This window comes from Typopeltis vanoorti, chromosome 10, assembly GCF_054136105.1.
Source record: "Typopeltis vanoorti isolate ZY-2024b chromosome 10, IOZ_Tvanoo_1.0, whole genome shotgun sequence".
NCBI lineage: Eukaryota > Metazoa > Arthropoda > Arachnida > Uropygi > Thelyphonidae > Typopeltis > Typopeltis vanoorti.
In genome coordinates, this window is record NC_143558.1 from 116,450,462 (window position 1) to 116,738,819 (window position 288,358).

At 34.9% G+C, this 288,358-nt stretch overlaps 1 protein-coding gene across 1 annotated transcript; it reads left to right on the top strand.

The window, feature by feature from the left end:
• Positions 1–4,544: 4,544 nt before the first annotated feature.
• LOC150102725 (follicle-stimulating hormone receptor-like) lies at positions 4,545–240,676 on the top strand. The gene is made up of 10 exons (XM_090398806.1): positions 4,545–5,122; positions 190,390–190,464; positions 190,706–190,780; positions 202,252–202,329; positions 204,818–204,892; positions 222,018–222,083; positions 222,263–222,331; positions 224,227–224,301; positions 229,087–230,093; positions 237,978–240,676. Exons 1-10 carry the CDS (start codon positions 4,866–4,868, stop codon positions 239,162–239,164), a joined length of 2,964 nt encoding a protein of 987 aa, XP_090254932.1. The 5' UTR covers positions 4,545–4,865; the 3' UTR covers positions 239,165–240,676.
• Positions 240,677–288,358: the final 47,682 nt, after the last annotated feature.

Sequence of the window (288,358 nt, forward strand, 5' to 3'; positions counted from 1 at the left end):
ACTTCACTACGTATTGTTAATACATCGTGAATAGCATGCGCACTTAACATTGTTGATCAATTTGACATAATTTGTATTACTGATACCATTAGTTTGCTTGTTGCATAAACCCAATCATTGCAATATCAGATAATTTTTTTCTTTGCATCCCACCCTCCAGAAAAGGTGTACTGTAATGCACACGAAACCAGTGTACATTAAAACGGGAACATCTTTTTTAAGTCTCCATGTGGCCGGACATAAAATTTCTGTATATTTCTCCCCATACACAGAAGTCTCGGAAGCAAGTTAATTTATAATAATCACTTTAACAATATGTATTATTATTGCAATCCTCATTACTAATAATTTTATTATTAATTAAAATATATTTTAATGTAATATATTCATGCTATTAAAATAATATCAACCGACTTTTCGGTTAAATTTCCTTAATTGAATAAATGCTCAGTACTTGTGAATCTTAAGAAAATGCACTGACTGACTAGTCTAGTTCACGTTGTTGTCGAGGACACAGGCAGGTGTTTCTAAATATTTGCATTGGGAGATTACCAAGTATGACTGCACTTGTTTAAAGTTTCCATTTGAAATTCGATTACCGAGAGCTTCAAGTGTATGCACAGTTAATCTGCTAGAAAATTGTATTTCATGCAATAAACAGAAGGATCTCGGTCTGAAGGTGCTTCTCCTTTATTGCATACAACGTTCTCCACTCGACCTAGAAATCTCTTTTCAACACAGGTTTTGAAAGCAAATTTATCCTTGAAATATGACGTGCAGTTCGGTGAATTAAACAGATGCGGAGAGGAAAATATAAACAAATATTTGCGCCGAATCTGTTATGAGTACACTCGTGAAGCTGGAGCTTAATCTGTAAAATGACAACACGTTATTGGGGTATACGTAGAGAATATTACTTCAGTACATCACGGCTGGTCATGTTCCATTTAAAATTTTACAGTCCGTTGGCTTACCTTCGCAGGTTTTAATCCCTCGAGATGAAAATTATAAAAAATATTAATAAATGATAAAACAAAATTAATGGAAATCGATAGTTCAGTGTGAGGACTTGCCTTAAAGCAGATAGATACTTTTATATAGTTATGAAGTTGTTGCTATTCGGAGTAAGACCAAAAACGTGTTTTTGTGACAAAAATTTATTCCATATGAAACGTAAAAATGTTTTTTTTTACGTTGAAATGGACAACTTTTAAGAATAAATACAAATATAATTCCCAGAAAAAAAGTAGCTTAGTAATTGAAGCTGTGTTAAAAGAACACTGATTCTTCAGTGAAAGGATATGAGTTGACAACACTGATATTTGCAAACCACGTCATTTCAGTAGCTACAACGTAGTTCATTATGTCTTGGTTTACAATCAGCAAACGTCAGTGGAAATTGGACGACAAAGGAAGCATGCATTGTATCCCACAGAACTTCATCGATGTTATTAAAACAGTCATGACGTCACAATTGTCTGTAACAAACGATTTTACTAGATAGTTTGGAATTTATCGGGGGAAAATCTAACATTAGAAACAATATTTTAAGTGATTCGATATTAAAATTTACAAAAAAAAAAAAAAAATCAAACATGCGACATTAGAATACTTTGATGGTTTGATACTAAAATTTATTTAAATAAACGACCAGTTATCACTGGAATCTATGACCGCTGTAATGTAACTGAATTGCAGGGGAAGAATTGAATATAATATTAATAATGGCCGTTGTTTTGTACTAAGAGATAGACCGTCATTGCTAAATAAGACCGGGCACATTATCGGCAGCGAACGACTCAATTTTTTACATTTCAAGAAAACACAGATGTCCGCCTAAAATCAACACCAAAATTGTGTTTTTGTAATGTACCGTCTCTCCTGCGTAATATGCTTTAACATTAATCTTGATGGGTTAGCTGTTGATGAGTTTCCTCAGTGCTTCCGGAAGTGTTTGAATACAAGAGCCTCTTACAGGTTAGCAACAAAGTTTTTTTTTTTTAAAAAAATGGGGTTCGGCAAGGCGAAGACGTTTACAATAAGAGATTTGTAGGTCGAGTTGAGCACCGTTTAATCTTTGTCTGTTTAATACTTCGCCTTTATTTATACGATCTTGGCAGTCTGTTTATTGCCTGAAATGCAGTTTGTTAGTAGATTTATTACGCGTACATCTGAGACTTTAAGTAATCGAGTTAGCAATGGAAAACAAGTCAAAGCGAATGCTCGTAATCCAAACGTAAATATTTACAAGCAGTGGAATGATTGCGCCCCATTTTAAATGCACGATGTAGAATATTCGAACTGTTTCTGCTTCTTAAATTACCTGTGCGTGGTTTGTTGAGATTTTCTGTAAGAACTGAACCATACGCTACACAGATACACGTAAAGAATCTTACGTTGGAACTATGTTAGGATATATTAACAAGATGCATTGATTTGTATTCCTCTCCTTACCGTGTGGTGTTCACAGAATAATTTCGTTTCCTCCCAAATTTCCACCAGAAAATGTCGCGTGTATACGTCGTTTACCTTCGAGTCTGCTATTGCACTGAATATGCGACAAGAGCTTGTCATATGCATTGGTTCAAAACGGTTAATCAAACGATGCGTCAACAAAAAATAAATCTATTAATCGGTAATGGTAGGTAGATTAAAAACAGTTAAGCACATTTTCAAATTTCGCCAATGAAACGCAATGAAATTAAAACACGAAATTTGAAAATACGAAATACATAATTTTCAAGCAAGTATCCGATAACTTCACCATTAGTTTGGGATACTTCCTGAAACTGCACATTCTTTCACCAACACATGTGAAGTAGAAGATGAAGTCCATCTTGTCACTTAATCTGCTGTTGAAAGAATTTATATAACTCTAAATGAGTTTTATTTATTTAGTCATTAGGAAAAGGGGGATGGGGGAGAAGGATGAGCATGAATTACAGAATTAATAAAAAAAAATAGGAACTCAGTCTCTTATGAATTCGGTTTTATCATTGAGAAGATTTGCTTCCTTTATCCTTCACCAGTGACTTCTTGGAGAATGCAGATTATCGTCAATTATGTTATCAATACCTAATGAAAACCTATGTAGTTAAATCATTATTTTCTGTTCTTGAGAAAGAACAAGAAGCGATGGTTTCGTAACGAAACTTGTCTAAGAATTAAAGTGTAAATTAGAATATGGAATGTAGTTAAGAGTGGTTCACAGTCCCATCTGATGCAAGTTCACTTCATTTCGAGAGCTTCCATAGCTCAATCGGTATAGACGAAGCCCTTTGGTCGGAAAGACCCGGGTTGCAAGCAAACTTTATCTGGTCTCTTTCGACTAAAGGTGAGTTAACCGGTCTCGTACGGAGTAGGGGATTTTTTTCATCCGTAACCCCCCCCCCCAGAACAGGCAAACAGGCCCGTGAACACACGGATTTACAGTCACTTAATCCCTCGTTAGATTGGCTCAACCAGTCCTACGGACGGATGAGGAACAGGGTAACCATACGAATAAATAAATAAACTTCATTTAAAAAAAAAAAGGTTTACAGTAAGTGCTGGATCATCATCATCATTATTACGCCACTTCATAACTAATACTTCCTTTGTGTATACAAACATTCTTAACTGCTCTTTTTCATTTCGATCAAATCTTTTATGCTTATAAAAGCATAAAGGTGTATGTGATTTTTTTTACTAGCATAAAAAATGTATTTCTCAATGTTATTTTATAAATCAGCGACCCACTAAATCAGGTACCATAATCTCGAAATCATGCTTCATCGGAAGTAATTCCACGGGGAAATTCTAACATGAGGTAGCTTTGGAGAAAAATGTAATTTTGGTCTGCCTAGTTGTTTTCTTAGATCGATATTGTATCTCAGATATTGTACACAGCTAACTGAATAATGTTACAGACAAGCTGAATGGAGTCATATCATAAAATCTTGAACAATACTTAAGTCATAAGCTAACGAAATCAAAACTTCAGTTTTTATCTAAATAGTATAAGAATCACGCACTTAATCGAACTTTAATTTTCTTTTAGCAAATTGTCATTAGAAATAATGCAGTTATTGTATTGTAGTTTATGAAAAAAAAAAAAAAAAAACTCGAGTCACGAGTTGTTGTGAGTGAGCATGTACCACGTGCAGAAATGCATTGTTGAAAAAATTTCAACACCATTTGCGAATATTTGGATTTCACCGAGTTGAAATATAGCTCAGTTTCCCATCATTATCTGCTAGCAATGGCAGTTTTTTCTTCTGAAGGCACCGATGAGGAGACCCAACACATCTCGCTGTGAAATCGGGTTTAAAATGACTTCAATTTAGCTAAAAATAGAACACAACTGACGTGCCATCTACGAGTTACGAGTGTGTAATCTAAAGAGATCAGCGGAGTCAAGTTCGACAGGTTGCGTCACACGCGAGTCGCTCTATTAATTTGTCACCGTTCAAGTGCATTAAACTGTCTCATCCTACGGCAGGTAGATATATAAGTTATGTCGTTGTCACACCCACACTTGTTGCGCTACACAGACGGGAGTACACTAGTCATAATCAATATTTTTCCCCTAGCGGTGCACTTCTTGTGGTTTTGTGGTCAATAAGCGGGACCCAGCGCCACTCCCGCCTCACTCCGTTTCGTGATCACCATCTGATCGGTCACACCGTGCCGAAGTCTCTCCCCCCCCCATGCTTCAAACACGTCTTTGTTTACGAAGCGACTGTTTTATGTTGCCGTCAGCCAAGGATGCCGACTCGACCAGCGGCCTTTTATTTGTAGCGCGAGAAAAGTGGATTATTGCACGTCTCGTTCTTCTGCATCGCGCATCGTTCGGTATGATGTGAGTTACTCGCCTGGACTGCTCCATGTCCTACGGTGTGATACTGACCGTGGCTTCTGCCGCCCTCTTAACTACACCCTCTGTCTTAAGTGTCGAAAACTCAACAGTGAACGGACATCCGACAGAGGAGATTACTTTTCCTTTCAAGGCCGACGAAGAATTGGAGGATGATGAAGGGTGTCAGTGTACTAATAACACCCGGGATGCTGAGATCGCCTGCCGTTGTCGGGGAGAAAAAGTTACTGATATTCCAGCTAACCTTACTATTGGAGTTAGTAGACTGTGAGTACTCTTGCTCTTTTATTAGGATTTTCAATTAAACTTTTTGGCGGCGAAAATGCTTTAGACACGCATGCAGTAAGAATTTAAGAGTGGCATATTAATATCTATCCCACGTAACCAGAATCCCACAATTCTGAAGCAATCGGTTGTCATAGAAATGCTCGTGAAAAATCTACTCATCTACATAACAATATCGCTAAGTTGCCAAACGAATTATTAAAATAGAAATGGATGTGGTTTTTTTACTGCATTGTTATTCTTATTATTTTATTATTTAAATTTATTTTTAAAAGCTAATTATTTTTCACACGTAATTTGACTATTGTATCATTATTATTTAGAGAGGGTGTTGATTTTCATGTTTATTTATATCTTCTTAATTTAAAGGTGAATCGTTATTAAGGGTTTCACAGCTGAGATGATTTTTTGTATGAAAAACGTAAGCGTAACTATTAGTTACATATTGTGTAATGATGTTTATAATTGCGCTACTTACGTTTTATTAATAAAAATGTATTTAAAGTTCATAAAAAATATAAACAAACTTCCTTCATTAAAATTTTCGATTAAATTAAGTTCCAGAACTCAATTTACTGGGGGAAACCTTAGGAGCATCTTTAAAAATATCTCTCGAGACGTTTGAATTTCGGAGTCTGTTATAGCCACACCTTCTTATGAAATGTTATTACATAAAGCGTGTGTGTAAACCTTATAAGAAATTGCCAATATTATTAAAATCACTCAGTATTCCAATGAGATAGCTGTGAAAAAACCGGTTGAAAGTAAATTACTGCATTTCTTCGTGTAGTAGACAGAAGACGCCATCTAAAGGTGGTTCACTCACTCTTTTAGTAATAAGTCTGGAATTTTATTATACAATAAAATTTCGATATGCATGGGAATATCTATGTTGAGGATGGTTTAGAGAAATTGGATTTTCTCTGGATATATCGGGATATTCGCTTCTTAGATTATAAATATATACATGGGATGGTGGTGGGGAAGGAATCTAGCTGAACTGAGAACTTAATTTTTTTGCCTGACCGGTGGAATAATTTTAAGTGTTGAATTGGATCTAAAACGACTAATGCAATTATAATTAATGCAATTAACTTTCATGTGCACATAAAGTGCCTCATAATCACGTGCCAGCGAATCTGCTATTTAGATTACCATAAAAGAAAAAAAATGACTTAGGTAAGTTGTTTCTCTCTTAGAGAAACTTTTCAATTTTTCTCGTGCCATCGTGCGTATGTGTGTGTGTGTACCGATCTGAAATCGGTGCTTTCTTAGATTTCCTGTAGACGCGAGCTCGAAAAGAGCAGAGCAGAGCTGCGAAATTGCAGTCGTAAGCTAGATAGCATTAAAGAAATAGAAAAAAAAAAAATAGAAACTCGATCTGTGAAGTGAAGCGAAGCAAATCGGAAAAAAGAAAATAATTTAATAAAGGAACTTTGAACAGTTAATTGGAACGGAAGGATAGTCTGTCGTTAAGGTTTAATATTTTATTTATTTAATTTAATTTTTTTTTTTTTAGACAATACTCGGTATCATAGTGGAATGATCCTGATTTTGACAAAGGTTTTAACAACCGCTGCCGACAGCACCTTACCTTTTGACTTTTACGACAACTACGTTAAGATGTATTTTCTATGTGCATTTTAGGTACAGTTTGGTATACCAATTAGTACGCATCTCCCTTTAAAGGGGAGGGGGGAGAAAGGTACAACTTTTCGCATGGCTTCCTTTATACTACTGTATTAAATTAATATTAAATATATTAATTTTATACTAATTTATACTTTTATAAAGAACAGCTTTAGTTAATTTATGTGGTACATACCTAATTATACTTTATTAATACAAATCAATGAATGTCGATGAATATAAAACCGTGTTGGTTATATTTTTTGGGTGCTGAGAAAGCTACCGTTATTTAAAGGTCATGAAAACTGGCAGACAATTTTTTAGGAAATTAAAAATTTCCAGATATCAAAATTAAATGGTAGTAATTGCAAGTTAGCACGTTTACTTGAAATATTTTTTTTTTGTTAAGCTAGTACATTTAGTAGCCTGATATCATCACTATATTTATTCCTCTCCTTCCATTTTTTGTAATATAAAATTGTCTGTAATACGATAAGGAAAGATAAAACAACAACGTGTCTGACATTTATATAAGTTCCAACTTTCTTATTTCTTTTCTGATACTTCTAAATGCATCTCATGTAACCGGAATTTCTAGCATAGACCGTTGACCTCCTCTGATCCGTGACTTCCGAAAGTACCGGTTAGGCTATACCATTTGAGCTACGGTGTTCAAATAACTGCAACGAGTTCATGATGGGCCCTTTATTATTATATTTTAAATATCAGTTAACCTCCCCCCCCCCCAAAAAAAAGAAAACGCTGTTACACTGTCAGAATTCTCAGAAAGCTCTATGAAAGTCTGCCCACCAAAGAGATGGTTATTCAGTCAAGTGATTTATGTCGAGCAAAACAGACTTGTTCCGAATGTTTTTATGAAGTCGAACACGTGTTTCACTTCAAAGTAAGATTTTACTGATTTAATGCGCACATGACGCAAGTCGTAGATAAATGCGCTAACATTATAACAAATATGAATTATTTAATCTTGCAAGGGGAAAAAAGACCAATTTTGAATTCGTATCGGATGTTTTTTCTGATAATTTTTCGCATAATATAAAGTGAACTGTGCTTTGTTTTTCTTTGACTTCCATTTACACGAATTGCGACCCCTAAACTTTGTTCTCTATTTGGAGAGTAGAATGGCCTCGTTTGACAGCGCAGATAATTTTTTAAGAATCATTGTTAGCATGAGCTGTTTTCTTCTATGCATTATAATTGGCATTGGAACATATACGTGGCTCATGAGCGTAGTTTTTCCCTACAGACATTAAACAACCAACAACATCCTCATCTGCTATACATAAGCTGTTTTACTTAAAATTTATTCCTGCTTCAGAAGACGATGGTATTACTTATGCAAAGCTTTCATGGTTCGATGCTTGAATCATCTGAGTTAATAGAGGAAGCTGGTTGGTAAAACAGAAGCGATCCTTAAGAGAGCCAATAAGAATACGAAATTCAGTACATTACATTATGTATGCATGGAAACGGCATTGAACAGATGAGTACTCTCCTGAGGATTACTATAGAGAAGCGAATTTCTGGGAGACGAACTGTGGCTCAGAAACAAAGGGAGAAACGATGATGGAAGTGCATTCCTGGAATACATCAGACGTTGGGCTTTTATTTTTATGCATTTGACAGACACGTGGTAAAGTTTGCTCATTTATCACGAAACTTTTCTACAGATTGACAGAAAGAAATAGCACATCAACTGAATGCTTGATTTAAGATGTATAGAAGAGTGTTTGCAAGTCAATCTTTGTTTATTATAAGGATTCATTCTCCGATGAATGTTGTCATTACACAGTAAAGAGAAGGACGCTGCTGATTAAATGCCATAATATTATCAAGTCTTACAAAATGGATTCCTCTAACAAGCTTGTGTAAACAAATAGCACTTCGTAGATTATAACTAAAGCGTACTTGGCATAAGAGTATGGTGATATAACTGTATAAACGTTTCGTTTATATTATACAAAATTGAGACTGTGTAAATAAAATAAATTCAATACAATGCTTCACATAAACACACAGATGTTGTCGATTGATAAAGAAATGTAAACAGTGCTATATTGGATTTCTTTGAAGTGACTTCCTTTTTCTATAAACGTCTTGACCTCCTCGTTATACAAGCATACAGTAAACTTATTCAAATTAAGTGGATATTGAATGCAACATCACTTCAAAGCCGAATAGAGAAACTATAAAAGTTTCGGCGGATCCAAGCGTAAGTAAACCTTTCATGACAGGGACAACTCGTGGTAAAGGTGGAGTAAGCTCTGATCACTATCCTTAGTATTTCCCATAATGTAAAACACATTTCCTAGCGGATATGTATGATGTTATATATTATGGGGGGAGCACTACCCAGACCGGTTTCGACCTTTTTTGAGGTCTCGTCAGTGGGAGCCAGACCCAGATGTAAATCCTCAGGTTGAAGTGATGCAGAACTTATACTTTACCATTCGATTTGCTAAAAAAAAAGGTGTCACATCACAAAAGGCACCAAGAATTACTGAAAAAGAGAGCCAAAAGGCTTCACTTCGGCGATGCAAAATTATTCAAATTAAGTGGATATTAAATCTAACATTATTTTAGCAACTCGTATGGTAAAGTATAAGTTCTGAATCACTCCAACCTGAGTATTTACATCTGGGTCTGGCTCCCACTGACGAGACCTGAACAAAGGTCGAAGCTTGGGTGATGAATGCAATGCTGTAGCCTGTGAAGTTAACTGAAGCACGGCTGTTGCTGTTACCTCTCGGATGAGATATAGGCAAATGAGCGGCTTCGCTCGGTGGTGGGATGAGCCTGACACAGTGTAGAGCCAATGGGTTCTCAGAGTTCTTCTCAGTGGCAAGGTGAGCCTATTACTGAGGAAAACAACGCTGAGTTTTTGGAGTTTGACCTGTACTTGAACATTCAACAAAGGTCGAAACTGGTTTGGCTAGCGTCCCCCCCATAATGTATAACATCATACATGTCCGCTAGTAGATGTGTTTTACATTATGGGAATACTAAGGATAGTGATCAGAGCTTACTCCGCCTTTACTACGAGTTTCCCCTGTCATGAAAGGTTTGCTTACGCTTGGATCCGCCGAAACTCTTGTAGTTTGTCTATTCGGCTTTGAAATAATGTTGGATTCAATATCCACTTAATTTGAATAATTTTGCATCCCCGAAGTGAAGCATTTTGGCTCTTTATTTCAGTAATACAGTAAACTGTTTTTAGATCAGAACTTACTCCACCTTTACTACGAGTTTCCCCTGTCATGAAAGGTTTGCTTACGCTTAGATCCGCCGAAACTCTTGTAGTTTCTCTATTCGACTTTGAAATAATGTTGGATTCAATATCCACTTAATTTGAATAATTTTGCATCCCCGAAGTGAAGCATTTTGGCTCTTTATTTCAGTAATACAGTAAACTGTTTTTAGATGCACGTAATTTAAATTTCATGAAATACGCTCGTCTTCCGTAGATCAGTTTCGACAATGCCGTTTGATGGAAAGACATGGGTTCGAATCGTTCAGGACACGAACCTTCATCAGAGATTTATAAAACAAACATGAGTTAGCTGTTCTCATATAGAGGAGGAAGAGATTTTCCTCCGGAAAACAGAAGAGCAAACGTAATCAAAAGCCATAATATACTGTGCGGATAAGATTAACTGCCGTAACAGAGCAGTAATTACGTTTAAAATAATAATAAGCCAAGTTTCTCTTTGAGTCTAACATGAAAGGGAAGATGGGAAAATATGCTCACGTGACCTATTCCTAGAACAAAATTACCATCGGGATTGGATAAAGGGAGCAAAGAAAGTCGAATCGTATCACTCTCCCTCTCTCGCTTTGCGCAACTGAAAATGAACATCCAACTAACAGAAGAATTTTCATTAAAAATGATTAAAATCAGACTCTCTTGATTTCGAGTATTAAATCCAGTTAAACATTTATGACAAGAGCAAAGGTATGAAGTTTGAAGAGCAGACGGGTAAAGGTTGCACATTTCACATGCATAACCCTTTCAGTTCAATATTTAACGGTGATGATCAGAATTTAACAGATTAATATAACAAATAATTCAAACTTCTCTCGTCTCTTTAGAGGAGAGAAGCTGGAATCAGCACTTTCGTCTCTTTCTCAGGGCTCAGGCAACAAATATACTCATGCGTATAAGACATCAGGGGAAAGCAAACAAATTCCACTTTACCAATGCCATTTCTTATGGCATTGATGTTCGGTAACAATTTAATGAAAACGAAAGATAATATGAGGCGAACATCAATTTAGAAGTGCGGCCCCATTCATGAGCACAGAAATATGATAAGACAGTGGTCTCTGGTACAATCAGAACACCTGTCACACATTAAGTGGCGTAATCGCTCTATTAAAAAAGCGGATAACCAGAGCATGGGAAAATCTCTTTTCACGTGATTACCAAGAATGTTATTATCTAGGCGAAAGAAACATTACGGAATTTTAAAAAGGTTATCAGCCATCTATTCTGTAATTTGAACAGTTCTAAAGATCGTTAAAAGCAGTTATTTGAGACACTTTCAGGCTGGTTTAATATTAGTCTCTGAAATCGAAGACCACAGAAAAGATCACCATTGAGATCACCACCAAAGATGGAATTTTGTCTTCACTATTATTTTTATTGTCCATTCGAACTTTAAATGGAATTTCGAAATGAATTTAGCAGCGATACTAAATTAAATCGACGATATAACTGAATTATAGAATTAGAGAGAGAGTTAACTATGCGTAGACATACTTTATTCTCTTTAAACCAAACGCTAAAACGTGTTGATAATTTACAGTTAGTATTTTAAATATCCGAATGTCTTCAAGTTTAAATTAATTACATCCCCTGTCCAAAAAGAAACCGAACTTTTCGAAAAGAGAAGAATCTAGTGGCGCCACCTGTTTTATCTTTTTGTTGTAGAAAGCGGCAACCTTCATTAGTGTTGTGTCAACTGTTTATGACATTTGTTTCATTAGTAGCCGAGTTGGAGGCAGTGTGTTTTGACGAACGGTCGGTCGTCACGATATTCATGCCATACGCGACGAATTCTTTGCTATCAATCGCTTCAAAACTTCAAGATAAAACTCTCCATTGACCGCTTCGCCATGCAGAACGAATTCTTTTTGAATAATGCCCTTGGAATCGTAGAAACAAATCAGCATCGTCTTTACTTTTTACTTCTCCAAGCGACTTTTTTTTTCGGATGCCCCTCTTCTGGTGGTATCCACTCAGCACTCTGGCGCTTTGTTTCGGGCTCATACTCAAAACACCACGTTTCGTCACCAGTAACGATCGTTTCAAGGAAGTTTTGAGTCCTTAAGCGGTTTTAATGAGGTCCTTGCAGCGTTCAATTCGATATAAGTTTTGGTCGTCAGTCAACTTGTGGGGAACAAATCGCGAATTTAATTTCCGATGGCCCAACCTCTCTGTCAGAATGTTGGACACAGTTGATTTTGGAATCCGAAATTCATCTTCAATCAATCTCACGGACGATTTCGGATTTTCTTTGATGAAATCACGCACTTTTTGAATGTTAACTTTGCTGAGTCCAGTTTTTGGACGGCCCAGTTTTTCGTCGTCCTCAAGCGTCTCACGACCACTTTGAAATCACTTAAACCAGTCGAAAACTTGGGTAGAGGATAAGCATTCATCACCGTATACTTTTTGAAGCATTTGCTGCGTTTCGGTAAAACTTTTACCAAGTTTAACACAAAAGTCAATCGCAGCTTTCTGTTTGAAACTAATTTTCCGACCGTTCGTCAAAACACAATGTCACTCTTGGCACTATAACTCGGCTTGTAACGAAACAAATGTCATAAACAGTTAATACAACACTAATGAAGGTTACCGCTTTCGACAACAAAAACATACAACAGGTGGCGTCACTAGTATCTTCTTTTTTTCGAAAAGTTCGGTTTCGTTTTGGACAGAGTGTGTAAATGTAATGATTCTGAATACTTAATTATATCTGCAAAACCAAATAGAAAAAAAAATGAAGGCTGATGCTCACTGATAAAAATAAACAGCATACGAGTGGTCAAGTCTGAAATCAATATCATCGATCTGAGATTAAAACTGAACATGTGGCTCATTTACTGACTGACCTCAGATAATATTTTAGTCTTCTCCGAACTGTGAAAAATCACCACTAAGGCACATTTTTATATTGAGAATGCAATTGAGTTTTCTGGAGAACTTTTTTTGGACGGCCTTGGCAGAAATCGGAATCTGTTCCTTGATCCACTTGGGTCCGTTGACTTCTTTCCCACAGGAAATATTTCACGCTTTTCAAACACAACACGAATAATGTGCCAGAATTTGAATCTTGTCTTATACGCGTTATTTTTAGTAGCATTACAGCAATATTTAAGATACACTTCTATTGCTTCGTTAAGTATGAATGGTTAGGTCCTAAGAGTTTTTCAATTAACGGTCATTCTAAGCTATTGGCGCTGTTTTTGCAAGATTCATACTAAAGTAAAGTAATGATATCTAAACCGGTCCATCTTTGCCTTACGTTTCCTATTGAAGTTAGGTATATCCCTGATCCAAGTCCCGCAGCTTATTAACTCCGCGAGCTTGCGATGTTTTCTGCACGAGAAGTGTGCGCTCCAAATTTCACTATCTCCAACAGTGGCCGTATTACCTTAAAGATGAAACTCATAAACAGCTACCTGGAGGCAATGAAGACGGTCGGGTTTATCTTACTCGCCATCCTCTATTGAAAATGTCACTCACTCTCCCAATCCTGTCTGTATTAAGAACGTTATTACGAAGGTGACCTGAAAAAAAAGTTCCATAGAGTTCTGTAACAATTCTCTTTGGCGGAGCGAATGCTTTCAGACACTTAGTAAGACAATAATGATTGACATCTAGTGGTGGTCTTAGTTTTCTTGATCATCGTGTAGTACTTTCTTTTTATCTCCTTGGATACGGCACATCTCGTTGTTGTATTCATGGTGTCATAGTTAGGAATAGATTTATTCCTTCTCAGTATTTATTGATTGTTTACTTTGTTAGAAAGAGATGCTGTAAATTTCCAGCAATGATACACTTGAAACATTCAGGTTAAATGATATATTTCAGATGGTTTACAAGTTTTGCTGTACTGTCATAACTGGTAGTTATTTAATTCAATTCTATTATTAATGGTTTCATTATGGGCTCTAAGAGGGCGTTACAATTGAGGTTTATTTGCAAAATTCAAACTGCTGGCAAATGCATAAAATCCAAAGTGTCTGACAGACTTATATTTTATCAGCTGTTCACTAGACACCTGTTTCTCGTGATAAATTGGATCCATCAGATACCTTCATACCGCGGTGACCCTTTCAACTACTGCAAATGTTTTTTTCTTTATGTGACGATGTTCTTCTCTTCTCCAAGGCGAATTCATGCGACGAACGCATGCGTGTGCCAATCTTTAGAGGAAGGTTGCATTTGAGGATCGTTTCCATGGAGGCAATTAACTCTGCAAGAAGAATGTGGATTGTCATTCGCTCCCGAGTACAATGGCCAGTGGATATTGTTGCTTGCTTTTCTGGTTGCGATAGAAACATCTGTGGCTATTGTTTTTTCTGTTTGTTTTAATTAAAAATCGCACAAATTATATCACTATGAAAAAATGTGATGGCGTATATCATGTAGCAATCTAATGCAATGTGATTTTCATTCGCAATAAATTTAAGACTTAATGTGGTGTCTTTCGGCATGAATAATAAAAACATCTTCATTATTTTTTTTAACTAAACACAAGCATTTCCTAGAAACTGATTTCAAACGTGGCAATTAAAGGAAACTTTTTTCCTATATACCTGATCCAATCTAGAACAGTGCGCTATCTTAACAATGTTCCTTCTGTAGAAGGAAGCCCCGCAGCATTCCTTTGTTACACCCATTGTCCTTCTTATTTTTAAAATACTTACTTTGTCTCTGGAGTGGTTGCCATGCGACATTAATTAAAATGGTGTTATTTTCAGTAACGAAATTAGCGTCTGATTATAAAAATAACAATTCTGTGAAGAAATCCCAGTTCTTCAATCGAGTGCTTTATGCACTTTAATTTATAGAAAACTAAATATTTCTGTATTATGTTAGAAGAAGAAATAGGCTTATGAATACTGAAGCGCCCAGTTAGTTCCTCTTTGTCTTATCCTATTGTTTCAATGAAGAATTTATTATACTTTATATACTTTGAATTTGTTCTTTACATATTCTTCTTCGGTTCTCTAAGGACCATTAAAGTGCGCAGGAATGGAATACTTAACTATCCTGAATAAATACATTTATAGTTAATTTTGTGTTTAATGCAGTTCAGCAATCCTTCAAGTGGGTCGCTTACATAATTTAAACCCTGAAATAGTCCTTTGAGAAAAAGTGAAAAATCAGTCATCTGAACTGGTTATTATAAGTGAAGTAAATAATACCGAACGACTCATTGTTTATTGTTCTGTTTACAGTTAGTTGTACAATCGAATTACATCATTTTCATTCGATTATTATTTGTAGTAACAAGAAACGAATGCATGAACTGTGCCATAAAACAACGTATTTCACATTGTTTTATGACACAGTTCATTCGTTCGTTTAAACATTCATTTACAACAATGGTTGTACACAAACGTGTCTCGATTGTTAAAATTCATTATCTCTTATTGTTGAGAAACTAACAATGAGTACAAGAAGAATTAAAATTAAGTTATACAGAATTATAGATTGGAGAAACAGGTCATAATAGCGAATTTTTAATTATTTGAATGAATTCTGTCATATTGCATACAACAGAAATTTCATATAATTCAATCCAATTAAAAGTTTTGTAGGCTGCTAATATTAAAATCCTATACGCATTTAATCGTATTCCTCGTTTTAAAGTTTATTATTGAGATGTTCATCAAAATTGCCTAATTTTTTTAAATGCAAACTATTAGGTGATGCGACATCATCCAAATATTATCTATTCCGAGATTATTTTTAGTCTAACAGGAGATGCTTTCTTTTGCAACCTCTAAAATTCAGGGACGGTTTTATTCAACCCCCCCCCCCACACACACACACATTCCAGTTTCGTTTGGATCAGACTGTAATGTAAATAGCACACTTTACGTTCTCAGTTCCCATGCACGATTAAAATTCAAAGCAGTTCTTTTCAATGCATAAGATGTGACATTTCATAGTATAGCAAAGTGAAATACAAACTCGCTTTAATAGTTTTCGATATTTTGATATGATATAATATTTATTTGTGCAGCGTAAGGATAATGGAAACTAATAATGCATTCACTGCTAAACTTTTATACTAAGAAATTAATTTTTAAGACAAATATTGTACCTAGCTTACGTACAGTTGAACAGTGCTCTTACCTGCTACTAATCAATGCTAAAATTTCATCAAAGCCGACCACTTATTTAACAAAGTTAGGAAGTTAAAGCAATACAATGTTTAACTCTCCTTTGTTAGCATAAGAAAACAATTGTTTTCAATTAAGTAGTCAAGAGACTAGAATGCCATCTACGAAGCAACTGCTTCCAACATTGCATTCTACACGGAACTCTCTCTCGTAATGCGTTGCGTTCGTTTCATGAATCAGGTTTCGCTTTTGGTTAATCGGATCCACTTAACACACTCAAGTCTCAATTCAAACGTGTAACAAAATGGGTTGCATGTTTACACTGAAACACCAGCTGTGACGCAGTGCAGATGGATTGTTAGAACGAGAGTTAGTGTGATTAAGCATTTAAGAACTTGCTGTGTCGGTTGATCATCGTAGAACGGTCATGTGTTGCTCAGAATTGCACTTAAAAGGATTTCAGATTCGAAATGATAATTACAACTTTGCTCAGAGAACTCTATCAAATTTACACTCGGACTGAATACGCTAACAAATCAGATATCCTGTTGTTATAACCATACTGAAATGAGATTAAAATCAGAGCATAGTTGAATTTTTGAGCCTTTTTATTACTTCTAATTTTAAGTATCTTTTATGATGATTTCAGTTTTTACTTCGATCTGTTGTAACATCAGAGCAACAATACATCAAGCGAATAATCTGCTTTATTCCAACAATGGTCGATTTGTAAAAGCCAAATGGATATAAAATTCGGTCGTCTGTTGCTAAACCACACAAGAATTACCAAGATTCAAGAGCAGTCCGATTTATAAAGCTAATAAAAGAAATATAATTAATGACAATATTTATTAGAATTATATACAAATTCGTTTGCATAATTGAACCTCAGTTTTGGTGAAATGCTCATTATATAGATATATATCGTAAAAACATTTGGTAGTCTATTAATTGTTTCTGCACATCTGATTACTTGGTCGTTTTATCTGTGTTTATTAAATTACGATTCGGATCATGAATTTAGATGTGTCTACATTTCAGAGGTTCACATTCCAAAGTTAAAATAAATGAAGTCGTATACTATATATGCCTAAAAGAAAGGGGAAAAATAAGAAAACTGCATCATTTCTGTCGTGATAATGTTCATGCATAAATAAGCACGCAAAAAAAAGAGAGAGAGAAAGAAATGCATGTTTCAATGTTAGCATCATGGTTATGTTTATCGTGACTCACATAATGGTACGTACAGCGGTGGTTAATGATGTTGCATGCTTTAATGAAAATTATCATATATTACGTGAATTAAGGTTGTATAAAAATTAAAAAATATTATGAAAAGTATAATTGAATTCTCTTGCTGCAAAACCAGGCAGTAAACGAAGAGGGTTGAGGTATTCGTTTCTGGAAGAAACGCTTCTAATTAAACCTAATTTTGTAATTTTATTTCAACTGATTTTAAGAAAAAAGAAAAACAGCTTCAATAAATTCAAATAACTTTACTGTAAGAATATCTGAAGAGTTCAATAGCAATTGAACTAAGCCCTGATAATGGCGTCGTTTTAAGTAAGCGGCAGGAGAATCTGCAGTGATTGAGTCAAAAAGACGGGAATTTAACGAGCGATGTCTAGGGGCAAAGAGATAAAGACGGATGTTTCGAAGAATGGAATTCCCTGCAGACATTATTGATGGAAAAGCAGATTCAGTAAATCAGTGCTGCACATCTCTTGTTAAAGGAATGTGCGTTATTATTTTCCTATGCAAAAAATTGCAGAGGAACATAAGAGTACCGAAAGGAATTGTACATGATTTTAACGATATTTTCTGCTAAGTAATTAAAATGTGGAGACTGTTAAATACTTCTGTCAGTCTCCCTGTAGAGAATGTAATTACTTTTCTCTAGGTGTCTTCCTTCCAAATGAAGTTGCATACTTCAGGCAAGGTGCAATGTTGGTTTGTCCTGTATTCACTCTTGACTTCGGCATTCATATGTAAATAAAGGTAATTAAACTGCATTGTGAAGTAAGAGATCGGTATGAGATTATGAGAAGCAGGCTTTATTCATTTTCATAGTTCGCACGCACTTGTCAATAATTGTACTGTTATCCATTGTTAAAATAGTCCAAACAATAGAGTTTTCTTCTAGTGTTTAATGACGTCATCGGAAATAATGATCAATTTAAACGTGACATTATTATCGCATTTTCTATTTTTAGCTTTTAACTGTTCAATCTCAGTGTAACTTTGATTTACAATTGCATGTGGATTGAAAGCTAAACAGGTATTTTTCTTAATTACAGGTTATATTCAGTACCTACTTTGAATAGTGACTAATGTCAGGCGCTACGCTATTGTGGGTCTTGCCGCTTGTTAGCCTACCAAAAAGCAAAGTCTAAATGTTATTGAAAAAATATCTAGAGCCTATTTTTTAATTCATGAATATATAACTATGTTTAATATAAACATAATACGAACAGTTTTTTTTTGTAATAAGCTCATTGCCAGTAGCATTCAACTAAAATATAGTAACCACGTCCTCATCTTTAGGCTGATAGCAGAGACTTGCATTGATTGCTCCTAAGAAAATGAACCTGTAACTATGAAAATATGACGTCACAGTCAACAACAACGAAATAATTTTGTTATGTAGAGAGAAAGCAGATGACATGTAATAACAGTTGCCAACATTAGACTTGTTTTTTACATTTCTTTGGAATTATCATTCAAAGGACAAATTACTTTATTTGGAATGTGTAAATTAACAATTAAGGTAATAATTGCAGATAACAATAAAAACGCGACTTTCTCATGGGCATTCTTGTATAGTGACGTCATTTAATTATCTTGCTGCGGTTTTGGCATGTAGAGTGTACGCATAATTTTGTTCTTCTTATTATTATTATTCCTGATACCTCCAAGGAGTCCGAAGACTCATTCTTAATTAAGCCATTAAAATTGTCTCATCGAAAAGATTCATGTTAAGAGTGGGTCAAATAAAAAAAATCATCAGATCATGGCGGAATTGTTATTCATAATCGTTCTGACAATAAAAATTGAATTACAACAAGAAAAAATCTTCAAGCAGTCTTGAACTTATGATTCTTACAATGTACATAACTAAATGAGCATAACACACTAACTGTTTACACACAGTGTTTGAAATTGCTCACGGCTAAATATTATTGTCGACATAAGTTTGTCACTATTAATTCACAACATAGAATAATCAGCAAATAAGTTAAATATTTTCTTATGTTTCACTGATATTATGTCTAGCATCTTCAGAGCAGAAAAGTCGTTTGACAGCACGCGAACAGCAACACTTTGGTTAACAGTGGGATCAATTTAAAACAATTAGACAATACAAGGAGCTACAGTTCTAAATAGTTAAATTTTTTGGATAAAGAAAGAGAAAAAAAAAACGTATTAATTTAATCTTAAAATGATTGTCACCCAGATTTTCGGTAAACTAATACAGCCATACTTGTTGAGGTTTGAAGTATGTTTTAAAGCTACAGCTGATTCCAAAAACAATCGCTCTGATTTATGACTTCCGTATAGCACATTTATTTTCCTCTGTTCAATCCTTTCTGAAGGGGTATTATTATTAAGAGAGACCTCCAGGGAGTCAGGGACTCATCGAGGGAGGCCACATATTACACACACCAGCTATCAGACTTATTCTTGAATTCATTCACACTGTTTGCACTCATATCCAATGGCAATCCATTCCAATCACGCACCCCCTATGAGAGAAAAATCTAGCTCTAACCCCCTTCTTAGCTTCCAAGGATGCCCTCTTCTTATCCTTTCTCCACCTTCCATAAATTGAAAAATTCCATCGAGCGAAATACTGTATGACCCTTTTAGAAGTTTGTAAGTCTCAATCATATCACCCCTCTTTCTCCTGTTCTAGCATCTGCAGTCTAAAAATTCTCAGTCTGTCTTCACAATCAGTATTCCACCATCGTGATATCATTTTTAACACACTCCTTTGCTCTCTCTCTCTCTCCAATATAATCAGAATCACAACGGAAACAAAGACACCATACCTGCGCACAATAGTCCAAGTGAGGTCCTATCAAGGCCTTGTAAAGAGGCAAAATGAGATCTTTACATGTCAAAATTCGTTTCAGCATTGCCATTATTCTCTGAGTTGTATTTGCAATCTTTGATACCTGGCTCCTGAATTACAACTTACTATCTACTAACACTCCAAGATCCCTGGCCTCATCAGTTTCTTCAAGCGCAATCCCACCAATGTAATCAGATACAGATTACATTGGTGGGATTGTAATCTGTGAATTCACATTCACAGATTACAATCCCACCGAAGTGAATGACTTTATATTTACTGACATTGAACTGACATCCATTTTCCTATGCCCACTGTTCCAGCATATTCAAATCATTCTTAAGTACTCCACATCATGAGCATTCCTAATTACCCTACCTATCTTTGCATCATCATCAGTAAATAGTTGTATGTCGCTTGTCAAATTCTTCTGAATATCATTACCGATTTTATTCATAAGCTTCCAATAATAGTACGATATGTTGAACAATCATATGTGTAACCTAAGGGAAACAGCTCATCCAGGTTACGATATGCATAAAGTTACAAAAATTTTGTAATGCATTTTTATTATATACACATATACATTCATATAATATATATATATTACATATTATTATAATATAATTACATAATAAAATCGCAGATAAAATAAAATTTCATCATACAGAGAAAGTTGCATAACAATTAATTAGGAACAAAATAAAACAAAGCAGTTAAATAGCATTTAAATTTTACGTTTTACACACAAGACTGGATCTTTGAATACAAATAAGCTAAAACCAATAATTTATGCAATTATTTTGAACAACGCTTCCTCATTTCTGTGGGAAAATAAATACTCTTTGATTAGAGTCTTGTATTTGTTTGGGTAGTTTCATTTCTTATTGTTAAAGGTAGTGTGTTGAATACTTTTGGCGCTAAATAAGAATAATGTTTGTGTATTGCTTTTGGAACTAAATATTTTAGGCCCTTACGTCTACTAAGGAAAGTATCTTGTTTGATATTTACGTACTCGTTGTTAATAATAGTACTCTATAGACGTATAAATATCTAAGGGCCGGTATGTTTAGTATGGTGTATTTATTACACATTGCAGTATCCTTATATTTGTTTCTTGTTAAGATTTTAATTACTTTATTCCGAGTCGAGACTAAAGGTTTCATAGTAGTGCGATAGATTCCTCCCCAACTTAATATACCATATTGTAGTGTGCTTTGAATTCAGGCAGAATATAATATTTTTAGCATATTTAAATTTAATAATCTTTTTAGGTAGTAAAGTCTGTTTAACATAATCCTTACTTTCTTTACGACATCGGTGATATGCGGTTTCCAGCTTAAATTACTATCAATTTTTAATCCCAAATAAGTTATTACACTGACTTTCTTCTATTTTCTCGCAGTTGCAATTTGAATTTGTCCTGCAATTCCAATCACGCAAAATTAATTGTGCAGCGAAGTTCATTTTGCCAGTTGTATTTCGCAAGTTAAATTTTACATATTTAGTTTTGATACATTCAGACTGAGTTTGTTTGACTGGAACCAATTTGTGACTTTCAAAAGATCAGCATTCACGATGGTTTTCATTTGTTTGGCTGTGTCTGTAGAGAAAATTAATACTGTATCATCTGCAAAAGTATTTATTTTACTGTTTAGTTTAAGATTGCAGAAGTTATTGATATAAATATTAAATAAAATTGGTCCCAAGATAGATCCTTGTGGTACACTGCAGTCTACTGTTTTGGAGCTGCTATAGCTGTTGTTTATTTTTACAATTTGTGATCTGACATTTAAGTAATTTTTGAAACAGTTTAGGGCAGTACCTCGTATTCCTATGACTTCTAATTTTTTGTTATTAAAATTTCATGTGATACAGAGTCAAAATCTTTGTGTATATCTAGAAATACTGCTAATGTTAGTTTATGATCGTTAAGGGAGGTATAAACTGTGTTTGTGAAGTTCAGTAAAGCATGTTCTGTGCTAAACTTTGGCCTGAACCCAAATTGATTCTTTGAAAAGAATTTGTTTTTGTCCAAGAATTTCACGAGTCTAATTTTTACCAATTTCTCTAATATTTTCGAAAAGAGCGGTAGAAGGGAGTTCGGTCTTTAATTTTTCAAGTTATTTTTGTTTCCCTTTTTGTAAATAGGTACAACTACGGCTTTCTTAAAATCTGATGGAAACGTGCCTGTCATCAGTGATAAGTTAAAAATGTACATTAAGGGTTCTATGATGTACATTTGGCATTCTTTCACAATGTTTGTGTTAATACCATCGTATCCTGAAGTTTTGGTTGTTTTTAGGCTAGCTATAACATTTTTGATTTCGTTTTCACAAGTGGGGAAGAGATATATGGAGTTATCAAGTCTCTTGAGAGCGCAATTCTCAGGGGTGGGTTTAGCATTTTTCAAAATGCTTTCACTGACTGTGGCAAACTGATTATTGAATTCTTCAGCTAATCCTCTGTCTCCATTTTCTCTATTCCTATCGATATCTTTAAGTATGGGGAAGTTTTGTTTGTGTGTATCTTTACCGATTAATTTATTCACAAACTTCCATTGTTTTCTGGAGTTTCCTTGGCATTTTAGGAATTCGTTTCTGTAGTACTCGTTTTTACTTTCTTTTAATTTATGATGTATCAGGTTCCTATAGTACTTGAAACTGTGTTCATAATATTGATTGTGCGGGTATTTTTTAAACTTTTTATACACTTTATCTCTAATTTTTATGTAGTGTCTGATTTCCTATGTAATCCAGGGATTTGTTTCTTTCATTTTGTCTATTATTTTAACTTTAATCGAGTCTTGTATTTTATTGTTCAATATTGCAATAAATTTATGATATGAACGAGGTATCAATATTTGTTTCCGTCATCATATCTTCCCAGGAGACAGTGCTTAAGTTATGTTTCAATACTCTGGAGTCAATTGTTGTGTAGGGAATGTTTTCGGTTCTACTGTACTTGAAAACGCACTTTAATACCGATTGGAAAATGATCCGCGAGAGGTTGGCGCAGAACTGCTGCTTGGATTTTGTTTCCACTTAATGTTCTCCCGAATACATGATCTAGACACGTTCTACCACCATTGAATTCTCTCGTGGGGACATTAATATATTGTTCGAGTCCATGCATGGCAAGTAGATCTAGATAATCTTGAGAGGATCTGCTATTCCTCAGCAAGTCAATATTCATATCCCCAATTATGAGAACATTGTCACTTCTGATCTCATCTAGACTACACTCGAGTTCTTGTATAAAGTTGGACTGTGTAACAATGCGACCTATATACAGCCATTATATATATATTATGATGTTCAAAATATAAATTGATATTTTCAGCTGTTTTCATTTTTATGTTAGTAATGTTAGTAACATGTGTGGAATTTCGGATAAAGATTACTCCTCGAGATTTGTTATAATTTCTACATTGATAATAATTTTTAAATCCGCTTAATTGGTACAAATCAATTTCTTCGTCTTTAACCCAGATTTCTGTTAATATCAGAACATCTAGCCGATAATTTAAATTGTCTAGTATTAATTCAATGTGCTCTAATTTACCTCGAATACTTCTTATATTTATATGCAAAATTTTCAAGGTACTTTCAGTTTCTGAGGATAAAATGTTTCTTAATTCTACTGAATCATGGCAAATTACACATTTATGAAAAGGGACATCACAGTTATTATTCTCATTTGTCATTGTTGTTCGTAATTAGTTATTACTCTCGCTGTTTCTCGGAGTTTAGATAAGTCTTCTTGGCATCTGATTCGCCATATTTTAGATGTGTCGTCTCCTCTAATGAAAAGTTTGCCCTGTTTGATCCATAGATATTTGTAGTTGACTTCTTCTTTACATTTCTTGGCAATAAATAGTAGGTGTTTTAGGTTTCCAGTCAAGTGCTCGTTTAAATATGTTTACTATCCTTAAAACCGTCACATATATCAATTGTACTTAGTATATAATTGATACTTTTGTTTCCGTCCAGCCATTTGTCACTGATCGTTTTACTTTAAAATTTTATAATGATAGGCATTGGTTTGTTTTTCTGCCCATTAGGAACACGATGTATAGCCTCAATTTATAGATTGAGGCTACACATTGAGGCTACACATTGAGGATATACTTAAAGTATATCATTAATGTATAGATTGAATAACAGTGGCCGAAGCACCGATCCTTGTCGTACACTACTTGTTACCTTAAACCTTGCAGACTCAGATCCCACCGTATACCACTTTTTGATATCTGTCAGTCAGCCATTCTCTTATCCAGGCTAATATTCTATAACCCAAACCAGCAGCAGTCTGTCATGTTGTATTCTATCAAAAGCTTTAGCAAAATCCAAAAGAATCATGGTGTATCAATTCCCCTTGTCTAGTTCAATGGTAACATTGTTATAGAATGTGAGCAAGTTGCTAAAACATGACCTTCCCTTAGTAAACCCATGTTGTTCATTGCAAAGTAGAGATTCACTGTGAACCCATTTCCTAATGCGAGCCCTGACCAATTTTTACAAAAAATTCACCACCACCCCTGAGATACTAATTGACAGATAGTTGAATACATCGGTCTTTGGGCAATGGAATTACCATACATTCCTTCCATTCCTGCAGAATCTTCCCTGTTCTGAGACTCATATTAAACAGCCTGGTCAGAGGAATAGCCAGATCAGCGGAACACTCTTTTAGCACAAGTGCTGATATCCCATCAGCCCCTATTGCTGAATTCTTAAATTTGTGCAACAGCTCTAATACCTCGGCCTCACACACCTGCGTTTCTTCATTTAGTGAAGAGGAAACAGTGAGCTCAATGTCGCGTACACCAAGTTGATAGGCTTTAACAAAATGGCACACATTAGTTGAACAACGCGTTTGTAACCCTCACGCCATCTGCATTTCGAAGAGTTATTCTTTCGTGGTCATTCTTTCTTTTACTTCCAGCCTATCGATCGAATTCTTGTGGTTGTCTTGACCACGCAGAACCAGTTTCTTTTGATACTCAGACTTTGCTTTCCGTACAAGACTTGACTATTCTAACCTGCTGCTTATAACGTTCATAACGGAGGTCATCCTTATGCATACGGTATTCTTTCCACATCATCCTTTTCTTACGAATCTCTTGCTTAATAAGATTACACATCCATTTGACTCGTACTCTATTTATTCTTCGAACACTCGGGACACATTCTGATATCGCATCAAAGTATTGTTTAAATGCGTCCCATGCAGTGTCGATATTTTTTTCATCCAGCAACCGATCCTATTCCACTGAACTCAGTATACTCCTCAGTTGGTCATAATTTCCTTCTTTGCAGTTAAGCATGTAACCTTTTCGCAATGAAACATTCATAAACTTAGTCACTTCCCAAGTGAGTACCGCATGATCACTGTTACCAACCGGAGGCAGAATAGTTACATCTTGAACTGAAACGCCCTCTGATACTATAATCAAATCTAACACTCTTTGCCCTCGAGTTCCTGTTGTCCCGCAACAGCTCAATAAACGCATTTTCATTATTCTCATGAGATTCTACTGTTACTTAGTAGAATATTTGGATAATTAAATTCTCCTATTATTGAAAATAAAGAGTCAAAATGCTTCACTTCGGCGATTCAAAATTATTCAAATAATGTTGGACTCAATATCCACTTAATTTGAATAGGTCTCCTCTTTTAAATAAGTCCTTAATTCATTTTGAATAAGTCCTTTTCGCGCTCATCTTTTCTATTTGGCGAGGCATTTCTTCATCACTAGCATCCGATACACCAAGTCTGTAACAACACCCCATTATGTAATAGATCTTGTTAGATTCCACCTCACACTAGATGGCTTCAAACTCATTGCCACATGACATACTGTTAGTAGATGTACTACAATCGTATGTCTCAAATCTAACTGGATTTAAGTCATCCAATATCATTATCAGAACGCTCCCTCCTCTCCTATCCACCTATCCTTCCTAAAAATACTAATTTTGCTATTTTGGAGGTTAATCCATTTTCATTAACTTCCTCCATATCTCTAATAACGTCGTTAGCGGATATAACCTTTTTGTTCTCGCCTGCAGTGCTGTTTTTAGCAGTACATTTCTTGTTCTTTTTTGGTACCATTTTAAACTTATAATAGAAATATCTTAATAAAAATATGTCATAAAATACACTAATATACTATAAAATATACTAAATGCTTTTTCAAGAAGAAAATCAAGCGAAAATTGGAGAAGCCCAAATGGACAAACTTACAATGAAATAGACTTCATCCTCTCCAACAGAAGATATGTAATAAATAATACCGAAATGCTGAATAGATTCAATACAGGAAGTGACTGCAGACTAGTAAGGGTAAAAGTATGGATCAACAAAAAATGGGAACGGAATAAGCTCATAAGAAAGAAGTCCAATTTAGTGATTCTACGAAACCTCTACCACAATAAAAGCTGTTATTGAGAATCACTCAAAAATGAACTAAAAAAAAGTTAAACACAGCTATTACCATCGGTGATGCTAATGAAATCTTAACAAAATCTATCTTGAATTGTGCACTAGAAATAGGAGGTGTAAAATAAAGGCACAAAGAGAGGAAAAACTAAGACAGGAAATCTTAGATCTGATCAATAAAAAAAGAGAGATATGAAAAGAGATTTGAATGACATCAATAAAATAGAATATGCGGAAATTTGTAAAACTATACGTAAAATGATGAAACATAAAATAATACTAGGAAAATTAAAGAAACAATAGAAAACAATAGTAATATGAAAGTCCTAAGACGAACATTATCAGTTGGAACAAAGGAAATAGCTGCCGTAAGAGGCAAAAATGGTGAACTTATAAAACAAAAATAGAGATGCAATAATCAAATGAATTAAATAATTTTATGCTGAACACTATGAAGACAAAGATCGAGACATCCGAGAATCATCTATGGATAACTCGAGTGAGGGAGAACACGATGCCCCTGAGATATCTTACAAGGTGAAGTGGGAATGGCACTGTGGGAAACGAAGAATAGAAAGGCCTCAGGAGAAGATGGAATTATGGTAGACGTCTTAAAACTGGAAGGAAGCCCTGTCATCAAACAGCTGACTAAACTCTTTAATAAATGCCTAAAACAGAGAAAAATTCTAAATTCCAAAAAAATGGAACAATTCACTTCTAATATTAATTTTTTTAAAAGGGCAATAAAGGAAGAAATTTCTTATTTTAATCAACTGAATACAATAAACTCTTATGTCTGGCCTATATAGACTACAAAAAAAGCATTTGATTCAGTTAAAACATCTGCAACACTTGAAACCCAGCGAACTGAGAAACCATATATTGAAACACTAAAACATATTTACAATTTACAATAATGCAACTTCTGTAATTAAATTATATAAAAACAGTGAAAAGTTCCCAATGCAAAAAGGCATCCGAAAAGGCGACACCATATCTCCCAAATTATTTACAGCTGCACTAGAGGGAGTCTTTAGACCTTGATTGGGAAACAAAAGGAATAAACATAAACGGAGAAAGGCTGCATCATCTGAAATTTGCAGATGATATTGTCCTAATAGCAAATAATCTTGAAGATCTGGAAGAAAGGCTAAATCAGCTCAGTGAAGCCACCAGAATAAATAGAGAAAAAAAATAATGATGAATAAATACATAAACTGTCAAAGTTGAAACCATGAAATAGAACAAATTATCTCATATGTACCTTTGTATGTCATGATGTGTTTAGTAATTCCACAAACGCCACTTAAAGACGAAAACTGATCACACTCAAAAAAAAAAAAAAAGTTGTGAAATCAGTTGCGTTCGTTATCACAAGAATTAAGGCTCTCCAAAGAGAAACAAAACAGAGTTTTTTTTTATTTCGGGTACTTTCCTTTCCTCCCCCTAAATGAGTTGCTCGTAAACATCCGTTTCTCTGTTGGGTTTAATGGCTATCCAATTATTGTGTGAGGGATGAACAACGTCTTTACCGAACCGCAAACGACAGCAGTTTTATGGTCATTTGTGCTTAATCCCGTTATCTGTTATAGCAGACTGCACATTGCTTACGTTGCTGGGGATTGCTTATTATTCTAGAAAGTGAGAAAGACGTTATTAATTAAATATTCCTCTTAAGTCTCCTTACGTTTTCTTTTGTTTGTATTTATTTAATTTTTTATTCAGGCTGCTTTCTTTGTGGTTGCATGATAATCATTGACAGACGTAAAAGATGTGTTATGTTTGTATGTTTCCATGGTAACACGTTCGACTTGTGAATATCAGGTGGTAGAGTATATTCATGTATACATTATCAATAGTGGTGTTGCAATATAGATGATCTTGCAGCTTGTACAATATTTTTTTTTTCGACTAAGGAGAAATCGCGTTTCTGCGAAAATATTTTGGATTGCGTCTGAATGCGTTGTTAAAAAGAAACGAGGAATGTTCGCAATGAAACAGTAAGGTGCTCTCGATTACTATGTTAGAATCTAAGGATACCTTATAACAGTAACTGGAAGAAATACGAATATATAGATACCCTGAGCAATTTGTTTTTCTGAATTGAAAAACGGACGAACGAATCAGACGATATCCCGTCCTCTTCGTTAAGCTCTAGGATTAACTTTAGTGAAGGACGTGCACCTCACAATGTTTTTGGCTTCGCTTAAAGACCGTTTTACTTTCCCAAATCCTATTAGATTACTTGTGTAATAGTCGCTGTGCTCTCCACTCAAGTTTCTTTGTGCATGTCGAATTTAAACAATAAAAAGTTGTAATTAAGACTGCAACAATCTCCCGTAGCGATACTTTTGAAGTAGCGAAAAAAAAAGTTAAATCTCCCTGGCATTGGTTAAACTATTAGACTGTATTAAAATTATATAAGTTTCGTTTATGAAGTCTGTCACGAATACACCAGATGGAGCATTGTTCGAGCTGGTGAAGTTGAAGAGCATCAGCATTTTAGACAGAGTTAGCTCAATTTTTAGACAATCATTTATTAGTTACTCATATTCAGTTGATTTGTGGACCTGAAAACCTGCAAGTGTTAAAAGTAGCATTGTTTATATTCCTTAATGCAAGCCACAATACGTGGCTTGCGTTTTCATTTGACAGACCCGTATTATAATGCGAGAATAGTCAAGTATAATATTTGTGCATAAAACAAGGAACAGACTATTTAACAGGATGAGGCTGCTGAGTTCCAAATGAGGACGACTTGGGCAGCAAAAGCTTTTCCATACCTAAACCTTTATTTTTCATTAGGCCTTGCTGGTAGTCAGTAATACATTGACCTCTTGTCTACGCCGTTTGGCCATAAATTGTGACATCAATCATCCTTTCGATATTTATTATCCTTGTAATAATTTAAAAATTCAACGTAACAGCAAAGCCGATAAAAATCATCGATATATATTCTTAAATATATTTCAGAAATGAAGCCAGCTATTCGTATGAGAAGAAACCGAATAGACTAACTTAGATTTATTTTCAAATCTATTGTAAAATCAATCTACAGATAAAAAGTTGGCTCAACATGAATCAGCGTTATGCCCATATGCTGTGCCCTTCTCCTGGGGTTGTTTGTAACCCTTGTATGTTACCCGACATTTTTTCTTTATACACTAGTCTTTACATAGCTTGTCTCGGCGGGTAGCTTTTCTTAACAGAATCTTGGAATCATCTCTCTGTATTTACGCACCATCTCTAGTGTGCTACAACTCTAAAAAGACGTTCATTGATCTGTTTCCAGCTGCACACTGAGCGGAAGAAGGTGACGTGCCGTCTTTCTAACAAGTCCTCTCGACTCTTATATGAGGACACTGATGTTTTGTAAATTGTCTTTTACCCGCAGGAATGAACGTCCGTAGTCATAAAGCAGATCGTGTGCATATTGTGCGAGCTGAAGAGGTCGGTATTAAAAATAGTATCGCATCCCGGCAACTGCGATTTCCATAAAGGGACCACTGACGCGTTCTGAAATAGTTGAAGTACTTGAAAATATTGCATTCGGTTTCCATAACAACATAATATTAGATATTTTTTATTGCAACTTTTTTTTTTGTAAAAGCGATGCAATTAAGGATTTATTATAACCATATGGTTAAAAATGATTTGCGAAATATACCATCTTTTTATGGTAATGTAATATAAATACGTTTCATTTCGGTAAAATCATGCAATGATGAAGCACGCAATTTCCTGTCCGTACGCAGACTGTCGCAATACTGCTATTCTTACAAAGACCATTTGATGTTGCTTGATTTCACACTATTCCCAACAATACAAGTTGCTTACGTTTCCACTGGAAACAGGCATTACATTGGGGCCCTCAATTTAATTCTCGTGATGAATTACTATAAGTGAAAACAGGACGAACAAACACGGTGTTCAAGTCAGTTCTCATTGATATGCAATGGGATCGCCACAGTAAGCTTAGCAAAGTTAGACAAAAATATCCCGCCTGAGATAGTGATATGATCCGGTATATTTGAGTAAACAATCTCGCTCTTAAGTCATACGTACTCGATAACTCCTTGGCAGAATAGGTCTGTCTAAGGAGAAAAATCCAACCATTGTAACCACATTGTTGTAAGTTAATATTTCATATAAAACAAAGATATTCTTCTTTTTTTTTAGTCCAAAGACAAATATCCTTGAAGAAGTAAACAGTTATATTTGATTTACGATTACAGCAAATCTTGACATTTCTCTGATAGAAATAGTCGCGAGTTGTGATCTTATTTTTTTTTTACTCCCCCTTACGTGATTCCGTGGTCTTTTTCTCATTCTATCCCTTAAGCTGGTATTCTCTTCCTGTCAACAAGGTAAATTCTGTAACACAAATTATTTACAACACAGCTAAGCTTCACCAAGAAAGACAAGTCGTGTCGCCCTCTGGTGACATCTAACAATACATCACTTATACTGTTATGTTGCGTCGAGAAATGTGGAAGCATTGCTAGCAGATCTTCACTGAATGGAGTGCAATCCCTTGAATTAATGGACGTGTCACCACATTGCACGCGAATGGGGTTACATCCGTTATTCGTTGCGACATCATTAATAGTGAAAAAAAAAGTATAAGGCTGCGTTTTGGAATGTTGACACTTGGAGAATGGTTTAGGTATGAGTTTGTCCTCCCATTTCATTTGGCTGGAGTTAGAGGGATGTAGAGGGTCGATCTTTGTTAAGGAAACTATTTCTTTCTCTCTCTCTCTTTACGTGCAGACTTTCTTTCTTTCTTTTGAGGAGAGTGAAATTGAATTCATAATGTTCTTATTAGTTTGCCCCACTCTACGATAGTAAAGCGATGTTGAATTACTTTTGTGCTCTTCTCTATTTTGTGATACTGGTATTCTCCTCGTTTTCTGAAAAAAAAAAAAGGTTACTTTTCCATTGCAGGTAAGCATTTTGCATTTATTGAGTGTCATGAAAAAAAATCCAAATTGTTTTTTTCTGATGTGATTGTTTTCTATTCTTTAATGAAATAAACATACGAGCAGTATGCATTAGAGACACATTTCATGACTGTACACTTTGGGGAAGTCAAATCAGTAATACAAAAAAATTCCCTAGTCGACGAAAAGTTACATATCCGAATGCAATAACACACAATCTTACAAATGCGTCTCATCGAATTTACCACCAAATTTTGTCCGGACCAGTTTGCTATAGAAAGACCGCAGGCAATGTTTGTTCCCAGAATTTTGACCACCGGCAAAAAGTACTTAACCCATAAGTAAATTGCATTTTTATGAAGTCCTTTTGGCTTATAGTTGGAGAAGTAGTTGTCGCAGACGCATGCCGTTTTTTGTTTCATTCTTGTCTTGTTTATTCAATCAACATACCAGTAAGGCTGCAGACCAGAGATAGTACACTACGTTCTGGATGGCAATGTTTTTGTTTTCTCAAAATCTTATCCATTACATTTTTTTTGAGGAGTTGGCATACAACATTAGATTTTACTAAGTCTAGTAATCACATGAATAGTATATAATTCTTATTTGATTAAGAGTAAGTTGTTCATTATATGAAAATTCCGTTCTTTTGTGGAGAATTATCTTCATATAATACTAGGAGGCTCCGCACCCCCCCGAATTCCGGACTGGTAGGGCGGTTCTCCTTGAATTCTGATGACTCGAATTTTGAAGACTCGACACTCAGGGTAGCCCCTGAGTTTCAAAACTTTCAAATAACTTGACAAGAAACGTTACAAAAAAGGCTTGTCATTTTATATGATAGAATAGATATGACTCTCGTCCACTTTCAATACTATAGACGAGCTAAGATTTTTTTTTATATTTTATTAAATTTTATCTTTTATTCATTTTTACCTGGTCCGAAAATTCTGCTCTACATTCCAGACATGGAAGTTTTTAGCCATTTCAAGTTTCCAATAAACAGGGCGGTGGAAATTCATCTGACAGTGAAAAGGAAGTTCATGTTAAAGACACACATAAAGAGAATCACGAACATGCATATCGGTAATTTAATAGGATAATTATATTCCTCATCAAGGAAATTAATATCCTAAGAAGAATCGCCCATGCAGATGACAATTTGGAATAATCCTTTGCCAAATCACCTTTTTTGTGTGTTTTTCTCTACGACATAATTGCGTTGCGCTTTGAAACGTTTAACATATTTTTTATCAATTTTGAAAATTAGGGAAAACACACTTAAAATTTGCTTGTCATATATAAATATATAGATACCTTTAAAAAAAAGGTCGGGTTTAAGGTAAAATAGTTTATTGGGGATATGACTATGGTTCTTCTTAACACTCGAAGAGAAAAACTATAAGTTAGTAAGCAAACGTTGCAAGCAGTACTTAATGATTTTGCCAAGAAAAAATATCACCTACAGGTGATTTGGCCTCGACGGGTGCTTATTAACAAGCGATGTAAAACAAATTCTTACTAACCTTATTAAAAGGGGATTTAAGTTTTGTTTTGGGGCAGAGTCGCTCGGATCATGTTAATAAGTAGACTCTCCTGCAGACATTCAAATTTATTTTGTTGATGAGTAACACAACTTAGACGCTATTTTTTCTCAGCAGACATTACAGATCTTTTATGATAAAGAAAAGAAGCAATCTGGTACTTGTTAATTGTCCTTCTGATGATCTTGAGTAAGTGGCGAATAGCTACAGAGTGAAAAGACTGCTGCATCCCTGTCTTGAAAACGTAAATGTCTTTCGTCTGAGACATATCATTAACCTCTGGAAAATCTTGCAGTTCGAGACAGGATAGTTTTGCATTCATTAATTGCACTGCTGCTTAGAAGTGATCAGTAGAAAATAAGATACGAGGAAAGGGACTGTAATAGCAGATAATTATCGAGATTATTAGTTCCCCATCTTGCGTTTGACCTTTGTTTTCACAAAGAGTTGGAGGGAAGGTGTTTATTTTCATGAGGAATTCGTTTAAGAGAGTATGATGGACTTGTAAATGAAGTAGGTAGTGTTGATGGGCGTAAGAAACTAAATTTAGAAAAGGAATAAATGTATAATAACATTGAGCACAAATGGAATGTGCCGCAATAGGCTTAAGTGTTCAAATTCGGAATGTGACCACATTTCTTAAATGACGGCTAGGTGTTCCGAATTGATAGATCGAACCCGGTTTCCAGCCAATAAGTTATATTTTGTGAAGGTCTTCAGATGGTAAATGACTTTCGAAGTTAGCGAGATATAGTTCGCCCACCGATTTGAGGTCCCTCGAAACTACTGCGCATGTCAGAAAAAGGAGAATCCATTCCGATAATAGGGTAATCAGTCTGTCTTCTGGGATGTAATAATAAACAAACTGAGTTTGTTTATTATTACAGGTCGGAAAATTTAGCTTTTCTTTTACGAACATTGTTGTTTTTAAAGTGTAACTATTTTGCTTGTATAACAGTTGGAAAAATGTACGTAGAGTGTTAATACGTGCAAATACTGCGTTCTACATAAAACAATGTCACTTCGCTCCATGATAAGTTTCCTTTTATTCTGGGACTTTTTAAAACAAAATCCGATTTCATGAAGTATTTTCCTTAAAGTTTCTCTTTTCCAAGGAAAATTAATTTTTTCTTTAAGCACAGGAATAAATTTCGGAACAGTTGGCACTCTTTTCTCGACCACGTAAAATTCGTGAATAGCTCTTCTTATAACGTCTACATCAAAATCATTCAAAGCTACGGTTTCGATGGTTTTCTCTACTCTGGCGCTTTTTTTTTTTTTTTAGGAGTTTAAATTTTGGCTTACCTTCACCTTTTGATTCCCTACGAATTCTTTTAACAGTCGACCCCGATACGCCCGCAATTGCACTTGCACGTTTTATGACTTGAGAAAGGGGAACAAGAAGACGGCCTTCTGACGATTCTTTTTCGCAGAATGTCAGCACATTATTCAATATTCTTTTGCAAGAGCTACTGAAACGTGTAACAACAGAACTTGTTGACTGTACTGGATCCATCATACAAATTAATAATAAAAAAAAATAATGCAAAAAGAGAATAACAAAAATCAAGCTAGTACTAGTACAGCGACAGACAAGAAAGCACGTGATTTCGCATGTTGGCGACCAATTCGTACATCCTTCATTTCTTTCTCCCCTTCAGCATGAATCGACTATTCTTGGCACAAAGCCAAGAAGGGATCTAGAAATGGTGGGCGAACTATACCATCCTGCTTATTGGAGGCCTGAAGTGGGTTTGAAAAAAAATTCACGTTTTGTATCTAGGACAGGACTTCCAGATGATCTACCCCTTAGAATATCCATGATAATGGATGTATGATAGGGTCTACCTATGGTGAGTGGAATTTACATAAAAGACAGTAGAATTACACAAACTGTATGTTTTTTCAATTACATTGTGTGTTGTTCAGGCCTTTTTTCAATATACACATAATCCGCTGAGCTTAAACTATTGGTACAGAGCAGTGTTTCTCAACCGTCGGGCCGCAGCCCGATACCGGACCGCTGCAAGTTTTCCTGGAATTTGTTATTTTAGTTTTATAAGCATTTTTCATGAATAAATATTTTATAGTGGAAATATTCTGAGGAGAATGATATTCGGGAATGTGTCGAAAAGCTCAGACTCAGAACGCCTAAGTAACATCTGTGTAGCAAATGTCAGAGAGCAAGCTGCGTATTTTTAAACATGGAAGTATCGCTATCTGTATCGGCATCGTTTAATCATGAATTATCGTTAATTTTCAGACATCAAAATATTTCAACATTCGGGAAAGGGAATACCGTTGTTTATGGCAAGGTAAAGGCAGGTACCGGTCATAAAAATTGCCTGCAAGCCGATTGCAACAATGGGCGGCGTATCCTCTGTTCTCAAACCTGAACGAAATAACATCTATGTTGCAAATGTCAATGACCAAGCAGTAAGGAACTACAAAGAAAATTTTTCCACTGAAATTGAAGATCAAGGCAGTCTGTATCCGGTTCTGAAATCTAGTAATACTGAATAGTGTTTCTTCGCAAGTTCGTATTGTAGTGTGTAAGTGCTTGTTCTGAAACCGGAGTGCCGTGATTTTTTAAATGTAAAAATCCTACAGATTTAAATTTATTTTAATATGAATAGGAGACAATGGACTTTGTTTAATTTTGGTGTTAAGAAATCTCGTATTGAAGGTGTTTTGTGACGCAACGAATAGTGATTCATCCACCTCAAGCCTACAGAGCGATCTCCGGGATGTACAAAAGGAGGGGACAGAAGAAAAAGCCTGCATTCACTCCTAAGTACATGGACAGCTAATAAAATTTGGTTTAATACAATAACCAATTGCCACAACTTCAATGTGTTATTTGTACTAATGTTCTGGGAAATGAAGCTATGAAACCATGTTCACCACATGTTCCCGTTTATAGAATTATTGTTTCTGATTACGCTTGTGCTTGCTCTTCTTGCATCAGTGACGAAATGCCTGCAGCAAAAATGCGAATAGTATACAAGCTACAAATCGAATTCTTTGCTTGGTGTGAAAATCGGCTCAATGATAATGAATAGACTTTCCCTTCCCAGAGGGAGATAGATTTTCACTACACAGATGAGAAAGAGAGAGAGAAGATTTTTCATTTATTACATAATAAGCCAAATTCACAATTATAAGATTCTTCTTATAATTGTGAATTTTAATTGTGAATTAGATTCTTGCGTTCAGCATTAAATACTATTTTAATACGCTTTGAAATATACTTTCATAACTAACCATTTAGGATTAACAGAATCAATGGCTTTTCTGTATCACAGAAAACTATTTCTAAATAAAAGTTCTTAATTTGGAGACCGCACCCATACTATAGACGCATGGATTGTGCAATATTATTATTTTTTCTTTTTTTGTATTATATATTCTAAATATATTTAGAATAAGTATATTTAGTTAATATAATTAACTAAATATAAATATAAATATTTCACTTAAATAAAATTCATAATTTTATTGAAGTGAAAAAAAACTGATTTTATTCTTAAATTGCTGTGAAAGAGCATGCGGAGAAGATATGCACGTATATATATTGGCACAGCATTTTGTCTTTTGTGGTATTTTTCTTTAGGAAATTTAAATCAATACAAAAGTTGGCAAGGTAAAGGCAGATACGCGCTCGTTAGTAAGCTTTGGTTGGATATAAGCCAAACTGTTAACATAGCTATAATTTTTCAAAGAAATCTTGACAATTCTCGATGAAACGAAGAGTGGTGATGTGTGTTCGATTGGCTGGTGCATTGATGAATGCAAACTTATGAACTTCAGGCGTACCGTAACGCCTAGTTTTGTATTTCCGAAGTAGCATAACATGAAGACTCGTGGATGAATAGTTAAAGTAATAGCTGTATTGCATAATAAGAAAAAAAAAAGAACTGTATTTATTAACCAGTTCGTTATGATTTATCTTTTTTTTTAAAAAAAAATTCTACGATTGTTCTTAGAAGTAAATTCTGCAATAGAAAGTTATCCGTAATTTTAAATGCTTGTTATGATGCTTATTCAAAGAAGACGAAGCAAGTTATTTTACAAAATCAATACTTTTCAAATGCATATTCAACTCCAAACCTGTGATTGATTTCAATGTTTCAGCTCTTGCTAGCCATACAAATTTAAAATACGTTTTGCTAGCAATTATAAAAGCAGATGACTTTTTAAAATATAATGATACTATTACAAATAATCTCCATTTTTCAAAGAAACTATATTTTATCCTCTGATTATTTAGCATTCGCTGATATAGGACAATACGAGTGTTATATACCGAAGGGGGGAAAACAGCATTGTAGGCTGAAATAACCCTTTGTTCAATGCTTCATTGAACTAACAACAGCCTACAATCTTCTATGGAATCTCACATCTGAAACTATTTTATTGTACTTCGGCACAATACCAGCATTATAATGCTGTGTGTGTGAACAGTATAAGGTGTGCGGATGAACAGTGACGAAAGCATATCTTACAATTAGTTGCAGATGCCTTTTGATAAATTTCTGACCTCAAAATGGTTGATTAGGTCAATTTAAAAGCAAAAGCTCTTATTGAGCGAAGATAGTTTTTGTAGATTTTGAAGATTCTCGGTATTTTGTAGCAATTGAATCCTTACACTCAGTGGTCTTAACAAGTTTGAGCTCCCTGGACTAAAAAAAAAATTGTCGCCTTAATCACATTGGATTGAGCAATAATTAAATAATACATATAATTAATTATGTATTATTTAATACATATATGGATCTACGCCCCTAGGCTAAAGCCCATTTATCCCAATGGATAAGGAGGCCCTGCTTACTCTTATGAAACAAGAAGTCTTTCAAGCTGCTCTCCAAAATGAGTATTGTCACTGGTATAAATTCCTCTGGAATTTAACTGTCACCTTTTTTGACCTTTCGCAAATTCAGCTCTGATTATAGCACACACAGTAAGTGTAGTTTGAACTAATTTAGTCCAGGTTGCACTTTGTATGATATCACTCGCTAAGTTGTTCATGCTGAAAACCATTCTGCTGGCACTTCAGTGTTCGCCTACATTTTAATTAACTGCAGTTTCTACACATACAGCGTAAACAAATTTCTGCTTACCTTGTTTTGGCAGAAGAAATACGAAGGTTTCATTAATGAGTAAAAGGTGTAATTAAACCATAGTGTCATAGTTTTTAAATCATACTGATTGAAAATCAGGTATTTGCACTTTCATTCGTATTATGTAATGTTATCCAAGGATTCTAACTGTTTGATGTTTGCAACCATCAAACGGTTAAAATCTTTTCTGACCGATCCACATGAAAATTATACAAAGTGTAATTTTCTTTTTAAATCAAAGTGTGTGTGTGTGAAAGAGAATCGTGTCTGTCCAAAATTATCAGTTAATTATGGTTTCTTTTTTTAGTGATCTTAAGAAGAAAAAAATATGGTACGTTTTTGTATTATAACCATTATAGTAATTATACTGAGTTCAAAGGAACAGTTGGTCATAATGATGAATCATAAGAATTCTTATATTTCAACTCCACCTATTAATATAAACATTTAAGCTTCGGTTGCTATAGTAACAGAACATGGTTTATCTAAAATAATTTCCAGCATTTGGAACGAAGTTCTAATCCAAGTAAGGAAGAAGTTGGCAAGACGACTTGCTTCAGTTATTTGATGTCTTGCGAAACGTTGGCCGAAATGAAGTTAATCTGCTCTTATCTCCACTTGTCAAGGGCTAAACGTACACCAGTCTACCTGGTATGAAATAGCCACGTGGACTTTACCGCAAACAAGTATAGAAGAGGATCAATCGTGAGAGTCCAGTAATTAGAAGATGACAGTTTTCTCGTTAATGGGTCCGACCGGGAATTCTCACTTAAGACACTTTGATCCTTAGTTTCCAGCCACTTGTCAACGCTTTCTGACGTATAAAGCGCGAGAAAATAATTGACGGCTAATTATTTGTAGCTGAACTGCTGTAAAGGTGGAAATAATGGGAGTTCTTTGAATTTTGCGTAAACCGTGGAAATGATCGAAAGCAATACAAACAGTATATCTAGCAATAGCATTCTTGTCTAGTGACGTCATTCATGGGAACTGAACCCAGAACATGTCCAAGTATTTCGAAAAGTGAGTAATACATAGTTTGTTCGTTATTTCGAACTTTCAAAAACCAAATTTTAGTTAAATTTGGTATTTGGAATTCTTTGCTAAAATTTTACGAACTATTTCAATTATATTATTTTTGTCGCAAAATTAAGCAAAACTGAGATTTCATATTATTCATTTTAAAGACAAATACGATAAACTGTACATGTTAAGGTTTAAAACTATGTTATTTTTATACGGCTGGTTTTTTCACTGAAGTGGTCCGATTTAAATTAAAATTGATCACTTCATTTACAATTATTTCGCTGATAATTTAAATCGAATTTTAAATAGATTTAAATCGAACGTGTGATTAAAGTTTGCTAAACACCCCAAATGCTAAATCTCAGTAAAATGTGTCCAGCTAAAATCGAAGTTATTCTATGTTTGTGGAAGGCATCACTAATCTAGCACATGCTACCACTTCATTAAACACGCACTAGGTACCGGCAAAGATGATAATACCACGCGCAAAAGACTGTAAACATATAACCCTTTACTTTAGATAGGCCAAAGGACAGATAATCTGCAACTTCTGCTACAGAAACGGAACACAGCTCATTTTCTAGAGAACCAACCGTGCATTAGATAACGTGATAGTCATCCACCATCACTTACGCATTTACCAACATTTGTATTATAGTGGGAGTTTCACTAGCAAGCTGGAAAGCAGAGATGCAGTCCGCTCGCCAACCTGGCTGGAATATGCATTAAAAGGCATTAATTTGTTAGTTTTCACCCACAGCGTATTTCTGCTGTGGATGAAAATAAAGAAATTACTCTGTATTTCGGTTAGAAATACTAGAGCGAATAGCTTTCTCTCGGAAGCTATTTCACTCTTTTTTTCATATTAATAACTTTCCGTTGAAAGCTATTATTTAATGGCTACAGTAAACAATAACTGCGGCTGATTTGGTTCAGAGGATCTCTGAAGAGACTGCAGTTTAAAGCCAGTGAAACACTTGATTTAATACTAATGAGATGTCTGATTTACACTCGTTCAACAACCCAATTACTATCACCGTAAACAGAAGTCACCATTGAGATCTGCTGCACAACATATCAGTTTTATTGAAGAGCAAGCCTGCAAGAATCTGACAACTTATGTAGCCTTATTTACTGAAATTTGGTCTACGCTTTTATCCATTTGACACAACTGATTTATTTGATCTGCTCTCTGAACACTTCATCATAAACAGCAGTAGCACCGACTTGTTTTATTCCTTCTGGTTTAATGGTTTTAGATAAAAAGAAGTGGTAAATATCCTTTACGTATCACGGATAACTGATACGTCAAAATGAAGGTCAAAAATTAACACTACTCGGATAATTATTAAATTTCACTGACTGTTTGTGAAAACATTAATGCAATTAATCTTTTTAATTGCATTAATTAAAAAATCAAAGCACTTTAATGCGTACGCACTAAATAGATATTATCAGCCTGTGTGTAACATGTTTATTTTTTTTTTCTCCATTAGGAGAAAAAAAAATTCTTATTATTTTCTCCATCATTCATGAGAGATGATTGTAAAAATCTAATTTTAACATTGCTTGGCTAGTTGCTGTTAAATTTTTTTAAAATTCGTATTAAACCTTCTTGTTACATGACAAATTCAGAAATGTATTTTATTTATTATTTTTCATTTTATTTTTGGCTTCAATTTGGATCGGAAATTATCATCTGCTAAGCAATCATTCTCTCATAGGAATTTTAAAAAAATGTAGGGAAAAAAATGAAATATTGACAATAAGCGACTCATGTTGAAAATAATCATTCAGTAATTACTATCAACATTTAGATTCTCCATAATAGTAAAACACTAATTTAATAGTTGAGACGAATATTTTGGGCTGTTTTGATTTATACTTGTGAATTTTACTAATTCACAAACGTCATTGGTGCATTTCTGTTGTTTTAAGGGGAAATAGTTACTTCCTGCTTAATTTTCGTATAGGGTGAATGGATCCAATGGATCACCCTTTTTGAGTTGTTCGTAGTTTACGAAACGTTTCCATGTGAAGGCAGACAACTAAACGTAATGCTTATAGAACTAAATTTGAACATCTTTTTTAGCTTTTGGTATTTCTTTCGTTTCAAATTCCATTAACATTAAAACAATTTGTTTAGTTCACAGATTGTTTTATTAAAGATCGCTGATGAATTTGCAACAACGCGATGTAATTTGCAGCAATAAGTGTTGGAAAATAAACAGATGAGAGAATTTCTAACAATGTAAACTACAGCAGTTCTTCAGTTTAATTCACCACTTCGTTTATATGATTTAGGAATAAAATTTTTTTTGGCTTTACTCGTGTGTTTTTGGCCAACGATTATCCAAAATGCTGCATACAAAATTACATGCAGCATTTTGGAGAAATTGTCATTTCTTGTTTTGAATGAATTTACATGCGAAGAAAAAAAACAAATCAAAACTTCTTAGGATCGATGCGAAGCTTCATATTCAGCAACGTTATGAAACTCGCGCGTTCAATAAGAACACCTTTTTTTTGTTGTTGTTGCTTCTTCTGCCTTCTTATCGTGAGTAATCCCTACGAGAGCACAACAATGATGCGACCGATGTTTTTCCGTAAGCGAGCGCGCTGGTAAATCCCATACGTGCGTTAGCGACGAGGTTGACCTGGATTTGTCGACGCTATCACCTCTCAAGAAGTTGCAGAATTAATTACTTCCTCACTTCTGTTTCTGACATTTCCCCCTTATCTTTGTGTCTCGTTAGGAAACTAAAAAGCAAACAGTGCTGTGTCTAAAACGAAGTAAAATCTGTGTAAGCAGATAATTGCCGCCGCTGATTAACTCGCACGTGTCAAGAAGTGTTGCTTGGTAGTTAGTTCGAAAAATATTTCGGTTTCGTGATGCTCACTGCTACGAATAGCACTCGCGAATATCTTGGACTGGGAATTTCTTGATATTTTTAGGATTTAAACTACTCGAGCAATGATAGATCTGTAGTAAATCCCGTTTTTTTTTTATCTGTTAAGATTGAGACTTTTACAAGAATTATTCGCGTCTCCAAAGGCATTTTGAACATAGGATGGTTGTTTTCGACACATCATCTTGATCATATAGTTACCGAGGAATTCATTTTTAAGCCAAACATGGTGAAATATCCAAGTCACAGATACTTCGAAGTTTAGATTTTCAGTGATTTTTTTTTCGCTTGACAAATTTACCTGGATACCGTAAATTTATTAGGTGTCACTTTATTCGCTACTAAGTTTTTAAGGTCACATTCCGTAATCTTTTTCGAAATAAAAATCCCATATCACTTAGCAGACAAATTCCTCATTTCGGTTTAAAGAAATCGAAATGCAAAAACGATCTTAAACTGCAATCAAAAACTCTTTGAGGGAATAATCACAGTAGTCAGTTAATAAATGTATTTGGAGAAATGTGGCGAGGGAAACTAATCCTACATTACGATAATACGTGTTGACACACTAATGACAAAAGCCATCTCGCTGACCCAAGGATTCGTTAAACAAATACGTCAGTAATTAGGTTACAAATGTCATCTACATGTTATTTCTCTCTCAGGTCGAACCGGACAAGATCTAAGACTAATGGCGGTGGGGGGCGGGGGGAAGAGAAGATAAATGCCGCGTTGAACTCTATTTTCGTATTATTGTTATTTATATAATAATACATTGGCTTTCTAAATTTGAAAGACTCAATAAACGCGGCATCTAACCTCTTGGATTTGTATTAATTACATAAGTCCATTGCTTCTGCTTTTTCGCCATTAGGCGAAAAAGCAGAAGAACATTGTCCCTAATTAATCAGTTTAGCTGTGAAAGCTTTTATAACTTAAAATGAATAATAACTATATAGGAAAATCGTCGAAAAAACTATATTATTTATGAAGCTTTTATTTTATAAAAACGGCTACTCTTGGATAAATATAAGACGTCTGCAATTCCTAGATTTACCATTGCTAAAGTTTTCACACGGCACTAAATTTTGATGTTTTGCATGCTAATATTGCAGATACGTTAAATCCTTCGAAAGAGAAATTCTTAGAAAACACGATTCACAGAAAAATGAATCCAAACAACAGTTTTCTTTTACGAAACCACCATTAGTTTTTTCTTTTTGCAAACAAGTCAGCTATCATTTACCCAAGGGAGAACAAGCGTAGGCATGCCATCATGGATCGAATTTTAAGAATGCTGTTCTATAATATTAGTTCGTCTTGGGCATCGATTTCTTGTCATAACTCTGAATTTAGAACAGTTTCCTTAGTGAATAAATGGGAAATCACTCATCTCACTCTGAATCCAGAATAGTTTAGTGATTATTCACTAAACTATTTTTTATCCCGTATGTTTCCCCATATAAATGAGGAAGCAGTGTGGCAGCCCATATACATTTATCGAACTGGAATGTTTCTAAAAACTTATTTCTTATTTTTTTAAAGTTAAATTCAGATGATATGCATTAGATCGTTTTATGAAATGATAAAATGTGTGTATTCTCTACACGGTAATTAAATTTTAGAAAATTCGCAGACATATTATAGGAGTATCTCCACGGAGTCAGAAGATGCATCGCAGGATGCCTACACTAACCATTATTCACACACTACATATACCTTTCCTTAAAGTAATTCACTGTTGGGGCACTTAAAACTACCTCTGGTAGTTCTTTCGACTCGTTCACAATCTTCAAGCAAGAAATGTAGTCCGCACACCATTACTAACAACAATCTTACTCATCTTCCAGGGGTTATCCCTAGTTCTCTGTTTGTCATGTACTGAAAACATTTTTTGTGTAGTCAATCTTATTGAACCCGTTTAATAACTTACATGTTTCTATTTTGTTTCCCTTTTTTCCTATTATCAACTAATTTTTTTATCAACTGACCTATCCTAAAAGGGAGTTCCACAAACCTGTCAGCAAGTTGGTCACTTGTATCTGAAACTTATCCCCAGGTGAGCAATTCTATGCACAGTAGTCAAGAAACCGCTTATTTTATTCGCCCTGTAAGACGAGAACCATTTTGAAAGTATGTCTGGAGTATCCAGTTTCCTAATTTTTTCAGTAGCATTTTATTGGATTTACGTGACCGGTACATTCATTTCTATGCTCTTAATGAACTGCACATTAAAAGAAAGAATGTTCATCAAAATATTTCAACCAAAATATGAATTAGCACGCCTCATAATAAAACAGATGAAATATATCTGTTTTATTATGGATCAAACGAACAAATGCTGGATTAATAATTTAAAGCTACTCGCGTTTGTTGCTTGTAAAAATAGCTGCACGTTTATTACTAATTAATGCCCCATACTACAGAAAATCAAAAATAAATAAATGAATAAATAATGTTTTCAGAAATTTATCGCTTCAGCCAAAAAAAATCTTCTGCTTATTCTTTTACGTATTTTATGAAGAAAAATTCTAAACCGAAATAATTTTAACTACCGTAAATAGGGCATGAATGGCCAAAGACTGGTCATCCCACAAATGCAGATATAACTTATCGATTGAGGAATTTACGATGGATGTAAAGTTTTAGAGCTTTGCAAAGTTTTTTAATTAATTAGCTAACAGGTTTCAATTAGCAGCTTTGACGAAATGAGCCGATTTTCAGAGAAACTGAACATCTGCAAGAAACATTAATTTTCTACTAAAAAGGTTTTAACAGCCGTTAACAGACAGCATTAATCATACTACGTCATACCTTAATTCAAATTCTTTATCATCCCTACTTAAGAACAGCAGCTGTTCTTTACATAAATATCTTTCCGTGTGCTAGATTAGCCATATCCAAACGTATAAAGTTTGAAGCCCATAAAACAACGTAATGATTATTTTATTCTGGAGTACCTCTTCCATTGCTGAACAAAAACTCATCGAAGATAAGGAAAATATGCTGAAATAATTTGGAATAAAGGATAAGATTGACATTCTCCCAAGTGTCACACGAAGATTTTATAAACTCAGGCACAGCTAAGTTACACTCATTATTAATAAAATGAAAACGAACTGTGCGCCCTTTATTGACAACTGTCCCTTGATATGCTCAGGCGCAGACTTCTCGTTAGTAAATATCTTCCTTAAATTTACCAATAAAATTATTCGTCGTGAATTTTTAAGCAACAGCTTCGCACGGCATAGAGTTCTGTTTGGTAAGATGTTTATATTTCGACCTCCTTGTTGATATTTCATGACCTTCATGAAGGCAACCTGTCACATTATGAGAGGAGTGTATACGATGTGACATTTGGGAGTGATTCATTAAGTCTAAGTGTAGAGGAAAGGTCTTCCCTGTGGAAGTTATTTAATTAGAACCTTGATTAATATGTTGTCGATACTTCAGCTCGCGAGGCATTAATTGGAAGTTTAAGCTAAATGGTAACGCCCTTACATTTTTCCTGAAGACTATACTAAAGTCAGTGTCTGCAAATTTTTGCGTGTAACATTCTTAAATTTAGGCAGCAAGATAATCTTCGCGCCAAAGTTCATCGGGATAATTTTAATATAAATCTTCATAACAATCAGGATTAAGATAAAAATATTATATCCCACTTGTATCGTGTGCTCTGAATTTAATAAAGGTAGCAGTGAACTAACTACGTCGTTTATTTAATTTATACATCAATTGCTACTTCTTTTAGCTGAAAATACACTATCTCAATTCCGTCTAGAGACGACAAGCGTTTATACTTGCATATTTTAAAGACAAATTCAACCAACTAAGACGAGAAACTACTTGTTGTTTAACCTTACTGCATCTTTTTCGTAAGAACACAAGCAATTAGCTGTTCCACAGAGATCGTTCCAAGCAGCATTCTCCGCTTATGAATCGGGAAATGTTAAATTGCTGATTTAAAGAACTTTAATCATAACGTTTTCCAGCCTTAAGATGAAAATCAGAACAAACGCAGGTGTGCGAGGCCGAGGTATTAGAGTTGTTGCACAAATTAAATAATAATTCAGCAATAGGGACTGATGGAATATCAGCACGTGTGCTAAAAGCGTGTTCAGGATGTTTAATATGAGTCTCAGAACAGGGAAGATTCCGAAGGAATGTATGGTAATTCCATTGCACAAAAGGTGGTGCAAAGACCGATGTATCCAAATATCGACCAATTAGTATCTCAGGAGTGGTGGTTAAGATTTTGGAAAAATTGGTTACGGCCCGCATTCAGAAATGGGTTGACAGTGAATCTCTACTTTGCATGAACAAAATGGGTTTACTAAGGGAAGATCATGTTTTAGCAACTTACTCACATTCTGTAACAATATTACCATTGAACTAGACAAGGGGAATGGATACACCATGATACTTTTGGATTTTGCTCAAGCTTTTGACAGAATGGAAGACTGTTGCATAAATTGGAGAAAATGGGTTTGGGTTATACAATATTAGCATGGATAAGAGGATGTCTGACTGACAGATATCAAAAAGTTTAATACGGAGAATGTGAGTCTGCAAATTTAAGGTAACAAGTGGTGTACCACAAGGATCAATGCTTGGTCCACTGTTATTCAATCTGTACATTAATGATATTGGGAAGGATTTGACAAGCGACATACAGCTATTTGCTGATGATGCAAAGATAGGAGGGTAATCAAGAATGCTGCTGATATGCAGTCTTTGCAGAATGATTTGAATGGGCTGGAATTGTGGGCATGGGAAAATGGGTGTCAGTAAATGTAAAGTCATTTACTTCGGCATGATTAGATATTCAATGTCGTATTATTGGTGGGATTAGGCTAGAAGAAAATGATGAGTCTAGGGATCTTGCTGTGTTAAGATAGGAAGTTGAAGTTCAGGGGGCTGTGGCAAAGATTGCAAATACAACTTAAAAGATAATTCCAATGCTGAAACGAACGTTCACATGTAAAGATAAGGATGTTATTTTGCCTCTTTACAAGGCCTTGATAAGACCTCACTTGAACTATTGTGCGCTGGTCTGGTCTGGTCTCCTGGTTTCCATTGTGATTCTGATATATTGGAAGAGAGTACAAAGGAGAGAGAGTGTGTTAAAATGATATCAGGATTGTGGAATACTGATTATGAAGACAGATTGAGAATTTGTAGACTGCGGACACTAGCAAACAGGAAAAAGAGGAGTGATATGATTGAGACTTACCAACTTGTGAAAAGGCCATACAGGATTTCAGTTGATGGAGTTCTTCTATTTATGGAGGATGGGGAAAGGACGAGAGGGCATCCTTGGAAGCTGAGAATGAAGACCATCAAGAAGGGTGTGATGGCTAGAATTTTCTCTCAAAGGGTGGTGCGTGGTTGGAATGGATTGCCTTTGGATGTTGTGAGTGAAAGCAGTGTGAATGAATTCAAGAATAAGTGTGATAGCTGCTGTATGTAGTATGTGGCCTCCGCCGATTAGTTTGACTCCCTGAGGTCTCTCTTAATAATAATATGTTAATTATGACGCCGGTTCGTAATAATCTAACAAGAAAAGAAGATTCGTTTCTACCAAAAAGAAAAAGTATAGTACATTATGCTTTTAAAATATGTTCAAATTGCTTTTTTTGAGAATTGCTAAATTAATACCAAACTTATAGTATACGTAAACAATTTTAACTTGCAATCAAATTTAACAAGGATGATGCGCATGACTGGAAGTTAAGACTTTGCGAAAACAACTTTTCCGAAAGTGGATACTTCCATCCTTTCCATTAAAGGCAGAGCGTGTTCTTGGTTTTTACCTAGCTATCAGATAATGCTATTAGTGGAGCTTTGAATTAAACATAGATGCAAAGATACATTAAAGAATTTTTAAGTTGTGCAGTATCAAGCCAACTTGCACCTTAAATGTGGTTTCAATAAACGTTTTGCTATTACTAAAAAAAGATAATGAATATTTATTATAATTTACACGTTTGTAAAGGTGTTTACCGAATCTGAGGGTTGTTCGTTCTTTCCCTAATTTCAGTAATCAAAATGAAAATTTCATTATACGCTGGAATATCATATGTAGATATGTCCGGTGTTTGTGATCGATTTCTTAGACGTCCTGTTTTTGTAGGTGTGCCTTGAGATTCTGTTCTATATTTGCTTGGCTAGCCAACTATTGTTCTCGTGATTTTTACGTTTATTTTTAATTCTTAATCGTCGTGTGAGACTTTTGGGAGTTTTTACCTTGAGCCAAGGTTTTGTGTTTTTGGTTTCGGGATCCTACTGAGAAGGCTCTGCTTATGCTCTACCCCCTCTCACCCGAAAGGGTGAGAGGGGGTAGAGCATCCTAAGAAATATATGAAACAGTAACTATTTTTAAGTTACTTTTCAAACTAGAGTAGCCTTTCGTACAGGTGAAAGACTTTTCTCCCTCAGACTTCAATTCTTTTGATATTCCTTTCAGAAGGCATCCTTTTAGGGTCTCAAAGATAGATCTAACTAAAAGATGTTTACTTCCGGGCTTTATAATACTTTAATCTCCTTTTCTCTGAGGTAAGTTCCTTATCATTTCTCAGGTGTGAACGATTCCACATTCATATTTCTTACAGTTGATTAAACCGGAAGGTTTAATCAACTGTAAGAAATATGAATGAATGCACATTGACCCTTGATGCCGAATACAGATCCAGATATGCATGCGTGTAAGGCAGAGGAAACGGATTACAGAAATATCTTCCGCAGGCGTTATTTCTTTTCTAAGAATACAGTACAGAGATCTTCACTGACGTTATTCGCATTGTTCGCCAGCAACACGTTCTTTGAGTAAAGGTCACATTTCCCATACGGCAAGAGAAATCGGATAAAACTCTGCAAAGAAAGATCACAAGGGAGGCCGAAGCATTCCGTTAAAAATAAAAAAAGGTCTTAGATTTGCCCTAAAATCGTGTTTTTTTTTTGGTGTTTTACAGTTTTAAGGGATCGACGACCGAAGAGGTAACGAAATTCAATCTCTTCATTTAATCGCCAAGCATTATAAATCCCTCGTGCAAATGATTAGACCTAGAACTGATGCTGGAATGTACGCTCCGTTCACATACTTTTCCCTGCTAATTTCTTTCCTAAGCTATTTATTTAATCAAACTATCTTTGAAAGCTAAATGTCGTTTAAATATTTTATTAACTCAAATTCGTTTTTTTTTATTTGATAATAAGAAGTTGTAACATTTTCCTTTTGACTTAAGTCGTATTCTGGTAAAAAGAACTGCAGTTTGTTTGATTATCGCTCTGTTAATTTTGTGCTACTGGCGAAATTCCATTTCATTCATCTGAAGCTGTCAAAAAGCTAGCCATAAACTTCCGGAATTATAATAAAAGATAATTGTCGAAGTTTCAGGATTATACAACTCTTCTTTCACCCACGTCGTTAATGTATTATTGGTTTTCATCCAATCGTGTGTGGCATTTTCAATAAGGTAAATTTTAAATAGGTAAAAGTTCAATAAATTATGAATCATTTTCTCATCGCTTTATTTTTTTCCAAGAAGAGATGCAGAAAACTTTTGTTTATTGTGTCGTTACTTTAGTCAATGCAAATTTGAAACATTTTCGATATGCTCGTAAAGTTGAACGGATATAGCTTGAAATTCTGCATAACGTTGCCTCAATCTCTATTTCAAACTTTGTTCTTTTCATAAATACCTTTCATCATAACCCATAAGAAAATATCGCAGATGTCAAGTTGGATGAACGTATGGACCACTTGATTCGGCTTAGATCATCAATTAATTATTCTTAAGTTTCTGCCAGCTATGGATTGAGAATCGATTTCTGTATTCATCGATAGCTGGAGTGTGAAGAGCTTGAAACAGCGTTTTGCAGCGGTCAAAATAAGGGTCTGATTCCCTCTCAGGTTTGTTTTTCCTTCCTATTCTTTTCATAATTTGGAACTTTGCTGTTTCATCAAACGTCCAGACTATTTAAATTCGTTGCCCGTTGGTATTATTTGCAGTTAAATTTTTTTCTGGCGTGTTTCAAATATTGCATTCCGCTGGGCAAGGTGAATCTTTAAGAGATCATTGTGAAAATGTTTCGCTTAAGTGGAATCTTGTAAGAAAGCAAGTAGATGAGTTTCGTTGATTTCGTTATGCATATTATCTTGGAAATGAAAATAGAGTTTATTCAAATTATTTGAATGAAATGTTGAATAAAATACAGTGACAAGATATCAGACTACAATCTCGGATTAGAAGAGGAAATGCAAGGATCGTTACTACACTTTAATACAATATGAATTATTCCGAAGGTAAAAGATATTTACTCTTTCTTTATGGGCACATAAATACTCAATTTCCTATTTATAGGGTGCTGTTATTTGCAAGAATGCCCTAGTTCACGAAAGACAAATTTCACCCTCGCGTCTTGAAGTCAAGTTAATACAGAACACGTATCAAAATCTTGTATGGTTTCTTAAAGTATATTTCGCTGGAAAATGAATCTTTTAGAGAAAGAGTAATGAATCATTTCAAAACAGAACCGAACCAAAACTAGCTGAGAAACCTAATGTACCACAAATTAAGATTGGACGTATAAAATGATACATTAACAACGACAACAGAAGCGAAAATTCTAAGTGTAATATACGATACGTTGAATACATTTTAAATATTTAGTAAGCAATGAACAAAAGTTATTCACATGCCACTAATATTTAAAACTCTTATAAAGTAGGTTATAAATTTTTAAATAATTTCAAAATAAAAGATTGCACGCGTTAAATAAGTACTTCGCTAGTTTCGAGATAGCCCTTAGGTTAAGCCACTTGTGACTATGCAGTAGTTACCAGTGACTTAAAAATAATCGTATGCATTACTTGGTCCAGAGTGGCCCACCCACACCCACATTCTATGCGAAATAATGTAGACAGGCAGAACATAATATTCTTGATAGAAGCTTGTACTCATATCAAAATATTTGGTTGGTCGAGTGAAATCCAATGTCTTAAAAAATAGGAAAGTTCTTATTCATTCGTGAAAGGAAGAGCATATCACAAGTCTTGACTTTTAAATTTGATAACATTAAACTTGTTTTGAGAAGCGAAAGCACTTACGATTCAAAATAAGGCAAAATTCAGTACTTAACTGTTCATCAGGATATGGAAAATCCCATTGTCTTCCCCAGTTAGCTGAAAAAGCTTCAGTGGACTGTTTTAGTTTTTCATCATGAACTAGTATTAATAATTTTGGTTTAGTCACGATGTCGCTATTAAGTACAGGGTAGTACTGGCAAAACCCATTCCTTAACTCATTTAGTTTAATTATGTACGACTTTTAAATCAATCTAAATATTTATGAATAAATAAACACACGTAATAACCACAGTAATACGTTTTGAATATTTCATCCTAAATATCTTAGGACATCGTCAGTACAGTCAATTCAAACAATACCAGGAATAACATACAGTTAGGGCACATGATCTCAATGGATTACCAATATGCGTACAGTAGCGTGTTATAGAATTAAATTAAAATATATTTGGAGGGGGAAAAAAGATTACATTAAAATAAGATAACATATATAAAAATAATTTTACGCAATTTTGCATGACAATTTCCCATATTTTAGGAATAGCAAGAACGTCATTACGGTTTAGATTTGGTCTGTGAAGTAGGGCTTCAGCACTTTCTTTATATAAACGTTCATGTTTATACAAAGATCCATGTATAAATTTGGTCTTTTTCCAAATGGATCCTATGGTTTGGGTTTTCAACTTGATGTTGTGCGAGGCCAAATTTCTGCGGTTTGATAAGACGGATATGGTCTTTATGTTCCGAAATGCGTTTATGAACAGATCTGCCTGTCTGTCCATAGTAAGAAAATTTATAGGAGCATGGAACCTACACGCCAGGTAGCATCAGAGGTGAGAGTTTCTTTAGGAGAAGGTGACAAGTTATAGATCTGGTTGATTAATTTGTAGGTAGTAGAAAGTTTGTATTTCTTCATAATTTTTGAAAGACGTTCGGAGATGCCTTTGACATAAGGTATGGGAATCCTATAGGCTTGTTCTTGACTAGGTTGATATGTGGGGACGTGACTGATGATTTTGTGAGTTGTTTTAAGATTGTATCCCATTTAGTATGGATGTATTTTTGATTATTTCCAATTCTTGGTTTAGAGATTCTTCAGAGGAGCAGAATCTGTGTGCTCTGGTTACTAATGATTTAATGATGCCAAATTTTTGAGATGGATGATGAGCAGAAGAATTGTGAATGTAGCGACCTGAAAATGTCGGCTTGCGATAGGCAGAAGTGGAGATGGAACCATTTTATTTTTTTTATGTGTAAATCCAGAAAGGAGATACGCTGTGGAGATTCTTTTTCTGGCGTAAATTTGATTCTAGGATGAAGGAGGTTTATTTTATCTAGCAACAAGTGTAGTTGTTATTCGGAATAACCCCAAACAGCAAAGACGTCATCGACATATCGTCGCCAAATGTTTGGTTTGAGTTTAAACGTGAAAATATTTTCTTCAAGGTATTCTAGAAACAGGTTTGGTGATAAGGGAGACTCCACTGGTGTTCCTTCCTCTTGCTTGTAAAGTTTTTCTTCCCCCAAAAAAAAAAAAAAATTCTCCGCAGGTTTCATTGTACAATAAAACCTAAATACTTAATTGCGATTTGTTTCGTGAATTAACATTAATGCACGCGAAATGCTCATCATGGGCCAAAGCCCAGTGATGCTCTGTTTGGCTCGGAAAAACTCGTATCCTGTGTATGGTAGGCGAGGAAAAATCATAAGCAATTGTAATTTAGTCGCTTTCTCTTACGAAGATGCTGGATTTTACCTCATAGAAACTCGTTAATTCCACATACCTGCCGAAGTAGCCAAACCGGTAGCCGAGAACACAGTTAAGACTTGCTGTTATTGCATCTTAAGATGGAGAGATTACTGCTTCCTAAGAGGCTTACTTTTAAAAGAGACTAGCTACAAATACTGCAGGATTTCTTTATCTACTAATAATCTGGTTAATTTTTGAATAGATCTTTATTTGTATTGTTGAAATGTAACTTTCTTTGGGTGTCATTTCATCCGTTTTTATACTTTTATGCTGTTGGTTTCAATCATAAATAGCATTTGTAATCATTCAGACGTTTTTCTCTCATAATCAAAAATTGAATAGGAGAAAGTGTAATAAATTCATTGCATTGCCCAAAGCAAGACATTCATCGCACCCATAATTAGTGAATGTTATGGTTGAACTTGAGTCTCCTCAGTTATCGTAGAAACAAAGCTGAATTTAAACGGATTCATACTAATGACAAGTGGAAAGATTTTTCCTTCAAAATATCAAGTATGTAATAGAGAAAATGAGCTACCAGTTCTATATGAAGACGAATAACTCGAATTACCCGAGCGAAAACATTTTAAATTACTCATAAGTTTAAAAACTCGAGCGCCAGTTCATAAAGTTCGTGTGATGAATGGTTTAGATGATTGATCATCGTAATGCGACCGCATCACGTAAGTTCTGACAACAGCAAACATTGAAGACATTTCATTCGCCATTAATCACACTCAAACATCAAATATTACTCGCCAACGAAAGAATCTGTGAGAACCGTAGTGTCGTGTTACATATGAGGGCTTTGGAAAGCACAGTCGACGAGTACGTATACAGCATGTGCCACATAATACACACTGGTTTTTTCGTTGAAAATTATCTTGTCGTGTTTTGTATGAAGATAAATGGACGTCACAATTATCAAAGATAAACGATAATTTGAATCTTTCAAATTCATTGCAAAATAAATTGTGTGTGTACTCACCTTAAAGTCCCGATATTTAAATAATACACTTGAAGTTAACTTAAATCCCATCTGTTTCCATTCTGGAACATTCCAGTTGGTTTTGAGTAATTTATTTGTTCACTCATATTTTCCTTATAATTAAAGAAACTAGAAATATTGAAAAAATATGAACGAAAAATATGAAAAATAAAACATATTTAAAAATCTTAAATCAATATCGACGATTTGTGTGTGTTTTAATAGGATATTTTAATAAGATTTTATATTTATGACATGAAATTCGTTGTATTCGTCTATCGTTTAAATTCAAAACATTTATTCAAGAATAAGCGAAATCTATCGCAGCATTTTTATTTAACGAACATTTTTCAAGGTTAATATATGTTACTATACTAAAAAAACACTTTAAAAGGCAGTGAAAATTTTAGCCATGACATGATACCGTGACACGTCTATCACATATGTTGTTGGTATAATTATTGTAAGTCAGGTGTACTACAAGACCGAATCAGAAATTTCCAAATATTATGTGAAATAAGTTCTGGTTTCTGTTGAGACTACGATAAAAGCTCTCACTTTCACTACTCTCTCTACATAGTCTGGTCTTCGAAATAGGTATCAAAGTCCTTAAACAGTCTTTTTATGATTGTTTGCGAAAACGTATGCAGGGAATGACTACTCTGTTCTATTCGGAGGAACGTCACTGAGATGTTTTACTGTTTGAAATTGTGGAACCTCCAGTGTGCCCTCCGCAAACCTTTACATTTTATGCGCATCCGCATACTTTTGTAAATGGGCACAGTTCTTTCAAGACTATAAACAAGGTTTCAAATTTTCGAACTTATAAGACTGGTGCCCACGTCTCTTAGTATAGAAACAATGTCGAGATCACTTTTACGTTAAATATTTCCTACTCTTTCGATGGTGATGGCATAGGATAGTTTTTTGTGGATATGATTCTCTATAAAAATAGCCCTTTTGGGATAAATGCTAATGGTTATACCCTAAGAACGTTTCTGCATAACTATGTAACTTGAATTGTTCTAGAGAAACGTTAAAATATTTTCCGAAGAACTACGGAAAAATGAAGATATTGACCTAACTATAACAGATTTGAATTCATAATAGAAACACAAGTGAAATTCAAGAGGGTATTGTGATCTCCCCAGCTATGTCGACAAAAATCAATAATATTGTTCATATACTGCTGACATCTGGACGTTTTCCATAAGGTAGGTTTATCAAATTTCTCCATTTTCAGGCTGGAAATGGAGATAGAGAATATAGTGAACATTCTTTTTTTTTCTCTCTCACATGCTCAATTCCGATTAAAATTTCATTCCGTAAGATAGTTAAAACCGACTAGAGCATTGACATTTGGATTCGTTGGCCTTTTATAACCTGAGTTGTTTTGGCTGCGATTCTAATCAACAGCAATTAATTAAAAAGTTGACATCACTATTTGAAGTGGGGTTGGGAGAGAAGTAGTGAAAAGACAGTAGAACGGTTCACAGTTTATAAAAAAAAAATCTGCTGCATCAGGTAGAAACATATACATGTCCGATATATTCGTAAATAACTACATCAATATTAACTAAAATGTCAGATTGCTTTGTTATTTGTGATGATCTTTTCTACCAAATGAGATGAAATTTTAATGAAAAAGGCAATTCAGCTGATGTGATTCTACAGAGGCAGTAAATATTTTAAGAGGATCAGCAGAAGAGTTCATCCATTATGTGAGGTAGAGGAACACATTGTTGATGAGCTTTGTTTGTTTTCCCATCAGTAAGTAGGATCATTATCTAAGTGGAAGTGTCTGACGTGCTTGGCGTGTCTTATTATTAAAAGAAAATCCCTCCCAGTACCAGCATTTCCTTGGTTGTTTTTCTTGCGAAAATTCAAAAGTTTAGCAGCCCCTTCTAATAATTGGAGTGACTTTACAACCTATCTCCCTGTCCTCTCTTAACATGAATTGTTTTAGAATGCATGTACGATAAATAAATTTGATGCTTATATTCAGTTTCCTGTTAGGTGTCAGAAAAATTAAAGTATCCATCCAAGACTCAAAGGAGAACTCACTCATTTCTTGCATTTTTGTGGCTTATTAAACAAACGTGCTATTTTTATTTGATTAACTTAATTTATCCAATGGTAATAGCTGTTGTTCAGGTATTTTGAATGGGACGTATCTTTTTCATTTAATATACCTTCGAACGCTAAAAAGCATCCACATTAAATATATAACTTAATTGATGATGTTACTAAATATTCAAAATAGAAAATTTTCCCAAATTCCACACTTTTGAGTCATTGTTATCCACAGATATGAACGATCAAATGACATTAACAGAGATGTTAGGCTCACTGATATAAAATGCGCAAAAATGAGTTAATATATAATCATCGTTCACTTTCTTCCGAAAGGCCTAGGTATTTAACTATAAATTTTTCAATGTCTCAAATTTTGTTTTGGAAGCATATTTGAACCTATTATACTTTTATATAATGCATGTGCATCTTCGTTACAATATTTATTTTTCCTGCTCTTATGTTTAAACATCAGAAATAGTATTTACATCACTGCCTTCTACTTCATTTTTGTGTTCATTTTCCAATTTCCCAAGTATTTAACATTCATCATTTGATTGAGGTGCCTACTAACCAAAAGTTTTTCGTGCTATTTTTATGTTATATATTTATCAAATCTATTGGAAATGAAATATTGGGTTGTTGCAAATTATAAATGGCCGTTGAATGACTGTCAGGTTTCTACTGGTGGCTGAAGAAAGCAAGCGCTGAGGTATATGCAAATTTTTATGCCTTTTATGCCATGTGACAGTGTCACATGTGGGTGATGCAATTGTAGTATTTGTTTCGTTCAACGAGCATTAAGCATTGAATACTGTCTACATCAAGTCAATCATGGAACCCAGTCAATTAAGGTTGCTATACCTTTACGAGTTTAAATTGGGAAATTCTGCAGCGGCTGCAGTAAAAAACATCAATCAAGCATTCGGTGCAGGAACAACTAATAAGAGATCCACTCGCCGTTGGTTTGCAAAATTTCATTCAGGAGATTTGAGGCTACAAAACGAATACCGTGGCCATCGTCATTTCTCCATTGATTCCAATGAATTAAAGGATTTAATCGAATCAGATCCACGACAAACTGTACGAGAGATCGCCCAGGCACTACATGTACACTTCTCAACTGTTTCACGGCACTTGGCAATAATAGGAAAAGTAAGGAAGCTCGACAAGTGGGTGCCTCACGAACTCACTGATGAAAACAAAGCACGGCGTTTGGAAGTGTGCTCTTCTCTCTTAAGAAGTAAAGAAGAAAGGTTCCTGCTACGCATTGTGACTGTGGATATTCTACGACAATCGTACACGTTCGTCGCAGTGGTTGGTCTACTTAGTCTTAAAACATTTTAAATTTGTTTTCATTATTTCACGGCCGCCCCTCAAGAAAACCTACGGCCCACAGTTTGGGAAGCGCTGGTATAAATGACCTTGCCACACGTTGGCAACAATGCAATGATGCTGCTGGAGATTACTTTGATAAAACAGGTATTCTTCTTGTTTTATTCTCTTCTTTTTCAATCGTACTTAAAATCGGCCATTTCATTCGCAACAACCCAATACTTCGCTTTGTAAATTATCTTCCAAGCCTGATATCATCATTACGCCATCTGCACAAGGATATCGGATTTACTGTATTATTAATATTTATTCCCTTTAAATTCTTATATTTTAGTTAGATATTCTGTTATTATTCATTTCATTCTATATAAATATCTTATATAGAATGAACTTCGCTATCTGTATTTTTATTTTCACTATTCCATTTAGAATATATTGTAATTTTAATCTTTCAGATGCTTCGAGTTGTATATTCTATAAATTTTTCCGTTAAGCCTTTGACTCTGAAATTTTATTAATCTGTATCAAAGTTGCTTTTATTCGGAATCGCAGTTTTCTAGTAAGTAACACGTGCTCGGTTTTCCTATATTAGTTGATGCTAGATCTCTAACAATTTTTTTTTCGAGTTTGAATATTCCTATTGTTACTACATAAGCTAATGAGACAAGTTTTCTAAATGTGCATATCCAACTTATTTTATGATGTTATGTTCTTCGAAATGAAAAAAAAATAATACGTTATTTATTTTTATTTCATTTCCTGTACAAAATTGTATTAATTCAATTAAGATTCATTTTTAATTTGCACAGGTTCGTTAAATCTTTCACATATTCCTAACATTATCCGGTTCCCAATTCGTGCATAAATCTCACTTGTTAATGATCATTTCTGTTAATTATATCATCTGAAGTAAAACGCACATTTTTTCTTGTTTCCGCAAGAGTATTTAAACGCGTACGAAGTTTACTACAAGCTTTTTTTATTGCATGTGTACGGTTCTTTCTGTGTAAGTTACATTCTTTTTATATTTAATTGATGTTTCTCATTATTTTTGCTACTCTCGCATTTGCTTTTTATTCCCTACTATAAAAATAATTGTATAGTTTAGTGTTGTATACATTTTTTCCGTTTACGGTTTTAAATAGTGCTATTATTGCAATGTTTTTCTTTAATTTCTCCAATTAGTTCTTTTTGAATTAATTATATTGCGTACCAAAATATTGCTTTTTGGAATAATTAATTTCGTATTGTCAGGCCTCTGTTGCAATCATAAGACAATTTAAAATTTTTGAGATTGATTGCTAACCTAATTTATCTATGATGAAGGGATATGACCTTAATGCTTTGGTTTGCTTCTCTTGTAAAATAAATTGTCCACATTATCCATTCACTCTCTCAATGCTGAGATGCAGAAAAGAATGAAGAGGAACAAATAAAATCTTATTCTCAAAATTAATTATACTCTATGAAGTTCCAAACTATTTGGAACTGTTATGCTGAATGCAATTGTCCCAATTCAGCGCGCGCACACATGATTTTTAATTATTCGTCTTTGTCTAATGCATGCAGTATTTCTACTAACCCAATCGTAAACATACCAAATCCCTCCCGTATTTATTTACTTTAGTTATAAGCCACCCCATTGAACTTGAAGGGTGAATGTTATGCATGCATCCATGTTGAAGTAATTAAGAGTGGATAATCCTGATTTATTCTGGCAGTCATATATTATGATGGCTACTCATTCTGAATACAAAATGTGTGTAACAAATAATAATACACACATTTATGTAATTAAGCTTTTGTAAAATTTAATTTCAGCCAAATTGCTTAGGAATATGGGTTTCTTGGCCACGTAGTTTTATTTTATGACACGAAAATGACTAATTACTTTCCAGTTACCATGGTGCTTTCATCAGATAAAATATAAAGTTAGCCAATGATCGTTTCGTAATGCTAATTTTACTTTTTGTCCAAGTAGTAATTTGCTGTGTGTATGAGCTCTGAAATAATCGTAAATGGCAGTCTCGCATCAAGTTTTCATGACGTTTCTTCTTGCAATTTTTTGTTATTAAGCAAGAAACTTCGCCTGCTGCAAGAACCTCATGATGCGCATAAGAGTGAGATGTAGGACAGCAGGTGATGCATCATAAGTACTACTTTATTGCTGCAGTTCTGCCCATTCAACCAATCGAACAGCAATGCGAGTTTCGCTGCTAAAATATTCAAGCTCTTTCGCGTGCAACCTAAGCACGTCTCAAAGTTGGTGTGTGTTGCTACGTGTTCAACAAATAATTCGGAAAGTTTCCATTAGGGTTGTTATTAATCCACTGAGGTTCAATTGATTTTCATTACGTTTCCGTTAGCAATTTCTTTCATCATAAAAAAACATGCTTATTTTCTTAATTTCGGATTGTTTATGCCTCGGATAATGATTGTCTCTAAGATTACATTAAGCTAGTTGGCAAATGTATTGGACAGAAAGAACTGTTTAACTTTCTCGAAGGTTTCTGTTGAAATGCAAGAAGGTAGATAATTCAATGCTTTATCTTGTAACGAACAATTAGCATGCGTCTTCTAGATGTGATGGTTCACCGCTGATTTATTAGATTAATACGCTGAAAGCGTTCATAATTAAGTCAATGCATTCAACACAGAATGAATTTTTTTCCCAACTTGCACTACTTTTTTTCTCAAATAGAAATTTTCGTTTGTTTTGCCGCAGGAATAAAGGCTTTTATCCTGATGCGATGCAACATTTATTGATTATCGTACTGTATACGTTGTGGATTTTTTTCTTGGTTAAACTGTTTGATTAACGTATTCACAATATGAACAACTTTTATTCCCTTAATGACGATAGAAGTTTGGACTTTTTAAAGGCCATGATTAGAAGCAAACTATTGTTTGTTCCATTGACACTTTAAAAGTTTCGGAAAGCAACTATCGATAAACGGAATTCACTTAACATTCCACTGCAATCGTTTTAGTATTCTACTGATTAAAAAAAGATGATCTCCGAATATCCTATTATATAGATAGGCAGATAAATATAGATCATTTTATTTTCAATTTTATTTATATTTAATGCAAGTGGATCTTGAAGACTTTACTTAAATTATGATATGCTGGGTTTTTAGTGCTTCGTAACACATGCAATGAATATTTAATAATTATGATGCCTTCGAATCTTCCACAAACAATTCAGAGAAACATTGATATGTTCATATCTCCCTAACCCATTTATCAATCAGATCTTTAAATTGTCAGTGAAACTGTCCAGGTGGTAATCAGCGTTTCCAGATCTGCAGTTTATTTTTTACAGTTCACTTAAAAATCCGTGCTAATGAGTTGACTGCACAGATATCGACTACAACGCTTTCTCTAAGTAATGTCTTCTGTTTACGGACTACGCTTAACAAATCAGAAAGAAAAAGATTTGTTTCTAAATTTCTACCCAGTTTTTATAAAAGTACTGTTTTCATACTTTTTTCCTCTTGAAGCTGATAATAGCAGTTTCTCCTCAGAGATTTTACAAAGAAAACGAATTACCTGTTACCTTTGTGTAACGCAAGATTAACTATTGATCATCTTAACTGCTTGAGAGAGGACAGTTGACTATGGATTATCTGTATCTGAACAAAGCATCGTTATTTTTTTTCCCTATTATCGATAATGTCACGCTTCAATTCACTTCGCTGTTTGCATCCACCGCGTGCTGAAAATATGTCCCATAATGAAAGCGCTGGCGACAATTGAGACTTTAATTCCCGCAACGGAGGTCTTTGGAGTGTTTAATATTCTGTTCGCAGGAATCGTTAATCCCTGTCGCACTGAAAGAGTCACGTGGTCAAAGATTCAAAAGCTTAACACCTGCCGGGTGGTCTGGTTACGGGAATGTGGAAGTTTCGTCATTGAGAATACAAATGACGATGCCCGAGTGAGGAAGGAAAAAGGCCGAAAAGAATTGAGTTTGGGCTTCTCTTCGTCGGGATAAACAAACAGTGCCTCGTGCCCTGACTTACAATTGAGGTTACTATTGGAAACAAAGCCCGACTTATCCCACCAGTTTATCACGAGCGCTCATGACAAAGTACTCTGACTATAGACAGAATAGCGGATTGCATTCTCAAAAGGTCATTTAGGTAAAGGTCGCATTTCGGGATGATGAAATCATTCCATTTCATTTTTGTCTGACAACGCAGAATTATTATGTTTAGTCTTAGCAGTGTCTCTTCTTCTCGAAACCATTTTAATATTCATTTGAAAGTGATTTATTGCAAACAGGAAACTTTTTAATTACGAAAAGTCTAACTCATTGGCATGTGTGTGTTTACTTAGAGCTCAGAAAGAAAGGTGGTGTGTGTGTGCACGGCAAATACGCAATTCCCAGTTCGCCAGAAGAAAGGTGTTTTCATGAGAAATATTCATTAATATCTGTCCTGTCCTAGGGTAACTTCGTTTAAACATCGCTGTGATTAATTTAAGAATGATCACACTATTAAAATGCACGTGGGGATGTTAAATTAAATATTGTGGTAATGAATTGACGCTAATCAGAGTTTGGATGCTTAGTCATTGTTGATCTTTTGAAATTCCAGTGGGAATCATGAGAAAGTTTCTCTTGATTATTTTGAAAAATGTGGATGCAAATATTAAAATCAAATTTTTAATAAATCACCAGCAGGAATATATTTGCATATTCATAAGAAAGTTCATCCAGAATTAAAAGTGTAAAGATTCATACATAAATGACATAAGATGATTTCACTGTATTTTCTTTAAAATTATAAGTGTTCAACATGCTGCCAATCGTTAATTACTGTGCAATTTTAAATTATTTTATGTTCATCAATACGAAATCGAATTCATAGTTTACTTGTGCATGTGTTTGAGAAGCTCTTCCCGAATAGTGTCCACGTATCGGTGAATCGACCATGATTATCTAGGAAGGAAAAAAAAAACATGTTCCGAGTTTTGACACAATGTGGAAGAACTTGGCAATATTTATCTAAAGCCAATCAGCTTAAATTTTGGCTTTCTGAGCAGGAAAAATTTAGTTAATAGTGATGTGATCTCTAACACGGGGTTCCTATCCATCCAATTCTTAGTCCAGGTAAGACTTTGCACTATGAATTTTCCAATTTTATGGATCAGCTTGGCCTAAGAAAGATACCATGCCATCTTATCCTAATTCACCCTCTAGAAATCGGCCAATCTCGTTGGTGGTTATTTTGCTTTTATGTTCTCCCATCCCCTAAAAATGGTCATCTTGAAATTAGAAATGAAAAAATCGAGATATCAGTAATCATTTACATTAGAATTGACAAAGCAACCAAGACAATGAGTACATGTCATGTATGTTAATTATTATGCTCTCCTACTGGTCTGTCTGTTTTGGATACGAAGGAACCACTTATATCTGTATAAAGCATCTAGCTCATCTTCACTTGAACAGCTCCATAATTGTTGCTGCAAACCTAATCGGAATTTGTGAAAAAGCGTCTTTATACTTAAGCGAGAAAGAATGTTTATAGAAGCATATCATCCATTATGGAAGATTTCTTTTACCTAGTTAGTGACGAAGTGCGCTTGTAAGTTATACATTCTAATCAAAGTCTTTATTATACATTTTATTAAGGTAAGACTACCAAACAAAATATTTAAATTTGTTGACATATATTTATGCATCCGAACTGTTCAAATCTCGTGAAAATTGCAGAGCTTCGAAATCAGTAGCGAGTTTGCACATTTTGCGTGTGCTAAGTAGAACTTCTATCCTTCCCCTTTCAACTAGCTTACGCCAAACATTCAGAAAACTGGTCAATTCCTTTCATTCTCACATCATGCGCTACTTACCTGAACAACTGGTTTCTTACAAATCCTAACATAAATTGGGATACTCTGTGTTTTTAGCAAGATTTTCCAATGAACTTAAGAATCCTTATATGTTCAACTAGAGATATTTATGTACACACTCTCCTTCTCTATTTACAGTTGCTCCAAAAAAAATTCGAGTTTTTCATGACATAATACAGACAGGCGAAGAACATGCATGTTACACTGCCTTCACTCTTTTTCTGCAGTATGCCATTCTTCGCCAGTGTCCATCTATGAATAACCCCCATTTTCTCAAAACATAAGCAGTAATAACTGTTTGCCATCAAGCGAATGTCATCAGTCTTTCCTTTCTACTTAACTATCATCATTCTCAAGAAGAATAGGCATCTGTATAAATCTAAACTTGGATATTTTGAATAGTAATTTAAAGGAATAGAAACCATCTTATTTAAAAAAAGAAAATGGTAATTTTTTTGAACACCCTAAAAGGGATTTTTTTTATATGATAACAATGCAAACATTGTATCCTAGTATAGGGATATGGAACTAAGGAATAGATAAGCTGCTCAGACAGACGGAAATGATACACGATGGATAAGAAATTATTAAATATTGACTAAAATTGTTTTACCACAAGTTGTAAGTGCTGGATCATCGCAAGACTCAAGTTGCACTTAAGTGCACTCGTGAAAGCACTTAACAACAGCTGGGTTGATAGGTGCAAAGCCGAACCAACTAAGAAATGCAACTTAATGCGTGGCTTCAGATTAAAGAAAAGAATGTCGTTTTCTACTTTTCTCTTAATATTAATGCCTCTATTTTCTCCGCACTGCTTCTTAAATTTCAGTTCTAGAGCTGTCATCCAATTCTTTGACTTACGATACTGTTATTCTTAATGCATCTTACAGATGGTTTTGGTATACTTTTAACAAGTTGAAATTACGTCTTTCAATATTGACCACAAACACAACTTGCGTTTCCTGACATCTTGAACTAAAGCCTAGAACAAAAGCATATCTTGGCCATTTAATAAGACATGTGGGATCCGCAATTGCACAAATATCCATAGTACTGTGCTGTGTAGGACAACAGCTTTTCTCGGTCGAGATCGTCATAAAATATTGAAGTCAACCTAAACATCTCTTTCTGAGTGTTTAGTTAAGGATCCAAAGATTAATTATTTTAAATGAAAATATCAACGTAAAGCATAGCACCAGATGAACTTTGTAAACTAATAAAAAAACACTGGGTTTATAGATCGTAATAATTATTTAATAAACCTACTAGTTTTGTCACTTAAGCTAGTGGCTTCGTCTGGGTTAATAATGAACACAAATATACAAGCGATAAATATGAATCATTACGTAACTAAAAACACCGAATGTGTAGGGAAGCGTTAAACAAAAATTCAAGTAAAATAGAAACACGTGGTGTGTGTGTGGAAGCTGGCACACGTGTCAGTCATCGTTCAGCAAGTGCGCCCGATAGTTTGCAGGAAAATTGAAGTTCGATGTGTTTAAATATCTAATGAGTGACTTCCAAATGTCACACAAAATTATCTCTTAGTTTCTTTTGAGAGTTCCTCCACGTGTTTCGTTTTTTACTTGTATTTTTGTGTAACAGTTTCTACACATTCGGTGTTTTTAGTTACGTAATGAATCATATTTAACGCGTGTTGTATATTTGTGTGTTCATCCTTAACCCAGACGAAGCCACAAGGTTAAGTGGCGAAACTAGTAGGTTTATTAAATAATTATTACGACTTATAACCCCAGTGTTAGTTATTTTTGTTTAGTCGAAAAAAATCAACATACAAAGTGATGCGTAAGCTGTTAACTTCATTTAAAAATCAATTAGAAATGTACTATGCGTCTTAGACTGGTTTCGAACCAAAAGAGAAAAAAAGCCGGGTGGAAGTTGAAATTCGTAATCGGCCATCAAAGCGGACAACATGGGTACTGCTGTATAAACATTGTATTTGAAGAACACTGCTTAAAAGCTGAGCTGCATGAAAAACATTCGAAATGATTCTTGTTAGTGATTTTAGTGTTCCAAACATGTCCCCAATTAAAATATCGCGAAATTGGAACAATTCGCGATAGTCACTGTGGAAATGTGGGCGAGGGATAACCACAAAGCAGATTATAATGTGTGATACGGCCTGTAAAAGTCATGCATTACCTGTTGCTACCCGATGAATAAAACAAACGGATTACTAGGTGTCAGTAAAAATGAAGAATCTTCCGATGTGACAGTAGGAGCATTGAGTCCTAATAGGGAATGTTCGTTTCATGGGATGTTGACCCTCGTAATAAAATATTCCATATGTTGCTGCATTGTTGGGATCAATTTTTTAGAAACTGTTTATACTATTAAACTGAGAGCTAGCCAGTGCCTTACTCACTTCTCTTAATATGAGAAAATTTGCTAGAATGATATAATCCTGAAAATATGTAGAGCAGTTAATAATTGCCAATGTTCGTTGTTTAATAAATTACTTCTAAAATATCAATTTAATTGACTACATTTATTAAAGAAACAAGTAATTTTTTATTGTTTGTATGTTTCTGTTACGAGACACGAGCTAATTGTTACTATGGTTATTAGAAGTCGTTTGATGTTTGTTAGGGAATGAGTAATGTGATTAAGTAGGTATGGCAGAGCACGCTTCTCGCTGAAGATTCTAATTAGCAGCTATCGGTAGGCTCTTTCGTTTGCTGGCGTTGGACGTCGATGTAATTACCTTCGAATGTTATGCGACTGACTATTAGAGGCCGTGTTTGGAAAAAGTCTTACGTTTCGCTGTAAGCGATAAAATCGTGAAACACTTGGTTCTTCCTTCCAGAGAGAGAAAAAATAATCTTTTGCTGGTAGTTAATGAGAATTAAGTGTTCAGTGTATAAAAATTCGATGAAGATTTTAATGCAGAATAATTACTGTATCCAAGGCTCGTCGGATATGATTCAGAAATTTGATTGTTCAATGAGCCTTAATTAATTATACAAAAACAAATTCCCTTGTGGTTTACCGACTTGTCTAATGGCATGCTAGGTTTTACCAAATCTGAAAGGCTACTCAAAAGGCAAGATTTGATGTGAAGAATTTTATGTTGTTAGAGCTCGCTGTGCTCGTTTACATCACAAAATCAGTTAAAGCACTTGAATGGGTGATGTTCAACTTCCACAGCATTTCCTCAGTACAGCCATTGAGTTCTCCTGTGCAAGTGTTCGGCCGGTTACTGAGTCGTTTCTTTCCAGTAATAGCCACCGTGGCGGTTGTTCAAGTATGACTTCGTCTGTAAATGTAGTCAACCACAAACTCAAGGATAATCCAAAATCGTTCTTTCCCGATACTTTGCTGTACTTTCTCAAAACGGCAAAGCAGGTGCAAAAGCCGTTGTCTTGAGTTTCTTTTTCATAGATAAGTATTTCTTCACCTTTTAGCTGGCTCCATCAATTGATCACGATATGAAGTCAAATATTTTTTCTGCAATGAATACAAAACCGTAACTCTCTGAAAGGTGCAAACAGAAAGATAACTAGTAAAGTGCAAAAGATTTTTATTATTATTTAAATCGTGGCCTGGAATTTAGAACTGAAATTCTTCGATATAGATTTAACTGTGAACTATTATATATATATTTAAAATAGGGAGGAAAGATAAATATCTTTATGGGGAAAAGATATTTTCTTAATAGGTGTATTGAATTTTCAAGAAACGCGCGTGTGTAGGTGTCTGTAATTGTTTATGTTCCTTGGTCGGTTTCTCTGTGTGTGAGGGAAAGCGGAGTACCCGGAGAAACCTCACATCCATGGTCTGAGACTCACTAACTCAGCACAGAGACGACGAAGAAAGGAAATACTTTCTTAAAGCCTTCGACTATATTCGAACACAGGACCTTCGTTTCCGCGAACAAGCACGTTACGTTGATGCAACATTTTCTTCTAGTCGCTTACTGTATCTAGCGATATTTAGCATTTTCGTACGATCTTAACGATATACGGGGAGCTCTTTTCAGTTTAGGCTGTTGAAGAAATTAATATTGTAGGAAGATTATCCGTCAATAGTTTCTGCTGTGTATTGTACAATAAATGTATTAAAAGATAATTAAATTAATCCAAGATTGAGTATTTCTTCCAGTAAATCAACAATGGTCTGTGAGGTAGCAATACTTCATGAGACCTCTAAGACTGACTTGGATCTTCTTTTAAGAACTTTTTCTTAATAAAAGTGCTCAAATATATCAGTTTCGTTAATAAATCCTTCAAAATTAAGCAGAGCGTAAGCATATTTGGAACTTAAATCCAGAAAACTAAGCCTTTTTTTCTTCTTGGAAAAAAATATATTTGCTACACATGCTTTTATTTTTCTGTTCATGTCCTTTTTACATCTTGCTTTAAATCTTTTATCACGCGAACTGTGGAAAATAATTTGTATTTGAATATTCGTTTTTAGACATCATTTCATCTAAACTATTAAAATGGAAAGGGATCTGTTAACATGTTTATGCGCAGATGTTGACCAGTCAACATTAACGTCTTTTAAAAGGATATTGAGAATCAATTTTGCCTTCATTTAACCAAACTGTTACAAGAGATATTTAATTAATGATTCCCCCACCCAATGCTAAAGAAATTGACCTCTCGTTCTCCGTGTAAATTCCTCATAAGTTATTTCGATATCATCCTGATGAACAAATTTGATCGTATCGTGTTATCATTTTTAACATACAAGCTACCTAACTTACATTCCATTTTCTGTAATTGGCAAAAACTTTTATCCACTGCTTTCAAAAAGGATCTAAAAAGCCCTGTCGTGGCGATTTATAACTAAATTAGTTTCATCCGCTGTTGCTTGTCATTGAGAATGCGAGTGAAATGCAAGTCTTGCTATTTCTATTCACCCCCATAATGGGAGCGAGTTTATATCTTAGGAGAAGATACTATTTCTCAATTGGAGACTGGAGCGTTGAAATGGTTTCCGTAATCCAAAAGTGCACAAGAAAGGGAAAAAACACCTAATAAGTATAAAAGGCTGCTTACGGAGAATTATTTCTCAGCCATATATGCCTGCAGAGAATCGAATAACCTGACAGATGTTAAAGGAAGGAGATCCTTAAAGCCTGTATTTTGATTCCTTCCATAACCTTTAGAATTTCTGGTTAGTTGATTGACTGTGTGCAGGTTGATTAGTTCATAATGATGAGGTATCGATGTAACAACTAAGCGTTCCTCAACTGTTTTTCGTAGAAAGCGAAATTGATCTTCTGAAATAACTCCAAACATGTTAAGAGAGTTTCAGAAATGAGAATTTGAATCGCGCAAAACCAACCAGCTATCCATAGCGAGAGTTTGATCGCTTAAAATACAGTCATACTCCGAAGTTACGCGGTAGATGGGACCAACTAAAAGCGCATAAGTCGAATTCGCGTAACTCGGGGTATAATTTTGCATGTAATTTATATATACAAACATACAAAATATTAGTTAATTGGGACCAAAGGTTTACAAAAACACCTATATTTTTTAAGAAATATAACCATAATTGTAGTTTTTCATACATAAAAAAAAAGTTATTTCGATGTCGATGGTTTTATAAAATCTAATAGATTCCGTCTGACGGCATAATGTCTTTAGCTCACAAATTTTCATTCCGACTTCAAAATCCTTAATAATGTTGAGTTTTGTTTCCAAAGTCAATGTCTTTCTTTTCTTGCTAGCTGTAGAAGAATCGTACTTGCTTCTTTTGTATGACATTATTATTTTTTATGTGATAAAATTTTTATCAAGAACATAACATTAAACAATCGCAAGGTTTGTAGACTATAAAAATCGTGTATGAATGGAGACCGCGCGAAACACGTCAGTGCTTGTTCACAGCATGTGCGACACTGGCGAATGCGGCTGGCGCCGGAAAGATGCGTGAAGCGGGACGAGAATACGTACATATAAGAAACCGCGTAACTCCGGATTCGCGTAAGTCGGGGTATGACTGTGCTACAGACGAACACGTACTAGCATATTTTAGGTACAGCTGGTTAACAGAACGTTTTATGACCACTTCATTTCCCTGTTGTATAAAAAGAAACACTGCTCACCCTTGTTCACAAACCTGAGATCCAACGGAGTTATGGAAATACAGAATTCCAGCACTCATCACAATTCTTCCTTCTTCACGGAAATCATATTAAGAGATATTTTTGTGTTATTTCTTTTAAGCCCTACATTACCAGGAGATTCTTAATTTTTCCTTAGCATGGCATATTGTAGAATTTGTTGCTGGCGATCCGAAAATAAGTAAAACTAATTGATTATTAGTTTCCTTTCTGTTTAAACCGTAATGGGTTTTCAGAATTCGCTTAAACTATTCCAGTGTTGTAACTTCCATTTTCAATTACTAAGCGGGCACTCCTTTCCATAAGCTACTTGGAAGATTGCATTAATGCAAGTGGAAGTTGTTTTGAAATAGCTGGAATGTATTAGCATTTCGCATTGAGATGCACTTATATCAATGCGGACCTGGCAATTTTCGTCCATCTTGTTACAATTAGTAGCAGCATTCTATTTATTTTTAGATTATTAATTCACTTTTGCACACTACTTGGGCTAGTTACAGAAACAAAAACATTTAATGGGGAAGGATATGTGTTGTCATTTACTTTGAAAGATTATATCACACGACTCTTATTAATTTACTTCTTAACTCATGGAATTCTTTTGCATTCACTTGGGAATTAATGCAGGTGAATCGCGTCTTTGTTGTTGCTGCCCTGTCTATTCAGATAATGTTGACAAATGAAGCAAATATCGAAATAACGTTGTTATGTCTCCAGTATTCCCAGTTGGGGAAAAGTGTAAAGTGCATCTAATTCTTTACGGGATAGATCGAATCTCAGTGCACTTAGTTTTAGCTCAGTAAAGACTACCATTGCGGTAATCTTTGAAGTTTAAGTATCAGTTAGAAATGTTCTGCTTAAGTACCCATTGTATTTAGTTAGCTGTGACAACAGGATACCTTATTAATGGGATTTTAGCAAACAAAATATTAGGGAATTTATAGCAAAATAGTCCATACATTCTCATTAATCGCCAAATATTTCGACAATGCCTGTCACTCTATATTGTTTAATGCAATATAATTTCGATGGAAACATCTTGATATTCTGAGACGGGAGTAAGAGACGTTGAGTTCAAATCACTAGAGTTACGATATGCTACTTTTTATGTGATAGTTGGGATTGTGTGCATTCTTCTGAACCATTTGCGGGATGGAATACCCATACGAACGTATGTAATGATGTATGAAACTAACTTGACTTCATTTAAAAACGTTTTCGCAGTTTTAGACGGGATACGAACCCGTGTGGTTGCAACCAAAAGGTATCGCGTTACTGCTGACAGTGGTGGTTTATGTTAATCATCAATATCAGTTTATGTCGCCCTTAGGCGTTTTATCTGTGTTTTGATCAGTATACATTGCTACAGATTTTAAGAGCTAATCTTTGTAAACAGAAAGTCTATAAAAAACAATAGATTTTTGCATGACGATAGTATTGTATGTGAAATGCAATTGTTTGTTTTGGTAATCTGTAGTATGTGACGATTCTTTACTTCTTTGTAAATGAACAAATAAAACAATCCAAAAACATTATCTGAGTTAAAGAATAACCACAATTGTTCTGAAGAACGGGCCTTTATAATGACTTCAATACTAATAAAAGTTTGTGGAAATAGAATTCACAAATTGAATAAATGTAGGCGGTTCAGTTTTGCAGATATCAAGAATATAGGATAGAAGAAAAAAATTCAAGAAAATAATGTTAAATGGCTTCTCTAACAAATGAACTTGCTTTTGAGAAGTTAGCAATTCAAACTAACATAAACCACTTAAACTTCCTGCAGCTAAATAACACTTGAGTGCCTCAAGCTGTCTCGCTTTCATGAGATTCCTTTGTGACGTCTAATTTACATATTCATGAAACTAATAACACGAGGGAACTGTGTAGAAAGGAAAACCGAACTGAGAATTCACGACTGCTTCTCAACCATCCTCCTGTTATGTGCTTTTCCCTAACGGTTGTGTATTATAATCAGTACGAATGGAGATAAATTTTCATTTGTTATATACGCAGCTTTCAACGGGAAATCTATTTGTTGCTGTGAAAGCAACTACATTAGTCTGGATTTTACAAAACAGCCACAGCACAATGTTTTTCTTTCTGTCTTGCTATAAACGGAATAACCACAGTCACTCTAATCAGTCCATTTTTCTATAGGGTCTTAAACTTTACACTTTTATTTAAATAACAATTCTAGAACTGCTATAATACCATTTTTTTCTTCTTTTTCCGTGTGTTTTTAGTTGACTGTGGAACGAGCAGTTTCGTGAAGGTTTACATGGAATATTTGATTTTTTCTTTCTTTTGGCCTACTTTCTTTGTTAATTACTGCCAATCAAGCACTCTCGCCAATCGCGTCGGTGTACACTCACTAACCGTTGTTGAATCATTCATCATATTGACATACATTCCGTCAGGAGATTGTACCGATGATTGCAATTAAATTCCTTTTTCTCTTTAAACCCTCATAAATAAAGTTAAACTAATCTATGTTAAAATATTTCTTTCTGTATATTATACTGACCTATTTCCATAAAGACAGATTACCTAACTCCAGCAACGAGGTTAGTGTGAAATGGAAGTACTTTGTCAATATATTGTGTAGAGCTAGAAAAATATCTTCGCACTGATATTCGATGTTTTTCACTTTGGCACTATACAAGGATTTGGATCTTCGTATGTTTTCACGACTGCTTGTCACTATTGCTCTCGTTCCAAAAATATCTGATTTACATCTGGCTATTGTATAATCAATGGAACACTGGCAAAATGACAGGTACGGGAGTTTGCTTCGAGAGAAACATCTCACTGCGAAATGCATTGGCAATGATGGTAATCCTCTTAAAGAATAGCCTCATGTTTGTATTCATTGCTATCTTTTCAAATAACATATCTATGTGGACACAAAGATATTCCAGTAGGCTCAGAAAAACGAACTGCATAACGCTTAACTGGGTCTGGATGGCTCACGTTCTTTTCTGCTAGTGTGCAGTTTGGCTTTCTAAAGAAAGCCCAAGTAGTGCAACGTTTCTGTATTGAATTTCCCTAAGTATTAACGCAGTTGTGAAAAAGCAAGAACGGCTAACTACAAAGAAGGATACGACTGAGTTTGCAAAGGTACAGCAGCAGTTCGAGTATATAATAAGATGGGTTATGTAAAAAAAATATTAAATAACCGTATACAACACCATTTATTTAAATCTCTTCAATATTACTTTAGTATACTATAGATTATATTTTTTCCTTTATTTCTCGAGAGAAAGTTGCTTAAAATTCTGGCATTAAGTGCTTAAATTATCGTCAGATTAAAGTTAATGATGGGGGGAAATATTTAAGAAATAAAAATGCCACTTCAATAATATATTAGTATACTTAACAGCGAGAACACCTCTCCAATTATTCTCGAAGGATCTCTAATAGGAAATTGAGAGATCATTATACTTTATTTAAGATTCTTATCTGTTCGAACAGTACTCCTTGCAGTTCTACTACTGACGTAATCACCTTATTCCCAAGAGGAAGAATTCTTTGTGGAAATTCTCAATATGCGAGGCCTAAAGTGGATTGCATTTTTTAATTAAATAGCTACAGAGATAGTTCAATAACATACTTCCTTCAAATAGCATAAGCTGATGTTTTGTATGATTATTCAAGTCGGAAAAGAAAGAATTTCATTTAAATATTATAAATGCAAGCGAACCTCAATTTTGAGTTAGGAATGAGAGAGAAGAAAAGATGTTTTGAAAATGACACAAACATAGAAGGGGGGAAAGAATTGTTAATTTTGCTTAATGAAATGTAAGTGGAAGTCAGTCTAATCTAACTTGTGCGTAAAATTTAAGCGAGAAAGTAATTAAGGAACACAATAAATTGGACTCTAAAAGCTTGTCTTAACTATATTAAATTAAAGCGCTCGAAAAAATGTACTAAGAAAATTTCATTAGTGATAGCACCAAGCGAGGTTTCCTTGATTTTTATTGCTACATTTTTGTCGACACGTAACGGAATACACAGCTTAAGATGCTCAAGTTAAATCCAAGTTGTGTGTTTCGTTGTTGAGTATTCCGCTTCTGTATAATTCCCCGGTATTCAGGGGAAGAGGAACTTATAGGATCAGTTGAGGTGTTTATAAAGATCATGACTTGATTTGGTAATCGAAAGACGCTAATGCGATACTTCACCCCCCCCCCCCAAAAAAAAACATGGGTTCTCACACAGTATACCCCTCAGTTGTATATGTTCAATGTAACTACCATATGTGAGGTATCGGTTTAGATCAGTGTTTGCTAAACTATGTTCGGCGAAACCTCGTAGGGATACCTCAGCATACAGACGTTTGTAGTTAACTTGTAATTAATATGATTTCTGAAAAAAAAAATTCTTCGTGAATGAGAAAATACTAATTTTTATGAAATTAACTTGCATGTTACTTTATTATTTGTAACATTGTGGCAGATATGTTTTCCTGAATTAAAATATTTTGTAGGTGACAGTTCATTGCTATTATCTTCCTAACAAATAACTGTTTCATGAAATTTTCCTAAGTTTCCGCGAAAAAGAAAATTTTTTGTACGGTTTCACACTCATATTTAGTATTAAGCTCTTTTCGTGTCGAGTGATAAGTTTAGGAATTGGTTAATGTCCCGATATTTTTGCAACTTTTGGCGTGATCTTACATGAAAAAAAAAAACCTAAAAGCATTGACTAAGATATGCAGTAGACAGCAAAGTAGAAACTCCCTACAAATAACAGTTCTTTCCATTAATTTAGTCTGTACTTTCGTAATCCAAATCCATTCGCTCTCTTTGAAAAGAACCACATATCTCGGATTCAAAGTTGTGGCCGTCTTCAATGACTCGAGTTTTCGTGAAAAGTAGTCCTTCAGCAGTCGATGGGATGCATTGGATATGTTCTGTTACTGACTAGACAGCAACACGGATTTGACTGCAATCTGCTACAAAGATTAACTTCAGAAATTGTTCAAGTAGGAGAAGGTATCGATGGCGTCTGTCACCTAAAATGATTTATTGTGCTTCATTGCTTGACAGCACTGTCTGGCAACTGTTATATAGTTCGCCCACCGATTAGAGGTCCCTCGACACTTATGCGCATCTCAGAGAAAGGAGAACCCATTCCGATAATAGGGTAATCAGTCCGTATTGTGGGATGAGTTGTTTATTATTACCGGTGGAAAATTAACTTCTTTTATGATTATTGTAGTTAACTAGGTTGCTTATATAACAGTTTGAAAATTTTCCCTATAAAGCACGTGATTTCGCGTGTTGGCGACCAATTCGGACCTCCTTCATTTCTTTCTCCCCTTCAGCATGAATCGACTATTCTTGGAAAGACGCGAAGCAGAGACCTACAAACGGTGGGCGAACTATACTTCCATTATCCATCCATGCCCTTCAGCATTCATATATCGCCTCTTCAGTCTGTCAGTTACATTTTGCTACACAAGCAAAATTGATTGATTAACGACATAGCGGATTGCAAGATTCTCATTAAATACCTCACTTCTACCTTAGAGCAAAATATATCCCAGAATTAAGCGAGAAAAGGTTAGTGTCGACAAATCTTTCGTACACTTGCACAATAAATTTACGGCTGATGACCTTCAGCAAATCCAATCCATTATTAAATAGAATGTTATTGACCGATAATTCTCAGTAAATCCGACGTCTTACTAGAATTTTTGCTTCCAGGTTACTCAAATTTCAATCAATTATAGATTCCGAGTTTTTATCAATGTTTGTGACGTGGAAACTGGTGGTAGCGGTCTGCAGTGATAAAGCTCAGGCATGGGAAATGAGTTAATGGGTTGTTTAGATTAGTAAACCGGCAACTTTTATGAAGTTGTGCTGCCTCTTTCGTGAATGTGAAAAAGTTCAAAAGAGAAGCCTACCTATTGTGTATTATTTTACAAAACATAGAAATTTAAATGTCTGAAATAACCGTATAAATCCTAAAATAACTTATTACATAAACTTATTTAAACACAAAGCATGAAAACATAATTGTATATGGTATTCAGTTGCTTAATATATATGGATTATTCCTGCATTTCTTGTCTTTATAGTTACTTATGGAATGTCCCGTAAGTGACGATATGGGGGGGGGGATAATAAGATAAAAAATTATTAATGTTTTACATATTCTGGCATATTAGATTGATAACTACATGTAAATAGTATCCTCCATGAATTAATTTCAAATTAAAGCCCCCCTTTGGCGATTTCCACATTTATCGATAAAGAACACTGATACTTATACGCGGCATTCCAGTGTGCCTCTTTAACATTAGTATTATATAGGGGGTAAATTAAAAAAAATAAAAAAAAAATGGTCGATTGCTTTTTACTTAGATAACAATTTTCGATTTCGGCGAGTTAAATGGCCAAGTAATCAAGCCCAAATTCTAGTAACCAATTAGGAATAACTTCTTAGCCACTTAGAAACAACAGAAGGGATAATAAGGGAAAGATTTTGCTATTTATATAAAAACTGATAGCAGTAAATGTGATTCTTTCAGTGAAACGGTTGAGAACCAATTATGAGCGTTGTCGTAATGGCCAGGAAATAACCATTCGATCTCATCCCAATAACGAAGTTAAAAATAAGCGTTGCAGGCTAAACTCACAGTACATTAGATATCGGTTCTTCTTGGATGTTCTTGATTGTTTTGCACCTAGTTAATAAATATGCCATGGTATAAAAGCTAAATGGAAAAGTGAAGCTCTCGGCAGTTCACCGAGAAAACAAAATCAATTTTATTTTTTTTTTAAGTTGATTGCATTGCTGTTTTAAAATAAGAATTCTGAATTTGACAACTATTAAAATGAAATCCATATCTCGTTACAGTAGATCTGTGCATGACTGTAAATCAATTAAGAAATGTTGTTTTATATCCTTTTCTGTTTAAACAACTAATTATTTAATGATAAAATTGTAATCGTTAGATATGTGCAGTGATTAAAAGAAGTTCTATACATTAAACTCTATCGTAGTTTTACTGTAATAAAAAAAAAAAATTAGAATTGCTTCCCAGTTTTACCTGGATATAAGAATGTGGCATATTTCCTAGTGCTAGTATTTGATACAGTGCTGTATGTGTGTTATGCATTCCTTCTCTCCTTTATTACATTCTTGTCAGCTGTTAAACTCAGAGCTCACCCCCCCGTAGCATCACCATACACAACACAAAGCCAGACGTGCGATTTTTCTCATCAGAATAATATGCAGTTTGAACAAGAATTTTCGAATTCCTGAACGAAATGAGAAATTTAACTTACTGCAGATGGAGAATACTGCAGATTTGTAAACGGTGGAATACGTCTGTAAAGAATGTTATTTCATAAAGAACAATTCACCGAGAGAAAGGTGAGAATATTTTTCTGCGGATCATTACTAACAACTAAGTTTTGGTAGGACTTAACTATTATTTAATGAAGAAAGGGATCGAGACGTAAACCTGGAATAGAAAGAAGAAATTGTTATTAAATTTTTTCTTCAGTTATTCTGACAATGAATGCCTTGCGTTCATTATTAGGATAACTAGAGAAAAGAGACGAGGTGCTCCGCAAGTATTTGTAGAACTTCGTAAATCTTATGGATGACTCTTTCAGCTCTGTACAAATGAATTTGTGCAGCGAAGAACAGCCTAACGAACATGTCCGTATATTTCGCTTTCAAATCAATGAAGAAAGAGTATCTCATCGTTAATGCCTACCAAGATACGGGTGACCAATCGCTGCAAAGAAAATGATACGGTCAGCTGCGTTGTCTCCATTCAGTTGACCTAATTTATCCTGATAGCTGCCAGACTTGCAAGCCTTCTTACCACTGTGTGTTAGCACACAGAAAGAAACGCATTTGTTAGCCTTTTCGTCTGTTCCTTGGGGATGTGTTCATAAAACACAAAGAATTAGATGCAGAGACATCAGGTAATTGGACCGCAGATCACAAGTTACTATAGCCGAACAGATAATCTAACACTATGAAGTTTCAGTCAATTCGACATGCACTAGATTTTTATTATAGGGAAAACTCGCAGTATAAAAATACATAAGGAATCTGTCTATGAATAGTCTACTTTTATTGAAACTATATTTTCTGAATAGGACTCGCATGCAGCTAGAGGGGGGGAGGAGGGGCGGTCCGCCTGGGCGGCACTTTGAACATTTTTGAACTTTTGCAGTTAATTCTAAAATACAGTCTCGAAAACTCAGTTCCAACTATTGTAATACTACAGCGAATTTTCCTCACAATTGCTGTAAGTGTTGCTTTTCTAAATAAAATTGATTAAGAATTACCTACATTACTATGAAATAAACTTCGACAATGTTATCGACGATTTTGCTTACAGAAAAGTAAGAAAAATAACATTTTAGAATGTTGAAATTAAAGTTTTACTTCAAAAATAAACATACTGTTTTAATTTATTCCCAATACGTCGTTTTTATTTTTTGTAATATTTTGGATGTGTATTGAGAAGGGCGACAACTCAGGGATCGCCTGAGGCGGCAAAAGCTATAGCTACACCACTGCTCACATGTCCCATTCAAAGTGCCAGCGATAGCATTCTATACTTGGCGGCGTTGAACGTTGCAAGCACTGCGAAGTCCATACTAATGTCACCGAATAGCGAGGCTGGAAATCCCCCAATAACCAGTTGTTTCGAATCTCATCTTAATACAGATGTTAAATATTTTAGATTGTATCACGGACCGAACAAGTGGAGGTTTTCAGAGTACACACGTGCAATTGAAACCCTTGTATGATTTTGCTATATATATATATATATATAACCATGAATCCTGAAGATTCTTGATGAGATATAAAGCAAATTCTGGTAATATTTCAGTGGTTTTTGTTACTCTGCCCTAAAATTAACTTAGCGGTTTGGTATTTACTAACAAATCAATGGCATAAATATTCTAAATAATGGCTGTCTGAAAGGGCTATAAACGAAATAGAGGTCGAATTTATCGGGAAGCGATAAACCTGCAAAGCCACTTTGCCTTTCAAGATAGTCTTATTTGAAAATCACAAAAGCGATTGCCGACTGCGATAGAATTTGGAGTATTACACTAGGAAGAGCTTAACTTGATACGTTATGGGAACACCGGCAGATGTTTTCCCTTTTAATGATGTCCGTGCATCATTCATTACTCATTTCGCATCCTCCGTTCACAAGCGTTAATATACCCTTCCGAACTGTCACATTGTATTTCCCCTTGACACTAATTTATCCTTGAATGCTCAGTTTAGTTGGATTACATTTTATCTCACATTGATGTTATGTCAAAACACTTATGTTTAATTTAATTTAGATTGACAATTAAAATACTTGTTTATGCTTGAAGGTATTTGTGTTAGCGTTTGAAAATGATCTCGATAGTTAATTAACCATTATCGACTTCCGTGGAGCTCCAATTAGCGCCTGCTAGTTGTAAGAATAATGAATGACACACACAGTAGTTTCTCATTAAGTGTCTGAGAGGCTAAATAAAATGTAAACATCAGTGATTGCATTTATCACGTCGAAAAATGTAATTTTTGCTATTTTCAGGGTATTTTATTTGCAGAATCAAATATTTTAATAGTAATCAGAACATTCAGCTTATAGAGGAAAATACCTATTTTGATGCCAATCATAGACACGTAGTTGGGAGTGACAGTGGTCAGCGTATTCAGCCTCAAACCAACAGTTTGAAGTTTCGCCATGGATGTTGTGATTTATCTTGAAGTGGTAGATGGACATCATCATGGTCTCGCACACCACTCGTTTAAAGAAGTGTGATGGAAGTCCACCGCCATGCTTATTGGAGACCTGAAGCGGATTGGAAAAGATATTCATGTCGGGTCTCCAGAGTAGGATTTACGAAATATATAAAATAAATAAAAACGCAAAAACATCGTTATCCCACTTGTAGTACTAATGTAAGGTTTACAACCTTTTTGAGAGTGGGAGTCGCGTATTAAAAATATGACCCTGATTTTCATTTTTAACCAGGTACGTTTTAAAAGTATTTATTATATGAAAATATCATTCATCGTTTAAAAATTCTTATTCTAACAAATGTGCTTAATGTTTAGTTTTCAAATTCTTCGGATTTGGGGGGATGAAATTGAATTTGCGTGGGGGGATGAAAATTGAATTTGCGTGGCATTGTTCCTTATTTAGATGTTGCCAAAGGAAATATATGCATGGAATAAAATCAACATAATGCTATTATGAAATATAACAAAATTTCTATGTTGGGTAATCAGAAGAAAACACCGTAATAAACTGTTTAAAATGAACTTAAATGAAAACCGATATATTACAAGTCTTACAATATTTAAATACAAGAATAGAAAAACTGATCAGAAGAACACAGATATAATACACTGCTATATCATAGCCTTACTTGCTTCTGCAGTAATGTAGAAACAACAGGAGCAGCAGATAACACACTGTGTCTTGTCTACGATGTAACTGGTTGAATTATTCATATCAGAATAGCCACGCGTACACTTCAAGAGAAGTTATTATTGGAAAGCTTATAGTAAGTAAGTAACACTAAAGCAAAAAAGAGTGTGCTGTTTTTAAATCATCTCTATTTGCTTCTTTACAGTACTGTGCAAACATCCGTTGCTGTCCTCAATATATTTATGCTAGGTTAACAAACCATTCGCAGAATGGACAGTACTAACCATTCTAGGAAAAATGAGAAAACGATTCATGAATCTCAGTAACCCATGCAAGCAGAACCGGCACTATTATATACGTGAAAGAGACGAGGTGACATTAGAGATACTAAGAGACTCCATTTCTCAAATCCAGTGGCCTACACTAGATGAAAGTATTTTACAAAGGATTAGTGCTGTCACCGAGGCCAAAGAAGGCTTGACACGGTATTAAAAATCAATTTTGTCCACCATTAATGCTGCTGCCTGAATTCCTGTCAGACTATAATTCATGTAAATGTCTTTCAAGAAGACAGGATAAAAATTGTTAAACATGGCCTGTCAATAAGCTGATGAAGCTACTCTTTCTTTTAAGAAAGTCAAGAGGAATAAATCGTGTAGGAAAGTTAATGATTGGAACTCTGTTTAATTGTCAAATTGAAGGTGAACTTTAATCGTTCAAGATACATAATTGGAAATGATTGATACCTTGTCAAACGTTCATTAACTGAAGCTACCCACGGATTATAAATATACAAATAAAAATCCTAATTGAAGAGAACACTTCTAGCCGGCAATTTCATATGTCATGATTATCACATTCACAAATCACACACACACACAGAGACGGCATGCTACTTGTGAGGTGTCTTAAAAATAAATCGTAAAAAGCATTGGTCGGTGTAATGCATCAAGTCTGCCGTATCTGTGACACGGCGAACTAGATGGACTTGCTTCATTTAGCAAAACATAATTTATACTGGACGCTATGGTGTCCGTTGACTTCTTTAACGGTGTACTTACTCACTAGTAGTTCCATTAGATTTCATTTCAGTTGACAAAGATAAAAATAGGCAGCAGTTTAGTGCGTTATGCTAAATGTATAATAATGTTTCTTTGGTGTCGAAGACATGGCTATAGCTTCCATGTCAACAATAAATTACTTAAATACAAGTTTCGTAAATAACGAAAGAGAAACATGTGACTATATACACACACACACTGCTCGAAAGAAGTCAACAGACACCACGTAACCGGTATAAACTTGGAAAATATTATGCTCCCAAGTCAGTCCAACTGTATCCAGTTGAAAGAGGCGTGGTGATAGGAAGCTATGTTGCAGGCCTATTTGTTCGGCAAACTGCGCCATCCCAGATCAACAATCAGTGGTACTATACTGAGATGGAAGCGCAGGGAGTCAACTGCAAATGCTACCCGCAGTGGGCGACTCACCGAACGTGACCGTAGGGTGCTACGAAGGCTATCTTAAAACCGCGATTCTTCGGTGTTCTGTAGGCATCGACTGGAATATGATTCTGCACAAAAACATCATCCAGAACCGAGGCTCACAACATGCGTTTCCATGGTAGGACCTAATAGTGCAAACCCCATATTACCCGAATCAACGTGTCAACAGCGTGTACAATGGCACATGGAAGCTTCGAAGGCTGTGTGATGGAGTGACGAATCACAGTTCACCCTCTATCGAGCAGATAGATAGGTGCGGCGGATGCCCCATGAACGTCTCTTACTAGAGTGCGTAATCCCAACAATGAAACTCGGAGGTGGTTGTGGCGCAATGGTATGGTTCTGTTTTTCTTAGTATGGTCTTGGACATACGTTCAACTCCGAGAGGTATCTGGACATTCTGGACAATGCAATACTTCCTAGCGTTTCTACGGAACTAACCATCGTGTCATAATGCTGCTGCCGTAACTGCACTTGACTAGCTTGCACAAAGCCCTGATCTCAATCCTGTTAAACATCTGTTGGATTAAGTGGAGCATTGGGTGAGGTCAAGGGACGTCAACCCTTACATAGTTCAAAATTCCCATTGATCGCTATCGTACGCCGGTGCAAAGTATGTCCCGTAAGATTGCTGCAGTCATTGCAGCGAATGGAGGTCCTACATCAGGAAGGAGCCATAGCTGTTTGTTCCTCACACTGTGGTGTCCGTTGACTTAATTGCAAACAGTGCACTCACCAGTAGTTTCATAAAATTTCATTTCAATTGACAAATATAAAAATAGGCAGCAGTTCAGTGCGTTATGCTAAATCTCTAGTTGTTTATATAACACACGCCATGTTATTCAAATGCATCGGTTGATTCAGTAAGACACTACTCTGAAATCATGAAGAAAACCTAGAAAGTATTTATACTTGAGCTGGTAACGAAGTCGGATCTTTTCAACCAAACACAAACAGCCATTATAGAGGAGCTTTTTTTTTTTGTTACAGGTAGAAAGATTTCCCTCAGCCTTTAAACAGGTCAGAAAAAAACCTACTTTAACAAACATATGGATAAGATTAACAACCCAGTTATATCAGTTGGCTCTGTATGAACCTAACGAATTAATATGAAGTGTCTAGAAGGATAGTTAGAGTGTCAGTGAATTCGTGAAGCATTTTCCAAGTCCTTGCTTTAGATTTGAGAAAGAAAATGTTCGAAGGTGTGAATTTGCTTTCGAGTTGCTCGACAGTACCTGAATAATATTGCCACCTACTGTCGAGACACCTATTTAAAGTACTTTACGTGAAAAATATTTCATAAGTTTAAACTTCCTGGAATATCATTGGTATAAAGTTGGGTTTTCATGCAGTTCAATTAGATCATCGCTGAAATCGGCCGAACTTGATTTTAAACTGAAAGATTAATCCCAAGAATTTGAAAAAATAAATGAAAATGAACATATTTCATATGGAAAACCGTAACTTATAAAAAAAAATCCCTCTTGAATGCAAGTGTAATTTTTTACATAAACGGATCCGTGCTCTACAATCAGAATAATTCAGAGAACTTCTCGAGTTGTTGCTCTCTTAGCAAAGTTTGAGTCCTCCTCAACCACCACAACGTAAACGTTCTTGGTCATCTCTAAGTGCAATATTCTTATTAGAATCAGTCACTGTAATATTACACATATCTGTGGCACTTGCCAATAAGAAAATGCCACTTGAGATGCATGTCCTTGAAATACTGATCAAGAGAATGATTGGTGGTATAAGGAGAGCAGCGGTGCATGCTTCATATCTCACATTTATGCTTTTTATCCTAGGATACGGATTAAATATTCAATGTACTTACTCGTAAGTATTCTGTAGTCATATTAGGAGTTGTTCAAATCAAAGGTTCTTCCAAAAAGCATTTTAAAGACTGGTAAACTGAGCTTATCATGCTGCATATGAAGAAGGTCGTAATATTCCTCATGATTTAAAAATATGGGCCAAGTAGAGAAAGCGGGAGGCAGAAGGATTTATTTTTATTCGCGGATCGCTCTTTTTTTTGGAATTTTAGATTACTATTTACATTCCGAACAATTCAAGCAATAAAGCTACCTATGGCGGCTTCTAAACTGCAGCCAACATTCTACTTCCCCAGTGCTTCAGTTAAAAAAAATCAGTGCATTGAGATTTTTTAAGATAAATTATGCGAATCAGCAGAAGAGTAATAATTAGTAGAAATTGGCTGAATCATTCCAGCTGTCAGAAGGTTGAAGTCTCTTACTTTTCACCTGCCCGAAAGTTTAGTCGGATTATTGCGATTTTACTACATAAGAAACACAATATTCCAAATTTCATCGGAATGAGTTGAATAATGCGAAGTATAGGACTATCATTCTGTGAATATCTTTGAAAATAACGATGTAGGGAACTGCAATCACATTAGGTGATCCTGGATTTTAACGGTTCTTGTAATAAGAGCAGCCAGTGATTCATTATCGTATTCGTTCATCGCTGGTCACACTCGTATGATAAATGCGTTTGTCATTAAAGCTCTGCTAAGCATTTCCTTGTTTTTCATTTGGTGCTTGTTTTCTTATTGATTCAACTGCTCCTTGAATTTCACAGGAAAAGTGTCTTATTTTCTGGGATCTAAAAAAAAAAAAAAAACCTGGAGTATTTGAAAAGAATGAAACCACAAATACTTTATTTTTTTTTGTCGAGTGCTTGTGTTTAACCTTTTAATGATTTATAATAAATACCATTATATTTGCCTATTCTACTTGTAGAATATAGACTTATCTTTAATTTGGTAATAAATTTAATTTCTTTACCAAACATTCTCAACTGTAATTTTTTATGTCAGCCCATATATGAGATGTCTTCAGCATCTAGCGCACAATAATACTCCGAATGAGGAAGTGATCAGAGAAAAAAAAACAGGATCGGATAATGTTTGTTTCTAAGGACAAAGGTATATATAATATATTCAGGAAGAAGATGAGGAGTTAGTCGGTCAGTGTGAAGTTGAACATTAAAAACTCCCATGAAATGATAATACTAATTTCTAGTACGCTATAGCAGTAGTTTTGTTTTCTTTTCGCATCTAAGCCAGCAGTTCGTTCTCTTAAAACATTATTTCATCCTGTGTTAGAAAAATTTCGAAGAGATTGTTACTCCCAGTTCAGAGTAAACACGATTTCCATCATATTTTCTTTCTTACTTTGTGGAAACCAGCATACTTCTGAATGAACCAGTACTGGTTTTGCAAGGCTCACTCTTCAGACTATTCCAATCTTTCTGTTACAATGATAAACACTATCATCCTACCGACCAACTTCAGTCAAGTAGACTGAAGTCTACTACTACTAACAAGTCTACTAGAAAGAAAAATGTTTTTTTCAATTTTTTCCACCATGTTTTTTTAACAGAAGAAAATAGTTTTCACTGTGAACGGAGCATTACTAGATGTTGATCGTTTTACTATAATTCTGAATTCGCATGTTATCTTCTCTTTTCGTTCACGGATTTTTTATATCTGCTTTTCTTTCAGTATATCAAATGTATTTATCACGCATATTAGATTTCTGATGTGGAAATAAATCAAGTGAAAGAGGAACATGGAGACATGCTCAGAGTTCCACAGATATACGACATTTTTCATGCAGATATGGAGATGTCTTTGATCGTATTCAAAGAAAGGATCATTCATCTAAATATGTTCAGAATTTAGCCTTTCTTCACTAGTTTTTTTCCTCTTTTATCTGAAAAAGGGACAGATGACATAACTATTACCTCTGTAGAACTTCATAATCTGATGTTCTTTAGAAATACAGTCCGTATTGGAAAGAAAAACTTCAACTTTACTAGAAAACGTTCGCACTTGTAGCTTCGATTTCAGTCGAGTCAGAAATTCAAGACGCCACTTTTTTCTAATGTGAATCACATCCACGAAAGCTTGTTAGCCCAGCTACAATACTTGGTCAAATAATTAGAAAATCCTGCTACAGAGAACAACCATATAGAACTCCTTTTCAAATCACTTCAGTTTGCTAAAAAAGCATTCATCAATGCTGACGTTGGGATTCGAACCCAGAGCCTATGGATATGCTAAGCACTCAATCTAAGGATAAGCATATTCTCTCTCACAGGCTTTCTAAATTCTTTCATTATCTTGTACATCGAAGAAACTGTACAATTCATTCTGTTTATTTAATCGGCTTTTAAGATGCAAAGTATGAATTATTTTGCTAATTTCACCAATGAAAGGTTTTATACCTTATAGCATCATTAGTGTAAATGATTCGCTAATCCGGGAACCGTTCTGTAGAACAACCTGTGGGACTTTTCCAAGGCCTTCACTTAAGAGGATAGCTGTCTCATATTATGAGGCGATTCGACTAATTTAACACCTGAATGATTGCCGTAATATATATAATCTAATTTTTGTACGCATTTTGCCTTTATATTTCACGATATAACACATTTGATTATTCTCAGAACGAAGATGAGTTAACTCATGCAAAAATTGGTAACATAAGTTACAATTAAAAGTGCATTCACTAGCTATCTCGCATCTTAATATTAGGACATCATTTACTAAGAAAAGTTTTCTCTGAAAATATTAGGGTGTGACGAATTCATTACAGCAAGCATCGATGTGAATGGATACTAAAATGTTCTCATTGCTACGATATCCATATCCGTTAAGAATAGTCATATAATCTGTCAGCAAGAATCGATGTAAAGCTGGCTCTTTTTCAGATAAGAATACAGTAGTTCAATTGCACTGATTTATTTAAAACATGCGCTTTAATTGCTTTTTACACCGACTTTTTCAAGAAGATACCTTGCTGACAATCGAAATTTGTTTCCTCAATCAGTAAGTAGTGATGCCAAGCAAACATTCCATGTAGTCGTTCTTGTTCGTGTATGTATATAAATTGCATTGAATCGTCTGCTGAATAATTTCTTCAACAGTGTTTCAGAATTGCTCAGTGAAAGCGTGTCCTTCACAACGCAGCATCAACAAGAAAACGCAATATACTTTCAGAGATGAGTATTTTATCACACTAAAACCACGTCTTGTCATGTGCTGAATTTCAATTACTTTTCTGCAAATCCTGATGTCTCTATATGAAGTATTACAGATTAAGTGTTTTAAGTCCTTTTGAACGTGATGCGAGAATGCTCGTTTCTATGACACTGCGGGATTCACTTTGTCAGAAACAGCTGTATATACGAGTATATACAGCTGTTTCATACGTTCGTCTGTCAAATCTTTACATGAAATATAGAAGAATGAGGCTCTTTCTCGAAAAGATAAAACATTTGTTACTGCCGCTAAATTCCTTTTCATTTTCAAAAATGTGTTTCACCCTTTACTGTAGTGATGAAAGTCCGAGCTAAAAACCACGTGGATAACCAAATACTAGATAAAATACCAGAGCCATTTAATATAGGTTAGTTTATAAAATGTTTTAAAAACACAAATCTGCACTTTAAGTTTAAGAAATATATATACCGGAAAAGATTGAATTCAAAATTAAATTAAATATACTAGTTTTGTATATGTAAATAATGATTAGATGAATGAATTGCAATGCGAGAAGCGTATATGTATTCTATAATGTGTGTGTTTGCTTTCCTATGATATGACTTACATTTATACAAGCTGCAATACTCGTGGATTCTCAGTATTGTAGCTTGTTCTCGACTTCTTGGAAAAGATACTAAAGACATTGGCGAATTCCTATATCTAAGATATAGGATGCTAGACGTCAGATATGTCATAAAACAAAACGAGAACTCATCCAGCTACAGATGATAAGCAGAGAATGATGAGTGACGCGGAGACAGGAGACAAATCAGAAAAAAAAGAGATAGATTAGATGCTCGTACCAGAAGCCACACTAATACTCTATCGAACATTACATTCTCCAAGAACTACGGAATGCTTTTATGAAGACAATGACCTAAAGTGCGAAGAAAAATAAGCTGTGGAATTCCCCGCAGAACGTAGCTGAGAATTTTACCAACTCCCACTTGGGATTAGAACTTCGGGAAAATATTTATCTGATCAATCCGGTGAGTTTTGTAGACAGAAACAGATGGCACACTTCGGTCAGTGACATCTGAAATGGTTGCCCAAATGTTGCGATAACATTCTGTATTAGATTTGAGTAAAGATGGGGATATCAGCACTGCGCTGCCGGCAAAGTTGTACATTACTGATTAGGAAATGGGAAAACTCGAGAGCTTATCGCACTCCATTGTTGGTTACTGCTTAACTGTGAGCACTGCCGCGAAGTTCTAACTCCGTAGCGTAATTTCCTGTTTGCAATTCTAATTAGTGACTGAAATTTACTGTTTTATATCAACATAAAATATTAAATAGGAAAACATATAACAATTGTCTTTTTTTCCTATTTAATTCTAATAAAACCACTTACCGGAAAAGGAAATTGAATTAATCAACAGATCATGCTGATTTTTCGATTCATTGTCGCTGTTGTCGATCTAGGTTATATAAGCGCTAGTTATATTAATTTATTTAAATCTTTCATACGGAGTTATAATTGTATTTTAATTAATAACTAGGTTCAACGTTTTATTTTTTGATAATCCTCTGACTGCTCAACGGAACCAGTAACTCAGGTTAAGAGGATTATGTTTGCTTGTCATTCAGGAGGAATAAACTGAGTTTACGGATGGGGAATCCTGCTTCCGGTGTACGAGACTGACTAACTCACCTTCAGTTGAAAGAAACCCTTATAAAAGTTCTCAGAGTCCTCATGGGATTACACCTCCTCTGGCTTTAAACGTTCCTTGAAAAGTAAGCGTTGTTCTTTATGAAACTGATTTCCTTATTTTTTTCACCACAAAAGTCAACTCGTCTATAATAATGAAGAAATTACAAGATTCTTTTCTAATGTCTGTATTTTCATGAAATCTTCTCATGTCAATATTACACTTTATTAATAAAAATATTATGTCTATTGGTAGCTGAATATCAATAAAAGCAGTATGTTACCAAACAAGTTATTAAACATGTTGCCTTTTAATTTTAGGGGCCATGTTAACCATGGTGTTAACCATTATGCGCCTCAAAATATAAAGTAGTTGAACGATAAAGAGCCAAGAGGAGCTTGCTCCGAGTTGCCCAAGTGTTGTACCACCCAGGTGTTGACTTACGCTTGGACTCGCCGATAGTTCGGCATGAAACTCTTAAATTTCGATAGATTTCGATCTCCGAGTTTCGTATCCAGCTTTAAAATAATGAGGGATTTATTATCCCCTTAACTTAATAAAGTAGTTGAGTTGAAACTTTGTTATTATTCTGCAGTTTTAGGGAATTCGTTTTTCGAATATGCGAGTCCACTGATAACACGAATATTCTTGGAGTGTTTTGTATTAGATAAAACTGAAAACGGAATTTATTGCCTTATTATGAATGTCTTGCATATTTAAATGTTTCGTTAGCATGTTCAAGCATTTTTGTTGATCCTGTTAGAAACTTCAAAAGTACGAAGGTTGCTAATTAGATGTCACCCACACATTTTGGTGAGTGTCTACAAGAAACTAATTCCCATTGCTGCATAGGTGAAATGCGGTGCACTCTCGACAAGGTCATATCCTGACTGAAGAACAATCAGACGTTCCCGGAATCCACTTACTGTTCAGAGTGTGAAACGGATGCGATTGTCTGGAGTGAGGGGATCAATATCTGTCAACCGCAGAAGAAACCTGGTTGCAATTGTCGATAACAGCTTGCGGGTTTGTGTCGAAATTCCGCATTTCTCATAAAAACGTTGATAAGACCAATTTTATGAAATAAGTTGTTTGCTGTTCTGTCAGTCCACTTACATCCTGATAAACGGATTGAGTTCAGTGCTGAAAAGCTACTATTGTAAAACACGAAAGCTAGTATATATAGAACATTTTTGTGTAATAATCGAGTACTATTCCTTTCATACGGCATTGTTGGGAAAGTGAAATTGATTTAAAGAACTACCGTGTCTCCTGAATTTTGACGTTACATTTAATTAAGACGGCTGACAGTTTCCACAATGAAGTGGAGGCTAAGAAATTTTATACAAAATGTTTCTTTCGAATTCTGGTTAAGGAAGGTGTGTGTGACTGCCTGACATTTTTAAGAATGTATTGTAAAACCCACACTACTGGGAATACAGCTATGTATTTTTTCCTGCAATTTCTCTTGCTGTGGACAGATAGTAAAGATCTGTTAACATCGGACTGGATGCATCAGAAAAGCATTCGATTTGATTATGGCAATTAAGGCCAGCTAACAATGCTTTGACCTGCCATTGTAGAAAACTACAGCCATTAGGAATTTGAGACTGATGTAATTTTGGGAATTCGCAGCAGCGAAGCTCCTGAAACCTCGTCAAGTAGGGCGTATTATTAATAAATTAATCAATACGTTGAGAAAGGGACTTAATTACTGACCCAGACGCCATAATAGGATTTCAGTTGTTGCCAGTTACACTTTTGATTTGCACCGTCTAGTAATTTTTTTTTTCCGTCTGTGTGTGCACGCGCGCGCGCTGATGGCTTGAAATGCATCGAAACATTAGCAATTTATATTGTAAATACTGACAATGAATAACGGTTAACAGTTATTTTTTGCATACATATTCCATAGTAAGGGTCGCATCTTAAGAATAGATAATCTAATGTTGCCAAATTACTAAAAAATCAATTAACATTTATATTGCCTAACTAAATGTGTTTATGAATTTTTCTTGAAAGGGAAATTCCCAACATGTTCAGTTACACGGCACAAATCTTAAGAAATAAAATTTTAAACTACGTGCAGAACTTAATATATAAGAAGGTGGTACTATAGTTGTTTATTAATATAAGAATAATTGACAAAATATTCGTGAGTAGATTCTTAGTTGACTTTGTAATTTCAGTTTTTACAAACCGAATTCGACTATTTTATCCATTCCGGATATTATTATATATAATTCTGTAAGGAGTCAAAAAAATTATAAAATACGTCAACTGGGCCTTAGTTTATATTATTCAACTTACTATCAATGATTTGAATATTTACATTTAAGTTACACTATTTAACACTTCCTACACCTATCTTTATTATTCCTTTCTCAGAGCCTCCGTAGTACAGATTGACCTGGGTTCGATTCCCGTCTATGACGTGAGGAACCTTTTATCTCGTCTCTTTCGACTAAAAGTGAGTTAGAGAATTTCCTCCCTCAGAACAGCAAGTCGGCTCCGTGAACACACACAGATCGAAAGTCAAATATATATATATATTTGACTGTAGATCTGTGTGTGTTCACGGAAATTGAGGTAAAACCAGGTTTAAAATAGCTTGGTATCTTTAACATATATATATATATATAATCCCTCATCAAGAGGGCTCAACCTGCCCACCCAAAGGGACGCGGAAGAAAGGGGAGAAACCCATACGAATATTATTATTTTCTCAAAAATATTAAATACCATAAATAACTATTTTCTTAAAATTAGTTATTTATGGTATTACTGTTGGAAGACTGTTCCACAGTATAGCAGTTGCAGGGATGGAGGAGGAGGAGAAGAAACATGTTCTGTGGGTTTCAAGTTGCACTGTGTAGGAATGTTGAGCAGCAGCTGCACGTGTTCCAACGACCTTAGTACTAAGTGGAGGAATTATTGATGCTATTTCAGATTAACATTTTCCATGGCAATATTTGTAGAAAACACATAGTGCGGAGACCAATCGTCTGTGCGAAAGTGGGGGTAGTGAGTTGGTAAGAGATGGATCGTTAATAAGTCTGATTGCTCTTCCTTGTTTTGAGTTGAGCTTTTGGGGTCCCACCCCATATGTGGGAGCAGTATTCGATGGTTGGGAGGATTTGTATAAGGTTAACAGGGGTGAAGTAATGTCTTGAGCGAAATTCTAGTTTTTTAGAAGCTGAGGATTTCAATGGTTATGTGTTTATGCCAGGAGAGGCTTGATGTCAGGGTAATTCCAAGAAGAGAATTCGCATCCAGATTGTCTGGTAATTTGGGTGTTGTCAAAAATAATACTGGGAGAAAATGGTTCTTTTTTATGAGAAATAAGACAGTACTGGGTTTATCTGCATTGAATTTGACTAGGTTATCTGAACCCCATTGGAGGATGGCGGGGAGATCTGAATTGAGCGCAGTGGTGGTTGCTGTTCTGTAGGTTGAGGTGAGTTGTGTGGAATAGGGTTTATCAAAAGTGCAGTGTACTGTCATCTGCAAAACTGTGTTTAGGTTGGAGGTAAGCTGCAGTGGCTCATTTAGAAACGAGGATGGTCGGAAAAGTTCCCGGCCTCACAATGAAAAAACGAATTTATAATTTAAAGATTTTTATTTTTCAACATAATCACCCTTCAGACTAATACATTTATTTCAGCGACGCTCAGTGCCATCATCCTATCCCTGTAGTGGTTCTCAGTAAGATTTGCAAAATACCCCTCTACAGCTGCAATCACCTCTTGATTCGAAGAAAAACGCTGACCAGCGAGGAAGAGTTTAAGTTTTGGGAAGAGATTGAAGTCAGAAGGAGCCAAATCTGGGGAATAGGGTGGATGTTCCAACAATTCGTAGTGCAGATCCCTTAATTTTCCCATTGCAATACACCTTTGTGGGCAGGTGCATTGTCCTGATGAAAGATGATTTTTTCTTCCACGATTTTTTTCGTCTGATCTGGTTAAAAGAACGGAATAATATTCCTCAGTTATTGTTTTATCCTTTTCAAAATAATTAATAAACAAAATGCCTTTAGCATCCCAAAACACCTTTCTTGTTGATGGAAGAGACTTTTTCTTCTTTGGGACTGAACAACCGGCTTCTGTCCACTGTTTTAACTGTTGTTTGTATTCTGGTGTACAATGGTCAATTCACTCATCCATGGTAATAAATCGACGCAAAAAAACAGTTTTATTCTTGTTAAAACGCTCCAAGCCCTGTTCATAGATTTTCATGTGTGTGTGTTATTGATCTGCCGTGAGCAAGCGCGGCACCCATCATGCGCAAAACTTTTTCATTTGCAAATCTTCATGCAAAATATATCCTACACGTTCTTTTTAAATGCCTATAGTCTCAGCAATTTCACGCACTTTGATTCGCCGGTCATCCAATACCATATCGTGCAGTTGATCAATGATTTCTGGTGTTGTTACACTTTTTGGACGTCCTTCACGATCATCTTAAAGGCTGGTACGGCCGCGTTTCAACTCCGAAGTCCATTTCCTAGTTGTTGAAAACGAAGGAAAAGAGGGCCTATGAACTTTTGTGAACTTCAAATGAATTTCTTCAAATGATTGGCCTAAAACATTCTTTCACAAAGAATTTTATAACCGCACGATACTCAATTTTATCCATTTCAAGGGATACAGAACCACACTTTTGCTTCAGACAGCTTAAAAAACAAACTACTTGATAGAATGCCTTGCAATTTCACATAGATGCTTATGACAGATGTACCAACTTCGAAAAAAAAATCTTGCATAGTGTTGCCATCTATGTTCGAGAACTTTTCAGGCTACCATCGTATAGTAGGAAGACGGTTGGTGAGAGGACAGAACCTTGAGGAACCTCGGCATTAGTTGAATGGTAAGAAGATAAGGAGCCATCCATCACCAGACAGAAAGCTGACAATCCAACTGCAGAGGTCTTGAGATAGACCAAACGATGCCAGTTTGCTTAGTAAGCCCTTGTGCCAGACCCAGCCAAACGCCTTGGAGATATCAAGTCCAACCGCTTGAGATTCGCCCATGGCATTTGTCCAGATATGGGTAAGTGCGCAGATCGACAGCAGTGGCATCCATACTAGCGGTCGTTCATTAGATGGGTAGCTTCAAGGTGGGAGTTGGAAATTGATTACTTTTTCCATTACTTTAGACAGGACTGCGGTGAGTGAGATGGGGCGGTAGTTGGACGGCAGTGACTTCTCGGGAATAGGTTGAATATAGGCCAGTTTCCAGGCTGTGGGATAGATACCAGTGGAGTAAGACAGTGTATATAAGGGGCATAGGACAGGAGACGGTTCTGATGCGCAAACCTTCAGGGACAATTGGAGGAATGTCATCAGTGCCAGGAGACTTTTTTATGTCTCATTTGAACAGTAGTTTACTGATCTCTTTCTGGCAAAAGGATATAGTAGGCATCTGGAATGGTTGGGGGTTTGCCATTGTCAATTATGTGTGTTGGAAGCAAAGTGCGAGGCCAGGAGATTGGCCTTTTCTGTAGGAGATGATGCAATGGAGCTATCTGGATATGATAGAGGTAGGAAGTGCTGGTGGGAACAGATATAACGGCCGATTGCTTTTGCGAGAGACCAAAAGGCTCGGCTGCCATTTGGACAAGCTGCTAGTTTCCTGCTTTTTCCTTTTCCGAACTCTGTTTTGGAAGCATTGATTGTTTTTTTTATTTTTTTTTGCATTTATTTCGAGCTTATACCTAAGCTCTAAAGGAGAATGGGGCCTTGATTTGAGCCGATAATGGTATGTTTGGTTTTTCATTTTTGCAGCCGTGGCGCATCTTTTGGAAAACCAGGGTTTAGTTAGGGAATGGCAGGTCAGAGTACTGTGGGGAATGTATGATTCCATGTCAGTGAGGATTACTTTGGTTATGAGTTCGGTGCATCTGTTTGGGTTGGAAGGTCGGAAACAATAGTCTAACCTAAAAATAATAACTCTAATGATAAAATCTCAACAATTTACCTGTTATTGAAGGCCCCCCCCCCCCTAACCCAAGCAATATTTAATCCCAAAGAACTTGAACGACTACAAAAATTATTTTAATGCGTATGTATGTATATATACACACACAATTATTATACTGAAACTTTGCTGATCTCACACGAATTCTACTATTAAGAAAGAACACTTTCATAGTTCTTCAGAAACCGTGTGATTATTTCATTTGAAATCTAAAAGAATATTTGTTTTCTCACCTTCACTTTTCTTTGATTTGTCTTCGAAAGTTAAAGTATCGCTCTCGCTCACCACCGCCCCTACCCTTGAAGTTTATGTTGCATCTAGAATTTTTACATTCTTCTGTTTCACGAATTTGGACGCCTTCTTTCTAACTTCAAAACTTAGTATGATAAATCCAAACTTTCGAGCCCATAGTGGTTCGTTTACATAGTGCAAATCAATTGGGAAAGTTGTCGTCGAAGTACTTCTTCTTTGCACCTCCCTCGTGTTATGCTTCAAGATCACAAAGCACCTTTGGCTGCAAATTTTCAACCTGTTGAGGTAGTCACTTTCTAGAAGGAATTGGAATCTAAATGAGGGGAGGACGATATTCAGTCAGTACACATAATTAATTCATCTGGAGGATATTTGCATTAATAACTTACAGTAGGTATGTGTAAATTGTCACGATCAGCGCCTATTAGTTTCTATGTGAACTCATCTACATGAGTGCTCTAGTTGTCAGGAAAAATTAATAAGTAGTTTAGTAACGACGGCTTTGTTAGAGACAAGGAAAGCTCTCTCTCTCTCTATATATATATATAGAGAGAGAGAGAGAGAGAGACTATCATATTATTTGTTACCTCTTCTCTGATAAACAATTAGATGTTATTTTGTCGTGAATATAAATTGTCACTTTCCTTTATACTTGCCTTCGCCTTTACGGCATTTCTTTCTTCAGTCACCCGCTTCATTACTAGATCGGTGATGTGTATCCTCTTTGACAACGAGACATGCTGCTAGGTGATTGTCTCCTTTAAAGAATTTTTCCTTAATGAAAGTATTGCAGGAAACTTCATCGCCAGATCGACGCATTCAGTTAACAAAACTATCTTCTATTAGCGCAGGAATGTTGTGATGTATTTGGCAATTTCCTAAGAAATCAGTCACAGTTCAGTATAAAAAGAAACTTCGTCAACACAATCGACTTTAAGCAGATTCGAAGTATTCTTAGAATGCGAGAAAATAAACTGTACAGGTTGGTTGGTAATCGTGAATGCACTTCGGAAAGGAATTTGTGTTCTCAAATGTTGACATGATACTGATGGGAAATACTGTATGCACCAACCAGCCGTGTCGTGTAGGGAATAAGGAAGATGGATAATTAGGTCATTAATAATTTTTTTTTAAATAAATAGGTTCGTTTAAGGGAGAATTGGTGAATATTTATACTTTTTTCGTTTGAAAGGAGGAATTCCTTTATAAATGAAGCAAGTTTGTTAAATGTACGCATAAGTAAATGCACCTCTGTGACATACAGTTTACAATTCAGAAACCAAAACTTTTTTCCCCTTTTCTTCCATTCATATATATTAACAACCAGCCAAGAAGTGTATGGGGCGAGTATATTGTTTCGGTAAATTGCAGGCTTTCCTGGTGATAAAACCTTCAGTTGTGAAAAGGCCTTTATTAATATTCCTCTCATATTCGAACCTAGATTTATACCAACTACGTTCCCCTGCCCTTAAATAAAACATCCTGAATTACGTCACATAATAGAGAATTACCAAGTAACAGGATGGTCTAAATAAAATTAACTCAAGGAATGCCAGTCGTATTTTAAGCCACTTTATTCCCGACCCATAACTTTCCCATTTAAAATAACGCAGAAGCCGAGCGATATTATTGTTAATTGTATTCATTTTCTTTTTCTACGATTTCATTAAATATTACGAATGACAGTCTTGATCATTAATATTGCTCTCAAATGCTTCGTTAATTTGGATGCAGTATTTCCGGAATTTTTGTTGGCAATGAAGCTAATTGGTTTAATCGATTATTTTAATGAAAACGAAAGCGCTCGCACATGCCGAAAATTTAGTAAACACTGAAGTTTTGTTTTGTTTTTTTTTGGCATCCAAACATTCGTTTCTTTAGACGTAAGAACAGAATTTATCCAAATGCTTCGAACTTCCTTTATTACATGCGCGTCTGATTTCATAAGTTAGTTAACGAGATGAGTTTTATATATTGCTCAGCTAGTGAGACTAGATGATTGCTGATGCTATTGTTAATTCAATACATCTTGAGACTGAATAAACTTTTCAGGGAACAAATGAGGGAGAAAATGTTTCCCTCATCACTTCTCTAAGTCGTTCAAGTTCAACGAAAGCAGTTACGGCTAGTTTACTCTCCTTTCCTAACGAGGGGTGCCTTATGTTTATGTGACAGTGATAGATGAGAGCTTAACGGGTAAAGGTTTTGGAGTTTAAGTAATTTGATCCTTAAAACTGCACGGATATTAACTATCGGATAGGATGCCAGGAGACCTAAGAAAATTTTTAAACACGAAGCTCCAGTCTGCTGTTTTTCCTGAAAAATGATTAAAATTGGGGTATAAATATGAGAATTAAATCATTGCATCTGGCTTTAAAGGAAAACGATTAACAGTGAATTTCAGTATCCCACCAACTAAACAAGTAGTAGGGCTAAATATGTTTAAGCCTAATGATAAAAGTTGTAAACTTGCTAAGAATAATAAGACAAAGACCAACTTTTTATTTTTACCTTTAATTAAAATAAATCTATTAGAACGTCTTGAACAGTGAAATTTCACATATAGCAATTTGGCCGTGGAACCATACTTGATTCAGATTTTAAAAAATCTTTAAAAATTGCAGCTGATCCATGTGAAATTTAAAACTGAAACCCTGTACTTGATAAAGAATTGTAACGGACAGAACAAAAGGTAGCGAAAGTTTACTTGAAACAAGAAAAAATAAGCTAAAAACAAAATATAATTAAAATATTCCATAAATGATGTGGTTTCAACCAGTACATTGAATTTGCAAGAGGTTCGAGTAGAATTTACAGATTTTGAATCAATAGTTTGTTTCAGAAAAGCTCGAAACCCAAAGCTGTTAACATAGTACTGTAAAATTGTCAGCAGGACTTGTGTTATCGATTGAAGCTTTCATTGTTTTTTTTATTATTCCGTAAGGAACCCGAATAATGGCTTAGCTTTAATTAGATTATCGAAAAAAGTGCAAACTGTAGTTCCAATTGGCACTTTATTTTCAATTAAATATCCTTTGAATGTACAATGCATTCCTTTGCAATTGCTAAACTAAACTAAATTTGTTTATCAAGATTATCTAACGGTATGAGAAGCATACAAGAAAATATCCTTCAGAATCCAGCTGGATTCTGCAATGAAACGATTCTAGGTATTTTATTTTACAAAATACCGAAAATCGTTTAGTTCTTAAAATGCGAAGCATTTGTTTGTTATCTGTACCTAACACTGATTCTATTTTAGAGAAAAGTAAAACAAACACCTGATCGAAGATGCAGTTAAACACTCAAAAATATATTTAAAAAAAACACCTAACATTTAAAACTCCAACAACAATATATTTTGTATATGCTTAAAATGAGACTATTATTTCACTAACCTGGAATACAAGACTGCTCAAAGACTATCGTATTTTCGTGATGTAGAGATAGAACATTCAAAGCATACATAACTGATATCTGTGAAAGCATTTAATGATCTTTGCTTTATCAATAGAAATAAATGAAAATTTGAGTCATGATCTCCGAAATATATTCTGTAAACAAGTCCTGCTTACAGCGACTGCCACTACCCAGTTTAATCACTGCCTTTCAGGGAATGCAAACAAAATCCCATAACGATCTATTCTGCGGAGTTTACTGCTGGTCGATACTACTGTTCCCACGCCTTAAGCATGTGGTCTGAACTGTTCTGTCATTTCTCAAAGTTGTAGACAGCACATTTTCTTAGAGGATGAGTCAGGACTTCTTTCTATAAGCAAGGAAAGAATGAATTTCTTCCACAACCAAGAAAACAAAACGTGAACAGTGTTTTGGGATGGAAGTTTTGTTAACTGAAAACATTAAACAACCATCAAACGCGCAAATGACTGTCAGGTTATCAAGATTGACTAACTGAAGGTAGTATTGATGGAAAACATTACGAACGCAATTATTGGCAAAATGTTTAAAGCATTTCATCTAGACTATTGGTCAAAGGTGCTATTATGCACAGGGGGCAGTCCAATCGACTAATGATACTTAATGTTTTTTAGAGAAAGAAATCGAAATTATTTGTGAGTTTTAATGAACAGAGAAGTTTCAGAAAAGAGATGAAAATCTTCTGCTACTATTGCAGAGCTAGTATAACATAATAGTTCAAAATAATTGAGGCAGCTCGTTATAAAAGAAAGTCTCTGAAGAATACGTTTACATCAATTCTTTAAGTAGTTTTGCATCTGATAAAAATGAAAGACAACTGAATCATTTCAAAGCTTTGACATCGGATGAAATTCCTTACATGATGACGGAAAAAAATATTACTGACGGCAATAATTGTTTCTTGACGACTGAAATCACTCGTATAAATAGAAATGTCCAGATTTTTTTCTAAATATAGCTACACATTTGAATCACGTACGTTTTAGAAAGGGAATGAGTTCACATGTAGCGGATTAAAGACATGTTTTCCAGGAGAAGGCCTTTGAAGAGATTTTCGCATCGATTTTTGATTCGTTCCATCGCCATATATAACAAAATATTCGATTTTAATTGGATACATTGTGGAGGTCTTTTTTATGCATGGCAATATCTCAAAAGAGCGCTAATGTCCTATAGCGTAGTTGAAACTACGGCTATACTGTTCACTGAAAAGATCCAATTTTAATCTCTTAAGGACGTGAAAATTTTTCTGTTAATTGAGCCTGCTCTGTAAAGCTTTCCTTTATAGATCAGGCAACGAATGCACTTCATAGCGGAGCGACAATAACAAACTTGCTTTCATAATAAATAATTCTAAATAACTGAGCTCAAAGAATAATACAGCGATTGGTTTACTTAATTTTCGATCAGCTGCTTCGTGTCTCTAGAATTTTGCTGTTTATTAATATTACTTTTTTTAAACGCAGAAAATGAGCATCTCAGGCGATATATGGACGATTTTTTTATTATATGCCAAGTGAATTTTTGTAGTAGAGGGTCATTTATCAGCGCTGGGTGGATAGTCTGTGGAAAATTTCCATTTAGTCAGCTAACTTTAAGATAACCAGTAATTAAAACATACCCATATTTCTCAAGAATATGGTCATCTCTGATCATTGAATTAAAATATTTGCTGGCCTGATGGGTCGCGTTGTCCATAGAATCTAAAGGGATTTTTTTCGTTAGACTAAATGGGACATCCATTCCAAATATTTATATTCCGGAAAGGACCATTTGTCTTTGTTGAATTACGATTTTTGTTTCTTCTCTGCCTCTTTCCCATTACTTTAAAAAAAATGTTTTTTCCAAATCTATAATTCCGTCAAGCACAATAACTAAAAGTTGATTTAGTTATAATTAAAAGGGTGAGTGATATTTGTGAAAGGTAAAATAACACAGAATGGGTGTTTTACGTTACAAGTTTGGTATTTGATCATCACGGATTTAGTATTTTATTAAATATTATCTAATCAAGTAAAGAAAACTGTGAAAAAATCATGTTAACACCCAATGCGGAGCAGTCCCAATAATGACGTGGCATGCCTCCCTTCCCACATAGGAGACAAAACAACACGTGGAGAAGACACGTAATTATTGAACCAAATTTACTCTCTTCAGTGATTGTAAACAACACCTAAGGAAAATAATGTAACGCTCATGAGACTAGGTTCCCACTGTCGAAGCTCGCTTGCATGCTGCAGTCCATTATGATATTATCGGCTCCGCGTGATTTGAGACTTCTCCAAGCATAGTTTATATTTAATGGGCAAATCTGATAACCATCGTTTGTTTTCCTCATAAGTCTTTTGATAAAGCAAAAGTCAATCTTCATTTCTTTTTAAACTGATTACAAAAACATATCAAATTTATTTGAAGTCATGAACAAAATTATCTCGTTTCTTCGATAGGCATATGACACTAAATGTCTTACTGAAATATTCTGTGCTATACAATTAACAGCAGTCATATTAATTTTGGGTTGAATTTCATATTCTATAGCCTGACTTTCGAAAGCGAAGTAATATCTATCCAAGGTGATATATTTAAAGTACAGCTGTCACAATTCTATCCCGTTTTATTTATTTTCACTTGACATTGTTTATTAGTAAGTTTATAATCCATCGAAATGGTAGGTGTTAAACTAATTACGTAAGTTTGATTTTTATTTAACGGAATGATTAAAATGCATGCTCACTAAAATTATAAGTTTTCGTAACAGAATTTACCAAAATATTTTCAGGGAGAAGCATTTTAACTTTCGCATTGTGTAGCTCTTATTAAACTTTTGTCTTAAAATAATGGTGAATGACTACGTCCTTTACTAAGAATTCATTTATTTCCATCAAAAGTTAACATTCGCATTGATTATTCAGTTAGATCCTGTAACAGGTGATCGAATGTCGTTAGGAATTAAAGAAACTAGATGAAAAGCACGTCTGTTTTTTAATGTGCTTTTTTTTGTTTCATCATGATCATATTGTGAAACAATCCAAACCGAATTTCTCTGTCTAACATTACTTCGTTGCGAGTGTGGAGTTTATATAATATAGTTTGGAGCGGTTCAACCAAATTATGCCATCGTGTAACCCTGAGCAATATGGTAAATGCACTGCATGAAAAAATAACAATGCTTCTTATTCTCAGTGCATCTCTTTACGTGAATGCCGAGTTCAAAGCTATAGTCCACTTCGCAGTTATTTCTCTTCTCGAAAACAGTGGAAACCAAGATAGTCGATGCCATTCATTTCTCTTTCCATTACTGAAATTAAAATGGTTGACGCTGTTGTTCCTTTGGGAAGTGACTGTTGATGCCGCTTCAAGCTAGTTGCTGTATACCGTCTTTAATTATTTGATGAGTTTTGGCCTTCATGAAGATGAAGCGCAATAAGCTTTTTTTATATGTCGCATATAGTTAACGGGAGAGTCAGTGATGAGGGGATGGAAATAGAAAGACTTTTTTTAAAAAATATTCGTATTTAATTTTTATAGTGTGTTTTATTTACTAAAATTTCCTACTGAAATTTTAGTAAATAGAAGTAAATTTTTGAAGAGAATATATTAACAGTGACAGACACATACCATGCTCAGCGGGAAGTAGTTCCGAAAGACATTAGTATTGGAGATATTAAAATAAACTTATATCTTTCTTCATTTTCTATGAGAAAAATAGTAATTTTTACATTAAAATAATTATCAAAATTTTGTATCGATAAAGATTTATAAACATTTTTATTCTAACTTGCTTTATAACTGATTCTATCTGTATTTCCTCCTCGTTCTTGCATTGTGGAAAACCAATTCTGGGAATCTGCCGCTTACCAAAGCATTTGAGGATTACAGAAGTCTGAAATTGAAATTTAGTCATCTTAATGAAAACGAGTTTATTATAATTCGTAAGATATCATATTAAAATGACGAAAATCTATTTTACTAGTATAGTACAGATTGGGCAAGTTGTTACCACTTGGAATGGCGAAAATAATTAAATGGCTATGCTAACCTAGCAGATAAGGTATGCATTCTCTATTCGAAACAGGTTTTTGATTCCCATCCCACTCCTTGTATGAATGTTTGTAGATGTACTTGGGTGGTACCGAGTTTCATTATTTGGTGCGAGATCACTGCCTTGATTATTCGAGGCTTGAAGTTCCATGTTTGTCCCGTAAATAGCGCGTACATTATCTGACGTTGAATCTACCCGCAGTAATTACCTTCTATAAATTCACAACCTTTCCTCTCTCTGGATTCACATAAAAAGTAAATGGCAAGAAACAGCACAGCGTCATATGGACGATAAGTATGGAGATGATCAGGACAGCGAGATTTATTTAGGAAAAAAAAAATTCTTACACTGCTGTGATATGGACATTATATAAACGACTGGACTCGATATAGTAATCTACGAGTAATCGCTCGTATATTACAGATTATAACCACGATGATAAAATAACGTAAGCTATAGAAAAGCTAGATAGACATCTGGAGAAATAATGAGATTTCCCGCTGGCTCGTGGGAGCACTATCTCTCAACAGAAATGTTTCTAAGCAGATATTTGAACTCTATAAATATCTTGATAGCGCTGTGCAGTGTTTATTCTAGAAAGGGCGCTGATAGAAATACCACTAACATGCCAACAGCAAAATTAAGAATGCGTTTAGATTCGCAAAGAAAAGCTATAACCATAAAAGATCAACAGCCGAAACGATATAACTATAGAGAAAAATTCTCGGTGGAGTTAAATACCTCATACCAAGAAAGAGAGAAAAATGCCAATAAAGTCACTTAAAGCAATTTCGACGAAAGGAAAAAAAGATCAAACGTTATTTTATATGTAGATCAATAAAAATGATAAATAGAATGGTTCAAGAAAGAGGAGAAAAGAATGGAGAGCTTGGCTAATGAAGCTGAAGACTGTCGTAGAAAATGGTGTGAGAACCGAATAAAGAAGATTAAATAAGAAAAGTAAGTACATTTCGAAACGTGATAAATCAGTAGGGACATCTGTCAAAATAGAACTCTACCCTTAGAATCACTTTTATATAATAAAGTTATTGGATATGCGTTTGAATGAAATTCGTATTATATATTACTAGCAGGCACCTAACAATCCAGTATACTATTTCCATTATTAAATCGTTAAAAGCATGCTGAGTGGAGAAAATTCTACTGATTCAAGCTAACATAAGAGTAGCGCGAGACTGTGTTTTAAGTTTTTGTTGTTATAGGAAAGAATGGCTTATTTGAAGAGCTAAAAATTACACTGGCATGATGTCAGGGTTCTCCAACCTTCAAGTAATCCGAGGGCCGCATCACAATGCGTATCTAGTAATTTGGTGAGCAACAGCGACACAACCTTGAAAGCTGACCAAACGAACTGCGCGCTAATCGTGCGCTCACGTTCCCCATGAGCGGCCGGAGCATGCGCATTGGAACAAAGCAGTGTAAGAACTCTTCTTTGACACATCTAATATTTAAAAAAATACGTGGGTATATAGTGATGTAAAAACACCAAATAAAATTATTGATTAGTGATAGAATTAACATATCTACTACGCATTCGATTCAAATTGTTATTTTATTTTTTCGCTCGTGAAAATCAAAATCCGCATGCGGCCCGAGGATAGCCCTGATGTAAACAATAAACATCGAGTGTTAAAGCCAAATCTTCTAGAGAAAATGAAAAAAAAAAATCTTTGTTTAATTTGAATTATAACATCTGCGTGATTGTCCAACGACCTGTTTTCGGAAGGTCTTAAGTGTCTAAAAAAAGTACAATATTTTGTCTCTAGAGGCGCAATTTCCAGATTATCTAACCTTAGTCTACCAGTGGCAACTTAAACGTACTATACATTTTGAATGTTTCGTTGCTGGGATTGATATGAGAATATATTTTCATTATATATGCTATTTTATGAATATATATTTTTCTAAATTTTATTTTATCACAACAAGAAGTGTATGCCTTTTAAATGTATAATAGTGTAGTTTAATGAATTTTGTTTCGCAAAATATGATTAGTCCTAATAATTAAATTGAAATAGAGTTTAATAAATCGCGGAATGGAAAGAACCATACCCTTCCGCGTGGACTAGCTTATTTAAGAATTCCTTAAAAATTCTCCAACACATCGAAAAGGCGGTGTAGTGTTGAATTTTTAAGAAACGCTGACGCATACAGATGTCTATAACTGTGTACGAGTGAAAATCAGAATATCCTGAGAAAAACCTCACGCCCACGGCCCGAGACCCACTGAGTTAATTTGTCAGTGTGGGACGAGTAAAACGAAAATCTCCTTGAAGAATCTGTTGAATATACACATTAAAGTTGAGGCAAGAGCACTTAATATTAGTCAACTGAGATGTATCTCAGTTGTACAAGTTCTTTGAATCCCGTATAACGAAAATCCTGTCTTAATAAATTAAAAGAAGCCAAGATAAGCATCACAAGTAAAGTCTTACTTACCAGTAGTTTAAAGACAATATCATCACGAGTAATTTTAAGTATTCATGATGCCATTAAAATAAAGCATCCTATTTATTTTCTAATAATAAAACCCTTTATGTTTTCAAGAGAATATAGCTGTCAAGCGACTCTCTCTGATGCTTTTTAAATGTCACTGAAATGCCAGTAGGCATCTCGTTGCTTAGTAACGCACTCTAGTCAACTGCATCTCAGTTAAGAAAGTATTCCACGCATTCTCCACTGCAATTACTTTTATCATATGAACTTTATTGAAAGAATTTAAATTTAAGCATTAGCGACGAAGTTCTAAGTGAAGTTTTGGATTTAACTGTGGAATATTGTAATGTATTCTGTTGTCAGTGCCTACTTCCGGCACAGCATCTACAGAGATCCTGTTTTGCACTCTCATCTAGAGTTACAGGGATACAGATCAAAGATAACACAGGAAACGAATATTTTATACAACGCTGTTGATAGCAAAATATCTAAACCGGAAATCGAAAAATATTCCTTTATCATAATAAATAAACATAATCATCATGTGACTTAACTTATTTAAACTAAAGATTAAAACATACCCCAGAGCAATCTCGTAGTCCCACTAAGAACACTTCCAGGTCCTTGCAGGCCTAGCATATGATTCGTTATTCACCAGCACGTGCATTTTGTCTAAAATACGATTTTTTTAATCGGCTTGCATATCGCGAATAGTATTTGCATATAATACTGACAATACTCAATTAGAAACTTAAAATTTTTATATTACACTGGGCAATAAAACTCGTGCAGGACTTTTCAAGATCCACTGTCGTTAATAAAACGTGTCGAGAACTATTCAAATCAAAAAATCATGTTTATTTGTAAGCTTCCTATAATAGTACAATATGTTGAACAATCATATGTATAACCTAAGGGAAACAGCTCATCCAGGTTACGATATGTATAAAGTTACAAAAATTTATGTAATGCATTTTCATTATATACACATATGTACATTCATATAATATATATATTACATATTATTATAATATAATTACATAATAAAATCGCAGATAAAATAAAATTTCATCATAAAGAGAAAGTTGCATAACAATTAATTAGGAACAAAATAAAACAAAGCAGTTAAATAGCATTTAAATTTTACGTTTCACACACACAAGACTGGATCTTTGAATACAAATATACTAAAAACCAATAATTTATGCAATTATTTTGAACAACGCTTCCTCATTTCTGTGGGAAAATATAAATACTCTTTGATTAGAGTCTTGTATTTGTTTGGGTAGTTTCATTTCTTATTGTTAAAGGTAGTGTGGTGAATATTTTTGGCACTAAATAAGTATAATGTTTGTGTATTGCTTCTTTATTTGCTTTTGGAACTAAATATTTTAGGCCCTTACGTCTACTAAGGAAAGTACCTTGTTTGATATTTACGTATTCGTTGTCGTTTTTTATGAATAATAGTACCCTGTAAAAGTATAAATAACTAAGGGGTAGTATGTTTATTATGGTGTATTTATTACACATTGCAGTGTCCTTATATTTTTTTCTTCATAATATTAATTACCTAACGAAATGTGGATCTTTATTTCCACAGTAGCTCTTCCATTTCTGTGGCATAATTTCACATCCTGTTACTAGTATTAAATTGGTAAAGTAGGCATATTGTAAATTATATACATAATAAATATTTCTTTAAAATCATTATTTACTAAGGAATTACTGATCTGTTCTTTAATCGAAAAAGAAAGTTGTGATGAATATCTGCATGCTATTATTTTTTTGAGCACATTTGAGAGAAACTTAGCGAAGTATATGAGGAAGCATCATGTATGCTTAAATGTTAACATTGTTTCTAATGAAAAAAAAAAAAAAATTTTATTCCCCAAAGTGAGCAGAGATAATTCTTTATTCTAAAATTAGTTTTAGAAATCGGTAAGCAACTGGTATTCACCCTTGGTTATGATCGGCAGTGTTGGGTTCATGCCAATTCACGATTTTAAGACTTCTGGGGATAAGCATATGATGGATAATTAAACCATCTTTTATTTGTTAACCTTCTGAAATAATAAGAGTTCTGTGGTTGATTTTTCTAAGCAGATGTGTTAAAACCCAGATATTTTGAGTAGAATCGGCAGCAATAAAAGCTTGGAAAAAGTTCTCTTGTCACCGACTAGAACGACCTCTGCAGGTTGCTATTTGCTATGGAGGGAAGCTATCAGCAATAATTGTTAAAATTAACAGTGCTGTTGATTGTACTCGCTTCCGAATTACAACCGACCTCTTCAAACTGTATATATCTAAACAATATGATGCATTCGTTCTTTGCTATGAATTCCATCCTAGATGAGTTGATTAATATTTGTCGATTGAGCTATATGAGATGTAAGCATTTAACTTTTTTTTTCTCCATGAGAAAAAAAATAGTTGTATCTTACGTAAGTTCCCTGCCAAATTCAACAGAAAATGTTTGAAAGATGAGACTTGTAGAAGAAGGTATCTCCTGCTTCCCCCCCATTTATCTTATCTTTATAAGATCGAATTTCTCAGAAGATGGTTAGCAATAGAAAAAGCACAGCTGTTCCAAATTTTGTCGAAATTGCTTGAATCACGCGATCTGTAGATGTCTGAGCAGAGAGAAAAGGGGGAAAATTCGCTTCGCTGCTATAAAAGACTAAAAGATATTTTGCTTCATTTATTCGGATTTAATACTTCTTGATTTTCGTACTTTAAACTGCCGCCAAGTATGCTATATCACTGTTCATGTTTGAACAGTAATTACACTTGGCGCCCTGTATAAAGCGTACCTCGTGTGTTTATATCACGATATCTAAACACTGTAACATTTGAAAATTATGAATGAATGGGTTATAAATGCATTTCTAAAGTGAAGTTGTAATGCACAATCGCGATGGTGCATTTCTGGACATAATCTCATCCTGGTTTAAAAGAATAATGTAAAATAAAATGATATGCTTTGCGCAGTACTTGGTTCGTGTATTTATAGAAAGCGCTGTGTGTATAACATTAACGATAACCTTCGGATAAGTTAGACTGCACAGAACATAAAAGTAATGTGCCATAATTTCGTTGTTGCACAAAAATCTTTTTGGTATAATGCCCTCCGGAAAATCCTACAGTATTATGGAATAGATATCAAAATAATATGAGTAAATTAAGTCCCTGCGCTTTCTAATGGAGGGTGGAGTGAGACAGGGATACAACTTGTAACCGATGTTATTTAACTGCTGTCTTGAGTATGCCATAACTGTAACTCTACATAATTGTGATATTAGAGCGACAGTAGGAGGAACAAAAATTTAACCATCTAAATGCTGTTGACGATACCGATTTTCTAGTGGAACACAAATCGGATATTGAAGAAATGAGTACAAAGATAGCTCTTTAAAAAAATGGCTTAATAAAAAAAAAAACAGTCCGCGCGGTTGCGAAGCGCATAGCCAAGTGGCTGTGCGCAACCATATACCTTGGGAAGGAGTCCTAGGTTCGATTCCCGTCGGTGACGTGAGGAGTTGAAGGATCTTCCTCAGCCATAGCCAAGTTAGCCGGTCTTGGGCGTGATCAGTAGGGTTTTAACCCCAGTTTATTCTGGGGTTTTTCATCCCGCAAAGAGGCATGCCGGCCTTGAGAACTCAACATTACGGACATAGGATACATTGGGGCGTAGGGCTGACCACCCTATCCTGTGAACGGTTTGAGGTCCGATGATTAATTAACCCTCGACACCATAAGGTAAAAGAGGGAAGATGAGATAAAAAAAAAAAAAAAGATATTGCGTTTCTGACCAAATGAAAAAAAAAATCCTTCGAGTAACATTTATAGAACTTGATCAGTTTAAATACCTAGGTAATATCTTTAATAAGGATGGAAGATTCACACAGGATATAAGGACAAAGATTGTGCAAAAGTAGCAAAACCTTTGGGATTACTACCCGTACACTCGGTTACAAATTAGAAGCCAGGCAAAGAATTACTTCTTTCGCCGGAAGGGATAAACACTCGAAAGAAACAATTCATCTTGCTTTGCCATATTAGCAGATCGAATGGCCTCCTAATGCAAATCTTTGAAGGACTTATTTAGGAAGATCCACAGAATAAACTGGATAAACAATAAAAAAAAAATGGACAAGTGCTCATTTGAGAGTTTCTTTGAGGAATATCTCCTGATATCTTCTCAACGGTTCTCCATATTATAAATTATGGAGAAGAAAACGGAAACTTGCAATTAAAAATCAGGTACTCTTGAGGATGTTTTCTTATTAACGGGAAAAGTGACAAAGACGCATCGCACTCTCGTGAGGGTTTTTTGAAGCAGTGAAGGATAAGCTTGTTTTGTTTTCATAATTTTTTTTCAGAAATAAAATGTCTTAACTGAAGCGAGTCATGATACTCATTTCTTATATATGATTAAGTTAAACTTCTTAATTATTTCCATATTCATTCAATAATGACTCTCAATTTCTGTTTAACGCACAAAAAAGAAGTGTCTCTTCCACCTTGACAGTGCACTCTCACTTTTATTATCCGGCTACTAATCAGTATATATAATAGCTGATTTTACTTTAGTTCTGGGCAGAAAAAGTGCCTTAAACTGACCTAGGTGATCATAAATTATCCCAGAAAATACAAGTTCCTCCATCTTTACTATAAAACTATCACTAGTTTGCACCTTCTCCAGTTAAATTACTTTTATTATGCAATTGTTTTGTAAAGGCACCTTGATTTAATTAATAAAACAGCATATATGCGAATAAAAAATACTTCGGATTTTGTAAAGACCAACCCATAGTCCATTTCATGAGTAGTTTTCATAACTGATAATTTCGTTTCGATATGGAAAAAACTAAGGAGTATCGTGTAATATTAAGTCGTAAAGAAATGCGGAGAAATTTCGAATATTTTCATCGCCATTAATGTGAAAACGAACAGTAATTTTTGATCAGATCGATAGTCATTGAAACACCTAAAATACTTTCTGTAAAAACAGTTTAATAAATAGGAAACAAAAGCCTACTTTTTTTCAATAAAAAAGAGGTTCTTTATTTTGCAAGTCTGTATTAACATAAAATGATTTCTACATAGTTAATTATTTAAATTATCCATTAATAAATATTTGCTTTTGATTTGTAATTTTTGAAGTAAATCTCACCAGCAAGATGCGGACTGTGACACGATATCTACGGATGTCTTTAGGTAGGAGATGATTTTTCATGGATCAATGTAAGATCACTGCCGTCTTTATTATAGAGGCCTGCCTGAAGTGGCTTAAAAAGTGTCGGTTTAGTCGCTAGACCAAGGAAACTAGAGTGGATGATTTTTAGCCCACTCACGGTATAATTTAGTATAACTTAAGTACATGAGATAAATGTTAAAATACTAATAAACTTCAGATATTCAAACTAAGTAATCGTTATGGTCAGTTTAGTAGGTGTTTACTTACCTAAATAGTAACACCATATTTCTCGCTTAAAAAACCTTGGACAAATGGAGGACGTCACTGAGACAGCCCTATAGGGATGTTTGGCCATGCAGATTCAATTGCTAATTGCACTTACCACAGCTTATAGTACTGGGGATTCCTATTGTGTCGAACCTCTTTCCCCCAAGGCAAATGCGCACCTTCATGCGTCTCTGGTGTCAGGAGGTTTCGCTGTTTAAAAAGTTTCATAAACCGTTGTATTACATCAATGTGTGGAACGATGGATCCCTCATTTTATGTTGCTGTGTTCATGCTCATACTGGTCTTGTTAATGTGGATTCTTTAGATATCAGGCGACCTTTATTTCACACTTTGAGCACAATACTCACAAGTTAATGCTTTCTACCCAGGTTACAGGACAATTTCACTCGTAAATTCGGTGTATTCAGTTCACATACTGGAATTCAATACGTAAATCGAATGTTTTTTCATCCAAGATTCCTAAGCATCTTGGATGAACCAAGACAGTCTTCGTAATAAATAGTCTTCACGAATGAGATGAGCACCACATTCACTATGCCACGAAGACTTTAGGTAACTTTACTATTAAAAAAAATGCCAAAAGAACTAACATAAAGATTCTACGCGTCACTTTAAATTGATGAACTTTTGTTCCTAACTTCTAAACTGCCCAGACTGTCATCTAATTTCGCAAGCTTCATGCATACAGCCAACCAGTTTTCTCTGTTTTAGAATGTCGGCATCATTTATAAACAAATGACCTTTGTCCCACGAGCTGATCCCTTTATATCTTGATACCATACGGACGACATCCACAGCTTCATGGCGAACGCCAAACGGTCTGGCAAAGATTGCAAACAACCATCGCAGTTGATAAATGACTTGTCATTGTGTCCATCGTGGTTGTCGACAGCTCCGTCTTCGAGGCGGCAGCTACACTACAGCGTCAGCCAAGCATCTCGTTATTTAATTTCGTAGAACAGTACCGACAATTACTATTCTTGTACACATTTTTTTTTACTTTACTGTGATTTTAAATTATCCTTGATTAACGAGCTAAATTATGTGTACACGAATCAAAAAGACTTCAAAAAGGTCGCTTGACCTTTTTGAAGTCTACACGAATAATTTTATTTCGTATACTCATTTTATTCGCTTGACCTTTTTGAAGTCCACACGAATAATTTTATTTCGTGTACTCATTGTTGTAGCTGGTAGGAATATAACCAACTGGACAAAGGGAAATTGAAGTGCGCGATATTAGCAATTAGTATACAATGGATGAATAAGTTAGAGAAAGTGAAAAGTAGGTTTTAACATTTAGGGTTTGGTTGATTAACCGGCTATTATGGATCAAATACGCATCCTCATACGCTTCGTATCCATCATATATTTAAATGTAATATCAATGGTATTATAATTTTAATATGCACTTCGCATCCATGGTAACCTGGACGTATATATATATATATATATATATATATATATATATATATATATATACGTCTTGGCCAAACTCGGAAGACAAATGTCACAGCAATCACACTTAATGAGAAGAGTAACTTTTATATGAATATTGTATTTTTTTCCTCCACAATTATGTCTTCAAAAGAAGATATAATTAAGGTACTATTTCCATTAAGTATATCGCTAAGATCAGTGTCTTATTAACAAATACAAGGGTTAAGATAATGTATATTTTTGTTTAAATAAAACTGATATTTCAAATAGAAAAATGCAATAAAAAATCCGATACCAACTATTAATATCGCTCTGACCGCATATATGACACTTGAGCATGGTTGTTAAAAAGGTTATCATCACCTTTAACCGTACTTATAAATTTAGTTGCACTGGGCTATCCGTACTTATTCTCTTAATCAAGTACAGTATATTATTAGATTTGCTGCCTTAAACCTTTTCATTGTATAAGCGCATCCTGTCATTAAAAATGTTTTCGATATTTAAATTTGAAAATTTGAGTTAATTATCTCGGATTTAAATTATATCATAAACAGTAGGATCACTCTGTACTTAGTGAGAAATATCACATAGCTAGTTAAAATGAGATTACTAATTAATTAAACATTATGTTGGAGTGCGTTTTCCTCACGTTGTTATGCACACTTAATTAACATTGCGATATGACGCATTGAGTCCATTGTCAAATTAAGCAGCATGTACACTATGGGGAATATTATTACCCTATTCTTTGTATCTTAGGTTTTTATTATTAATAAAGTGTGAGTGTAAATTATTTGCATTCGCAAGTCATAATACACTGGTGTCCAAAAGCTAAGGCGAACTACACTTTACCTGTATATGAAAAACGTTTCATGAATACAGCCAAATGTGGACATAAATTTATTGCCAGCATAAATAATATCACACAAAATAGTGTTATAAATTTCGTACAAATTAAATGGCAATACTTCCTTTGGCAAAAGTTACAAATTTCCTAAGGACTTAGTTAAGTAATTAATGTACAGTGTTTACATAAATTTCAGTTTGGAATACGCCCACCTTGAACTTCGATGCAGCTCTCACAAAGTCGTACCATGCCTAGTACCAAGCGATTCAGGCATGGTACGACTTGGTTCTTGAGGCACATTGGCCCACTCCTGAGTAAGGATAAGGCCTTTTTTGTTTTCTGGAGGGGATTTTCGAGCAGTCGTTTTGAAGACCCCATAGAACCGGGGTCTTCAAAAGTATCTCCTGACAATGCTGACAATAAGATGTCGTGTAGCATTGTCATCCATAAATAGTCCCTTTTTCCAGCATTTGTCGCTCGGTACATTCGTTAACCATAATGCCTCTCCACACCATGACTTTCGAGTACCTGTGCTTGAATGGAGCCGACTTGCAAGCTGACCTGTTGTGGTGTGCCAATTATGTTTTGCTGTTATAATCAAAAATCTGTCTTTATGCTTCGTGGTAGAGCGAGGACGGTCTCTTAGCAAACATCTGGAACAGACTCATGGGTTTGAAACGCTGCTCAGAGCCTGAATATAACACTATGTGAGATTCCAAACTCTCTGGCAATATCATTAATTATGAGCTTTCAAGCGTTCCAATAGTTCTTCCCCGCCGGAAATCATATAGATAATGTCTTTGAGACATTACATGACATCAAAGTTTTCAACTTTATTCTTTCAAACACAATTCGCTTAGTGTAGCCTTTTATCCTGTTGAGTGCTACCATGTGAGCCCTTTGCGCGCGAATCGAAAATTTCAATGTGTAGCCGCTTTCTACTCATCAGTTATACAAATTGCCACAAGCTGATTTGTCTGAATGTGCGGCCATAATCTTGAGAAACGGTGTTCATTCTTAAGTTTCGTACACCAGTTATATGCATCGATGGTCGTAGATTCAGACGTTTTTCAGAAATGAACGTGATGCCTGGGAGGAGATCAACTGGTTCGTTGTATTATTTGCTAATACACTAGGGACATGTAATAAAAGAAATTACCCCGGACAGAGCCCTTAAATATAGACCTCAATATATTTTCCCAGCGTGCTTATACGTTAATAATATTGGATGCAATATTATTAACGTATAAGAATGAGACTGTGAAATAAGTCTTGTATCTACTTGCAAGTACACTTCACTATACGTTGCTTCTAATTATGTCACGAAACTTATTGTGCAAAATAAGTTTCAATTCTCCCACTTTACTCTAAAAAAAGAATTCCATTGTTCCTAATTTTGAGTAATAACGTGCTATTACGTTGGAATCAAAGTACGTTGTATGAGAAATGACTTAACTTAGTTGCGAGTAGATTAGTTCATGCACAGTAAAACCATTCATAGCTCGAGATACTGTAGCTTACAAACCGAAAATCTCTATTGACAGCAAATGAATAATGGATTATTTATTACCCGACTAATTATTGCAGCTGAGAGATTAGTAATAGGCCTCCTGAATGCTGATTTTATGATTGTATTTAAGTAATCTATACACTCTTTAGTCAGCCAGCCAACCCATATATATATATATATATATATATATATATATCATTGAGTGCGTTATATTTTAGTAGTTATTGGAAGCCCAAAGAGCTCACAATGAAATGCCCAGTGAACCCTCTGAAATTGTTCAACAGTACTGTTGTAGAACCAATTTAAGAGCTTCCATATACAAGAGAGGTCATTTTCAATTAACCTAAGCCGAACAAACATAGCACACTTCTGATGGTAGCTATGGTTTAGTAAGGATTTAAAATTAATAGTGAAAATCGCGCGCAGTACCTTCATGCAAAAATATATCATTAATGCCACGTAATTTCCAGATTTTATCTCTTATTGCTATTCAATGAACCCAAAACAAGTTTTCCCGATATTCCATATCGGGAAAACCTCCCCTTCCCACCCTTTTTCCCACTACAGAAGAGAGGGTGCTTGTTGAAAAGTTCTAAATAAAGCGAGATCTTATTCAATAATAGAATAAATAGAAAAGGAGCTTTATCGATGTAGAAAATTTCAATTGGAACTGACCGATGAGCTTTACGGAAGAGCATTCTATCGATAACTGTTCACCAGGAACACTGACTGCCATTTGCAGATTTTTTTTTGTTTATTATTGCTTCATTTAATAGGTCCAGCAGTTTATTATTTCCTCTAGATATTATGGAAGCTAAATACTAGGTTCATTAGTTGATTATTGCTAATCAATTAGTTTTGAATTGGGTCATGATCATGACCTATGCTATTCGAGAGGACTGTAATTGAAATTTGGGAGACGCACTTTGTTTTATTTTCTGGATTTATTGGCTCACCATACGTTCGCTATTATCGTTAGTGGTCCTAAGAGGAACTTGCTCACGTCCTTCCAAGTATTTTTGAATTTTGTGTCCTTAATTCGAGGATAAGGGATTAGCACTAAGGCTATAATTATTCTTTGTATTCTCATGGCCGGTTTACCTGATGGAAAATCCTGCCGCCACCGCACCAGACCGGCTAACTCATTTTCAGTTGAAAAGCTTCTATAAAGTTTCTTGGTGTTTTAGACGAGATTCTAACCTTGGATTATTGCAACCAAAGGGATTCTATTGACTTCGCTATCATTCTTTATAAAATGCCATTTTAAATGCTAGTGTTCCTATTAAAAAAAAGATAAAAAAAGGAAAGATTTAACTTTCGTTTTTCCAGGAAAAAGAATCTCTCAATTTTTAATGAGCGTTAAGGAAGCAAAACACTTCCTTAAATATCAATAATCAACAACTGATTAATTGGTTGTGAAGTAGTCTGATCTTAGTGTAATTTCTTATCACAAGTATAAACTAGGAGAGTGTAGCATCTATAAATAGTAATCCATCAGAGAGTTGGCTACCTGAAGCAGAATTTTGGAGAGGTGAGCTTATTAAGTCCAGAATAGGATAATTTCTTGCAACTTGACGTAATATATGGCTGGATGCACGTACAGTAGTAAGATATCAGTATTGGCATTTTTCCACACACACAAAAATAACAGAATGATGAACGACACAGATTACCAATCTGTGATACAATTAGTAATCAAGATATCGAACTCTACTGGTTGAACAGTATACCTGAAGTTGCCATTAAATGTAAAAATAAAATTCAAAACCAGTTTTCGTTTGCTGTTATTATCGCTTATGTTATAAACTATCCTTTATAGTTAGCAGTAAGGAATGATAAATTAATTACCCCTACTAAAAACGCACAGTACTAATTTAGGTTTAATAATCGCTTTACACAGTTATGGATGGCCATCAAAACATTATCATTATTAATTATTATCCATATATTCTTCCGCCTGAGCGTAAAAGTGATTTCTTTCTATAAGATCTTTCTTCATTGTATTCTTGTGTTTTTTTACATGGTTCATATCAAATTTACACAGCAGAAGATGCAAAACTGTAGCACATCAATTCTTGTGGGGAAAGTGGTTATTAAGGAGAGGTATCTGGGATATTTTCGAAGGTTATGCTGAAATCTAAACCAAATGGCAACTATTGCCCTAATCTGTTTCTCTCAATACAAATTTGTCAAGTAGAGCATCCCTTAATGAAACCATGCAATATCTTGTTGAACGGGTGATATTATCAGGATAAATTACATAGGAATTAATATTTCCATTCTTTTGTCAATAATTTTTAAGTCTATGATTAACCATCCATATGAATTGATGCGATATTTGCAAACTTCCAGTCGAATAAGGAATAATTCCAAATCTCACTCTGTTTAATTTACCCAACATATACTGCATTTTAGCGCTACTACTACAACATGATTTCTGGCTTTAACCTTCTCACTTTTAAAATAAGTCATCTTCTCAAAATATTATAATGACAAATATGTAATTAATTTGTGTACAGAAATATTCATTCCTTAAGTCATTCCTTAATGTTATACTTTTGCTAGATCTTTACACAGTCATTTGTAACAAATTTACAAAGAACAATTTCTTTTGTGAATATTAAAAATGTTAAGAAAAAACCATATCTCAACTGATCCGTCACTATTACGACAATACACGCTATCTTCTGTTCCTGATAAATCACTTCTACTTAGAATAATCATTTATCTTAAGCGGACGGAGTGAATTCTACAGGTCCTTCAGATTGGTTTATAGGGATACACTATCATGAACATCTTAAGAATGCTCACTGGAATGAGGGACATTCCATTTAGCCACTATCATGTTCTTCTAGACGCTGCAACCTCTGACACAGTGCATTATCCTGTCGGAAATGCCGCCTGAAGGGTAAGTAGTCAATTTTCATCCCCAAAGTTAATACGTTTCGTCTAGGATTTGTTTCTCCATGCCACCGATTATAGATTGAATATCCTCTCGTCAAAAACCATATAAACTTTCACGTATTGTTATTTTTAGGTTAAATCAGAGGCATTTGTAATCGCAAATTCCTTTTTTTTTCGTTCTAATTCTATGATTTAAATGAGATAGTGAATAGGCAACCTATCGGAGTACATAAGACAAAAACAAAAATATGTCCAGTACAGGTGGCAGGTTTTTACTTCCCCCCCCCCTTCAGAATAGCACAGACATATTAGGAAATATATCTTTATGACAATTTATGTAGTTTTGAATAACTACAACAGTATGTCAAGGTTGTTTATTTATTCATGTGGGATTCCCCCCGTTTCTCGACCGCCCCTTAGGACTGGTTGAGCCTTCCTAATGAGAGATTAAGTGCTATATCCTATGACTGTAGCCTGTGTGTACACGGGACCGGTTTGCCTGCTTGCGGGATGAAAAACCCCAGATAAACGGGGGGCGTATCGGGGGTTTCTCAGCCATAGTAAAATTAGCTGGTCTAACTAGAGATCCTTAAGCTTCTCACGTCATCGACGGGAATCGAACCTAGGACACTCCTTCCCCAGGCATATGGTTGCGAAGCGCAAGGCCACTAGGCTAACCGGTCGGACGATATCAAGGTAATGGACTATTACTTGTCCATTACAGAAGACTGAGAAAATCATAAATCCACCTTAGAGAGAGAGAGGGGAAGGGCGTTTCTGTATGATAGAAATGCGAAAATAGAATAACGCATATGATGGATAATACATTATTGTAAAACACAAAAATGTGTATTTAAGGCACTTTATTTTATGAAATCATATGGTCAATTAGGATTTGCTTTTCCAGAAATGTTGAACTCCGTTTATCAGAATAAATATGGTTTGGAAAGGGAGACGGAAATGCGTTTTGTTTTAGACATTTTCAAATGTCACATAATAGGATGTCTCAAAGTAAAACTGGCTTTGAGCCAGTTTTGTTTTCTTTCAATAATCTAAAATCTGAATATATTTTTTCGAATTTAATTAATGTACTGGTAAAAGTTTCAACAACCGTTTAAAAAATACATTGAATATTGAACGTTACGACACTCCAATTTCGGTTATCTCTAAAAGTTCAAATGTTAAGTGAATTATCCTTCATTAAAAAAGAGAAACTTGATAAAGTTGCCTAACTTTTATCTGTAAATTTTTCTAAAGAATTATTTTTCCTATAGCAAGCTAACTTTCCGTTTTAAAACGTTCAAAGACAATGATATCTAATCAGGAATACTTCAGATTAGAGTTCGGTCGTCTATTGTTTCCAGACCAATAATGACTACACAATAGTTAAGGATAATGAGGATGGATAGTGTAGTGCGGAAGTTTAACTTCAAATTGTTACGCATGGTCGATCACAGTACGGAGCTATTTTCGGAGAGTGGCAACGAACGTACCATGAAACGCTAACAGGTGATCCACGTGCAGTACTTGGTCAAGGATTCCTTGATCAAACGTTTTGTCCGTAAGCACATGGTAAAGCCGATTTTGAGAGTTAATTATTAATGACTTTCACTTTTATTTTTAAGTTTCAAAGGCTACTAAACTACCAAATGCTAAAGTAGGCGTACGTTTAATTCATGGATAAACGCAAGTGATGAGTACCAGAGAAATAACATTTGGAATATAGCAGAGCAAAAGAAAAATAAATGAAAAACAGTGAACCGTTGTACTGAATAATACAAATACTATTTGTAATCTGCTGCAGAGATTTTTAAGTGTCATCAGTATGTTTTAAAATAAAAAACATTTCATTATAAAACAAAAAATGGACTTTAACTACCTTTAAACGGTGGATTTATGTCGAGTTGCCTTGGTGTTCTGCTATACTTGAGACTAATACTGCGAGAGATGTTTCCTCATCATCATCCTTTCCCCCCTTCCCACCTTTCAAGATTCTATCGATATGTCAGTCAACCAGAGCATTGAGGACAGTTTTCTTGGTATCTAGATGTACATATTCTTCTAGATCATAAATATCTGAAATCCTGATTTTAGTTTTACATACTGAAGTTAATTTCTGCATTTGAGTTGGCGTGTTTTATTCTGAAGATTCATGCTTGAACCAGGAATGAGGGGCAAAATGTTTTCGATCATTTTGCATGAAAAAAACAATTGTGGGTTCTGATACAGACTAAACCAGTATGATGAGATTAAAATTTTTCATGGTATCCTTCACGAGATTTCATTCCAGGTCTTTCACACCGTGGGGAGTATATTGCTTTTCCAGCTATATACTAAAGAACATCACTTTGAAATGTGAATAAAAAATATTTTATCACCATTGTTTCTACCTGAAATATTAAGATTATTATCAAAAGAACGTGCAACGTTTATTTAATAGGGTAGTATTTTTTACTTCGATATTTTTAACAAATTAACTCAACAAGATTGTGGTTGATTTTCATGGATGTAGGTAATTTCTTTGATATTCTTGCAGTACACAAGCTACAGATAATTAAATATCTGAACCGACCAAGTCCCTTATGGTAATATTTTAAATGAAAGCGCCCAGAACACAACATGTCGTAAATGACATTCATATCTAAAAGGCAGAATGGTGACTCATGAATGACACTCACCTATCCTTCTTTAGATGCATCAACACAGTGTTAATATGCATCCAAATTTCCCAAGGGAAAGACCTAGCTATTACGCCATGTTTAATGTGAACACGAAAGTGCAGTTCGCTAAATTAATCCAAACACTGAGGCGGGAGAGAGAGAGAGGAGTTTCACTTGCTTTTCGGAGTAGTTTAAGCAGGTCTGGAAAAGTTCAGGTAATTTTCAGATCATTCAAAACTTCACTTCGAAACATATGAACATTACGTCCGCTTCCGTAAGTTGGGCTTTGCATTTATTTCTACATGTTTTAACTCTGTCTCCTGAATATGAAATATTATATAGTGAAACTGTGCATAGTGGCTTTATTTCGTCATTTTATATAAAGTAATTGAAATGGTTAGCTGATGGGGTACAGCAAGGAGCACATAATTTAATATATTATTAAGTCTTTACATTCTAACATTTTTATGAGGATAAGTCAAGAGATAACTGCCACGTACGTATTAAAATCGACAAAACGACAATATAAAATGGTCATTTCTGTTGAGAAATGTACAATACAGTCCATTCCTGGAGGATTAGCAGTACACCGCTTATCCTTCAGAAAAATTTAGTTTTTTTTTAGTTACCACAAACAAATGTCACAAATAAGTGCTTGAACTTCTAGATTTGATTATATAAAGAAACCTGTGGAGAATTCATGATTAAATAAACATATGTAAAACTACAGCACTAGGTTTGTTTAATACGTAAATATTTCGACCTAAATGTCTTAGGACAAACCTCAGTACAGTTGAGAACAATACTAGGAATGACGTGGAGTTGAAAACCCAAACCATAGGATCCATTGGGAAAAGTCTAAACTTTTACATAGATCTTTATATAAACATGAACGTTTATATAAAGAAAGTGCTGGAGCCCTACTTCACAGATCGAATCTAAACCGCAATGATGTTCTTGCCATTCCTAAAGTATGGGAAATTGTCATACAAAATTGTGTAAAATAATTTAATCTAAAGTATTTTTTTTTACTCTAGAAAGCGCTGCTGCGCGCATTTGGATTCCATTGTATTCATGCGCCCTATCTGTATGTTATTCCTAATATTGTTCCCAACTGTACTGACAATGTCCTAAGACACTTAGGTCGAAATATTTACGTGTTAAAAAAACCTATTGCTGTGGTTTTACGTGTGTTTATTTAGTCAACTTCTAGATTGTTTTCTTCATTCACTGACACGCCCCATGATCATTCCCGTTAGTGCAGATGTTTGACAGTTTTTTCCAACCATCATTTTCCAGTAACGAGCTATTCCGAATACTTTCGTTATTTTTTGTGTAAAGTTTTATAGAAGTTATGCTAAAGTTGGAGGTACTTTTGGCGATACTTATAAATTATGGTTGTCTGAGAGCAGCTTAAATTTTGCAGCGCAAAGAGAATCGGATGGATTCGAAGTGTTTCTTTTGTAGACCCGCTATTTAAATCCGTCACCTCCTTTTTTTTTAAATTATAACTTTCCCACCGAATGGGCAAATTATTATAATTTCTAGTCGGTTAGTTGATATTTTCTGTGCATGGTGTTTCATGAGTAGAGAATAGCTCCTTTCATTTTAATTACAAGGTCTTTTAAAACAGATGACCACAACCAGCATAATACGATGTTGAGAATACCATTTTCTGATTTAAAGTTAAAAACAACAACGAAAAATAACAGTTGCTTCGGCTGTAAAAATAACTAAGGCTATCATGCCAGTCTTGCTGGCTTGCGTGATTAAAAACATTTAAAAAGGAAAACCTGCCGCCTCCTAACTCACCTTCAGATCCTTGTGTCCTAGATGGTATTCGAAACCAGCTAAGCTATTGCAACCAACGCAAATCGTTGTTACCGGGGTTTATCTCTCTCTCTCTGAAGAAAAAAAAAAATCTGAAGTTAAAAAAAAATCTGATTGCTGGTGTGCAGCCATTGATTTGTGAATTCATGTTCTGTGTTCTAAATACATCTAAATTTCTGATGAAATTAAATCTTTCTATAAATGTTGAAATCAAATACGCAGTTTCTGTTATGTCTGAAGTTACAGTAATTAGAATGTGCCCACAATTCATGAAAATAGCTTGTTTTTCCTATGCTACCAACTCCTATTTTTATAAAAGGTGTCGGACTGATTTTTTTTTTTTTTTAACAAAAAGTATCAAGGATAAATGTGAAAATATGATTAAACTAAAATGTTTAATAATATTTTAGTAAATATTATTAATTTAATAAAATATGATTAAAGAAAAATGTTGAGTTATGTGCTCAACTCGAATCTGGATTCTCATATCGTAGATGTTTTAATTCCTCATCATAAAAGGGATTAGCCTATTAATATCTTCTGCGATTGTTCTCGCAACTTTGAATTAATCTGGTCAACCAACTGTCCTTACGATGCACACGGGATAATTTATTACCATAGTGATGACGATATGCTAAACGTCTAGAATTCAGTAGCACGTAATTGTGCATTATATTGCCAATTACGTGAAAAAACATTGTTTCTTTAAAGCTAAAATCGAAATAGCGCGATACTTTAATAAAGATTCCTGATTAGGCAGATGTATCGTCTACTTAATCACCATGGTTATGTGGCAACCAACACGTAAAATTCTCAATAGATGCACGAAGTAACAAAAGGCACTTGAAACAAGTTGATATCCTTTATTACGTAAGCCTGCTATAGATGAGAAACGAACAAAATATACAAACCAAAATTGAAGTTCGTGCAGCGCTACTCTTGTAATTTACATCTGTGTAATATAAAAACATTACATCTTGCTTTATTTTATTCATATAAGGATCGATTGTAACACATTAGGTGGGGTCGCAACTTTTTAAACTGACGCTACATAATACTAAAGTTCGTTCAAAATATTGTCCTCTAGGTTTACATTGTGTATAATCCGTATGGTTTATTTCCCAGCTTATGTTATTGAGATGGGTAATGTAAACAGTTGTCTTTAATGGAACGGAAATCAAAGCCCAGCAATTTTTAGAGAAAAACATATTTTGAAATTTTGACTTTTTTAAAAAAATACGATTGAATTCATGTCAAATTGTGAACTGGCATTTCTGTTCATATCCATCCTAGATAATCTTTCCTTTAAGACAATAATTATTTAAGACATTGTTTTCAGGGAAAATACGCAGTGAAACGACCTCGGTTTCTTTTTCAGTTAAAAAAAAAAGGTTCCTATGTACCGTGTTTTACCGGACAATTGAAAAAAAAAATATTACAGGTAGTATTTGCCGAGTTCGTTTTTTGCGACTATTTTCCATAATGGTGCTAACCCTGTCAGCAAGGAATCTACTTTAAAGCGACAAGCATTGAATAGTAAACAATGTTATTAATCTTTATAAAGGGAAAAAAAAACTGAAATCCGATAACATTTTTGGTGATGGATGTAAGAATAAATCAAATTTAGGAATCTTCAAGCGATCGCAACAATAGCATTAATGGTTGTAGATTTAGGCACGCGCTTTCTTGACAAATGCTGTTCTTGTTCGTAAATGCAATGCTAAGAAACCAGTGGCGGCCGTTGAAAATTTGAAGTGTGTGTGTGGGGGGGGTGCTGCATATACAAAATAATAATAAAATAATAATAAAAAAAAATTTTTTCCAATTAGTAACCAATTTATTAATAAATAAATTTAGATATTAAAAAATATTACAACCTCACCAATAATAAAAGTTTCGTATCTCACAAAAATAACGTGCCAGCATTCGATACACTGCTTGTTTGAACAGTATCAGAATGACCTGTAACGTGCAATCACAAGCGCAAACGAATATCGGCGAGATGGCCGCATTTGGCCAAATGCGATAATGCTGACACTGCGTTAAATCGCAATGTATTTTTTTCGTGTAACCATAATTGAAAAATATAATTCTTTTCATGTTTTCAGCAGTGACACTCGTCATAATTCAGCCTTGTATCTATAATAAATAAATAATGATATGCTATTTTAACAAAATAAAATAAGATTTACAAAAAATAGTTCACACTCACCACGAACACGCACCAATAATAAAAGTTTCGTATCTCACAGAAATAACGCGCGCAAGCATACGATGCACTGCTCGTTCGTTTGAGCAGTGTCAGAATGACTGAACGTGCAAACGAATATCGACTCGACTGGCTGCAATTGGTCGAACGTGATAATTCCGACACTGCGTTAGATCGCAGTACATTTGTTTCGTAATCTAAAGCGTTAATCGAACAATTCCAATTATTAACTATTCAATCAACGTAAAAACATAAGCTGTAAACTTTAACATGTTGCAATGCATTTATATAATGTTGTAAGCATTGTTATTATTTATAAACAAAAAATGTTTAATTTTTTCTTTGGGGGTACTGCAGTGTCGCAGTGCTTATGTACGGGCCGCCACTGTAAGAAACCGAAGTTTAAGTTACATAATGTTCATAAACATATGAAAATAATGTATACCTCCCCCCCAATAAGAAAGGGAATTTTTGTCCTAAGTATCTTCTGCATCATCTCCGATATATTTAGTTATTTGTGAAATAGGTAGGTGGAAATACACATATGTAGACCAGAGACAAGATTTTCTCTCCCTCCGAACAAATAAACCGCCAGTAAATAAATACAATTCTAAATTTAACATATTAGTTAATTGTAAACAATCCCACTATAATAAAGGATGTGTGGATGAATGTTGCTGCGGATAAATAAGCAATTAATGTTAGGTGTGCACAGATTTAGCACACTGGCAGTAATATAAACTCTGTCGTATTCATATCTTAATAATACTACCTACAACTACGTGTTAGAAGCAGTCATAACTTCGTGTGTGTGTGTGTGTGTGTGTGTATATATATATATATATATATATATATATATATATATATATATACACAGGGTGTTCGGGATAAATTTGACATATTTATAATTAATTATATTTTTCCGTAAGTTACATGTATTAACACACACTTCTCTTCATTTAAAAGTTTGGACCCTTCTTCATTCATATACAAGATGTCAGAAAGGATGGATAGCTGGAACCCACCTGAATCATGGAAGAGAATAACTTGTATCATGATGATTCGTGCCCGCCATCAAAATAAGGATATTACGACTGCTGCCCAATGCTCCCTGAATACAGTAAAAACAATCAGGCATGAACTAGAGACTTGCAATGGTGACTACGAGGATGTAGCAAGAAGAAAGATCCCTAGCAGACGATCTGATTGCGTTCGTACAGCAGAATTCCTCGCAAATCTGCAGGAACAGGTGTTGAAGAACCCTGGCATTGGAATTCGGGCTTTGTTCGTGGAGTTGCTAACTGTAGTCAAGCCCTGGATAACAAGGGTAGCCAATGGTAGGCCGTATGTATGGCAGCAGGATTCGGCCCCTTGCCACACCTCTGGGAAAAGTCAAAAATGGTTGTCTGAAAATTTCTACGACTTCACCAGTCCAAATGTTTGGCCTCCAAACTCCCCAGACCTTAACCCCATGGATTATTTTGTATGGGGCGCAGTTGAAAAAGACACCAATCGCACTTCCAGTAATACAAAAGCCCAGTTAATGGATAAAATTAAAACAGTTTTTGCGGCCCTTCCCAGGGAGACTGTAGCATCAGCTTGTTCGAGGTTCCGAAGCAGAATTGAAGCTGTGATCGATGCTAATGGTGGTTATTTTGAGTAAATCTTGTTGATAGTATTGTAATTAACTCTGCCTGTAATGTTTTTTTGTCAATTCATTAAATTTAATAGATACAAAGAAGATTTTCTTTTTCCTTACGAAACTGTCAAATTTATCCCGAACACCCTGTATATATATATATATATATATATATATATAAAGTATCTGCTGCTGCGTGCTGAACCTTGCTACTAGCAAAAGAGTAACACACTGAATGTATTGCTGAAATATTACAAATATTTTAATTAAATGTTGACCATTTACGATGGTATCGGAAGAGTGACCTGAACGCAAAGGCAAGATGCTTGGTTACTATAGTTCGCCCAGCGATTAGAGATCCCTCGACACTTCTGCGCATGTCAGAAAAAGGAGAATCCATTCTGATAATAGGGTAATCAATCTGTCTTCTGGGATGAGTTTGTTTATTATTACAGGTCGGAAATATCTTTTATTTTACGAACATTGCTGTTTTTAAAGTGTAACTATTTTGCTTGTATAACAGTTGGAAAAATGTACGTAGAGTATGAACAAAAAAAAGGTATAGCATAAAACTAAAATTCAACTAAGTTTATTTTTAAGAAAGTTTTCTATGAAATAAAAATAATTATACAGAAAAACAGAAATTTTTGAAATGAACTTAGATATTCTAAATTTACGGTTGAGAGAAATGAGACACTTTAATGCCCTAAACCGATTAATTATTTATGACTTATTGTGACTCTTTTAACAAACCAATGGAAAAAATACCATTGTCAAATCCTTTTAATCTTCAGAGTCATCTGAATCGGTGTCCGAATCGCCATCAATTTCACTTAAACTGATCACCAAAGGTTCGCATAATTCTTCGATAATTCCGTCTCTGTCCCAATACATATTTTCCAATGAGGTGACATGAGAGCAATATTTTCCCCAGTTTTGAACTGTAATACTTTCAATCGCCTGTTCTGAAAGCTTAAAAAGTTGCGATGGCGAATGAAACTTTTCACTTCTGCCCAAACATACTCAATAGCATTAATATCGCAGTGATATGGTGGTAGCCTCAAAGCTAGAAATCCATGCTCTTTGAGCATCATGTCGAATTTAAATAGTTTAGTTGTGGGCGAGTTTCTTTTGACCAAATTAAGCAATTCAATTTTTCACATGTTTGGGGAATGAGAAATGTTATTTGCAGAGAGCCAATCCATAAGAACTTGCTTCTTATTAGACCAATTTGAAACTTTGTTTAATCGAATAGAGTGATATGAAGCGTTATCAATTATAACAACAGCATTTTTAGGAAGGTCTGGAATCAGTTTTTCTTCTGCCCACTTTTCGAAGACTGTAGAATTCATTTGCCCATGGTTATCTCCAGTAGTTGAATTAGGTTTTTAGTTAGTTTGAATTCGGTAAAACAAAACCCATTTTTCCACCCGCACACAAAATTATTATGTGCCGTGAGGCATTTCCTGTTTGTAGCACTCCACATTCTTCTTTAGACTGCCAACATTTTCCATAAGTTAAATTACTATGAATCCAAGTTTCATCCAGATACACAATCGGTCTTTTCTTCTCCCTGAAATGTCTTATTGCTCTCAAATACTGCGTTCTAGATAAAACAATGGCACTTCGCTCCATGATAAGTTTCCTTTTTTTCTGGGACTTTTTAAAACAAAATCCTATTTCATTAAGTATTTTCCTTAAAGTTTCTCTTTTCCAAGGAAAATTAATTTTTTCTTTAAGCACAGGAATCAATTTCGGAACAGTTGGCACTCTTTTCTCGACCACGTAAAATTCGTGAATACTTCTTCTTATAACGTCTACATCAAAATCAATCAAAGCTACGGTTTCGATGGTTTTCTTTCTCTGGCGCTTTTTTTTGGAGATTTAAATTTTGGCTTACCTTCACCTTTTGATTCCCTACGAATTCTTTTAATAGTCGACCCTGATACGCCCGCAGTTGCACTTGCACGTTTTATGACTTGAGAAAGGGGAACAAGGAGACAGCCTTTTAACGATTCTATTTCGCAGAATGTCAGCACATTATTCAATATTCTTTTGCAAGAACTACTAAAACGTTTAACAACAGAACTTGTAGACTGTACTGGATCCATCATAAAAAATAATGCAAGAAAGCCACAACAAAAATCAAGCTAGTAGTACAGCGACAGACAAGAAAGCACGTGATTTCGCATGTTGGCGACCAATTCTTACATCCTTTATTTCTTTCTCCCCTTCAGCAGGAATCGACTATTCTTGTCAAAATGCCAATGAGAGACCTACAAACAATGGGCATACTATACTACTACACATAATTTCCACAACTGTAAAGCGAAAATATACTTGACTACAGTGGCGGCCCGTACATAAGCACTGCGACACTGCAGCACCCTCAAGGAAAAAATTAAAATTTGTTTGTGTTTATAAATAATAACAATGCTTACAACATTATATAAATGCAGTACATGTTAAAGGTTACAGCTTATGTTTGGACATTGACTGAATAGTTAATAATTGGAATTGTTCGATTAACGCTTTAGATTACGAAACAAATACACTGCGATCTAAGCCGATATGCGTTTGCCCTTGTCATTGCACCTTATGTCATTCCCAACTGTAACTGCTCACGCGGCAGTGCATTTTAGTATGCTTACGCGCCTTATTTCTGTTAGATATGAAACATTTATTATTGTTGCGTGTGCGTGGTGAACTACTTTTTGTAAATGTTATTTTATTTTGCTAAAATAACATAATTATTTATTTATTATAGATACAAGGCTGAATTATGAGTGTCACTGTTGAAAATGAAAATATGAAAAGAATTATATTTTTTCAGTTATCGTTACACGAAACAAATGCACTGCGATCTAACGCCGATATTCGTTTGCACACTTGTCATTGCTATTGATACGAAACTTTTATTATTGGTGTTTGTTCGTGGTGAGGATGAAATATTTTTAATAAAGCAATTTTTAATATATACATTTATTTATTAATAAATTCGTTACTGATTAGGATAAAAAAAGTTTTTTTTTTAAATTTTTTTTTTGTATATGCGGAACCCCCACTTAAAATTTTCACCGGCCGCCACTGCTTGACTGATAGTAGAAACTGATTTGCGATACGGCTCATAAAAATTTGAAAAATGACGCATAAGTCGCTCGGAGAATGAAAGCTATCCTATCCTACTTCAAAAGTTATGCACTTTATCCCCAAATGATACTTGATTCATTCATTATTGATAAAAAAATAAATTCTTCTAGTTCCTGAAAAGAATATGTAGCTGTTAAAATATACATTGTTTACTTGAATTGCACCATGCGAATGTTATCAATAAACTAACAAGACACACAGCAACCTACGCAGATACTTTTTCCATTAAATCTCCCTTCATTCATTAAATTTCATATGATGGTAACAACCATTTGGAAGTATTAATCATATTTTTGTTCATATGCTTTGTTGATTCTAAACAAACAGTTGGCACGCTACCTACACTGTTTCAAAGCATTTTTAACGAATGAGAGGATCAATGGCGTCAAATCCATATTTAATCCTGGTTATATAACCAATTTGGTGAAACTTAAGATATTATGCAAGCAAATTAAAGTGGTTGCAGTTTTACGTAAACAACTCAAAGACAGTCGTCTTGGAATAAATTAACCAAGTGAGTTAATGTAATAATCATTCGGATTCAGACATCTCCATTTTATCACAAGGCCATGACTCACCAACCAGTGAAAAGATTTTCGTTTCAACCAGATAAGTTCCAAATGAAATTACTGTCGAAAACTTAGTTCTGTTCTAATCTGATATTCCGGCTTAAAGGACTACCTTCAGTAGCACTTACTTAAAATTTAATTAAGAAAGGCAAGCCAGGTGTTACCACCTTGCCTTACTAAATGCACTAGTGTTTTAATATTTGTCACTACTTCTTCATGACAGAACATATTATGCCAACGTATTGCATCCTCTATCATAAAGCGTTCTTGGTTTTCTTAATTAACTTACTAGTAAATGATACTGTAGGTATCTCCGCCAAATCATGCCCCAGATGTTAGCCGTCTGTAACTTCTGATAAACTATTTCACAGTTTGACAGAGGGGGGGGGGGATAAAGATAATATTTAGTAGTAAGATTTCGATAACTCACTTTCCAAGAATTTTATTGCAAGTAGAATGTATCCCAAAGTAGACGAAATTCCTTAAAGCCCAGTGTTTTCAAATGTTTGAATCTTGCTTCATGCAGATTTTTTTTTTCATTAGATGGAAGAGATTTGATAGTTCACATCTTAGATATGCTTTGCGTTCTTCCTTCCACATAGTTGAATTTGGAAGGAAGAACGGCGAAAAAACACTTGATTTTTCGGGATCTTTACTAAATGTTATAGAGTAATGCTTAATTTATGCAGCAGCTCGGTACATTTTCTTAAATTATTAAAAATGGTACGTTCATTAAAAATCAAAGAATTATTTTTTTTAGAAATAAATGCCTTCTCCAGAAGAGCGAGCAGTAACCCGTGTTCCTACCAGTGCGCTCTGTCAATGGCAGAGCACATTAACACTAATGTGAAGCTACTCTAGAACATGGTCTTCCTCAGAGATAAAAATCCTTAGCAAAACCTCTGTTTACTTGGAATAGATGTACAAAATTAATAAGAGTTTCAAAGTGTATTACTCAATATTAATTCCCAATGTATGAAGCAGATACTTAAAGACCTTGCAGATTTTTGAGCTGAACCTTGAACTTGGAAAGATTTCTTAAACAGTCTTAACTGTTCTAAAACTTACTGCAATCACTTAATTTGTAACATAATATGTTCCTAAGAATACCTCTGAACCTAAAGTTAAATTGGATAGGCTGCTTCGTCCGGAAATCTTTGCGAAACAAATGAATTGTTCATGATATTCTAAGTAGAGAATTTTACAACAGGATGAGTAGCGTTGCTGCATCAGGACATGGAGGCACTTTTTGGGGGGATCCTAACCAAAATGACTATAAATTTTAGTAAATTTGTACAGAAATTTAGAACGACCACATCAAAACACCTTAAATGTCAGTTTTCGTTCGTTAAATTTTAATCATTGATCAAAGGCTATGATATTTAAATTGTTGTGTCGAGGCATAATGACAATGCGGTGTATGCCTAATTGAGACGTATGGTCTTCAAACTGAATTAAAACAGCTTCGTCTACCTTCACTGTTCTGTAGTGTACACAAATGAAATCTGTAGAACGATTGTTTATGAAAGATCAGGTTTCACAACATGGAAATGTGTTTGGTATCTGGAAAATAATGGTTTCAATTATAATCGAAACAAAGTAGACAAAATCGCTCCATAATCATGTTGGACATTTAGATTTAGATTGCTTAAAATGAAGCTTGAACATCGTAGAATCGTTCAGTGCGAATGTTGACATAATGATTCAATGGTTACTAATCCACTAGTAAGATAAATCTTCAGTTTTATAAGTCTCATTTTCATATGAAGAATTAATTTAGTTGAACGTGATTTATAATAGTTTCCTCACTGGGTTTTATTTCCCTTTTTATATATGGCTAGTGACTTATCGTTAACTCTTGCGTACGTAATAATTCAATACATGTTTTGGCCTAGCGTTAGTTTATCCCATGTGGAAGGAGAGGCATGTGCAGTCGCTTCTCTCGCCGTGAGAAAACATAGGGTGGGAAGTAGAAGCAAAATTCAATTTGGTGATGTAGTGAAGCGAATATGAAACTAGACCGGAGTTCTTTCCTCTACCTTACACCTCAAGTAAAAGTCATTTTCTTTAAAATAAAAAAGGAACAAATTTCTTTTGCACGTACGCAACTTCCTTGTAAATATCTAGGCTGCCTTTCTGAAAAAGAACTAAAGGAATTATTGATGTACTAGACGCTGTCGTATTAAACACAAACGACACGAGTACAAATATCCAGGCAGCTTTGTCTGTTTACAGAAGTTACCATCTCTTGATATATATGAGAGGAGCACTGGACAAGTAGTAAATAACTGTGTAAAATAAAAAACCAATTGCGTTGCTAAATGCGCATAAAATGGAGAAAAAAATAGTCAAGCCATATGTATACGGACGCATCCCATCGTGATAAGTCAATTTATTTCAATATATGAAAGCGAGATAATTGAAATGCAAGTAGTTCTTTTAAACGATAGCAAAATACGCATGTGCACAGTAAAAATGTTTAATTAGAAAATAAATAATGAGTAATTTAAAAAGGATGTAAGCAAATGGGAGTATTGTATCTTTTCGCGTGCATTTGCGAGTACCAATATTAATATACTATTTACGATGTGATATGTGTGATTTTTTTTTTATAAAAAATCGCTTAACACTGACAGGCATTCGAATTTGATAGCTTTTATTTTTAAATAAGCGCACACAAATCTATGTCATACCCTATTTTTATAATAACGTGACATGCTCGCGTCTCAACGCGAAAAGATTCAATCCGAAATCTTAATTCTATGGGTGACAGCAGAAATGCTGGGATACCGATTGCATTGGCTTTATAAAGTTATAGACACGAGCCTTAACGAATGAATACCAATAAGCCATAATTCCAACAAGAAAATGAAAGTTAAAATTTCACTAAAATAGTCTTATAGGATCCACATTTCATGAAATATCACTACTCACGTGATCAGAATTTTTTTCCCATTTCCATGGTACCGGAGATTGCGGTACTGGCCTTTGTTGCATATGTATTGATTTGGAAGCGTGCGCTTAGGGTTAGAAAGAATTACCTGCTTTTGTGTTTTTTTTTTTTTTTCCTCAAAACAGTTTCTGAAGGTTGGTTCGTGTTAGGATGGGTATTTACAATTAAAATACAATTATGTTGATTATTATGTAATGAGAATGATTTATGAGTTCACAATAATATTGTTAATATTTTTGTATAGTGCATTCAATGGATAGTCTTCAAATTAATATAAACAGCTCATGATTTCTTTCAAAAAGAACCGTACACCTATTTCTGTAGGTAAGAATTTCAGGTATCTTATAAAAAAAATACGTTTGTGAGTTAGAAACTTACTGTTTCTGAGTGTCTGAATGTTCTTGTTGTCTGGGGGTTGACAAAACGCAATGTTAAGTGAATATATGAACTGCCTTTTCCATAGTTATTATTCAATAGCCATATCCTGTTCTTGTTTCAGGAAAGTTAATTTTTTTTATTAATTAGTGGCATGGTTTCTTTTCATCCAACTTATTCACTGGTATTGGGAAAAGGGAAATGCAATTCGACTTGTGAAATTAAAGTCATAGGATGACTTCACTGTTTGGATAGCTGGATTGCAGGAAGGCGAGTTTCATGAAGATGAATAGGTCCGAGTGGTTTACCGAATTTGGAGAATAGTAAATAGAGCAGATTGGGACAATGAAACGTTAAATCATAGTAGGTCAAAAGCAGAATTGTTAATTTAGTAAGTAATGGCAGATCTCACAAAGTCACAGGTGTGACATCGTTGAGGTGAAAGGAATTATGCAGTATGTAATTTGCATAATTAAAATATAGTCAGCAATTACGATAATTGGAGGTGTAGTAGTCTAGGTGTCTGTATTTTGTATGGCCATTTTTGTTGAACTTCAAGTCGCTGCAATTAAAATATACTTCCCTCAATAACTTACATTTTGATTATGCGATAAATGAAAAGAGAAGACACTCTTGGGAGCAACTCAAACTTTCCCTCCAGACACTACCTCAAAAACATATGGCAGCGGATTATGCGCCAGCTGACCGGGAAGCCATTTCTGATAAGTTAGAGCCCGTGTACTATCTGAAGGTGAGTGTGTGGCATCGCTTTATTTTCCTGCTCAAAATGGATGTTTCAGTGCTGAAGTGCTGTTTGGCAAGGGTATCTCGATGCAGTGACCTCACTGCATCTCTATTCTGGAGACCAAACGCGATACTCGCCACTTCAGGCATCAGCATTACAGCCTAGTAACAGGGTTTTAACTTGAGAATAAAGTGTTCGTGTTCTTAATCAAGCTAGGCTTTTCTTTATTGGGTTTGGTTTGACAGATAAATGTTTCCAACCCAAACTTATTCATCGTCGTTTGGTATGAGAATGCCGCCCTGAAGCGACTTTCACTTTAGGCATTCTTCAATTAAAAAAAAAAAGACATTCAACATATTTCTTCTCCCTATAACATTGCATCCATTAGGTCTCTACAGCGTTTTCAAATGCATAGAGTAATTGAGATTGCACCTCATGCAAAAGGTGTATTTCGCTTTAAAAAGTGGCCATCGCCTGCAGAGCATAAAAACGAGTTTAATTCGATCGAAATGGGTATGATACAGACGGCCACTCCATTAACAGAGTGCTGAAGTGCTCGAGATATAATACTGCAGAGGCTTTATTTTAAAGAGATGCCAAGCACACAACCGAAGCAAGCAAAAGGCCTTATCGGAGCACTAATAAAGTGGTAAAGGATACTTACTAAATATTATTAACAGTTTTCGCTCTGGTTCTGAAGCTCTCAGGAGGCAGCGGATGCCTTGGAGACTTAAACAATTTAATTGCGCGCTGGCTAGTTAGATAATTTAATAACTCCTAAGCATTCTCAACACATTTTTCGATTATTGAACATAGAATATGTAATTTGTATGTTTGCTTCATTCTAGAAATCAATTTGTGTTTCCACAAGACTTCCGTGATAATGCTTTTCATGACATGAAGAAAACGAAGAACGGATGTTGTAAGTAGGTTTACTTTCGTTTGCAACTACTCCTAGCGGGTGTAATTACTGATAAAAGATAAATATTTCGTATTCGTTAACATATGAAACAACCAGTTTTTTGTTTCCTTTTAATGCGGCGAAGGGTGAGCATTTCTGTATAATAACGAAATGTTTTCACAAGTAGTCAAATAGAAAATCAGTCCACCAAACTAAATAAGCCTCTTCTTTTTATTAAACCTTGAGACTTAATTACATCATGAACTGCGTCTTATTATTCTCTGGACAATATTAATAAAATATCGATTCTAAAAGCCGAATATTGTATTCGTAACGGCCACTAATATTTTCTGAATTCAGGTCTGTTATAGTATTGTTCCCTGTACGTAAATCCTGACGCCAGTTTTTGAAATGTAATTGGGGGGGGGGGGGCGCATGCTTCAAATCGTGGGCAATTGAGTGATTCTGTTAAAGTAAGTATTCTGCATATTTACCTGATACGCAAATGCTGTTTACTGAATAATGTAAACGTCTTAATCGCTATTTACCGTGATTCGAAACTTAAGTGACATTTGCAGCAGTTATCTTCGTTCTGATTTATCGTAAATTAAAGATATTCGTATCAGAGTCAAAAAGGAAACCTAACACAGCAAGCGGCGACGCCGCCTATTTTTTTATTTTTTATTTTTTTTTATTCCACAGACCAAATATTCAACTGATATGATTCTCTATCTTAAGTACTTTCCGAAGCAACACCTTACTTGCGTGACATCTTTAAAATGCCAGTAGATATCTTCAGGATGAACCGAAAATTTTACTGCTGAATTGCAAACGAAAGGCGAATTTACATGAAATGTTGACCAATATAAATTGACTCAAAGTTCAATAAAAGACATCTCTGAATACAAGTATTTCGTTTAAAAAATTGAACAACCTTTGAGGGTATAAAAACCAAAGCAGCGAGAAATCCATAAAGGGAACGCATTGTTTTCAGATATGTTCTTCAATAAATGACTAAAATTTTTGATGCCATCAATTTCGTTAAATCTTTAGTACATCCTTTAAACAAAACAGTTCATCGCCAGGCTAATTGCTGATCATAAATTTTAAATTCAACAAACAAAAAGAAAACTTAACTCAGATGCTAACTAGAATTATATAAGCTTTTTCAGTTGAAAGCGAAGTAGTCTGTCTCATACAAATGTGACAGACTTATTCTCCTAGAAACTCAATGTAGATATTTGCAGCCATCCGTAAACCAGTTTTTGCGGTTTAAGCACAAATTACCTAAATGGATATAAAAGTTTCAAAGTAGTTAAGCTCTACTCCTCGTGCTACTGTAATTCATATATACTGTATATAACACCTTTTATATACCTAGATTTCAATACTTTCCTAGATCATTTGCATTTTCTTTGTATCATGTACAATTCTTCTGGAGAAATTCAACGTCTGCACTACCACTAAAGTCACTATCCCCATTTACACACTATGCTATTTGTGGTGTGCGATGTTCTTCCTGGTATGGAATTAGTCCCCTGGTTTTTATCCGTATTATGAAATGCAGAGGTATACTTCGACTGTTTGGATAATAGTTCACCTCCTTCAAGTATAAAATTCTACGGCCAAGAAACACACAATAAAGTACAACTGGGATCGGGTCTGAGGATAACGTGCCTCCATTAGAGGTATGTTGTTATCCTCTAGTTCTAAATCCGATTATACCCTTGCGGGATGAAATGCAACAACGTGTAAGGAATGGTCACGCGAAACCAATTCACCATGAAAGTAATCAAAAAATGGGAATGTACTTTGTTTACTTTTCAGTATTTCTGATTTGCTTATATTTAGCGAAAGACAGGTCAAGCATATAACAATTTCGGGAAGGTGAGCAAATACTTCATTATCTTGTCCAAGTGGATCGAATGAAATTCCAAAACATTTTCCAAATTTCTGTCTGGAATACTGATCTTTTTTAGTTTTTCAAATATAACGTCAAACGTTATATTTGAGAGATTTTCGTTGAGAGATATAGGTAGAGAATAAGGTTCAAAATTTAACCACAATAAGTTGAAAAACAGGCGATTCCATATTATGCTGCTTTTATGATCACATGAAGCATTTGAGGATATAAAAATTAAGTGCTGTCTTCCGTATACCATATACTGACATGTGCCCTTTAGTTAGAAAGGCTTTATAAATATTCCCTGCATTTTCGAAAGAGATTTAAAACCAAAGGAAGATTATACATGAAGGAGACTGTGGGGTAGAGACAATCAGATCTTAGAAGTAATCGGTTTACACATAAGATTGGATATCCGATGTCAGTGACTGTATAGAAACATTCTTTATTTAATCAAGAAGGACTTATTTTGAAAAAGCGAGAGAGATGATTAATTTAGAAGGTTTTAAGAACTTTGGACAAAAATTAACTTATTTCAGATCAGAATTACGGCGGCGTGTATGTTGGTAGGAAAATATTTGCAATTCTAAGAAGATATTAATTTATTTTGATATGATCGCGTTTTATTTAGAGACAAAAACTGTTAGATACTTTCCGCATACGCCCTTCTCGTCCTACTCTGGGCTTCAAGTGAATATTGAAGTATAAAAAAGTAATATAATAATACATTAATTCTTAAAATAATTTCTGGGAACCCAATCTGTTTAAGACAGTCTTTCCACAAGTTTGTAATTTGCTGAGGAATCCTTGTTAAAGTAATGAAGAGTAAACTAAATATCTCTCTGGTATTCAGTTAATTACCCCAGAATTTATTTTCTGATAAATATCCTCTAATTTTGTTCCTCTTAACTACATTTACGGGAAAAATAAATTAAAAAATATCTAATTATATATCAATGAATTTTTAATTTGTTAATAATGAAAAATATATGTAATGTCAAATAATAAAAATAGGTGGACTTACGGGAACTTAAGAAATCTGGAATGAAATTATGAATGTTAATCAACTCACTTTCTCTCTCAGTAAGCTGTAAACGATTTTCAGACTAAGCAGGCCTACTCTTTCGTTCGATAAATTATCATTTAGTAGAGTGAAGGCTTTTTGCAATAGCGTTCTTCCGCCCACCTTGCTTATTAATTTCTAAATTCTCCTCTATATATGAAAAACAGCGATAAAAAATTATGATGCCTTCTGCAACATAAATTATTAGTTATCACACTGTGGCCGAAGCCCCCCCCCCACACACACATACCTTTTTTTTCTGAATATTATTGTGATTGTAAAAATTAGTTCTTACTGGATGAAGTTCGGAGAAATGGATATGTTCGTATTGTTAACATCTTTTTTTATTAATTAAAAAAATATGTATATAAATATATATAAAGGAGTGAAAATTTTACAATGGCAACTGAAACAGGCAGATGCATAAAGACCAGAGCAGGACATTTTAAGACATTCTTCTCTGTTTACAAACTCTATATATATAACATTGTAGTCGTAAAGTGTACGTTGTGTAATGCTATTCTTTTATAGAGCTCGTTCCTTATCACAGTAACTGAATAAATATGTAACCTAAAGGTCTGAATTTTTATTATTAGGGAAATACCCCACTACAGAGACCAGCTGTGGTATTTTTTCAAGAGAATTCAGGCCTCCGCTAAGTAGTGTTGGTTTCGCGTCAAGCTGTGAAATGAATACCACCAAATTCAAACATTCATGCCATAATTCGAACCGATCAATGTGCATTTATAGAGTGGAAAAACTAATCATTCAGCTAACCAGGAAGGAATACAACCATCACCACCTTCATCCATTTTCTGTCCACTGCTGGACGAAGGCGCCTTCATTTTGTTATATCTTTAGCTTTGAAACCATGCCACTGAGTTCTAGCCATCTATTTAATTTCGTAATCTCACCGTCTCTTTGTCCTTCCTATAACTTTTACTGTATCTGTAATAATGATATCTGTGAGATACCATTCAGATATCTACTTTATCAGTTTTGGAGTATTACTTATTGTAGTATGACCTGTCCATTTTAATATTTTAATGATTGTTATAATATTTAGTCTTGTGCAATTAGAATTAGATTGACCGAGTTATTTTTAAAGTGCGGTGTTCTCGTCTGTCTATTAACAGCCCTCATCTGCAGATTGTAAAGTAAAATTAAATTAATGATATAATTATATTCTACGAAGGCGTTTTTCATATATCGAATTCTAACTTTTTTATCTTTTATCCCAGCTTATAAAAATTTTGTCATCCTTGATATGTCGGTGTCATTTATCATTTCTGTTGTCTTTAAAGTTATGTGATCAGCAGCTTATGTTGGGACCCCCCCCCTCCAATAGGTGTGTGTGTGGAGGGGGGAAAATATCTTTCAAAAGCCTCGAAAAACATCACGCTGGCAAGAAATGGTATTGGAAACATTCTGATAATCGCGCTGAGACTGATTCACTTTGACAACTGAGTGAGAAAATAAATCTCAATTGGGACCACTTTTAACGAATGTATGCTTTTCGTTCCTGCAGATGCTCTGAATCATTTAATTATTTCAAATTAAGAAAATGTGTTTTCATTTGTCCATTAGATAAAACCAGTTTACCGAATAGAGAAAATATGACTGTGACCGGCATGTTCTTCTAATTTAAAAGTAAGATTATATTTGTTATTTCAAATGGCTACATTTAAAAGTTATTCCAGAATATAACTGACAGCTGCTGGAGCACTCCAGCGCTGCATTGAAATATGGTGGAATTAACCAATGCATTTTATCTCCCCAGATTTGCCCACCAGTTATAGCAGTTATGTTGAATAGATAATCTTAAGTCGTAGTGTATGCCCTAAAGGCATGCCCCCTTAAACAGCCCTTATAGGGCTGTTTAAGGGGGCATGCCTTTAGGGCATACACTACGCTTAATGGATTTGCTTTTTAATACACTACGCTTAATGGATTGCCTAATTAGGGCATACACTCGCTTAATGGATTTGCATCATGCCCCTTAAACAGCCCTTATAGGGCTGTTTAAGGGGCATGATGCAAATCCATTAAGCGAGTAAATTATATATTATAACTGTCTATTAACTGCATATTAAATCTCAAGGTTTGTTTTAGAAAAAGGAAAGAAAATTCTTATTTCCTGCAGACTAAGTCCTTAGATAGGAGTCGAAAGCATGTATTTGTTTTCTTTTTAACAAGAATGAGAAACGTCGGACTGCCCTTGGATGACACTAGCAAACGGTAGCCTATAGCGTTTTCCTCTATTTATATCAATTCATTTAAAAATGAACAACCCGGAATAGTCATAGACAAAGAATAGAGGTACATCATAAATGGAACCTTAGTTACAAGATTAACACAAGTCGTGTAAGCATATCCCAGAGGAGACACTTTCGTGTATGGCTTATTCCATGACAGTGCGCACATCTGAAATCAATTTTTCATTTCGAGATAAGATATTTTAAACTGTCTAAGTTAATCAATTCATAAAACACTATATCTAAAGTGTTTTTAGGAATATATAGCGCTTAGCGAGTATTTTATGTAAATGTTAACCTCAAGGATAACACTCAGTTGATGGCATAATTCCTCGATCGAATTAGAGCGACATCGATATTTTTTTTATCCTTGTCTAACGAAAGAGTGGCAGTCACATTTATCTCAGCAAGTATTATACATAATCTAAAAGGCTAGTGAGGATGGATAAACATGATCAATTAATGCATTATCTTATAAAGTTCCAACAGATGTGTGACCATAATGATTGAAGAATCCTACTCATAGACGTCCCTATTTCATCTTATGGGCTTCTTTCTCTGATAATTCAGGAGCACACTTATCAAAATAAATGCGAAGATCCGTTCCGTTATCGTTACAGGCATAATAAAAGTTATTACTAGAGTAGGAAAATATTTGTATTTTCAAACTCAGCTGGAAACCTGACGCTAAATTAAGTCATTGAATGACTCACCTTTCCTTTCCTCATTTCTATGTATACAGTGGTCTAACGTCTGAGTCATTTTCAAATGTCCAGCGTTCTGTAATGTGGAATGATCGCGATCTGGAGACGATACAGTAATTGATATAGTTACCTCCATTATCATATATTATGACAATGACAACGGATGATATATCTTCTGATAGAATGCATCAAAATGCCTGAATATCATTTAGACAGCCTCCTATACCATTATCACTGTGTTTCATGTGACAACAGTAGCTCTTGGATAAATTATATGGAAGTATCTGGAGCGCCCTCTATCCCTACTTCAATTAACGGTTGCTTAGCTAAACAGAAATCTCAGAGGTGCCACTAAAAGGGAATTTGGAAGGAGTCCGATGCTTGTAAAGGGAAGAAAGAAGCCTCCGCACTCAATAGCCAATCAGTTCTAGTCTCAGTTCCACGGTTGGAGCGGAGTGTTGCTCCAGTTATTCATCCGTCTAATACTGATAGTGCTAAATGTCAAACTCAAGTTGCTGCGGATCTACAGTCCTGTGAAAATGGCGTATCTTTTATTTCTGGCTCTACAAAGTCTCAAATGGATGAAGTCAAAAAGGAAGCAAAATACATGAGAGCTGATGAATTGAGGTCAATAAATAGGAATATTGAGAATAGTTTGGTTGATGTGACAAGAACGAACCGGAGAGAGAAAGAGTCAGGTGAATATGAGAGCAAGGGAGAAAATGGAAGTGATAGGAAGTCGAGAGATGAGAAGATGACGTATAACTGTGGAACAAAGGGAAAGCGTGATAAGGAGAAGGAATGAAAGTGCGGAAACATACACAGAGTGAGGTACAAAAGAATGGGAGAGAAGGGGGACAAAAACAAGCATCAATGAGTGTAAAGGATGTGAAGTTTAAAAGGAGGAAAAAAGATAATGCTGTGTGAGGATTTTATAATTAAGTGTGTGAAAGATGGTAAACTAATCAAAGTATGTTATCCAGGGTAAAAGATTAGAGATATAACAGACTGTGAACTTGAAGATTGATAGAGTGAGAGAGATTGTAGTTGTGGGGATGAATAATGTAGGTATTGAAAGATTTCCTCTGAGACAGGATCTGAAAGACATGTTGATAGCAATGAATGCAAAGAGCGAGAGTGGAAAGATCATGAGTGTGCTACCAAGATTCGACAGTGATGCAGACTGTCAAGTAAAATGGCCTACAAAAGGGCATTTACAGAAAATGGAATTATGTCAGAATTGTGGAATATTTTATTGTAATATTTTGCAAATAAATGAAACTGAATATTCATTTTATGAATGTCTGGGATGAGTCTGATAAAAAGGAATGAATATTTTAAGAGTGATGGTTTTAGATGCATTTAGAACACACATTGATAAAGGAAAGAGTAAATGGTCAAAAACGGGGGAATGGGATTTGCTAGGTAGGCAAGTGATAGTCAGCTGTTAGTAATACTAAGCTCAATAATCATTGTGAATGTGGGATTAACTGTTCTCAGAAAATAAACTCCACAGAGTGGGCTAATTTACACGCCGAGTGATTATGGAAGGAGTATTGCAGTTTATGTATGCTAATACCAAAAATATTCGGAATAAGTGTAAAGAATTTTTGGAATTAGTTAGTACAATATGGCCAAAAATTATAGAAATTAGTGAGACTTGGTTAACTAAGAATTATATTGTTATAGGGGTAGAAAGTAAGGAACACAGTATTTTCAGGTAGCACAGAGAGGACAGAATTGATGAGTTTTGCTAATGATTAGATGAAGCTTGAAGCCAAAAAGGGTAAGAGTGCCTCAAGATGATAATTATTATTATTGCTTAACGCCTCCAGGAAGTCCACAGACTCATCGAGGGAGGACACCTACTCTCCAACTCTCCGTCTCCACCAATCGCAAGTACCTTCATTATCTATACCAATGCCATCTACCGCCGACCACCACCACTAATATTTTCACAGATAATCACAAACATCCATGCCCACGGTGGAATTCGAACCCGCAGCCTTTTGGCTGGAGAGCAGATACGCTATCCACTCGGCCAACCAGTTATACAGAGGACAGTTCATTTGAGACTATTTGGAGTGAGACAGAGATCAAACATGTAATCGGTGCTACAATCCAGGGGTATAAAGTGTATGGGCAAATTAACATGAGGGAAAGTCAAGTAATAATTATGGGAAATTTGAACTAGGGGGAAAAGGAATAGTCACAAGGAAGGAAATTAAGTTTATAGAGTTAAGTGATAACTACCCGAGACTGCATGTAATGGAAGGACAAGAGATTCGAGAGTGTTAGATCTGGTCATAGCATCGGAGAACATATCAATAAGCAATTTAGTGACGCTTTCCACAATGGAAAAGCAATCATATGGTCTTGATCTGGGAAATTGTAAGAAGTGCTGAATATTCTGTTAAAAAGGGATATACACGTATGTGGAATTACACAACTGAGAAGTTTGCTTTCAGCAGTGCTATGGCGTGAGAATTTGAGGGGATAAATGATGTGTGGGAGATTGTGAAAAGAGTGTTTAAGGAAAGCAGTATCAGACTGTATTCCCAGAGTTGGGAGGAGAAATCAAGTTGGAGTAAGATGGATGAATAGTATTATTAAGCAGGAGTTGCAGATAAAGAAAAACTTGTGAAGTATGAAGAAAAGGTGATCAGCATACTCATGAGCAGTAGAAGGTACAGGCAAAGAGGGTGACCTGTGTGGTAAGGAAGGCCAAAGCTAATTATGAGAGGAATCTAGTTGATAAGTTCCAAAGAAATCTTAAGGACTTTTTTTCGCTGTGTGGTAAAAATATTATATTACAGAACCTTAATGCTAATACTGCCATAGGGTTAGGTGGTAATCGGCTCATGTGTTACGAGAAAGTGCAAGAGAATTCGCACCTCCTCTGACCAAGCTGTTTAATTTAAGCCTCACTTCTGGTAAACTTCCAATAGAGTGGGAAATAATTCCACTGCATAAGAGAGGCTCCAAGACAGAAGTAGCAAAGTATAGGCCTATCAGGAGTGGTGGTTAAGGTTTTGTAGAAATTGATAAAAATTAAAATTCAGTAATGGATGGACAGAAATATACACTTTATAAAGGGCAACTTGGTTTTCTAAAGATAGGTCTTGCCTTAGAAACTTACTTTCTATCATAAAGTAAGTACAGTTCGATAAAGAAAATCCTTACTCGGTGTTACTAATGGACTTTGCAAAGGCATTTGACAGGATTCCACACGGAGGTTTGTTTGTTTCATAAATAGGAGCAAATTGGTATGGATCCGAAGCTGGTGATTTGGATTAGAGGGTGGCTAATGGACAGATATCAGAGAGTGGTTTATGGAGGACCTGAATCCAGTAGAAGGCCGATGACTTGGTGTGCCTCAGGGAAAGGTATTTGATCCTCTGCTTAATTTTTACATTAATGATATTGGAAATAATTTGAGAGGAAATACCCACTTGTTTGCTGATGCACAACTTGTTAAGAGCGATATCAATTCAAATTATGCAGATATCTTGCATAATGATATAAATAGGCTGGTTTACGGGCTACGTCGGTTTAATGTTGTTAAGTGTAAGGTGATGCACTTCGGGCGGATGAGATTACATGCTCTGTAATATTAATATATTAATGGAACTGAACTGAAAGAAGTTAACTAGGCTATGGACTAAGGGGGTTATTGTGAGCAGAGAACTTAAGTTTAGAGGATATATTGCAAAGGTTGCCAAAACGTCACATCAAATTACATTGTTGTTGAAGAACACACTGACAAGTAGGGATAAAGTTATTGTTCTACTTTATAAGGCATTAATAAGACCACATATGGATTATCGAGCCCCAGATCTGGTCACCTGGATTTCGGTGATAAAGAATTGTTGGAGAGGATCCAGAGGTGAGTTACAAAAGATTGTTGCAGGTCCATGGGCGTCCAAAAACTAGCTGATAGACATATGATAGGAAAATTATGTTATTAAAGGGGTTTTATAGGATTGATACCGATGAAGTTTTCCCTGAACCGTGTGCAGGAAGGGAGAGAACGAGGGGTAATCCCTGGATATTGTGTAAGAGTGTTAGGATTAGATTTTTTGCTTGTAGGGTGGTGAATGTGTGCACGTTGCCAGGGGTGGTTGTGAATGCTACGTCTGTTAATGAACTCAAGGAGAAGTATGATAGGTATTGTGTGAATAATGGTTAGTATGTCAATATATGGTCTCCCGTGATGAGTCTTCTGACTCCATGGAGATACCGTTGTTATAATAATGATGATGGTATGGGTTTTTTCTAGAATGTGTATTCAGGATAAGACAAAATACTGTAAAAGCCAAAAGTATTATATTGTATCAGTGTTTTTAGGTCTCATTTCATTTCCGTTTTATGTACACACACACACAGTATGTGAAATATCTTGGTTTCCTCTGGAAATATTTTTCTTCGATAATCTGCTTTTCTTATTTATTAATTCTTCGTTTATATTTAAAGGGCTGTATATCTTTTCTTAAATGACCATACCATGTAACCTCTGCTTACACATAACCACAATATAGCTTCATTCTAAACTTTCATGTTGGAACACATATCACACGGAATGATGAAAATAATTTTAGGAACTTATACAAAATCTGTATCATCACGATTGAATTCTAAATAAATCAGTCTGTCAACAGCGAATACCAGATACTATTCACTCGCACTCGTCTTCCTAGGTCAGTATTCACTAATTGGTTCAAATTTGGCAAATAATTAAATATTAATAAGGTGGAATTGCAAACTACAGAGTTGTTTTCATTCATTCCGCTAGTTTTAGTAACGATCATGGGCAGAGTAGCATGCGAATTATTTAGCAGATGGTAGAATAAGCTGGTGTAAGACAGTTCTGACGAGGTAGTGTGAACCAATGTTTCTCTCTTCTCCCCACTGTATTCTCCAATTAACGATATGCGCTTAAGAGAAAGATCGCTCTGAGGAAATCAATTTTAAATTGTTCGTTCCTTCTGTACAACTCTTCACTCAAGTGTCCATGCTGTGCTTAATGATATCACAGTATGATAACAAGAGTATAATCAAAGCAAATCGGGGGAAAAAGCCAATAAGCGTTCTTGACAACCATCGACTTTTTCACAGCTCAATAACTCCAATAAAATTTCTCTTCTTTAATATTCTTATACTATGAGAGCACGCATAAACAACTTCACAGTGAAAGCAAGTTCCAGAGAGAAAACACACAGGCGGGAAGAGTTAACCATTTCTTTCCTCAACTGTGATAAATTCTAATTATGCTGTGAAGTGAGGATGGGTTTTTGATATCGTTCGCCGGAAATGTGATGTTGCTGAGAAGTGCAGTACTTCACAAGTAGTTCAAGAAATAATTTTCAGGAAAATGCGATTCTCTCTTGCCATAAAAGTACGATTGGTTGTACGTTTGTTCGGTCTGATACTACAGATGATTCATATGAAGCATCTCATCACAAGAACATTACTATATTCGTGTTAATATTAGTTGCTGCAGTAAGAAATGCAGTTTTCTGTATGTTTTGTGAAACCAAAAATTATCTCTCAGCTACTTTCTTAGTGTTATAATGGAAAGAAAATTGTAATTTAACAGATTCTGCACTAGGTGTAACACTGACTTCTGCCCCCTTGAGTATCGGTGGCAAGCGAACTGATGACCAAATGGTCAATACATGAAGGTTCCCAGTTAAAAATAAAAAAGAAACTTAAGAAATCATGACCCGTTTAATGAAAACAAAACATCTATGTTTCAAATCTCCTAAGCGGGGAAAAAACACCTTAAAATGGGCAAAACCTCACTTTACATAAACGTGCGCTTCGCAATACCATTTTGTGTAGTTATCACAACGTGATTGTCATCAAAGTTAGACCAGTTTTCGGCTTCTGTCCTGACCTATAATTTTGTCATTAAAATAACCAGATTTAAATGAAAATTAACGGACTAAACAGTTATAATATATTGCGTTGAAATACGTATTGGGACACAGAACTGTGTTTAATATCGAAACACGCTGCTACGATATTCCTGTTATCACGCTTAGCCTATATTCTTCAGTAAGACGAACATATCTTTTGAATCGTATATACATTGTCAGTGGCGCTCGACAACGTATAGACGAACTGACGTACTCCGAAAGAGTACGTCATTGAAAACCACAATATATGTTTTTTTTTTTTCAGAAACCAGTAGTGTTGTAATGTTCTGTATTGCTTTGTTTCATCGAATGTTCTAACGGTACCTATCCGTTCGTGACATTGATAACATGGTCAGCGAAAATATCAGAATGCCACTTCAGCTAACATAGTGCAGAAAAACTCGGGAGGGCGATGCGGAAACGATTAACCAGAAGTCAAGTTAATAACAATAGACTCCGTGAAAAGCTGCGTAGTCTCGCTGTCTGCGGAAAGGCAGTTGTTCATAAGCGATTTCATCATGACTTTGGAAGTCAGTAATATGAATCGAAGTCACTACACCCTTTTCTGATCAGAATTTGGAAGGGGGAAGGAATCCCTTGCCCAACTGCACGTCATCCATCCCCAACTGCGAAGTTTGGCTAGAGACGTGTAATGAATTTTATCTCTTTGTACCCGAATCTTTAGTTGTTTCGGAAGAATGGATGTTGACGGATGTGCAGTGTTTATAGAAATTCATAGTGCTTTCTATATTGCGTCTACAAAGCAGACCCATATATCTTTCAACACGCCATTACCAGCCTCTTTGGAAGCAGATGAAAATAGTTTTCCCAACATGCTCACGAAACACACCGACAGGTTCTTCCATCCTCTTTAACTAATTGCCCGGAAGCATAATGCATAGATGTATTGTAGCATATGCGCCCTCTAGTGTTTAGGAGAGGTTGATATATATATATATATATATATATATATATATATATAAATATAAATAAAATCCAGCCGGTATGACTGCATGTATTTCTTTTTTTAAAGATCCCGAGTGCTTCAGACGGTTTTCTACTCTAAAGCACGAAAGGAAATAACTCAATATACACTGGAGCGTAAGTCCTGTTTCAGATTACACTACGTGTGTAGTAATTTAGAGATCGCCATGAGTTCTTTAGATATTAAAGAAAAGGACTTGATATTTTTGGTTATTTGTTAGAAACAAGGTTATTCGATTACGTGAATGTCTGAGCATGTTCATCCCCTCCCTCTGAATGTGTGATTTATGAAGATGTTTGCGCATTGTAATTCTCTGAGTTCAGAAGCGAAAGAGTAATATTCACCGGCATTTTTACTGCCCTTTTAACTCGAAGAAAACAAAAGAATTCCATATAAGGCCCGCTTTTCTCGGAGATATTATTTCACCAACGAAAAACAGCGAAATTATAATCCTCCTCTCGAGTTGTGTGGATATCATGTCTTCAAATCTTTCTTTTTATTCATAGCGATTCTAGCATGTAATATACCTTGTGTTTTATTCAAAAACAAGTTGCAAATTTTTCAATATTATAGATTAAATGCAAGATACTTTTATCACGCCATTAGTCTACACCACATCCTAAACTAGTTCACTTGCAATATAGAACATTATTGCTTTGCTTAAACATTACTCCACAACATTACTGGTTTCTTAAAAAAAAAAAAAAAATGTGTATATATATATATATAGTGTTTTTATATAAAACCATTTTATAAAGTGGTTCACCGAACAGTCATGATCTAACATTAGTTCTAGACGGTGCGAACACCAATTATATAAGTTAAATAATTTAAGCTGAGAGAGCTGAAAGAGGAAAAAAATAAGCATTAACTTTCAATGATGCTTTATTAGAAATTTAATAGTCAAGATTCGCTTTCACTGTCCGTCAATCATAATTACAGGAAACAATGAAGGGTTTCAAAAGATGACCGAAGATCACTTAAATTTAAGAAAGAATTTTTGCCTTAAAGTTCGTACACATGACAAAAGAAAATGCGCACATCATAAAAGTATGCCTTTACTTGGAAATTACCATAAACCTTAATGAAAATATACGTCCTTTTTTTTGGTGTGCATGAAGGTTCGTTACAGCGAAATTTGACAAAACAATTTGTCAGTAACATGTAATTTGCGAGCGGACAACACAATTATGATTATCAATTTAAAAATGTCGTTATAATTATTTGAGAAAGGGACGAAAATTTATTTAGTTAAAATAAACGGTATCAACGGAAGTCACGAACACTTGAGGATTTGGAATTTCCTTGAAGCGCGGTTGGAAGAACTACCGGCATCTGTCTCTAGATTGGACAAACGAGAGTTCGGACTCCATCGTAACTTTAGGAATATTTAAGTGGTTTTCGAGTAGAGATGAGTTATATGGGAAGAGCTTCTCCTCCAACAAGAGACATTTAATATTGAAATGATTTCCTGAGACTAATGAGAGTACTAAATAATGATAAACTTTGTTCCTGTATTCTCGCTTACACCCCTTCACTATAATAATCAAATTCTGTAGTCTGATACAAGACGAGTGGGAACCATAAAGATAAGTTATAAAGCAGGAAGCGAAGCGTTGCTTGCTGTAAAAAAAAAACAGTTGAATTTTGCCATCTTCTTAGATATTTTACTTATCAGCAGTGAACCCGAGTGATTATGCATGTGTGTGTTTTGGTTAGTAAAAAAAATTGTTCAGGAGTACAACAACGTAAGTGCAATGTTATATTTCTTGTTATGTTATATCAGTAATCTTTTGAGTTTTGTTGAGCAAACCTAACCGGTGATCTGCTAAAGGGGGGGGGGGTGATTCAGTGCTTCAAGTATGGTAACAGTATTCTAATTCAAGACAGATTTGGGATCAGTAGGGTGAATGGGAAAATATTTACTAGTTTTCATCACTAAGACAATCGAGCATCGCAGTTCTGTTTGTTGTAAGTAAGCTTGAGATGTTAGATTTCTTGCATTGAAATAATTATATCATGTCCCACAAAGGTTAGTTTGTGATTGGAGAATCTGTGTTCCAAAAAAACATTTTTGCAAATAAAGTAGCATTCAACTGTAACTGTACAAAAATCATTTGGGTCAACCAGATTGACCATCGTTGTCCTCTAGACTAATGATAATAAACCAATATGTTTTTTTTGGAAATAACTATGGATCTCATTTCTATGGGAGAACGGTGATTAGAATTATTTTCTGGTATATTAACTGCGATTTATAGTGTCCATAAAGTTCACATACGCACACAGCAGCTATTGCTAATAACCCGCTTTCGTTCTGAGAGTTTGTTTTTTGAAACGTAACACTAGGCTGCGGTTCTGTAATCTGTCTCGTCCCAAAAGAAAGGATGAATTATATGATATGATCAAAATAAAATTATTTACTCGGAAATTCTCATCTGTAAATTTCGGCTCGAATAGGTTTTGATATTATTTCTAAACTTGATAACAACCATGTTTTACTTTCGCCTCCTTCTGCATCTAGTTACTGGAATCGGTGGTGTTACTACTCATGATGTCTCGCGCATTTGCCGCTCTTGTTAGATTTCTTGCCGACAGCAACGGAACTTACTAACGAAGTCCTTCACTGCTGGCGGCAGTCAGTACTTCGAAAACCCTTAAATATTATCTGTACAGGAACACGGATGATAACGGTTAAGTAGTCGCGATCATCAAATAGTGACTTCGGAGCTGTTAACTGTGTTCCACTTGACATGTGGTGTGCTATTTCAAATATTTTTACTCTTTCTTGGAGAAAGTGTAGAATTGCAACCATGCTTATATGTGTAAAATTAAACATCATTTTATATTCGACCTCGCTAAGGATTACACAGCACAGAAAGAATAAATGGCCGAAACTACAATACTAGCTGCGATTGTGAAAAAGCCACACTAGGAAAAAAAAAAGTTCTCCGAACTGCATTAGTAATGTACTAGTTCTTACTTTTGTCTCAGAATTACCTTAAAGGGTTGCACATGGAACATTTATAACAACCTTCCAAATGAAGGTACTCACTCAACCCTCAGTTGAAAAGTTATTTTCCTCATAGCGTATGAGTTTTTTTTCCAGTCCATAAAACAGGGAAACCGCTCAGTTAACTGACAATACCCCTGCTCTCCTCATGCATACACCGATTTCCATAAATTTTCCATAAGCAAATAGAAAAATCACGATTTCTCAAAAACTGTATGATGAATATTTATCCGATTCATTAAAAAGCAGCATGATAAGAAATGTGAATGAAACACCCACAAAAATTGTAAATAGTTTAATTCGGTAACAAATGGATACACGAAGACCATACTCAAAAACAACAAGATCAAAATGAGATTGTCAAAGTGCCTCAATAAGGAATGTCATTATCTCTCACAACGATGTTTCATACTGTTTATAATGGTGTCCAGGAGCTAGGTTGGTAATAACAACCACTGATCCTGCCAAGTTCTTAAGTCCCTCAATGTTCCGGGGAGGAGAGCAGCGACACGTCTACCTTGAGCATCCTAGACGTGCTCAATAGAATTAAGGTCAGGAGACCTGGCTGGCTAATCCACATGTGCTCAATGAGGACGAGCATGTAGCCTTGTAGGATAAATGTCTCCCTTATTGCACCAGTATATGAACGAATATCGGGAATACAAGTCCCATTCTCCATGTTGCATTATTCATGGTTCCACTAGGAAGTACATACAAGTCAGTCCATCCAACAATATGTGTCCCCATCACAACTTCTACCATAACTGTCTCCATTTCACAGATATTAGAGGGATAATAATGTGTCCTTGGTTCTCTCTACAAAGGGATATCCCAAGTACTGTGATCTGGAGAGAACCAGATCAGGAAGAATACATTACTCCCTCTTTTTATGAAATACATCATACGAGATGTAGTTAGGACAGCAAAGATGGCTAATTGATGTTTGGTTAGGAATAACAGATCGGGTTTTGATGCCTGTAAGTGGCGTCGTATATCACTGATGTTTGTGGTAATGTCCCTCTAGAACAGGACGGAGAAGAACTCTTTTTTTAATTAAAATTGTTATTTTGACCCTTGTAGGTATATTTTTGTAGGATTTTTTTTAAATCCTTCTGACAGTAGAATTATTCATGGTTAAAGATAGTGCAGTTCATGCAGCTTAGGTGAGAGAGTTCCTGATAGGGAATGTTCACACGCCACTCCAGGTTTGCTCTCTCTCTATAGTGCCCGCTGCATTTTGGTATACTTGGATTTCCTCCTGACACTATCTAGCGACTGTATGTGGAAACTGCTTTACCTTCGTAAAGCAGTTTCCACACAGAGTCAACGGGGAGATGATAGCTTCGTTAATTTATTACTAACGGTGTATAGAGCATGACTGGCAAAGCTATCAAAAGGTGAGGTAGAAGCCGAATGCTCCACTCTTGTTTTGTGTGTGTACTTTCAGTGCGAATTTATACTCATTTTTCTTGCTGAAAGTAGTGTTAGTAATGCCTCGTTTATTTCCTGAAATCCTAGGATTTCATCCTGAGCAGAAATGCATCATATACTGTTATATGTTAAATTACTTGGTATTCTTAATATATATTATCCCCAAGGTAAAAAAAAAAATTGACATATACTGTTATATTTCTGCCGTTGTTTTGGCAACAAATCGCAAAGAAACTTGCAATGCACATAAATAATTTGACAATTCACCAGCAGAGGTAAACAATCTTTTGATTCCATTTCCTTGCAAATAAAGCATTATTATTAGCCTTGCTCATTTTTCCAAATTTTCCTATATATATATATATATATACATACACACACACACACACACACACACACTAGGGGGGGCTCCTCACCCTGGAGCCCCCCCCCCCGTGTTCCGGACTGGTAGGCCGGTTTTACTTGAATTCTCACTCGAATTTTGAAGACTTGACTCTCAGGGTTGCCCCTGAGTTTCAAAACGTTTCAAATAACGTGACAAAAAACTTGACACACAAAAACTTTACATAAAAATACTTATCATTTTATATATATAGGGTAGATATCTCGGGGTTTTTTTTTTCGCTGTTTAAGTCCTCAAATAATTTTTTGAAATATATTAAGCGACAAACACGTACGGTAACCTAACAAAAATTAGTCTATTCGGCAGTGTATAGATTATTTGGAATTATTGTTTCAACTCCTCTATAACGAATGCGCCCAAGTTTGAAAATCAAATAAGCGCATGCGCTATCTTTACCCTTCTCCCTTCTGGTAGCCAATCGTATGATAAAACCGTTGATTATCACTTAAAGTATAAAAATAAAAGTGAAATATAACGTATTTCAATATTATTGTGCTTAGATAATATTTATTTATAGATTGTTTGTCATAAAAACTTCTATCACAAACAAAACAAATTTATTTTGTTTATAAAAATGCGGACTATTGAATATGTGTATTATAAAAGATTTTATTCTTATTATATTTTGATAGTTAAAAAATGTTTTTTTTATGTAAGATAAATTAACACAGATGATTGTGTGCAAATCTTTCATGTTTAGATCAAGAAATATATTTTTTAATATGATAGCCTTCTTTACAGGTTGATTGACCCCTCATACCTTTTGATTGGCATTTGTACACAAGCTGTACTAATAAAATTTTATGTGAAATACGGCTTTTTTTTGCTCCACGATGCGAGCCCTTTGTTAAAATTTTCACCACTGGTAGTATCTAATGAATCATTAAAAGGAACATGAAGACTAAATCTCACAAAGTATCATGTGAAAAATAGTACTTCACTAATACTTCTGCTGTTGAACTTCTCTTCGTTTGAGGCTTATCTTCAGTTCATTGGGATCTTCCAGTAACTGATTTTTTTCACTATTTTCCTGGCTTCCTGACCAAACGCTTTCATAACTAGGCAACGCCCTAGCCAGTTATACAAGAATACTCTATGAAAATTGTCTTCAGTTGCAGCCATTAACTGCTAATTAGGCGGGTGTGGAAAGTGAATGCTAAATAGAGATACGCAGACTAGTATACAGTGCTGAAATAATTATTTGATGAGAAAATGATAGAACAGTTAGAACAGAATCGTTACAAAAGTAAAAGTGCATTTTAGTGTTACGCATAAGAAACACTGATAGCAAGTTTTTAATATCCTTTTACTTCATTATCTTAGTCAAGAATTCTCCTGTAAGACCGATAGGTAAGATTTATCACTGTCGCGCATTCTCATACATATCTTCACTGGAGACCACTAATAACCAGCCTGCTGTAATAGCGAGAATTCATTCTAGACAGTCCATTACACATACAAGCAGTAATTAGTACGATCATAATGGAAAATTAATGTCTGTCGACTTAACGAGGGAGAGCATTAAAAGTTTTTTTTTTCTTCTCACACGAAAGAGAAAGATATCAAAATTCACTGCTTTAAAAAAGGGTAATTTGGCGCGTACTTTCGACAGAATAGCAACTTCCTCTCCGGAGTATTGGTTTAGGTGTAATGAGTATTTTCTATCACTGTAATATACCCTGTACATTGGCTCTGGCATTTTTCGTATATAATACTATCTTATTATAAAATCAGCATTTTTGATAATTACGGCTCTGGGATCTAACATATCATCACAACTATCTAACATAGATATTCCTAATCTGAAATAGTATTAGAATATTTCCTGCATACATTTACAAGACCTTACTTTTTAAAGGTGAAAGAGTTATTACAACGTTTACTAAACTTCTCTATTTGCTAGTCTGGATCGACAAAAGAAATAATTTCTTTAAAGTCTCTAACCACAGTCTACACCAATTTTTATATTTTTCTTTGCAACATAAAAATGTTGAACACAGAATAAATTAATACAAATACGTGACAAACTGCAATTGCTTTTCCCTAGCATAGGCCTTTTCCCTGCCTATGCTAGGGAAAAACCCCTTTTCCCTAGCATAGGCAGGGAAAAGGTTTTTTTTTTTGTTTCCAATTCCCTACAGCTATCAGTATTAAGTGGAATAACATTTGCAATAGATAGCGCACGCACGTCTGTTCTGGGAAGGTAATGGTAATATAACTCGCACTTTTTTTCCCCAAAATTAAAGTTAAAAAATCGTCGTGCGAAATATATGAGAGGATTTTCGGAGACGAAAGTTTCTAAGGAAAAAACTAAACTGACGTTTATAATTAAATCCTCAGTATCCATTATAATTTCTCACATTATTTATAAAATAAACGTATTCAAATGATCTACGTTATTTAGGCGATCGGCCGCTCACCTTCATCACGCAATATACTGTATCTGAATCTTTTGCAACGATGCTTGTGTAATTAAATTAATTTCTAGCGAAATCACGTCCCAAGCTCTCAAAATCTTGTTGCACGACAGTTCTAATGAAGGTCTCTTAATCTTAAACCCTCTCCCCCCCCCCCCGCGCAATCCAAGATCGAATAGAAGTCAGTGCTCTCACTCCCACATTTCTTCTACTGGTTGCCTCCATCTCTATGCATATGATTGGTGCAGTATAATCAAAAGATCACGCGACTCAACGACAAAGGCATTCCGACGATTGTTGAGTTAAAATGCTGATTCTCTTCAATCGAATTCCAAAATATCTGAAACTGCCGTAACATTCACGATCTATTTCTTATAGTTTTAAACTTTTATCGTGTGCGCACTTATGTGAACCATTTAAATTTCTATTTCGTCAAGTAATATTCGCGTAAATACGGTAACATAATGATGTGGCGAAACATACACACTGTGCCCGTTAAGTAATGAGACCTTTTTTTTTTTTTTTTGTACGAGATCCCTTTGAATAAAAATAAAGGTATTTATAGTTTTAACCGCTAGTTTGCTGTAATTTCAGGTGACAATTTCGTAGAAGCAAGCGTGTGCGAATTGTCAAAAGTTTAGTCATGAAACAAAGAGCTGTGATGAAATTTTACTGTAAATTAGGAAAAACTGCCAGGGAAGTGCACAAACACCTACAAAAAAGTTTACGGCGATGATTGTCCGAGACATGCACAGGTGTTCCACTAGTTTTCAACGTTCAAAGAGGGGATGGATTCCCTGGAGGATAAATACCGTTGTGCACGGCGTTTCTGAACGGACATGAAAATGTGGTGAAAGGGAAAGTGTTGCCCATGACAGGCGAATAATCACTATGCTACTCGCTATACAGCTTGGTTGTCATAAAGGAAACGACCAGATTAATCTTAGAGAATTTACACAAGAGAAGATTTGTTGTAGCTTTGTGCCGCACACGTTGACAAACGAATAGAGAGAGAGAGAGAGCACCTGGTCGCATGTTTCAAATTTCATCCAAGCACAGTTGATCAAGATCGTGAAGAACTTGTTGTAAAGAACTTTCACCGGTGATGAAAGTTGATGTTTTCAGTTTGATCCGGAAACGAAACGCCAGATCATGGAATGGCGTGGAATGTCTTCTTCTCCGCAGAAAAAAATCAGGTTGCAAAAATCACGTATGAAAACAATGGTCATTGTTTTTTCGACGCTGCTGGAATTATCCACCACAAATTTGTTCTTCCTGAAGGCACCACAGTGAACGCTTATTATTATGCAGGAGTAATGAAACGTCTGTATGCCCGCATGCGACTTATCAGGAAAGAACTGTTCCACAACAATTGTGTTCCTGTTGCACGACAACGCGCCCACGCACTGTATGTGAAGCAGTTTCTATCTTCGAAATCGATCCGTGTGATCAAACATCTGTCCTCTATTCGTCAGATTTGGCTGCTGCAGACTTTTCCCTCTTTCTAAAGATGAATTGTGTCTTGAAAGAAGAGCATTCCCGCGACATTGAGGACATCCACTCGGTGTGACTCAGAGACTGAAGGAGGTTCCCGTTCAGGACTTTCACAGTGCCTTCGAACACCTGTACGACAGATGCAAACGTTGTGTAGAGTTGGAGGGAGATTATTTTGAATCTGTAATTGACAATTCCAAATATAGTTATTTATTTTAATATAATAATTGTCTCATTACTTAACGGGCACACTGCGTAAATGTCCTCCTTTCCACCATTAAGAATAGTAGGTCTGTTTCTGTCAATTATTACAAAGATTCAGAAAAAAATGGTAGTTATGAATTTAGCTAGAGCTAAATTTCAACATTTAGAAATGTTGAAAATATGAAACGACTAGCCTCGTGCTGGAGTAAAAATTCATGCCGTATTTACAGTTTGAAAAACATCAGTCACTTTTGTAAATGGAAGACTACACTGTATGAGCTGCGTATGTAATTCTAATTGTGTCACAGATAAAACTGCATGATGTGACAGCTGTGTTTCTCACCCTCTCTAAAAATATTCTCCATCATGAACTTTAAAATGTTATTTGAAAACAGCTTTAGTGATCATTTCAGTAGACAAACTAACGAAGTAAGCTCTCAATGTATCTAGTTTACTGAAATAAACACAAATAAAGATAATTTGATAACTTTTGCTTTTGAGAGAGCACATTTTATTCTCTGTAGTCCTCTTCCACTAGCTGATAATGTGTGTGTGTGATAACATCGGGTATCATGAATATCCTTTTGCCTTCTTTCGGTAGAAAAGAGCTTCAGAGTGTATGACACTTTGAACCAGATCTCAATTAAGGAAACTAATCCGTTACCGTATGCTCCATCCCGTGCACGTTTTTATTTCGAAAACAGAGATTGCAGGAGCCAATATCACTTTCAGATAATTGAGATTACTTTATTTGGAGACCTTATCGGGATTTGTTGTGTGCTTTCTTTTTCTCATAAATGAATAGATTACTTGAAAAAAAAAAGCAGTGAAAATAAGTTGCTTATTTTTTCATTCATTCATTATTTTCTTACCTTTAGTAAGTAAGTGAATATCTATGTGAAAAATAGCTGTATTTCATTGACCGAGCTTATTCTTCTCTCATAACTGCTGTAATTTAAATACCCACCCGCTTCCCATTCAGTTATTGTATGAAACCTGAATAGAATTGGCTATTACATGTATAAACATTCTAATTTCAAGCACCACATTATGTGACTTTCATTCGGTCCGACATTCTGGGAAAGTAATTTGTGTTGGGTTTTTCTTAAATAGGCCGGAGAGAAAGCTTGACTTTTCCGGTTTGTGTATCCGTTTCGTGCACTAAACCAGGAAATGTACCTACTCGCTTTATCGATATGAGCCTCCCTAGCTCAGTTAGTATAGACGATGCCCTTTGGTCAGAAAGAACTGGGTTCGATTTCGTCCATGACGTGAATAATCTTTATTTGGTCTCTTTCGACTAAAGGTGAACTATCCGGTCTCATTCGGAGATAGCTTTTTTTCACCCGTATACTCGAGTTTTTCGTCCCTCAAAACAGGGAAACCAGACCCTGAACAAACACGGATCTACAGTCATAAAATACATACTTAATCCTTCACTAGGACGGCTCAAGCAGTCCTAAGGGACAGTTGAGATAAGGGGAACCCCACACAAATAAATAAAATAAATCGACACGAGTAACTATCCAATAATAATTATGTACAGAAAACTTGAGTATAGAAGAGCAGTACGCCAGCTATTCCAATTAATTTTTTATTTCATAAATTGAATAATGAGATGATTGTCTAAAGGAAATTTAATTCATTTTTCACCTCCCTTGAAATGAAATATCGCAAACCAGCTATCGGTAAACTACCAGTCACATTTCATTTAAAATGTGACCATTTTAGTGTACAGTAGACATCATCTTAAATACTACTGTCTACTATACGTCAAAATAAATTGCATTTATTTGATTTTATTGACAAGGCATTGCAATCCAGACTTATTTATGAAAGCCGTTTAGTTTTATTACCAAAAAGGAGATACCTACTGTAAACATTTCAAAACAGTAATAATGATAATTCTGTTTACAATGCTGTTGATCTTCATGTGGCGACAGTAATCACATAAAGTGTGGAAGTATAACTTTCACAACTGAAATGCTTCTTTGGCAAGCCGGTGTCTATAAATGTGTTAGTGTGTGTGGTTTTTTACCAATGCGGGATACTTATTTTTAACTGTTGAAAAAATCGCGCGTCTCCTTTTTAAAGCAAGCATAAGCTCCATTTCTTGGAAACAAATTATCTTACTGAAATTAAAAAATAAATAAAATTAAATTTAAAAACCATTAAAGCTTAATCTATGTTCGGAAGTGTCTCAATAAACGAAGTAACGTGATCGAAAATGCTTGTACCTCATAATTTACTACACATATAAAACTACATTAACAAATTTTAATCAGACAGTTAAAAAAACTAATTCTCTGTACTCTCTAGGATACAGTATATATGTTGTCAGTCTGAAATAAGCTTTTACAAAAGTTACTAACGTTCATATTTTGATAAATGGAAAGTGTTTTAAAACTCTGTTGCCAAACTTAAATGAATTCGTTTTACGATTGTTTCAAGAAAAGTGGAACCGCTAATACTCACGGCAATGTATATCAGGGTATTCTTTCGAACCTACTTAAATATTTCATAGATCTGGAAAAGAAAAATTTTAGTTGGCGCATTGGAAAAGCGAGAACGATTTCGCAGTTTTGTTAGTATCCCAGGAAATGAAATTTTGCACCTCGTTATTCCGATATCTGCGTGGCAAAATTCCAAGCATTATACTTCAAACGTCACATTAAGAGCCCTTTAGCGATCATGATACTCATGAAAACGTTTATCTATAGCGTATACGTAAATTGGCCATTACTCATCTGACACAAAGTACTTAAGACATTTGTAATTGGTTAGCGCATATATTATAATATTCACAGTGGTTCATGAAATTGAAGAAGCAACTCCCCTCCCTCTTCCCATGATTGTAATTGGCTAAGCGAGATTTTCTTTTGCACATATTGCAGATATGCGTACGACAAAACTACCACTCACTACATGAAACCAATTCCTCAAACGATTTGTAGTTGCTTGGAAACAGGAAATTTGGCGCACAGCCAACTTTCAAATTATCTACAGACTTTTTTCCGACTTTATGTTGGCAGAATGGAACTTATCTCTGACACAAATTCCAGTAGCAGAAAAAAAGTACTACGGAAGCCCTTAAAATGATTGTTCCCTCGTGCAAAATGAAGTCTGGCCACAATAAATGCATAGAATGCTTCGAACTACCTTGAAGAGCGCACTTCCATAGCTACTGGGTAATATCCAAATAAAAACTTGACTGAATGATAAGCGTGCACACGCAAACTTGCAATCAAGCAAGTAATATTTTTTGTTGCAACCCCCGGCAGAGGCAGAGAATCAAATTAGTCAGAATTTGGTTTTTCTTCGTGTAACGCTTGACTTAAAAGATTATCCCCCCCCCCTTCCTCCCCTAGAATAGCATATGTAAAATATCTCTGCTTTTTTCTTAAGCAAAATTCGTGATTAAACGAGAGATGAATGAAAAGAATCATGTACTTGTTCGTAGTTGGTAACACGCGTACATAAAACACGCATGAATATTTTTGTTTCCCATTCCTTCGCGGTCAGTAGTTTTCAATGTGAGAATAGCAAGTATTTCAAAAAAACTTTAAGGCCTGACCAACTTAAAAGTTCTTTTACATGGTGGATTTTATTACTAGCTGAAGAGGTATTTAGCCTTTATTATGTTCATAAATACTTACATATATCATGTTTGAATCGTATCAGTTATATAAGACGTTGTCTAGAAATTTCACCCTCAAAGGTGATAGAGAATATCCCTTGTCAGTGTTCTTATATGTCACTCGTTTTAATAGAGCGTGGCGTTTTCAGTTATGCTCAGAATTTTCCCTCTAAATTGTACGTATGAGAGGCAGCTTTTAGTGTTTGTTGACTGCCAAAGGATGTGCAAGTTGAACAGGTTAAAATTAAGTTGTCGCCAAGTAGTACAAATTTATACATGTTTTTGATTTTTAAAAAAGTACAGTGAAATACAAATGTGCTCTTAGTAGACTTAAACTACTCAAGAGGTGAATTTCATGCTCCACATTCTACAGTCCTGCCACAATCTTTGTGGCAGGACTGTAGAATGCGACTGACAGGCGGAAAAGAGGAGACATGATAGAAGCATTTTAAAGGGATTTTATAGGATTTATACTGAAAACTTTCTTCAGTATATTGTTATTGTTACAGTATATTGTTAGTTAAGAAGGGAGAGAACAAGGGGATCACCAGGGGAAATTGTGTTAGGACTAGATTTTTTGCTTGGAAGGTGGTGAAATATATATATAAAATACTGCTATAATAACAATCACCAAATTAAATATACTTATAGTTTATTGACCACCTCCGTAAAATAACAAGAGTTTTCCCAGAAATAATATACATAATATATATAATTAATATTTTTTCTCCACTACTACCACCACCCTGGTTGAAGCCATTCTAATAGTATGATGCCACGGCAAGATTAATTGCGATTCTTATGATTTATCATAAAAAAGGTTCGTTTTGTATTTATCTGAACAATGTGGACTTATTTCGTATTGTTACAGTTAATAGTTTTCCTGTCTTTAGTTCCAACATAAAATACCTTAAATTATTGCTACGTTAGATTCGAAGAAAATTTTAATATTCCACAAGTACCAGGTGCTTTTTAGCACATTTCATGTCAAAATATTCTTAAGGAAGGTATTAAAAACCTATAATCTGCATTTTCCATTTCAAGCTTCGCTATTATTGCAGTTAAGAAGATAGGGGAATTTTATGCGTCAGCATCGCCTTTCAGTTTCCAGTCCGTAACGCCATTTCATAAAAGGTCAGCTTTGAATTTAAGATGTTAATCGATAACACGAAATGGGTTTATTTCGCTTTATTTTAACTATTCAGTTTTACTAACTGAAATAACTTCGTTTTCATGTTATCTGTCTGTATTCCATCATGAACACTAGCAGTCCATATTTCCTTCGTAATCCTGTTTGAAACACCCATTACTCTATGGTACATATTAACTCAGATGTTTTATAAGTTTCTCATAAGAGTTGTCATTCGTATGCTACTTGAGTCTACATTCAGAACAGAACTTCATAATCAGCGAAATGTTCAAGAAGGAGAAAACACACGTCCCACCTTCTGCCACTGCACAGACTTCCGTGTCTTTTTTTTATCCTCACATTCGAATCGAATATAGTAATAATAGAAAAGGATGTCACGTTTTATCCTATTATATTATTTGTGGGCATAGTTTCGCAGGTTTCGTTTATAGAAATACGTAAAATAAAAGATGACGATAAAACTGTATGTAGGAAATCCAATTATGGATAACGGGAGCATTGTCTTATTTTTAATTTTGTTCAATCAGTTAATAAAAAAAAAGATTTTACTTTGATATCTATAAGCGGGGGGGGGATTTACGTAATTGATGAAAAATTAAAAAAAAAACGACACGCAGTGCTAGTGATATACAATGCGGGCATTAATTGCAATAGCTTATCAAAAATATATCTTCTTCTTCCTAACATGGAATATAGGCCATGTGGCCTGTTCCTGTTTCATGCGATCTCTTTCTTGGTCTTCCGATTCTTCTTTTACCACTTATTTTGTATCTGTATAATATTTTTGGTAGTCTGCTGTTGTCCATTCGATTTAAATGTTCTAGCCATTTTTGTTTATACTGTCTTATGTAGTAATTAGGTGGTTTTATTTTTAGGGATTGTAAGATTTCTTCATTTGTTTTGTGGTCCCACTTGGTATATCCAGCTGTTTTTCTGAGGAACTTCATTTTTGCTGTTTGAATTCGTTTTTCATCTTTCTTTTTCATGGTCCATGTTTCGTTTCCGTATAGTAGAGTTGGTTTTGACAAGACATTATATAGTCTGATTCTAGTGTGTTTTTGTACCAGGGATGGCTTAAATATATTATGTTGGAAATTGTTATCTCTACAAAAAGGAGAGGAATCAAATAATGAAATTAATGACTTTTTTAGATATTCAACATTACAGTTTCAAAAATGTATCTAGCAGAAATATTTGACTTGGAAACGATTAAGTTTAAATCCTGCTACCATTACCTATTCGAAAACTATATTATGAATTGACTTTAATTCAATGAAATGTACTCATCCAATCAAAGAATGAATGTGTTACACCGAACCCTCATCTGATTATTTGGCTAAACTTAAGTCCGGAATATTATTATTATGTGACACCTCGAAGGAGCACACCTACTCTATATTTGTCTCCACCAACGCCATCTACCGCCCGCCACCACCATTAGTATCTCCACAGACAATCACAAACACCCATGCCCACGGCGGGATTCGAACCCGCAGCCTTTTGGCTGAAGAGCGGATACGCTAACCACTCGGCCTATCAATATGTATGAATTGTATTTATTGTAAATATCTGATTGACTATTTCCCTGTGAATATTAGGTTATTTTGTGATGGTAATCATACTTGGATGAAATGGGTTGAAGTATATATCAAACACACATTTTTGGTGTATGTCGATAATTTTCAGGAATATACTCGTACATAGAACATATTTTAAAAATATAAAAGGGATGAAGTGTGGATTCAAGTTAGTTCAGTGAACTGAATATGAATAAATAGTGGTGTGATTATAGCATTTTACCATATTTAAAAGAAACTGGAGGATGACTAATACTCACAAAAGTAAGTTTCTTAGAATAAAGAGAAACGTCATTAGTAGCTGAAATTATATGATCAGAATTAGTGGGAGCGTGTTCGTTGACATAATAGAATTATGTTAATTTCAAATCCCACTGGACGATGGACGTTCATAAAGGTCTTCGGTGATACATGATTTATCATCCCCTCCATAGCATGAGACCGCTGCCTTGCTTACTGAAGGCGTTGCATGTTTGGTGTGTAGATCAGAATTTCGAATTACCTTACCCTATCCGCACGGTACTATAAGTTTACAATCTTTAGTAGGCAAGATTTATATTAAACACCTTGAATGAACATCTGTTGTTAGCAAATATCGTACATGACACGTGCACATTCATAAAATGTCAATTATATTTATCTGACGAAGAACAAGAATAAATCACATTCGATATTACATTATGTATGTTTATGCATATATATTTTTAAAGAAAATTATAAGATCTGCAAAGAAATAATCTATTTCATTTCTTTAACGTATGATTCATTTTTGGAAAGTTTTAATAATTTTATTTCATTTTACTGAAAAACAGGAACTAAAATTTCACTGTGTTTTGAATGTGCTTATTTTGCAGAAGCACAAGAAATATATTCTTGCAGATAAATATCTTCGATCATTTATTCCTCTTATTTTAGTTGTAGTTGTCCATTCCGAATTACAAGCAGAGACTTATTGGCATTCCTACATTTGGCGTAGAGTACTGAAATAAACTTTTCTGCAGGATCTGAAATTGGGACATCACGCACAACTTCTCCAATCTGTCATTTTCTGAAATATTTATTAGAAGGTGGGCTTGTTTTGAGAGGTACTAAAAAGAAGCAGAAGTGTCTATTCGCCTCCTCTCTCAGGAGAGTTTAATAACACCGTGAACCTCAACGTCTGTACTTACCGAGGAAACTGCTTCGTTTAAGTAGACTGGTTATTAGGGTGAACGCCATTTCTCCAGTCCAAATGCTCTCAAAATGCACTTGTGCAACTGCACTGTGCATTTTCCCTACAGGCTTCCAATACTTACGCACCGGTGATTTGCCACTGTTACGGTACAGCTAATTCTCTTACCATAGCCGGCTAGTTATATTGATTACTATGAGACGGGAGAACCTCGTAGGTCTCCTTCCGAATATCAGTGTCACATTTCTATTTGAAAAAAAAAAATCCACATGGTGCATGGACATTTTCCACAGTTTTTCTAAATAAATTAACCGCACTTACAAAAAGATGCACATTAAATGTTGTGTGCATCTTTTCTTATGGGTAATTTCTTATGGGTAAAGCAGAATGCTATTTGTGTTTCTTGAACATCTGGAAGTTTTCTTTAAGGAAAACAATGGGAGGACTACTCCAGAGATAGATGAAAATAGAATTAAAGATGAGGAAGAGAAGTTGGTTTAGCAAGTCAGATGCTAAACTATGTATGGACATTGACCGGAGCTGTTCACATTTTTACACCATGTTCAGTTTCATTCGAGCAGCATTTTTTTAAACATGTACCAGAATACATATTAGAAAAAATACAAAACACAGAAATCAAACGTCTATGAAAAACTGAAGTGAGAGAGCGCTATTACTTGGATAGCTTGAAAGGGATGCTTCTGATGCACTACTCTATATGTCAGAACCTTATTCTAAGGCCGATGATTTCAGATTAGCAACAGTTGTTCAGGTGAGAAGTGGTGTCCTGAACAGTAAAGAACACCTATGTTTTGGACGCTATGAATGTGTTTGTACTAGGAAAGTTTAGAAATGTTAACATGCAGTTAATCCGTGAAGAAACGGATATTTTTATGAAGATGTATATTATCAAAAACAAGGGAGAGGAGTGAAGCCAGATTTCTCGCACGCAATAAAACTGCCTTACTAACGTAAGTTCACAAAGTTATTTTTTCACGCAAAAATTATAAGATCCGCATTTAAGCACTTAAAGCTTTCTGTGCTTTCAAAGACTGTCATGAGGTTAGTGAGCGAAGGGCATTTATGTAAAAATACAAAGCATTGCATTAGTAGTATGGATTTGGTAGCGGAAACTACCCACTATGATACATAGTGAATGTCTACACAAGATATATTTGAAAGGATGCAATCTAGACCACAAGATGACTTTCTAAGTAGGTCTTTATGCCAGACCTGATTAAATGTCTTGGAAATGTCAGGAACCATGCTCGTTTCTCCAAACCTTTCCATTGTTGTATCCATTATGTGGATGATGAATATATTAAAAAATAAGGAATTCAAGATCTGGCGTCGTGTGACATGAGATATCCAGTCTACAACATGTGTACAGTTGATACTTGGAGGAAAGTATCATGTAGACTATAGTTAGGATAGTGGAGCGGATGGTATTTGGCAACTCTGCTAGTAGCGGTTTTACGAGAAATTAGTTCTCATTTTAGATGCTTGCAAATGAGAACGCACTTAATTTTTACACTTGGAACGCTGAATAAGTAGAAGTTTCGTGGTGTAGATTTGTAATGATCTGCGGTGTACTATATATTCATATGTATTGTATAATCTTTCATGATTGTCGTTGCTGGAAAGGTGAAGAGACGTGCAGTGTGTGTGTGTATACACACATATAAGTGAAAGGTCTGCGAACTTTTTTTTACCCGTGTTTGTATTTAGCATCTTCTCGCATACTCTAACTCTTCTCTAATAGTGATAACATCAGGAGTAATCGATAACTGAGAGGAGGACAATCATTTCTGATGCTGTTTCTCTTGTAGCTAGCCTGCGTCTAAATTGATGACTAAAATTAATACATCAAACTTAACATACATGTAAAGATTATTGAAAGTTGTTACCATCTTACAGGAAAATAATATACATAGCAATCAATTAACAGAAAAGTGATAGGTCAATAACACTAATCACAGCGCAAAGTCGGGCAGTTTTCTACTTCGCAGTTTGATATCGCATTAGCTTGAATGCCAATGCTAGGTTAGTTTTTATATATTTGTTGCGAATAGTCCAATAAATTTTCATGTGCATAACTCAACTAGAAAGCAAAAGATGAATTTGATAAGTAGACGAACGTATTAGATTATATAAATATTGTATTACATTATATTATTATAGGTTTACCTACTTTTGAATGCTCGTATTGCAGGAAAGCACCGTCCTCCTATGGGTTGATACGAAAGTTTATTTTTGATACTTACTCGGTGATACAAGTTTTTCTCTTAAACACTGAAGTGAAAACAAAGCATGTAAAATAGTCGAAGGAATTCAATTACGCCATGTGCACCTCGCACTATTCCCTTTAGTGTGTTGAGTCATTGTCATGCATCTTCTTTTAAATAAAGCTCCAGTGCGCCGAGTTGCTGCTTTGCATTTTCCTTTAACAAATACCCAATTTAAAGGGCCAGTTGCACGGTTGTCGTTCCAGCGAGACCTTCTGTATTTGAATGTAATTATTCACTGTACTTTTATCGAAAAATACGAGCGAAATGGTCAAAGTTCATTTGGTGGTGGGAAGGGGGGGGTTGTGGCATTTTATCTGCTCCACATCAGAGATCAATGAGTGTCGCGCCATGAAACGAATTCTAAAAACTCGATCCCTGAAAAAATTCTAGTTACGCATTGCAGTCTTGGATTTCTCTCTCCAATCACCACACATTAAGTGGAAACGCAGAAACCCATATATGCATTTATCTGAAAAAGTGGGAAAACGAGGATATCAGGAAGGCACTCGACAATAGCCATTTTATTCCATTATCGCACCTGTAACAATTATACAATAATTTATAAAAGCATCAAACTATAAAAATTAATGAAGGATATCCCGCTCATTGTACTAATGTACTATAGATGTACACAACCTACTAATGACACCTATAGTACTAATGTACTATAGATGTCACTTTTAAAGGATCAACTCTGAATTGCAAAGAATGTATTTAGATGCTAATGCTGTTATGTTAATGCGAATATCTGAATTGCAAAGAATGTATTTAGATGCTAATGCTGTTATGTTAATGCGAATATATATATATATATCCACACACACACAGAGTTTGAGTGCCGAATGAAAAGAGAATGTTTAAACTACTGTGATCCTCCTTCACTTAATTTCATAAAACTGTATTAACAGATTCAAAATCATTTTATATGCTGCTAGTTAAACACAACTGATAAGGTTATTCACAGTACTTCTAACAGCGGACAAATAATACATTCGAGCTTAGTTTGGTAAAACAGCTCTTTAGTAAATCGGTATATGACACTGGTTTAATTAAACAATTTCCATCTGCTATTAGCCTGGTGTTTGAATATACTACATTAAGAAACTGGAAATAGGCATATAAATATTATTGAACGCAACACTGATACAAAAGGTCAACCTTCAATTTTCTTCTATTCAACATTTACGCCATGAGGAATATGGCACGCTAAGGAGTTAGCATCCTTTTCTTCAAACAATAAAAGTTACTCAAATTTTCAGAATAGTTTGACCAGTCACAAGGATCCTGGTAAACATCTATAGAAAGTCAGCGGAAAGCTTATTTCCACGACGCTGACGAACCCTGAAAAATGTTCTAGTCACATATTGCAGGCTTGGATTTCTCTCTCCAATCACCACACATTAAGTGGAAACGCAGAAACTCATATGCATTATCTGAAAAAGTGGGAAAACGAGGATATCAAGAAGGGACGCGACATTGTTAGCAATCAAGAATGTGAGTAGAGTTAATCTCAGGTAGTATGGTTACTTAAACACAATTGGAGCGGAAGGGGGTTAAGCTTGGGTAGACTGATACACTAAGAAGTGCTTTAGAAGATACAAATATAAGATCTGATAATATTTGAATCCTGACAGATTAATTTGTATGAATTGTAGATAAGAAATAAGCACTGATGTAAATTTTTCATGTAGTATTAGCATAATATCCTGTAAACCCCTGAGAGCACATATCAGGAACTGGCTGATGAAAAGTGGAAAAATCGGTTATCCCTTAAAGCGGCATCCTCTCTCTGACGTGCCTCAGAAAAATTATGCTGTAAACTAATAATTATTTGTGGCCGTCACTTATTTTTCAAAAACACATAAAATTGTTAACGTGAATTGCAGTCATATCAGGCGAATTATTTTTAAGCTGCTAATTATGGATATTAGTGCAACTAACATTTTCCAGAAAGATATTAAATTATTCCAAGCTCTTGTCATAGATGGTAGGTTCATTGTCACAATTGTATGAGAGTCGCTTTTGGCGTATGTAATATACACACTTTTGGCATTAAACTGAGTAATTTTATTAAAGAAAAAAATTTCACTTCAGATCGTTTTACCATAAAATAAAAACTACTTCCCAGCAACTTCGTCACTGAGGACAATACTAATGTACAGATAACTGTCATAGTCCTTGCATTATGCTCGAATTAAATTTTCCAGTGTTGGTATTTATTCTGTGTTGGATAAACGTAGGTGCGAAGATGAATTTCAGACCCTCATGTGAAAACCACAGCACCCCTTATTATAGGTATGAAGTGGCTTGTGAAAAAGTTTCATGTTTTATCTCTAGAGCAGTTTCCGGCTATGCAATTATACAACAATTTATAAAAGCATCAAACTATAAAAATTAATGAAGGATATCCCGCTCATTATACTAATGTACTATAGGTGTACACAACCTTCCGTTGGTGGGAGATCCCCCCCCTCTCTCTCTCACACACACACACCACTCATAAGTGCTTGTGCATTTTGCGAAAGGCATCTAAAAAGCACTAAATTAAAACGGATTGTGGTTAATTTGAGAAAAGGAGAAGCACATGGTCATCCTCCCATTACAAAAATTTAATTCGTTTAGTAAGAACTCTGGCGTAGGAATTTGAGCATTTCATGGTGGTTTAAAACAATTCTTTGGCTGCATTGTTTTGCCGCTTTGAAGAGACGCAAAGTAAGGAGAGATTTTTTAATCGAGCTATAATCGTTTTGCACAATAAACATGCTGCATCTCTGTTCCTACATTCGGCTTTATTGTGGTATACGTAAAGGCTAGAAGAACACTGCTCTAAAATACTTAAGTGTTCTCTGAACTTTATTTAAAAATTCAAAGTTTTAATTAAATTTTATTTGCTTGCGAGTGGTGAAGGATCACTCTTTTCCAAAGATTTAACATCTAACAAGGAATGTAAAGACACTGCATTTTTTTATTATTAAATAACTACCGCACGAAAAAAAAATCTCCCACAGCGCTAACAAATCCATTTTTTATTTGATAGCTCTGATTTTTTTTATTATTGAATTTACAATTTTACTTTATAGTCATCTTTTAGAACGGTAACAACAAATTGATTCCTTAATTAACGAACAACAATTTTCTAATCGAATAAAGAAAACTTAAATGTCTGCTCCAGGACCTTTAATATTCTGCAAGTACGCACTTGGAAACTTTTGTTGCTTCCAATCTACATAAAATAGCTTTTATTTTAGAGGAAGATGTTAAAATGTATCAAAGCGAATTCAGTCACACTGGATAAGAAAATAAGTTTTATCTTCTAAAAAAATCCAACCTTGCATAATAGGGTTAGATGGATTATCAACATTGTCATAATTAAGGCTAATCAATTTTAATTTCTTTATGAAACATTTAGTCATTAGATACTGTTAATGGACACATTAAAAGCATATTAATGCTGTGTCGATAAGAATAAAGAAGGAATATGTTGATTTGAACATATGAAGGTTATGTTCCTTAAGACAGAGTGACCGAGACTGTTCCAAAGAACAGAGACAGATGAAATAAAAGAGGTGGAGGAGGCAGAGAAATTTTGTGCTGGATTGCAAGTAGATATTGACTAGTATCTGCTTTTGTTACTGCGGTTTTGAAGAAAGTGGCGGAATGATAGGTAATGTTAGTGAACTAGTGAACTAAACCACTATCTTAATAATATCACGAGAGGTGAACGTTGCTATTTATATCAATATCAAACAAACAACCTATTAAAAGTAGTGAGCTTCAAATTTCATAGAAGATTGAAGCCCACCAATAAGCAAAGTGGTCATGGCAAGTATCTACCGCCTAAACAGCCCTTCAGAAATTTTCAGACCGCAGTGAGATTCGAACCCATAACTTATACGCATAGCGGAGCCCACTCACTCAGCCATCAATTCATGCACTTACAACCCAGTTTGAAAAATTCCGTTAATTTGGATTTTTTTCACACAACTATTTTTTTTCATTCAGATTACACCACTGCAACACATAAAATAAAACCTGCTTCCTAGCACTACTCTTCTCCTGTGATCAAAAGAATATTGAACAATTTTCAAAAGCTGTGCTCCAGAATTATCATTCCTGGATCTCTTACGGCCCGTTTTTGACTCAAAGGCACTAACCCAGTACGTAGAAGCAAACTTATAGTCGGTTGCCTTCAGTGCTCCCAAAATACAGGCCTGTATATTTTTGTTCTACAAAAAAAAAAATCTTAATTTACCTCTCTTCAACTTGATAATACACCAGGAAGGATCAGATATGTATCTTCTTGCTCTATACCCCAATAAGCAAGCTTATAAGGGTTTAAATATTTAATGTTTTTATATAAATAAATCAAGTGGATATTAAATTCAACATCATTTCAAAGCCGAATCAGAAACTATTAAGGTTTCGTACGAAATTTGACCAGAGAGCTTACAGGAATACTCGCCAGCATTTACGAGTTGCCCTTGCTGAGTGAGTTCCTTAGTAGTGAATATATAAAAACGTTAAATTTACTAAAATAAAGAGTCTTTTACTAAAAAAATAAAATGCTTCATTTCGGCGATGCAAAATTATATAAATCAAGTGGATATTAAATCCAGCATCATTTCAAAGCCGAATCAGAAATTATTATGGTTTCCTACGAAATTTGACCAGGGAATACACTCGTCAGCATTTACGAGTTGCCCTAGCGCGGACCTTATAGAAAACATGATCACTTGCCCAAGCATCCATATATTCGCCTTCTATTAGTCCATTTTGATAAGATTTCACTAGCCTGACAGCTGTTTCAAACTGGTTGGTTCTCCTCAGAGACCAGGCAGAAACCTTAAGAGGGCAAAACGGTTTCTGCCTGGTCTCTGAGGAGAACCAACCAGTTTGAAACAGCTGTCAGGCCAGCGAAATATTATCAGAATGGACTAATAGAAGGCGAATATATGGATGCTTGGGCAAGTGATCATGTTTTCTATAAGGTCCGCGCTAGGGCAACTCGTAAATGCCGACGAGTGTATTCCCGGTCAAAGTTCTCTGATCAAATTTCGTACGAAACCATAATAGTTTCTGATTCGGCTTTGAAATAATACTAGATTTAATATCCGCTTGATTTTTATAATTTTGCATCGCCGAAATGAAGCATTTTATTTTTTTAGTAAAAGGCTCTTTATTTTAGTAAATTTAACGTTTTTTTTTTATAATGGAATACGGAACCTGGAGATATTTTTATTAGTTATGAAAGACCACATCACGTAAATGTCTTTCATTTTTGGTTTACAAAAAACGGCCCTTTCTGCGGCATTATCCATTGCAGCTGTTTCTGCACGACTGTTCTCCTTCAGCTATTGTATTGTCTGAGGCTTGTTCACCATACACCTTTTCCTTCAGGTAACCCCACAGGAAGAAGTCGGGAACAGTCTGCAGAATGGGATGGCCAATTAAAATGACAAGGATTAGAATAATTGAATTTTTGTACTCTTTGTATTAGAATAATCGAATGTTGATTTTCAAGATAAAATCGCACTTATTCGTGACTTATTGGACCACCTTGTATTTAGCGCATTCCAAAAAAAAAGTAGGCCATCAAACTACTGGTCGATTGCTCTCAACTTAATCTATCGAAAATAATGGAGACTGTCATTAACATTCAACTTCCTAAAGGCCGTTCTAATTAATTGCCACCGGTATGCATTACGCCAGTCCGGATCCCTTCGTTTGGAGGAGGCTAGAAAGAATTCACCCACCTTTAAACATTTCATTCAAAGGAAGGTTTTTAGAAACCCGGCGTGTATCTCGTGGTATTTCTTAAGTATATGATCGCGTATTACATAGAGGCATGCTCAGGAAAGTTTCATCCATGGCCTACCTTCCACTGTGTAACCGGGCAGCCATCTTTCTCCCTATTCGAATGATGTACATGTGGTTAAAGGCATCCTCTTTTCTGAGGTCTTCAGATTAGCAGGAGGAATGCACAATCCATTCCTCTTGCTCATTTAACAAACGTACTAAGCTCGAAGATCACAATTAGTGCCTTAAACATGGCATTATCTTCGACGATGGCATTATCTTAAACATAGTTATCTTCAATGCTCCCAAAACACAGGCTGTATTTTTTTCTTCCAAAAATGCACTCTTAATTCACCGTTTTCTTACTCTTGATAATACAGATATGTATCTTCTTGGAATGGCATTTACTTCTAGCTGCTTTTCCTGACTTGAAAATCAACATCATGAACTTTTTCAGCGTATAAAAGTTCTGCATATTTTTAATCTCAAAAAGTTACTTTACGCATCCATCTATTAAATATCTAATTCGCCTAATCTTAAAAACAATATTTTATGTATGAGCGGCATACCAAAAACATTAAAATTCTTGATATTATGCAGAAATCATCAGTTACACAGACCCTCTTATATACTGTTTCAGCTGTGATTCTTTTTACTGGTATTGAAGTGTACAGTGGTCCAAAGAACTGTCGCACGTCATTATTTTGATTTACATTAAGCCAATGGAGATCCACTGAATATGCATCTCTTCCTTTTTGATTCCACCCACCTCTTTCTCTGAAACCCTTTTCCACATGAAGTCTTCCCTAAAAACTACAACCTCAGCATTTCGTGAAAAATATCAATGCATTTCGTTTACCTTTTATGCTTGTATACACAGGGCACCTTGGTTCTACACGTTTCAGTTAGAATGGCAATAGTCATCTAGATAATTGAATTTCACGTTTGTGTTGCTCCTATGCCAAATTATCGTCGAGAATGAGAAACACATAAGAACCATCAGTCGATAATTGACTCTTGCTATGACATTCTGGAGCTACAAAATATCCTATTGGTTACGAAATATTCCATGTTTTGAATAACTTGATAATCTTTGCGATGTTGCTTCCACCTGTCAAACATATGCACAGCACATTAAGGAATCAACTAGTTATAACACAGAAGTATGCCAAATGCTTTTCGTAAACTAAATCATCACTAAATTCCTCTGAGGTATTTATTTTCCAAAAGGAACAGGCGGGACTCCCGTTAACGTTTTAAACATCAGTCCATTACCAACAGCTGAGCTCCTGGTTACCGATAATTGTGTAGGTATTCATATTGGCGATTGAAATTTTGCGATTCTATGGTCTACTTTTTCTGAATGGCAGGGGATAATCCGAGTCAAAGATCGAGTAATTCGGGAACTGAATAAACAGCGACTAGAATCGAACCTGTCTTTCTTCCGACGATTTACCATGAAAACAACTGTGGTAAATTAAGAAGGCACTTTTAATAGAATATTAAATTGTATTCGTATAACGGCAAAATCGATTTATTTCAATTAATACGCGAGCAAAACGCATTCTTAAAGCTTATATTACTTATAAATATTTTTGTGTTCCAGATATCTTATAACAGCGTGCTTTGTTCTGCATTCTTTTCCTCCATCATCTTGCTTCTATTCTTATGTAACTCAAAAGCATCTTTACTGTATTAATCAGATAAAACCAACTGCAAATAAAAATATCGACATAATATGCGAATCAGGCTGTGAATTATCATAAAATATCTTTTCCAGATAAGCGAGAGCAGGATAGGTAATCATCTAAATGAAGTTACCTTGAATTGGTATCTATAGTGGAGTGGGTAATACAGCGCCTCATATTACGTACGGCTTTGATTTCTTGCAGGATCGTCAAAAATGATTAAAAAAAAAATAAGTTGCTAAGAATATACTGCACAGTCTCCGCAGATAAATTTATTACCTAATTCTCCCTCCCTGGAAAAGATTTGTTTAATATGATTTACTAAGCTGTAAGAGTAATGCTACTCGTGCGTGGCATTCAGGAAATTCCATATTTTATTCAGCTGTTCTGTACAAAGAAACATGACGGTTAAGCCGAATGCAAAAAATAATAATAATAATAAATATTTTCGTAATGGTATTAAAAAAAAAGCAAAATTCGAAAAGTGCGCAATATTTATTGTGCAAATTTATTCAGAGAAGTAAATTTCATAACATAACTGCCGTTTGATGGATGAATAATCTGATAACTGGTTTAAGTATGGACAGAGGTAAGCGAACTAGTATTCACTAAATTATTCATTAAAACTATAAACCAAAACTTGAATTAAGCTATACAGAAATGCTGAGATAAATCAAATTTTACAGACATTTAAAAAGGAATAAAGATGAAAGAAACAAATTAAGCATAAAGTTAGAAGAGGGAACACTGCTTGAAAGGATGATTTACCTGATGAGGCAAGGATAATATATCTGCTTCCGGCAGGAAGCAAACGTGTGCTACGATTAATCAATCAGCTTTTGATTTAGTGGACTGAAGGTCAAAGAATCGCTCATTTTAGAAACTACTTTCTGTGTGGATATTTGCGAGGGTTAATTCCAGTTCATGCATAAATAAAGTACAAATTATAGACTACTTGGTATTATAACAGAAATAGTAATGAAAAATCAAACCAGCCATCTCGTCCGATTTGCGATGACTGGTTTACTTCTAAGTTTTCATGTTACTTAGAATGCATCTGGCTGAGCTAAAGTTTTGCACGATGAAAACCTTCCAACATCTATATGAGACCGATGTCACCTTCATTTGAATATCCCTTAAAAGTTCTGCATATTTTAGACGGTAGAATAAAAATGCCGTTAAGAACAGTGTTAGGGGCATCTCCCCAAAACGCGTAACTATCTGCTACAATAAATGCACTAAGTCCATGTTTTATTTTTACTGTGAGGATTGAAAATGCGGAATGACCCTCAGTAGTGGTTTTAAATAAAGAAATGGATTTTATGGATGGAGGAAAGGTTCATTTATACACCGCTTCTTAAAAGTATGTACTTCGGAATGTCATGTGTTTATATGTTATATTTTAAACAAAGGAATGAAAGAATGAGTGAATAAACAAGCCAAATTATGTGTCAAATCAAAATTATTTTATTCTAAATTTCATTTTTAATATAGTGTTGGATAATCATATATGTGACCTACGAGTTTGTCCAGATTACAATACGCATACATACAGAGAAGTTTAACATCTTGCCATATAAAGAAGAAAAAAAACTTGCACCGTACATAGTTAACATGGGAAACAAAAGAAAATAAAGCATTTAAACGACACTACTTAAATATCACATATAACACTGCATCCTTGAATGCGTGGTGAATCTGTTATCACACATTGGTTTGGCTAGAACACTGAATGATATACTCCGAATATCATTCACCTGTCCCGTACTCTTCGCCATTCAGCTAATTGATGGGTGGAAGGTTCGAGTAAACGGTGTTGCTGGTGCAAGATAATGCACTGACGGAATTACTTCGAAGAGAAATGTGATAAGCATTGCATGAAATAGAGTGAACCTCGAATACATTCGTAGTAATTGCATTAAAGGTATCATTATGAATTTCGGCCATTCCTAGAGTTCCTGACGTGGCATATTAGATGGACTTGAGTCTCCTGGCATAAGGCGATAATAATTACTAACACCGAAACGCTTATCTAACGGAATGTATAGAGCTTATGTATATATTCATGAAGATATAAAGCAACGCCCAAGTGAAAATAATGCATCTCTGTTATGGCAAGTAGCGGTGCAATACCAATAGTTTTTAGATGCGCTTCGGAGATAAGTAAGCATCCATTAGATGCGCACGCAAAGACGAGAAGAAAAAAATATATCAGAATTTTGTTATAAGTAGCGAAACAATTGTGCTCTAAAACATATGAGGATATTTTGTACTGCATAAGAAGTTATTTCTAGACCAGAGCTGGGCAGATTATATGACAATTCGATATTTGGAATTAAACAAAAAAAAAAGTTCTTAGAATTTGTTAACGGCAAAATTAGGTCTGCAGTATATACGGTAAAAAGTCTGTAGTGCAGGATGTCACAATATAAAAGACTGCTATTACTGAATGAACGTTTTTCTTTAATTATTGTCGGAAGTTTCCTTGTTGGAAGTCTAAGAGTTTTGTTTTTAGAGAAGAATACTTTATAACAGAATTTCTACCTATATCGCGCACACAGCTGATCTATTATTAATAAAGCACTGAATAATATGGTCAATTCATAAAATTCTTTACTCAAAGTAACGTCATAGTGAAAGGAACAATTTAATTAAGAAAATGTTCGATTACCTTCTTGTTACGCATGCGACTGCAACAATCAGCAGCGTCGAATGAACCATAAAAGAGGAAGCATATTTAATTTCAAGCACTGTGTTAATAAAAAAAAAATTAAAAAAATGACGAAATGGCAGCAATACCATATAATACTCAAAAAATCAAGTGTCGAGGTTCTGTTGTTTCACGGTAATAAAACATTACTTTTGATTGGATGAATTTTTCTTTAGAACATCCAATTTTTCTGTGATAAGTAGCGAAAGAATTGTGCTCTGAAACATATGAGGGTATTTTGTACTGCTTACATTGCTAAATCAATTAATGGAATAAATTCCATTAATCAGAAGTGTGCTAAGTAATTGCATTCTTGTATGACAACTGCTTTCATTATCAAAACAATTGACCCCGAGCTGCTTTTAACGTATGTACATAGGCATAAAATAATCTATGGCAATAGAAATAATTTTGCCAATAATAAACGGAATTATAAATAGTGTGGGAAAATCATGCAATTCAACTATATAAATACTGCACAGACCAGTCACTTCTTAAGACTAACACAGGTTAGTTTTAAGAAATCTAGAATAACAGCTAAAAGTGTTCAGAGTTTAATTTCCGCTGTTTTCGCGAGAATTATTGTTCTACTTAGTAGATTTATATTATTCAAAGAACTAGATCTAATGGTAGTACCTGTGACCGTCGAATGTTTACAAAAATTATACCACGTTTTTGACACAGGTTTCTTTATGTGTGTAAGGATTCCAAATTTTAATATAATCCGTACAGCCGGACTCATGGAGTAAGTTGCATACCAACCAGGGGAATAAACGACGCACCCCCTTCAATATTGATTAATAAAGCCCATCTAAAATGGATGACACCAACGGTAACTATACAAACATGCTATTTCGAAAAATATTTTTTTATGTCCTTCCATTGATCATTTTAGATACTTAGCGCAAACTTTTACAGTTTAGAAACCGACTGAATTTGACTAATTAGTTTCCGCACTGAAACCTACTATGCCGGTCTGATTTACGGAGCAAATAGTGGGATTCGAATAAAAAATAAATCATGCCAACGCGAGCAAATCAACATAAAGCAGTAGTGCAGATTCAAATGAATAAGTCATAATAGTATTTAATGAATCCAATTAATTCATTTAAGACATTCCTAAATATGAACGTCATAAAATACGTTAGCAAATGTGTTAAATATAACTGTCAAATTCAAGTGTGTTACGCTCTAAAAATAGTCAGCATCAGATATCCAAAAGCAATACTGCTTATTCACTATATATATCTTGAGAACGGTGGTGCTCGCTATTGTCCGTTAGTATAGAATGAGATTTTCTTCAAAATTCTATACAAAAGGAAACGCGTGTTGCATTTCGAAGAGAATGTGCAGGAAATTGTTTTATGCCGTGTGTGTGGAGTGAAGAAAACCTTAAACCAACCCCATTCGAGGATAACCTAACACAGTATACTGAGTGGGAAATATTTTTAGATCGTAAAATTGGTTTCTTAAATCAGACTTTTCTGCTGAACTCTCTGACACTCTCCCAGTCTGGATGCAGTTATTAAATTAATATCAACTATTCTTAATGGTTGACTTCGGTTATTTGATGTTTTGCATTAAATAAAATCACTTCTGTGATTCATAAAAATACGAAAATATTTCGTTGTTTTATTTAATAAATTCCATTTCGTTTTACTTTTCTATGAGCTGGGATTTTGCAGTATGGAAACTGCTTCACGTATGTAGCATTTGAGATTGACAGCACAAAAAAGTCAACATCGTAATCCTAATTCATTGTTCAGTTAACAGTTTTTCAGGTTATCTTTAATCCTCAGTTCTTTGGCTAAAGACAACCAGTGACCGTTTTAAACCACACATTTTAATGGCAACAATCCGAACTTCAACAGTGAAGAAAATAAAGTGCTGAGCAGTTTACGATCTTAGGATACAAATAAGTGATGCGTATGAAGTACTGACACAATTTGTCAAACTGCTTCATATTGCAGACGATCAATCGCCATCAGTAAAATTTAATTACTTAATAGAGGCACATAAAATTACATTACTACCGTGTGTTACTTAACAGGTGGGAAAGGACATTTACGTTTCGTTAGCTAGGGAAAATGGGGATTCGAATGCCTTAAAAATACGAGTTAAAAGAATTTCACCTCTGGGACACTCAGATTTTTCATCGCAAAATATGCGTAACGAACTGCCTTCATAGCTTTAGTTTCTTCAACAGTAATTCAAACCAACCGCCATAAAATATTATCTGCGCATTATTATCAAACCTCATTCTACCACATTAATTAGTAATCCTACTATTTGCAGTGTATACAACTTCAAAGTATGGCGAATCTTAAATCAAGTTTAACAATAAAGTTCTCTCTCTTAGGGACTTAAATGTCCATAATTGTAAATATACTTCGATTTTTAGTTTTGGAGTATGCTAACAGCGATGTTGCAGTCAGCAGTGATTTTATTTGCGCCAGACGGTAAAAATCATCCACCACCTGAAGATAATCACATATATCCATGGCCTCGGCAAATTCTAACCCCCTGCCTCTTGATTGGAGAAAGAATACGCTAACAATACGGCCCACCAGGCCAGAAAACATTCGATGTAACGATCAGAATTTCACTAACCACAAGTTTTGAACTCTATAATAATCCTTTAGTGGAATTAAATAACTTTTGGAATATCTTTCATTATTTCAGAAATTAACTCACTCAATCACCTTTTTATGCCTTATTACTAACTGAAAAATTAGCACTTACCAGTAGTTTATCTTTAGCATATCTATAAGATGTCGCAATTACCAGAGTAACTCTTCCGCTCTTGAACACACGGTATATATGCCTAGAATGTTCTTTCTACTTACGTAAAATATAAGATTCTATGCAGAAAGAGAGAGAGAGCCGTTAAACTGATACTTTTTTCTTAGTGCCTCCTTTGTTTTTACTAAGACCCCAGCCGCCATACCCATCCCTTTCAAAAACATTCTCAAAATGGTAAATAGTGCCACTTTCACGCGAGATCAAGTGTCGTCTAGAATCGGGGGAAATATTAAAACGAATCTCATCTGTAAAGAGTACATTGATGTCTTGTCCAATTTTTATGAATACATCAGTGAAAACGGACTCCAGGATGAGCTGCGGATGAAGGGATGCCTTCGGGCGTATAGGTCTACTTGTCGCAGACGTAGTTTGTCGAGATATCTGCATACCTGGGCTTGAATGGAGCCGACTTATAAGTTGACCTGCCGTGGTGCGTCCATTACGTTTTGCTCAGCTGGGATTATATGTTCGCTGATTCCTTTTTAAACATCTGTCTTCATGCTCCGTGGCAGAGCGAGGGTGACCTCTTAGCAAACGTCTGGAACACATTCCATCGGTTTGAAATGCTGAATACAACGCTATGTGAGATTTCAAACTCTCTGGTAATATCAGTAACTCAAGCTTTCCAATAATTCTTCCATGTGTGAAATCATCCAGATGATGTTTTTGAGACATTACAAGACATCAAAGTTGCAACTTTATTCCCATTTCTGTATGGAGTTCTTACCAACTTCTCTAAAATTTTCACTACCACATTACAGATACTGATAGGTCAGTAGTTAGACACTTCCTTCAAACACAATTCACTTAGCGCAGTCTTCTGCATTTTCTCCTGTCGAGTGCTACCACGTGATCCATTTACGCGCGGTTCGAAAATTTGATTGTGCGCCCGCTTTCAACTAGACCTCGTCAGTTATACAAATTGCCAACAGTTATGAATTTACGGTTGTAATCTTCAGAAATAGTGTTAGTACTTAAGTTAACATCAGTGTATCTTTCATGGAGATGACTGACTTTCCGACATAACTATACCAATTTTGTATTACATGGACTCAGACTATGCAGGCATGTTGTAATCAGTGTATACAAGATGACATATTGGTTATTAACATGTTTTTAGTGTAATCGCTTTTATTCTATAGTAGACCTTCATAAATCACAGTACAATACTTTGAAGACTCACATATATCTTTTAGACGATCATACTATATGTATTTAATACCTTCTGGAGTCCATTACACACTGCGACAAACATTAACTGATTTCTTTTTAAGTATACTTCGATCTAAAGTTACACGGCCTGCGTTAACCTACATATCAGAAAGCAAAATATGGAAGAAGTGACACCCATGTGATCAGTGTGTGTGTGTGTGTGTGTGTGTATATATTTAAATATTTATCTTATAATTTTGAGCTTTATTATGCTTCTGGAGTTCTAAAATGATGGCTAGCAATATGTGCGACGCATACATCCAGTTCGGTATTATCCATCATAAGCATTATTCTATTTTCGCATTTCTATCATACAGAAACGCCCTTCCCCTCTCTCTCTCTCTAAGGTGGATTTATGATTTTCTCAGTCTTCTGCTTGACCCATTACGTGGCCTTTTACGAAGGCCACGTAATGGGTCTTCAGCGAATGATTTCTAATTCGAGTAACAAGATTGCGTTTAAAAGGTAACGAAGCCTAGTTTACATATACACTAATATGTACACTGCAAATATACTGGAATCAAGGGGACCTACTATCGTTATCATAAAGTGCAGGAGCTGCATGGTTTAAACCGCACTGTTTTATAAGGATAAAATGCGTTATTACTTTATTAACTAATTTCTTTATATACGAGTATAATAACAAAAACCTGCAAAAAAATTTAAGTAACTTAACTTTGTTATAACGGAAAGCATCGTATGAGAATAAAACTTTAATTTAACTTTCGGTTGCTTTTCAGAATTATCACTGTTTTCTGGTCAGTATCATGTGACACTTTTGCGGGCATGCCTACTTTTATCAGATTAAAAACTGACATCTTAAAGACAAATTGCATTGAATAAGGACGTCTTCACTTTTTCCGTTCTTATTTCTCCCTTTTGTTTACATCAAAAATAAAAACAGAGCTGCATACCAAATATGTGAAATGCCTTTTAGCTAATTGCAATCATAACTTTGCAAACATTTGAATATACCAAGACAACTGTTATTAATTACTAATGCTTAGCACTTTGTCATGAAGACGATTTTTTTTTAACTTAATAGGCGCCATGGTTTGTGCTACAGGGGAATCGATAAAGTATTGCAATGCTTTATCTGGTCTTTGCTTCCCTTTTATATCAAGTTAGTTGTTTAGAAAAAAAAAATAGGATTTGAGACATTCTGAATCTCTACTACGACAGATACGACTAAAGCAGTAGACTAAATATTATAGTACCCTTGTAATGACAGATTACATTATCTGTCATTGAAAAATGTTAACTTGGAAGGTTGCCCACTGCCTTAAATGACTAACCCACTTATTAAGAAATTAGGCTGAATGTGCAGCGAGGAGTAGACGAGAGTTTCCTCTTTAGAAAGAGGATCGATTTCCAAATAGCATCCAGCAATATTATATTATAGTCTGCTCTTCTAGAGGTCAGCACTTTAGTGATCAATTGGGAAACAAATTCTTAATCCAGTTAACTTGATAACGTCATAACCTGCCTGTATATTTGAATCGACGTTTTTCATTTTCGACATCCGATTTCTTCGTAATTTTGATAGCAACTTTTACGAGAAAGCGACACTGAATATCATCTTGCCCAAAACAATTTTTGTTTTTTCGCAAAATTTAATAAGGAATAGATAATACTTGGAATCAGTTATTATAGTACCTAATAACTAATAATAATAGTTATTATTATTATAGTTATTATAGTACGCATTCTAATTCATATTCGTAAAATTTTCGAAAAGTATTAGATATGCATGGAGAGGATGAGTAGGAAAACCTGCGGTCTGCAAAAACTTCAGAAAAAAGACGGGCGGCTAAAATTCACTCTCATATTGAATTTTCAATGAATATGAGTATAATGTTTGGACTTTTGGAAGACTGTACTAATACGCATTTAATTACAATTTTTATGCGAATTCCACCCAAGAAAGGTTGGAAACCTGCAATAATAAGGGTACTACAGACGTCGCTAATGGTTACAAATCCGGAAACCTTGCCCTAGAAGTATAAACTATTAACATAAAAGGTCAAGATCATAGGCATGGGGGGGGGGGATATTGATTTCCAGATTAAGAATAACATCAGAAGCCAGCGCATCGAAGATCTACAGCCATCTACAATTGAAAATAGATAAACTATGTAAAATTGAAGTTTGAAGCTAAACAATGATTAAAAATGCGAATGCATATGTATGATGTAACTTAATGATTTAAAGTGAGTTGATTCCCATATTTTCAACTAATTAATGAAATTGAATGTAAATTCGGAATGTGGGGGTTCAACTAACTTTAAATCGCTGGTTATGTTAAGGTGTGGGTCAATAATCTTATTCAATTTTTTTCTGACAAGTTACTTAATATAATTACATTTTTAGGTAAAGATTTTTGCCTAATTTAATATTTCATGTAGCCATTCTGGTATTCATCTATAGATGAATATATACAGCTATAGAAACAACTATTATTCACTGATACACAAAAGCGAAGCTCAAATATAACTTCATACCAAATTATTATAAGCTTGTTTAGGAGTACTATGAATAGATATATAAATTACCATACTTCGTATGTGTACTTTTAATCATAATTCAGAAATATGTAAAAATGTTGTTTAGCTCAAAACAAGAATTTGTTTTTAACTAAACTACATTTGAGCAAGAATATATAACCAACCGCAAATTATTTTGAAGGCGCAAATGGGGAAACAAATTCAGAGCTCAGCGCTATAGATAACGTTTGCTGCAGCAACAAGTTGTAAACTGCAGTCACTCCTTGGGGCATAAACTTAGTCGACAACAAGCACACTATTCCCTTCTCTTTCTACCGGAAGCTGAGCTAAGTAAAAATATCGCGTTTCCATTCGTCGGTAAAAAGACAACTACTCCATCTTATTCAGCGAACCAATTTAATGACAAATATGTACATCAAATGACTTAGTAAAATAAATATCGATATGAGGTCACACATAACCTAATAAAGATAATAAGAAGAGAAATTAAGAGACACTGAGCATAATCTTCTTGTTAATAGATTCAGTGAAATAAACTAAAATGTGAACCTTCCCTTTTAAAAAATAACCTGGAGGCTCTATTGTGCAGAGTACCTCCAATGAGACTCCAAATATGATGAAACACCACCATATTTGGTCTCCGACGCAAACTCTCGACCTAACCCTTAGCACAAAAGAGAATACTAAATTTACGATAAAATTTAAACCTTTCTTCGATGGAAAGCGCATAGAAAAGGGAGAGAGAAATGGATTGACTTAACATAACGATACTTTTGTGATATTACATGTAAAACAGCATAATTTCAGATATGCTCCTGCAGTTTCATCAAGATTGCGTTCTTTTTTTTTTTTTTAGCACAGTTCAACTTGTTTTCTCAACATTTCAACAGTTGTTTTTTATTCATGGTCTTCCCCCAGGGATTACTCGGCTCCAGGTAATGATAGCTAACTCGAGGCTCTTCCAGGAAAAGGATCATCACCTGGGTCCCAGCCGATGTTCCTGTTTCAATCTACTCAAGAGTGTCAATATGAAAAAGTGAAACAAGTAGATTTGAGCTTACAACATGAAATTATCAGTTGTGAGTCCCTTTTCCTTCTACTAACCCTTTATCTTTCCTCTCTCCTCGGTAATGCTCTCTCTCGTCCACCCCACTTTGTATCTCTCTCGTGCCGATAATGTGCCCTTACTCTGCTATCGGGACGTGATTTGATGGCCTTCAAAAAAGGATTGTAAGGTACCATTTGATGGATGGAGATATCCATGAAATAGCTATTATTGTATACTGTTTACAAGTGTGTCATAGTTAAGGTGTTTCAAGACTGGATAATAAATATAACGGCAGTCGACAAAACATTGGTTAGTATCGCTGAACGTGGATACTAACCAATTTAACCAGGTAATCCAAGAAACATGAAATGTAATAGGTGAAGACTGAAAAAGTGATGTTTGCATGAATGGATGGAGGGTTAACCGAAAACGTGGGAAGAAGTCACCTCGATATCATGACTTAGCCGAAAGCGCATCGTTACGATATGTTTTTTTTTCTTGTTCTTGGAGCCCTTATACTCGTAGACAGTATAATGAATGATACCAAGTGCTTATCAATTGCGGCTGATCAGGTACACTCCTCATGGCGACTATCTTCCCACATGAGTCTCCCAACAGAATAATACGCCGTTTCACGTTGCCGGTATCGTTCTAGAATACTGTTTGGCGAACAGAACAGCAAGTTCCAAGTATTACCACGACAGACGTATTTCCATCCCATAGGACATCTGTAGAATTACGTGGATCGTAAGATCCTGCTTTTGAATTCTTCACACCGAATACTCGCAGATCTATGGGAAGTAGCGACTAAAGTCCAAAACTGTCAGTAGCAGGTTTGAAAGGAGAAGGAGTCTACGAACTATCAGAACGATGCTCATATTTTGAGTGGACTAGGTATATGTGCATTAACTTTATGGTTTTTAGATATATAACTAGCTTATATTTTGAAATAAAAATTATCTTGAAATACGTTTAAAATTTCTAAATACATTTTTGTAGCTTCTACATTACTTCATTTCGCGATAAGACAACATTTTGACTCTTACCCATGAAAGCTGATAAAGATATATCAGTACCCTGGGTTGAGTAAGGATTTTTTTTATTAATTTTTGTAATTCTTTGTATTTTTTAAATTCATTTTTACCTCATCCAGAAACTATGCTCTAGAAGCCAATTCAGGCCTCCAATGAGCGGGCGGTGATTGATCTCACACACCGGACGACGAAATTAATCTCCTAATTAAAAGCAATCAAACATCCATGCTTAGGTCAGAATTCTAACCCATTATGTTAGTTGGAGAACGGATACGCTAACCACTAGGCAAATCAGGTTGGAAGAATTCAAATAATTGAACTCTTTCTCTCTTCATAATCACCATTTTTTAGAAATCATTTTATGACGCATTTAGATGCTGAATGTGTAATTGAAGGAATTTCTTTTGTTAGGGAAAAAAAAGTATTCGCTTCATTATTTTTTCCAACATAAGGTCATTCTAGAAGTGCTTTACCTTGTCACGGAATGTCAAATTTTGGTCATGAAGTGACTGTATGAACTTCATAGATATATTTCCTTTTAGTGAGTTCTCATCAGCATGAAAGTACTGTATATTTACGATGCTGTAAACACATGCATTGCATAATATTATTCAATCATGTTACTGTAATTCACACAAATTACATGTTCTACTGCTACAACGAATATTAACTGTAATCAGTACTTGCCATCTCAGCTTCCGTTGCAGATTCGCGACATTAATAATCATGACTCCTAGCTTGAATAATCTACGGCAGGTCGTCGCTAATTAGAGCAGACCGCAACACCAGCATTAGCCTTGATTAGCCATCCTTACTCCCATGCATCATTACGCAAACACCTTACGGTTCAACTATGATATGCTGTCTTAGGAGAATGAATATCAATCAAGGCCTCATTTGAAAATTGATGTTACCTTAAAGTAGTCCATGATCTTAAGAGAAGATTTATAGAAGATAATCTTAATAGAAAAATTAGAATTTAAAAAATTTAGAAACGATTACGCTTATTAAATATGAACAAGCGTAAATTTTGACAATTGCGGAAATTGCACCGCATAACAATTTGGTGAAACTTACAACAGTGCTATAGTTATTAAGGACTACTTTAAGTAATAGACAACACTCATCGTAGATTCCGACACCATTCAATGCGGTGCCTAGTGGAGGACGGAAGTGTAAAAAAAAGCGTATCTGATCTACAGTGTAGGGTGTCCATTCCAGTTTTCTTAAAGCTTTGGACTCTTTAAAAGTGGAATTCAGAAAAAAAAGGGTGTGCTTGCTTCCGTAAATATGGAAATTTCTGTTTAATTACAGAAAATCCCCGCTGACATTATTAGGTCTGAATGCGTTGATCAACAGGAATAATACCTCGGGGTTGGAAACACTTGATATGCATCACACTAAGGATGCACCACAGCAGCATTGTGAAATTACAATATTTCCTCCCGCAAAACCGCACTAAAAGGGGAACACACTGGTATTTCATTGCCTTCATTGGTTCGGTTCTAATCCAAAACAGCTCCTGAGTCTAGCGATATTCCTGACAATGCACTCTTAACAGCATTAACAGTTCATAATGAAATCTCAGAAGAGCCAAACTTTTCCCGATCCTAGGAAAGGAACTGAAAAATGTCTGCTGCTAAACCATAACAGTGCATTTTGGTGCAGCTATCTGGGGAAATTCAAACTAAACGTAAGATATCCACTTTCTTTCCATTTGACCAATTTATGCTCGATTGATGGGAAGCGTAAATATATACTGTCGCAATTGTTACCAGCTCTTGCACTGGAAACCAAGAAAACAACGTATTTCGATTGCTTATTGTAACAATTAAGTTAGATGACATGTGGTGAAAGGTTCGAAGACACAGGTTCACAAAACAATTTCAAACCTAAAGGCGAGGTCATGCAACAAAAGAGAACTATGCTCGAAGCATTTATTAAAGGGTAGAGCAAAACACCGTAAAGTAATTAAAATTGCCATGATTTAGATTTAATTTATCAATGATTAAATTCTTCCTTGCCGAGTGCTCGAACGTAGAAACCGTCGTGAGAAAAAATTGGTTGTTACAATACTTTGCCTTATATTGATATTATAAGTTGTCATATTCGTAATACAGGAAGATTTTGGAGTGACTGTTTCATTTTAGTTCTAGTATTGCTTGCAAAACCCAGTGTGTTATCTTCAAAAACAGTAAAGTGCAGGTGAGTAAATCTGAGTCCTAGTATAGCTAGAAATCATAGTACTAAAAGGTTTTCATGTTGCCAGAAGAACTTTAACCACTGATTGCATTTATATAAACTGCCATTTGGCATATGTCGGCCAAAACGAAATGGGACGGGGGGGGGGAGATATCCGTAGCTCTGTGATACACATGCTCTCCACTACTTCGAAACGATTGAGTTAAAGCAACTGCTATGTGGACTACAAATGCGAAATTTGGTATATTTTAGCAAGCTGACTGCGACCAACTTCTGTTGCTATTTAACAGTCCCCAGATATATCTGCAGTAGACTAATACCATGGCCAGGATAAGCCGGATTCTGAATTCTAATTACTCAAAATTTACAGATGATGAAAATCACATCACATATGAATATTCTTAACTGTATTTACCGCTTAGCGTTTTTTAGAAGGTCAAGAATTAAGTTTTAAGAAAAAGTATATTTCTAGCTTCTAAGTACTTGTTTCAAGGATACTTTGCCATAACGTTCCTTAAAATTCACGATAACAAGAAAAGGGTGAATAAAATTTAGTAAAAAGTAATATTTCGATTTGAAAATTACAGATCATCATCAGTGGAATTAGATAATAGAATACAAGATAGATCTAGAACAAATTTATATATAACATCACACGGCTCTGTTTTAAATTTGCCCATCGTTCTGGTTCTACCTTGTATTGTATTATCTAATTCCACTGATGATATGCTGTTACTAGATCGACATGTATGGCTTTTAACAAATTTTATTCATAATTTTCTTGTGTTTATCGTGTGAATTTTAAGGAAGGAGTAAGAAGTACCATGATGGATGACGACAGAAGCGTGACTTCATTATTTTCTTAGGGTATTACGTGGTATTCTTTGAGGAAAAATATAACTCATTCTAAAGAACAATGTTGACCAGCGGCTACTCGCACTTTTTATATTAGATTGTCCTTATCCGCTATGAAAACATTTTAGAAAAGACTTCAGTGATCTCCCCCCAAATGTGGAACGAATTTTTATAATGCAGGATAATCCGGAGAGCGAAAAAAGATGCGGAGTATAGGCAGAATGTGAATGTACCAGATAGATCTGGACAAAACGCATTAGCCTGAAGAAATGTAACATTGTATATGAATCTAGGATTTCATGAAAATCCATATTTACAAACACGTAATAACGAAATCTTTATTTATATTTATAAAAGGCGAGACAAATCCAATAACTGGGAGTGACCGGTGTGTTATGTTTTGAGGCCATTTTTTGAGGTCGAAGTGACACTTTATTTAAAGTAAGAAATGTATGAATCTATACGGCTGGTACTGGTAACATTCCTTTAGAATTTTTCCCATGAAACATCAATTCCTTGTTTTGCAAAATACTGACAAAGAATAGCCCTAATGATAGTTAAGTAATCACCATTTTTACAAGTAATTTCTTCAGTAATTCTTTTGCGTCATGTGTTCTCTCGTTTTAATACTTTATTACTGGGTCATTTCTATCAATCAAAATATTTATCCGTAAGGGAGAAATCATTATCCTTACTTAATAAGAAAAAGACGATCAACCTAATTCTAGCTATAGCCAATCGCTATTTATACAAACATTTTAAAAAAGATAGTCTGCTGCGGAAGTAATAAATACAGTTTTGCATTATAATAATCAAAAGATCCTTGATGCAGTTACTTTATTTTTATGTCATACTTCATCCATTGATAAGGCTCCCATGAGGATAAGATTCTTGTGGCTATCAAAGGCATTTTGGTTCTTGCTAGTTTATTCATAATATAATACTGAAATTAAAAGCTTCGTTTCACTGTGTTACCGCCCACCTGAAACAAAAAGGCAATAGAAGCAGAAATTCGAAACCCTATATCTGCTTTGCGTTACACTTCAAAACCGCCTAGTTTAAATTTGTCATCCACAAAAAAGCAACGATTTCCACTAACTTCTTTTAAAAAATACACTTTGGATAAAGTGTATTTTTTAAAAGAAACTATACTCCAAGAGATTGATGAGGCCAGGGACTTGGGAGTGTTGGTGGATAGGGAGATGAAGTTTAGGGGGCACATTGCAAAAGTAGCTAAATCAGCTCATCAACTCACTTGGTTGTTGAAAAATACCTTGACGAGCAGAGAAAAGTAAGTTATTGTACCTCTGTACCGAGCCTTGATAAGACCTCATCTCGACTACTGTGCCCAGATTTGGTCACCTCGGTTCCTACTTGATGGGGAGGAGGTGGAGAGGATCCAGAGGCGAGTGACTAAGATGATAACAGGTCTATGGAATGAACCATATGAGAACAGGTTGAAGATTTGTGGGTTGCGGAAAAGGGGAGATATGATTGAGACATTCAAATTGCTAAAGGGATTCTATAGGATTAATTCAGAGGATATATTTGAGATCAGGACTGGTGGTGGGAGAACTAGGGGACACCTATGGAAGCTGGGCAAGAGTGTGGTTAGCAGGGGTGTTAGAGCTGGGTTCTTTACTTTTAGAGTGGTAAATGAGTGGAATAAGCTGCCAGAGTCTGTTGTGGGTGCTATGACGGTGAACGAGTTCAAGGCAAGGTATGATAGATACTGTGAGAATGTAATCGCATAGTTGTGTGGACATGATGTTTAGGGCCTCCCTCGATGAGTCTAAGGACTCCTAGAGTCGCCCGAAATAATAATAATAATAAATAGCAGTGGTTCGAAAATACGCAGCCACCGAAAAAAAGAGCCGTGCTATTCTGTAACATAGCAACGATTTCACATTGCAAGTCTGGACGCCAATTTTTTGGTTTAAAAAAAAAAAAAAAAAAACTGAGTATCTTGAATTTTGAAGTTCATTACACCATTGAGACAAAGATTGCCTTCAGTGAACGAGCTAATCAAAGTTGAAAACTATATTTCGTAATCTTAATGCAGTGCCGAAGATTACAAAGCTTCTTTGCTGAAGACTTTATGTTAACTGATAGCATACTTCGAGGCGTGTTCTGCGATTCCTTCTATCGCTCCCTGATGTAATATACGACTCATCATAATGAACTTGCGAGTAGGTTTGTAAGGTCACCAGAAATTGCACGTCGCGTCGATCAGAAGCACTAAAACCAAACCGTTCAAATTGTAAATACTTTTATACAAAAGAAAATGTAAACGTGCTTTACACGATATTCGCAATACATTACAGTATGCAATGTTGTGCAATACCTATTGCTTTGTAACCGTATGTGTATATACATAAGGATGATTAACAGATTTACCTAAGACTTACTCGAAAAAACATATACAACTAATATTCTAAATTTACAGTAATTTTTTTTCTGGAAGTTTATTAAAGGTTATGTTCAACTTTTCTTATGAGATGGTTAAAAAGACAACAATTCGATAAGGCAATCTGTTTTGGAAACGTGGACTGTTCAGCAAGAAAAATAGTGTTAATAATAAAAAAATAATGCACTCTTTCGAGGATGGAAAATATATACAACTATGACTAACTCAGCTTTTTTTAAACCTCTTAAGTACCGTCAAATAAACCAACCGAGCCAATGAAGAACTAAGTCTCATAACTACCGTTTTCCTGACTCCTTTTCCATTTAATTATTAATTAAATGGAAAAGGAGTTAATTAATAGTTAATTAGGCTATATCAATTAACTTTTATAGGATTGTCACTCTCAGTAATATTGCAAAGAACAGGTAATCAGTGACCAACGAGCTTCTTTATTCACTGAAGCTAGATGGCGCAACTCCCCTTGGCCTCAATACTGAAAGGCTTTAGCACAGAGACGTGTGAAGCACAAATAGTGCTCATACTTTAGTGCTCACACTGCTGTATATCTTATCTTGATATAATAATATGGCATAATTTTGTCCAACTTTAACCAAAACTAAGCTACATAGTTGGAGAAACTTCAGTATATTTCTAAATGGCAGCTAGCATCCAGGATAAAGATATATTTTATCTATATTTGCGGGAGGCTCTGAAGAATCTAAATGTATATTTTAGTCTTCCCATGTGGTACTTAAAAAAAATGCGAATGACGTTTTTTTTTTTAATTAATGTAAAACAAAAACTTGAAATGTGCTAGGAACAGACGAGAGATCGGACATTCAAGTTAAATAATAGAAAGGGGATAACTCCTAATCCACATACATCATTGTTGCTTCGCTTTTGTCTATGCAGATAGACAAACATTCACATAGTTATCTGTTATTTCACATAGATTCAATAATTGTGTGTAGTTAAAATAAATCTTTCGGTTCTGAACTGGCAATGCAGAATTATTTCTGAGAGTTGTGAGAAACATCGTCAATACGCGAAAGCACTACAGCACACTGACTGACAAGGACGTGTGTTTCTTTCAGATCAATACTCTCCGCTTCTCTGGAAGTAATTCGAAGAGGATCACTGGATGTTTACGGCGATTCACTCCGTGATCTGTAAGTATGCAAATATTAATTATTCAGAAGTTCTCTTAACTACCTTAAAACATCACTAAGCTTTTATCTGATAATCTGCATCGCATGTGAACGCTGACAAGTAGAAATATGCTGTTCACGTTTTGTGTATGTACGAATAAAAATGTAACGCTCATTTCTGTTTTAATGTTCAGTTTAATTCATTTCACCTTGAAATTGTGTTTCGTTTATAATAAAAGTCAAGAAATATCTTTTCCCTTAGGTTTTTAGATTCTGTCAAGAAACTGAAACTAATTGAGCCCGGTTCGTTTAACAGATTGCGACACCTGAGGACCATGTAAGTAAACTATTGTATTTTAAAAACTGATTCCAAGTAAATAAAACATTTTGAATGTCCAAACATTAAACTAGTCAGATCTTTACTATATTAAAGCAATATATATTTACCTGGAAATCTCTAAATATATGGCATGTCACAAGATCTCGATTTCAGTTCTCTTATGCACTGATTTTCTTCAAACTCCTATAAAGAGGAAAAAATAGCATATTAATGTAATATAAAGGACGTATATTCTTTCGATGTCAAAGTCTATGCTAAATATAGTTTTTGCATGAAATTGTAGAAACACTGGTCAGTTGAATTCCAAAATTACGACGGAAAAACTTCAGACAGGGATCGATAACTAGTGCTGAAAATATTTAGGTGGGACATTGTACATAACAGAAGACAAGTAAATATACACTTTTTTGGGGAGGATGTCTTTCCATGTGGTGATAGTATTGCTCGAATGCAATTTCGTGCACCAACTTTTTTTTCTGTTTTCCTAGATGTAATGAAAATTAAAGTAATACTCAAACAAAATCGAAAACTGAAGACTTTTATTATCCAGATTTTGAAATTGGTATTTGTATGACGTTCTGCCTATAAGTAATCGGAATGCTTCGACGTGCACAAGAAGCTTGGACTTTAATTAAAAGTTCAACATATACATCAATCAAAATTATCGTAAAATGGAAAACTAATATAACGTGCTACAAAATCAAGTTACGTATTAAATCAGAATGAATCAAATTCCTGAAAAGAATTATAATACCGGAGGAAATCTCACGTAAAAAACTTTATTAGGGTAGAATTTTCGCCTATCAGAGGCAGTTTCAGTATAAGATCACAGAATGGCAATTAAACATTCACAGTCTAAAAATCGAATTATTTTATTGATTTCGACGTGTAATTATGGCATTTTGGAAGCAGACCATGATAAATGAAATATCCCAATAACTGACAGCCGTTACGTAGATTAACAACAGAGATGGGATATAGAGATAAATCACTGGGTAGACAACTAATGGACAGGCGGTGCACAATACAGAGCCTCTCCCCATCAAGTCAATATTACAGGTTTTAACCTGTCAAGACACCGTTCCGTGGTGTGGCATATTTCCACAAAAGGGACTCTGGAAAACCCATCGTGTGTTTCAGCTGCAAAATAATATCTTCCTATAGTTGAGGGAATGGACGACTAGGCCCCACTAGGTGGTAGCTGACCTTCATTGCCATGTAAAATACCACCATCTGGCTTACTGGATGCCTAAAGTGGCGAATGCCACATTGGGTCTCCAGAGCAGGTTTCAGTTTTTATCCTCCCTTTCTTCTCCATGCAGTATGAGTAATACTCTTCAATAGCATGCCAAAATTCTTAGATACCCAAAATTTCTTAATGTGGCGTTCAAATATTAACAGTGATACCTCGACTAAAACAAATCCTTTTGAAATCCCAACAAAAAAAGACACACCATGCAGATCCTGCCAGAATCCGCACTCTACTAACATAACATTTGTTTATTATCACTTAAATCATCCAGACTAGATCTACTCCTAACAGAAATCTAAATTGCAACTACATCAACTACTATTTGACTTCAATGTCCATATCACTTGTTACAGAATTGCTAATTCAGAATCCTCTGCTTTTGATCTCTGGTTCAACGTATCCTTGGCGCCATTCAGTAACATTCACCTACTGCATTTACCAATCTGCAAAATCTGAAACCTTCCTATACATGAAGTCTACCAGCTGTAATCCAGCTATCCAAATCGTGAGGTCGCCTTAAAGTCCACACCACTGACTGACTATGATGAACGAGATATTAAACTTTTTGCTATATGCAAATTATACATCTGCCTACCCGAATTTCTGACAAACCTGTTCACTAGCCTAATATTATTGATCTCTTCAACCGTTCTCCTTCCAGATACTCCACAGAAATCACTTCTCCTTTCAGTAATTTATATATCACGATCTTTTGCAGGGCTCTACTCCAAGAGAAGACTTTCTGCAACCATTTCCAATCTAGTGCCTTAGGCATTAAAGATGGTGCCAATTGGGACAATCTCCGGAATCTCTATTCTTCACAACCATGTTCATACTATTGCTTTCGCTCTTCTGACCAAAAACGCCTGCTCCGCACGAGTCACTAAAATTATCATTACTCGCATGAAGGTTCAATCCTCATTTTACCGAAAATTGTCGTCCATTTTCGAAGCCTTGGTTCAACTGAATGTATACCAAAGCAATTCAAGAAAAAAAACTCGGCTTCCCGCAGGTACTTTGCATCAAGAAACCAAGCTTCATACTCAAGCTATTCTAAGCACGCAGTAAATGCAAGAGTCATCACCAAATCTAAATCCTACTTCAATGTCACCAGTAGTAAATCTGCCTCCTGTCCAAACGGAAGCCGTCCCTTCGACAAGCCTTCGGACGCACTACTACTAACCTGCACTTCCATCTCTCTCTCTCTCATACAGATGCACCACTATTACAGCACCCAAACATAAAGCTGACTTCCTGGCATAGCTGTTTTACTCCGGCTCCTGCATGACCAAGGTCATGTATCGCCTACCACCGTACTAGAATCTGAGCCATATGCCCCTGGGTTTTTCGGCAAAAAAATACATCTGATGAATAATTATCAACTTAGGCATTGATCTTCTGGTCCTGATGATATACTGGTAATGCAATTTTACTCAAACATTGTGCTCTAGAGCTAACAACAGCGTAGTTGTAGTTGCTGCAATCTTCTATACGTAGAGGCATTAATTTCAACGCGTGGAAGCAATTATACACTGCCTGGAAGGAAGTTAACAGCCACCACAGTGTGAGTAACAAACAGCCATGGCGCTCACCTTAATAAAATGTAGGACCTTGTTTCGCTGCGACGATTGCAGCATTCCAACGAGGCATACTTTTCACAATCGTACGATAGCGAACAATAGGAATTTTGGACCATTCTTCCTTTATGCATGTAATGAGGTCCTTAACCTCACCCGACACGCCAGTTCATCCCACAGATGTTCAATAGGGTTGAGATCAGAACTCTGTGAAGGTCAGTGAAGTGTGCTGACGTTCATAACCACAAACCACGCGGTTATAGCAGCAGCTTTATGACGTTGCGCATTGTCTTGCTGAAAGAGACAATGGTTATTTACGTAAAAAAGCTACAAAGTAGGAAGCATTGCATTGTCCAGAATGTTCAGATACTTCTAGGAGTTCATGGCACCACAAACAGAGGTCCGAGGCCAAACCAGTAAAAATATAGCCATACCATTATACCAGCATTACCGAATTTCATAGTTAGGCACTCTAGTATGGGATGTCTACCGAGCATCTACCACGTCCGTCCATCTGCTCAGTAGAGAAGTAGCGCGATTCGTTGCTCCATAGCACAGCTTTCCAAGCTTCCAACACTCTTTGCACCACTGAAATCGTGCTGTTGGTTCGGGTAATGTGGAGCTTGTATATTATTGCAAATACAAGAACCGAGGCTCACAACATGGGTTTCCATTGCAGGCCTACCATGGAAGCCCATGTTGTAAGCCTCGCTTTTTGAATGTTTTTGTGCAGATTCGTGTTCAAGTCGATGCCCGGAACTGTGCATTCAACACGTCTGTCGACGATTGGCGTTTTTTTTTTTTTTTTTTTTTTTTTTTTTTTTTTTTTTTTTTTTTACATACTCATTGTTCCATTGCAGGTAGCACTTGCATTGGACGACTAGCGTTTCCATCTCAATATGGTATCACTGACTATTGACCTGGGATGGACCAATTTGTCAACAGTTTGCCGAAGATAGGTGCCATGTTGCAGGCATGTCACATCGCCTCTTTCGTCAGTTCCCTTCTCGGATCCATTTCACCTGGATAAAGTTGCACTAACTTGGAAACATCATATTCCTCCAACGGTACTCTATTCCTCACAACATATTCCTCTAACTTGGAAACATCATATTCCTCCATCATATCCTCCACGTAATGAGTCACATGGTTGTACCTATACGGTACAACCATGTGACTCATTACGTGGCATGGTGCACCCTGCCCATGTTGGGGTGTTTACTTCTTTCCGTGCAACTCCTTAACAATGTATAAATGCATAACCCAAACTTGGAATACTGCTCAAACATTTTCTGTGATGTATTCAAAACCTCTAAGAATGCATCATGCTGTCCATAAGAGAACAATCCGATTAATTGGAGATTCATGTCTCTCTCTCTCTCTCTCTCAACCAGATTTGCTCCAATCACTTTCCCATAGTTTTGTCCCTTCTTAAAAGGAATTCCTCTTCTTTCATTCCATTTACCTCTGCTTTTTAGAACAGCTTTTTCCCTGTGTTCCGAAAACTACAATCTTCAACTGTTTAATGAAGACGCCAACAGATTACTTTTTACTCTTGACCACACACGACACTGATGTACAATGGGTTTCTATATATATGGGTGTGGGAAGGGAATGCGCATTACATTTTTAAAATATTCAGAAATCAGGACTACTTAAATTAATATTGATTTCTGAATGAGTATTCAGTACTAGTTAAATAAAAGGCAACGTAGAAATTACGATACACTTTCTTTTTAAGTAAACATGGAAATTAAAACCTTTTTCCATAAAAAAAAAAACTGAAGACGATATAAAGAGTACGAAAGTAGCTGAACTGGATAATAACAATGTTCAGTTTAATGCTATGTCATATAGTACTAAAATGGTGATTACCGTTAGAAGTACAGGTACTCTCGTATAATGCGGTATTTATACAACGCGGTTTCGATATAAGACGGTCTACAAACTGTAGTAACCCTTTATCTTTTCATATATTTTTCAACACGTGACTTAAAAATCAAATTTTATCTTCGTTAAATTTGCGTCTGCCCGTATCGCGCATGTAGTTATAAGTAGCGAATTTATATTAGGGGAAATACCCCTTAGCACGCATGTACGTCAATTGTTTACCGTATAAAGTATTTATTGTTAAAAATTGTCTTCGTTTTCTGCCAGGAAAGCGCATTTAAAATCATAAGTGTGTAAATCTCAAGCTGAGCACTTTATTTTTTGGTGAGTTACATGCAATATGTAATGCTTTTTTTAATGTAAAAAAATAAATATATAGTAATGGCCACTTAGAGCGCTTTTGCGATATGGTTGATGAGGAAATACATTTCGATGAGGAAGAACTGGTACAATTAATAGATGAGGTCGAGCCAAATGGCGGGGAAAGTTCTGCCGAAGATTGATTATGATGAATCCGTTAAAGAATTCAGTTTAAAGAAATTAGCAGAAGGTTTGGACTTGGTAAGAAAGTTATTTTATGGATATTGATCTCTCAATGGAGCGCTCCGGAAAATTCACGAGACAATTGGATATTTGTTTAGCGCCGTATTATGAACTTAATAAAAAAATTGCAGCATAGTGGTAAGCGCGGTCTTATTACCGACTTCTTGATAACTAAACCAACCGAAGTATGCAATGAGAATTATACAAGCGATTTCAAGCCCGGCCACTCGTAAATAAAGAGCATCTACGAAATGTTAGTTTTGAAGAGAGTGATGACTATTAAAATATACTTTTTATTTTATTGTACGCACTTCATTGTACATAAAACATTTATGTATTATGTACAATGAAGTTTACGTAAATTTTATATATTTTTATAGTATGTATTTGTTTCATAATTTATTTGTTTTCTTAACTTACATGAATTACCTGAATTAAATAAAAAAATATTTTTGTTGGATATGTCATTGTTTATATAATCTCACAAAAAGTATGGTTAGATTCTGAAATCTTTTTTTTTTATTTATGTGATCTGAGTCTCGCATAACGCGATTTATATAACGCGGCATTTTTGTGGAACCTAACAATCACGTTATACGAGGGTTACCTGCATTTCACATTCTACTATTTCTTAATTCAGTTTCTTCATTACATAGCCGTGGCACAGTCGCTAGGTTTCAGTTGAAATATAATTCATCGCTACTAGTTGTAACTCAATATTAAATAGCTATGTTTAAATACCTAAAATACATATATTAATCTTACTGGAAAACATGATACTATATCTAATGTTTAGTCTCAGGGCAGATAATTTTTAATACAAATTTAAACAAATGTTCTTGAATGAGTATACTAATTGTGTAAATTTTGTCAGGATTTTCAAAGATTTAATCAACTATTTTCGTTGGTTTTATTTAATTCATTTCAACTCTTATTTTAAGAACTGTATGTGTCGCGAATTCCAAATAATAGTATGGAAGCAACCTAAGAACGCGTTTCATTCAAATCGGTGGACTGAAATTATCTTTATTGAAAAAAATGTAACTTCTCGGGAAATCAGAAAAAAAAAGCATAATATTTTATAATTTCGATCAAGGCACCAAATCTTTTCGAAGAGACAGTAACCAATAGAAATGCGGTCTTGAAATAAAAAGTACTGCAATAAACTATTTGTGTTTATTTGGTTTCTGGCTCAATTCCAGCAGGTAAGAATCTTATAAATATTTAAAGACATTCCTTGCTGTTGTTGAAGGCCGAGTTAACGATATCTTACGAAATCTACTAGCGCTACATTATTTTACTTTCAAGCAGTCTAAGTTTCTGCAACACAAAGCAAGATAAATGAAAGTACGCACGAAATCTTACGAGAAAGTTTCATACTCTTAAAACATCAAAAATATTTCATCCATTTCCCGATTTTCGAGTGTGCAATTATCTTCTCCCCCATCTAGTCCAGCAAAGAACAGCTTTAGCCTTTCTCATACATTACAGCCTTGCTTTTACATGGTGCAGATATTAAAGTACTGAAGCTCTCTTGGGAATGAACAACAAACGTAACTATCTGTTTACAATTTATTTTTATTTTTTAGTTCTCTAATTGCACTTGCTTATTACCAATATAAACTATTCCCATACAGCATTACTTTTAATAAATGCATGCTGAATGGGAGTATTTCGCACCAGTTTTTCTGAGTATTTCACAACTATCCACTAAAATTAATTCCACAGGGTTAACTGCTATATATATTGTAGAAAGTAAGAAAAATGTATCATCTCCGCTGGCATGCAGCCAATTCAAGAGATATGCTCATAAGATGGTGGTAAGCAGGCATGTCAAACACGTGACCGCGGGCTGCATGAGGCCCGCCGACAAGTAACATGCGGCCCGCCAAACTTTGTAACCAATATGGTTATTAAACTTTGACAACACCGAATTAAATAAACATATTTAAAAAATTAACATTTCCATTTAAGATTATTTTATACGCCAAACTACCGAATGTTAACGAGCAAGTCTACGTACGCGGCTACATTCGCTGACCACAGCACTCGGAGGCTAGCCGTTAGCAATTTTCAAGTCATAAGAAAGTGTAGTGTTTTCTTTATAATTAATGTCGAAACCTTCAACCAGTATGAGTAAAAAAAACGACTAATTGAAGAAGAACATCGTAGTTTTCAAGAAAAATTGTTGCGGCCCGCGGCTTGATGTATAATTCTTAATTTGGTCCTTGGAGGTAAACGAGTTTGACATTACTGAGTCTAGAGAATTAAAAAAAAATTAAGATGTTGAAAGAATCAAGTAAAAAGTGTCTAAGATCATTTCTTGTAACCCTTAAGTATCAGATAGTGATGAGCACTTGTTGCTGGGTAAGATATAATGATATATGCTCTACCTGTAGGAATTAATATCTGAAAAGCGAGAAACAATCACCATGAAATATCCGATAAAAGCTGGACAGATTTGTAACTTCGAAATATCTTCAACGGGGATAAGAACAAAAGCTGCATTTGCACTATTTTCAACTAGATAACTTCGTGCCTATAATGGTATTTGTAGTACCTGACCTTTACTATCCACTTCATTATGATTTATTCCATTTATAGGTACTGTTGTTAATTTAAGCGTTCCAATGGCTTGCTTTGCGTGGACATTTCACATTTACTATTGCATAAAATTCATACAGATTCAAGCAACAGTTCAGGTATTTTCTCTTGGGGTTATTCTCACTGCTCAATAGAATTGTTTGCTAGTAGCTGATTGTTTATATTCAGCTATGAATATAAACAATTCATAATTGTTTATATTTTAAGAGACTGTAACCCGTACACTAATTTTTTTTATTTTTGAATTCTAGGAATCAGAATTAAGCAGGTTCAGATGAGCAAATGAACATTTCTGCTGAAGATAAACTTAATTGCTTTCGACATCTGAATCCATACGCTTAACCCAATAGAAATGCATATATGTACTTTTATTTTCAGAAGTGTTTCTTCAACAGTTATTACATCCGACAGCGAGAATTTAGCGCAACAATTCTGAATTTAAGAATGACGAATGAAATGTCCAATCGTAACGAAGTCAATAGTCCTATTCAAGATGACTAGTGACGGATAAAATTCTGATTTGGAATTTCAGTTCCACCAAGAAGAGTTGGTAAGATAGTTACTCTTAGAATCAACTAAGTAATTAACATTAATTACTTAGAATTAATGGCCTTGATTTAAAATTAAATTAGCAAAGACTACTCAAGGTACGAGTATGTTATTGTTTGTTAATTACAGTACTCGGATTCGCCAACTGGGTGTCACGTTGTGTAATCCTTATTTCAATTTTTTGAGAGTTTTCCTTCAAATCATAAGCAAATTTCTAAGCAATAAAATCGTGATTTTATTGCTCAGATATTTCCTTATTCACCAATCCTAAACAAATAGCATGGACCTCTAGCTCAGTCAATACATATGCCTTCGGTTAGAAAAAAGACCTGAATTGTGAATCCAGTTAATAAAGCGAGCACCCCTTTGTATACTTTTTTTTTGTGCTATAGATTTTGCAACCTGTCAAGTGTGCAAATGGCGCACGCGCGCGCACACAACGAAATTTACAGCAAATCAGCGACAAATGTGAGAAAAGGATAAAAGAAGAAAAAAAAACGTTTGATGGGGGGGGGATTGAATTAGTGCTGGAAATCAAATCTTTGATAAAAGCAGCGTGAGGAAGAAGGAATGGAGGATGAAGAGAAGCTCGGTCTATAAGTTTAAAGCCGAACAGTAAATAATCATGCGTTAAACTTTCGTTTAACGCATGTAAGAATATAAAAGTTACGACCAGTTCACCAGAACAATGCACATGAAAATATGAATAAAAGCAGAACTAGAATGACTCTGAGAGGAGGAGTCATCGATTAGCCGAATGCACTCTAATTGTTACCTTTAATATTTTTACGAAGATTTTGTTTACCATCCGAAATGTATGAACAGTATTCCAAGGCTGGGCCTTGGGAAATCTGACAAGTAACCATCCATCGTGACACGAAATAATCGACCACAGAAGAAAGTGACCCAACTGTAAAGCATTATAGACTGGTGAACATGCTTCTGTGGCAGATTCGATGAAAATGTCGAGAAAATGTAATGAGTGAGCATGAATCTTTCCACATTTTTCCACTGATGTCCAACGGTAGTTGAAAGTTAAGAGATATTCAGTGGATCGAGAGTGGTGATCATATTTCTTATCAATAATTAACTGGAATGTTTTTCAAGGTGAATACGTTGATCACAATTTAAGAAAAATTAAATGAAATTAATGGTTCGCTTATTACTTTTTTTTTTATTTCATGTTGTAGGGTAGATTTTTCTTATACCGTGTACATGGATATCTACTGTCGTAATACACAACTTAGTAGACACAGCAGTGGAATGGAATGCTTGTAAATACCTAGCCAGAAGCCTCAACCTTTTCGAGGATGGAAAAGAAAATATGATACCATCCTATCTTATGCATGCCATGCAACTATTAACTTAATTTATCATTTACTGGACTTTTCATGATTCTAGGTGCTTCTACAGCTACATTTTCACTACATCTACTATCTTCTTGTTTGTTGTTGAATGACAAGTGTTGCGGTGTACTTCTGTCTTCCCATGGCAACAACAATAGGTAATGTACTTGCGTCCATTAATCAGTGTGTTTTCATCCAAGCATTGTCAACAATGACGTTATTTTAGGTAAATTACATCGTCAAGAATAAGTGATCTACGCTGAAGAGTTGCATTTTAACGAGACATGCAAAGCTAAAGATAATTAGTTGATATTTCTAATTACTTCGCTGCTTTTTCTTTTCCAACTGCATGGAGAATCTATGAATTTTACGGTTGGAACTCATTCCATTTGCATGGGTAGAAATGTGCTGCTAAACCAGTTCTTCTCCCCAGATTGATGAAATTTTTCTTTGACTTCAACATTGACTTACGTAATTAAATCCTTAAATAAAAAAAAGTTAATCTATTCTTTTAATTTCAACATATTTCCCATTTTTTGAACAAATATAGAGAGAAACGGCTTTGTTTCTCTTCAAGCCTGGGCTTTCTCGAGTACGTTTATTTGAATTTCAAAACGAATGAAATAAAGGCAACAGCAAAGTTTATTAAATATGTTTTCTTTTCGATTTTTACAGTAAACATCGATTTGCTTCAATTATTAATGCAACCGCTAAAGCCGCATGTTTGTACAAACGTTTTGCATAACAGACAGTACAAATTACTTCACTATCAAGAAAGAAGCAGGTTTAATTTTTGTATATGAAAAATTATAATTAATGCATGAAACAACTCTCCCTCCCCCCCCCCCCCAATGGAGGAAGTCTCATCTGCCGAGAGCTTCTGTAAACTTTAAGTGGTTTCACAATTATTAAAATAAAATAGAAGAAAAACGGTAGGGTGTCAGTAGTTCTGGTCGGTATTACATTATCAATACTATTTTCTGAATACGAAGAATTTTATCAGTTCTACAATTTAATCTTGAACATGACATTAAAGTGAACAAAACTCCAAAGTGATAGCGATGTTCGTTTCCTATTATCAAGAGAGCACCAGTATTCTAACATATTCATAATATGTATGAATATGTTAGAATAGGCAGTACAGGAATGCATATGGTTGTTACGGGAAATAATAGAAACAGTACACACAGAAAATGACCAAACGTTATACACGGATTTGTGAAATACGACGAATATTTCTCATAAAACAAGGCAGGATAAATTATAGTTTATCCCACTTTATTTGATGAGAAAAGTGTATTTTAATGCGAAATAAATGCGTCATTAGTGAATTTCTGAAGATATCATTAACTCCGTCATTGATGTTCCCTGATATTTTCTGCGTTTATAAATATTATATTTTTATCGGCTGAATTGAGTTAGGAGCAGAGGAGGAATACTTTATTATTCTATAAAGTGCCAGTTTGAGTTATATGTACTGTAGAGATGTCTTGAGAGAGGCGTAATCTTTCTCTCTTCCCTCAGGATCTTCCCACAGTTCATATGGAAAGTTTTACTCGTTTTTGAAAGGCGTCCAAATTATTTGTAGAGTAATTAACGCATGGTATGGATTATCTAACGTATTGAAACTCTGCTGTTTATCACTATACGATATGAATGCATTCCCAGTTGATAAATACGATATCATATTTAGATTTTTTTTTCTAGTTATATCAAGCAAGCACCTGCGCTGAAGGCAATACCTGATGGAGTTCTCTCTGGAAGCATTCCGAATTTAAAAATTCTGTAAGTTTAAATAATATATGTCTTATAATACATCCATGTAAGGAAATTCTAGATAACACGCAAGCTTACAGTATCATAAATTCATTGATTTCTATGTTTATTATGAATTACAATGCATATATTTTTCCCCTGTATAAAGCCTGTCATGCTATACTGCTAATTAATCATGATCTTTTTCTTGAAGATATGTAAGTATACTACTATTACACAGCATTCATCAATACACTGGGACTGGCTGTGCGACATTATCCACTCTAGGTTTATATTAGTGCAAATATCAAATGACGATCCATACCTGACAACTCTAGTTTGGACCTTTTTCACATTTAGTACATGTTCTCCCTATACAGGATTCGAAATGGACTTTACATTTTTGTAAAAAAAATCATAACACTTTGCGTATCTATAGCATTAGTTATGGCAACCCTCGTGTGATATTTAAGTAATTCGTAATTAAAAATACTAAATTTTAAGTAGCGAGAGATGAGATTCGGATTTCTGGATCGTTATTATTTTGCAGTTAGGTCGAACAATAACGAGATGTGCATTTATTTTCCAAATTAAGTGTTTCAGGGTGGGCTGAAGAGAAGAAATTTCTGGCCTTTTCCCTCCTCAAAGTCAAGCTAAGAGGGTGCGGATAAAAATATTTTCTGAGACGCGCCAGGCCTGTAAACAAACAACTTGCATATGCAATTAAAGATACCCCGGCTATTCGGCGATAATTTTGAAGAATTGCAATCCTGAAGATGGAAAAATGATTTTAAAAATCTGAAACCTTCAGTTTTCAACAAGATTAAGTTTCTGCGTTTCTGGTAAAATGTGTTCTTTACGTTCCAAAGCGTGCAGGCCAAATTCTCCGGGAAGAGTAAATTAGTTTACATGTTTCCTACCTATCTTAATCTTTTTCTTCCTATCCGAGTACACTATACGTAGCAGCATTCACAACTAAGTATTACTGACTTGGAAATATACAGCATCAGTAACTAAAAGTTAACTTTTCAACCAGAAAATACAAAGTCACTAGACAAGAGTGAGAGAAAAGATTCATGTTCGGAAATCTTTAACACATTAATAGGAATTTTTTTTGAATTTTTGTAGACTAAAGCAAGTAATACCAATAAGACTTAAGCATGGGCGCTGATGCAAACAAAATATGAAATATTTGTCGTTAATGAACTAAAATTGTTACTTTAAATATTAATTTTTTGTATATGAAAGTGCCGTATTTGTTACATGACCTTTCCACTGTTGCAATTTCGGATACATGCGCATTACAGAATGTAAAGGTGCTAAAACTCAGCGTTTCTTGTGCTTGGTAGAGAAAAAAATACAAATTGATGCACTTCGCATATTAGTCAAGAATTCCGTAGATTGTCCTATGTATAAACATGTGATTCTGCCAAGTGGTAAAATGAAGATTTCAACTTTTTTTAAAGTATTTAAATAAATTAAAGGGACAGTTACGCTTACAGTCAGAAAAAAAGCACTGAACAAATGATCAAACCGGTTGAAAGGAGAAATCTTGACTTTTGCTTGCTATAACCACCGACCACAATTTTACTCGAATCTCCTTCCTTTCTTCCTATTGGAAGTCAGTTTTCTTCCAATATCTGCATGATTGAGTTACACAAACCGCTTTCTGACCTGATCGTCAATATGTCCCTGGGTAGAAATTCCCTCTGTTTGGGGCATATTAACGTGAATACACAGGTGTTATATTTTTAAAATAATTCCTTAGATTTATTAGACAATTAATCTATAGCTTAGTATTTAGGACTAGACCACATTTGCTGTGGTCTAATCCTAAAAAACGGATGATATATCTTTGTTATCACTCAGATCCTGTTTCAAGTTTCATTATTTCTTAAATAATTGGGAACCCGCCATTCAAATTTCGATAGCTGGTAAATAATAACATGGCTTCCACTTTGTTTAGATTACCTAACTTTGATCAGCTGCCACTGACATCACTCATTTTATGAATTAATTGAACGGAGCCTCATTTGGTTTGGGAAAAATATACGACAAATGTATGTCTTTATGAATAAAACTGTATCAGTAAAATAAACAATAAACGCTCTGAAATATTCTTTGGAACAACTTTGCCCTTATCTATTTCCGAAAACCAGTCATTTCTCATACTAAACAATTTCTCCTTTCAAACCTTTCATTCAACATACAAGCTACTTTAAATTGAAACATACTGTCTTAGATAAGAATGGCCATATGCGGTACCTACTTTGTAATCTGGTCTTTTTTTCTTGATGAAAAGCAATGATTTTATTAAACAGAGAACGTGGTTCTTTTCTCCATAGTAATTTATACAAATTCTGCGGAATAATCCCATCCCACTTAAACTGCATATTAACTAAATATTTCCATCCAGGTTACTGTATGAAACCTACCTTTATTTGGCTTCGAAACAGTTGCTTTACTCAAATATCTAGCATTACATACTGAAGTAATTAATTTTAATTCACAATTACAGGAAAGTGATCCAGTCAGCATTGGAAGTCATACCGAATATGGGATACTTACTTACAGATACCATCATCACCATGGTGTAAGTGTGTGCCTTATTTTTTCTAATCTATCTTATGAATATTCTAGATTGAGTCTATACCAAATAAGTCATTATCGGTTTTGGTTATGCGTTTGCAATATAACTGAAATACTGAACTGACTGTAGCTTTCATAAAATGCTTATCTGTATTTTATAAGAAATCCGAAATGCTGCTAATCTTGCATTATCTTAACGCAATAGCTCCTAGTTTTACTAGATGCGATGAAAGCTTTCCATCCTCATTCCTGCCATCCACAAAAAAACTTTGGGATAATACCTGATTGAAAATTTAAAATTTTTGCATTAGTAACCAAACTTACGTTATTTTAAAAGAAAAATTAAAGTGTCGTGCCAAATTGGGGTGCAAGTCTAACCTGTAGAAATGGAGTTGGTTCCACAGTGTTAGGCTGTTTCACCCCATCCCGCCAAAAAAAAAAAAAGAAAAGAAAAGAAAAAAAAAGGTTAGCCTCTAATCATATCATCGATAAATTTCTGTGTTTTTCTTCATTGAGTACTCGAACTAGTGTATATTTGAAATATCTGATATCGTGCTGTAGGATTTCTTCCCTCCCAGAAACTGATTTTTAACGGTCACAACTCAAAAAAATACTACTATTAAAGACGATGATACTAGCATAGATTAGGTTTTAAGGTCAAAAGAAAGGCAGCTCACAAACTGAAGAATGAAGACTTGCTGCCTGTCGTCTTCAAAAAGTTAGCATTTAAGAAGCTCCGCCTATTCAAGTTTGGGGAATTAAAAACATTACAGGATTTGTTATTATAATTATTAAAGTTACAAAAAAGATTAAATTCAAATTCTAAAGATGAGTATTTAATGTATTTACATATTATTTGTGAAGCGACAATATTATTTGGGAAAAAGGAAATCTAAAGCTGTGACAGAGAAGGATAAAGTTCGAAAGTCAAGCAAAATATTTATTGATTACTCTTCCGTTTATTTATATTAAAATGGTAAATCTCTAAGAAAGAGTTAAATGTCCTTACATATTTTTCAAAATGCATAAAATGCAATAAACCTCAACAAGCACAGCGAGCGTTCTCGTTGATCTGTGTACCTGTTTCTTAAATTTACCTTCAATAGAAAATCTTTAAATTCGCACTATACTTGAGGTTCTTACATAATTTGCATTCGATATTGCATTATAACAGAAAAACTATGGAACCGTTCCAGTGAAGATAGGAATATTTGTGAAACTGAGGTTTTCTCCACAGACAGAGGCATTCAAGTGCAATGACTGAGGTTATTATTTAAATATCACATCTGGGCATTTTAATACAAAAGATACACCACAAATACATGCATTAATGCTTAAAAGGTATCGACACATTCTAAGGAGGATCCACTTCCCAAAATATTGGGAAGTCTGGGTCCCTAGAATCATTTATGAATTAAGGTCTTTGTTTAGCGTTATTAATTGGGAAGCCCGTCCTCTGAAACAAAGATATTTCCTTCTCTTACAGTTGTAACTATCCTGAAATGAATACGTACTTGATTCGTTTCTTTTGATACACTATGGAAATCCCGAATTGTAGTTCAAATTCTCCTTGAATAGAAGGTCTTTCACACGGAGACTAGTGGAAGAGGATGTTGACTATTGCACGGCTCTTCAGTTTCAATTGTCTCATTAGTGCATATTAGTTAATATCATTCCTTGTGTTCACGACGAAGTACCAAGTGCTGGATTTGCGTGGAACCCCATAAACCTCCAGAGAAACTCGGGAATGAGTGCTCTTCCTTTGCGAAATCCATACAGCCATTCTCTATATCCAAAGAAAGACCGGAAAGAAAAAGTGATTGTGAAATGCACGCTCATTTTTTTGTGAAAGAGATCATTCACAAACAGTTTGTGCGAAAACTTTACCAGTAAGAAGTTTTCATAAAAGGAGTAGTTTGTCTTAATTTCCATAAAGTTAGCAGAAATATTAACATAATCAAGTTTTTTCCACCACTTCAATGATTATTCATTCACCAATTTTTTATCAGAGGAAAAAAAATTAGGCGGTGACGCTTGCCCAACTTCGCTAAGCCCTTGGAATGTTCTTTTAGAAAATAAGTTGGAGTTTATGCAAACGAGATTTTTCAGTATCCCGCGATTCCAGTTTACAGTTCCAATTCTGCTTTCAGTTATCGACGGTGCTGTGAGATTATTTCAAAGGATAATACTTTATCTCTTACTTAAGATGCATTCCCTAAACTTCTGAATAACGTCCATTAGATATTGCAAAATGAATAAAACCGACGTTACTAAATTATAAGAAATATAATTAAATCAAACTCATAGCAATCTTGCTTTCTAGCTGTAGGTTAGTATTAGAGTGTGCTACGAATACTCGTTTGAGTCTTTATGTAATAAAAGGTATATTCTCGTACATAGTAATTTAACAACAGCGTCCTTGAAAACAAAACAAAAAACAAGAGCGAGAGGCTATAAGTTCGCAAATTGATTCTGTTTACGATCGTAAGAAACAGAATTCCTAATCGAGAGATCCAATAAAATTTTGAAATGACAGGTTGACTGAAACTAACCGTTTCGGTTGTTTTCCAACCAGAAATACATTCATGAGCCCATCAACAGTTTGTGTCCCCTGCAGTCAAGGATTTCGCAATAAGCTGATTTGTGCCGATCATTCAAAGCATTAACCATTTTCTAATCCAATTTTGTAATTTGAACTGCAGTTCGAAGAGCAATTAGAAAGAGGGCATTTTAATTCAAATTCGGACACAATGGGAAATGTTACACCAACGCAGTCTTAGTAACGTCGGTAGTACATCCTTGTTTGAAAAAAAAAAAAAAAGCATGGAAGAAACGCTCTAGCAATTCTATAAATGTATATTAATAGTTTCGACTTAATAATCTACTATTTCGTGCAATGTTTTGGTAGCCATATAGAGGTATTTATTTTCTAAGCCAATTCCATACATAAACAGTTCATCCTACGAACTACATAAAGTGTCATTATTGTAAAGACTAATGTGCACTTTTTTTTCAGTCTCCTACTGACGACAAAAATCGTCTACTACCTGAAGACTCTTTACGAAACATCTATGTCCTAATGGTATTCAAGCCTTACTTGAAATATTTCATTTATTCCACCCAACGCATACAAGCTGTGAGCTTTCCCACTGTGGTCTCCAATCTACATATGGAACATGCGTGAGGCAAAACGCATTCCATAAAACAATTTGTAAGGCCTTTGTCACCGTTGTTGTAGTTATAACCTTTCGGCTGTTTAGGGGCAGCTATATGCACGCCACCATCCAGGGAAATGACTCAGCAAGGTGGCTCACCGTTGCCTTCCTTGCCGTACTATATCTGAGTGTAGCCTGTGTGTTCACAGGGCTGGTTTGCCTGCTTGCAGGATCAAAAACCTCAGATAAACTGGCGGGAAAAAACTTGGCTATGGCTGAGAAATATCCATAAGCGCCTCGCGTCGCCGACGGAATCGAACCTAGGACACTCCTTCCCAGGCATATGGTTGCGAAGCGAATAGCCAATAGGCTAACTACGCAGGCTTGTTAACGTATACAGATGATATCTTATTTTCAAGTTTTATAGAGCTTCAGCGATGTCTTCAAATAACAGAACAAAAAATTCAGGTACATAAATTCTCTATTAAAAACATCCATACCCGTTTCTGGATGATTTAAGAAATATTAACAATTAAATCATTGCTGGTAGAGAATGGATACAGGCAAAGTAATCTCGCTTTCCAGCTGTAGGTTTGTATTAGAGTTTGGTACGAATATTCGTGTCAGTCTTTATGTGGTAAAAGGAATTATTACTATTGCTTGAGACTATTACTTGCTTATTGTCTAAAGCCACTTAGAACTTAAGCCATTTGTCTAAAGTGGCTTAAGTTCCATGTACGGTGTCCAGAGTAGGACTTCAGATTATTTCATCATTAGCCTACCTAGGACAACTACTACAGGTTTACAACCTTTTTGTGGGTTTGATTAACATAAGAATGGTAAAATAAAGAAAATGACATTTCAGAATTAATCACTAGAATCTCAAAATAGAGAGTTCGGATGGGGAGCCTAAATAGCGCAGCTACAATATTTTACATTTGGCAGGAGGAGATAAACACACGTGGGTTTGGGGTCAGATCCCGTCTAGGACGCAGGGAAATTTTTAAGGATTAAAATGAGAGTTTGAATTACTTATACGAAGGTAGTCCAAGTTTCTACTCCTGCAAAATAGGTAAACTAACCAGAACAACACACCCAGTTAAAAGACAGCATACTGATCCAATAAGCATTAGTGCAGTGCTTTCGATCGTTATTCCAAAGTAGTTACATGAAGATTGCCGCTGTTCTAAAGAAATAGTTTCAATACTTATTAACGTGTTAATTTTTTTTTAAATAAGGCGCTGCTAAAATATAAAAATGTCTATGTGGCGTATATTTATTCAAATACGATAACTATTTTTCTGGTTTGACGGAACTTACTTGCTAAGTAATTATTTTTATATGCTAAAATATGGATCGATAGCCAAAACTGCCTAATTATCAAAAGTTATGTTAAACGTAATTGTATTTGTAAGAAATATTTACGCAAACTGAAGTAGAATCGAAAATGTGCTGCTAAACTTTTCAGAAGTTGTCAAATAGCGAATCAGAATCGCTCTCGCTTCAAATAGTTTTGTTGGATAAAAACACTACTTTGATTATGGAAGAAGTGAACTCGTTTTCCGTCATTTAGGATTATTTCATATAATTAAATGCAAAAGTTGTATTATCGACGAAGAAAAAAATGCGTTCATTTTGTATTATGACAAATTCTTAATTGGTTTATGTTTTAGCATCAAACAGAATGTGATTAACGATGTTCATGAGAAAATTGTAAGATTATACTTTACTACTTCGAAAATACATATAAAGCTGTTGCTCTTATATCTAATTCCTTACAAAGCCTCAAATGATGAGGTTTTTTAAGTTTTATGTGGCTTTATAAAGGAATAAACTCCATAGACATTACATGCAACGACACCGAAAATTCCATCAGGCCTTTCGTATATTTAAAAAAGCGCCTTTCATTTAAATTTAAATGTATCTATTGCTGTGACCAGAATTCTGGTCATGCTAACCAAAGGGTGATCTCTCTACCAAATGCACTATGGAAATTCGATAACATCAGGCTTACTTGGCAGTTGATATTAAAAATATTAAAATGAGCATTACCAGCAGGTTTCCTTCGTATTCTCTCCTCAAAATAGTAGCTTTCACCAAATCTTAGATTGATGTAACAACAGAACGAAGAAAAATCAGAACGCTGTTTGATTTAACTGTTACCAAACAAATACTTGTTCCCATTAACTCATTTCTTCCAGGACTTACTCCGACTTCTGATTTCAATATGGCAACCTCAAATTTTATGGTGACTGCTAACTCATCCTTGGTCAATTCACAGAGCGCCTCCGTAGCCAAGTTACGAAATGCGAGAAGATGTTTCCCTTTGGCTGAAAACCCATGGATTTGATTCCATGTAAAGGCACAAAAAACTTCAAACGAAGTTAAGTTAGCTGATCACGTATATAGGTGGTAACACCTTTTATTCCCCAAAGAGCCTAAGAACATATGCTCTGCTCTCACCCCTACTTTGCTAAAGCCATAATTCAAAATGCAAAGCATGAGTCTGATGCTACGTGAATCCCACCAATGAAAGGCCGTTAGCCTCTAGTGCATTAGTACTGTGGGTGGGAAAATGTGTTTACATAATTCTATGAAAAATGTGTTTACATAATTCAAGAAAATACTCAAGTATTTTCTTGAGTCTCCATGCTTGGAGACTCAAGAAAATACTTTTCAAGCTACTACTATAAGCCTTCGAGCAGGTTTGTCTCATACCATGATAAAATTCATCTCCCATCTCAAAACATCTGTGCTCCCAGTGAAATTCGAACCACTGCTAGTTTATTGGAGGAAGAATACGCAAACTACTTGCCCAACCAGGCAATTTTAAACGCAATGTTGGCCAATGTATTTACTAGTTCTCACTAAATAAACTATGGCTAATTTCCATTATCCTTTCTTTGTCATGAAAAGTTAACTTCTGTCACTGCATTTCGCTTGAGATAAAAATGTTATTTTGCTTCTTCAATTAATCTCGTCATGTCAGTAATATCTTTCCTACACTTTGATGTTAAATAACAAAGAAAATAGCATCCGTTTATTTATTTAAAGAATCATTTGAGGTTCATTCTGTTTAGATAATATATTAACAAAGATAGAATTTATTCATTAGTCTGAACTCACTCAGTAGTAATTTATGACCGATAGTACTCAGAAGTTGTATATTAATCATTCGAGACTCGCATCTCAAATTCAAACTTGAAACATAAATATATGAGACAACATAATTAGTAGTTCGGCTTGCAGTTGGTGGGAACAATTCTTGATTCGCCATATGCATGTTGGTCTTGAAATAATGACGCAGTGCCAACAGGAAGAGCGAGTTGGCAATCCCTTGAAATCTCAAATTAATTTCAATGCGATAAAGATTAGTTGCGTTTCTGAAACTAAACAGGAAACACAGACTTAAGACATTTCGTTCTGATGAGTCAGCTGAACAGCTTGACCGATATCCTATTCAAGTTAGTTCATCCTTGACCTGGCATACGTCTTAACTTATAATTTTTAATTAATCCAATTAAAAGTATATTCAGAAATATTTCTCTACATAATAGCACTATAAGAATCCACATCCTTCATCCAGGAATAGTTTCATGATTGTTAATAGCCGAGTGTCTTGTTGATAGAACAAGGTTGTTTAATGACAAGAGCAGTCGTTAGGAACTACTAAAGTAATAATATAAATTGTTTTTGATTCCTAAATAATATAGCTTGATAAGGCCTTGTTTGGTAATTGCCGTACGTATGCTTCGAATTTGTTACCCTAATTACATCGCTTGATATGCGTCGGTATCTTTCCTAGCGTTTCAACGCCTCTCAATTTTGGAATGGTATGACAAGAATTCTTAAATTTTACATACAACCTGAGTTTTTATCGTTCAGTGCATTATGGAAATTACTTATCCTGACTGTTTCTACCTCAAGTCTCTTCAACAGGAGTCATAATGTATAGAAAGTTTGTTCCGAAAGGGGACGTGCTTTGCATTGGATACAAAAGACAATTAATGTGAAGTCATTACCTTCCATACACAATTACCTAGTCGCGAACACACTTTATGCAAACTTGATTTTCTTACACATGAATATAATTCATTTGCAAGTTTAATTTATTAAGTAATTTAAATTATTTTATGAAATTAATTTAATTTAGAACCAAGTAAAAAAAACCAAAAACTGTATATGTCCTTGTAATGTAGGAATCATTCCTTCTGATTGGATATTTGCAAAGTGATCGCAATTCGTTCAGTGAGTATTAACTGAGAAAGCAACGGAAAGAGTTTAATTTGTATTCAGATTCATTAGCTCCTTGATGAGAACCACTTACCGAAAAACTACAGCACTGTTTTGTTTGGCGTGATATACTTTGACAAATTTGCCGGATTTTTATACAGGCATCAACAAGCAGATTATGGCAATAGTTGGATTTTTTTTTTTAGATTTCAGTAAGATATTTGCCAGCGTTCCTTATATGAACCTGTTAATTAAAATGTACTGACAAATCAGGATAAGTATTTAGTTAGACGGATAAGAAACTGATCGAAAATATTGTTTAGAGAGACATCTAGGAGTAAGATGATTTAGGGTTAGAGTACTACAGGATTTAATGTTATGACATCAGTGATTTAGATCCAGTTATCGAGAGTAAAATCTCTCCTTGCTGATTGATTCAAACGTGGTTAGGGTAGTGTTTTACTTCAATCCCCTCAGAATGATTAAACATGTGTGAGAAATAAGTATATGTAAACCTGTTATTACACCAAGCGTAGTTGGATACAAACTGAACAGAAAGTTTTGTATGGCGTTGCCGAATATAAGTATAGCTAATGAATTTAAAAATCACATTGCTCTGACAACTATTGTCAAGTTCAGATAGTTTAATTAAAGGAAGCTTCCCTTGTAGTTGGAGGAACATTATATAATACTCTTACGTAGGTCTGCTCAAAGCAGATATCGGATTACAGCTCTCAAACTTTAGTGTCCGGATTTTAATGGATGTTAAGTTAATGGACGTTATTTTGGGAGAAATCAATAAGCGCATGGAGGCACATGTCGTTTCCTTCAAGATATTCCGTTAAGTTCATCAAATTACATAAAAACCTGGAGGTAAAGACTTAAGTTTACAGGTTAGTCTACCGAATTTCATAGGCTGGCTCGGTAAATTAGGGGACAAAAGTTAGTGAAAAGTAAAGTTAAATATAATGCACATTTTTTTAAAAAAATTAGATTAGAACGGAGAATGTGCAGTAGAGTGGTTTTCGCATAGATATATCAATGAAGAAAATTTAAACTGTTTTAAGAAGGAATTAGATAAATGATTGCTTCGACAGTAATTCAAAGCCTCATCACTAAAGTTATGAGACCAATGTACTTTGTCTATTAACTGCCTTTATTCTCTTTTCGGTTAAGTTTATTTATAAATAATGGTTCCTCGGATTAGAATGGACGGAATACGAAGGACAAATATAGAGACTGCACTATGGATACGTTCCCTTATTTGTGGATGTAAGGCATATTAAATATCAATTAGTGTGCGAATTCTTAATGATAATCTACTTTTAATAAATTACGTTTATTTCATAAATTATTAACTAAGATTATAATATAGGTATGTATCTTACTACTGAATATTATATTAGCATAAATCCTATTATCTGTCATCTATAAGCAATTACCATTGTAGTGTCTGCTTCTACCCTTCGCAACTGGGTAGTCAGTTTTCTCTCTGATCGCCCACTGTGTCATGATAAACACTATACTCTCCTTCCTCTCCTCAGATTTCACCACCAATGCAGAAGTATCCCCAGAGTATAACTGTTACCCATTCTTTTCGTCCTGTGCATATGGACATCAAATCTTATTCATAACTTAACTGATGAGAGTACACTGCATTCCCCAAAGTCTGACAAACCTTGCAAACACTACTCGGATTTCATTATCCAACATGTCTCAGCTATAGCTTCTAAGAAACTGGATGTGATTTTCCTCGGAAAAAAAGTACTGTTTCTGACCTACACAAATTGTAAAAGTATAGATCCTCTATGACTCAGAATCTCTTAAAAGAATCTTTATAAGGATTTTGCATCTGAAGGTGAATTAGTCGGTCTCATACGGTAGTTTTTTTCCCGTAAAGCAGAAAAACCAGGCCAGAAGAACTCCTGCAATTAAAAGACAGTCTACTGGTATCGTAGCTCTGCTTACTTCTGCTGTACCAAACTACCAACTTCTAACAATATGATTTTTTGACTTCCACTCATGTATGGTGTAAACCTGTGGTCACTTACTACTGTTGAAGGGCTAAGGATTTGATCTACTTTTACATAATCCTGAAACCATGCTCTAGAGACCAAACATGGAACTTTCTAAGATATCTAATACCTATGAAAAAAAAGGGGGGGGGTTAGTCGTTTGATCGATGCTATGTAGAAGAGGAGAGCGCGATTAACTGACGATCCTTCTTTTACATGTGTTCGGTTTCTTCTCCATGTCTCTTTAATTGACACTCTCATGAACAACGTTCTGCAGAACTGGTCACTACCGCCATCACCCCTCCTTTTTCTTATAACAAGAATACCATGAGTATCTGCCAGTCAACTTCAAATTTACGGAATCAATTTCTCTTCCACCTTTTTTCATTCCATTTACCTCTTTGGTGAAGACAGAGGATCTTTGGCAGATTCTGTCTTCAACAAAAACCACAATCTTCAGCTTTTCAGTAAACTACAGATTTATTTTTTACTCCTATTTACAAACAGCACAGGTGTGCTATATATGTGCTATGTATGCTTGCCACTTCTCGTGGTATGTGTGATAAATAAAGTTTGCATAATATAGTGGTGGGTGTGTAGTTTGATTATTAATAAGCAAAGTAGCACTGAATACACCGCTATGATTATTTATTTTTAATGTCGCAGTTTGCGAATCCCCTAAGTTTTAAATCGCTTAATAACTTCATAAAAAGGTATCACTTTATTTAATACAGCAAGTTTATGTTTAATATTTTATTAGAAGCAACTATTGTATTAATATGGTTTCTGGATTGACATATGAACGGTAATAATAAAAGGTGAAGAATGTGAATATGCAACACTTCGACTTATTTAGTCTGTGTATCAGTCTTTGGCAGAACACAAGTCAGCTAGCATACGGCTCTTTTTTTAATACCCGAAACTGAATTATTCTGCCCCCATACTTAGTTCTGAATATAAAACGTTCCTCAAAAACATAAAACGGGTCTCCAATTTTTGCAGTAATGTTGTATTTGTTTCGGCTCAAGAATAAACTGGGTAAGTCTTTAGAGTTAATTCTGATGCTTTAGTAGTAATTTATTTAAGATGGCTTAGTCTGTTAGTGAACGGCTATTTAAGTACACATCATTCGACGACATGGAAGTTTTTAAACAAGAATGAAGCCCGAAGAATAGAAGATATAGCCGAAATCACAATAAATTGGGTAATGAAGTACTCGAAAAAAGTTGTTCACACACAGAAAAAAATAAGATTCAGAATGTAATAAATTATATCATAAATGCAATTAAGATAATACCAAAAGGAATGCAGAAAGCTTAAGAATGCATATCAACATAGGAAGATTGCAACAATATAAGAAACTAAGGCACGTGATGGTGGCAAAAATATATTCAGGAGATAAATGGAAGAAAACATAAAATGAATTAAACATGAACAACTTTTCAAAACACAGTGCATAAATCCCCTGGAAAAGAGCGATAAAGAATCACTGCTGCATTTAAATATTTTTAATACAGAAGACATTTAAAAGGTGATAATCAAATAAAACTGTCCTAATATGTTCACAGCTGCACTACAGATAATTTAGATGGTTTGATTATCAAGTTGAATGCCTATTAACTGGAACAGAACTCTCATTGCACTAATTAATGAAAATATGAAATTACACAGAAAGTGAAAACTATACAGAAATTTATGTACTCAGTATCTCAGGGGAGATCATTGCCCTACAGTTGAGAAATAGTAAAAGGTAATTCGTCAAACAATCCTAGCAATAATAGTGTTTGGTATTGAAAACGAAGCCAACTTTAACATCCTTAGCATCAAAACAGGTACAAAGCCCAACCAGATACTGACATAACATAGACATAACCTTGTTTTTCAGGTGTTCTGCAAGAGACTGTTTCAGAAGACGCCAGTGACAGGTGAGGTAGAGAGAAGCTTACAGTTTTGATTTGGGATATTGCGCTATTTAAATTAAGGAATTGAAGTCTTGTAAAACCTCTTTGCATCTTAAATGGAATTCGAACCCAAGCATTTTCAAGACCGTGTTCATAAAGGACAATGGTCGAGTCATTCAAGCGATTGCGCAAAGACGTGTTGAATTTCAGATAGTTAATAAATTGATCTCAGCTACTCACTTCTAAAGACTATCGCGATTTCGAATTTCTAGGTACCCTCGTTGTCTGTTTCACTAATGGAAAATGTTTCTAGAAGCGCTTCTCATTAATGCTCAACTCTCAATCAGGGAAGAGCTGTTTATCCAACTGTCTGTAAGAATACTGAATATTAGGATATACCCGAATATAAATTGATTATATCGGATATTTCAATTGGAGAAATTGTAGCAATCATAATGTAAGTCCGTGCAGGAGCACAATTTTGATCAAGCTGGAAAATGCTTACTTGTCATGCTTCTCTAATTTGCTTCTCGTTAAAATACTTAGATTTCGAAAAAAGGTGAGAAATGGTTTAAAGGATTTCGTGGCAGAATAATTCTATAAAGAAAGGACAGTTTTTTTATGCTATGTCTTCTTTCTTGAAATCAAAAAATAAAACCCGAATTTGCACTATATGTTTTCGTTCCATGTATATATATACATGTAGAAAGTTTTTTTTTTTTTTTACCTTGGGTGAAATATACGTTACAAGATACCAAGAAATTTTATATACTTGGTTTTAATCCTTTTTCCCAAGTAAGCAAAACATATTCACGTCTGAGCTACTTGTATATAGAAGCTTTTTGTCGACCTTTATTGAGGTCTTTATCTTCTTCTTGAGTATTCTGCAATTCAGCAGGTTCTTTTAGTAGTCAAAACTTTTCTTCCACTGTCTTCTGTTCTGAACCTCAATCAAGGTCGAAACCCGTCTGGGTAGTGGCCCTTCCCATTATTCATTGCATTATACACGCCTGATAGGTGGGGAATGCTTTGCATTATGGGATACATACTAAGGCAAGTAATATGAAGTCATTAGCCTCTATATACAACTAGCTCAGATGTGGATATATTTCACGCGCAAAACTTTGTTTTGCTTACTTGGGAAAAAAGATTAAAACCAAGTATATAAACTTTCTTGGTATCTGTAACGTATATTCTCCCCAAGGTAAAAAATCTTGCTACATATAACATGGTGGATGCATGGTTTACTTTAAACCGTCTATCTGGAGTTACTCTGTCTTTTAAATATAAATTAAAGTATCTGTGTTGAAGAAAGGCATTAATATAATAAACAGATTAGGTTGCGATGGTTTTAGTCCGCTGGTGGGCTTGAGTCGCCTTAGTCTGATATAACTTTGCTACTCTAATACGAGGTCTCATGATAACCGCAGAAAACGTATACAAATAAGTTGGGTTCTAAAGTGGAATTGCAGACTAGTGACTTCAGTGTATGTAAGTAGTGTCTGTTTTCTATCTACGCTTGTTACAGTTAACGTCACAAAACTTTTGAACAGGTTCGCTCCGCACTTTCTTAATCGGAATCACCCTGTACGCAGAAATGAATGATCTCGGCTGCAAGTTAGCCGAAATCAAAAATACAGTCAAACAGTTAGATGTTCAACCAAGTACCATTTACTGATAATTTATTTTAATAAAAATTGTCTTGTAAAACTATCGTTTTACAGACTATTGAAAGCTAAGCATTTTCAATAATAATAAAAAACTCTTTAGTCAAGTTGCACATTCAGCTGCTTATTAACACAATTTCAATGAAAGAAATGAAATAAAAGAATTGACGTAGTGGCTGTGGTTTGAAATGAATTAAATAAATGTATAAAAGAATAAGGAGAAACTACCCATACCAGCGGGAAAAGTATTCAAGTCAGCTTTAACCGGATCAGAGAGTTGCATTAGAAAATATCATTGATTGAATGCTAGAACCAATTTAATAATCTGATGATATTAGAACCACATTAAAACAAAGATAAGTCAGGTGCTGTTAAGCACATTCTTGGATAGGAATGTGGAGAAATTACTCTGATATATATAATAATCATTAAAATAGAATGTGCAATAAAAATCTCAAATTTTAGGAATGAATAAAAAAAAAGACAATTATGTCACGTGCCTTTCTATTCTTTTAATCTATGTATATATTAAAATATAGGAATTAATGGCCTATGCTTAAAATGCAGCAGAATGAAAGAAAATTACAACCATTTTGGTCTAACATTAACCTGCGCCTTATAAGAAATCATAGCAGTAAAAAAAAAAAAGTATTTCATAAAATATAATTTTACACTCCACTTCGTAAAAAGTTTGTGAAGAATGAAGCACTTTGTCAGAACTCACTTCATATTTCCTGTTTTAGAGTTTTGACGACATATTACAATCTGAATTAAGTCGCAACATCACAAGTAATGTTGTATCCTATGAAAATACCCTGAATTGTTGCATGTTGGAAGATGGAAATACTTAAGTGATTTTTTGAGAATTAGCGATAGTTTATTTTTAAATCAGTGCTGAGTCATCTTTAAATAGGCAGTTTCAATTATCTTTCTGGAAAACAAATAATAAAAGTGGTGTGATTATAAATATTACTAAATTAACGACTAGATATTATTTAAAGGATCCAACATTTCTCAAACTTAATTTCGCACAAGAAAATATTTCTAATATGTGAAAATGACGATTAAACTGAAGAATCAGGACCTGTATAACTCCACACATTTTGTATGAACTGATTAACAGCCAGTAACTTCGATGGCAGACATGTTCCTGCTGAGTGGAACGGTCATATCTCGAATCTTGTGTTCGGGATTCAGAAGACCAAATTCTCCCGCAACTAATGCTATGAAGCCAGTATGACTGTATCCTCAACGGTTTTGCTGGAGAATTAGGTCTTCACCATATGAGACCAGTACCGTTGGCGAAAATAATTTACCGCCAAATAAGATATGGGAGGGAGCGCATACTTCATTGCAGAAATATGCACGACCTCCCATATCTGCACTACAATCTACCATGTAGATTGTAGTGAAGCTTGTTTCTCTGTATATATGCGTATGCTCCAGATGACGACCTTCATAGGAAGATAGAAATGTCGAGTGCTCATTTTGGTTTATATTAAACCAAAGTCTTGTTCTAACATGTTCTCTCAGGTAGTTCTCTCCATAATTTTACGTAATGTATTTTGATCATCGTGTAAGCATGAAAGAAAGCATAGTTAATGCTTATACGGTGATCAAAATACATTAGGTAAAATTATGGAGACAACTACCGTGTTAGTTCCTATCAAGGTCGTCATCTGGAGCATACGCATATATACAGAGAAGCAAGCTGCATTACAATCTACATGGTTTGCTGAAGTTACTGACCAACCGTTACAACAATTATTGGCCCGACCTCTGGTGAAAAATAAAAAATCCTCTTTTTCCACGTACTATGTTCCAGTTACTTTGTGTGGCAAAATAAATTTTACCTACAAAAAATTAGTTACGGCCATGGGCTTACTACTAACCCCCCCCCCCCCCATTGCTAACTTTTATATGGAAGCTTTTGAGCAAAGTGCTCTTGATTCCTTTACTCTAAAACCTACAGTGTGGCTTAGATACGTTGAAGATGTTTTCGTTATCTGGCCACACCGTCGACAAACGTTTAACACATTCCTCAGCCACCTGAACAAACAACATGAACGCATACAATTTACTATCGAAATTGAAAATCAGAACTCGCTCCCTTTCCTGGATACACTGGTCACACGTCTCTCCTCAGGCGGTATGTTTCACGGTTTACCGCAAACCGACACGTACTGGCCAATATATACATGCTAACTCATATCACCACCCATCGCAAAAATTTGAAGTCATTAACACCCTTAAAAACAGAGCTATAACAATTTGCTCTAATCAACAAGCTCTTAAACAAGAATTAAAGATTATTAGCAACACGTTTATAAATAATGGCTATAATAAAGTTCTTCATAAAACTTCATCAAAAAAGAATACAGATTACAGTAAAACACCATAGCCATCCCATATATTAAAGTTTTATCAGAAAAAAATCAATAGAATCCTACAAAAAGTAGGATTCTATTGATTCACCATTATAATCTCAATGCCACTTTTAAGCCACCTATAAAATTAAAAAAACAAACAAACATATTCAACTCCTCTCAGGATCCTCTCCTCCCATTGGCACATCCTGAAGTTTATTGCATCTACTGAACCTGTAACTTACATTATATTGGTGAAAAAAAATATATATATATAAACATGTTGCTCTCCAGCCCAATTTAATTTTGTAACCTAATAGATAATAATAATGGGACTAGCTTTGATGTAGTAAAGTTTTTTTTCCACCAGAGGTCAGGCCAATAATTGTTGTAACGGTTGGTCAGTAACTTGAACAAACCGTGTAGAATGCAGTGCAGCTTGTTTCTCTGTATATGCTCCAGATAATGACCTTGATATGAAGTTCGAAACGTCGAGTGTTCATTTTGGTTTATATTAAACTAAAGTTTTGCTCTAACACGGTAGTTGTCTCCATAATATAATGTATTAGCTATGCTATTGATCATTTTACTTTCGCCGTGTTATCGTTTGTTGCCTTCTACGAATAACTGATATTGAGTGCTGTGATAAAAAATCCGGACCAGTTGAGGTTCGTGGTGTGATAGTTTTTGTCGACGGAAAGCAATAGTACTGTAGAAATTCACGGACGACTGTGCAAGGTTTAGGCCTAAACGTAATGAGGGACAGTAAGGTTAGGCAATGATAGTGTTTGTTTAAAGGGCGCAACAATGTTTACCATGAACAGTGCAGTGACCGGACAAGAGTTGTGACAGACGATTTGGTGAAAAGAGTGAACACGAAAATTCGTAGAGAATCATCGTTTCACAATTACATTTTGAATTCCCGGAAGTTTAACGCTCCGTCGTTCATGAAATCGCGACAGAAAAGCTGGGCTATAAGAAACTGTGCCAGATGGGACCCAAAAGTGTTTACTGATGCACAAACAGCAACGAGGGGAATCAGCTCAATTTTTTGGTGCGTTACGAAAATGAAGGTGAACTTTTCTGGTACTGTGACTGGTGGCGAAACGTGGATTTCGTATACAAACGTCGAGTCAAAACAACAATCAATGCAGTGGTGCCATTCATCATATCCGAATGCAAAAAAATTCAAACAGGCACAGTTGGTAACAAAAAAATTGCCGGGAGCGAAAAGGGATCTCGCTCGTCGATTTTCTCCAGCGAGGAACGACAATTAATGTTAATACGTATTGTGAAACGCTGAAGAAACTCAGACGAGTAATTCAGCAAATTCAGACGTTTGGGTGGAAACTTTTCTACTATCCACCCTATAGCACTGACTTCGCGCCCAGTGACTACGTCTTGTTTCTGGATATAAGGTAGTGCCTCCCATCCCAGAGCTTTGAAGATGATGAACTGAAGAATAGCGTGACTCAGTTGTTGAACTCACTGGCGGAAGACTTTTTTTGAAGCAGCATGAAAAAGCTAGGGCCATAATATTAAAAATGCCTGGAATCAATTAACACTATGTTGAAAAATAAAGCATATATGTAGATATTTTAGCGTATAATAAAATTTTCTTTCCTTCTCTGCCATTTTTTGTTTTGTTTTAATTCTTGGCCGATCTTACTTTCATGACGCGCCTCGTGTAATAGTAAACACTATTTTATAAATCTTGTGCTATTTATTTTTTTAGTTTGTTATCAAAATGAACGCAGAATAAAATTAATGCAAAATTGTTTTTTTTTCCCAGAGACTTTGATAGCAACAGGATCAAACTGCTATCGACACATTCTGTAAAAATAAAGGCAGAAATCATGTAAGTTTTTGTATTATAGAATGTTTTGATATTTTTATTAGCCTATGAACTCGGAACACTCTTACTCAATGTACAAAATTGTCCCTCTATTGCTATTGTAGACTTATGGATCGACTTTTTACATATTAAGAACTGTTTTTAACTTTTATAAAACTTTAATTCTCTTTTCTGTCTTTCAGGAATTTAGACTTCAACATGATTGAAGTGATACAGAACGATGCTTTCAATGGATCGCAGATAGCAAAATTGTGAGTAATTCTAGTTTCACCCGAATGCATGATTTATTCGCGTTACTATTGCGAATATTAATATTTTGTAATCTGCTCTATGAACCAGAAGAAGAGCGGTGATTTAGACTGTCCAGTTAAAACATTATGATCATTTCCCCTTCGCTCCCCTCTGGATTCTCATAATCAGCCATCCGTCAAGTAAAGTATTCATATCACCGTGAAAACTTGTGTGCGCGCGTGATACCGGAGAAGTGTGACGTACTGCTCATTTAAAGTTGCTGATCAGCAAGGGATGCGATCCTACAGACTTCGAAAAGGCATGATTGTCAAGTACCAGGTTCAAGTGTGGCAGTAACTAGAAACCTGCCAATATTAGAGGTTGTCTGCCGAGTGCCGTAATTAAGGTGTTATGTGTGTGGACGGTACCAGGCAGAACAGTAGTCGCTGGAGTCAGCGGTGGCGCCCACGCCTCATCCATGCTCCTGGTGAAAGACAAGTTGACATGTCTTAGACGAAAAACCGTTTCCAAAATAAATTCAACCTATTACCTACCTCCGTACATGTTATCAAGTAAGCGTTCCAGTCAAGGTACCCCATGCTTGATCCTAATCAATGCCTTCAACACCTAATCAACAGTTTGCATTTGAGAGAAGTCATTGACCAGTGAGGGCAGGACAAGTTACCTTTTTTCAGATGAATCCCGTTTCAGATGACAAGCGTGTGAATTACAGATTGGGGATTAGGCGAAAATCTATGGAGAGGAATCACTCCAGCATCATCGTCTAACAAAAATGACAGTGTGCAAGGCATTATAGTATGGAGAGGAAGGTTTTCCTAGGAATCTTTTGGAACTTGATACTCATGTGTGTTACTACGAATACAAGGGAAACATCCAATGTGTGTCTGATCTGGTACATCTACTTTGTGCAGACATATTGGAGCAACCTTCCCAGATGGGAAGGTTGCTCCAATATGTCGCGTCACAGGAGTGATTGTTCTGATTTTCTTAAAATAGCTTGATGTCGATAATGAAGATCAGAACAAATATTTAGGGTCAACATTCACGAGATGGTGTTCATATGTCCATTGCAGATAAACAGAGTCAACTCCAAAAATATTAGGATAAATCAAGCTAAACCCATTTGAATGTCCTCTATGATTTCGTGAAATACTGAGTGCGCCGATGAATTATTCCTCTCCCTGTCACGAATTGCACAATACGGTATTTTAAGAATAATCTTGAAAAGGAAATATTTCTTAATGGGACGAGGTTTCCGCATCGCTTTAAATGTCCATACTTATTTTGTCGGGCGAAACCAAACAAGTAATAGAAAAAGTATCAAGTACTTTGGCAATTTTCAAAAATGTAACACAGTTGTTGAATTCTATACGATGTACAACCCAATGTAATAAAAACCAAGGTCACAAACTACCTTTGGCAGCATATCAAAGACCTACATTTAATGAATTAACCTATGAGAAGTTAAACAGCACACTGCAACAATAAGCCACGCGTTTGCTATCTCGATACTACACATACGATGTCTAACAGTTAATTTAGGAATCTCTAAATAAAGAAATATACGTCCGTAACTATCCGAGGGAAGGAGCTAACGATTAGTAACCGAGGTGTTAAATTGTCAAATATAAATCAGTAATATATGTAACAAAGTTGTTTACTAACGAAAAAATGAAACAGACATTCAGGGTGTGTGGTATCAGCTAATTATACTTTGTCCAAACACAGACAACCCTCCTATACAGCCTAAAATTTCCAAAGTTCTGAAAACTGATACTTTTTTACTTATAATTTTACTTAAAATTGTACTTCAGAAAACAATACGTACAACTTAATAGATATATTTTAGATTTATAAATTAGCTAAGTTCTTGTTTTTATTCGATTCTTTTCAGGAGTATGAAGGGAAACAGGCGATTACGATTTATTGGTGATGAGGCATTCGTTGGACTCAAGGCTATTCGAAAGCTGTAATATGCTGTCCTTTCAATTTATTCTTATACTTTATATTAAGATCATTAATTAATATTTAACATGTGAATAATCTTAAAGAAAAGAAGTTGTAATCCACAAATTAATACATTGAGGATAATACTAATTAAGTCATTAGTACGTATTGTAAATTAAATCACTACTTTATTGATGAAATCAGTGATCACAGTTGGCCACACTTATTTCATTATGTACACAGTTTTAAACAGAAAACAACTTGCTCTTATAGCCAATGTTATCTTGTGCCCTCTCCATATCACCTTGATCACATACTACTATCAGAAAAGTTACTAACACTAATGTATGCATCGGCTTAGAAATTCGATGGTTATGTGCCGTTAAAAGGTGTGATACTAAGAAAAAAATTCGAGAGACGATTTTTTTCCTATCCTAACCAAATCTTCCTAAACAGATAAATGGAAAACTAAAAACTACCTTCTGAATTGTTTGTAATATGGCAAACAAATTAGAATAGATTAATGCACTAAAGAAGGCAATAAATTGCTATTACTTACTTATCACATACGGCCTCTACCTCGGATCTTCATCCGACTATTTTGTGCCTCTCTTGATCTCTATCCAGTTCTTTCCACTCTCATCTTATTCCTCTCCGCCAGCTCATCTTTGGTTTTTCGGATTCACTCTAATACTCGTTTGGATTTATGTTTTAAATTATATTGCATTGTATTCTTGAGTTTTTCATAACTCATGAATTGCCTGAAAAAAAAAAAAAAAAGGAAAAAAATTATGAGACAAAATAATGGGAGTATTACATAACATATTACGGAATAGAAAGAGCTAAGCATTATCAGTAAAATGGATAAATAAAGATTGTATATTCTTTCCAAAGTTACAACTTTGTTACAACAAAGTTACTATAAACAAGTATATAAAAAGAGGCCATCCAACAATTATAATATGCCCCCAGGAGGCGAACAGTTATCAGCTGTAACAAAACATGTCAGATAAAATAAAATCACAACGATTTACATATTAGAAGTGGAAAAATTTAATGCAAGAATGGACAACAAAGAAATCTAATTTGTGGATGGAATTGTGAAAGCATTACTTAAAAGAAAATGGATCAAAAAAGATATTTACATGGACATTAGTATTTAATAGTTGACCACTACACTTCATAGCCTAATGAAATAAGTTTGTAATACTGAATCATTTTAACATTAAATATTGATGGGGAAAAGAAGGAAAATCAAATGAGGGAGTAAATAAAATCACGAAAAATATTTAGAAGAAATAGAGGAGTAGAAATTCTGAAATTAATTAGATACATAAAAAAAAGAATGAAAATGGAAACACGGACTCGACTTATGCAATAATGAAACCAAGGCAACTTAACTGAAAAAAATACATTCAATGGATTAAAAACTATTGCAAAGAAAAAAAATGAAAATTATCTTGTAAAAGTTTAGATAGGAACTGTCAAAGAAAGCGCCATATGGCTTCATTTCGGCGATGTAAATGATACAGATAGGGGGATATTAAAGATCCACCCTGATTATCAAAGCCGGATGTACGTAGAAGCTTTGAAAGTTTCGAAATTTTGATCAGAGAACTTATAAGAATGCAATCCTCGCCATCGGAGTTATCATAACTCGCATTACTTAATACACGAGCACTGATGAGCGTAAGTATATTCGCCTTTTATTAACGTATCTGAATATACGGACGTCTCGACAATACTCGTGTATTAAGTTGTGCAAGCTAAAGCAACTCAGATGATGAGAATTGTATTCTCGCAAGCACTCTGGTCAAAATTTCGAAACTTTCATAGCTTTTACATATATTGGACTTTGATACTGATTGTGAATCTTTAATATCCTCTATTTCTATATAAACATTTGCGCCTCTAGTCAAACAAAATGTTCTAAGAAATAAGTAGATTTCTCAAGTCATTAGAGAAGGTAGCTGACGATAAAATGAAACCTTGTCCTTGTTGTATATCTAAATAGTACATAAGAAATTAATCCGAGGCATGCATATGCATATATATACAGGGTGTTCGGGATAAATTTGACAGTTTCGTAAGCAAAAAGAAAATCTTCTTTGTATCTATTAAATTTAATGAATTGACAAAAAAACATTACAGGCAGAGTTAATTACAATACTATCAACAAGATTTACTCAAAATAACCACCATTAGCATCGATCACAGCTTCAATTCTGCTTCGGAACCTCGAACAAGCTGATGCTACAGTCTCCCTGGGAAGGGCCGCAGAAACTGTTTTAATTTTATCCATTAACTGGGCTTTTGTATTACTGGAAGTGCGATTGGTGTCTTTTTCAACTGCGCCCCATACAAAATAATCCATGGGGTTAAGGTCTGGGGAGTTTGGAGGCCAAACATTTGGACTGGTGAAGTCGTAGAAATTTTCAGACAACCATTTTTGACTTTTCCCAGAGGTGTGGCAAGGGGCCGAATCCTGCTGCCATACATACGGCCTACCATTGGCTACCCTTGTTATCCAGGGCTTGACTACAGTTAGCAACTCCACGAACAAAGCCCGAATTCCAATGCCAGGGTTCTTCAACACCTGTTCCTGCAGATTTGCGAGGAATTCTGCTGTACGAACGCAATCAGATCGTCTGCTAGGGATCTTTCTTCTTGCTACATCCTCGTAGTCACCATTGCAAGTCTCTAGTTCATGCCTGATTGTTTTTACTGTATTCAGGGAGCATTGGGCAGCAGTCGTAATATCCTTATTTTGATGGCGGGCACGAATCATCATGATACAAGTTATTCTCTTCCATGATTCAGGTGGGTTCCAGCTATCCATCCTTTCTGACATCTTGTATATGAATGAAGAAGGGTCCAAACTTTTAAATGAAGAGAAGTGTGTGTTAATACATGTAACTTACGGAAAAATATAATTAATTATAAATATGTCAAATTTATCCCGAACACCCTGTATATATATATGTGTGTGTGTGTGTGTGTGTGTGTGTGTGTGTGTGTGTGTTTTGGGAAAGGAAAACGCTAATAATAGCATTAAGTGTCTGGTGGTCTACTTTTCAGGACACCTACTAGTCAGGCTAACTCCCCCCCATGTTTCAACATAAAGATGAGTACGACTTCACATGGAGAGAAGACAAGAAAAAAGCGACTATATTATCGTTGACATTGGTATCTTCACATTGGTCCAGGATACAAGAGTATACATGAGATCTAAAATACTAAGCAATTCACTTAGTTTTAAGCAGTAAAAATGAGTATCATTTGAAACTTTTAAAAGAATTAAAGTTAGGCCCTCTACAGATGAACTGTAACTCATCTATACAAACATTATTCAACAAAAAAAATTAAAGTTCTAAAATAAGAACCAAACCTGGGTTTCTCAGTAACAAACTCTGAATAAAATATTGCTTCATTCAGCTAGGAAGGCAATTGGTAAAGCTGGCTGCAATGATAGAGAATTTAGAACTCCGTCGTGGATTAACGATGCTAAACGGGAACTATTGGAAAAGGAAGGTTATCTAAAGTTCCTAGCAGCTAAGTCAGCAGATACCCTAAGAGAATACAGAGAAAAATATTAGACATCTAAACTATGTGAAAACGCACCAAAACAAGTCATGAGAATACTTAGTAAAATATTATACATGCCATTGAAAAAGCTTGGAAATGGAATAAGAAAGAAAATCAGATATGATAAAAGTAACATGGAAACTGAAATATTCTAGAATGTCTATTACTTTGTGAAATTGCTAAATGAGACAAACAGTCAGAGAACGGTGATAGAAAAAAAAAGAATGTAATCATGAGTACATATCAATACTTCAGATAGAAAAAAAGCTGAAATGTGGAAAGGCAGCTTGGAGTAGATGATATTCGACCAGAACTGCTTAAAATGAAAGAATAAAAGTTTCGCAGTGACTGAACTGCATAATATTCAGATGTTTTTTGGAAAATATAACGTATAACAATTTATCAAGAGAAAAAGGCTGTTCAGAACGCTAGAGTAATATGGAATAAATGGAACATTATAGAGCAATATGAAGTCTTATGTTTAAGATGATAGTTGAAATTGTGGAATGTACAGGACGGTTGGTTGATGTAAAATCAACCAGCCTTCCTGAGACAAGGGTGCACTATCTCCACTTTTATTCATTTGTATTGACTAAATTATGAAAGAAAGTCACATTAAACCTGAATATCCGAATCGCAGATTTAGCTCTTTGCTTTATACAGATGACATTGCGTTCGTAATTGTATTCAGTGAACATTTTGAGGATTCTTAAAAAAACAGTTCTAACGAATTTGGCAAGAAAATTAGCAATGAAAAGCCCAAAACTATGAAAATAGACCAGAACATGCAAACTTCGACTGAATTCTCGATGGAGAATGTGTAGAATAGAAAAATATTTCAGGTATTTAGGCACAATTTTAACAAAAAATGACAAATTAAATACAGAAATAGTTAACAGAATAAGCAAAGCTGATATATTGTAGGGAGCCAGCTTAAGTTAATATGGAACGAGTAGAAAGCCTCGTATTTTCAGTGCATGCTACTTTATTTAACAGTTCACAACACAGAATGATAAGAAAATAATTAATATTTATTAACTTAGCTGATATTTCGATGGTATATTATATCCAGCATCTTCAGAGCACAAGAAACAACAATTTGATATAACAGTGCGATTAGTTTTAAAAAACTGTCATGAACTAAACAAGGAATTAAAGCCCTAATTTTTAATTTCATTACTTTAATGTTAATTGCCATCCTAACAGTATATTTCTTTCACAGTGACCTCTCGGAGACGAGCATTACCAAACTACCTACGAAGGGTCTAGAAGAGCTGGAGGAGTTGATGTTGGTTGATACCTATACATTAAAAGTTTTTCCTTCAATCTATCACTTCAAGTACATCAAAGAAGCCCATCTCACATATCCATATCACTGTTGCGCCTTCAAATTTCCTGCCACTCATGATCAATACGCCAGGTATCAAGTTTTTAAAGAAGACAAGGAAAGAAAATATTGTAATGATGCCACAACGCCAACGTATCAAGGACCTTTAAGTTCACCAGCGCTGCAGACAGTCGTTCATCCTTCTTTCCATACTACCGAAAAGCATGAATTGAAAGCTACTGGTAAAATTGTTCTACGCAGGCTTCGCAGCCTCGCTTGGTCTAGGCTTTCAGAAGCGAAAAGGGCAGGTCCGGATTCTAGCGCATGGGGAGAAATTGAAGGTACGCAACATTCTCTTCCAGAAAAAAGTGATTTCGGTCGTTTTGTTTACACACCATCAACACCAGATGATTCTTCTCATGTGTGGAATCGAGTGATAACGAACATACATAATGGAGGGACGTACACCACGTCGTCCTCCGTGCAACCCGTGGTGCATGTAAGGATTGGAAACGAACTTGGTGTGGAAGGCACATTTCATCCTACTACCGTATCACTGAGCCCAGAACTGTCTCTACGGGCATTCTGTGGTAATTTAACAAAAAATTATCGTGACGTTAAATGTTATCCAGCTCCAGATGCATTTAATCCGTGTGAAGATGTCATGGGAAATGTTGGATTACGCGTAGCTGTGTGGTTCGTGGTTGTCGCCTCTGTGTTAGGCAACCTCGCTGTAATGATAGTGTTAATGAGCACGAAATTCACTATGAGCGTATCCAAGTTCCTAATGTGCAACTTGGCCTTTGCAGACTTCTGTATGGGATTTTACCTCCTCATCATTGCTGCTGTGGATGTCCATACCATCGGAGTATATTTTAATTATGCTATTGATTGGCAGCATGGTAAGTCTTACTTTTGAATATCTTAATCTCTTTCTTTCATGACTGAATAATTCCAATAGTATTATAATTGGAACGTGCTATATTAAAAACAAATAAGCCCAGAAAAATTCAGATATATATTACTGAATACATTCATATAATAATTGTCACTTCTTAATATGGCATGCGATAACTGTCTGGATTGCGGAAATCGATCGTTATATATTTTGTGACAGCCGCCGGAAGTATAATAATAAATGAATACAAAATAGTTTGGTTATTTTAGCTGATCCGTAAATTATTGAAAACAATTACTTATGGGATATTTTATCGCCAAGATTACTGGAATTTCGTTTTAAAAGGGCAACTTTTACAACTACTGTTTTTTTTTTTAATTTTCCCAGTAAAAGTTGAAATGTTTTTTGTAAAAAAGTTTACCTCGATGGACCTGTGATTTCAGTCAGGATTTCTCCATTACTGCAGGTCATAAAGAGTTAAGTTATTCTTGTTTTAGGCCTTTCTTAATCATTTGATCTTCCCACCTTAAGGCTGGTCTTCCAAGTTTCCTTTTGGTATCTCCGATACCAGTAAAACTTTGTAAAAATTATGACATAAAATAGGTCCTCCAACAATGTATCAATACCTTATCATTTTGAAAAATAATTTATAATATACAGGTATTCTATATATATTTTATTAACATGTTAGTTAATTAAAATTCTCTCTCTTTGAATGTGTACTTATTGAGGTTCAATTTTCGCATTGCCTTACTGAATACAATAAGCGCATTCTCTCTTATTCTGCAAGAATTCAAGTTTCTTCTCAGTTTATTAGCGTTTTCATTTTTCTAGATGCACGAATGAATTTATTCCAGATAATTCAATAATTTATGCTGTAACTTCGATGGTTTAATAGTATACACTTCATTAGCACTTCACGGTTCAGAAACGACAGTGGATTTAAAGATTGCGTTGAAGCACTATAAAAGAAAATTACCTGATCCTTTAGGAACTTTTACTAATTGTAAAAATATTATTCTTTGACAAAAAATAGAAAATTTGCCAGTCAGTCCCTCGATAAGGACGATATTTGGAAGTACATGATATGCACATATTCTTTTCAAAATAAATCATATTCTTTCGAAAATAAACCCTATACACGGTAAGGTGTGAACCCAGTTTTCCACTACCATATCTCTGTGGATAGGAAAATCACTGTTGCTAGGGGATGCTGTAAGGAAGTCCTACGTATTTATAGCGGCTTTCTATAACAATTATAGAAGTGAACTTTTGATCTAACAGAACAAATGTTCACTTTCTATTAGAAGTTGTATTTGTGTACTGTTAAAACTCCTAGGAAATATCCTTTCTAGGGTTTCGAATCGCAAACAATTACGCTGAAAAGGAAAGAAAAAAAATCACAACAGAAATAGCTTTGGAAATGTCGACGTATAGCATTGGCAAAAAAAAAATTAAATGAAACTGATGAATAAAATGCTCCATGGCGTCAAATACCTGTTGCAGGTACCAGTTATTTAAAATTGCTCGGTGCACCTGGGTCAGAGCTTTATGACCAATACTTGTTTGTGTTTACTTTGTTTCATATTTATTCTCCATATGCTATACAGAATAAAACACTACTGCTGACTAATCATTACGCTATGACCACTACAAAATGTTTCCTCACTGCAGATAGCTGAAGTGTTAGATATTCTGGAGATTTATTCAGTTACATTATTAAGATCTTGTTCTGCATAATATGCAAGTTAATGCTAGTCGAAAAATCGTAGTAATCTATAAGGTACTACCACAAAAATATTTATCTCAAGAAAAAAATTGGCTTAACTGTGATTTGCGTGCAGTAAAGAGGCTTCGAATACAGAAATGAAGTTTAGTTTTAATTCTATACTCTGAAATTAAGTTTTTCTGAAATTTGTTTAACAAGTGATTCTAAAACATGTAATTTAAAATTAGTTAAATCATTCCCTTTGTTCTCAGCATAGCATACTGAATTTTGCTACTGAAACACAAAGTGATGCGACAAAAATTTCACTGTTAAACATCTCTTGGTAACAGAAAAATCTTTTTATTTTCTAATTCGTTCTTAAACACAAAGAACGAATTGGAAAAAGACAAATTAATAATTTTAAGTTACTTTATTTAAATATTGTAGAAAAAATGCAATATGTGACTATTTTGCCTTCAATTTGTAAGGTCACTTTTCGATTTCTGTTCATTAAAAAACATTAGAAAAGTGTAGTCTCCTCCAAGCCTGTACACATGAAAACGTTTCAATTTCATATATGTGATAACATATAAAGGTACATAAACTTCAATTCAAGATAGGGTTTGGCAAATTTAACTTTAACGTTCTTTTACTTGGAGACGTATAGTTCCAATAGAAGTATGGCCAGAGTACTTGTCGGTATTAATGACTAATTAGCACCTTTATCCGCTTGCTAGGCTAGGGGACAGTGTCTTGAACTGCGTAAGTGTGGCTGTGTGTGCTCGAGATGAAATTTTGAGTTTTAGGGAGGAAATCCTGTATTGCAGGATTACATATTCATATTTGAAAGCGCAAAACTAGGGATGATTTCTCCATTTAAATCAATGAACTAATGCTCATTATATTATTAATCTGCTTATTAACTAGTGCTATTTAAATAAGAATCAACCACTTTTATGGCAACACTATTTTCTTAAAATATATTCTAACAGATCACTAAAGAACGAAGTAGGAATTCGGCATTATATCTCTCTTTTCCATACAGCCATCGCAATAGTAAAAGATATTATGATCGCCGATAATCCCTATAGAAATACAATGGCGTTCGGAAACATCTACTCGATGTTTGAATTTGCTGATATGTGGGTCTTGGCTGCGGACGCGCTACTAAATAAACCAAAAAACGTACGGTATATTTACGCTTTTAAATATTTTTCTTCATGCTTAATTCATATACCGTTCACATCTTTCTCGTATAATAATTCTTAGTGACCTTTGTGTCAAATACAAACGGAAGAGATAGTACATAATGTGCACTACCTCTTGCGTTTTTTATCTGACATTTTTGTGAATCTGGTGAATTATTCGAACAGGTATAAAAGTATGCAGTGCATAACGATCGTGGTTAGAAGTTTGTGGCATGATAATGATTGTTTTATCAGTCATTATGTCTGGTGTTATAGCAACAGTTTGAATCTTAGTCAAGAAATTCTTAACCGCGAGATAATTTAATTTCCTTTCTTCTTTGCATAAGTCTGAATCCGAAGCACCTTCCAGTGCCGCCCTTCGGAAAGGCACTACTTTCTCGAGTACTGTGCATTCTTACATAAGAACGAGACAAATTGTTAATGAGTTCTTATAAGTAACTGGCCGAGTGGGGATTTTTTTTTTCTAGTAATAATGGAGCACCTACAGAGAGAGATCAAAGAGTTACATAAGAAAGGCGGATGGGAAAAGTTAATAAAGAAATGATTTCGAAAACAATACACATTCAAGTTCTTCTTGCTCATTCAGTTCGAGATCTTCAATCGAGGTCGATTCGAAAGCGAACTGGAGTAGTAATCTCAAGTGGAATTGAGTTTTTTTAAGAGGGGGGAATTACAGCTATGCCATAACAGTATTATTTAATTGTACTTGAAAACGCAGGTTATATTAACACGTAGCAGATAGACGATTAATTTACATTACGGAAATTCTAATCCATGATGAACTTCAAATACTCAAAGCATAAAAACAAATAATGCAATCCACTTCCGGATAAGGAGCGAGTGATTGCATTAAGGGAGAGGAATTCAAATGAGGAAAGAATCGAGTTGCAATACGGGTAAGTGCGATAATCTAATTTAAAAAAGTAAGCTTATTACTGGTATATCCATAGACTTACTTGGCTTTAATTTGATTCTTGTTTTGTACCGAAATAAGCGCATAAAATTTATGACAATGATTATTCTTGAACAATAGCATTTTATAAATTCGTAAGATTTATTCATTCGGAATTAATCTCTTTACGAATTTCGATTTTGTAGATGGAAATAGCAAAACGGCTCATCGAACCTACCGCACGACGAGCGATCCGCGTCGAGATCTTTCTGAAGAGGCGGATGTTTTTTCTTTTTTTTTTTTACTCCCACCAACAAAAGGTTGTATACTAATAAACTGTGGTCTGTTAGTCTAGTGGGTGGTACTAATTTTTACCCAGTCCGGAAATGTTGTCCGGGATACTAAATTCCCAAACCACTTCCGTTCTCCAATAAGCGAGGCGATGAAATTCATCCTTCACCTCAAGATTACTCCTAACATTGATGCGGAATAGGATTCAAACACAAAAGCTATTGATTGAAGACGCTATAAACTCGGCCGACTGTACAAGCTTTATAAAATAAAATGACATCGGACTTCCGCCGTTGCATATATTATAATAACATGATTAAATAATAAACAAAGTAAATCTACTTATATATTCAATGTTTAGGAGGCAGCTTGAAGCAGTGCTATGGCATAAGAATCTTCATGGGAAAATATATTCGAGTACTTGAAGATTGTATTTATTACAAATAATATCAGACTATACGTAACCTCACGAGGATAAATCAGGATTGGATGTGTAATATCTAATGATATTACGCATTAATCTGGGGAGGGAAGAAAATATCAACAATTTCATTTGCCTATTCTAAGATCAAGGAGCACGAAGATCTTTTCGAGGACCCAAAGCGAACTAATTCCCTCAGTGAAAATTATTACAAGCTTTCGTGGATTTTGATTTAGTGGTACGGCTAATAGGTAGGTCTTCATTAATATTGGTTAATCCTCCTCTAATCCTCGGATTAGAGGAGGATTAACCAATCCTCCTCTAATCCGAGGATGTACTCGTTCAAAGCAGAAAGTATTTCAAAACACTAATATTGCTAACAACTTCAATCGCTCTCTGATCAAACTGTTGAATAAGTAATTGTTAAAATTCCACTGGTTCGAATCCTGCGGCAATCCACTTAAGTTTTATTTAAAACGCTTGACGCGTCTATCTCATCATTAACTTTAAACGACGTTACTTCGGATCTGAGTTTATGAAACCGACTGAAGACATCAATCAAGAATGGTCTGGAAAACAATAGCTTGTCGAAGAATAAGCTAACGCACACCATTCTTCAACAAATGTGATGTAGGTTCCGTTGAGAAAATATCAAATATTATGTGTATATATTTAGAAAGTTATTTGATTTGATTAAATTTAGAATTAATTGTCAAATAATAATATGCATCGTTGTATATTTATTTTGCAAAAATCTAGCGTTCCGATTATTTTTCCGGGATACAGAAACGCACGGATATTTAAAAAACCGGAACGAGTTTTAGTGGTCGTTGGGATTCAGGAACACAGTTCTAATCGGAAATAAGGCTATTCAAAATTCAGGACGAGAAAGAACGCTGAAAAATTAGACAGATCCATCAGAAAGAATAAAGGAGCAGTTTAACACTGTTGTGAAATAGTTTTTCCTTTGAGCGAATACATCTCTGGAGATGTGACAGAATTGAACCAGATCAGTTAGCTATTAAAGAAGCCCTACCTACTGGCTGCACTAAAAAAAATTCATAGGTCAAAATCCATGGAATCATTGCGGTGATTACCGATGAAGAGGGAATCCAAAGTCACAGGTTTTATGAAATGTTCCATCTGAAAATTTGATAAAATATTATTATTAAGAGATACCCTCCAGGGAGTCAGGAACTCATCGAGGGAGGCCACATCCGACACGCTATCATCCTTATACTTTAATTCATTCACGCTGCTTGCAATCACAACATCCAATGGCAATCCATTCCAATCATGCGCCACCCTATTGAGAGAGAAATCTAGCCTTCACCCCTTTCTTAGTGGCTTTCATTCTCAGTTTACAAGGATGCCCTCTTATCCTTTCCCTACTCTCCATGAATTGGAAACTTCCATCAATTGAAATCCTGTATGACCCTTTCAGAAGTTTAAGTCTCAATCATATCACCCCTCTTTCTCCTGTTTGCTAGTGTCTGCAGTCTACAAATTCTCAATCTGTCTTCATAATCAGTATTCCATAATCCTGATATCATTTTTAACATATTCCTTTGTACTCCAATATATCAGAATCACAACGGAAACCAGTCTTATCAAAGCCTTGTAAAGAAAATATTTAGATTATAAATTAAAAATCAAAAGGGAAAATATCTTTTGGGTTTTTTAACCACCCTCATATTTTTTTTTGTTACATTACCGAATGTATTCAGTAATCTTCATAAATCATTCATTTTCTACTTGTAAAATTAAATTGTATTCTACACTCTTCCATTTTATTTTGTCTCTTGTATCACGGAGTTCAAGTGAGATAATGAGCCATCTTGTCTACTTCCTTCGGTTATTTTAATATTTCTTTCGTCTATCCTTGTTCTGTATTTATTACAGAATTGTTAGTGCATATTCTTAATTAGTTGTGAAACGTGTTTAGTATTCCTTAATGTTATTATTATGGCTTAATTGTATTCTATCAAATCTTGTAGTTAAATCAATAAATTCATAGTGGTGTAAAGTTTTGCAGATTGGTTACATATATATTGTACTTGACAAGAAAATATATTCTGGTTTTAATCCCATATATTCAAGTGTAACATACGTATTAAGTAACTTAACGCGTAATTACACTTGAATATATGATTAAAATTATAACATCCTATATTTGTTTCAATACGTACAGCTGTTTTTGCATCCTTAAATGCGTCCCAGATTTCTAATGAGTACCTGATCTGTGTTGTTTGCCACTTTATGTAACAAAAGTAATGTAGAAAGAACGTGCTATTTAGTTGTCTGGTAAAAGTTTATTTCATATGCACGTAACATAAAATCTGTTTCTCTTTCAGGTCTCTTACTTAATATACAGATTTGTGTAACTTCGAGATAAGACTGCTTCCTTCTTCACTGTAATGCAAGCGATATGATTGTTTTTTAATCATGTCCAAGTATTAATACAATAAAATATTGGCATGATTTGAAAGATTTAAAGCCTTTTACTCCGTTACAAACAGTGCTTTCTTTTTCTTGCTTACACAAATTTCGTTTTATCGTGATCATAGATTATAATACTCTGTTGGATAAGGCAGTAATGATGTTCGACAAGAGGTGAAAAAAAAATCCGGTATGATTATCCAAGATCTGGAATTAATTTATCGTTCCAACGTAGGAATGCGTAAAAAAGATCTGGAGAGTGATAGCCAACCGTTTGCAGTTTGTTTCGAAATTTTATTCAGAAATAAAGTGATGTCTAAACTGCTGCCAGTAAATCCTCGACACCAGTAAACACGCTGGTGAAATAACTATTTTTGCAAAATATTTCAGAAGTGTCATGCTTTAGCATTTCCTCAATATTTGACTGTAATATAAAATAATTCATCCCCCAAGTAATTACAACATAATTTAGTTGATATAAAAATATATCCTTTAAAACCGAAATTCATAATTCCATAAAATAATTATAAAATGTGTGTGAAGAGGAAGGAAGGTACGATATCTGCGTAACATATCTACAAGTCACCTTAAACCAACAGGTAAAAAGTCGTGTGAGCATCATTTTAGCCATTTTATCGATTATTCATTATATGCAGTGCACTTGCTGATACATTTTTACAGTACTGTTAGTTCCTCCTAAAATTTATGATAACGTTTGTAATGGCATAAATTAGGAACGTACAACCATTGTAGAGTAATTCTTATGAAATAAATTATTTAATATATATATCCAGTTTTAACGCTGTTTAATTAAAGATTGCTGGTTTACTAATCTAACTTTAATGGCATTTTCTTATATAAAATCTGATCAAAATTATTTATATTGTATAATTTATGCCAACTCTGCCTAACTCTTTCATTCTTTACAGGAACGGGTTGCAAGATTGCCGGCTTCATCACCGTATTTGCCAGCGAGCTTTCTATCTTTACTTTAACAGTCATAACCTTGGAACGTTGGTATGCTATTACGTATGCTATTCACCTAAACAGACGTCTTAAACTAGGAATGGCTGCCAAAATTATGATTTGTGGATGGGCGTACGCAATCAGCATGGCAACACTTCCTCTAATGGGCATTAGTGGCTATACCAAGACTAGCATTTGTCTTCCCATGGAGAACAAAGATTCTGGAGACTTGTCATACTTAATCACACTGCTCACTATTAATGGCCTGGCTTTTCTGCTCATTTGTGCGTGCTACGGGAAGATGTACGTGTCCATAACGAGACAACAGTGTAGAGCGACCACAAATGACATGACTGTTGCCAAACGAATGGCAATGCTCGTGTTCACAGATTTTGCTTGCTGGGCTCCGATTGCATTCTTCGGCCTAACTGCTGTGGCTGGGTATCCTCTCATTAATGTCACCAACTCCAAGATTCTGTTAGTGTTCTTCTACCCTCTCAACTCTTGTGCCAATCCTTTCCTTTACGCGATCCTCACTAAACAATATCGAAGGGATTTTTTCATCCTTCTCAGTCGATATGGATTTTGTACCAAAAAGGCAATGAAGTATAAAGGCACTTATTCCTGCAACACGGTGCCTCGGTTAGCGTCTAGCATCCCTAACTATCCGGGATCTCTTTATGCTCACGTGTCTTTTGAAAATGGGAAGGATCATGCCATCCGAAATGGATTTGATGATGGCAGCAGAAGTGTTTCATCAACTTTGGACATATTAGCTGATGACACTCCATATGAAGTAGTGAGAATTGGCTCTGAGAAAAGAAAAGAAGAGCGTAAACTTAGTATTGTAAGCGAAGATAGTCAGCCATCTTCTGAAGAAGAGAGAAGTAGTAGCCCCATGCATAAAGGGTCTCCCCATCCCATTAAAAACAGTTACACTAAACTGAACATTCCTAATCTCGAACAAGAGGAAATATTGAAACGTATACTAGGAGATGACAATGGAAGTACAACGGAGTCGACGCTTCAAAGTGCCCAGTTTGTTCACGATTCGGAAATGCTTTTATGGCCAGCAAGTAACATTTCATTCCCTGCCGAGAACTGTTGCTTCATGGGAAGTACTCGTCACCTTGGTGACACCGAAATATAACCAGCAAAATGTTGCAATTAGATCAGAGAAAGGCAATTCCTGCCAGCTGAAACAGCAATTAGTCAACCCCAAAGGAGGTTTCAGTTACGGGTACGCGAAAGATCTACGAACTGTTAAAAACAAAACGTTTTCAGATATGTAAACACGGAAATGTATCTTACAGGCCCATACCTCAAAGAAAATGTACATACTATTTTAAGCACCGTTATGTTATTAGCACGCACTTTATTTCCTTCTATTCACTGGGCTTCATCCAAATGATTTATGTGTACGCTCAAAATACATTGCAATCGAATCCAAATTTTCTAGAAAACGAGAAACAGTTTTCAAACGATGAGAAAATATGATTTTGTAGAAACAAACTGGAAATGTAGTGGTGCTTGTCTATACTTCGCAGGTGATCTTTACTCTTATTCGTTTGTCGTCTATCTTAAGTACAATTATGGGACTAATGTTGTCTTGGTTCTTACATTTAGGGATATTTGGGGAGATGACCAACAGTAATTCTGCTTAACTTTACTTGTATGATAAAGGGAAACCAGAACTGTGTGAAGCTTTGTGATATGGTCCATCTTTCGAGTGCGCTATACAACAAATGTACAAATCGAACTTTTCGCATTTTATTAAAATACAATGGAATTATAGTTATTTTCTAACTAGATCCTCTGAGAAGTTCGCGTATTAACAGTATACTTTTTTTCATGATTCATGTAAACTTCTTGAGCTATTTCAGTGCGGTGATCAAGCCAGCAGCTGTCATTATTGCACATCTTGAACGTGCTTCTCTATATTAACTGCTGGATGCTGTTTCCGGTATCCCAAACGTTAACTACTTCTATCGTTGAGTTTAATTAATCATGTACCGAGTAGGGGATCGTATATTTCAGTTACATAATATGGCATGATATTTTAAACAGACTTCCTTTCCTTGAATTACCGACCATTTTTTTTTTTTTTTTTTTTTTTTTTTTTTTGTCAAGGGTTCGTATATTCCAAGCCGGCAGAAATATTCACGAAATGTGGAATTCAAAAATTACGTGCCATTATATGAACGAGCTACTTCGATTAATTATATATAAGACAAAATATTTGTAAAACACAATCATAAATAGCATACATCAATACTTTCTGTAATTTCAGACTTGTCACAATGCAGTTTAGACTAATAATATCCGTACTTGTTAAAAACAGAAACAAAGCTTACTGATTTACAATTCCTCATCTCCAAAAACATTCTGGTTCCTTTTTCAGTACTATGAAGATATCCCACCGCACTTTGTATAAAATTTATTCAGCTAGTCAATATTATACAAAGTAATGTCTTACGACTTTGTGTTGTTGTATCCATATTTATTATCTAAAAAAAATAAAGAGAAATAGATTGAAATGCAACAAAAAGTACTAATCGGAATAACAACGCTGCATTGCAAGTGGTTTAATATTTTGCGTTTTATTTATAATGTTGTATTTTATTTATAATGAACTGTACATAAATAAAATTGATATACTGAAGGGTTTTTATTTTGATTCTTATTTCTTTAACGACGAACTAAAGCCGTTATTCTACCAAACAAATCACCAAGATTTTAAAACCTACTTCATGGAAGCAATGCCAGCCAAAGATAGAGTTCCGAATCAATATTTGAAACTTAAGGAAAAGAGATCATTCTTATTACTGGACTCGGTTTCCTGCTGAGCTACTCTGCAACCTCTCAGCATGCTTGTTTATCAGTCATTTCGCTCACCGTTTACGTCAATGGTGGAAATCATAAAATATATATGTTCAACTTATTGATAACAATGACATCATTACTGATATTACCATTAGTAGTAGTAAGAATACTTGTATCGGGTGCTTTCTTAGAAACACGTGCAGAAACCAGACAAATAAATAAATATTTGGGGAAGGGGATGAAGACATAGCAGTAAATAAAGTAAATCAGATCCAATAAATGATTAGATCTGAAAACGTAAATAAGGAAAAATAAGACAGAAAAAATGTAGAATAACAGATAGGAAAAGATAAAGAACGGCTGAGTAGAAGAGAGAGGGAAGATAATCTTAAAATCAATAACATTTAAAAAAAAAAAAAAAAAAAAAAAAAAAATTCACGATAGAGGGAGGTTATCGCAGTTGATAATTTCGGATTAATCACTTATTACTGTCAACATTATTAGCTGATGGTTGATCAATGGATAAACTTGTTCACACAAAGAGCGGACGAAACCGAAAACCTCGCAAACGATGAAGTCCCGTGGCTGAAGCACTTCTCAGATGTCAGACAAAATAAGGAATTTGACACTTTCTTATATACAGAAAAAAAATTAAGATTGCTATCCAATTTTAGAGACTCACATATTTCGGTTTAATATTTAACCATTTTCATATAGCTAAGTTCCATTTCCATCTAGGAGGTTTTCAACTGAAGTTAAATTAGCCAATCTCATTAGGCTACGGTAAGTTTTTTAATCTAGAAAACTCGGGTTTCTGTTTGCAACACGGTCACAACAAAAGTTATGGGTCAGTATTATGTAAATCAATAATGTTTCTTCTAGCCGTGTGGCCTATTTTGTGGCTCGAAAGAGCCCGTCACTGCCATGTAACAGTTTGAGTTTTCATTCCTGCAATTCAGCTGAAGAACACGTGTTTTCTGGCCTTAATTGCTTCGGACGAAATATCAAAAAAAAAACAAGACTTTTCATACAGACGAAGCTTATTAAACTGCAAGAAGAGAAAGTTAAAAATAATCTTATCCCTGTGGTATTCCGAAGAATAATTTCCTTCTTTAGCATCTTTCAGGGAGAAAAAGTTCATGAAATTTAATTAAAAATAAGTCAATAATAGTACTAGAAAACGCTTCTCTTCCTTTTCCGTAGCAGGATCGTACAAGTGTTAGCCCTTTAAACATATTTAAGAGATTCGAACCATTTTTACATGCATTGAACTGCATTATTTAAAATCTTCCATTTCATGCGAATATACGCAAGTCCTAGCTCTCAACGAACATCACACAAACAGTTCTATTGTAACTAACAGATGGATTCAGGCTTATCTTATTTCACGGATGGATGTGCCCCTGTTATGTGAGGTCAAATCAGAAAGAATATACGCTCTTTCTATAAAGCATTCTTGTACGAAATAGAGAATATGCAAATATTAAAAGAAAAGGTGGATATTTGTATGGTTTGTGTTAAGCGATCATTTTGTGTTAAAATCACAAAATGATTTTTCATTTGGAAAATGTCTTAACTGTACTGGATTTTACTGCTGGTTTAAATCATATTCGTAAGATAAGCAGAAAAAGTTAGAACATTTTAGAAAAAATGCAAGGTATGCCTCTAGAGTGTGTGTGTGTGTGTGGGGATAAATGTATGACAGCTCACCACTTCTCCAACTGATGGAGATGGTGTTTTCCGGACATTATTTTTATAGAGCAGATGAGGTAAGAGAAGCATTGCATATCCTGCTATTTTAGATAACACTGCCCTACTCGCATCCAGTATAAGTAATATTCGAACTAAAAAAAAAACTCTTCAGTCAGTCACGACAGTACTGAAACTTAATACGAAATCATAAGCTTATCTAGCTTATTCTGGATATTAATTTGTGCCTTCTGAAATAGAAAGTTCAAGTGAAAATTATTATTTACTACAAGAACGTTTGCTAGTTTCCTTCAAAAACCTGAATTAGTTCAACCTTAAGCGAAAATGTTTTGACTGAAAATTACTGGCGGAAAACCCACCCTGGAGGATTGGATTTTCCGGCGTCTGCAACAATCTTACAAAAGCAGGCCAGTGGCTAGCAAACTAACGCATTATTTGCGTAACTGCATTCTCTGAACACTGACTTTTTTTGTTCAATATTACAAGATATCGTAAACATTGTTTCCGATTCCATCCACACATCTAGCTTTTAAAATAAAATCTCTAAAGCGAGTTTCGAGACAAAACTAAGCAATAATCTATGATCAAATTCTCAAGAAAAGAAGACAACTCAGAGAAGCATCTTAACAAAAAACGGAATATCGAAAGTAAATAGAATACAATAAGTTAAAGCAGCAAAATTTTGGCGTAGTTGATACATCCCTTAGGATCTTGTTGGTTGTATATGGATTTTAGATTGGGATGATCCTCACATTATCATAACAGGCGAAATCTTAAAGCCTAATAGAAAAAAATATCGTGAGAATAACAAGTGAAAAATGTCAAAAACCGAAAAATAACAAAATCATCAACATTTAAACTTTTATTAATGAAAAGGACATGGAAAATGTATGTAAATATTGACATTTAGAATGATGCAATGCTTTACCATAAAGACAACAGGGTATTACTGTGTCGAACAAAGAGATCGAATTGCATAAAACCTATGAAAATGACATGCGTAAAAGATATTTTAAAGTAAACAAAAATGTAACAATGATTTCTGAATATCGAAAAAAAGGGAAAAATATAATACAAGCATTAAATATTGAGAAAAGTGAGTTAACCAATATCGAAAGGTTTTTTTTTGTCTCTTTTGAGACGAACAGTCCCTGAAGATGTAGCCTTCCTGTGGTTACAAGTAATATCCATCAAATTGACATAAAATAAACGAACGTCGGTAGCCACTGCTGTGGATTATGCAGCATGTTTCACTGAAGCGTGCGGATATCGCATTTGTTATCCTATTTGACATATGCAGCTGTCGTCAGAGTGTTTCGGGTATCTTTCATTAAGTAACCTGCGAAACAATTCCAGTTAATACACCCTGGTTTTAGTTTACTTGTATACACTATTTTCTGCAGGAAGGAACAATCACACATCTTGTATCTTTGCAAGATGCGATGATTACTATTATGTTATTACATTGTATTTATATTTATCTATAAACTAAAATAAAAGCGATTCAGATTGGAAAATATCAAGAAAACTCCGTTTCAATTGCAGTAAAGAACACGCTAGTCAGAATAAAATTGAAATGTTTGTTTTTTTTATAATGAATCCATTCTCTGGAGAATATGTATTCATTCTAAATGAAATATTATAATAATGATAATACACGAAACCATAAGGCAATGGAATCATTGTACATATTTCTTTCGTGCACCCCAGGTGTCGAGAAGTTTAGAGAATCTAGAAGGAACAGCTTTCTTCTTCTTCTTGATACGTGCCAAAAGAAGAATATTTAGGGCCACTGTTCCTCAAGCTACTAGGATAAATAAACTAGTGAACAACTAATGTGACACTACATGGTCGTAACAGTGCTATTTTTCAACAGTTTTTTTTCAGGTTATACCATGCTATAGAGGAATTTCTCTACTAAATGTTCCATGTAAGATTTATTCAAGCATACTTGAAAAGAGGCTGAGAAAAATTGTGGAATAGAAGCTTGGGTAGAAGAACAAGAGCTAGATTTAGGCCCAATAGAGATTGTCAGGGTCAGATTTTCAGGTTAAGACGAATAGTTGAGAAATCGTGGGAGAATGGCAAGGATCTGTTCCTAACTTTTATAGATTTGGAAAAGGCATATGACAAGGTGACCAGGATAAAGCTTTTCAGAACGCTACATTTATATGAGGAAAATGATTATAAAGGGTAATAGATATAGTCTATATTTAAGTTGTAAATCAGCAGTTAGAATTAAATGGAATGGAGGATTAAAGGAAATAATCAAATGATTTCCTTTAATCAGGTGAAAGACAAGGTTGAATGTTATCTCCACTCTTATTCATCATCTATATATGGGTCACATTATGAGCAGCACTAAACCTGATATTAGAATTGGAGATATCAAACGCTCTTTGCTTTGTGTAGATGATGTATTCTAAACAACACATCCAGTGCAATTCTCTAACTAAATTGATTAACTGGAACAAACATGGTATGAAAATCAGCAATAATAAGACAAAGACTATGAAAATGGTTAGGAACATAGAAAACTTCAGCTACATTCTGAATGCAGAGTGTATAGAAGAAGTCAAGTATTTCAGATTTTTAGGCGCAGTTTTAGTGAAGATGGCAAGTTAAATCTGGAAATAGACAACAAATAGGCGAAACTGGTATGGTGGGGGATACTAGTTGAATAAATTTATATGGAATAAGAGAAATTAGCCCAAACACTAAACTAATACAATATAGTGTTCAAATCAGTTTTAAGTTAGAAATGAAGCACTTGATCAAAGATTAGAGAGCATAGAGTTCTTAAAAGAATTAAGGGTCTGAACACATGGTATCAATGGCAGAATCATATTAAAAATGAAAACATTAGGAAGGAACTTGACATTCTTTGCATTCAAGAATATGCGAGCTGGGCTAATCTAAGATGGTATGGTCACCTAAATAGAACCGGAGAGGAAAGATAACTGAAACATGTATTTGCTGCCAAGATGGCAGGAAAGAGACCGAGAGGAAGATAAAGGTGGAGTGATTCAGTCGGAAGTGCGGATGAAATTTTAGATATGATATTTCAATGTTCACAAGTAGATTAATTTGGAGGAAAATTGTTGAGAGGAGATTAATAAAAATGTAAACTTAATCATGTAGTGCTGTCATATTAGCCTGACCACCCCTTGAGCGTACATCTCAGGAAATTTATGACCATATTGTACTACTATTGTTACTTAAAGAATATGCATTTAGTTATTTAAAACAAATTCATGTAACTCAATAAGGGAATTTACACAAATATAACACTTAATTTGGAGGCTGTACACGCGCACACCGACATGACATTCGTTTCATAATGGCTAATGGCGCAATATTGATTATGGCCATGGTGTTATTTGAGGGGAGGCGCTCTCTTTTCTGGTGTGTATTCGACTAACTACAAGGAAAGTTGATAAAGAGAATGCAGTTTTCAACTGGGACACAAGACAACTCACTAACGATGGGGCAATATTCATTAAAATAAGCTTGTCCCCACAAAAATACAATCGCCATTCCCATACATTGAAGTGCAACAACCATTAATATGATCACGATGAACATTTCTCAAATGATATAATACAGAATAAGGTTGGATTCGATTGTCGAATCTTATTCACAATTCATTTTTACTATCGTTCGCAATGCACATGTTGGGCAAATTACTCAGTGAAAACTATGATCGTGCAGGATACCTCTGAATACTAACCTTTCTGCCAACGAGATGGCAGAAAGGTTAGTATTACACGGCAGGTTACTAAGAAAAAACACCAGAATAGTCCAATTTCATCATGAAATATCTCCTAATCTATTCGTAAACAATATCCAAGTCGACAAAGACTTTATAATCCGAAGCACTAAGCAGCTGTTAAAGAAATAATGTGATGGAATTAAAGCGTCTAGAAAATTAATTTCCTCTACACTTTCTCCAGCATTCTATGGCGTTTCAGTACTGGTTCTGATATTAAAAATTAACGACTACGAGCAACTGTCAATACCAGTTGTATTTCATTCACATTACTGTATGCTTGCTTCAGTGAAGGTTCAAATCAGAAATTAACTATTATCAAAATTGTCCCAAAGAGAGCAAAACGCTTCCACAGCGGTACATGAATATTCCTTAGATTGCCTTCTCCGTCTGCTCCATTGATTTTTCGCAAAATCTAAGCGTTCACTCTAAGAAGTTATTCAGTCACATTCGTTTTTTTTCCCCTCCTCTGATGTCAGCTATGCACGAATTACCGTTCCCCACCCCCGGAGTTGAGACTAGTTTTAAAAAGCAGCATTTAAAAAAAAAAAAAATCAGCTAAAACGTCTTTTATAGATTTCAAACAAGATTGTTGTTCATTTCACTACAAGAAACAAAAATTCACCAAAATATTAAATCTTAAAACATTTGATTTAAAAATATTCTTGTTTATAAGATAAGACTATTCAAAGAAACATCACCTTATAAGAGTTACTAATACAAAATGGGTAATATAAAGCAAAAAAAAAGGTGACTAATGCATTAATATGTTCTCTCATCTGTTTAATATCTACATAAGAAACAATCCATAGCAGAGACCCAAATCAAGTATCAGACAAATATTCATCACTAGAAATACAATGACGTCATTCTCTTGAATGAAACAATCACAATTAGAAGACAACCAAATTTAAATGAACATTAAAATATTGGAAAGCCGAAAACACCATTAACAAGGCTAAACCAACAAGATAAAAAGGTAGAGCTGTTGCCAAACCTGTGTAATCAAACTTAAACAGTAAAGGAATGCATATATCTTGAAAATATTTTCCCAGAAATCTTGAAGACCAAGTTGACTGTTTCGCGTTACGGACAAGACGTCTAACGCCATGAGGGGACGGTATATTTGCCTGTTAATCGCACATGTTCTTCTGACCGGTTTGTCTACTTAGCAGATTAAAAACCCTTAAGATTTCGTATAAGATCGACTAATCCTAGACAGGGATTCGAATAAAAAAAAAAAGTTTCCTCAATGCCAACTGCTGCTACGGCTTAAAAACAAATAAATACTTAAAATATATACGACAAACAAAAAAACACTATATCCACAGATCCCAAAATACAGTTGCACAAAAACTCTGTCGATAGTAATGTATCATATACAAATGCAAATTCCAAGAAACTGAAACAAGAGTTCTTGGAAATGCATGCATTAGATTGAAAACAAAACCAACGCATAATTACCACAAAACGATTAATTTAAGAGATATTATATAGTCCTTAAAAAAACAGCAGGCAAAAGGATGCTTCATTAAAGTGATTTTGAATGGAAAACAAGAATTACAGCTCATTTCTTAACAGAAAGAGCCAAACTTTTCTAGTTACATATAAATGATCAATCTGGCAGAAAAGAAGCGATGAATATTAATTCAAAGTGGAGAGAACTAGCCGTCAGATGGATGACAGAAACGCACTTTGTAAATAAAAAAAAAACAATTACTCGATAGGGTAAATATTTAATATATGCAAAAGTAGCATTAGCCAAGAGATAATTAAAACAATTAGAAACACTTCGTTTGGAAATTCACAATGGAAATTGGAGTGCGTAATTCTACTTAAAAGTATGTTACAAATTCTCCACACACACAATCTACAGCTTCAAATTAGAAAAAAATTTAGAAATGCAACTTCAAGTGTCATCCCCTAGAAGGAGGTTGGCAACCATGTCACGGAACCTCTTTCTTTCTTTTGCTGCTCTGGAACATTTATGGTAGTTCAATCCAGTCCTGTCCTTAATGTCTTCAAACCACATTCTCCTGGGTCTACCTCTCCCTCTTTTTCCATCCAATTCCCTTCTAATATTACTTTCTGAATGCCTTCTTGTCTAGTTAGATGTCCAAAATATTTAAGTTTTCGCTCTTTAATTATTTTCATCAATGTTCTTTTCATTTTTGCTTTCTTTAAAACATCTTTGTTTTTCAACGAAGAAATGCAACTAATAAATGATAATAATTCTGTAATGCCTTCGTTTAGCAGTCGCATTCTTTAATAGGGACATTTTTTATCCCAACAACTGAACCTAGAGCAGTTTTCTGAAACATAAATACCGTAGATATGAATTTTGTTTTATTCAGTTCTGCTGTTAAAAATGGTCCAGTTGAAGCAGAGAAGGGAAACTTATTCAAAATTAATTTTTCCAATGAAAACGAAACTATACCTAGGGAAATATCTCTTCCGACCTTCTTGAGTCAACTTTAAGGAACGAAAATTACAGTAATATAAACAATTACGCAAGATGTGAACTGTAACCTCAATTGGGATACTTTTATCGAATTGTTTCCATTTGTCCGTCAGTTTTTTTTTTTTTGTGTCAAAATTATGTATACAGTACCTAAGCGTGATAAAAAAAGCAAGAGACAGAACAGGTCCTAGTTTAATAGGTCGACAAATTTTAATGAATATAAATACAAACCAGGAAAGCCCGAGTTGGAATTGTTAATATCAGTTCGAAAGGTTTTCACAATAAAGTGATCCAAATGAAACAAATGGACATTTTCACATATGTATCATAAATCGTAAATGATATTCCACTCCATCTAATTACCACGGAGAGCATCTCAGTAGCAAGTAGTATTTGTCCTTGGAGAAAGACAAAAAGAGTTCGAATCCTATGCAGGATGTCTGTAAGGGGCGCTTTCCACTTGAAGGCCAGTCCTAGCCCGTCTTATAGAGATAGCAGAGTTCTCTCGAAGAGCAAACGGGCCAGAAAAAAAAAAAACGCAAATGAACAATACACTGGCCTCATAGCCTTACTTGCACCTCATACCAAGTCAGTGCAGTTTAATTTGTACATATTTTTCCTCTGAACAAGGTACTCCTAAAAATTAGAATGAATTGAATCAGCGAAGTTTTGTAAGGATTCTAAATAGTATGAGTAAAATCTATCCAAGAGTTCTAGAATAGTTTGTGTATGTATGGACAAAATTACTTATACATAATGCGTTATACTAAACGCACACGAGTGCTGTTTGCACTCTTGCGCTTGGCTGCACCAAGAAAGATTTATAAGTTCAAGTCTAGTCGCCGACTAAAGGAATATTTTCTAAGCCTTTTTTCGACCGGTTCCCGAGTTAGTCGATCTCTGGTACGGAAAGCGAGTTTTTTTTTTTCTCCTGGCAACTCTATTTTTCGTTCCAAAACTCAAGAAAATTGCCGTTGAACACACACTATTTTCAGACATTAAAAATATTGTGTTAGGGACCACGAGATGGCGGCACTTATTAGCCGCTGCCTTCACTGCGTACCGATTAATTAATGATAGCCTTGGGCCAGCTATCTCTGATTGGCTACTAGTGGAGACTGAACTGCCTACTCAGTCTCCAAAAGTTAGATGGGGCTAAAACAGCCTCGCCTACTCCCTATACGGGAACAAAAAGAGTTTAGCTGATTTTTTTTTTCTGAATGAACAGAAAAATGTAAATAATAATAACGTAAACCGTTATGTCTTTTTTTACTTGTATATGTATATTCCATCACAAGTGAGGTTTAAGATTACGGCCTAAGTTGTTAAAAGCTACGAGGTCAGTGTATTATAGCTTTAAATGCATACATTTTCCAGCCCTTTGCGGAAAGAAATAAACTTAGTTGCACTGAGAAAAACTAATTTTCCCGTCCGAGATGGAATTTGCAACCAGCTCTTTCAAACCTAGAAACTGCAAATATTCCGAATGCGCTAAAAAGGTATTTTCCTTCCCAGTGATTATAGTTTGCTCTTTGATTACTTATGTTTAGATTTAGTTGTCTGCACATGTAGTTAGGCTGCCATGCGTCCCAATTTAACCGGGACGGTCCCGGTTTAAAGGTCCTGTCCCGGTCGATTTACGAATTGTCCCAGGAAAACATAATATTACATATTATTACCATTGCATATTATCATGAGTAGGAGGGAAGTAAAAATAGAAAAACAAATAAGATTATAAAAATAACGATGCTGCTCTAAACTTTAGAATATGTGTAATCGATCTGCATCAAGGCCACTTCGATTGTGGCTGGACCACTACTATCTATGAAACTATGCGCATGCAGAATCTATACAGGCGTGCAAATCAAGTGTCCATGATAGTGCCGGGCGTGCTTACAACGCTGTTCGTCCATTCTAGTAGTGATTCAAGTGCTATTCACGACGTTAACTTGAGGTGTGCTGCAAGTGTTTTGCTTTAGTTTATGTTATAATTCTGCTTTGTTGCTATTCCTGTCATGCCTAAAAGGAATTGTAAGTTCACCACCAATGAACTGCAAAAGGGCTTTCCTTTTCTTAAGAGATACTGTGATGAAGTTGATCGGGTGCGATGCGATCATTGTGCCTCAGTTTTCTCTATAGCGCATGGCGGGCGATCAGACATTAAAGACCGCTTGAAAAGTGCCAAGCACAAAGCTGGTTTGTTAGCGGCGGCAGGTTGTTCTTCATTATCTACGTATTTCAAAAACAGTGATCCTGCAGAAAAGGACTAGCAATGGCAGCTAAAGAAGCAATATTTGCATTCCATTTCGTTTCACATAATGTTAGTTTCAGAAACTGATTGTTCTTCTAAACTGATTTCGAAACTTTTTGAACCAAAATTTGCACTTGCCAGAACAAAATGTGAGGCTATCGTCTTGAACGTAATTAGACCCATAGTACTTGAACTCTACGAGGACTCAGAGAAATGTAATTTTGTCACAATTACAACAGACACATAAAACAGGAAATAAATTAAATTTCTGCCAGTCGTTGTGAAGTACTTCATGCCCGAATATGGAATAAAGGTTAAACTTCTGGATGTTGAATCACTCCCTGGTGAGACATCGGAAATTGTGACGGAATCACTTAACGCCGTCATTAAGAAACACAAACCGTCTACTAAAATTGTCGGATTCTGTGACGATAATTGCAACACTAACTTTGGAGTTGCAAAACGCAAAGGTGAGAATAATGTTTTCGCACGTTTGAAGAAAGACTTGGGGAGAAACATTGTTGGTGTTGGTTGTAGGGCACATATTGTCCACAGACTGCAGTAGATGTTCTTCCAATAGACATTAAAGCTTTGATCGTTAAAGTATTTTTACATTTATACCGTTCGCGTATCTCAGCTGAAAGAGTTTTGTAACTTCGCGCAAGTGAAATACAGGAAATACAAGATCCCTCCTCCCAGCCATTGAACGATTTCTTCATGTATGAAGGTCTGAAGTGCTCTACTCACTAGAGCACTGTCCAGTGATTATAACTAATTGTTTTAACAGTGAGTGTGGAGAAATGTACCTGTGGTTTGTGCATGGACAGCTCTGTCTCTTGAAGGAAACCATTTTGGCTATGGAGATGAAGGCAACTGCAACTGAGGTGACCATTGAGCGCGAAAAACTGAGAAACATTCAGGAAAGGCTAGAAAGTAGATTTTTGCCACAGGCAGCCAAAAAACTATTACAATCACATGAAGACGAGGGACAGATTAATGCTACAGTTGTCATGCAAGAAGTTACTGCCTTTTATGAGAGATGCATCTCTTACATTGAAATGTGGCAAAACAGCTTCGGTGAGGACACCAGATCCTTTGTGCTTGGGTCAACAATATGACCTCATCATGGCCTGATGTAGAAAACAGAAAAAGTTCATGAGACAGTTGGGTTTAAAGCTATAGATTTGGATAATCTTTTTGATGAGCTGGTGACTGCTAAGGATTTTTTAAGAAGAAAATAGGAGGCAAACAGAAGGAAACTTGACCAGTGAAGAAAAGTGGGTTGGATTGTTCTCCCATTTCAAGAGCTGAAAGATAAATTTGTGTAACCTCTCTCGTGTCATAGAATACATATTCTGCTTTCCTGGTACTTCTGCTCCAGTCGAAAGAATATTTTCAATGATGAACAATGTGTGGTCGGAAGGAAAAGTAAAATATTGGAATCATCTGTTGAAAGTTTGTTGTATTGTCAAATTAATAACGAACTCACCTGCACACAGTTCTACGACAAAATAAAAACAACATACAATTTTTAAATTAGTTTCACTCAAGTGATAAATATGAGGGATATACTAGACCTCAGAAGGAATAACGACAGTGGATAAAAATATTACGAACATTAGTTAAAGTAATCATTAATCTCATCAATATTCATATACTAAAAACTATTTTTAAAGTTTAAGAGTTTTATTCCAAAAAACAAAATAGACATTTAAAACATACATAATTAATAAAATACTTTTAATTTTTTTAAAGTTAACAATAAACCTGTTTTGTTTGTTTTTCTTGGAAGAACCGTACTTAAATGTTCAATTATTTTGATGCCAATTAAACAATTTAAAGTTAAAAGTTAATATTAATATATTTGTCATACCAGTTATCGTCTTGTATAGAAGACGTAGTAGGACTTCAATATATATTAAAAATATCTCTAATTCTGATCAGATGAACTATGAAAGATTGCTTCAGAGGGGTAGCAGAAATATCGGGGACCCGCCCTCGATGACAGTAGTTTTGAACCCTTTCAGACGTAGGCATATGTTTAAAGCTTTCTCATTATGCACAAATTATACCATTTTTGTTACAACTCCTCCTGATGTTCTCTTTATTTCAATAACTGGAAAGCATTAAATTTAGTGAAAGATCCATTTAATAATCAAGTCCCAATTTAATTCACTGAGATTAAAGGGGACAGAAGAAAAGTCAGGAATTTAGATAATTTTTTTTAAATGTTGCTTTATCAAATTTCAAGTTTCACTGAGTCATACGAAAACAAAGTAGTAGCAACACTGTCATGAGACGTAGTTGGCAACTCAAATATTAATCTTGATAGAGGCGCTAGTTGTACAGTATGTACTGTACATGTTCACAAGGCTACACAGCCCATTTTAGCACGTGTCATTGTGTGGACGAGTGGTTAAAGTCAACGTCTCAGTGTGCAACGCTTCAAGGTATGTTCAAAAGATTAGAACAACATCTTGGATCAAGGTCCACGTTGCACGAGGAAAAACTGGGAGCGACTGTTATTGAGGCCTTAGGGAAACCTGGGATGAAAGTATCCTACACTAGGACTCTCGCAAGATTAGTCAGCGCATTTCGTGCCGGGCGAGATCACTGGGAAAGATAATCGCCGTGCAGGACGACCTGCCGTTTCAGATGAACATGTTGAACTTGCTCGAGGACTCTTCGCAGTTGATCGGCGATAGACTGTACGCTAGTTGGCCCAGGAAACTGGGACAAACCACCACAGTGTTTTGCACAAAAGAGAAGCTCATATATACGCAAAATTTCAACTCGTTGGGTTTCACATCACTTGCGAGATGAAAAAAAAAATGGCACAGGTATGCTGTTGCGGCCACCATCCGGAACGATGTGAAAACGAAGATGATGCATTCCTGAATAGTATCGTAGCTATCATTGTAACTTGGACAAGGGTTTATGAACCTTAACTGAAGAGAAAATCCAACGAAAATCGCCATTCAGGATCACGCTGTCCGAAAAAGCTTCGCAAAGTTAAAGTCACGGATAGTCGCTTGCGATGTTCAAGGAGTCATTCTTGATCATGATATTCTCCAAGGGAAAACTGTTAACGCAGTATTATCGACGATTTCTGGAACACCATTTGCGTCCGACTTTAAGGAAAAGGCAACCACATTTTTTCTGGTTCGCCACCGTTTGTTACACGACAATGCACGATTTCATGTGTCGATTGGTGATAGATATGTTGGATAGATGGCAGTGGGAAGTATTGGAACATCCTCCGTATTCACTGGATTGTCTTCACGACTTATTCCCAAAGTGAAAGAACCCCTCAAAAGTCTGTGGTTTCGATGCTCAAGAGGTTCTTCGAACTATTACTGATATCAGCAGACAACACTCTGCTGATAGTATCCAGTAGCTCTCACAAATTTGTAAACAGGTGCAGAACATGGCAGGAGATCATATTGAAGGGATGTTATTGTACAGGTATGATCGACTATTACATTTTGTGGACATGTTTTAGGTTTTAGTATACAATCTTCGTATACTAAAATCTAAAAAACAAGGTTAAATCATTCATAATATGGTACCTACTTTCAGTTTTTGTTTCTCGGTTGGCTAATAATCAGATCGCGGTTCCATGAATAAAAAACAAAGAATATTCGAGTAAGCTGCAATACTAATCCAAGAAATGAAGAAAAAATCCTTCCACTAATCCCATAATTATAACTGAAGGCGAAATAAACTTCCTGTTTTAAAAAAAGTAGAATTCTCTCTTTTCCAATGGATATACTGTAATCAGTTTTGCTTAGCAGTCAGAACATATAACGCCATCCAGTGGTCAAAAAGCGTACTCATTTAAAATAAGCTCTCTCCACTCAAGTAGCAGCAGCAGATCGAAGAGGTTTCCGAAATTTGGAGAGTACTGCATATGGCAAACTTGTTGCACAGATATTACTGTATTAAATTAATTATAATTTAGCTGTTTCTATTCTTACACCCATAGATAATAGTATAGTTCTACGTTTCACATCAAACCAAATATTTGAGCATACTATTTAGCATGTGTTTATAAGTACATCGATATATTCCACTAGGAGATTCCTGCTATAAAATGCAACAAAATCCAAAATCAAGGATTGTTTGTTGCAAACAATCCATGATTTTGGATTTGGTTTTTAAATCCCACCGGCATTCAATACTGTACATTAGAAGTACAGCATCAAAGAGGATTGGTTACTTGGCTGCGAGGTTAGCGAATTTTGTCTGTTAAATGCGTGTGCTCTTCTGTTCGGTTAGCTAGTTTGACTGGATAAAATAACCGTTACCCTCGTTTCTGCAGTTATTTAGGAATACTGCAAACTGAACACATCGATGAGCATTCCATCTAATACAGATTCATAGTAATAAGCTAAACCCAAGTGCAAATGTTCTTTCCATTTACACAGACGTAATGCGAAGGTCTACAGAGTGTCAAGCCTCGGGAACACGTAAGCTGGGTTCCGTAGAATTCCAATGAAAAATACCTCCTCTAATGCCTTGTATATCCCCCCCCACACACACCCGAACAGATTAGCTGTGAATGTTGGAAATCAGTTGGGGAGGGGGGGTCTCTAGTTTGCCTCGGGATATAAATTTATAGTTAACAACGAATTCTGGACTGTACCGGTAAAGAAAATAACGCATGCAACTGTCACCATCTAATCCTAATCCTGAAGCGTTTATAGTCCGAAACTTAATTGACAGAACGTCAAATTGAAACGAATTACTAATATAGAAACCAGCTAAGAGAGAAAAAAAAAGAAAAAAAAGAGGTCTAGATATAAAAATGATCATATCGTTTTGGTTATCTACCTTTACCACCAGGCTACACAGAAAATCTAATTTATGTTGAGCCCATACGCGAGAAGTTGCTTAATCAATCTATAGTACGTTAGCACCGTGTATGGGTAGTGGGTTGGGAAAAGAGAAAACGTCTTTACATTTGATTGAAAAGCAAACTAAAAAAAAAAAAACTAAATATGACGGCAGGCCGGAGCCGCGGGCCTTAGTGATGAAATTTCCATCAGATAATCCATTTACAGAAAATGTGGTCCTTTCAGTTTGACTTATTCGCTGCTATAACAAATTGCGGGTGGAGTTTGGCTGAATTTATTGCTTTCAAATTATTTTGCTGTGAATCGACTAACAATAAGAGGCTTGGCCGTGATATTGGAAAGAATTCCATCAGTGTAAGCATACCGGCGTAGAGAATGCAACAGATGATTCTGGTATTCAAGAGTCCCAGAGAAGGATAAAACTTGCTCCCTTTGTATGAGACTGAATAATTTCAGGTAACAATAAGATCTCTGGGAATCAACAGAGGAATGTTTCTACTTCGGATTCGTATCACCACCACCTTTCCTTGTACAACAGAGGAGCTGGAATTTGCCTGCTTTGTTCAGAAGATAAATTTTCTCCGTGCATAACGGAAGCTGGCAAAGCTATGGGTGTGAAACATTCATGGTAATTAAATATAATTGCAGTGATCGATACAATACAGAAGGAAACGAAAGCGATTAATATTCCTTATATTAATCACTTTCCTTTATAAAGACATCAGAATTGAATCCAGGCCAGTTTAAAATAAGATAATTCGGCTTCTTAAAACAGCTTGTTCACTTAAGCTCCAGAGAAACCAGCTGTGGATGATTTTTTTTTTTATGTGACTCTCACCTAAGGAAGCTTGTAAAAACCTGTAATACATTAGTACCGTTAGCAGGCTAAGGATATTTTTACTTCTATTTCATGTTTATGTTCTTATATCACTGTGTTTATTTATGTAATCTGGAATCCCTGATCTACAAAATTTTTCCCAACCACCTCGAACGTCCGATAAGAGGGACTCGCCTCACAGCGAGCAGTGAATTTCATCTCCCTCAAAGACAAAACACAAACATTCCATTTCCACGGTGGAATTCAAACCCGCAACCTGTTGGCTGAAGGACCGTTTCCACCATGTTCTCACTAAGAACACTGCTGATTATACTAGTTGCTCTTAAGTGAACTAGCACACCTAAAAAAAAAAAAAACCCTGACTAAGAAATGGCATGCGGTCTTGTGCTACAGTCTGCAACATCAGGTTTCTTACAATTCCTTGTTGGTCATTGACCACCTATTCTTTCTTCTCTTAGTCTGTTTCATGTCTATTCTCGACATGCACGGCGAGGCCTTACTGTCTCACCGTCTTAATACTTCAGTTTACTCTAATATCCTGTTTTCACACTTCTCTCGTTTACTAGCTGTTGTCCTATACTATTAATTGAACAATGAAATAGCAATACCGTATTATATTTCCAGAAAATACTTCAGTTAGATTTCGCTTACTGTTAACATTTTATTTCCAAATTTGTGGAATGATACTATTTAGAACAGTCCTTCATAAATTATACTAGACTTTGATCATATCCTCCTCCACGTAACTAAATATGTAGCATCGGTCACAGTTACAGTAACTAGCAGAATATTATTTCTGTATATAATAAGTATACAGTTTAAATATTCCTAATCCTTCTTTGAATAGCACCATTTAAAAAAAAATTACTCGTGAAAGCCATTCTGAACGATCTCATTATGATGATAATATAAATCTACGTTTAATAAAAAAAAAAATTACATAACTGTGCCGAAAGAAACTAAGCGAAAGGTTATGTCACCAGCGAGTTTTATTTCCTAAAATGATGACATCAGACACTTCAGCTAACGTCAGTTATCCAAACGAAGAAAGTAAGCATTACTGTTACTTTCCCTCCATCTTTTACCAAGTCATAAATCAGCAATCATTAACTTACTTGGCTGCAAAAACGATATTTGTCCCAGATTCTTATCTTTCAAGAGGACGTAATAATTTGCAGAAAGGTCACTGAAAACTTACAAGGTTACCGCACCGTATACATCATTACAACATACTCGAAAGATTAGCCAACATAAGAAAACCATTAACCTACTAGTGCGATAAAAGAACATAAAATCGTATCGAGGCAAAGAATGAAGAATGCTGATTAGGTTGAATCCGGTCATTTATTGCAAGTAATCTCCAGATCACGCCTTACACAGGAAATGCCACCTGTACAATTTTATGACCGCTACTTTCTGCATGCTGCTAGGGATGGTCCTAAATAACCAAGAGACATTTTCAGATAACTTGGGAGAGTCAAGCAAAGTCGCGAAAAGTGTTGGCAACTTTTACGACGCTGCTGAAATAAATCGTCACCTACAACAATCATTTTATGGCTGCAGAGAGAATAAGCCACATTCGAGAATCCTTTTTAAACAAGCAAAATAAGGTAAGTTATACTTTATTCACTGCGGAGAAATCGTAAAGACCACTGGACACGAAAATACGCAGCAAGTTTTTTTAATGTTCAATCACCTCGATAAATTTTCTACCAACGCAGTAATGATGCATGCTTTTTATATATACACATTCAATAAATTTCAGAAATGATTTCAAGTAAGATATCAGTAGTGCTGATATGAGTTGTCTGTTATGAACGCCTTAATTTTCAGAATAACTATGGTCACTCAAATATATGATCAAAATAGCTCATCTTCGGGCCTTACTTTATTGCAAGTAAAAACAAAACTGGTGTTTTTACATGTCGAAAAAAAATGACCACAGAACACATGAGTTTGAGATTGCATAGATGATACTACGTTAAGATTAGGATCACAAGACAACAGCAGCGGCTATGCAGCATTCTCGTCACTTCATACGCCGACAAATGATATATCCCCGCTGCCAAGGTGGAAACAGAACAATTGGGAATTCCATAAAGGAAAGAATGTTGGCATTTTTCATTGAGTAATAAAAATTAGGATATTTCTGTTTTTCAACATTTTATGTCAGAGCGCTGCCTATTAAAACACCTCTTCATTTATTGTCTCAAATTAATTGAAAACTCCACTAACGAAATGCATCACATTTCAGGAAATGGGCCCCTTCATGGTATGGAAGAGAAACGTCACCTCTGATGCTAAATATGCACTGATATTTCTTTGGCGTTTCTTTCGAGGAGACGCTAAAGAAACGCACCGTTAAAACATTATTCTCTCCCACCTCCCATCACGTTTCTTGAAAATTACGTCCCAAGACGTAAGCCCGGCATACCCGAGTATTTGACAATGTAACATTTTTCAAATGCATGTAATACAGACGCTTGCTTCCTGCAGATAACCATGACAAACAGTATAGCTAATATCGGTATAGTTCAATAAAATAACATAACTTTCAATAATGTTTATCTATCAAGCACTTACTGATGAGGAATGAGGCCTATTGCAGCCATTTTTGTGCTCTGGTGAGTACGACAAAGTTCTTTCTTCTTTTAACTGCTCGTGAGTAAGCTCCTAGTAATAATAATCGTATGATGATACACGGCCGTGAGTCCCCTTTACGGGGAGATATGGCACCATCTCAGTCCCCCCAAATTTTATCCGGGCTCCGGAACCGGCATAGCTGACGAATCAGACTTATGGCTGGATCAGTATTCCGTGTGTGTTCACTGGACCGGTTTGCCTGCTTGCGGGATGAAAAATCCCAGATAAACTGGTGGAAAAAACCTACTGCCCGCGCCCAAGACCGGCTAACTTGGCTATGGCTGAGGAAGATCCTTAAGCTCCTCGCGTCGTCGATAGAGCTCAAGGATCAAACAAGCGCACAGCCAATAGGCTAACCGCGCAGACAGTAAGCTCCTAAAGAACATAAGTTCTAAGGCTGAGTTAGCCCATTAGATCCCAGATTTTCTTTCTCAGACGTAATATGCATTTAAGAGACATAGTTATCGATCTAATTAGCAGAATGGTTAGCGTATCCGATCTCCGACCAACAGGACTTCGGGTTCGAATACCGCTGTGGTAATGAATATTTATCTTGAGATGAGGGATGAATAATATTCTCCCGGTGTGAGACCACCGCCCAACTTATTGGATACCTGAAGTGGCTTGAAAAAGTTCATGTTCGGTCTCTACAGAGTTACCGCAATATATAAATAATATATAAAATAAAAATCCTTAGCCCACCACAGCACTAATGAACTAGTTTACACAAAACTTTCACATGAAAGATTATAAACCTCTTTGGGTGGAGTCACATTAAAATTTGCTTAATATTTTGGTTTTTCGGTCATAATTACAACCAAACTAGGCCTTTATCTAGTTATTAAAATCGGAAGCCAGTAAGAAACTTACTGGCTTCCGCTTCTGTACAAGAGTAAAACTGATAAAGCAGCGATGCCACATGTTAGATATTGATTGCGCTAGCTCGGATTAAATGGTTAATACCAGATATTCTTAGTATCTGGTACTTACCATAAGTTTTTTTATTTTCATTTTGATTAAATACTTTCTTCGTACTTTTTTTTTCTTTCTATGGAAGTTCCTATTCACTCTGGATTTCTTTCGAAAATTAGGACTAACGGGAAAATACTGTTAAGAAAATACAAAATTTCTAAACACCCATTTTTCCCATGTTGGAATAAAACATCTGATTTCCCATTAAGCAATAATACTCGTATTAATTTTATCGCCTATTCTGTTTGCTGCTGATGTACTATTATGATCCTTTCGTCTGCTATTTATCAATTGCACTTACCCTAGTTAATCGAAATTCAGGCTAATCCTTCTACAAAACAGCAGTACTTGAAGTTCTTAATTTTTCTATTTTAATTTTGTTTTCTTAATTCCTGTTTAGGAAAGCTTATTGTAGATTGTAAGGAGAGAGAATTAAATTCTGTTGTCATCGTCTGTAAAGTAAACATATAATTCAATAAACAGGGGATCAGAACATCCATCTGTGCGATCGATTAAGGGAAAAAAAAACTAAGAATACCGATGGGAATGGTATATTACTGTAGTATAAAGAGAAAGCACAAATATCGATGGAGGGAAAGCCTTCATTAGTAAAGCAAAATGAGTGATAAGATTTTGTATTCGTGAAAGCATCTCAAAAAGCATAAAGAACGTAAAAAAAACTATTTTGAATATATTACTCTGATTAGAATTTCTTGACCATTGCAAAAACCAATAATATATAGTTCAATTACTGAAATAATCCCACAAGTGATATAAAAACGAGATATAACTTAAATTTTCTGCTCGAGTAGTTAAGAAAATTAACTAAAGATCGCAGTGTAGTCATAATGGAATTCACAATCACAACTCCGATCTTACAAAAAGTAAGAACTTATCTAATTACGGAATTCTTAGCATGTTTAATTTTGATTTTTTTTTTCGTGGTACATGTAAGACCTGTTCGGTGAAGACCAGAGTAAACGATTGAAAACCCACACCGTCCGAGATCGGAGTAAAACAAGTATCTGCGATTCAATGAAGGTTCGATGTATTCACGGATATCAATTATTGTAAACATGAGTAAAAAATAAGATAAAATCGTGACAAGCTTGGATAAACTACGGTCTAAAGATATTCAAAATAACGAACTCGCTTCTATATAGAAATGGATGAATTTTCAAGGATTGCTCAGAAATTTAAGATCACGCGTAATTTTTAAGACTATTTTTTGCTGCTTTGAAGTGTCTTATTTTCTGAACTATTAGAATATTCACGTAAAGTGATTGAAAATCGCGGTAGAAGAGAAATCAGTATGAACAGATACACACAGAGAAAGAAAAATGGCGCTTTTGAATCTTGTCCTGCGGGCAAGTGTAACTCATCTTCATGGCATTGATACCTCCAGAAAAGCATCACATGTAGAATAGTGAATCAACAACACGCTGTGTTTTAAAAGTTGAAATATAATTCATCATCCATTCCCAACTTATGATTCATGAGAAATCTAGAGAGTTAGGCGTCTTAATTGGGCCTTTGATAATGTTATTTTCCCCTCCCTAATATAAACTGAAACTACTTAAGACAAACATCCCAATACTAAATTTCTCCAACATGGATTAATTTGCGTAGGTATCGTTAGACAAAACTCCAACGAGTTGCTAGAGCAATTGTCAAAATCCACCTAAACGCAGTTAAAAGACGGGACATCAAGATTACACTCAAAAGCAGCACAAGAAAATGATCGCAAATACATAAAGTTATGTATTAGCATGCTGATAAAATCCAAAAGCACGTCACGTAAATGAAATCTGAATTTTATATGAAATATTAATATGCACATTAAAAATATCGGACTGATTGATAAGCAAAATGCTCCTACTGTCCCAATACTAGCAAAATCATTTACTATACGATTTTACACAGGCTATTAACGTAAGCATCAACGGGAAAATAATGGAACAAGTACAGGAATTGGATAAGTACTACTGTAGATCGGCATAATAGGTGCTACCGAAACAAACAAGGCAGATGAAATTCTTTTAAACAGTAAATACATTATGTCATATTCAGGCAATAACGATCAGGGAAAAAAAGTTAGAGTGACTACAGTAGTATTCAACACAAAATACGAGAATAATCTTGAATGGATGGTAAGAAATAAAGTGGAGTGATGCGGGCAAATATCAGAATGGGAAATTGGACCATTAGACCTATTTGTGCTTATGGTCCCAGGGAAGATTCTAATAAGAAAAAGCAGAGGAATTTTTCGGGACATGCATTAGAGAAGGCATGCTGACAAAAAAAAAACTGTCAATAAGATGACAGAAAAATTGAATTTTAATTGATCATAAATTTGATATAACTATTAACCTACTAGTTTCGCTACGATAACTGGTGGGTTCTTCTGGGTTAGATAAATATACTATAACAGCTTAAAACAAAACGAGCTTAGGTTACGAATCAATACATAACTGAAAGATGAAAAATTATCAAATTCACAGGAACCGTTACACAAACACGTGGAGCGTGGATGCTAGCACTTAGTGATTCATTGCTAAGCAGGTGTGTCCTATAATTGCCTGCGAAGTTAAATTTTGATCTGTTGAGAGATCTTATGAGTGATTTCCAGACAGCATAAAGGATCATCACTTTGTTTCTGTTCAGGGTGCCTTGTGAGCGGGAAACTACTGCGGATTATTTTATGTTGTGGGAGCTGTAGTCATCTTCTATGTATAGTACTTTTATCCCATTCAATGTTGTGGTTAGTGTTGGAACAAACTACAGAGAGGACAGTTCTGGTTTAGCCTTCCATTTTTCCAAAGTGCTTACATGAGGCGGTATCTGGATGTATCCCTAGTGTTCAAAGAATAAATAGGTTGGGAGTAAAATTGGTGTGCAATCTTATTAAGCAAGAAATCTACAAGAAGAAGATGTGGAAAGAATAGCGTGAGAATAAGAGTGAGAGCATCTATGAAATATAAAAAGCTCAGGCCAGAAAGTAACGAGTATTGTGCGAAAGCTAAATCTGAGTATGAAAAGAAATTGGCCATGCAAACTAAAGGCAATCCAAAAGAATTTTATCATTATGCGCAAGAAAAAGAAAGCATGAATGTGAAAGAATGACTGTTTAATTAACGAGTGTTCACTTTGCTAAGATGTGTATGTAACATGGTGCGCAGTGCTACTGCTACATTGCATGAAGGTTCATGAAAATGAGGATGATGAAGAGCTCTTGCATAACCTGGATAAGAATATGTCTATAAGGACAGATGGAATATCAGCCCGTTTGCTAAAGGAATGTCCAACCGAATTGGCAATGCCTTTTATCATGTTTGTATAACTTGAGTCTCAGCTCTGGTATGATACCACAGGAATGGAAGGAATGTATGATAGTTCCATTGCATAAGGGTGGTGCAAAAACGGATGTATCTAACTATTCGACCTATCAGTGTCTCTGGTGCGGTAGTGAAGATTTTAGAGAAGTTGGTAAGAACTCGCATACAGAAATGGGTAGACAAACAATCTATACTCTGCAAGGAGTAGCAGCATAGGTTTACTAAAGGACGGTCATGTTTTAGCAATTTGCTCATATTTTATAACAATGTTACGGCCGAGTTGGATAAAGGGAATGGATACACTATGATAATGTTGGATTTTGCTAAGGCATTTGATAGGATACCACACAAAAGACTGTTGCATAAAATGAGGAATATGGGATGGGAATATAAACTCTTAACTTGGATCCCGGATAGTTGACAACCATATCAAAAAGTAGTATGCAGCGAGTGTAAATTTGCCAGATTTAAGATGTATGTACCTTAGGGTTCAATCGTTGGGCCATTATTGTTCAATCTATACATTAACGACATCAGGCAGGGTCTATCATCAGATGTGCAATTGTTTGCCGATGGTGCGAAGATAGCCAGGGAAATCAAGGATGCTACTGATATTCAGCAATTACAAAATGATCTGAATAGGCTGGAAATTTAGGCAAACCAAAATAGCTATCACTTTGATGTTAGGTAAGTGTAAAGTTGTGCACTTTTGCATGATTAGAGTTCCAGCGGCATATTATATTAACGGAGTTATGTTACAAGAAACTGAAGAGACAAGGATCTTGGCGTACTGGTGGATAGGAATTTCAAGTTCAAAGGTCGCATAGCAAAAGTAGTAAAACCAACTCAGAGGATAATTGCAATATTGAAGCGTACCTTGACATGTAAGGATACGGAAGTCATTTTGCCTCTTTATAAGACTACACTTGGATTATTGTGTGCAGATTTGGTCTCCCTGGTTCCAAGGGGATAAATAAGCTATGAAAAGAAGACTTACAAAGATTATATCCCGATTATGGGATTTAGATTATGGATAGATTGCGAGTATATGGATTGCAGACTCTGGTTAACAAGAGAAAGAGGGGGCGATATGATAGACGCCTATGAACTTTTGAATGGGTGTTACAGGATAAGTTCTCATGAAATTTTTCGTTATATGGAAGGTGGAAATAGAACACGGGGAAATCCATGGAAGCTGAAATTTATTTGCAGGCAAAAAAGGGGTAAGAGTTAAGTTTTTCTCTCAGAGAGTAGTGAGTGGGTGTGTGTGTTATAGTTTGCCTTTAGTGAGTGCATCTAGTGTGAATGAATTTAAGGGAATGTATCACAGCTGGTTTGGTTCATTTATTGCCTCTCTCGATGAGTCCTTGACTCCCTGGAGATCTCAGATAATAATAATAAATCTACTGTGCAACGTCTGTGCAATTAAGTAGTACTTATTTATTCTCACCGTAAAAGAAATGGCGAGTTTTTATGCAATAAAACAAAAGATTGTGGTACACGTTCTGATTGGTTTATTTAAATGGAATTTTATAAAAATTAGCTGCGGACTGTTTTAAATGCGTTTCACCTCGTGTTACAACAGTACAGTAAACAGACAAAATTAAGAATTATCACTTTTCTTGCTGATCATTATTAAACACTCGAATACTAATACTTTCCTCTTTGTCGACGGTAAGAGTGAATGGAATGCAGAGTGTTCTATGGTGTTCTTTACCTAAATAGTTTTAAAATTAATATATCAAAAAGGAGTTTGAATGAGTAATAAAGTTTTATCAACAACCAAGATAAACGTTTTTTTATAATAATAGCGGCAGAAAAATGCGATTCTTAACTTGCAGTTCTACTATTGAGGATGTTGGTTTGTTTTAAATCAGCTGAGGCACCGAGGCTGAGGTAGTGTGTTGTATTGTTATGTCGGTTATTGGCGTGTGTTCTTCAAAAAGACTTTTGTGGGATGAAAAACTTTCACTTTCATTTGATACCGGCCTTTGTTTGAAAAGTGTTTACAAAAGGTTCTGCGAGTCCTAAATGGAATTCGAACCCAGGTCTTTCAAGGAAAATCAGGTTATCGGAAGTGATAAACATAAAATAGAATTAGCAGAGACTATGCTGCTAATTCCATTCAGTATATTTAAGTGTTATTAACAGCCTAAAGCGTTTTATGTAACCGCTAAATGAAGCGATTTCTTAACGGACTTACTAATGATGAATTCCTGAAAAGTTCTGGTGACATTTAAATATTAATTGATATTAAATGTTATCAGATATAATCATCATCAGGCAGATAATATTAATTAATATTATCTGCCAGAGGTTAAAATATATTCATTAACAAGGAATCATCACTCAAGATATTTTAACTTTACAATACAGCGTCCAAAGTCATTGCACACCGTTGCACTAATGAAGCGCGTAGGTTGAGCAAGCATAGTAAGGTAGAAACAAAAAAGGTATCCGGAGAGTTCATCGAAAAGGCAATTCATGGAATGAACAATTCGTCGCAAATGCAATTCATCGAAAAAACAGTCCACCGAAAATTTAAAATTTTCATAAATGTTATGAGAACATTGATCCATTTAGAACAAAAACTTAACCGTGCAGAGTGAGAAAGCAATGCTACTTTAATAGGGAAAAATTATAGAACAATATGGTTCTTATAGTCTTTCTTGTCCGATAACTGTTTCATGTCGGTTCATGGGACTGATTTGCCTGTTTCCGGGAGGAAAAGCTCAGCCATCTCCGTATTATGACTGCTAACTTAGCTCTAGCTGAACAGGACTGATAAAAATTATGCGTGTCGTAAAAGGGATTCCAACTACCCAGGTCTTTCTAATTAACGGCTCCGTTTATACCGACTGAACTACGCAGACTCCCATTATTATTATTGTTGCTAGTAGTAATATACGACTTCAATACAGCAATTATTATGGGATGAATTTTACTCAGATTCGCTATTTGCAACTTTTACAAGAAAATATCGAACCGTTCCGGTTTTCAGTTCAGCTATATTCGGGGCGACAAAGAAATAACGTGTCCAAATTATGTACTGTATTACAAAAACTGACTTAAATGACTTAGTAGAAGTTGTTGGTACAAGAAGCTGTCTGCATGGTTCAGTTTTTGTTCTAAATGGATTACTTTTACCATAACATTATCGAAAATTTAAAATTTTCGGTGAATTGTTTTTCGATGAATTTTCCTGTAACCAGAAACAAAAATTGCGAATTATAACCATAAGTAGATAATTTTAGTTACCTAGGAAATAATGAGGTAATTTTACACTCTGAAAGTGGAGTTGTTCAGGGAGAGATTGATTATTCTCTCCCTAACCGACTTACTATACTTTCTAGAATAGTAACTCCTTTCTTTTCTGGATAATGCGCCAAAATCATTAAAATAATAATTTCAAATGCGTATGACGTAAGTAATACGACTATGAAATACTGCAATGTTAAGCTGAATGGAATCTATAGTCTCAGTTGTTTGAAATCAGACACGTGCTTACATTCAATGTCATATTAAAGTGCTAAAAATATGAACACCGCCAGAAATTACATTTATAGTATTAAGAAGGGTACGAAAATAAGTTATGAATTAAAGTAGTGTTTATTATTTGGGAGGTACCACTTAAAAAAAAAAAAAAAAAAAGATAACGTCCAAGGCAATGTTCACATTTGTGTAATTTTCATTAAATTACAATTCTCACTGAATACAGCGATGTTACTTCAGTTTTTGTTACTTGAAGCTATTGTAATCAATGATGAAGTTGAAGGAATGTTGATGTATTATGCAATCAATGTTTATTGAGTCCCATTTATTGAAGCTGTTGCGAGGGGTAATTTGTTTTCTTGTTGAACATATGTCTATTAAAATGCGAAATTAACATCCTCTTAGATGTATTTTAATAATACTGTGCGTCTGTGTACACACGTATTATAATTTAGATAAATTATCCAGTATTTGGGTGTACTTAGTTTATATAATGAAATTTATTTCAATGAATAAAATTAAAAAGTATTAATTATATTTGGTCTTATAGATTGGAAAAGAACTAAAAATGGCTGATATATTTGATTCGTACAAACTACACGTCTTCCAGAACTGTTTTCTAATACTAACACCATGTTCTCAATCAATCACTGTCACCTTTGTATTGTACAAAATACAATATCTATTTCCCAGAAACTCATTTGTCAGACCAAATCAGTCATTTAAAAGAAAATATTGATTCTATATTCTATCTAATCCTCCCAGCAACTTCACAATCCTCTTCAACTGCTATTTTTGAAAAGGATAGCGACCAGGCAATGGTAGAACATCACGTAATTGAGCATATAACTTATTTAAAGTACAAAAAAAAAAAAAACCTTTATATGCATATAAAATGGCTAGTTAGGTTTTGCTCCTCGTTATTTATGTGACTACTGCATGAATGCAATATCTAGTAAAGCAGAAATGCTGCAAATATATATAAGAATGCAGCTTGTAAGAACGGGTATCCTCCCCGATGTTACATCTTTATGTATATTACACTGACGACTAGGAATCCCTTAGCTACTAGTATTTCAAATAACCGCATTACTTATTCTCGTTTCAATTTATACAAAGGGAAAAGATTTAGACCGTAGGATAACAAGGAAACATTACTGAAACTGTGCGAAAGACGTCTTCGAAAGTCGCTACAAACGAAATACTTCGTTTGTCAGAAGAAAAAAAAAAATCCTTCAGTTAGTGTTAAAATAAACGGTGAAGTTTGAAGCCATCTGTAGTTAATGCTCAAAACACTCAATTCGTGTAATAGTTAATCATCACACAAAAGTTATGATTATCCATTACACGAAACTTGTGTTACACTATGAATAGTTCTGTTTATCATCGATGTATATTCAGTGAGAAAAATGACATTCCGACCAGTTTAACCCCATCTTTTCCCACTAAGTATTCTTTCGAAATCGCTATAAAATAAGCAGTATGTATCACCCACCGTTCCTACCTCTCGCACAGAGGCGCCATCTCTGGATAACCCGTTGAAACACGGCGTTATATTTTCAACAGGGAAAGAAGTGAGCACAAACTTGCAGTAGAAACAATGTTTCTACCACAGGTTGGTAAAACTAAATAAAAGGGGACAAAATATTTTCTCTTATGTATCAAGTTTTATTTTTCATTAAAATACCAACAACAGAACTTGTTCATTTGCATTTAACCTAAATAGTAATTGAGTACAAAACGTGAAACCCACCTGTGAAAGAAAGTTGTCCTGTCCATATATGTATTACAGTAACAGGTTCAGCGCCTAAGGATATAAAATAAAGTAAAAATAAATAAAAAATAATATAAAGATAAAAAACACACTGTAAAACTTTTCATTATAACTGTACTCATGCTAATAAGCTGAAGAAAATGAACACGAATCGGCTTCTGTTATTATTCCCACATAAAAAAAAAAATGAAGATTAATGCAATTTTCATAAAATCGTCGATAGTGTCAATCCTGCATAATAGTATATTTTCTCTACATAATCGTGAAGAATAGCATCTTGTTTTCCAACAAAAAAAAAAAAAAAAATTATATTCTTTACAGGGCCCTAATTAAGGTTGCCATGGCTTTGGGCCATAACTTTTCATCTCTCCTCCCCCTTTCGGGGTAAATTTCAGGTTTATTAACTCTTCGGAGACCCTTTCCAAAAGTTGTAAAAACCTATAGTTGTTTTTCTTTTTTTAATTTTCTTACTGTGAAAGCTTAAACTTCTTTTCATAATTAACCCTAATTGAGTAGAAAAAGGCCGATAACGACCTGACACCGTTCCCCCTTTCTTTGTAGGGTTACTTTTGACGATTAAGTGCATACATTAAAAGTAAATTCATAAAAGCGTTTTCAGGTAAAATTGAGATGCTCATATAGTTACTGCCTGTTGGAGCGAACATCATTAACAAGATTAGTGAACATATTCATCACAAAACTTTACATTCTAAACTGTCAATTAAAATATATTGCTTGCAACCAACATTTAAATCTAAAATCCTGTAGTGTTTGGTGAAAATCCTGTATAACTGATTTCTGCGTGTGATTTTCATGACAGTGAGCTCCCATGAAAGGAATCGATATCTAGTGAATTTCTTTGTTAAGCCGTATACTAGTGAAGAAATTCATCCAAAGTATATTTAGCTTGATGCAGCATACTATTTAGGAGCCCATCTTTAGAACACTCGTATGTATGACGTTCTTCGCATTCTGGAAGATAGACATATTCGATGTATGAAGAAACTGGTAAAAGAAATAGAACATAACCACGTCATCCCTCCCCAACCTCCAGAAATAAAGTGGCGAAGCACATCCGTCGATTATGTGTAGATATGGTTCAGTGTTAGAATCTTCGTCAGAAAAATGTCTAATGTTAAGCATATTACTCATCAGCCGTAGGCGGAAGATTTGGTTGCGGCTGATCGACCGGACCAGCACGCAAATTTAAGGAAATGCTATCAAGCATTTGATGATAAAAGTTAGCTATTTTTTATTATTTTCGCTGGGCAAAGAATCTCGAAGACAATCTTACAGCTCCAAATACACGCGGAAAAAATCTGATTATCCTCCTGCACAAAAGAAAGCAAATCTTAATTACGAAAAAATCTAATGCAGCACTTATACAGATTAAACTTCTTTTACATAATTAATCATGATGTGTTCTCTATATCATAAAGTTCATACTGAAATCTTACGGAATCTCGGTTTCACAGAATAATTACTAAAAATCACTTATGTCATATTTCATGAACATCCATCAGTTACTGAATGCGTTCATTGTTCTCGATGAAGGAATTATATAAATATTTGATTTACTTCATTTCACAAATTACATTTATTTAATAAAAATTTACTTTATCTGATTCTGTATTTATGAATTCCTTAGTTTCCTGCGAAAAAGTGCTTCAAGAAATGTTTTGAACTTCAACAAGTGCTAATTAATGTTTTTAATTCTAATTAAAAACATTAATTAGAATAAATCTAAGTAATTAATCATCGTATACATATGTGGAATGTGTTCTATAAACATTTGGAAACTGAAGTTGCAAGTTGTGTTGTGCTGCCATCTATCGAGAATTATAGAATGCAAATTACCAATAAATAATTATAAAACACTGTAAATATATAAAGCACAAGAATTAAATGCAGTGGATTTAATCTAACAGAATATTCTCATCCATCGAATAATTTTCTTCCTATTAAAATAGCTTACATGTAACCAAAAGTAATGATAAAAATTTCTAAATTCAGATAATAATATAGTAAAAGATCAAAGAGGTAAATTTGTCAAACTTTTTATTCTAAATCGAAATGTTTAATGCACCTTCCATTCGATGGAACAGATGTACTCTGAAAGAGTTCTACCGATATAAGAAAATCGACCGAGTTTAAACATCAAATACATTTACGGTCAAGAAGAAAATAAAGCACGAGTGTATTTCTTTGCAACTGCTAAGTTGAATTTATTATAAAATCTCTTCAGATATCACGGGCGAACATCAAATTCATCGCAAGTGATTTAAGAGGAAGGAGTGTTATTAAACGCATTATTCCCACAGAGAAAAGTGGGAGTACACCTAGAATGACATCTCGCGTCAAAAAGTGAATCTAAAACTGTGAAACTTTGAAGAGGAGGAGTGAGAAGTATTAGGAAATGTCATAATTTAAGAATAATCTCATCCGTAAACTGAATAAGTCTCATTCACTGCGGGAGTTGACTACATGATCTGGCATAGATATATAAGATTCAGATAAATTGTCAAGTTACAAATTATACGTCAGCTGGCATGAATGGTATGAAATAGGCAGTTCTTGAAATCAAAGTTTATCACTTTCCTAAGTTGGGGATTTAGAACGTCACACTAAGTTTCTAACCGAATGATTTAAAAAGAGACATGAGTTGCAATCACATAAAATGCGAGTGGCCTTCTGCATCCATGCGATATAAAGAGGAAGACTTTCAATAAAAACTCAACTATAATGACAAATGGAACACTAGAGATTCAGAAGACAAAGCTACTTATAAGAATCTTTCACCGAATTACGTTTCCAAACACTTCACTCCCCACACTATATATATATATAATAAATTTAGAATTATGAAATCATTAAATTTCAGAGCAGACTAAAAACGAGGATAAAAAAAAGACGTTCTGGCAAACATTTTATTTACTGCTACTTCATAATTACCTTATGCATCTGTGCTATCTAAAGAAACTAAAACATTCCTTTTAATCCAAGTACAGTACTGTCACTGAGTAATTGTCAAAGAATAATTAAGAATTTTTTTTTGCTTTATTTTTGGTTCTGAATTGATTATTCATCCGTCATTCGATACAGGTATTCAACAGAACACAGCCTGCCAAATTTAATGCATTGAATCCAATTTATTTTTAAAAAAGAGCATTGAAAATAGCGAAAAATAAACTTTTTTTCCTCTTTTTCTACGGAAAACTTTGCAGCCGTTAATCTGATTTGGATCCAATATGAAATAATTATTTCTTACGTTGCTCATGATAAGGCCAATACGAATGGGGATTATCGGATACACATTTTTACGCAAAACGGCGTGTAAACCTCTGTAGGTAGAATCAATAAACTGATTACAACTTAGGTCTTCAAAAAAAAAAAAAAAAAAAAGCTATGTTGACTAAAACCCCCTCTTATGTAAAAAAAAAAGCGAGCTGAGTACAAACGAATATCTGCTATTTTGGCTGACGTTGCATTAATTGGCGGCAGCGTAAATTTTAGCGAAACATGAACAGAAGAAACAATGACACTACTAATAAAAATGTCAATCGAGTAATTAACTATGTAACCCTCTTATGCGGGGGGATTTTTTTTTTTTTTTTTTTTTTTTACTGGAACATAAAGCCCTTGTCGAGTTTTACAAATCCTCTGAAGGATTCACTTAAGTTGCGCATGTCTTAAAAAGGCCTGTAACTTCAAGAATATGCTGCTGACAACTTAATTTAATTCTCTGCATTTATAATAAAACTTTGTAAAGATATGCTGAAATTATACATTTATTGTATTAATTATACAATTTTCTCTAAATATTGCCTGTTTTCCAGAATATTTGAGGGCATTTTTGTTATCACTGTTAAACAAGCCGTTTATTTGTGAAAGTCTCTGTCCAATCAGTGTAGTATGTGAAGAAACATCAACTTTATTTCCAAAAGGACTATTAATAGAATCTCTTATTATGAAATAATTGGCAATATTAAGTCTGCCAAAAAAAAACGCCACAAATCAATGCTTTACACTAAAAAAAGAGAAAACACTGAACTTTTTTTTTTTTTTGGAAATCCCTCTTTTTAAATCTTGATTTAACTATTAAATTAGCAACTACTAATTAAGTAGCTAAGTTGCTAACAAATTTTCTTAACAGCTAAATAAAGATTTAGTAGAGATAAATATTAATGGGTATATAAGAGAAGACATGGAAATCTTACATAAATTTCGCCACAAATACATTTTCACTTATTTTTCTAAAGTGTGCTGAGTATCACAATTAAAAAAATAATAATTACAACACCAATTTTAAAACTTTTAAGAGGGGAAAAAATGTGTTAGGACATAATATTGTTGAACACGGCTTATTATAAAAAACTAAGAGCAGTTTTGGTCCGCAACGATACGTTACATTATAATGTAATTAATAGAAGTGGTATTTAGTAAAAGCGTGAGTATTGTCCTGATAAATGCAAGCGAAAATAAAAATTTCTTTTGCTAAAATTTGACAAGTAAGGTCTAGATTAGATCCAAGCATAATATAAATGGTTTATGACTGTGTGTGTGTGTGTGTGTGTGAACTGTTTTTAAATAAATAATTCGAAGTGCAGAAAACATACTGAAGAGAAACAGTAAGGATGAAGATGTCATTGGCATGCAGACTAGAAAATAGTTATTTACTTGTGGATCATCTAGCCGTATGAAACCTTGCTAATTCATCGATAGCGCTACGCGGATTTATTTTGTAAAAGCGCAAAAAAAAAAAACAACTGCATCTTCACTTATTTCCTAATGCCATGATGCTTGTTAATATCATTCGTTCCCCAACTCCTTAGCTTTCATTATTTACTGTAGAAAAGAATATACAGTATCTGAATGATATCAAGATTCCTTGCTGCTGAATGTCCTTATATATTCAGAAATGTGTATATGTTACGGTCCAAGTAATTAATCAGTTTATATTAATAATTACCGGCTGTTATTAATACAAACCAAATAACGAAGTTAAAGTAAATAAATTACGAGAATTAATCACATGAACCGGTAATTATTAATACTTCAACTATTGATGGTAAATGTAATAATTTTCAATACGCTAAGTTTGGGGAAGTACCACGTGACTCCCGGCTTTGGAAATTTATTTCTGTTGGTTTTTGATGTCCACTTAAACCCACGTTGAACATTGTGAGCAATTAATCTAATTATGCGTTGATTAAGTGAAAACTCGTGCAATTTCACGTAACACATTCCTTTTTCTTACAAAAAGAAGAGTGTTAGCCAAATCGAAGGAAAACAACATTCTTCTGAAACAGGAACGATCGACAAGGAAGACAACAAAATAAAAAATATAACTAATATTGAATTAGAAAATAATGAAAAGTAAGGAAAGTACTTCTTTTGCACTCAATGAAATCACAGAAAAAATTCAAGAATCTCGAAACTCTGTTAAGCAGTCACTTAAGAAGCAAACTGAAAAAATGTTACGGCTTTCAATCACTAAATTTCCAATTGCAAATATAGGAGAAAATGTTCGGATAAGAATTCCAGACGTAGATAGGGCTAAGACAGATAACCGGAATATTATAGCTGTTATAATTTCTATTGAGAATGAAAACCTATTCGAAGAACGAATTTACCGTTGGTAAGGAACTTTTATTTCAGTTAATGAAGTTCCTGATATTGAGATAAGTCTAAGAGAATGTGCCCGCAAGAATTCTAATTTAGGTGGTCAAGGTTTCCAATATTGCAATTGTACAGCCCATTGTAACTCAAATCGCTGCAAAAAGTCAGAAATCCTTTGTAATTCCAAGTGCCACAGAGGTCTTTCCTGCAAAAATAAGTAATTTGTTTTTAACCGGATAACAATATAATAAAGGTATTTACTTATCTGCTATTAAAAACCTTTTAATAAAACATGTTTTTATTACATTTACCAGACTCCTCTAGAAATTATTAATAATTACCGGTTCATGTGATTAATTCTCGTAAATTATTTACTTTAACCTCGTTTGGTTTGTATTAATAATAACCGGATTTATTATCCGTATACACACACACACGACCTTCAACAGCTGCGTAACTACTCCTTAAAAAGTTTCAGCTTATTTTGTGCATTAAAAACAGATTACAACGTATATACATAAATAGCTCTACCGAAAACAAACTACTATATAAACGAACTACGAACACACATATATAACTATGCTTTATTAGATTATTTTATTAATCTAATTATTAATTATTAATCTAATTATTAATTATTAATCTAATTATTAATCTAATAAAACTTTATTAATATGTTCTAATATAAATTCATGATCAGAATATTAAAGAAAACGTGTTCTTTTATGTCAATTGAAAGCTAGCTACAATAATTATGCCTTGGGCTAGGCACATCTTTTTCGGCCAAATTAGTCCAGCGAATGAAAATTACCTCAGTCTCGATTTCTCTAAACAATTTCAAAATCCAAGTCAAGCGAATTTCCGAATACTCGACGATGAAATTATGCACTTCTCACACTTCCTAAAAAGGCAGAAAACTTGAAATCGGTGCATTTTCCTTTAATTGAAAGTTTTCTACTCGCTTCCCTTTACGTTAGCACCTTCCGAAGAGCCGATGATGAAATATTTTGTAAGTAGAAGCTGGACAAGATTTTAGTTTTACTCAAATTGCAAGACAAGATTTTGTAATTCTCTCGATGAAGATTTAATCAATGGGCGTAACCATTTGCTACTAGTTTCATATTCTCATTATTTCAAACTATTAAAAAAAATCCGGTATTTTTCAGCACCGATTTGTCTATGCAAAAGTCAAAGAAAGTCAAATTGCAACGTAAAAAAAAAGAAAAAAGCCATTAGTTAGCTACCTGATAATATACTGACGCACATACTGGAATTTCTACCACCTGGCATTTCAAGGTTACTCACAATGCTCTTAGTCCACGAAAAACTTTTTTTTTCCCCCCTCACAGATCAGAGTAAGCAGTCTGTACGTATCCGCAAATGACAAGTACTGGCGTCTACACAAGTCAGGTAGAGTTAAATCTTTTCTCTACGTTAAGAATGGCATTAAACAAAACTCTAAAATGCCTATCTTTAGAAAGTAAAGAAAGAATGAAGTGGTCGAAGGCAAGAATTCTTGAAGCAGTGCTTGTATTCCTTGGAGAATCCTGCTGATAGCCAAAGTGAAGTGCTTATCAAACAAGAGCCTCCGTTGTAAGAAGGATGAAACCTATGCGTTCGTCTTGACAGAAAAGCTTTCGATAGTTGTTTATAGGTCATGACATACAAACACGAAATTTGTTTGCGGAACTCCAGTAAAGCTGCCCATTTTTCACTAGAATTGAGAACGGTGCGTAGTGAACAACGTAGGAAGTCATCATTCGATTGAAAGAATGTTATACTGAGCGGGGAAAAAGCCATAACACAGAAAAGGTTCCTCAAATATTTACACCATAAATATCATATACGGCATTCTTATCTTAGTAAAGTCGTCTGAAATCTACAATATTTCAGTAATATTTTGTAGAACAACATTTTATTGGGGATACAAATGAGGGAAGAAATTGCCAAGTCAAAACGGAATAAACGAGCATCATAAAGCAGAAAAAATACGGTTTATTTCTGAAAACATCCTCAGGAAATATGAAAGGATTGCAAACACTAGACAGCATGAAACCATTCAGCATATTTTAAAATATACTTATTGATTAGTTAACTATTTCTAACTTAGGGACGGTAGAAAATAACTGCATGGTATTTCATATGAAGGCATCTTGGGATAGCATTAAGTGGAACATTTACTAGGGGATTCCCGTGAATACCAGGGGCTAAATTTTATCGTTATATTTCTGAGCTCAGAAAATGAGAATTAAAATTTTAACTGGTAAAATTATTAAATCATAACATTACTTGTTTGACGCAGGCACACAAACCTCGCGATAGTTTTATGGAGTGGGAGAAGAGTGTCAAAAAGTCCCTAGAAAGAAATGTAGTGATGAGACAGGTCGAATGAATGGTTAGGGTATTCGCTCTCCATCTAAGTAGAGGCTGTGAATGATTACTACACTGTGCTTGGATGTTTTTTTTTTTTTTTGATAGTCTTTTAGGTGATGATAAATTTCGCTGAACGGCGTAAAACGAACATCCTGCTTAGCGGAAGTATTAAGTGTCTTGCAAAAAAATTCCACGTTCGGTCCCTAGAGCACATTCTTTTATATTCGCTTCTATTTCGAAACACCAGAAGTAACAAAATTTTTAAAGCATCCGACAAAATTGTGCGTTTATTATTCACTTCCATGAAAGAATCTACATTACTTAATGGTTTAATAGACAGATACAGTGAAGTGAAAAGGATATAGTTAGGCTATTGAAGACAGGACCGTTTTAAGTGAATTTTGACGTAATGCGACACTTAGTGGTTTCTTTGTATAATGCAAATATATGAACTACTGTTTGTTCTCTGAAGTTAGGTTGGAAATTTTATGTCAAAAATATCAAAAAATACTTAGATCTGTTAACTTTTTTTGTATAAGATACAAAAACTGTGCGAGAATTTTAAAAAAATGCTAATTCAGAATTACAATCTCGTTAAAGCTTTGCAATTCAAATACTTTAAATTTTTTTCTATCGTCTCCAGACCAGAATACTAAATGTAACGCAGTACCTTGGCGCGCACACATGTAAATTTCAAAGTTGAAAGGATTAATACTGTTTTCGAGCAATCTGTCTGGCGAACTGACTTCTCGGGAAAACTAATTCGCATTATAACTGATTGGTAATATTTTATTACAAGAACACAAAGCTATTGGCAAATCACCTCAGATTTTTTTGAAAGCAATTCTAGATCAAAGATCGATTATGTATATCAGTGATACTGTAATGAATGGTTTTTAACTGACTAAAAGCATGGAAAGTAAAGCAATGGAATATGCATCTCCTGATATGAAATGTTACGTTGTCTCATTTTTCTCGTTGTGCTGATCACTTAAAATATGTTTAGGCTTGCCTATACTAAGAAACTAACATAAAAAAGCACCTCTTCTTGAACTGTTATCTAGAAATTGCCGATTCTTTTGAATTAAAATTAACAAGCCAGTTTTCATAAAACCCTTACTTATATAAGAAACATGCTGATTACCTTAAACTCCAACCTAGAAAATTATCAAACCATGGGAATCCGATGAAATAAAACTCAATGTTCCTTTCCTCACTCCCTAGTACCTAAATTGGAAAACAACTGGCTCAGCAGACAGGAAAGAATTAAGCCCTCAATAAAATACATAATTCATTGCGCGAATCGGTAAACGGGTGGAAGGAATATCAATGATGTTATTAACGACGCGAAAGAATCTTGCTACTAATCTGCATCTCTCAGTTAAGCTTTCGAGACCGTTTTCAAAGAGCGTGTGGTTTCCTTCACAATTCGAGGTCAGCATGAGAAGTTGTAGTTCATTAGTGAGTAGTAGCATATCCTCTTTGCTCCCGCTTTCTGGCCTGCAAAACCATTCAATATATAAAAAAATTCGCGGCCCATAAATATTATTATCGTATCCTGATTTCATAAGTTGCATACAACGTTCATTTCATCTGAGATATTTTTATGTAGAAAGATAACAGAATGTGGAGAAATTGAAATATTTGCATAAAGGTACATGAAAATTTGCTATTTGTATTTCTCTGCTCATTTCAAGGAACAGAAGCCCATAAAAATATATGCACATATATTTTACTTGGTTCTAACTTTCAGCAAAAATTTAATGATTATATCAATAAAAAAGCAGCTATTTAGAACTTCAAGCCAAAGTGAATGTCATTATCTGCTATTCAAAAATTGAGAAACTGATCTACGCGCACTATATCCGAGTATCTGCGCTTAACATTAGCCGTTTAAGATTTTTGTGTGCTCTTTTAGAAAGAACTTGTTAAAATAAACACGGCTATTCAGACTGCAACATGAAAATTCAGAAATTACTTACGAAAATCAAAGTCAAAACAACATACTCGTCAAGAAAATTGAATATTCACTGCTGATTCGGAGGGTAGACTATTTCATTATGTTAACACCATATTACATCCAAGAAAAAATATTTCTGCAAGATTCATTTACTCCCTACGACAGCGAAAACCTGCAACTCAACCGCCAACCAAATCAATCATGCAAGGTCTCCCCCCCCCCCACTACAAGTGTCAAAGTAGACCGAGAAGATTTACATAAGGGTATGTACTACGTCTATTAATTGCGTGAGTAGATGTGCTGTCATGCAAGTGGATCTGTTATATAAGTTGGCAGGGAGGGGACCTACCTACCTCCCTATGAGACCGAGTAACTCATCTGTGATTGAAAATCTGGTAGCGAAGTTCCGAGCATAAGAGGGAGAATTAAAATTTCGCCCATTAAAAGGAATTCTATCTAAATACAAAACACCATGGGAACACACACTACTATGTGCATTTTCATCCTCGTTAAAGCAAATAAACAAATGTATACGTGCTTTATTTCACAAACGGGCGAGTATTTATAATATCAGAAGAACGTTTTTGTTTTTTTTTTGAAAAAAAAAAAAAAAAAGTGTTGTAAAAGTTTATTTCATCCCCCTCCCCCAGTCATTTAAAGCATCGATGATTTACTCATTACACCGAGTTTTAAGACCGTAATAATGCCAACTGCGAGGCGGTATGGTTGAGATTACCTCCAAGTACAACGTGATGATGGAATATTCTGTGTTAGTTGTTTATTAAAACCTTAATAAACCATGCACAGAATATTAGGTTTTCATAAGATTGGTAACAAAAATTTTATGAATCTTACTAATCTCTCATTCTTACAAAACAACACTTGGGTTGGGATTTTTTTTTTTTTTTTTTTTCACAGCAACATTTGTTTTAACGACACACAAATTTATAAATGAGTTGCGATTGTTTATTATTACATCCAATCTTATGGGTATGACAGGAAATAACACCCTTCAAGTGATTTGCATTCTTTATTTTTTATCACTCACACAGGCTTCTGTACTAGTAAAGACTTCGAAGATATGCAACACTGTAGCCAAAAGGGATAATATCTAGAATAATGTCCTCGTCAAGCATTTCCTTCCAAAATTTAAATTTTCCAAGAAGTTTTTCATATTAGAAACAGCAAAATAATTTTAAAATCATTAAAATATAAACAAACAGCAGCAAAATTCAGGTATTTATTATAGTGATTTCTTGTAATACAAGAGAAGTGATACAACTTACAGTACATCAATACCATGGAAAGGCAGAGCAGAAAATTCAGGAGGAAAAACTTCAACAATTATCGAGACTTCGAAATTAATTACCTCAATAAAATTAAACTTAATGTAATTATAGTTTTAATTTGTGGAGACATGGAGGAGGGATAGCATGCAAAGTATTTATTTCATTTAAAAATGGCCCGCTTAGAGTAATTATGCGAAACAATGTCCGATTACTTAACTTTGCACTAGATGGCAGCACACTGACATTAGTGTGACATTCTACAAGAGTGCATTGCCACCTGAATAATTTTGAAGAAAGCGTAAACAGCCTTCAGTTATTGATGGGTTGTTTAATATTACCGTAAGGAAATAAAAACTCCATGGGCTGCGTGTCTCAATCGAGTTCGCCAATTGTCGTTGCCAAAAGTATAATCTCGAATAAAAACAGTTAATCCACATAATACCGGTTAAGTTCAGGTGAAATCAATTATCAGCTTCAGATAATCCAGATTAGAAATTATATTTCCATGTTGTTTTCCAGGCAAGCAATGACAAACAGGAATTTGCACAAGAAAAATCGAACTTCCGCTGGTAAAAAAAAAATAAATAAAAGTTGTTAGAGGTGGAGAATTTTAAGTCACACGATGCAGATGGAGGAAGCAAAGCTTTCCGCACTTGCATTTCACGCAAAGCCTTCATAAAAAATTTTTGAAAGGACAAAAGTTGACGCCCATGTGTTCATTCTGCGTCCAATAGCATTTTATTAGAGTGAATAATAAGGTTTTAGTGACCTGACGCAAGAAAGTAGCTATCGTCACCAAAACTTCGATTCAATTGTGAGATAGTACTCTTCTGTGTTTTGCTATCCTAGAAAAAAAAAAATAAATAAATAAAATACTCTTCATAACATTCATGTCACTTTAGGTTACACGTAAATTAAGCACATCCAAAGCAGAAACAAACATGAATTTTACCCTCCCCCCCCAACACACACCATTTTCTTGGGATAATATTTTTGATCTCTAGTGGGAACTAAAAATGCTTGGAGCATTATGAACAGGTTGCACGTTGTTATTTATGTACGACTGAATAAATATATAGACGGAGGGCAGAAATATAATAAGTGTTGCTGTTGCAACATTCATCTGTTCCTAACACTATAATGGGGAAGGAGAAATGAGATGTAAAAACAATTTGAGATCTGGGAACTACAGTTTCACATTTTTATTCGTGTTTAGCACTGACCGTTTACACTTCGATATAAAATGCATAATAATAGTGACATATTAAAACTGGCATTAGCCTTTGAGTTTATGGTACACAATAAAAATAAATACAAAAATACAGCTTATTCTTAAAGGGAGTAGGCAGCACTCTTTCAACTATCACTCGCCACACTTTTTCTTTTCTTTTCTTTTTTTTTTTTTGTGATATGACGTTATTTTCATATGCCAAAAAAAAACAAGTACGCTTGCGAACAATTGGTTCATATTTCCTAATGTCAATAAATATTCATATTTTAATTAGTCATTTACGAATGAAACTGATTAAGTATTTATTTATCGTTTGTACTACCGCGTATGATTCGCTAGTGTTAGCGCTGAAGCAGTTCAGGCTATTGCTCTTTTCTGCCCTATAAGTCGCCTGCCATTTGGACAGCAATACTATCCAATTCTCCAAATACATCATTCATAGTCGATTCAAATTAATGATCTTTAGTGTCTATATGGATACTCAAATCTTGGATTACGCAGTTCCAAAAGCGAGTTAAAATAATTTAATTGCAAATAACTGTTTCAAACCTCCTTCATTCAATAAATTTAACATTCAGAAAAATATTTCTTAAAAATAAAAAGTGCAATTGTATCTGCATTTTTCTCCCCAAAACGTTTGCTTTTATATTACATAATTTTTTTGTCAATTTGCTGAAGTTTTGAATAGATGCCCTCCAAGAAGATCCCAATTAGCATTTATTGATTTCTAGTTTCGTGGTTCATTTCCTTGCTTTACCCTATTATGACACTTAAATTAACCTTTCACCATCATAATCAGCTTAATGGTAATTGTTCAGTGAAGCAAAACCTGGATCATAGTTTTGATCATAGTTGAATTACTGCTTCGGCAGTGATGATTCAACTGTAAACTAAACCAAATTTTACCAGTAGATTTTGTTCTATAAAAAGTTTTATTCGGTTTTCTATGAAAGTAAGAAATCTTGACAGTGTTCAAATGCAGTCTGAAAATACACATTTTAAAATCTGCCCTGAAAACTCTTCCTGAGAATTTTCAGATTGCCAATTTAAAAGTATTTATCTCGCTTCTTGGTGCTGTTGCTATCATACACATACACCTTTGGTGAAAGACCCAAACTGGCCAGTTTTCCATATTCAAATTCCCCCCCCCCCCTACAGCAGCAAGTTTCATTTTGTATAACATCAAGGTCACCTCTAGTATTCAGAATCACATGTATCAACCTCTACGACTTTTCATAAACATTTTGATAGCTGATTGAGACATAAACCTAATCTGATAAATTGTGTGATTACAAGTAACCAGACTTGTTTTCTCTTCTGTCCAGGAGAAAGCAATGTCTTCCATTTATGGCTCCACCCATGCAAACTTCCATGCAGTCAGATCAAAGAGGTGATTTGACATTCGGAGTTATCTTCGAAGGCCTGGATATTATCCACTTATTCACATTGTTAAGATCATGTATTCAATAAGATCCTGTACAGAGATATGATTTAGAATACCAAAGAAGGGTTCTTGGTTCTAGAAAGCAAACACTGCAACACAACAAAACCTAATTGATTGTATGGAAGTGAGATTTTTGTTCCTCGTTAAACTAGTTTTTTTTTCTTTTATTCCGCAGAACAGACAAACCAGCCATAAGTTCATATGCACTCAAAGATAATATATTTCTCTCGTGGCTTTAGCTGCTTCTATCCAAAATCCAAACCATCTAATCCTCGACAAACCGAATAAAGTTACTTAACTCCAGCTCTTTTCAACTAAAGTTGAGTTGGCTGGTTTCAAACTGACCTGGAATGTTTTTCCTCTTGGAAACTTAGGTCATTCAGCAGAGCACGCCAACTCGACTCGAAAACATGCATGTTACATTCATAATATACAGAATCATTAACTTAATCGCTTCGGCAGTAATTCAACTGTAAACTAAACCAAATGTTATGCCAGTAGATTTTGTTCCATAAAAAGTATTTTTCGGTTTTCTATGAAAGTAAGAAATCTTGACAGTATTCAAATGCAGCCTGATAGTACACATTTTTATTTTCTATCCTAATTCGCCTGTGTAATTTGTGTTCCTCAGTCGGTTCGACTATTTCACAATATCAGAAAAACGTTGCACACAACAAACGAATTTGGCAACAGCGTCGTACAATGTTTGTGACAATGCAAATATAAAACCATACGAGAACAGTTAATTATCTTGCCTTTGTACAGGTAACTAAGTTTGCACCTATTCTATAGTAATTGCACCTATTCTCCACAAATATATAAAGCAATTGATGCAAGTATTTTGCAAAGATGCAGAATTTCTGTAAGAAAAAATCCTGCCAACTGCATGTAACACACACTAACTACTTTCGTTCTGCTGGACAACCTATATATATATTACACACATCCTAGATGGAACCCTAACGATTCCTCTTCTGAACGCTAAACAGATACTTAAAGAAGAGAAGAGGCTTGCTGTTATTACCTGATTTGGCCAACAGAATATCCATTATAATTTTTCCTGATAATGCGGTAAGCGAAACATCTGCACCAGGTAAATCCAAACAGTAAACATTTCTATACATGACCTATTATGAACTGAAAGGTCAATTACTAATTTATTCTGGCTTGTTTCATTCCAACTAGCAAGTCTAGAATATAATTTTTGCCGTATACGTTTACGAGGTTGAAGGGAATAAGACAGTCTTCATTATTTAAGATAAAAAAATACAAAGTTTCCTTCATGTGTCTGTGAATTAATGGCATTATTGATGCGAAGTACAAAAGGCACTAATTTACTTACCATGGATTTTTCAGAATAAGTGGTAATTTCTAATTTACAGGAAAACCGTTATTCTTATCTTATTTATAAGATAAATTTTAATTTATCTTATTTCAGAGTTCTTTACGCGTTTTGGTTGCACAAAATATTTATATTAACGAAAGAGGGGAAAATGCGAATTGAAACGTTTGCATTCTACAATACAAAAAATTCAGGAAGCAATCCATAAGTCATTGTGGTTGTTCTCCGTAATATTTTAGATAGCCAACGCTGTTATTACTCACGTGTTTTCTGTGAGCTCATTATTCCATTAACTTATGAATGTGCTACCAGTGAGTCATGCCGCTCTGATTCACATTTTATGCTGCGGAAGCGGAACACAGTTTTCGCCATGAATTATTATAATCAACATTTTCTGAAATATCAATTGGATACAAAAATTTTCAAAAGAGCAAGATCCATACTATGCTTTTAAGGAGTAGATCTAACGTAACGTTTTGTTTAATTATCACTTATCAACTTGTTGATAAGTTAATATTAAAATTCAGTACATTAGTGAAAATTATACTCCTAGTATTCCACTATCAGAATTCTTAATTCAAGGCTTGCTAAAATTAAGGACGCCGAAAATAATCATTTAATGATAACAATTCCCAATCATAGTTAGTTGAACTGTATAGGATTTTATATATTGGTATTGAAAATTAGATCTTCTTTCAAGCCCCATAAAAATGACATCCTTAAACCATTTGACTCATCACAAATGATCCTTCACGCTTTAAGTAAATTCAACAGTGCTTCGAAATTTAAATTGCATCTTGGAATATATAAAGTGTTGGTAATACTGTTATTTTTGACCACACGAACTATAGGAGAGAATAAATTACTACTATTTGGGTTTTTTTTTTTTTTTTTTTTGGTCAAATTTATTTTAAAACAAAGTTATACCACCTAGTTTCACCAACTGTAGCTGCTGGTTTCATCTGGGTAAAAGATGTATAAAAATAGTAAGAACACTTAAATGCTAAAAACTGTTAACACTAATCACATTTAAACCCTTAACCCACAGATTGGTGCAGATACGCTGATGATATTTTTATTGTTTGGAAAAATACGGAAAAGGATTTGCTCGATTTTCTAAGCAAGATTAACTCTTTGCATCAAAAAATTCAATTCATTTTAGAGCTTGATAAAGATAACCAATTACATTTTAATCAAGAAATCAATAGATGGACGTATCAACCTTACAGTTTATCGCAAATCCACCAATACAGGTAGATATTTGCACTTCACTTCTTCACACCATATTTCTCAGAAACTCAGTATTGTACACATGCTAAAAAAATAGAGCCTCTCTCATTACAATAGATGATAAAGACTTCCAAGCTGAACTTTCCCGATATCAAATGACCCCACAAAGAATAGTTATCCTAAGAAATTGATCCACAAGATACTTTTCTGTGAACCCCCACAAAGACAACCTGAAGATATACATTATAATTCTACCATTGGGATTCCGTTTGTAGGGACAATTTCTAATAAGATTGCCAGATTCCTCAAGCCACATGGTATACGAGTAGCTTTTAAACCTGCACAGACCATTCGCCAATTTTTACGATCTCCAAAAGACAGTCATCCATTTTTTAAACATGCCGGAGTTTACAACATCCCCTTCTCGTGCAGCTTGAACTATATTGGCCAGACTTCAAGAAGTTTTGAAATCAGGAAGGAGTACATAGGAGCCGTCAATAATAATACAGAAGACAAATCGGGGTTAGCCTTTCTTTTTTGCTAGGACTAACCATATGATAGAATGGGATAAAAGCTCAATGCCCTACTTAGAGGAGGATTTCCGCTCCCGAATTATAAAAGATGTCACAACGGTTCTCCGCTCAGAACAAAACCTTAATAGAAATCAAGGACTGATTCTGCCCGAGATCTGGAAGACCCTTAATAGATCTTTCAACATGCCAGAACTGAATTTTGCCGCCAACTACAAATCGTTCCTACACAACAACTAGCAGATCATACATGCGCTATGCGTGTGATGTACGCGTTCTTCTGCTTTTATAAAAAATACAATTGTATTCGGTTTATTTTATGGTTTTAGTGTTAACAGGTTTTAGCATTTAAGTGTTCTTACTATTTTTATACATCTTTTACCCTGATGAAGCCAGCAGCCACAGTTGGTGAAACTAGTTGGTATAACTTTGTTTTAAAATAAATTTGACCAAAAAAACCCAAACAGTAATAATTTATTCTCTCCTATATATAAAGTGTTATTAATATTTTAACATATTAAAGTTTTTACAATGTTAATTTATAATACTCAGAACTGCATACATGGAGAACGATTTTCTGCTTGAGAAAAATGAATTTTGCAAACGAAGAGGGAAAGGGGGATTTTTTCTTCTGTTCTCTGTGTGAGATCAGCTAATTCCAATTCAACTGAAAGAGCCTAAAACATATTTAAATTCCAACTAAGATTTTTTACGTACAAAAAAAAAAACTCAGGAGGAAATGAAAGCATCTAGATTTGACGGAATGATAGTACACACTACTCAATTTCTCAGAATATGAGAAATATGTCTAATCATTCTATCCTGAGGATGTCTCCCTGCATTACATGCCATTTTTTATCATTCATTAGAGCGATTAATACCAATTTCGTTAGTAAACTTTCAGTATCAACCCAGAAAGCATCTATTAATAAAAAAAAAAAATCAACAGCATCGAGAGCTTAGGATGATGTTAAAACGTTTCTTTCCAAAGATCACACTCTACGACACTTTTTGCTTAATTCATCAGTAACCACATTTTCCAGGTTACTAATTTGTGTTGATTCGCCAGTTGCTCCGATTACAGCATCGCGTAATCCTCCGCAATTAATGGATGGCCTAACATTCTTCTGGATAATTAATAGGAGCGAATTAAAACATTCATTGACTGATAAAATGTATTGCATACTTCAAACGTCCACCAGAAAAATAATAAAAAACATTTCTCGGATATATATATATATATATTATGACTATCTGGTATAATAACTCGGAATTGGGATATGTTCATATTTTTATAAACTGACTTAGATCCGAGAGTTAGAACAAACAATTAAATTTATTCATAACGCAACGTGTTTCGTCGGAAGGCCGACTTCTTCAGGCGTTAAGAAACACAGAAAGCAAATAAAAAACACTATAAAGAAACATTGTGTCACTGAAATTCGACAATTATAAACTTCAGTTAACTTTGAACTGGAGCTACAGTCCGTGTTAAAGTTCTATTGTTAGGCATCTGTGCGCGTGTGACTTCACGAGTGCGCCAAAATCTGATAGCAGAGTTGAATGAGTCAGGTAAATTGTAACTAAAGTTACTGTTTATATGATGAGAGTCCATAACAATTTCCTTAGACTCGACTATGCGGCGTTGTACCTCGTCGTGGCATATTATGAAGGTTTGAAGTTGTTGTCTAGTTTATTTCATGTTGGCGGCCTTCATTATTTGTGTTTACTGAAAACAGGAACATGGCTTGACAGGGCACTTGCTCTAGTTCTTTTGTAGGCAATGTCTCTCTGGTGTTCTTCGAGACGTAGGATGATGGATTTCTCAGTCTGGCCATAGCATGGCTTACCACAGTCGCACGTAATGTTGTACACTCCTGGGAACTGTAGATGGTTGTGAGCTGGTTTGTGTTTGCTTATAATTGATCTTAATTTGGGAAGAGTAGAGAAGCACGTTTTAATGTTAAACTTTCTTAAAACATGAAATTAACCATGGACGTTGAAGAAAATGGATCTCTTCCTTTTCTGGACGTAAAACTTACCAAGACATCTGACTCCATAAAAATCTCCATCTTTAGAAAATCTACACACAGGGATAGATACCTGCATGCGTCTTCACATCACTATCCAGCACAGAAAGTGGGTATCATCTCAACTCTAGTGCATCGTGCCAGATCTGTACTGTCAGATGATGAAGAGCTAAAAAATGAGCTACAACATCTAAAAAGAACCTTCACAGTAATGGCTACTCTTCAAAAACTATTAACAAGCATCTATACCACCACCATCAAAACAACTCAGAAACACAGGACAACCCCAAAGGTTATATCTCCTTACCATACATCAGCTCGCTCTCCAAGAAACTACGAAGAATTTTAAGAAAGTTTAACATTAAAATGTGC

Coding starts and splice junctions, on each gene's coding strand:
- LOC150102725 (XM_090398806.1), top strand. CDS start 4,866: ATGTCCTACGGTGTGATACTGACCGTGGCTTCTGCCGCCCTCTTAACT. Junction 190,465..190,705: donor GGCGATTCACTCCGTGATCT/GTAAGTATGCAA, acceptor CTTTTCCCTTAG/GTTTTTAGATTCTGTCAAGA. Junction 224,302..229,086: donor CTCAAGGCTATTCGAAAGCT/GTAATATGCTGT, acceptor TTTCTTTCACAG/TGACCTCTCGGAGACGAGCA.